At 37.0% G+C, this 288,358-nt stretch overlaps 1 protein-coding gene and 1 long non-coding RNA gene across 2 annotated transcripts in view; both read right to left on the bottom strand.

Moving 5' to 3' along the window:
- LOC125356706 overlaps positions 1-1,743 on the bottom strand; it is a 6,543-nt gene extending 4,800 nt beyond the window's left edge. The window contains exons 1-2 of the long non-coding RNA XR_007211951.1: positions 1,707-1,743; positions 198-202 (exon numbers count right to left, since the gene is read on the bottom strand). This is a non-coding gene — a long non-coding RNA (uncharacterized LOC125356706). The remainder of the gene's footprint in view (positions 1-197; positions 203-1,706) is intronic.
- Positions 1,744-84,637: 82,894 nt separating this feature from the next.
- LOC125352283 (aldehyde dehydrogenase 1A1-like) lies at positions 84,638-265,610 on the bottom strand. The gene is made up of 17 exons (XM_048347397.1): positions 265,496-265,610; positions 261,981-262,097; positions 260,267-260,388; positions 205,046-205,321; positions 204,363-204,443; positions 113,679-113,825; positions 107,850-107,990; positions 105,832-105,961; positions 103,995-104,056; positions 102,487-102,615; positions 101,010-101,123; positions 97,148-97,250; positions 95,371-95,555; positions 93,723-93,887; positions 91,637-91,794; positions 90,043-90,117; positions 84,638-84,876 (listed from the first exon to the last, which is right to left on the bottom strand). Exons 1-17 carry the CDS (start codon positions 265,608-265,610, stop codon positions 84,804-84,806), a joined length of 2,193 nt encoding a protein of 730 aa, XP_048203354.1. The 3' UTR covers positions 84,638-84,803.
- Positions 265,611-288,358: the final 22,748 nt, after the last annotated feature.

The following is a 288,358-nucleotide window of genomic DNA, read 5'->3' as shown; positions in this document are numbered from 1 at the left end:
TAAAAAACACACTAGGGCTAGTCTTTGACTACAATCTCTTGACTCTCTCTCTGCCTCTTGAGTAGCTACGATTGCAGGTGTACACTATAGTATTGAGTGTGAGACATTTGAATTTATTGGAGTTTCCATGGCTAAACAGAGGAAATGAGTGGTAGAAACAGTCCTCTTTCTCTGAAAATGCAAAGACCTTTCTAAACTATTTCTGAGAACCTTTCCAGTTACATACACATTACCTACCCAGTATTGTCTTTGGAAAAGCTGTTGATTACTCACAAAAATGGATAGTAAAATGGACAATTTGAGGTGCATGATCAAGACAAGTTGAATTTTACAAAAAAGCAAAAGTTGCAGTTACAGTTCATATGATGTTCACAAAAACAATGGGAATTAATATGGATAAAATGATTTTACATCTTGAGTCTCACTATAACAGGATGATTTATTCTTCACAAGAGGGCGAGTTTGAAAGTTAGAATTTGCTTACTTCTGTCTGGCTCATGCTAAGAGTTGAGTAAATGATGGAAATTACTATCCCTGAGAGAGATTTTAGAATGGGAACTTTGTCAATCACAGCTAATGTGCTGATTAGATACACAAGTATTTCCTTTCTACTTTCAATACCAATGTGGGCTCATTGTTTTTCCATAAAAGATGCTCAAGGTACTCCTTCAGTTTTGACTCCACAATGTGTTACCAATTGTTTGTTTAATTTGTGCTAGTAATGAAGCTTAGATTCAGGGTCTTGAATTCTTGCATAGCTTTTTTTGTGTGTGTGGGGAGGCACTTTAACACTGAGTCACAGCTCTACTTACGGCTTTTTGCTGGCTAATTGGAGGATAAGAGTCTCTCAGATCTATTTTATTGGATTGGTATTGAACAACAATACTCAGATCTCAATCACTTGGGTAGCAAGTATTACAGGTGTGAGGCACTAGCACCCAGCAATTAATTATAAAGTTTATTTTTTACAAAACACTATCACATGAAGATGTCTGCTATATTTCACACGTGAATTTAGAATCATGAAGCAATCAGATAACACAGGTAAAAGTGTTCTAAAAGTAGAAACTATGTACATTGAATGATAGAAAAATATTTGTTTTTCTTAGCTGGTTCTTAGTGCATTTTCTTTTCTTTTTTTAAGTTTTTAATATCAAACTGAATTACAGAGAGGTTACAGTTTCATACATTAGGCATTGGATACATTTCTTGTACTGTTTGTTACCTCGTCCCTCATTCCCCCTCCCCCTTCACCATGGTTGTTCAGTTCATTTACACCAAACAGTTTTGCAAGTATTGCTTTTGTAGTTGTTTGTCTTTTTGTACCCTGTGCCTCTCAATTTTCGTATTCCCTTTCAATGTCCTAGTTCTAATACCAGTATACACGATTTCCAATATACTCAGATAAGATACAGAGATAGTGTAGGTACAACCACAGGAAGGTGATACAAGAAGATCATCAATAATAGAAGCTACAGTTAAACATGGGATGTTGAAAGTAGTTACAACTGTGGTATAACAATCGTTTCCATAATATGGAGTTCATTTCACTTAGCATCATATTATGAGTTCATAAGGGTATAGCTAGCTATTGGGCTCCTGTGATCCTCTGCTGTGACTTGCCTAAACCTGGGCTAATTATTCCCTATAAGGGAGACTATAGAGTCCATGTTTCTTTGGGTCTGGCTCACTTCACTTCACATAACTTTTTCCAAGTCCTTCCATTTCCTTACAAATGGGGCAATGTCATTCTTTCTGAGAGAGGCATAAAATTCCATTTTGTATATGTACCACATTTTCCTGATCCATTCGTCTACGGAGGGGCATCTGGGTTGGTTCCAGATACTAGCTATGACAAATTACGCTGCGATGAACATTGTTGTGCTGGTGGCATTACTGTGATTTTGTTTGTGGTCTTTTGGATAGATACCCAAAAGTGGGGCTTCTGGGTCATAGGGAAGTTCTATGTTTAGCCTTCTGAGGAATCTCCATACTGCTTGCCAGAGTGACTGAACCAGTTTACATTCCCACCAACAACGAAGTAGGGTTCCCTTTTGGCCACATCTCCTCCAACAATTGTTATTGTTAGTTTTCTTGATATAGGACATTCTAACTGGGGTGAGATGGAATCTCAATGTTGTTTCGATTTGCCTTTCTTTATATGGCCAGTGATGTAGAGCACTTTTTCGTATGTCTCTTGGCCATTCTCCTTTCCTCATCAGCGAAGTCTCTTCGTAAGTCTTTAGCCCACTTGATGTGGGGGCTGTTGGTTCTTTGCGGTTTTGTTTTGGAGGAAGGTAATTATTTTGGTTCTGCATATATTTTAGATATGAGGCCTTTGTCCGTTGAATGGCCGGTAAATATCTTCTCCCAATCTGTTGGCTTTCTGTTTATCTTGTGAGCTATGTCCTTTGCCCTGCAGAAACTCTGCAGTTTGAGGCAGTCCCATTTGTCCAACCTTTCTTTGATTTGTAGCCTTTGTTTGTTAAGGAAGTTCTGTCCTGCGCCAAGTAGCCCAAGTGTTTCTCCTACACCTTCCTTTAGTGTTTTCAGGGTGTCTGTTTTGATTTTTGAGGTCTTTGATCCATTTGGAATTGATTTTGGTTCAGGGTGATATATAAGGATCTACTTTTAGTTTGTTGCCTGCGTTGAGCCAGTTTTGCCAGCACAATTTGTTAAAGAGGCTATCTTGCTTCCAGACTACTGTTTTAGCTCTTTTCTCAAAGATTAAGTAGGCGTAGTTCTGTGGGGTTATTTCTGGGTCTTCAATTCTGTTCCATTGGTCTTCAGGCCTGTTCCAGTGCCAATACCAAGCTGTTTTTATTACTATAGCTTTATAATACAGCTTGAAGTTGGGTATTGTAATTCCTCCAGCACTGTTCTTTCTGCTTAGGATTGTTTTTGCTATTCTAGGTCTTTTATTGTTCCATATGAATTTCTGGATTGCTTCGTCTATTTCATTAAAAAATGGTGTTGGGATATTAATGGGTATTGCATTGAATTTTTAGATAGCCTTTGGCAATATTGCTATTTTGATTATATTAATCAATCCAGGAGCATGGGAGTTTTTTCCATTTTCTTAGTTCTGCCTTAATTTCATTTTTCATGTTTTTAAACTTATCATAGAGTTCTTTCACTTCTTTGGTTAAGGTTATTCTTAGGTATTTTATGTTTTTTGAGGGTATTGCAAAGGGAGTTACTTTCCTGATTTCAGCCTTAGTCTTCGGGTCGTTAGCATAGAGAAAAGCCGTTGATTTTTTGAGGGTTTATTTTATATCCTGCAACTTTGCCAAAGTTTTGGATCATCTCTAGTAGCTTGGGTGTAGAGTCTATGGGAATCTTTAGGTATAGGATCATGTCATCTGCGAAGAGAGAAAGTTTAACTTCATCTTTTCCTATTTGGATCCCCTTTATGTTTTTTTTTACCTAGTTGCTCTGGCTAGGAATCCTAGTACTATGTTGAAGAAAAGGGGAGAGAGTAGACATCCCTGTCTTGTTCCTGATTATAAAGGGAATCACTTTAGTTTTTCACCATTTATAGTTATGCTTGCTGTTGGTTTGACATAAAATTCCTTGATTATATACAGGAATGTTCCCTGGCATCCCAGTTGTTCCAGGGCTTTAAGCATAAATGGGTGCTGGATTTTACCGAACGTTTTTTCCGCATCTAGTGATAAAACCATGTGGTTCTTTAACTTGCTCTGGTTGATGTGGTGGATTACATTAATTGACTTGCGTATATTGAACCAACTTTGTATCCCTGGGATGAATCCAGTTTGATCATGGTGTATGATTTTTTTGATGACCTGTTGAAGTTGGTTGGCCAGAATTTTGTTGAGAATTTTTGTGTCAATATTCATCAGGGAAATCGGTCTATAGCCCTCTTTCTGTGATGAGTCCCTGCCTGGTTTTGGGATGAGCGTTATACTGGCTTCATAGAATGTGTCTGGCAGTAAACATTCTCTTTCAATTTCATTGAAGAGTTTGAGAAATATTGGTGTGAGTTCTGTTTTGAAGTCCTTGTAGAATTCTGCTGTGAATTCTTCTGGATCTCGGCTTTTCTTGGATGGGAGATCACTTATTGCTGTTTCTATTTCAATACTGGATATGGGTCTGTTTAGAAGATTTAAGTGTTCCTGGTTGAGTTTGGGGATATGAATTTTTCCTAGGAAATTATCCATTTCTTCCAAGTTCTCAAATTTGTTGGCATAAAGGTTTGCAAAATAGTCCCTTATTGTGTTCTGAATTTTGGTTGTTTCTGTGGTGGTGTTACCTGTTTCATCTCTTATCTTGTTTATTTGAGTGTGCTGCCTTCGTTTTTTCATCAGGTTTGCCAGGGTTCTGTCTATCTTGTTGATTTTTTCAAAGAACCAACTCTTTGTTGATTCTTTCGATGGATTTTTTGTCCCTAATTGATTTAATTCTGATTTGATTTTAATTATTTGCTTCCGTCTATTGACTTGGGGTTTGGCTTGTTCTCTTTCAAGGAGATTAAGGTGCTTCCTTAAATGATTGAGGTGCTGTTTCTCCAGTTTGTTGGTGTATGCACTCAGAGATGTAAATTTTCCTCTGAGTACTGCCTTTGCTGTGTCCCGAAGGAGCTGGTACTTTGTGTCCTCATCTTGGTTGAATTCCATAAACATTTGAATTTCCATTTTAATTTCTTAAATGACCCACTAATGGTTCAGCAGTGTGTTGTTTAGTTTCCATGAATTGTAGGATTTTTCTGTGGTGGCTGTTTGAGTTGAGCTCTAATTTCATTCCATTGTGGTCTGAGAGAATGCAGGGAATGGTTTTGATACTTCTGAATTTGTACAGATTTTCTTTGTGCCTTATGATGTGATCTATTTTGGAGAATGTTCCATGTGCTGCTGAGAAGAATGTGTATTCTGTTGTTGCTGGGTGGAATATTCTGTAGATGTTGGTTAAGTCTAGTTGGTCTATGCAGTTGTTTAGTTCTGTGGTTTCTTTGTTCAGTTTTTGGCGTGTTTATCTGTCCAGAGGTGATAGTGAAATGTTAAAGTCCCCAGCTATTAATGCGTTTGGGTCTATGAGTGTTTTTAGAGTCAGTAGTGTTTGTTTGATGAAGTTGGGTGCTCCTGTATTTGGTGTGTAGATATTTAGGATGGTTATATCTTCCTGTAGGAGAGATCCCTTTACTAGTATGTAGTAACCTTCTTTGTCTCTTCTTACCTTTTTTAATTTGAAGTCAATTTTGTCTGATATTAGGATTGCAAGTCCAGCCTGCTTATGGGGGCCATTTGGTTGATAGATTTGATTCCAGCCTTTCACTTTTAGAAGATGTTTACTTTTGCTGGATAGATGTGTCTCTTGGATGCAGCAGAAAGATGAATCTTGATTTTTAATCCAACTTGTGAGCCTATGTAGTTTGATTGGAGAATTAAGTCTATTAATGTTGAGAGTTAGGATTGAGAGATGATCATTTGTTCCTTTCATTATCACTATCTTGTTAAAAGCTGTTTCTTCCCATTTCTTGATATGATATTCTGATTTACTATTTATGGTTCATTTCTCTGTCTGTATTTTGATCTTGATTATTTTCCTTGCATAGTGTATCTTTGCGGATTTTCTGTAAAGCTGGTTTGCTGGCAATATAATGTTTCAGTTTTTCCTTAGTGTGGAAGACTTTTATTTGACCTTCGGCTATGAATGAGGGTTTAGCTGGGTACAGTATTCTTTTTTTAATTTTTTTTAAATTTATTTATTTATTTATTAATTGAACATAATTTTTTGTACAAGGTGTTGTGCAAAGAGGGTGCAGTTACATAGTAGGGCAGTGTGTACATTTCTTGTGATATCATACGACCTGTTTTACCATCCCTTGTCTAGGTCAGTTAGACACATATGCAATATACAATGTATCAAGAACATATACAGTGTTCACAGACTTGGTCACTACTGTCTCTCTGTCTCCCTTTGTTAACAGTCATATATCAGGGAGATCATGCCCCTTTGTTTTCTGTGTTCTAGGCTTGTCTCACTCAACATTATTTGTTCGAGTTCTGACCATTTCCCTGCGAATAACAATATTTCACCATTCCTAATGGCTATGTAGTATTCCATTGTGTATAAGTACCATATTTTTTGGATCCATTCGTCTGTCGAGGGGCATCTGGGTTGTTTCCATATTTTGGCTATTGTGAATTGTGCCACAACAAACATGGAAGTACAAATGTCTTTTTGATATCTTAGGTTTTGCTGTTTAGGATAGATGCCTAGGAGTGGTATTCCTGGGTCTTAGGGTAGGTCTATATTGAGCTTTTTGAGAAACCTCCATACTGTTCTCCAAAGTGGTTGTACTAATTTGCACTCCCACCAACAATGGAGAAGGGTTCCTCTTTCCCCACAGCCCCTCCAGCATTTGTTGTTGCCTGATTTCAGAGTATAGGCCATTCTAACTGGGGTGAAGTGGTATCTCAGGGTTGTTTTTATTTGCATTTCCTTTACTAGCAGGGATGTTGAGCATTTCCTCATATGTGTTTCTTTGCCATTTTTATCTCTTCTCTTGTGAAGTCTCTCTTTAGCTCCTTTGCCCATTTCCTAATAGGTTTATTGGGCTTGGAGGGGCTTAGTTTTTTGAGTTCTCTGTAGATGACAGATATCAGGCCTTTGTCTGTTGCTGTGCTGGTAAATATCCTTTCCCATATCGTTGGCTGTCTTTCTATTTTGGTGGCTATGACCTTAGCTGTGCAGAAACTTTTTAATTTGTAGTAGTCCCATTTGTCAAGTCTTTCCCCTATTTGTTGTGCCCCTGGGACTCTATTCAGGAAGTTCCTTCCTGTGCCTATAAGTTCTAGCATCTTTCCTACTCTGTCCTTCAGTAGTTTCAAGGATTCAGGTCTGATGTTGAGATCCTTGATCCATTTTGAGTTGATCTTGGTGCATGGTGATAGGCTTGGGTCTACTTTGAGTTTTCTGCATATGGCTGCCCAGTTCTCCCAGCACCAGTAGTTGAAGAGGCTATGTTTATTCCATTGTATGTCTTTAGCTCCTTTGTCAAATATCAGTTGGCTGTAAGTGTGCGGTTTTATTTCTGGGTCTTCAATTCTAATCCACTGGTCTTCCAATCTGTTTTTATACCAATACCATACTGTTTTTGTTATGATGGCCTTGTAGTAGAGCTTGAAGTCTGATATTGTGATACCTCCTGCACTATTTTTTTTTTTTTTTTTTTTTTTTTGCCTAGAATTTCTTTGGCTATTCTAGGTTTTTTGCTGTTCCATATGAATTTATGGGTTGCTTTCTCAATTTCAGTGAATAATGTGGCTGGGATTATGATAGGTATTGCATTGAATTTGTATAATAATTTGGGCAATATGTCCATTTTCACTATATTGATTCTGCCTACCCATGAGCATGGGAGGTCTTTCCATCTCCTTGTGTCTTCTTTGATTTCCCTTATTAGATTTTTGTAGTTTTCATTGAATAGGTCTGTCACGTCCTTGGTTAAGTTGATCCCTATGTACTTTATTCTTTTTTTGGCTACTGTAAATGGAATTGTTTCCATAAATTCCTTTTCTGTTTGTCTTTTGGTGGTGTACAGAAAAGCTGCTGACTTTGTGGATTGATTTTGTATCCTGCTACTTTGCCAAATTGGTTTATTAGGTGTAGGAGTTTGGGTACTGAGTTTTTTGGGTCCTTCAGATATAAGATCATGTCGTCTGCGAATAGGGATAACTTGATTTCTTCCTTGCTGATGTGGATCCCTTTGATGTCCTCCTCTTGCCTTATTGCTATTGCTAGGGATTCCAGCACTATGTTGAAGAGAAGTGGGGAGAGTGTGCATCCTTGTCATGTTCCTGAGTTTAGGGGGAATGATTTAAGTTTCTCTCCATTTAATATGATATTAGCAGTTGGTCTGTTGTATATGGCTTTTATTGTTTTGAGGAATGTTCCATCTATTCCTGTTCTCTCCAAAGCTTTTAATAGGTATGGATGTTGTATTTTCTCAAAGGCTTTTTGGGCATCGACTGAGATAACAATGTAATTCTTAATTTTAGATCTGTTTATGTGGCGAATCACGTTGATTGATTTACGGATGTTGAACCATCCTTGTGACTGTGGGATGAAGCCTACTTGGTCATGATGTATGATTTTCTTGATCAGTTTCTGGATCCTGTTAGCTAATATTTTATTGAGGAGCTTTGCGTCTGTGTTCATTAGTGATATTGGTCTGTAGTTCTCTTTTTTTGTTGGGTCTTTGCCTGGTTTGGGAATGAGTATGCTATTAGCTTCGTAGAATGAGTTTGGGATTTCTCCCTCTGTTTCTATTTCGCGGAAGAATTTGAGGAGTATTGGTATTAGCTCTGCGCTGAAGGTTTTGTAGAATTCATTGGTGAATCCATCTGGGCCTGGGCTTTTCTTTGTTGGGAGGTTCTTGATTACCTCCTGTAAGTTATTGGTTTATTTAGTTGATTTATTTCTTCTTGGTTCAGTTTGGGCAGTTTGTACTTCTCTAAGAATTGATCCATTTCTGTAAAATTATTGTTTTTTGCTGAGTAGAGGTTTTGGAAATAGCTCCTTATGATTGTTTGAATATCGCGTGTACTTGTTGTAGTTTTTCCGGTGGAGTCCTTGATTTTACGTATATGAGTCTCTTCTTTTTATGTAAGTCTTGCGAGGGGTCTGTCAATTTTATTTATTTTCTCAAAGAACCAGCTTTTAGTCTTATTTATTTGTTGAATGGTCTTTCTATTTTCAATCAGAATTATCTCTTCTTTAATCTTTGTGATCTCTCCCTCCTAGTCGTTTTAGATTCTGTCATTTCTTGTTTCTCGAGTTGTTTTAGTTTCATCGTGAGGTTATTCACCTGCTCTGCTTCCATTCTTTTAATGTGAGTGCTGAGGGCAATGATCTTGCCCAGGATGTGGAGATTTTCTTTAAAGGAGGCTTGCATTGTATCCATTTTTGCTTCCATTTCTTTCTTGGCTTCCTGGGTGTCCTTACAGATTTCTGCGCTAAACTCCTGGAATTGTTTTCTGATTTCATTTCTGACGCTTTCCATCATTCCTGTTAACATGGCCTCATTTGCTTTTTTAGTCTCCATCTCCTCTTCAGTCGTGCTCCTTTTTGGTGCTGTTGAGTTGGCTTGCTCTTTGATGAACTGTGTTATGTTTCTTTGTGATTTGGGCATCTGGAGATCTGTGGATGGCTTCTGAGGTTTGGTTTATAGCTCTGCCCTCCCTCCTGTGTAGGCGCTTCTACCAGAGCAGGTGCTGCCGCTGTGACCCCGCCCACCTGTGCGGGGTACGCCTACCAGGGAGGGCGCTGTTGCCGGGGGCCCCACCCACCTGTGCGCTGTGTGCCTCCTACAACAGGCGCTCGCACTGTGGCCCCATCCACTTTAGCGGGGTACGCCACCCAGAGCGAGCCCCAGGTTGTTGGGTTGTGCTTGTGCCCTCCCGCGAGTCTGTTGGGGGAGGCGGTATGTGTGGGGCCCAGTGGGATCGACTGTCCAGGTGTGGCTTGGCACCATCAGACCTTGCCTCCACTACGAGGAGGGGGGGACGTGATCAGGCTCAGGTGACCCTGCTGGGCTGGTATTGCCCACCAGCACCTGTGATTTTAGTTATAAGAGTCTGCGAGGTCCAGGCACCTCGGGTGGGGCTTTCACAGTCGGCCGTCTTCTGGCCCCTGTTGGGAAGGGGACAGGGCCAGTTCTGCCAGTTCAGGAACTTGGGGCTGCTCCGCCCTTCCCGTGCTAAACTGACTTCCCAGCGCCGGATGGGAGCTTCCCGCCTGATTTGGGGGTTCTTTGTTCCCTCGGGGGTGGGGAGGGGGAGGGAGGGAGATCTAGCTTCTTTGTAGGGCTTGGGTCTCTGATAGCTGGTCTCTGTTGGGGGGGGATGATGGGGGACTCACTTTTGCTGCTTTGTGTGTGTGTCCCGCGCAGCCATTAGCCCTTCAGGGGTTGGCGAAGTGTCGTGGTGGCTTCCCCGGTTCCCTCTTTCTGCCGCGCTGGGTTCCCTTGTCCGAACCCGGTGTGGACCCGAACTTCTCGTCGCTGCCGGTGTGTGTCTTGGTCCGCACCCTGCCTTGTGTCCGTGGGGTCTCCTGCTATATGAATTCTGCGCTCCTGGCAGCCTGTGTGCTGATCGCCGGGTTCCCCTTTCCCAGCCTGACCCTGTTTGGGCCAGGGTCAGCTGGTGGGGGGAGGGTGCCCCGGAGAATCTCCGGCTCCGTGTAGGTTTTCAGTTTTTCTTTTTTTCTCCTTTTTGTTTTCCTGCCTTTCTCCACTGCTTCTGGATGCTGGTTTTGCTGGGTTCTTGATGGGGTGTTGGGTGTTGGAGTTCCCAGCTTGCTATTCAGTTGGTGCGAGTCGGGGTGCCTCCCTATTCTTTCGGCGCCATCTGGGTACAGTATTCTTGGTTGCTAGTTATTTTTATTTAGGGTTTGGCATACCTCATTCCAGACTCTCCTTGCTTTCATGGTCTCTGCTGAGAAGTCTGGGGTAATTCTGATTGCTTTTCCTTTATATGTGATTGTTTTCTTCTCCCTAACAGCTTTAAGGATTCTTTCCTTGGACTCTATTGATTCTGTTTTTGATGTCCTGTTCTGGTCTGGTTGGTTTGGGATTCTAAATGCTTCTTGTATCTGTATAGGCCTATCCTGCTGGACATTTGGGAAGTTCTCGGCTAATATTCTGTTAAATAGTTTGCCTATTCCATAAGTTCTTTCTCCAGGCTTTTCTCAATACCTATTATCTTTAAATTGGGCTTCCTGATTGTGTCTTGGATCTCTTGGAGTGATCTGGTTTGTCGATTGGATTGGTTTTGTATTGATTTTTTAATCTTTCTTCATATATTCTAGAGAATCTTCAGCTCCTGGGATTCGATCCTCTGCTTCAGTTACTTGGGACTGTAGGCTAGCTACTTGATTTTGAATCTCTTTTCCTTCTGACTGGTCTTTCCTGATGATTTCCATGTCATTTCTTAGGTCTTGTATGGACTTCTTTACTTCATTAACTTCATTACTTTGGTTTTGAGTGCTGTCTCTCAAATCTTTTATCTGGGTAGCTATCTCTCCATTTGACTCTTGAATTTCATTTATCTTTCTATTTGTCAAGGCCATGAAATCGTCTATTACTTTATGGAAGGATTGCTGTATTCAACCTTTTCATTTATCATGTTTATCAGTAGACTTTGTAGAGCATTTTGAAGGTTCTCTTCTATGTCTTTGGTTGACTGCTGTACTTCCTGCTTGTTTTGAGTGGGAGATAAGACTCCATTTTTTGCCACCTTTCTTGTGTTTCTTCTGCCCATTTGGATTGGGAAAGCCAATCTACAAGCACCTGTGAGCACCATTTAAGATTCAAAGCAGACCTTACCAAGCACTGTTGTGTAAATCTTAGAAGGTCACAATTATATACAGATACCTTGCATACCTGTCTATAAAATTAGATTTGGTGTTCCTAAAGAATACAATTTCAGTATAACAACCAATCCTGAGCCCTGTATTCAGTAGTTACTTATTTACTGTTACAGCCCTATGAGCAATTCTTGTTCTTATATTAAGTTCTTTTGTGGCTGGCTTTCTCTATGAACCCCTTTGATTCACTTGGATTAAGCAAGGATACCCTCTATCCAATAACCAGGAGTCCATGGAATCTGGAGGTCCTGGAAGTAATTCAGGAGGGTAAGTTAGAGGTAGTAAAGAGAATAGAGTAAAATGTATGTGAGTGGGGGGGGTGATGATTTTGGTTTAGTTTCAGTGACATGGAAATGTGGAAGAGAGTAGAATCAGTAGAAAGAACAAGGTTAAAATGATAGACAATGGAGAGTTAGCAGCAAAGAGTGGAGGTGTTATTCATAGGAAAGTAATTTTTAAAGAAAGAGAATGCAAAGAGAGATAAAAGAAAAAATATGGGAAGACAGATGCACAAAATGGAAAAAATTATTTAAAAAAAAGAAAAAAAAAGAAAAACGAACAAACAAAAAACAAACAAAAAAAACTTGATAGAACAAATAGGTATAAATGGAAAACAAAAAGAAACCAACGACATTTCAGAAATGAAAATATAAAAAACATAAAAATAAAAAAAAGAAAGCTTAAAAAATGTTTGAGAAAAAAAATGGAGTCTTCCTTGTTTGGGTGGTCTTTCTACAGTCTCTAGTTCCTTGCCATGGTCTGCAGTGTATTTGGCCGCTTGGCTGGTTTGACTTGCTTTCAGTTTGCAGGGGGTCGATTTGCTCTGACCCTCTTCCCCTGTTAGTGAAATCCTGGGTCTCTGTGGTTCCCACAGCTTGCAGGTAAGACTTGGGCATCCACTGTGGATGGAGACGTGAACAGTCTCGGGAACCGTGGCTTCTCCTGTCTGCTGTGGGGCCGCTGATTTTAATGCCTGGCTTTGAATAGGCTGTGGACTCAGCAGGGTGGGGCACTTCTGGCCTGGTTAACCCAGCTGAGAGTTGCTTGCTTGGGGGAGGTTCCTCCTTCCTGGGCGTGGCGGCCTTCTGGGCAGAGCTGGGTATGAAATTCAGCTCCGTTTTGGGCTGGGAATTGGGCTTCCTCTGAGATGGGACCGTTTATCTGTCTCGGGAACTGTTTGTTCTCCCATCTGGTTGTTCTGTGCGTCCGGTAGCTGCTCACCACTTTTGCCTTTAATTTAGGAATTCCGGCGCACATGGCAGGGCACCTCTAGCTGAGCCGAGGCCCAGGATGAGCCCCCGACCTGGGCAAGGGTCGTTCTCCTGGGCAGAGCTGGCTCTCACTGATTGTGCCCTCTTGCCCTTCTCAAAGATGGCCGCTTTGTCCTCGCTTTCCCCAGGCTGGCTTTAGTTCCAGTCTGGTCTGATCCTATGCCAGCGTCAAACATGGAGCTTTGCTCTGGTGGTGGGGTAAGGGCTACCTCCCAAAAACTGCTCTGTGAGAATGTCATTCGTGGGGTACTCACGATTTCTCTGCGATTTCAGCCCATCTGTGCTCAGCCTGCGATCAGTGTCTGTACACCGCCATCTGGAGGATTTCTCCCCAGTCTCGGTTGAGTGCTTTAGCTGTGGGGAGTAGAGGGCGCTGTGCCGGCGCCAGCACTGGTGTGTCTGCAGGATGCAGCCTGGAGCTCAAATCTGTGTTTTCAGACTAGCAAAGGCAATTTTTCCTTCCTGGTCAGAATCCCTGTACTGTTGTAACTTATTTGGGCTCTCTTTCGAGGAGTAGAAGTTTCTCTGGGATGGGAAAACTGCAATGTTGGAGGGAGCTCTCGATAGGGCTCTGCTGCTCCTCTTGTAGTGCATTTTCTAAGATAATAAGTGTAATGAGTTTGGCACCACATTATTCACTATCTAAACTAAAAGATAAAACTCACTGGTATCACAAAGCACAATTCTTTGTGTTTGCTTATTTTTTTGCTAGTTCCAGTGTTTGGACTCAGGGCCTGTGTGCTATTCCTGAGCTCTATTTGCTCTAGGCTAATATTCTAACACTTGGAGCCACAGTTCCACTTCTGGTTTTCTGGTAGTTAATTGGAGATGAGAGTTTCAGGGACTTCCCTGACCACGCTGGCTTTAAACAGCAGACCTTAGATCTCAGCTTCCTTAGTAGCTAAGATTATAGGTATGAGCCACGAGCACCCAGCTGATTCTTGGTTCAATAAGAAACGTTTTTAAGTTTAGAAGAAATAAACATTGGTCTTCTCAAAAATCAAAGATAAGTGAAAATCTACATGAGGCAACAAATGAAGCTACCCACCAAAGTCATTTGTCTCCATAAGTAATTAAACTGTGAAGAGTTCTGTTGTGCCTTCTTATAAGGGACAGTTTCGTATTTTTTTCCTGAGGCTACTATAAAAAAATCAATCGACCGCTATTAAAAGCATTATACATGTTTATATGTGTTAGTTTCCATCAGCATCACAAAACACCTGAGACAGCTTAAAATAATCAACTTATTTTGGTTTACCATTTCAGAAGTTTCACTAAGTAACTGGTAAACTACTATTTGCTTTTGGTCCTGTGGCAAGGTAGGGATTCTTCATGGTGTAGGGATTGGGAAGGAAAACTATTCATCTCAAGTCTGCAGGAAGCAAGGAAAGCAAGAGATGAATGGCCAAAAGTGTTCCTAGCCCTTCTTCATAGCACTGCTGAGCTAATATCTTTCACTGGTAGGAACAACATGGGCAAGGCATGAACCTAGGCAAAAGTGAAACCCTATCTGAAAAATAACTAAACACAAAAGTACCAGGGATATGGCTCCTATGATAGAACACTATGACATTCTTGGCTTCAAATAACAAAAATCAATTCTACCTACTGTAATGGAAAGCAGTCTAAGAACAGAAATATATCTAGGTTTTTTAAAGGTACTTGAAGCAACACAGGTAAGGTCATGAGACTGAACTGTTCTACTTCTCTTCCTGTGTAACTTGTTCCTCATACCTACTTCAATGATTTCTTAGGTTCATCTGGTGATGGACGGTGCCTAAACCATGTCTTCAGAATTTATGCTTTATTCATCTACTTTTCTGACAAGTGAATAATTTGGACAACCATATCCCTTCTTCCTAAGGAGGATTAATATCCTGGGCTAGTGGTACAATCTTGGATGAGAGACCCATGTCTAAATGGAGTGGGCAGGTTGTTGCAAGTGAGTCTAAAATTAATCTTAAAATATAGTCATTATTTTTCATTCTAAGTAACTTAGAGCTAAATATGAATCCAATCTCCCTAATTCTTACCATTGAAATATGAAGTAAATTGACTACCTGCTTTAATAATACTTCTTCCATGATACTTTGTCTGTATTGGATATGCTACCAAGAAATCCAAGACCAGATTCAAGAAGGTATTATTAGAATGCTTTCAGGTGAAGATTATGATTCTTGAAATAACCATTTGTCTTAAATTAAATAACCATTGTCCTAAATTTAAAATAGTTTTTTAAAGCTTGAAATATTGAGCTGACATTTCTCAAATTCAAAGACAGTCAAATGTTTGGTTGCATATAAATGTTCATAAATGATATGCTAAAGCATGCCCTCCTCTTTACTGTTATAGCATGTGATTCTCCTTTGAAGCATAAATAAATGGCAGGCTACTCAAGTGCTATTGAACCTATATTGTGTTAATTGTGCTTTTAATTTTACCATCTATTTTACTTGATTTTAAAACCCTGTAATGTTTGGCAGAGAAAAAGGCATATTTTGTAAACATGGTTCACAATAGAACTGTGATACAATGTACTTCCTGTTATAGACACTTCCCATGGAGAGAAGGATCTAGACCTTCCAAACAATAAGTAATCCAACCTTAATATACATTGGGCTTTACAATGTCATGCAAGCTTACCTGATTTCATCTGATGAACAGGCTTTTCTTTCTACTGGTATGGCTTCATTTTCAGGATCCTAGGTTTGCTGGACAATAAACTATGGAACCCAATATTACCACAAATAGGTTAAGGAGAATAGCCGTTTTCAGATTTTTGGAAATGTATTGAACTACTAGTCAGAATTTCCAGCACACAAATGGATTACCAGCATAGATTAAGTAGACAATGTTCATTAATTTTGCATGTGGAAAACCAAAATTAACATGTGTATAAATGGAATTCCCAGTACATTCCTTCTCCCATCCATCTCCAAATAGGAAACATCTGTCTTTCTCCAGAGGAAGTTGATATAATCATTTGGTTACCTGCTTCTGTGTACCAGGCAATGTAATAAACACTGCTAAGTTTGTCACCATGTCACAGATTGTGGAATAAGTAGTAAAGCAATGTGCCCAAGATAATATTGCTCATAAGTGTTTAAGACAACAATGAAATCTACAAACCAAATTCAATGCACAGCTTAAATAATTTTAAGAGTAAGTGGCTTACCTCAAAGGAAATTTGGTCAGTGTTCCAATATACAAACTTGTTTTCTAGTAAAAGTAGGATGAAGATCCTAGCATGCTGCTTTATCCCTCATCTCCACTAAGCAATAGTAGCCTAGAAGTTAATACAGATTGGAACCATGAATCTAGGAAAATTGGCAAAATATGCAAGCATAAATGAGTTATATTCCCAAATCATAACATCCAGAAAAATGATTCTTGGTAGATTATAAAAATTCTAAGTGAGAAAGCATAACTTTCAAATATTACAAACAACTTAAATGTAGAAAGGTAAAAAACTATTTCATAGGATAAAAAAAAAGGATCACATGATCCTTAAAAAATGATTAGTTCAATTGTTACATTGAAATTTTAAATCTTCTCCATAATAGATACCATCAAAAAACAATCAACAGAGTTGGGAATGACATTTGCATACATATATCAGAAAGAGAGGAGACATATCCAGAATTGAATATAATTTATTTAAATCAGTGATGAAAAATATTGTCATCACTACTTGCAATAAATGAAACTGTTTATGAATAGGCAAAATGTGAGTAGCTAACAAACGAAAATGTACCAGCCTCAGTAATCATTAGCAACTGCTAATTGTGGTTTGTCCTCTCTGAAACTCATATTGAAATTTAATCCAAATTACCCAGTAAGAGGTAGAATTAGGCATGACCTTTACAAGCTAATTAGAACCCAACCATGAACTGGATTAACCTATACTTTCAATTAATGGATTACTGGGTTACATGAGAAAGGATCAGTGAAGTTTGGCTGATATCTCATACACCCCATTTCCCCCATGCACTGTCCTGTGTCAATACATTTGAGAGCAGAACCCTAATTATCTTGTAAAGATCCTGTCTTGTTCTACTGCTTAACAGGTAATTTGGGACTCTGCCAGCAAGAAAGCCATCATCAAATCCAGCTGCATGACCATGGACCAAATCCTTCAAACAAATAAATTCCCTTTATTTATAACTTACCCAAGCTGTACTATCATATTATTATCATTACAAAACAGAGAAGATGGTTAAATACATATTAAATGGTCATAAAGTACCATTGTACATTTAATAGACTGGAAAAAGTTCACAATAGGGAACAAATAAATAATGATGAATATTTGGAGAAATGAGAATATGCATTCCCTCTTGGGTGTGTAATGGAGTTTAATATGAAGTCATTTAGAAATTTTCTGAAAAACAAAATAAACTTGAGATTCAGCTATTCCATTTGACAAACTTTCAACCATATATAAAGTCATTCATTCGGTCACCCTGAATCTTTTAAAATAGTAAACAGTTGGAAAACCTGTAATGCTCATAAATAAAATGCTTGATATAGTTATAGTCAAATAATAGTTTCTTCCACAGTAGTGTCACTTAAATCAACATTGATCCACCTCTAAGATAGTTAACAAAAGAATAAATTATAGATGCAAACATGAAATATACTATGTAAATATTTAAATACATAGAAATCAATGTACATATAATAGATGGATGCATGAAATTGCAGTAATTATATACAGTTGTATAGAAATATTAAACAAAAAATTAAGTATTCTGTGCAAAAAGAATTTAAAACAGAAAGATTGTCTTGGTGTTTCGATGGTATCATGTAATATCATATAGTTTGAAACTGCTTATCATGTTTTGATTCTAGTTTTCTGTATGTTAAAATATTCAAAGCTAAAATTTAAAACAAAAAAGTACATGATCCATAATTCTGATTATATAATTGTTACAAAAGTATATTTATTGAAATCAACATATATATTAGAAAATTTAAATATTGCATAATAGTATTTTTGATTAATATTAAAATATTCTTTTTATGTATTTTGTATTTTATTTATTTTTTTGCCTTGAAGCCTGAACTCTGACTCTGGGTTTGGGCTGTGCTCCTGAGCTATTTTTTCCTCTAGGGGAGTGTTCTACCACTTGAGCCATGGTGCCACTTCCGGCTTTTCTTGAGTAGTTTATTGGAGATAAAAGTCTCATGTAGTTTTCTGCTTGGGCTGGGTTTGATCACAATCCACAGTTCTCAGCCTCTTGAGTAACAAGGATTATAGGCATCTGCCAGGAGTACCCACGATTAAAACATTCTTAAAGGAAAGAGTAAGATACGACAGCATGTAGTCACAAATCTGCAATTCTTTCTATTTCAATTTAAACTCATACTTGAATGTAATACTGCAAAGTTGAGGGATGACAAATGTATATCTGGGGAGAAAGAGGCTTCAATAGGTAATCATCTTGTTATAAATAGATGGATTTGATCTAGAGAGAGGAAGCACCATCATACTCTCAGAGGAGACAAGAACTGTGAGTGAAGGCTGCAAGTTAAAATGTTTTGCATTAATTAAATTAAAACAAAAGATGTTGAGTGAGAATATAGAAAGACAAAAATCTGAAAGAAGTTCTAGGTACTTACCTAAAATTTTATTTAGTGGTATGGCATCTACTTTATGCTGCTTTGGATATTAAGCATACAGAAGGTAATGACCCCTACCTGTGCAAGTTCCTCAGAGTAGAGGTGAATGATAGTACAATTAAGTATCAAATATCTACCATATATATATACATGTATATATATTTATATGTATGTATATATGTATATGTGTATATAATAAAACTGCATATAAGATCATATGTAGCAATGGGGCTGTATTTATAATTATATCATTATACATGCATAGTTACACATACACGTATACACATATTTATGCTTTCTGAAATTATTATATGACAATGCAAGATTTGTTTCCCTTCCTCACAAACATAAGTGGGGTATCTATTTAAAGTTTTCTTTGTATTTTTCTTTTTGTAAAAATATCATGATAAGGTGAATGTTCTTCTTTGGTCAACAACCCTTGTATAGCTCTACCAATTTTTCTCTTTGTACAACTGGCCAGTCTTCTAGAAAGCCTTCATTCTTTTATCTCAGTGGCACTTTGGCCTCTTTTATATGATTCCCTAACTTTCCATAATTGTGATCCTTACTGAGGTTCATTGCACCTCTTGCTTTTCTGTGAGCCAGTTGACTACCATCTGTGTAGCAATGCTGTCGTGTAGGAGGCAGCTCAGAGTAGGGAAAAACAGAGGCTGGGAAGAGAGTTTAACACATTTAGATAGCCAAAACAAGTTATCCAGTGTCTTAGCTGTGTGGAACTAAGTCAATAAAATATACAGTCTTTCATATGCACTTAGATAATTCACCCCCATTCAAAGCATTTATGGGTCATCCACTTCTCTAAGTATTATCTGAAAAAAACTGTCCAATGTTAAAATTCTATAGGCAGCTAAATAATTACAGGATGTTATCTTTGAGTTAACTATATTTTTACTTTTCATATTTTTTCATCAGTCTTGGGGCTTGAACTTAGGGCCTAGGCACTGTTCTTGAGCTTGTTTGCCTCAAGGCTAGCACCCTACCACTTGAGTCACAGGGCTACTTCTGGCCATTTCTGTTAATGTAATGTTGAGGAATTGAACCCAGCCAGGGCCTCCTGCATACTAGGCAAGTACTCTACTACTAAGCCACATTCTCAGCCCTACTTTTAATATTTTTAAAAATTGAGAATGGAATGAAGTGGATGAAACTGTGGGAACAATAACAGCCTCTGGTTTTGTGATTAAAAAACAACAACAACAACAAAGCTGACATTTTCCATGGGCTATCAGAAATAAATGACCATGAAACCGACTTTTTCATAAAAGCAAAATTGTGTTTGACTTTTATTTATTGATTTGTTCTTATAGTTTACTGTATGGTAGAGGTGATGTACAGAGGGGTTGGCGTTACATGAGTCACGTAGTGAGTACAATCCTTTTTGAACCATGTCTCCCCTTTCCTTGCTCTCTCCAAGTTTTTCCAACCTTCCCCACCCACAAAACACACAGTTAGTTAAATAGTGATATAAATTATGTTAACACAGAATTTTCACTCTGCTCCTAGCTCTGAACTTCAAGCATACATTTTCTGGGAATCATTTTATTAAAATACAATGTACTTACAGATATTTATACAAAATTTGAAAAATGTAATGCTTGGTGTGCTTTTACAAACTGAGTACCACTGGCATGCCAAAGGCTCCATGATTTTTGACCTACAGTCTGTTCTTGAACTGTACATAAAGCGACTAAAATAGCATATGTTCTTTTGTACTACTCTGTATTTTTACAAGATCTATACATATCTGCAGAATTTCAAAATATTTTATGTAGATGAAATTCAATTTGTTACTATAGAATGTTCTTTAGCTAAACATGCCTCAATGATTTATGAATTTATTTTACTGATGAAAGTCCTTTTAACATTTTTCATTTGGGATCTATAATAAAAGTACTGCTGCTTATCTTTCTGTGCATAATTTTTGGTGAATGTGCATATGCATTTTTGGTGACATCAACCTAGAACTATAATTTCTTAAGACAACATTCATTGCTACCAATGTAGATGTTCAGCAGGTTTGCAAAAATTTATAATGCCACTAGTGCAAGATAAAAGTATTTGCTGGATGTCCCTTATCTTTAACACTTAGTATTTTCAGTCAATTTTCATTTCAACCAATTTGGTGGAAAATAGAAGCTTGTTAAAGAGAGAGATCTTCAGAAACATCTCTCAACTATTATTACCTTACATGAACTTGATTTTGGCAATGTTAATTTCTTCTCTCTTAATGAAATGCATCTGGGACAGATTGAGTACACCCACTACAGGCCTTCAATAGAGAATAATTCCCTACTCTTTGCCTACCTCCCCTGGAGAATAGATGATCTTAGTTTACAGTCACCATGGAGTCCCAACAGAAGACTTTGGCTAAGAATTATTTTCCCAATTTCTGTGTTAGAGATGCTATGCAATTTTCTCCATTAATTCAAACAAACCCTACTTTCAAAATGTATTTCAATTACTACATTGTATTTTGTTAGGGGTATTCTAAGAGTGGTAATTTATTTGTGCCATGATTCTTCCATATTTACAGATTTCTATTATGTATTGCAGTGTCAGGGACTCAAAAACAAGAGGTTTTCTCTATTCATTCACATTTCTGGAATTCCTTCTTTGTCAAAAGTGCAAGTTTGTTGACACAAGTTTTTGTATTTGTGTTTTTTGACTAGGAAATTATCATAAACATTTTCCATTTCTGAGTATTTCCTTTTCTCTTTGCATCTCTTATCTTTTCCAATTAATACCATTCTCTTTATTATTAAATTGTGCTTTATAAAACGTTAGATTAAGCTTTCATATTTTTTCTAGGAGAGTTATTTCATTAGAAAGGCATTTCTGGTCAATATGCAGTTAAATTTTAATGGTGAGGTTCTTATAGTAGTATCATTGAAAAGGTTTGAATATTTTCTAAGTTCTATAATGAGGTGATCCTATGAATTACACAGGTGAGTTTTATAAGGATGATCCTTCAATGACTACGTGAAATGGAACCTTTTCCAAACTTAATCTATAGACACAGAGCTGAATTTCTCTCTTTATTTTGTTTATGTTGTTATTGGTCATGCAAATGCACTTTCTAAAATAGCCAAATGTATCTAGCTTTTTCTTTCTAGTTTCTGAGATTCTTGTTATTCTTCCTCTTTCCAAATTCATACAAATATCCTCTAGGATTTTCTTTTAATATTTTCCTTAGAAAGAAGGAAGAATCCAAATCAGTTTGCTTCTTCATAAATAATCATATAGAAATCAGTATGAATTATTAAATTCACCAGCTTGTCTCGCTGAGTTATAAAAAAGGTCATGGATACATTGGGTTCATTGTATCTGCAGATATATTGGGTGCTCATACACATATGATGATATAGTGAGTCATCTGGCAGTCATCCAGCATTTATAATTTCATGACTATTCTTAAGATTTGTTTACCATATTGTACTAGTCAGGGTTTTCCAGGAGAACAGAACCAATAGAATGTATATACAGAGATGAGAAGGGACATATTAGTTTGTCTTTTACTGTCAAAGGCTGGCTAGTCCCAGAAGAGATGTCTGCAGGATGGGGAGTTGAGAAAAGAAAGCTGTTCTGTCGAAGAAGCTGGAAACCTGAAAACAAGAGGTGTCAGTGATGCACACAGCTCTAGCTGTCTTATGGGGAAGGCCTGGAAGCTTCCTAGAGAGCCATGCAAGTCCCCATTTAAAGGCTGAGAAGTCTGCTTGCTGTCTGATGTCCATGGGTGATGACAGCAGAAAAACAGTAAGTAAATACTAAACAAATCAAACCAAATATATTCATGCAACAAGAGACATGCTGAGGGTAGTAGAACATAGGTATTATCTTACGAGTTGGGGGAATGAGGCAGGAGGAATGTGTGGCAGATGGCAGTGTGGACTGCATAGGAAGTTCAGGCCCACTTGAGTTACATAGCAAAACCATGTCTCAAAAACAAACAAGCACGGACTGGGGATATGGCCTAGTGGCAAGACTGCCTGCCTCATATACATGAGGCCCTGGGTTCGATTCCCCAGCACGACATATACAGAAAATGGCCAGAAGGGGTGCTGTGGCTCAAGTGGTAGATTGCTAGCCTTGAGCAAAAAGAAGCCAGGGACAGTGCTCAGGCCCTGACTCCAAGGCCCAGGACTGGAAAAAAACAAAAACAAACAAACAAACAAACAAAAAACAACAAGCAACCATAAAACAACCTATACTCCCTAAAGAAAATGAAAAAAGAGACAACTATATATGCCCTCAAGCTTCCTCTTTCTTCTTTTTGGTTACTTCTATGCCCTACTCTATTACATGGTGCCACTCGCATTCAGGTAGATGCTTCCTCCAGAATTCATTGACCGACATAAATGTCAATCAACCTGGACACACTCAAACAGAAGTACTGTGCCAATTTTCTACATGTCTCTCAATGGAGAAAAATTAACAGGAGAGATTCATCATTACATATTGTAGGTTTTAGAATCATGGGTTATTTTACATCGTTTCATAGAAAAGATACTGAACTTATTACTTTGCAAAAATTTTCTTGGCATAACTTAATTGTAGAAAGGATTATATTGTGGTATGCACATGCATCCTGATAATGATATTCAGGCCTCCTCCCCTCTTTTACCACTGCCTAACCTTCCTTCTTTTAAATAGTTTTGAGTAAGCTCCTTATATAATATACTACCTAATATAGTAGTATATAATGATAGAATCCTACCTAATATAATAATTAATATAAGGTATTAATTATTGCTGTTAACACATTCATCTCACCATCATCTTCTTCCTCCCCTAAAAGTTCTTCCACAAAAAGTCTTCCTTTTATTATCATATCATATTATCATCATCTTTTTTATAGGTCTGGTGTCATGTATGAGTATAATCAAATGATATTTATTTTTATGAGCTTGGTTTATCTTGTTTGATGGGATGATCTCCAGTTCTATCTGTGTGTGTGTGTGTGTGTGTGTGTGTGTGTGTGTGTGTGTGTGATTGTATGCCAGTCCCAGGGCTTGAACTCAGAGACCGGTCATTGTCCCTGGGCATTTTTGCTCCACTACTTAGCCATATTTTTGTTGCTTTTGTTGTTTAATTGTATATAAGGGTCTAATGGTCTTTCTGCCTAGGCTAGCTTCAAATCACTATCTTCAAATTCCAGCCTCCTGATAGCTAGTATTATAGGTGTGAGTCACTAGTTCCTGGCTCATTTCTTTCTAACACTGAACAATATTCAATTTTGTATATGTACCACATTTTCTTTATCTAGTGATCAGTTTGCGGCAACTCATTTGAATAGCTTGGTTATATTAAATTATGCTACTGTAAACATTTCTGTATACTTATTGCTACTATATGTTGAGTCACCTAACATATTATTTGTGGAAGAAGTGATATCTATAAGTGTAGTTACTAAATTATTTATGTATTTTATAAATTAACACTTGCATACGTTTATATTACTTTTGCTATTTGAAACTTGAAAAAGTGTTGTGTTTTGTTGATCTTTTTTTTTCTTCTTTATTGTCAAAGTGAAGTACACAGGGGTTGCAGCTTCATATGCAAGGCAAGTACATTACTTATCCTACCTCATTTTCTCCCATCTCCCCCTTCCCCAGTTCCCTCCCTGCCATGAGTTTTATGGTTGGTTTACACTAATTGGTTTAGTAAGTATCGCTATTGTAATGGTTTGTCTTTTTATCCTTTGACTCTCATTTTTGGTATTCCCTTTCCTTTCCCTAGTTCCAGTACACATCTATACAGTATCTGGGGTACTAAGATCACTTACAGTAATAGCAGGAGTAAAAACACAGTAAGGGAATATGAGAGAACAAAAGGTACAGTTTCACATGGTATATTGAAATTACCTACAACGATGATATACCATTTACTTCCATAACGTAGAGTTCGTTTCACTTAGCATTATCTTATGTGTCCATATGGGCATAGCTATTGAGCTGTTGTACTCTTCTGCTGTGTCTATCCTAGAGATTTACTAATTATTCCCTATCAGGGAAACCACAGGGTTTATGTTTCTTTGGGTCTGGGTCACTTCAAATTGCAGAGCTTTTACACAGCAAAGGACCTTGCAAGATAAAGAGAAAGCCCACAGACTGGGAGAAGATCTTTACAGGCCGTATGGACAAAGACCTCATATCTAAAATACATGCAGAACTCAAAAAATTAAGTACCTCCAAAACAAGTTTTCAAAGAACCAACAGCCACCTCAACAAATGGGCTACAGACCTAAAAGGAGACTTCTCTGAAAAGGAAATGAGAATGGCGAGGAGACACATGAAGAAGTGCTCAACATCACTGGCCATAAAAGAAATGCAAATCAAAACAACACTGAGATTCCACCTCACCCAAGTAAGAATGGCCATAATCAGGAAAACCAATAATAACAATTGTTAGAGGGGTTGTGGCCAAAAGGGAATCCTACTACTTTGTTGGTGGGAATGCAAACTTTTTCAACCATTCTGGAAAGCAGTGTGGAGGTTCCTCAGAAGGCTAACTATACAGCTCCCCTACCACCCAGCAGTCTGCCTTTTGGGCATCTGCCCCAAAGATTACAAGCAAGACCACACAAAAACCAGCAGCACAACTATGTTCATGGCAGCACAATTTGTCATTGCTAAATTTGGAGCCAAACCAGTTGTCCCTCAATAGATGAGTGGATCAAGAAAATGTGGCACATATACACAATGGAATTCTATGCCTATATCAGAAAGAATGATACTGCCCCATTCGTAAGGAAATGGAAAGACTTGGAAAAAAATCATACTAAGTGTTTTGTCACTCCTATGAATAGTTTATTCTATTCTGTTTCCTCACAGCCTTGTTATGGGTTGATCAGAAAAAAGGCTACTGAATTTCCAACGGTGATGGCATTTTCAATGGCCATTGAGAAGTGACATTTTTTCTTCCTCGAACTGAGATTTTGGCACACTTGTGGCCATGAGGAGTCTGAAAAGCAAACTGAGCATGAGAGAAAAGTAGAATAGAGGGATATGAAGTCTGCAAGTATTATCTGGAAAGCTTGAATAAGCTGTATGTAAAGTTATCACCAATTGATTTTGCAACAACTTGAGAAAATAAACTTCTGTTTTTACTCAACTTAAGTAAAATAATGTAGATCTTATTGTTTCTTCATTTTTCAAGTGTTATGAATATGGACACCTGAGTCTGGCTTTCTCAGAAGATTCTCATGCTGTAGTCTTAGGAGACAAAAATGGTATTCTCTGTTACTATTATAAATATATAATGTAAAGTAATTTTCACATACCTATCAAGCAAACAAGGTCCCAAATTCAAACCCCATTACTACTACTACTGCTACTAGTACTACTAATAATTCAATGGGCTATAATTCAATATGAGAGAATTATTGATATGTTATCAAAGGTAAGTTAGATATTACTTCATTAAAGAATGGAATCTTAAGTGTGTCAATAAAAAGAACAGGGTTCCAAACACAACTCTAAACATGAAAGGATGTATGATGTCTGTATTCTCTTACTGTATTGCTTGACTATTGTAAGTTTGCTATAATAATATTTTAGCCTCAATGAAAACTTAGGAACTTATCACAGACTATTATTATCTTCAAAATAGTTCATTAATAACAATCCAATCCTATTATTGATTAGCAGATTGAATTTTTTACTTGAAGGAAGGCAGACTGAATGCACTGCAATATTGTGAAGTTGATGTCCAGCTTTTGTTTTTACAACTGACTGGATTTCTTAGAAATTACTGCTCTGCCTTTGTCTTGAAGCTTTAAAGTTACACTCAGAACAATCAACATCTTTCAAATAGTTCATTGTATTTGAGTTTACATTTAGAAAATTCCTTAACTACCTTTTAAGAAATATTTAGGGCTCAAACAGGATTAGTACTGATAATTTATCACTCATGGTGCTGAGCTTAACATTTTGAGCATTTAGTACTTAATTTTTGTTTTATTTTTTTCTATAAAAGTTTAATTGGCTGAAATTATGATATAAATAGTATATATATAGTAAATACATCACTGAAAAATGATAGACAAAATTCTTGCTTTCATTGAACTTAGATTTTATGAAGGAAAGGTAGAAAGTAAATCTACACACAAATGGGAAATGCACCCTGCAGATGCACAAATAATGTCAAATTGTTGTGTTATCAAGTAGTGTGCAATAGAGTGAGAAGGGACAGAGAGTGCTGGAAGAAAAGGGTGTCAGCTAATCTTCTCCTGATAGGGTGACATTGGGATCAAAATGATATCCAAGTAACAAATATTCCAGGCAAGTGAAAAGATACCCAGACAAGAATATGCTAAGCATATTCAAGCAAAAGCAAGGGATCTGAAGGAAGTCTGTGGATTTAGAAGACCAGTGATGAAGGGTCTGGTGATGGTGATAACTGTTGTAACATTTTGCTGTTAGCTTATGTCAACAGAATATTGATGTGTCAAAGAGCTACTAACACAAATGGAAGATAACTGGAATGCTGGATACTTGGCTTGAGATGCTTGAACTAAATGAAAACTAGTGAGTGTGTGTGTGTGTGTTTGTGTGAGTGTAAAAGAGGTTGATTGAACAGATTTGAAGTTCAGTTTCACACAGCACAAACTATCTGTTTGACAGTAGGTGCCAACTTAATAACAGAGGTACATTTAAAAAAGATAATTTCCAGATGAAGTTGGAATTGATTACATAATCTTAGGAATTTTAAATATGCAACAGGTATTCAAATCTTGGACCTGAATGAAGAAAGGCATTTATACAATGATTCTAGGTAGAGAAGTGCTTAGGAAAATAATTACCAAAGAGAACAGAAGTGATTTATTTCCTATATAAGGCCATCATTAGTTATGTCATATGCTATAGTAAGATAATTGAAAAATGACCTTGTTTTTTAATGTAGAAATAATCATATAAAAAGATAATTGTTTTGTAAAAACTCACTTTTTCTCAAGAAAAAATTAAATACTGTCTTAGCCCTTCTGATGATCAGATTGCAGACATGTTCACTAACTTTGAGCTATTTCATAACTCCTTGTAAATAGTGGGTAAATGATAGATGAATTCTGAACTGTCTAACAATGATTTAATTGATGTTCTCTGTCCAGTTTAGTAGTAATTTAATTGAGGGAGAAGAGGGAGAGAGATGGAGAGAGATCAGTCTTATCTCTGTTAGTTGCTTATATTGACATTGCTTTACAGCATATATATTTGTGCTCTTTGGCTCTTTGAGCCAGTTATAATGCATGTCTAATTCTCAGTAAAAATAAAACTCCTTAGTTAATGTTAATGTCCATGGGAGAGCCATACTTTTACTCTTCATAAATAGTAGTTTAACGTTAACCTTGGTTAAATGATGAGAATAAAAACTAGCTCAGGTATATTTTATAGAAGATGGGATCAACATCAAGAAAGCTAATATGATATTCTGATAAAAATTCTTTTTGTAATATACATTGAAAAAAATCTCAACACACTTTATCAAAGATTGTTCTTGTTGTTTTCCTGACACTTGGTAAGAAAATCCACAAGGTTGATTAAAGAAAACAAAAACAGTCCAACAGGGGTAAGTGAGTAGGATGAGTTAACACATCTTAAGCCTCTAGGATAAAAAGCAAATCACTTGAGGAGAACTAGGCTAAGAATCCTTCATATAATGTCGGGATTCATCAAAAGGAAAAATCTCCATGTGAAAACTGCCTTTCCTTTAAAATGGAGATATGTGTGAAATACCCCTCTATCCTGGATCTAGCTCTAGGTAAAGCAGAATAAAAGATGAAAAATAATTCACAGAGAATTCCCACCCACAAGCTGGCACACATCTTGCTTGTTTGAAGAACTGAACTAAAGCAGGTGGGGAAAGAATATGGTCAGCCAAGGATAGGTGTGATTCAAGATGGGGCTTGTCTACCACTTCCTTATTACCCTATAGTAAAATATTTCAAAGGATGACTTCTTTATCTCATTGGGCAACCCAGTTATGAGGGTGCCCTTACATTCCCCTTATGGAAAACCCCAAGATTTTTTCTTTTTTAAAAATTTAATTTTATTATCAAGCTGATGTACAGAGAGGTTACAGTTACATATGTAAGGTAGTGAATACATTTCTTGTCATACTTGTTCCCCCCTCCCTCATTTTTCTCCCACCTCCCTCTCCTCAATCTTTCTTGAGTTATACAGTTAATTTCAAACATACTGTCTTGTGAATATCACTGTTGCATTGGATCACTCTTTATCCTTTGTCTCACCATTTTGATGTTCCTTTTTCCTTCCTTAATTCAGAAAATCATATATACAAGACTTTTTCTTTCCAGGCCCAAGGTGGTTAAAAATATTCAGATTCCACTACTCACTGACATCTCACAAATGTATTTCCTTAAATTTTTGTTTTATGAGAAATTAATTTTGAGGATAAGATAAATCTTATCAAGAACCTCAGACAGTGGTGTGTGTCTCTCTCTTTCTCTCTCTCTCACATAAACACACAGACACACACAGAGAAAGAGAAAGAGAAAGAGAGAGAAAGAAAGAGATAACTGAGGTTTATTGCTATTTAACTGGTGATAAGAGTATTCAAAATTTGTCTGCCTAAGCTGGCATTGAACCTCTCTCCTGAAAGCTCAGGCTCCTGAGGTGCAAGAATCTCAAGCATGAACCACCAGTGCCTGGCCCTGCCTATTACATTTATGAAACACTTTACTTTTTTTCAGCTCAAATCCCTGAAGTCAATCTAAATCTATTTAGGTTCTCATTCACTTAGATTCTTCTAACCACAGCAGCAATAAAAATACAAGTTATTTAAAGGAAGCACATTTGGTCTTTTGCTCATGTGGTTACCTAATACTGAGATTCCTAGTCTACACAGCAAGATCTAAACACTATAGTCTGAGAGCCTTTGGTTCAAGCAAGTACCCTAGTAGCTCATTGCACAGGCAATGAACCAGGGCCTACACTCCTACAGATCAAACACATCTCTTCCCTAAGGAGAAACTCTTCTGACTTGGTAAAGGAGCCAGCAGCAAGTGGTCTCACTAGGCATCTGAAATCTTCTTCACCATTTTGTACCTGTCTACTTTCTTTGTATCACAAGGCATTTTGTCTGTTTTCCCTTCAAGGAGTCTGAGTTAGATAATGGCCTGCTAAACAATTAGTCTTGCTATCCTATAGAACACATTTCTCTAAAATCAAAAGCATTAGTTCCTCTCCTTGAAGTGGATATGAGTGGAAAACCATTAATTGAGGGCAAATAAAATTAATACCTTAATCAATTATGGCATTTCACATGATGTGCTCTCTTCTATCCTCTTCTCATCACCCCAAATACCTGACAAAGTCAAGCCCCATCATGAACATCCTTTTCAATTTGTGGGAGACTGGAGGTGAGCCGTAAATCTCTGCTAGTGGTTTGTCCATTGCAATCTTACAGTCATTGAGTTTTATTCCCCAAATCTGAAAACTGAAGGAGTAAGGGAAGTTAAATTACAAATGTCATCACCTAGTGACTTAAAAATCATCTTGTTTTATATGCTCCGATGTTTTCTATTCTCTTGCAGTCATCACTACATTGCCTGCATCTTTTAAGATGTTAAAGGAATAAAATCATTTCTTGACTTTCATGCACACATGAAATAGAAGCATATCGATATAGCCATGAGCCCTAGGACTAGTACAAAAACAAGAGTCAACACTAAGCAGATTATTTTTATATATGTTTTATCAGTGATTATAACTGAGTTCAAATATTTCTGAATTGGAAAATCATCCATCTGAATCAAAAGATACACACACACACACACACACACACACACACACACACACACACACACACCATGAATAATATAGCTCTGTTCTTTCAAGTCTTTAGTTTGGGGAGTGTATATGACTATGCATTATGAGTTTAGAGAAATTGAAATTCCTTTCCATAGTGAGTTCTAAATTAAAACATACTGTATCAAAATGTTATTGTTATTACTCTTTCCTTCAGTTTGATAAAATGGTTAGGAAAAATAAACATTTTCAAAATAACCTTTATTTACATATTTACTTTTCTTTCAGAAACAAGGTTTCTCTGTGTCATCAAGAGTGGCTTCAACTTCACTGTGTAGCCCAAGCTGGCCACTGTCCTGGACAGCTTCCTGAGTGCTTTGGAGGTATCGTTTTATACTGAATTTATTATGAAGAACTGAGAATCTCTAAAAGCCCTTTTATGTTTTACTTATTAAATAGCCATTGAAAACATCACTGTGGACTGAGAATAAAAATACTCAGAGGAAAATTTTTGAATAAAAGATTTCAGGACATAGTAACGTTCTGGTACTCCTGTACAACAATGTTACTTTGCAGTCTTGTATGAAAATATTATTATTTATTTTTAAGTCAGCATTACTACATATGAATCAGTTATCCCTCAGTTCCTACCAGTGATTGATTGGATTTTTTAATTTAATTTAATTCTTGCATGTGCACGATGGCAGATTTTCCAAGTGCTGGATTATGTAACTTTAGCACCACCTACTGAGAGAGAGTTTACAGTGCCTGGAGTGGCTAGTGAAAAGAAAAGCTTACAGTCTGATTCTGTAAATCCTTAGTTTTCCTAAATTTTCTTCTTGTGCCGTAATTTTTATTGTGTTGCTTCTTTATTGTTTTCCCTTTTGCTTTCTGTATTAGAAACATCCTGGCTCTTTCAATATAGTTTTCATACACAATTATTTAAAACTCCTTGATATTACAATCTGTGAACAGGAAAAAGTCCATGTTAGGTCTTCACTTAAAAATGGTAATTTAGGGATCAGATTATTGAACTCACAATCCTATTATTTTATGTTAGGCATCAATATTTAATATCCCTGCTCCTGTAACCCATTGAACTCTGACTCTTCCACTAACTGAGTAACTGTACATGCTCTTTAAATCTGCTTTTTCTTTTTTTGGCCCGTCCTGGGGCTTGGACTCAGGGCCTGAGCACTGTCCCTGGCTTCCTTTTGCTCAAGGCTAGCACTCTGCCACATGAGCCACAGCGCCACTTCTGGCCATTTTCTGTATATGTGGTGCTGGGGAAATCGAACCCAGGGCCTCATGTATATGAGGCAGGCACTCTTGCAACTAGGCCATATCCCCAGCCCCTAAATCTGCTTTCTTGATTGAAAGAAAGCAATAAATAGGAACACTAAAATTGAATGATATAAAATGTATCAAAGTCTTTGGAAAGTTAATTTCATGAAGTTCAATTAGTATTTTCTCCTATTATTCCCCTTCTGAAGATATACTCTTTGTTTAGCAATCATCTCAATTACCTTCTGACATATAGCAACAAGGTTATACACTAAAAAATGGATTGTATATTATATAATAGAAATAAAGACATAATTCCTAGAGACATCTACTTGCCAAATCACTTTGTAGTCACTATTTCATTTACTGAACAGAAGATCAAGAATCTTAATGTTTCTCCTCAAAGTTTCATTACTAACTTTCGGCACTGTTATTTAGTTATTAAGTGCTCCGTTTTTGTTTTTTTGCCTGTCCTGGGCCTTGAACTCAGGGCCTGAGCACTGTCCCTGGCTTCTTTTTGGGCAAGGTAGCACTCTGCCACTTGAGCCACACTGCCACTTCTGGCCATTTTCTGTATAAGTGGTGCTGGGGAACTGAACCCATGGCTTCATATACAGGAGGCCAGCACTCTTGCCACTAGGCCATATTCCCAGCCCTTAAGCGCTTAGTTTTAAGAGTAGTGTAGCCTGTACTTCTCAAATTTCTGTCAACTCTATAATCCTTAGTATAATGCTGCTGGCTCCTAGGTTAGGTTTGAAATGGTATCATTCAGCAATGCTGCTTCCTGACTCTGTTTCTTTCCATTTAAACTGAATAGAACAAATATAGGAGAATTAGAGATCATCAGAACTGTGTCAGAAGACCTCCAGCCCATCTGAACTCATAATAAAATAAAACAAGCAAACACAAAGAAAGTGGAATATTATGCCCCAAATTGTAATCATAAATGCTACAATATAATATTTAGAGCTTAATCCCAAACATGTAGAAGAAGTGGAAGTTCTGGCTTTTGTGAATGGTGACTTCTCCAGGCTAGAAAGAATAAAACAAGATCCTTTTGGGGCAGGAGGAAGAAGGGGCATGTGGGGGGATGAGAGAGAGCTTGAGAGAGACAGAGAGAGAGAGAGAGAGAGAGAGAGAGAGAGAGAGATTTGTTGATCATCCTTCTAGTTCCTTTATCTTCTATTTCTGCTGCAGTCTTGTGTCTCATCTAGAGTGGCTTTTCATAATTTTTTCCTGCTACAGAGGGAAATATTATGAATATAGGAGATGTCTTAATCTCATTCTAATAAACTTTATATGTGACCCCTCCAAAGATACAAATCAAAAAAAATCTGATAGCAGCTAGTGGTAAATTACTCATTTTTTAAAAGCTTTTATAACATGAACTTTCCTGTGACCCTTTTAGGGTAACTTTAGCTCAGGCCTTTGCCTATTTGGTTTGATTAAGTTAAAAAAAACACAAATTGAGGGGCTGGGGATATAGCCCAGTGGCAAGAGAGCGTGCCTCGTATACATGAGGCCCTGGGTTCGATTCCCCAGCACCACATATACAGAAAACGGCCAGAAGTGGCGCTGTGGCTCAAGTGGCAGAGTGCTAGCCTTGAGCAAAAGGAAGCCAGGGACAGTGCTCAGGCCCTGAGTCCAAGGCCCAGGACTGGCCAAAAAAAAAAAAAAAAAAAGGATTAGCCCTTAAAAAAAAATTGAGTGCACAAAACCAAAGAAAGTCATTGTGTTGTGTAGTACACAGGAATGAAGTGTGATCATATTCTTACCTTACCCTGACCCTTGCTGTGCATACCTGAGTAATCGTTTCTCCTTGAGAATGGGCAGGATGTGTCTAATTTCCTGAGTACATTACAACGTTGATTAGTGGAAAATTTCACATATAGTATATATCCCAATTAAGCTTATTAATAAACCAGTACCTAGTACACAGTAAGGCATTCAATAAATATTTACAAATGAGCAAAACTTAGTCTACCTCATTTTTTAAAATAATTTGTGAGTTTAATAAAATTTTGGTTTTCTCAGGAGCTGTTATGAGCCAGTATATAAACAGAAAGCCATAGAACATATATTATTGACTTTGCAAAAAGCATATCATGAATTATTTATCTCATCTCTCTGAGATGATGAGTTATCTGCCACAATTAACTTGCAGTGATTTTGCTTTCTAATGTAATCTAGTGCTATTTGCCCAAGATCTTGATAACTCAAACAAGTATTGGTCAACATAGGCTAACTAAAACCATCACAAGTTAAAATTTAGAAAGTTACTATGTTGTTAGGAATCATACTGGTTATATTTTGATAGTACAGTTAGTGGATTCTAAGTAGCAGGCAACATAATATAAGTCTTTCATGCCATTATTTCTTAGAAAATAACAGTTTTATTTCTTTAGATATATAGTGTTTTGAGAAGTTCCTTTAGTAGTCATTGGTTTATGTTGATAAATTTTTATGTAAAAATCACAATATTGAGAAAAATAAAGATGTACACTGAATAAAAATAAATATGCTAGAATATTTGATAGAAAATTTGGCAATGTTTATCAGTAGGTAGAGGAATTAAATTCAACTCTCAGAATATTTTCCCTCTCCTTAGTTTGCTTTCAGATATGTCATGAAATCTTCTCATCTTTATGTGAACTTCAAAGTAGGATCTATTCAATGCTATAATTGTATTGACTTGTGGGTGATAATACACTTAGAGTATCAATCTCTGACAATATAGAATTTACCACAGTACCTTAGCAGATTCTCTGGGACAGTTTTTACAAAATGCTTTATTACATGAAATGTTAGCCCTTATATACCTTATTGGATTTTCTTCAGCTCAGACATCTCAGCATCCTTTCTTATGAAAAGTTGATGGGTTCTTCGATGTGCAGCAGGAATTTCATGGCATATAGTACTGATCTGATAAAAATGAAATTCTTGTCATTTCACTGACAAGAACTTTGAACCTTCTACTAAACAGTGTACACTTTGCTGATTCATCAATGTTTATGAAAAGGCCAAATGATCAACATGTTGGGTTTTTATGAGAAGAATTGAAGCATCAGGATTTTTGGCTTAGGTGTCACTGAATGAAGTTCATTTGTGGCTTGACCTCCAGTTTCTGTGACTTGTCAGAATGCATGCTGCTATCTCCCAACTTAATATACTTAAAAAAAATTAACTGTGTTGATTGTTTAAAAGACACTCAAAAGTTGATTTCTAATTTTTCAAATGAATCCAAACACATGAAAGATACATTTACTTAGGACCCTCTCTGTGCCATTGAATCACAGTTACTCAACTCATGAAGCCAGAGAACCACTGTGCTCATTTCTGATCTAGTTATCCACTGTTATGGCATGATTTTTATTTCCAAGACAATTCTGTAGCAAAATAGTCCTAGTTTGTAAATAATCACTGTTCTTGAAAACTTTAATTTTCTATTTTGTAGGATGTAAAAATGTTTGCATTGTTTATTAAAATTTCCCTGTACTTTTTTATTTAATTTATTTATTAATTGAACACAAATTTTTTGACAAGGTGTTGTGCAAAAAGGGTACAGTTACATAGTAGGGCAGTGTGTACATTTCTTGTGATATCTTTTTTTTTTTCTTTTCTTTTCTTTTTTTTTTTTTTTTTTTTTGGCCAGTCCTGGGCCTTGGACTCAGGGCCTGAGCACTGTCCCTGGCTTCTTCCCGCTCAAGGCTAGCACTCTGCCACTTGACCCACAGCGCCGCTTCTGGCCGTTTTCTGTATATGTGGTGCTGGGGAATCGAACCTAGGGCCTCGTGTATCCGAGGCAGGCACTCTTGCCACTAGGCTATATCCCCAGCCCTCTTGTGATATCTTACCCCTGTTTTTCTATCCTTTCTCTAGGTCAGGTAGACATATATACAATATACAATGTATCAAGAACATATACAGTGGCCACACCCAAGAAAGTTCGCCTAGGGCTTTAAATGTAATGTCGATATTAGACCATATGTCGACAATAGTCTTATATGAACGTACATACCTAGCTTTTGAGCTATTGTATTCCCCTGAGAGGTCAATTTTTGACCTTTATATGTTGAGTAATTGTTTGGTTTTAGTTACATACTGTTGGGTCGCTGCCCCAATCCTGTGGGGAATACTATTTGACAAGCAGTTTTTGGTCTCTACTGTCTCTCCGTCTCCCTTTGTTAACAGTCATATATCAGGGAGATCATGCCCCTTTGTTTTCTGTGTTCTAGGCTTGTCGCGCTCAACATTATTTGTTCAAGTTCTGACCATTTCCCTGCGAAAAACAATATTTCACCATTCCTAATCGCTATGTAGTATTCCATTGTGTATAAGTACCATATTGTTTGGATCCATTCATCTGTCGAGGGGCATCTGGGTTGTTTCGATATTTTGGCTATTGTGAATTGTTCCGCGATAAACATGGAAGTACAAATGTCTTTTTGATATCTTGGGGTTTGCTGTTTAGGATAGATGCCTAGGAGTGGTATGGCTGGGTCATAGGGTAGGTCTATAGTGAGCTTTTTGAGAAACCTCCATACTGTTCTCCAAAGTGGTTGTACTAATTTGCACTCCCACCAACAATGGAGAAGGGTTCCTCTTTCCCCACAGCCCCTCCAGCATTTGTTGTTGCCTGAGTTCAGAGTATAGGCCATTCTGACTAGGGTGAGGTGGTATCTCAGTGTTGTTTTTATTTGCATTTCCTTTACTAGCAGGGATGTTGAGCATTTCCTCATGTGTTTCTTTGCCATTTTTATCTCTTCTCTTGTGAAGTCTCTCTTTAGCTCCTTTGCCCATTTCCTAATAGGTTTATTGGGCTTGGAGGGGCTTAGTTTTTTGAGTTCTCTGTAGATGACAGATATCAGGCCTTTGTCTGTTGCTGTGCTTGTAAATATCCTTTCCCATATTGTTGGCTGTCTTTCTATTTTGGTGGCTATGTCCTTAGCTGTGCAGAAAAATTTTAATTTGTAGTAGTCCCATTTGTCAAGTCTTTCCCCTATTTGTTGTGCCCCTGGGACTCTATTCAGGAAGTTCCTTCCTGTGCCTATAAGTTCTAGTATCTTTCCTACTCTGTCCTTCAGTAGTTTCAAGGATTCAGGTCTGATATTGAGGTCCTTGATCCATTTTGAGTTGATCTTGGTGCATGGTGATAGGCTTGGGTCTACTTTGAGTTTTCTGCATATGGCTGCCCAGTTCTCCCAGCACCAGTAGTTGAAGAGGCTATGTTTATTCCATTGTATGTCTTTAGCTCCTTTGTCGAATATCAGCTGGCTGTAAGAGTGCGGTTTTATTTCTGGATCTTCAATTCTAATCCATTGGTCTTACAATCTGTTTTTATACCAATACCATGCTGTTTTTGTTATGATGGCCTTGTAGTAGAGCTTGAATTCTGGTATTGTGATACCTCCTGCACTGCTTTTTTTGCCTAGAATTGCTTTGGCTATTCTAGGTTTTTTGCTGTTCCATATGAATTTATGGGTTGCTTTCTCAATTTCAGTGAATAATGTAGCTGGGATCTTGATGGGGATTGTATTGAATTTGTATAATAATTTGGGCAGTATAGCCATTTTCACTATATTGATTCTGTCTACCCATGAGCATGGGAGGTCTTTCCATCTCCTTGTGTCTTCTTTGATTTCCCTTATTAGATTTTTGTAGTTTTCATTGAATAGGTCTGTCACGTCCTTGGTTAAGTTGATCCCTAGGTACTTTATTCTTTTTTTGGCTACTGTAAATGGAATTGTTTCCATAATTTCCTTTTGTGTTTGTATATTGCTGGTGTACAGAAAAGCTGCTGACTTTTGTGGATTGATTTTGTATCCTGCTACTTTGCCAAATTGGTTTATTAGGTGTAGGAGTTTGGGTACTGAGTTTTTTGGGTCCTTCAGATATAAGATCATGTCGTTTGCGAGTAGGGATAACTTGATTTCTTCCTTGCTGATGTGGATCCCTTTTATGTCCTCCTCTTGCCTTATTGCTATGGCTAGGGATTCCAGCACTATGTTGAAAAGAAGTGGGGAGAGTGGGCATCCTTGTTTTGTTCCTGAGTTTAAGGGGAATGATTTAAATTTCTCTCCATTTAATATGATATTAGCAGTTGGTCTGTTGTATATGGCTTTTATTGTTTTGAGGAATGTTCCATCTATTCCTGTTCTCTCCAAAGCTTTTAATAGGTATGGATGTTGTATTTTCTCAAAGGCTTTTTGGGCATCGACTGAGATAACAATGTAATTCTTAATTTTAGATCTGTTTATGTGGCGAATTACGTTGATTGATTTACGGATGTTGAACCATCCTTGTGACAGTGGGATGAAGCCTACTTGGTCATGATGTATGATTTTCTTGATCAGTTTCTGGATCCTGTTAGCTAATATTTTATTGAGGAGCTTTGCGTCTGTGTTCATTAGTGATATTGGTCTGTAGTTCTCTTTTTTTGTTGGGTCTTTGCCTGGTTTGGGAATGAGTATGCTATTAGCTTCGTAGAATGAGTTTGGGATTTCTCCCTCTGTTTCTATTTCGCGGAAGAATTTGAGGAGTATTGGTATTAGCTCTGCGCTGAAGGTTTTGTAGAATTCATTGGTGAATCCATCTGGGCCTGGGCTTTTCTTTGTTGGGAGGTTCTTGATTACCTCCTGTAAGTTATTGGTTTATTTAGTTGATTTATTTCTTCTTGGTTCAGTTTGGGCAGTTTGTACTTCTCTAAGAATTGATCCATTTCTGTAAAATTATTGTTTTTTGCTGAGTAGAGGTTTTGGAAATAGCTCCTTATGATTGTTTGAATATCGCGTGTACTTGTTGTAGTTTTTCCGGTGGAGTCCTTGGTTTTACGTATATGAGTCTCTTCTCTTCTTTTTATGTAAGTCTTGCGAGGGGTCTGTCAATTTTATTTATTTTCTCAAAGAACCAGCTTTTAGTCTTATTTATTTGTTGAATGGTCTTTCTATTTTCAATCAGAATTATCTCTTCTTTAATCTTTGTGATCTCTCCCTCCTAGTCGTTTTAGATTCTGTCATTTCTTGTTTCTCGAGTTGTTTTAGTTTCATCGTGAGGTTATTCACCTGCTCTGCTTCCATTCTTTTAATGTGAGTGCTGAGGGCAATGATCTTGCCCCTCAGTACTGCCTTAGCTGTTTCCCATAGGTTTCTTTGTGATGTCATTGTGGATTATGAATTCGTTGATTTCATTTTTAATTTGGTCTGTGGCCCAAGTGTTGGATAGCAGTGTGGGATTTAGCCTCCAAGAGTGTGTATAGCCTCTGTGGTATCCTTTGTTGTTGACGGTTACCTTTAATCCACTGTGATCAGATATATTACATGGGATGACGTCAATTCTTTTGTATTTTCTGAGGTTCTTTGTGTGGGCTATGACGTGGTCTATTTTGGAATATGATCCATCGGCTGCTGTAAAGAAGGTGTATTGGGTCTCTGTAGGGTGGAAAATTCTGTATAGGTCTGTCAGATCCATTTGGGATATGGTGTTACTTAGGTCCTCAGCTCCCTTGCTAATCCTCTGGGTGTTGGATCTGTCTCTTGGAGAGAGTGGAGTACTAAGGTCACCCACTATGATTCTGTTTGCGTCTATCTTGTTCTGTAATTCTGTGAGAATTTGCTTGACATATGTAGGGCCTCTTTTGTTCGGTGAGTATACATTTATCACCATGATGTCTTGATTCTGTATTTTTCCTCGTATTAATATGTAGTGTCCTTCTTTGTCTTTTTGAGTTGACTTTAATGAGAAGTCCAGCTTGTCTGAGATCAGGATGGCTATACCTGCTGTTTTGGTAGGTGAATTTGCTTGGTAGATCTTGTTCCATCCTTTCATTTGGAGCCTGCTTTGTCTCTTGCTGTAAGGTGGGTCTCTTGTAGGCACCAGATGCCAACTTTTTGTTTGTGGATCCATCCTGCTAGTCTGTTCCTCTTTATCGGAGAGTTTAAACCATTTATTTTTAAAGAGATCAAGGATAAGGGTGTTTTTTCTCCTTCCATTTTCTTGTTGGGCTGTTTTTTCCTCTTTTTTTTTCTTCTTGTCTTTAGTGAGCTGTTCTTTCTGTTGGACTTTGACTATTGTAGTTTCTTTCTGTTTCTGTCTGTGTGTCTTGTACGATCTCTGTTGGGTGGGGCTCCCCTCTTAGAATTCGCTGTAGGGCTGGTTTTTTATTCACATACTCCTTTAGCTCCTCTTTGGTGTGGAAAGATCTGGTTTTCCCTTTGAATGTGAACTCCAATTTCACTGGATATTTGATCAGAGGTTGCATATTTTTAGCCTGAAGTACTTGGATGGTGTTCTTCCACTCACTTCGTGCTTGGTAAGTTTGTGTGGATAGGTCAGCTGTTATTCGAATCCTCTTCCCATTGTAGAAAATTTCTTTCTTCGCTTTGGCTGAATTCAGAATTTGCTCTTTAATCTTGAGGTCTGAAGTCTTGAATATTATGTGCCTTGGGGTGGCTTTTCTGGGGTCGGGCCTGCCAGGTGTCCTATAGGCTTCGGTTACCTGGATGGGGTCCCCTGTGAGATTGGGGAAGTTTTCTGCAATAACTTTATGGAGAACATGTTTAAGCCCTCTGCTCTGGTATTCGGCTCCTTCTTCTATTCCAATTATGCGCAAATTATATCTCTTGTCTTTGTCCATTAGTTCCTGGATTATTCTGCCCTGAAGCTTCACAATTTCTTGGAGTGTGGTCATTTTCTGGTTGTTGTCAGCTGCTTCATCATCCAGGCGAGAGTTTCTGGATTCCATATGGTCAACTCTTTGTGTTATGGTTTCAATTGCAGAGTTTATGGATGTCAGAGAGCTATTTATGGTTGTCAGATCAGCTCTGATCGTGGAAATTTCTTCCTTTAAAGAATTGTATTTATTTTTTCATGCATTTTAATTCTCAGGATGTTAAGATTTTCTTTAAAGGAGGCTTGCATTATATCCATTTTTGCTTCCATTTCTTTAAAGGAGGCTTGCGTTGTATCCATTTTTGCTTCCATTTCTTTCTTGGCTTCCTGGGTGTCCTTCCAGATTTCTGCTCTAAACTCCTGGAATTGTTTTCTGATTTCATTTCTGACGCTTTCCATCATTCCTGTTAACATGGCCTCATTTGCTTTTTTAGTCTCCATCTCCTCTTCAGTCGTGCTGCTTTTTGGAGCTGACGAGTTGGCTTGCTCTTTGATGAACTGTGTTATGTTTCTTTGTGATTTGGGCACCTGGAGATCTGTGGATGGCTTCTGAGGTTTGGTTTATAGCTCTGCCCTCCCTCCTGTGTAGGCGTGTCTACCAGAGCATGTGCTGCCACTGTGACCCCACCCACCTGTGCTGGGTATGCCTACCAGGGCGGGTGCTGTTGCCTGGGGCCCCACCCACCTGTGCGCTGTGTGCCTGCTAAAACAGGTGCTCGCACTGTGGCCCCATCCACTTTAGCGGAGTACGCCACCCAGAGCGAGCCCCGGGTTGTTGGGTTGTGTTTGTGCCCTCCCGAGAGTCCGTTGTGGGGGGCGGTATGTGTGGGGCCCAGTGGGATCGACTGTCCGGGTGTGGGATAGCGCCCTCAGACCTTGCCTCCGCTGCGAGGGGGGGGGGCGAGATCAGGCGCAGGTGTCCCTGCTGTGCTGGTATTGCCCACCAGCGCCTGTGATTTTAGTTGTAAGAGTCTGAGAGGTCCAGGAACCTCTGGGGGGGCTTGCACTGCCAGCCATCCCCCGGCCCCTGTTGGGAAGGGGGCAGGGCCGATTCGGCCAGTTCAGGATCCTGTGTGGCCTTGGGGCTGCTCTGCCCTTCCCCTGCTAAACTGACTTCCCAGCACCTGATGGGAGCTTCCTGCCTGATTTGGGGTTCTGTGTTTCCTCGGGGTGGGGAGGGGGAGGGAGGGAGATCTAGCTTCTTTGTAGGGCTTGGGTCTCTGATAGCTGGTCTCCCGTTGGGTGAGGGGGTAATGGGGTACTCACTGATACTGGATTGTGTGTGTGTCCCGCGCAGCCGTTGGTCCTTCGGGGGATGGCGAAGTGTCTTGGTGGCGTCCCCGGTTCCCCCCTTCTGCCGCCCTGGGTTCCCCAGCTGCCATCCGTCCAAACCCGGTGTGGACCCGAACTTCTCGTCACCGCCATCGTATGTCTTGGTACGCACCCTCCTTAGTGACCGTGGGGTCTCCCGCTGTCTGGATTCTGCGCTCCCAGCTGGGTTCCCCTTTCCCAGCCTGGCCCTGTTTGGGCCAGGGTCGGCTGATGGGAGAAGGGTGCCCCGGAGATTCTCCGGCTCCGTGTAGGTTTTTGGCTCTTATTTTTTACTCCTTTGTGTTTTCCTGCGTATCTCCACTGCTTCTGGCTGCTGGTTTTGCTGAGTTCTTGATGGGGTGTTGGGTGTTGGAGTTCCCAGCTCGCTATTCAGTTGTAGCTAGTCAGGGTGTCTCCATACTGTGTCAGCGCCATCTTTCTCCTCTCTCCCTGTACTTTTGGGTGCCAAAATGTGGGTGTTCTTTTTTAAATACACATTGACATATTATGCTTTAACAAATAATCCAGTGACTTTATTTTAAAATACACTTACTGTGATGTTCCAAATAAATGTCATTGTGACATGTCTGTCCTCTAAGCCCTAACCATTTCAAACAATCTGGCTCTAGACCTCATCAACTCTTGTACTTAGTTAATTAGCTTTATAAGTACTAACTCAGAGAACAAACTTGACCAGTAACCTGGAATTAACCATGAACAACTTTAAAAGAAAGAAAGAAAACTGAAAAGTAGAAAGATACAAAACAAATTGAAATGGAATCTTGACACTTAAGTGTTTTTTAAGACATTCATAGTAACTCTAACATACTTTACAAACACTTCAGGAGTCAACAGTGACCATCACGATTACAGTATTTGTTTTTAACATGCATTCAAGACTAAAGCTACCAACCCATCAACACTCTCTCTTCTTTAGTATTTGAATGATAATTACCTACTTCAAATAAAGGCTAATGAGGGATTTTTAACTCTGCATCCCACACAGAAAGCATACCGGTTATTTTCTCAATGTCTTAATCAACTGTGCTATGGACAATATTGATGACAGTGAAGAGCACAAGAAAAAAATTTATATTAAAATAGAATTCTATCTTGTCCCACGGTAACAATCATCCTTTCCAAATAGTACATTATTGAATTCAAAATTCAAATTGTGATTGTTCACTTCACAGTTGTTTGGTGATGTGAAAGCAATAGAGTACACAGTAAAAACCATACTTCTGGTTTTGAATTGTGATCTTTTCTTTCCAGCTATCTAGCAAAGAGGCCCATGTCCCAGTAAGCCCAGTGATTAGGAGGAGGGGGAAAAAAAACATATATTCCATAGAAACCGGGTTTCTATGTAATGGTGTATAAATTTGGTATATTATTCTGTAAGTACCATATTTTTAATCTGTAATGAGTTTATTGACATTCAAGTTGATGAGTCTGTATTAACAATGCTTATTACTTGGAAAAAGTAAAAAGGAAGGAAAACATATTATTGGTTTTTTTCTTAATATACATTGTTTTACATTTGTGAAAGAAAATATTTGCTATGTGTACATTTTTATCCTTGTGTTCTCAAGCGGTGAAATGAAACTTGAAAAGTGACAAAAGAGAGGTTTGGGACTGCTGATGCAATCACACTAGCCATAAGACTGTGATTAACTATTTTTCCTTGAATTAAACACAAGGACTGGACCACACAAGGATTTGGCAAAGTTCTAGGAAGCTTGGTATTTAAGGAACTTGAAGTTCCTTAAATGTACAGTATCAAGAGAACACCTTTGTTTTTCATTGTTACTTTGTTCCAATCTGTTATGTTTGGGGCCTTTGTGAGAAGATTGTATGTGCATGTGCTCTTGGTCTGAGCACTGTCTCTGAGTTTTTTTTTCACTCAAGGTTACATTCTACCACTTGAGACACAGCTCTACTTCCAGCTTTTTGGAGATAAGAGTCCCATGGGCTTTCCTGTCTGGGCTGGCTTTGAACAGTAATCCTCAGACTCAGCTCATGAGTGGCTAGGATTATAGGCATATGGCACCAACAGCCAGTACTGGACAGATTTTTATTTAAAGGAAGAATCCCTTAACTTATATTTTTAAAAGTTTGAAAACTAATGGTCAGAGTGGCATTCTTTCAGCTCAGAAATTCTCTGTTTTTCTTTATTCTGGTTTTGCCCCTATGAACAGGATGAAGGGGGTAAAATGGATAAAAAGTCTTGTCCATAAGTTCTTGAATACAAAACACTGATTTGGGAAATTTCCTTGATATTTACCATGTTTATTAAAATTTTAACAACTATGATTTGTTTCCTGAGAGCCATTTAATATCCTTGGCTCACTGTCATTTGCAAAATCTCTTTAATCACTCTGTATATTATGGTGTAACTAAGGCTCATTCTTTGTAGTGTAACTAAGGCTCATTCAAATCAAAGCTCTACTGGCATAGTCTTACATTTTGCTACCATGCTAATTAATAGTCAGAGCTGGGGGGAGGGTGAAATAGAAGCTAGAAGCATTATTTTAATTTCTGGTTAATAATATCTTGCTTTTTAATCTACAGTATAGAGCATAAAGAATTGTGATATGCTATAAAGTAACCATAAAAGGAACCTACAGGGGATTTCCGGGAAGATGACAGAGGAGCTGGAGAGCCCTAGCTGAGCTCCCTCCGACATCGCAGTTTTCTCACCCCATAGAAACCTTTACTCATAGAAAGACAGCCAGAGTAAGTTCTAACAGTACAGGGATTCTGGCCAGGAAGGAAAAATCGACTTTGCTCATCTGAAAACACAGATTTGAGCTCCGGGTGGCGTCCCGCCGCCGCGCCATTGCTGGTGCCGGCACAGCGCCCGGCACAGCAACTCGCACTCTGCGCAGCTAAAGCACATAGCTTAGACCAGTGAGAAATCCTCCAGACGGCGGCTGAGCATGGACGACCTGAAATCACAGAGAAAACGCGAGTACCCCACAAAATATATTCTCACTTGTCCCACAGAGCAGCTTCTGGAAGGCAGCCCTTCCCCCACCACCAGAGCAAAGCACCATCTTTGCCACTGGCATAGGGTCAGACCAGATTGGAACTAAATAGGGCCTGGGGAAAGCGAGGTCAAAGGTGCCATCTTTGAAAAGGGCAAGAGGGACCAACCAGTGAGAGCCAGCTCCGCCCAGGAGAACGCCCCCTGCCCAGGTGGGAGAATCATCCTGGGCCGGGGCTTAGCCAGAGGTGCCCTGGCCTGCCCACCAGAATTTCTAAATTTAAAGCGAAAGCAGCAAGCAGCTCCCGGCGGCACGGAAACACCAGACGAGGGAACAAACAGTTTCTGAGACAGTTAAATGGTCCCGTCACAGAGAAAGCCCAATTCCCAGCCCGAAACGGAGCTGTATTCCATAGCCACCTCCGCCAAGGAGGCCGCCCCGCCCAGGAGGGAGGAGCCACCCCCAGCAAGCAACTCTCAGCCTGGTAAAACAGGCCAGAGGTGCCCCACCCTGCAGAGTACACAGCCTATTCAAAGCCAGGCATTAAAGGCAGCAGCCCTACAGCTGACAGAGGAGCCACCGTTCCGGAGACTGCTCAAGTCCCCATCTACAGAGGACACCCAAGGCCTACTTGCAAGCTGTGTGAACCACAGAGACCCAGGATTGCACCAACAGGGGAGAAGGGTCAGAACACATCCACCCCCTGAAAACTGAAATCAAGTCAAACCAAGCCAATCAGGAAAATAGACTGCAGACCATCGCAAGGAAATCAGAGACTGGGGAAAGACCACCCAAACAAGGAGGACTCCATTTTTGTTTTCTTTTCAAACATTTTTTAACTTTAAAAATTTTTTTTTTTTCACTTCTGAAACGTTGGTTTTTTTTTTGTTGTTGTTGTTTTCCATTTTTACCTGGTTGATTTATCAAGTTTTTTTTCTTTTTTGTTTGTTTGGGTTGTTCCTTTTCTGTTTTTTTTCCTTTTTATTTTTTTTCTTTTTTAAATAATTTTTCTCTGTTTTGTGCATATGTCTTCCACTATTTTTACTTTATTTCTCTCTTAGCGTTCTCTTTCTTTAAAAATTACATTCCTATGAATAACACCTCCACTCTTTTCCGCTAACTCTCCATTGTCTATCATTTTAACCTTGATCTTTCTACTGATTCTAAACTTTTCCACATTTCCATGTCACTGAAACTAAACCAAAATCACCCCCCCCCAATACATTTTACTCTATTCTCTTTAATACCTCCAACTTACCCTCCTGACTTACTGCCTGGATCTCCTGTTTCCATTTACTCCTGGTTATTGGATAAAGGGTATCCCAGCTTAATCCGAGTGAATCAAAGGGGTTCATAGAGAAAGCCAGTTCTAAAAGAACTTAATATAAAAACAAAAATTGCTTATAGGGTTGTAACAGTAAATAAGTAACTACTGAATACAAGGCCCAGGATCAGTTGATATATTGAAATAGTATTCTTTAGGAACACCATATCTAATTTTATAGACAGGTATACAAGGTATCTGTATATAACTGTGAACTTCTAAGATTTACACAACAGTGCTTGGTAGGGGCTGCTTTGGGTCTTAAATGGTGCTCACAGGTGCTGGTAGACTGGCATTCTCAATCCGAATGGGCAGTAGAAACACAAGAAAGATGGCAAACAATGAAGTCTTATCCCTCACTCAAAACAAGCAGGAAACAGAGCAGTCAATCAAAGACATAGAAGAGAACCCCCAAAATTCTCTACAAAGTCTACTGATAAACATGATAAATGAAAAGTTTGAATCTCTTCAGTCAATTATTCTAGAGCACGAGGAGGCAAAGCAAAAATTAATGGAGAATTTCATGGCAACCACAAATAGAAAGGTAAATGAACTTCAAGAGTCAAATGAAAAGATAGCTACCCAGCTTAAAGGTTTGAGAGACAACACTCAAAACCAAAGTATTCAAGTTAATGAAGTAAAGAAGTCCATACAAGACCTAAGAAATGACATGGAAATCATCAGGAAAGACCAGTCAGAAGGAAAAGAGATTCAAAATCAAGTAGCTAGCCTACAGTCCCAACGAACCGAAGCAGAGGATCAAGTTTCAGAAGCTGAAGATTCCTTAGATTCTATGGAGAAAGATCAAAAATCAATATGAATCCAGTCCAATCAACAAAACAGATCGCTACAGGAGATTCAAGACACGATCAGGAAGCCCAATTTAAGGATAATAGGTATTGAGGAAAACTTGGAGAAAGAGGTTAATTGGATAGGCAACCTATTTAACAGAATATTAGCTGAGAACTTCCCAAATATCCAGAAGGAAAGGCCTATACAGATACAAGATGCATTTAGAACCCCAAATCGACCAGACCAGAATAGGACATCCCACGGACACATTGTGATCAAAACAGTATCAGCAGAGTACAAGGAAAGAATCCTTAAAGCTGTTAGGGAGAAGAAAACAATCACATATAAAGAAAAAGCAATCAGAATTACCCCAGACTTCTCAGCGGAGACCATGAAAGCAAGGAGAGCCTGGAATGAAGTATATCATACACTAAATAAAAATAACTACCAACCAAGAATTCTGTACCCAGCCAAACTCTCATTCATAGCCGAAGGTCAAATAAAAGTCTTCCACAGTAAGGAAAAACTGAAACAATATATCTCCGCCAAACCAGCTATACAGAAAATCTTCAAAGATTTACTATACAGAGAAAATAATCAAGATCCCAATACAGACAGAGAAATGAACCGTAAATAGTAAACATCAGATCAAGAAATGGGAAGACACAGCTTTAAACAAGATAGCGATAATGAAAGGAACAAATGATCATCTCTCAATCCTAACTCTCAACATTAATAGAATTAATTCTCCAATCAAACGACATAGGCTCATAAGTTGGATCAAAAATCAAGATCCATCTTTCTGCTGCCTCCAAGAGACACATCTATCCAGCAAAAGTAAACATCTTCTAAAAGTGAAAGGCTGGAATCAAATCTATCAAGCAAATGGCCGCCATAAGCAGACTGGAGTTGCAAGCCTAGTATCAGACAAAATTGACTTCAAACTAAAAATGGTAAGAAGAGACAAAGAAGGCTACTACATACTAGTAAAGGGATCTCTCCTACAGGAAGATATAACCATTCTAAATATCTACACACCAAATGCAGGAGCACCCAACTTCATCAAACAAACTCTACTGACTCTAGAAACACTCATAGACCAAACACATTGATAGTTGGGGACTTTAACACTCCACTATCACCTCTGGACAGATCAACATGCCAAAAACTGAACAAAGAAACCACAGATTTTAATAATTGCATTGACCAGCTAGACTTAACTGACATCTACAGAATATTCCACCCAGCAACAACAGAATACACATTCTTCTCAGCAGCACATGGAACATTCTCCAAAATAGATCACATCTTAGGGCACAAAGAAAATCTGTACAAATTCAGAAGTATCAAAACCATTCTTTGCATTCTCTCAGACCACAATGGAATAAAATTAGAGCTCAACTCAAACAGCCACCACAGAAAATCCTACAATTCATGGAGACTAAACAACACACTGATGAACCATCAGTGGGTCATTGAAGAAATTAAAATGGAAATTCAAATGTTTATGGACTTCAACAAAGTTGAGGACACAAAGAGCCAGCTCCTTTGGGACACAGCAAAGGCAGTACTCAGAGGAAAATTTATATCTCTGAGTGCATACACCAACAAACTGGAGAAACAGCAACTCAATAATTTAAGGAAGCACCTTAATTTTCTGGAGAGAGAACAGCAAGCCAAACCCCAAGTCAATAGTCAAAAGCAAATAATCAAAGTCAAATCAGAATTAAATCAATTAGAGACGAAAAAAACCATCGAAAGAATCAACAAAACAAAGAGTTGGTTCTTTGAAAAAATCAACAAGATAGACAGACCCCTGACAAACCTGACCAAAAAATGAAGGCAGCACACTCAAATAAACAAGATAAGAGATGAAACAGGTAACATCACCACAGAAATAACCGAAATTCAGAAAATAATAAGGGACTATTTTGCAAACCTTTATGCCAACAAATTCAAGAACTTGGAAGAAATGGATGATTTCCTAGAAAAAATTGATATCCCCAAACTCAACCATGAAGATTTAAACCTTCTAAACAGACCCATATCCAGTATTGAAATAGAAACGGCAATAAATTATCTCCCATCCAAGAAAAGCCCAGGTCCAGACGGACTCACTTAGGAACTCTACAAGGCCTTCAAAACAGAACTTACACCAATATTTCTCAAACTCTTCAATGAAATTGAAAGAGAACGTTCACTACCAGACTCATTCTATGAAGCCAGTAAAACTCTCATTCCAAAACCAGGCAGGGACTATCACAGAAAGAGGACTATAGACCGATCTCCCTGAAGAACATAGACGCAAAAATTCTCAACAAAATTCTGGCCAATCCACTTCAACAGGTCATCAAAAAAATCATACACCACGATCAAACTGGATTCATCCCAGGGATGCAAAGTTGGTTTAATATATGCAAGTCAAGTAATGTAATCCACCACATCAACCAGAGCAAGGTAAAGAACCACATGGTTTTATCGCTGGATGTGGAAAAAGCATTCGATAAAATCCAGCACCCATTTATGCTAAAAGCCTTGGAAAAACTGGGATTCTGGGGAACATTCCTGAATGTAATCAAGGCAGTTTATTACAAAAGAACAGCACACATAACTAAATGGAGAAAAACTAAAGCCATTCCCTTTAAAATCAGCAACAAGGTGGGGATGTCCACTCTCTCCCCTGCTCTTCAACATAGTACTAGAATTCCTAGCCAGAGCAATTAGGCAAGAAGAAAATATGAAGGGGATCCAAATAGGAAAAGATGAAGTTAAACTTTCTCTCTTCGCAGATGACATGATCCTATACCTAAAGAATCCCATAGACTCTACCCCCAAGCTACTAGAGCTGATCCAAAACTTTGGCAAAGTTGCAGGATATAAAATAAACCCTCAAAAATCAACGGCCTTTCTCAATGCTAATGATTCGAAGACCGAGGATGAAATCAGGAAAGCAACTCCTTTTGCAATAGTCCCCCAAAACATAAAATACCTAGGAATAACCTTAACCAAAGATGTGAAAGACCTCTTTGAGGAGAACTTTAAAAGCTTGAAAAATGAAATTACGTCAGAACTAAGGAAATGGAAAAACCTACCATGCTCCTGGATTGGGAGGATTAATATAATCAAAATGGCAATATTGCTAAAGGCTATCTACAAATTTTACCTTTTCATTTATAAATTTGATACCTGCTCTGTTTGTTCCTGGTTCTTGACTATTCATATCAATCAAAAAAACAAAATATATACCAAATCACTGAATAATTTGTTTGCCTCTTATAATAACATTTAGCCCTAAAAGAATGTAAATTAATTACTTTAATTAATGGTTCAAACGTTACAGGACTTTAACAGTATCACTTTAAACTTTAGCTGCATAGACTGATAATAAATTATATATTAATAAGGTTTCCATTTTTTTATATTTTCTGTAGTCCCGTGTTACAGACAACATTTTGTTTTGGTAAGATGCAGTGTTTTTAGCTATTCAGGCTCATGTTTAATTTGCTGTGCTACCATGAACTATTAGTGTTCTAGGAAATTAGTATAAGATGAAGTGAATAAGATTGGTTAAATTACAATTTGGGTATAAAATTATACAGTTGTTTATTTCTTTTCCATTTCTTTATTGTTAAAGTGATGCACAGAGTGGTTACATTTTCATACGTAAGGCAGTGAGTACATATCTTATCCAAATTGTATCCTCCTCCCTCATTTTCCCCCTGCCTCCTCCTTCCCCATTTCCCTCCCCCCACCATGCTTTGTACAGTTGGTTTACACCACATAGTTTTGAAAGTATTGCTGTTTCATTGGTTTATCTTTTTACACTTTGTATCTAGATTTTGTTATACCCTTTCCCTTCCCTAGTTCCAATACAAACCAGCACAACAATGTTCATCGCAGCACAATTTGTCATCACTAAAATATGAAACCAGTTTATATTCCCACCAACAATGAAGTAGGGCTCTATTTTGGCCACATCCCCTCCAACGTTTATTATTGTTAGTTTTCTTGATATAGGACATTCTTACTGGGGTGATGGAATCTCAATTTTTTTTATTTTTTATTTTTTAGTCAGTTCTGGGCCTTGGACTCAGGGCCAGAGCAACATCCCTGGCTTCTTCCTGCTCAAGGCTAGCACTCTGCCACCTGAACCAAAGCGCCCCATCTGGCCGTTTTCCATATATGTGGTGCTGGGGAATCGAACCGTGAGCCTCATGTGTAGAAGGCAAGCACTCTTGCCAGTAGGCCATATTCCCAGCCCTCAATGTTGTTTTGATTTGCATTTCTTTTACGGCCAGTGATGTAGAGCACTTTTTCATATGTCTCTTGGCCATTCTCATTTCCTCATCAGAGAAGTCTCTTTTTAAGTCTGTAGCCCACTGGTTCAGCCACGAAAACAGTATGGAGATTACTCAGAAGGCTAAATAGAGAGCTCCCCTATGACCCAACAGCCCCACTTTTGGGCATCTACTCAAAAGACCACAAACAAGAACACACTAAAGCCACCAGCACAACAATGTTCATCGCAGCACAATTTGTCATAGCTAAAATATGGAACCAACCCAGATGACCCTCAGTAGAAAAATGGATCAGGAAAATGTGGTACATATACACAGTGGAATTTTATGCCTCTCTCAGAAAGAATGACGTTGCCCCATTTGTAAAGAAATGGAAGGACTTGGAAAAAATTATACTAAGTGAAGTGAGCCAGACCCAAAGAAACATGGACTCTATGGTCTCCCTCATAGGGAATAATTAGCCCAGGTTTAGGCTAGTCACAGCAAAGGAACACAGAGCCTAATAGCTATGCCCCTATGAATGCATAAGATAATACCAAGTGAAATGAACTCCATGTTATGGAAATGAGTGATATATCACTGTTGTAATTACTTTCAACATGCCCTGTGAAACCGTAGCTTCTATTGTTGATGATCCTCTTGTATTCCCTTCCTGTGGTTGTATCTGCACTATCACTGTATCTTATCTGAGTACATTGGAAAGTGTATATACTGGCATTAGAACTAGGAAAGCGAGAGGGAATACGAAAATCGAGAGACACAGGATAAAAAGACAAACGACTACAAAAGCAATACTTGCAAAACTGGTGTAAACCAAATGAACAGCTCATGGGGGGAGAGGGGAAGGGGGAGGGGAGAGGGGGGAATGAGGGAGGAGGTAACAAACAGTACAAGAAATGTATCTAATGCCTAACATATGAAATGGTAACCTCTCTGTACATCACTTAGACAATAAATAAGAAAAAATAAAAATAAATAAAAATGAGATACACTAAAAAAAAAAATGTGGAACCAACCCAGATGCCCCTCAGTAGATGAGTGGATCAGAAAGGTGTGGTACATGTACACAATGGAATTCTGTGCCTCTATCAGAAAGAATGACATTGCGCCATTCATAAGAAAATGGAAGGACTTGTAAAAAATTATACTAAGTGAAGTGAACCAGACCCAAAGGAACATAGACTCTATGATTTCCCTCATTGGGAATAATTAGCACATGTCTAGGATAGTCCTAGTAGAAGATTCCAGCAGCTCAATAACTATGTCCCTATGAACACATAAGATGATGCTAAGCAAAATGAACTCCAAGTTATGGAAACAAGTGGTATATCATTGTTGTTATTTTCAACATATCATGTGAAACTACTCTCCTTTTCTTTTATCTTTCTTTCCATGGTTTTACCCTTGATACAACTGTAACTTATTTTAATTGTTTAACTTTTATAGCAAAATAAAATCTTTTCTGAGTTGAGAGATTCAAAAGTTAAGTGATTTGTAGAATATTTGCATCAGTTTATTGGTTTTAAACCTAGCTTACTAACTCATTAGTTTGCAAGTCATTTTGAAATATTTTCTATATAATCCAGTGTGATTTATCAGTTGTTGCAAAGCTTACAACATATAAATTACAAATTTATTTCTAAATTCATTTTAAGAATGAATACTGTCAGCTGCAATGTGATTACTTTAATAACTTTTTCACTCTAAAGTGCACGTGTGTGTGTGCGCGTGTGCACACATGCAAGAATGCACTCTCACTGGTATCGAGGCTTGAACTCAAGGCCTGTATGTTTCCCTTAGCTTTTTTTATTCAGGCTAGTGCTCAACCACTTGAGACACAGCTCTGTTTCCAGACATTTGGTGGTTAATTTGTGATGAGAGTCTCATGGAACCAATGCAACAGTGCCACTCACAAGACAATATATTGGAAATTAAGTGTGCAACTAGGGGCAGGGAGGACTGTGAGGGAGAGAAGGTGTGAGAAAATGAGGGAGGGGGTAACAAGTATGACAAGAAATGTACTCACTACCTATGTATGTAACTGTAACCACTCTGTATATCACCTTGTTTAAATAAAAATATAACTTAATAGCTGTGAACATATGAACACATAAGATGACCCTAATTGAAATGAACTCTAAGTTATGTAAATAGTGGTTTACCATTGTCAGTATTTTCAATGTGTCATCTGAAATTATACCATTGTCTTCTGTCTTTTTTCCCTAGGGTTTTACCCCTGACATTATTGTTACTGATTTTGGCACCCTGTGAGATATATATATATATGTTTAGTGGAACTAGGAAAGGGAAGGGAACATCAAAGTGGGGAGACAAAGTATAAAAGACAAACCAATGTAACAACAATTCTTACAAAACTATATGCTGTAAACCAACTGTACAACTCATGGGGAAGTGGGGAGGGAAATGGGGAATAGAGAGGAAAATGAGGGGCAGGAGGAGTGTAATGGGGGGGAGGTAAAAAGTTGGATAAGAAATGTAGTCACTGCCTTACGTATGAAACTGCAACTCCTCTGTACACCACTTTGACACTAAATAAATAAATACATTTAATAATTAAAATATACTAGTTAGAGCTGTTTTTTAAAGGGTCTCACGGACTTTCCTTCCCAGGCTGACTTTGAACTGCAATCCTCAGATCTCAGCCTCCTGAGCAGCTAGGATAATAAGTGTGAGCTGCTGGTTTCCATCGTAAAGTTCTTTATTGTGTTTTCTTTTGTATCTGGGGTGTTCCTTTTCTGCTTGCATTTGGTAGTGCAAACTGTCTTTATTCTTTCCTGTAGGTTCAGTCACTCATTCATTAACTTCTGTAGTTCAAGGGAACAGAACTGTGGAATTATAACTGCAACACTACTTGCAGAGACAATCTTGTGAGCCAGAAGGAAAATTTGAGAAGCTGGTGGTAGTAAGTAGAATAAGTATGTTGAAGAGACTTTAATTTCTTAGTTAAAACACAGAATTAATGTCACTCTCTAAGAGACAGTAGATCACATTTCAACACTGAAAACAATATACACAATTGGAGGAGAGTTATAATATCAGTTTGAGAGAAAATATTTCCAATGAAGAAGAAAATGCAGCTGGGCTGTCCATATATCAGTATACTTAAAGGAAAGTTTTATGTGGGAGATTGCTGCCTCCGGCTGGTCCAGCTTCATCAGATTGTGTCTTATTCAATGGGGAATAACAGTATTTGTGTTTCCTCTCATAACTGAAATTCAGTGTGAATTGGTAAAATTCAAAATGAAGCAAAGCTAAAATGTTATTTTATTAACTAAAATGTCTAAGGAATAGTCAACATGTGTCTCCTTAAGTTAAAGGGAGTTATTATTTTTTAATCCTGAGAAGACATGTTCCCTATAAATGTTTCTGTGCCAGATTCATGGTTTTTATACTTTTATTTACTTATTTTTCTTCAGGATTGGGGTTTGATCACAGGGACTTGTACTTGCTAGGCTGGTTTTCTACATCATCAGCAGCAAATAAGTCCTTGTAACCATGGAATGAATATCTTGCTATCCAGGGCAGTTTTGCCAGCTTAAACAAAATAATGAAAGGGAGTCATTTAACAAATCCAAATTGACAAAGTGACTTATACATTTCTGTACTAATATACATATAGAAACACATATGTATGTGTATATATATATATATATATATATATATATACACACACACACTGGAATATATGTACGTGTGTGTGTGTGTGTGTGTGTGTGTGTGTGTGTGTGTGTGTGTGCCAGTTCCTGGAGGCTGAACTCACTGCCTGGGTGATGTTCTCTGACTCAAGGCTAAAAGTCTATCACATGGGCCACAGCACCACTTCCAGACTTTTCTGAGTAGTTTATTGGAGGTAACAGTCTCATGGACTTTTGTGCCCAGGCTGGGTTTGAGCTGTAATCCTCAGCTCTCAGCCTGCTGAATAGCTAGATTACAGGTGTAAGCCACCATCACCCAGGTTAGGTTTTTTGCTTTTTTTTGGAATTTAAATATTTTTTCAAGATTACATCTCCAGTTATTCTTTCACTCTGCAGTTTTGCTTCTGAGTCCAGAGCCTAAGATGTCATCAAGCCAGGGAAGCCATTGTCTCAGGATGGCTTTGGGAGAGGCTAAGTTGTTCTTGAACATCTTCCAGATCCACTACTCTTTCTTGTAGATCTTGAGTGGCTGGAATAAGGAAAAGAATAGAAAAAAATTTAAATCAATGACACAAAAATTTGTAGCAGCCACGATGAAAAATTCTTGAATTTATTGTAAAACTATTATTGGTCAAATGAATGTTTTTTGTTTATTTCCTTAGTCAGTTGTTCTCAAAGTCGGGAAGTAGAGCATGACATACTCAATATTTATGGAATATTGACTTCATGATGAGCACTTAGTATAAGGTCAAAAATACAACAATGATCAAGACATTCAGAGTGTTTGATAAGGGTTTGTAATTTTCTGAAGGGAAAGAAGTAAAATACACAGCTAAACATATGCATGAAACCCACAAGATTTTAATAAATACCAGTAAAGAAAGAAACAGAGTGATAGTAATTAATTCCTAGGGAGACTTGATTAAGTAGAATTGGTTAGGGACGTTTTCTCAAATGGAGATTTTTGAAGTGAATATTAAGGCAATCAGTGTGTGTGTCTGTGTGTGTGTCCATGTGTGTATGTGTACAAGTAAATTTTCACAACTTTGTGAAAGGTGATGATTTTCAAATACAAGTAATTTCAATTTTTTCTACAAGTATTATGAAGAGGATATTGTTATGCTATAGAACACTAACTCTGTTGATCATATATGTACAAGGAGGATTATACAAGGACTTGGCTCAGTGGCTCATATCTGTAATGCCAGCTACTCATGAGCCAGAGATCATAAGGACTGAGGATCAAAGCCAGCCCAGGAAGAACATTAATTAATTCCTATCTCTACAAATAGATTATAATCCCATCTATGGACAAGGCATATATAAGAGGATTTCATTCCAAAGCCATCCTGGGTATTCTATTTAAAAAGTAACTCAAAGTAAAACAAAGCTGGATGCATAGCTCAAACAAATGTGACACATAGCAAGATCAAGGCCCTAAGTTCAAAACAGGGCCAGTGAAAGGAAAGATGGATAGAGATAGAAAGAAAGGAAGGAAAGAAGGAAGACAGAAAGAAAGACAGAAAGACAGAAAGACAGACGGAAGGAAGGAAGGGAGGAAGGAAGGGAAAGAAAGAAAGAAAGAAAGAGAGAGAGAAAGAAAGAAAGAAAGAAAGAAAGAAAGAAAGAAAGAAAGAAAGAAAGAAAGAAAGAAAGAAAGGAGTAAGGAGTGCGGGGGAGAGAGAGAAAGAAAGAAAGAGAGAGAGGAAAAAACAGGGAGTGGGTAAGGGTGGGAGGGATAGAAATACAGACTACTCAGAATAGCAATAATGATTAAAACTGTGAATGATAATAAAATTCTAGCATTGTGGCAAAGAATTACTTACTTAAAGCACAATGTTTCTGTAGATAGTTCATTTTCTGAGTAAACATTTCCAAAAGCCAAGTCTGCAATATACATATTTCAAAATAATGTTGTCATCTCAAGCCACTCATTCTTTTCAAACAAAATTATAGAATATTGAGTTAAATATGAGAGAATATAACTTAGTTATATTATTTTAATTTTATTTTAACAAACTATATGGCTAAGTGATTTGAAACATTGATGTGGCCTGCCAGCTGTTAGAATATTTTGTGTGGCCATATATCTACCTTTCTCTAAATGCATATATATATGAACATGCATATAATTTGTATTATGTGCACATATTCATTATATAGACATGTGTAGCATACATGTACATGTCTGAATACAGGTGTAAAACTATGTACACACAGGCATAGGTGTGCTGATGTATGTGTACACACAGAGGAAGAGCAGGAGAGAATGCATCTGATACAAAACACAGGGTGAAAAATTCTTTGAATCTTTGTGCCGGTGACATTTTAATGAAATTTTATGTGAACCCATGTAAATTACTTCTGATGATTTCCTGGTAATAACAAATATAAAGGAAACTTCCTACTGTACATACTGCACTTCTTTTCCATGTTTTTATCTCATCTATACTGGAAGAAAACACTCTTGCAAAATACCTATTTGAATAAATGTTCAGAATGGTCTCAATCTTATTTGGAATCAAAATGTACAGAGAACTGGGGAATCTTTTAAGTATATCACTCTGAAGAGTGTGAAAAAGGAGAAAGCAAAATACTTAAATCCATTCATTTATTTACAAATTTATTTATGTTTTTAGTGTGTGTCTGGAATTTGAACTCAAGAGACTTTTGGCTTTCATTGGATTTTCTTCTTAAGGCTGAAAGCTAGCAATTGAGCCACACCTTTGCTTACAGCTTTTTGGTGGTTCACTAAAGATAATTGTCTCCTGAACTTTTCCTGTCTGGGCTGCCTTTAAACCTGATCCTCATATATCAGACTCTTGAATAGCCAGGACTATATAGGCTTGCGACAACTAGCCAGTAACATTCTTAAATCTTAAAGACTTTACTCTGTATATACGTAAAGCATTTTGAAGTAAGTGTGACTATCTAAATTTGAACATTATATTCAAGAATCCTCATGAAATGAAAGTTAAATGAACTTCATAGTGACTGTATCAGTTTGAAATGCTACTAGCATATGTATTATAAATACAGATAATAAAATTAGATCACTCTGCTAACACAGAATAATAAACTTTGAGGTCACTAACTTTGTTAGTCTTCTACTATTTTTATAAAATATTTTCCTAACTTCCATGTTTCAATAAGCTTATTTTATAATTACACAAAATGAGGTTTGGTTCAAAGTAAAGAAAATTATCTTCATTATATTTATGTCTGTTCTTAGTTTACTTGTTTTAAAAAGTTTACTTTTATTTATTTAAAAGATAATATATTATTGTAAGTTTCATATGTATTATTATATACTATAAGATATACAACATTGTGGGGCTGGGAATAGGGCCAGTGGCAACAGTGCTTGCCTCATGTACATGAAGCCTTAGGGTTGATTCCTCAGAACCACATATATAGAAAAGGCCAGAGTTGAACAAGAAATGTACTCACTGCCTTACATATGAATCTGTAGCACCTCTGTATTACCACACTTTGACAATAAAGAAAAAAAATTAATTAAAAAAGAAAAGAAAGAAAATTCAGAAGTGGCGCTGTGGCTAAAGTTGTCAGAGTGCTAGCCTTGAGCATAAAGAAGCCAGGGACAGTGCTCAGGCCCTGAGTTCAAGCTCCAGGACTGGCAAAAAAAGAAAGAAAGATATAGAACATTGTATATTCTATACTATTATATATTATTGATAAGTATGTGTCATTGTATGATATATTGAGTATGATAGGATTCAACTTAAAGCTTGACTTAGAATTGTTCAATTTTACAATGGAGTGAAACCCATAAGCATTTGGGAGAAGCAGTACTTCTAATTTTGAATTTGGATTGTTTTCCTGGACCTGCACTGTGTCATGTGAGCTCTGTTGTTTCTGGGCTGTGGGGGTAAGTTGCCATAGTTAGCCACACAATCACTAGGGAAGAATTCATACCCTGCAGTGAGCATTGCTCAACTCCAATGATAAGGTAGGTGCACAAAATACAAAATTAACTGGTGATATTTTCAATTTCCAATATGTTTATCAAGATACAACACTAGCAAGATAGAGATGCTCTTATTTCTGGTGTGTGTGAATCACTTTTCAGTGAATCGCTCAAGATTTATTTTTCCTTACGTCCTGAAAATTATACACTCTTTATGCTTTCATCCTGTCTTATTCCTCTTAATACTCCCCGAACCTGGCACTTTGCTTCATGAATTGTAATTCAGAAAAGAGTAACAATTATTTACAAATACCAAGAATGAATCTTTAACCTATGACAAGAAAAACGGACACACAACCCTCTAACTAGATATTTGCCAGGCCCAAGCTATGACAAGGAGAGCACATGGTTTGGGGCCTACCCTTTCTCTTTCCCACTTCTCACTTGTTTGGGTTGCTTGGTGCAGGAGATATTTGTTTTCTTCCACTAGCTCATCATTTCTATTCCTTAGAGCCTGTAAGCAATAGAAGAAGGTAGATACAGGGACTGAAAATGCAACTTTCACTATCAAATTACTACTTCTATCATTATATGCACATGTTCTTAAGACAGAAAAAAGATTTTTAAATCAGTTGTGATCTCCAAATTTAAGGGTATATGCAGGGGAGAATTCATATGGTGTAACTCCTTAGAAAAACAACAAAACAAATACCAGAAAACTGGTAGTAAATGAGATATATTGTGGGGAGGTGAGAGGGAGGGGAATAGGCAAATAAAATAGAAAGGTAAGGAAGAATGCAGTCATAATATTCAATGAATATCCTATGAGACTAGGAAAACAGTTTGGAAGGGATTAAGAGAATGATGAAAGGGGTACTAAAGATCAAGACACATTGAACTCACAAATTGATTTTTCTAATAGTAATTCCTTTGTATATTGATTTAAAAATAAAAAAATATAATCCTAAAAGTGAAGTCCTATAGAATATTGAACATTATGCTAAGTGTATACACTGACTGAATATTCACATAAAGTAGCCAAATTAGATTGAAGCATTTGGTCAAAATAGTATATGTCCAAAAAAAGGCCACCAAAACATGTCATTATCTAAAGGCAATTTCACCATTTCAACTTACAAACAAACCCTATTTATTTTAACACTTCTCAACCATGGCCTCTGTGGAAGGCAGAACAGTAGTCCTAATGTTGTGCTTTATTATGTGTCTAATCTGCAGAAACTGATCAGGTTAGGGTACATACAAAGGGGAGCTAAATTACAGATTGAATTAATAACTGTTAATTAGCTGACTTTAAATTAGAGAGGCCAGTCTGCACTGTGTGGGTTTGTTAGTCTAAAGTGGTCATAAATGCCTTAAAGGAAGAGAATCATAGATGAAGAGCTGGCCAGGGAAGCAGGGAAAGAGATGCTATGTTAAAGATGAAGGAAGAGATCCACAACCACCTCCCCAACAAGGGCATCTTAGAAGCTGTGGAAAAATATGAATGCATTCATGTTGAGCGTCTCATAAAAGGACATCACTCTGCCCACACTTGAGATTTTGCTAAGGACTCTTGGAGGAATTCTAAAACAATTCATTTGTGGTGTAGATTGTGTGTGTGTGTGTGTGTGTGTGTGTGTGTGTGTGTGTAATTCATTTGTGCTGTGGTGTGTGTGCCATGTGTTTTGTTTTTTCTAGTTGTGATTCTTGAACTCTGGGCCTGAGTACTGTCCCTTAGGTCTTCAGCTCAAGGCTATCAATCAACCACAGCGCCATTTCTGGTTTTCTCGTATTTAATTAGAGAAAAGAGTGTCACATACTTTCCTGCCCTGACTGGCTTTTAGCGGAGTTCCTCAAATCTCAGACTGAGTAGCTAGGGTTACAGGCATGAGTCACCAGCTCCCAGCCATTCATGTTGCTTCAAGTGACTATGTGTGTGAGAAATTGTGACACAGCAGCAATTACTCCAACTAAAACTTGCACAGTTGCTCAAGACAAAAAAAACAAAACATCCTTGGCCATTTTTCCAATGCATTCTTAATTTTACAATCATACAAACAATGTTTGGAATTAAAAATGTAATTATGGAATATGGATTATTTATGTGTGTGGTAAAGGTGACTTCTCCCAGACTTTCTTTCTTTTCTTTTCCTTTCTTTTCTTTTCTAGTTCTTCCTTTTTGCTGTTCTTAGGCAGGTCCTGCATCTTACTACAGGAGACTGACTGAGTGACTTTGGCTATGAAATGTCTTTCCTTTTCTAGAAGCCCAATTATCCATGTTAAATTGAAAAAGACACCAAATTAGGTAAATTATCTACAACTCTCTGTTAACTCTCTTTTAAAATTTCAAAACATAAGACAGAGTTTTTCTCCCAACAAGATAAAAGTTGGACACTCAGATTAACCATTATTCATCAGCACTGGCTTGAGAATTTGAAAGCAGAGACAACTAGAAGCTTCCCATTACCAGGATTGCCTAACTTTGAAGGAATTTGCTGCAAATAGTTTTGAATTATAGGTCTTCCACCATAGTGAACGAGAACAGTAGAAAGAGCAGGAAAAAAAAATGCATGGCAAATACAACACTCATTTAATTAACTGTAATATTTTGGTGAAACTGGTTATATTTGAGTTCTGCTTGTATTCGTCTCTTATGGGCTGGAGTGTATTGTATAGAGAAGTATTACATTTCTAGGAGAGTTTCATTTCTACATTACCTCCACTGTGCATTGCCAGTGTTTGTTTTTCTGAACTATTTGGTCATGGTATGCTTCAAAAATTCTCTTGAGTGTCTTTATTTTTCTGTCATGTCCATTCTGTAGAAAAAGAATGATTTAGGTTATCCTTTGGAAAGTGCTGTTAAATAAATAAAGGTTAATGGGGATGGATACATTAAGACGCTGAATCCTATTAAAATACTATGTGAAATGCATGCCCGTGGCTGTGTAATTCTAGGTACTTAGGATGAGGAGGATTTCTGTTAGAAGTCAAACTGTGAGCACAGACATATACACACACTATGTGAAGCACTAAAGTGTTTGACCAATTATTTTTCCAATTATTGCATACAAAAAGAATACAATGACAGGTCTTTTTAGGGTGAGGGTCCTACTGGGAGCAGGGAGGATGAATGGAGAAGATGAAGGAGGTTAGATATGGTCAAAATACTTCATATACTTGTACAAAAATGGAACCATAAAGCTTGTTGATATAGGTTTGGGAAGTTGACTTATGAAGGTTGATCTGATAAAGGTACATGGTACACATATTTGTAGATGTTGAATAAAATCCTTGAACCACTAATTGATTTTATTAAATATGGAAAGAAAAATGTGTAGTATATAATCACAAATCTCTGTTCTTTACTACCTGGCCTAATCCATTAAAAATAATAGCAAAAGCTTTGTTGAAGAAAAAGGAGTGTCATTGTCAAGGCCACCCACTTCTCAGTATGCTGTCACAATGAACAAGAACCTTAGATGTTGGGGCTGGGGATATGGCCGAATGGCAAGAGTGCTTGCCTTGTGTACATGAGGCCCTGGGTTCAATTCCCCAGCACCACATATACAGAAAATGGCCAGAAGTGGCGCTGTGGCTCAAGTGGCAGAGTGCTAGCCTTGAGCAAAAAGAAGCCAGGGACAGTGTTCAGGCCCTGAGTCCAAGCCCCAGGTCTGGCCAAAAAAAAAAACCACAAAAAAAGAACCTTAGATATTGAATGTGAGATTCACACATGCACACACACACATGCATGTGCGCACACACGCCATGTATCTTTTTCCTTGCGTGTGTTAAATCATTGTTCAGCTCAAAGGTAATAAACAACTGCATTGAAAAATATCATGATAAGAAAACAGCACTCTGTGGACAGTTCTTGATTTGTAAATAAAAGCACACAAGTCAGTCCTGGAAAGGTTAGCACTGAGCTTCAAAATTCTAATCTGAGTAGCTTAACAACTGAGCTGTAACAGAAGGTAACCTTAAACACAAGCCCCCGCCAAAGTCTGTACAGAGGCATTTTGGTTTGGGTAATCTTTCCTGCTCTTTCCAAGCCTACCAGGATTTGAAAAATCATACTTTATTTAGTATTAGTCCATAATTCTTTGTAAATGAAGAGAATGATACATTTAGTGATACAGATGACTCGTGCAAGTCATTGGGAAAAGGACGAAAGTCCTAAGAAAAATTCAGTATTTCTACTTAGTAGCAATTTAGACCCATTTTAATTAGAAAAAGAACCACAAATTTAATGAGTAGGACAATGTAGTCTCTAAGCAATGTGTGAGTTCCAAATGTATAAATTCATATTTCTAAGCTTCACCAAGGACATTAAACTGCTCATTATCTGTTGGGGTTCTGGACACCCCCTTTCTCCCCCCACGGGGAGAATGGTAACCACAAACTCTATGAAAGAGCACCCAGCCTGGCCCTCCGCCAGCGGAAGGCCAAAGGCGTGCTCACATGGGCAAACGCTAAGTAGAGGACGGGTTGCTGAAGCTTCCCCTCCCCCCAGTACCCCCCACATGTTACCGAGGGCGGAGGCGAAAGGAAGGCATCAGGGACACGCTGCGGTGGTGGAATGCGTCTCAAAGACTTTAATATGGAAGGGCACTTATATAGAAGTAATGGCGGGAAGGAAAGGGGGCTGGCCAAAGGGTCAGTCATAGGCTAGGGGTCACGTTCATCAAGTGACATCACGAAACTTCCCTTTGTGGGCGGGACAACCCCATCATGGTGGCACGCACGTGTTCACCTCCCAAGGGGTGGAGGTCAAAAGGTGGGAGGGGCTTCTATTGTCCCAAGGCTGGTGGAAGGGCAGTCTTTCCCAGGCCCTAATAATCCCCAACAATTATCTGGCATTTTTTTCTATAGTTAAGATTTCAGAGAATAAGTATGAATGAATGCGAACATTCATCTCTCTCCAGTATAATATTATCTCTAATAAAGACAGGAATTTTGCTCAGTTGATTCATTGCTATGTAGCTCCATTTGGCATACTGCTTGGCCTACAGAAGACATTTAATAAATATCGGAGTGGGAGCTTCAGAAATGAGGAAGAATCTGACAGAAATGAATGTGAGACAGTGAAAACTCTGGCTTCACTCCAACTTAATGTAGACAAGATTTCTGCGTTGATGAAATTAAAATCTAAGAGCTTTAGATACAGATATCGGAGAGTATTTAGTATCTACCTGGATGGTGTATGCAAACAAAAGGACATTAAAAAATGCATACCTTAGGTTTTTCTCTCTTTAGTATATGTCAAGCTTGTGTATATGCTACTTGAGTGAAATGCAGATAATTAGGTATTGTATGTGTGTGTCTCTCCCTATGTGTCTACATAAGTCTAGATATGTCCCCAATGACAAATGCTCAACCTGAGCTTAAGATACATTTAGTGTTTGACACGATAAATTATATAGGATCCCAGTCATTAACATACAGAGGTCAAAGCAGGCTATTCATAGGAGTGGTGGACAAAGGCTCCATAGTTATGTACAGATGATCACATAAATCATATGATTCTATGAAATAAACTCCAAGAAAAGGAAGCAAGAGACATTCTTTAGTTGTCATTGTTACTGTGTTTTATTTTGATTTTTGTCTTGTTTGTTTTTATTTTGGTGGGCATGGGAAGGCACATAAAAGGTGGAACAAGGACAAACATATACAACAGTGATACTAGACACTATGTGAAAAATGAACCAGGTATCTTGAGGGTGGGCACAGGAGGGAAAAACTGGGAGAGAGGGACAGAAAGGGAGACATGGTTCAAAAAGAATTGTATTCATTACTCATTACCTGATTTATGTAACTGTAAACTCTCTGTATATTAACTCTACGAAATAAATTTTTTAAAAATACAGAGTTAAGGTTAGGTGAACTATGCGTAATTTACTCTATACTTGTTCCCAGTAGGGGGCACTGCCACCTGCCACTACAACTCTAATACTGTGAATCCCTAAGGACCCACACATATCTCAATGGCAATGTTTACTTACATGAAAACTATAGATTAAGATGATAAGATATGTTAATAGAACTATCAGAACATAGGGTCCTCATAAGTAACCTAAGATCCATTATAATGTATTCAAATTTCCCGGAATGCTAGATCATAAGCTGAGCCAACAGTGATTTATTAGCATTTACTTAACACATAACTAGTAGAAAATGTTCATCATGATTAACCTCTTCTTTTCTCATAAAATCCATTTTCTCAATAATTTGTTTGTATTTATGTTGCATTTGGTGCGTGTCCTTTGTCATTTGTGAAAATGGAAGAAAAGCAAAAACTAAAACAATGACTGTATCAACTAACATACTACAATAGTACTCAATACTTTTAAGAGTTATCTACAAAAAAAGTTTATATGAGTGTGTGTGTCCCTCAGTTTTGAATCCAGGGTCTTGTGCATGTCACGCAAGTGTTCTTTCAGGGAGCGACAACCTCAACCCATCTCAAACATTTTACTATTTGCTATACAAACAGCCTTCTTTAAACATTTATCATGTTTTTTCTATTAGTCTAATGTAGCAAATGAGAGAATTATTACTTAGAAAAGCATAGACATCTTCATTACCCAGCTATTAAAGAGGGTAATTTGACATCTAAAAATGATTTATTTGGCCTGATTTTCAATGTCATCTCTTTTCTAAGTTATTCCTTGATCACAGGTCCATCTCATCTTCAATATATGCCACCTATATGAGATAAGTGTTGTCAGCATTTGAGAACAGAATTTTGCTCAATTTCACAGCTATCAGTATATTCTAAAGGCTCTGATGTCTTTCAGAAAGGCTGTTGCAATTATTCTAGGATTCTAAGAAGACCTTTTTCTGTTCTGATTAGTTTGGTCTGTCCTGAAATATAGGGTTCTGGAAATCTTCTTCCTGGAACACCAGAAACACACCAACCCTAAAAGAGTCTAAAAAATAATCACAACTCTATGCAATGTACCCCCAGTGGCTTTGTTAATAATACTGTTGTGCACTTATAAAACTAATTTAGCATAGTTAAAGTTCCTCCTGTATTCCTTTTTCAGTTATGAGAAAAGACATCTAAAATCCAAGTATTTTATTGATTAGGATTGTCATATGTGTTATTCAAAAGCTAAAGTTGGTGTGTTTATATGTTGTCAAAATGTTATTATCAAAACACAACATGATGGTAAGACATGATGGTACATGCCTGTAATCCCTGATACTCTAAAAGCATAAGCACATAAGCAGGAAGATCTGGTCTAAGGCCAAACCAGTCCAAGGCCAGCCTAGAGCAAAAGCAAAAACCTGTCTGAAATATCAACTAAAAAAAAAAGATCTTGGAATGCGATTCATCTCTTAGAATCCCCAGTTCAAATATCAGTGCAGAATAAAGAAAAAGAAGAAAAACTTGAGGAGACAAGAAAGAGGAGGAATGGGGGGGAGGGGAGAGGAAAGAGGAGGAGGAGGAGGGAGTAAAGGAAGAATTAGGAGGAGGTAGAGGAGGAGGAGGAGGAGAAATCAATGCCTAATTCTTGGAAATGACAACCAATACATTTTACTTAAGAACTATATGAAAGAAAAATATGAGCCATCTAAATGTGGTCATTCTTCATAAATATTTGTGTGTTTTTTATGTATAATTGCCAAAGACACTATGAATAAATTATCTTTAAAGAAGCCGTTATCTATATTGGCAATGCTTTCTTGATTTTCTTCATTACAAATGGGTTTCAGTCTAATTATCATATGTGATCTTCAAATTAATAATGTGCTGATTTTGCTCAACAAATCTTGCTGAACCAGGCCCATGTTTTCACAGGTACATTAAAAGGATAATTTAAAAGTGTGTTTGCTTAAAAATACAAACTCTCTTGTTCTCCAAACCCTCCTAAGTGAATGCTTGGCCTCTCCTTTGGCTGGTGGCATAACACAGAACAGTGAAGCATGTAAAAGCAAGGGTGAAAAGAATGAGAATGTCAGCTTTTGTGCACAGTGTTTAGAGTTTCCAGTTGTGGTTTTCATGTGATAATTCTTCAAATGTCAAGAATCAGACAGATGTTACATAGCATGTTGCCTAAGAGCATTTATACAGAGACAGGTTTCTTGAGTTTCAAATTCCACTTCTAACATGTGCCATCTGTGAGGCCTTGAACAGTAGCTTAAAGCCTTTGTTTGCTTGACTATAAAATGGGAATAGCCGCAGTAGCATTTTAAATTTGTTAACATGGACAGGTCATCTATACCTTTAGTTAATGCCAAATAAGGGCCATGTTTGCATTCTCCCTTATTTAAATTGGCTCCAATACATATATAGGTTTTCATAGAACCCTAAACGATTCAGATGGTCATTTCATATTTCTGTCTTAAACCTATAGTATAGGCCAAGTACTATGATATATATGGACTGTATCCCTGAATAAAATACATAGAGACCCTTCTTGAGTTTTACTAGTCCTCAGAATGATAACCTAAAAATATTCTTTTTTCAAAGGTTTTGCTTTTTAATTGTAGTTATTAAGGTATCTAATTGAAAAAAAAAATGGTTAGGCGTAGTTATTCTGCAAACCAATTATCTTAATTTACTAAGTGTGTGTGTGTGTGTGTGTGTGTGTGTGTGTGTGTGTGTGTGTGTCAGGCATGGTTGCTATCCCCAAGCTTTTTGCTAAAGGCCTTTCTTGTCCTGGCTGGCTTCAAACCACTACCCTCAGATCTCAGGCTGCTGAATAGCTAGGATTATGGGTTTGAGCCACTGGCACTAATATCTCATACTTCTTACATTTCATACATTATCTACAAGCTACTAAAATCTTAAAACTACATTTTATGTATATTCGTTAAAGAAAATTCTGATATGTTCATGTGTGTGCACATGTGCAATATGTATCTTTCTTTTTTGGCAGTACAGGGATTTAAAATCAGGTCTTTGCTGTGGTCAGGTAAGCAATCTACCACTTGAGCTATGCCATTAGCCCTCTTTGCTTTAGTTTTGGTACACTTTCTCCTGTTTATACCTGTGCTGGAATAGAACATGATTCTTTCAGTTATGATTCTCCCATATGTGGAAAATGTACCACTGAACCCATATTTTAATGTCTAAGATAATACCGTGCTAACTTTTGCCCAGCAGCACTGTCTTAGACAATAAAAAGAGGATTCTACCAATCTCTATCTCTGAAGTAGCTAAGGATATAGGTGTGAGCCACAATGCTGATTTAAAATATCTTTCTTCATTGATTCTGAGATTTAAAAACTTGAGACAAGATAGAATTTACAACATACTGGAAGTCGTTGGAAGCCTGAACACCAACTTCACTCATAGAAGGTGGGCTTCTCATATGTGCACAGTGCACAGTGTTTAGAGTTTCCAATTGTTCTTTCATCTACAATCTAAAAATAGAGATGACCCTGCCTTCCAGAAATATTTAATGTGTTATAGTAGGAGAATGGATGGCTATGCCCCTCAAAGGAAATCTACCATGTATCTTTATCAACCTGTTTTTTTTTTTTAAATTTACAAGCCGTTTTACAAAGCAAACCTTGTTTCTTTTCTTTCCGTCAATTGGTGATATGAACTTTATAATATTGTTTAGGTAGATGTCGCTTAATACAATATGTAAATGTAAAATAACTGCTTATATTCTTCAATGATATGTATGTACTTCTATGCAGTCATTTCTACAAAAATCAGCAAAATCAAATTTCAAAACTATACATTTTCTTGCCTTATGTCTTTAATGGAGAGCACATTTACCTGGTTGATGTAAGAAACAGCTAAGGCATATGGAATATAGGGCTGCTTTGCTGGGAAGACTTTCAGTTCAATTGGCTTCTGGTGATTTTCATTCATTACTTCCAGGTTGTTTCCACTAATCACTGTCAACATAAAAGTCAGACTAAGACAGCAACAAAAAATAGTGTTCTATGTTATGTTTCCTAGGTTTGATAGTTTTCTGTCTGGCTTGGCCTCATACTTTGATCCTCCTAATCTCAGCCTCCCATGTAGCTTTGGATAACATGTATGTACTTGGCTTCTAGATACGGATTGAGAGGGGATTTTTTTGACTTTGCTCAGGTTAGCCACGAATTGTGATCTCCTCTTTTCAGTCTCCCAAATAGCTAAGATTACAAGTGTGTGAACTTCTAAACACTTAAAAAGTCGTGATACATTTTTCAGTGTTGTAATTGGAAAATACAAAATTCCCAACACACTGAAAAATGGCCAAATGTTGAAGGGTTGAAAAACTAATTATCCTCATTTAATTCATACTCAGTGTATGCATGTATAACATAAGCACAGTGCAACCCAAAGAGAAGCACAAATTAAAACAACTAAAACAGCTGTGATTTTAGTCTTTTCTTTTCATCTTGATTTAAACCAGGTTTTCATAAATAAGGAAACCAACATTTGACTAATGATATATTTAGTAAGTGATGGCTTTGAATCTTTTTCATGTAATCAGTTTTGTTAGCACTATCATTTTTAAACTGGTTTCATAAAACGAACTGGATTGTTTTTCTATTTTTTCTAATCTATGGAGAGGTTCTGGAATGTTATTGTCCACTATTTCTTTAAATATGCTTATTCTACTGTTGCTATTTATTGGTAATGTTTTTTTCTTATTAAATGGCAAATAGTTCTCTTCCTTTTGCCGTTCTTCCATAAACACTTTTACCTTATTGATGATTGATTTGCAAATGTTTGTGACTTCAATTTTCTCTTATAAATGATGTTTTAACGAGTATAAACACAGACTTATTTTTACCTATTTTTTAAAGATATGCACCCATTAAGTGAAAATGTGACAGTGCTGAGACAGACACAGAAATGTACAGTTTGTAATCCCAACCCTAGGGAGCATCAAGAGTTCAATACCACATGAGACCCAGTTTCCAAAGAAAAGAAAAAGGAAGCGTGGCTATAAAGGAGGCCTAAAAGTTTGGTGCTAGTAGTTCATGACTGTCATCCTACTTAGTAGACTCACAGATCTGAAGATCAAGGTTCAAGCCAGTCTGTACAGAAAAGTCTGTGAGACTTTATTTGTCCAATTAACCTGTAAAAAGTTATAAATAGAGCTGTGGCTCAAGTGGTAGAGTGCCAGCTTTGAGTGAAACAGTACAGTTGAGATCCTGAGTGTGCACGCACACACACACACACACACACACACACAGAGAGAGAGAGAGAGAGAGAGAGAAAGAGGAGCTTGGTTTATTTAATTATTCTGTAGCAAGTAATTACCATTAGTAATTACCATTATTATCATCATAAATAAAAATATATACTCTTTTTGATAAAAGCTTCTTTTGTTGGCTTAATATATGAGTTAGACATATGTTTCTTGTGGATTTACTTCAATATTTTACCAGGTATAGAGTATCCATTTCTTGACTCTCTAGATTGTTTCAGTTCATCACAGAGTATCTTGCCTTGTGAATGCTTTCTGCTGTAAGGAAATTGAAACATACTTTTTGTGTTGTGGTAGAATTAGAATAAAGAATAGGCTCATTGTATGTGAGTCAACTTGGTTTGGGGTGTGTTTTATCAAACTTGTCTTACTTGAAATAGCTTTTCCCAAAGCTTTATTTTGTCCTTTCTATCCAATGAACCAATTGAAGAAGCTCAGCTTTCTGGTCATGCCACATTTATCCATCAAGAACAATGTCAGATCTTCATCTTCAAAAGCGACATTCAGTGAGAAATGTAATAATAAAACCTGAAGAATAAGGAAGATAAAAATACTTTTATAAAATTAATAACAAATTCTTTTAATTAACATTATAATAAATCCTTTTCAAATTAATATTCCCTCACAATAGCTCGGGATGTACATGTCTCTGATAAAACATGGTTTTAACCATTGAACAGCAGGAATCATGCCAAGCAATGTCATACTGCAGAAAATAATAAGTGCTGGGAGTGATTCTCTGTGACACTATTTGCAACATGTCTTCAGGTTAGCTCTAGACATCATTCTTTATTTATCTGTTGATGTCTCTGTTCAAATGGAAACTATTCATGTTTACAAATCTCCAAACTCCAGATGGAAAAGCAAAAGATTTGAACCATGACAAAATCAAAACTCAACCTGTATTTACAGAACTTCTATTTTGTGATATTTTGAGACTGAAAAATATACTGGCTACTACATGTTTCCATTGATGACTTACTTACTTTCCTTTGTTCCTCTATAGGAGGTTGATTACCTTGAGGATCATATGACTTTTTTTTCAGTAGCACTAACATATGCCAAATCATTTTTATCAATAGAGGTTTGAGGGAAATGACTTTTTTACGTAAGAAAGAGTGGATGAAAGGGGTAAGTTATGCCTCAGAGCCTAAATATTTACTAAGTCCATTTTCAACTTGATATTAAGCAGATTAATTGGTGATATTTAAGAATACTAATAGGAAAATGATTTTTAAAAAAAGAAGTCCAAAATACATGTCTGTGTGGTTAAATATGAAAGATTCTCTCTTAGAGAACATACTTCTTCTTTACCATGAACTGTGAGGATTAAGCTAGTTTTACATATCAATGACCTGTCAGTATATAGCAGAAATGGACACTTTTGAGTAGTGAAAAGTAGAGTAACATAGACACTAGGATGAACGAAGTTCTGCTGAGCTGCGGAACAAAGACAAGTTATCTTTTCCCAGGTACCTTACTGCACAGCTAAAGCAAATCTTTTTTTTTTTTTTTTTTTTTTGCCAGTCCTGGTGCTTGGACTCAGGGCCTGATCACTGTCCTTGTCTTTTTTGCTCAAGGCTAGCACTCTGCCACTTGAGCCACAGCGCCACTTCTGGCCGTTTTCTATATATGTGGTGCTGAGGAATCGAACCTAGGGCTTCATGTATACAAGGCAAGCACTCTTGCCACTAAGCCATATTCCCAGCCCCAAAGCAAATCTTTATCTATTGCTCAACTCTGTCATGCATATTTTTGGTTAGTTATAAATGGCAGCACTTCTTCTCTTCAGCTTATTTTGAATTGTTTATTTGTTTAATTAACACCCACTAGTAAGTAGATTCATATCCACTGTTTTGTTCTACCATTATTTGGTATTTTCCTATTGTTTTAAAAATGTATATTAATGTCTGATTGGTTATAGTTTTCTAGAGAACATTAATACTTTATGCAAAATGATAAAAATTGGTAAAACTTGTCTCTCTTTCGATCATGTCAGTATTTTGATTACTTTTAGGAAAACTGTTTCTTATTAACAGAGAGATTCTTTTCTCTTCACCAAATTCTTTCAAAAGAAGACGTTTATTTATAACAAATAATACAACATTAAAAATTATCATTTTGCAGGTACTAGTTGCTAACATCTGTAATCCTAGCTACTCAGAAGTCTGAGAGAACAGAGGATTGTGGTGCATAACCAGTCCAAGTGGGAAAGTACATGAGACTTTTAACTCCAATTATGAACCTCAAAATCATTAAATGGGGCTGTGGTTCACATGGAAGAGTGCTATCCATGAGCAAAAAAGCTTAGGGACAGTGCCTAGGCTCTGAGTTCCAGCCTCAATACTAGCACATACAAAAATCAAAGCCTTTTCATTTATCCTTTAGTCTCCCCAAGAAACAGCCATCACAATATAGTAGCTTTATTCCAATTTTCTCCCTCATTTTCTTTTCTTTCTTTGTTCTTCTTTTCTTTTTCCTTCCTTCCTTCCTCCCTTCCTTCCTTCCTCCCTCCCTTCCTTCCTTCCTTCCTTCCTTCCTTCCTTCCTTCCTTCCTTCCTTCCTTCCTTCTTTCCTTCCTTCCTTCCTTCGTGCCTTCCTTCCTTCCTTTCTTTTTTTGTACTGCACCTTGAACAGAGAACATCACTCCCTTGCTTGGATTGTTTTATACTTAAGGCCAGTACTCTACTACTTGAGCTCCGTCTGCATTGCTGGCTTTTTGCAGGTTAGTTGCACAAACATTTCTGCCCAGGCTGGCTTTAAATCATGATCCTCAGTCCTCAGCTTCCTGAGGTGCTAAAATGACATGTGTGAGCTACCAGTGCCCTGTTGTCCCCCTATATCTCTAAAATTTTCCTTTATGTTGTCTTCAACACAATCCAGTCTTTTGTGTCTCTTGCTGCTGTCTTCTTATCCTTTCTTTTATATAAATACCTTCAGGCAAAGAGCAGTGAAAGCCAATTAAAGAAGTTTCTGTTTACTGATCTTAACCATTTCCTTCCTCACTGAATACTTCAGGGAACAAGGAAAATAATTATATGTGACAAATGCAAGAAATTAGGAATATTTGTTCAGTTATTTTTCTGTACATAGAAAAGGCTAATGCATTTTGAAAATTAATACATACAAAAGGAAATATTCAAAAATGTAAACAAGGGAGAAATGTCTAATTATTTGTCAATCACTTAGTAACTTGCCTCGTTATCCATATTCTTATGTACAGATACATCTTAAAGACTTGTATGCTGTAGTGGTCTTATAAATCTAATGTAGAAATGAAACATTTTGCTTTTAAAAGGCAAAAGCTATATATGATTTGAAGAGGTCATAATACTGACCATTTTGTTATTTATTTATTTATTTATTTAGCCAAACTTGGGGCTTGGGACTCAGATTGAAATAAATCTGTGAAGTTGATATGTTCATGTGTCAGCAATATAAGCATCTAGAAAACCCATATCCATAAAATGTCCTCTATAGGAGTGATTAGTGCTTAGTTCTCTATCTTTCCTTTTCACTCCAATGTAGTTAAGATTATGATTTGGAACATAGCTCGTTTCAGAACTTGGTGTACACTCATTTCTCTCTCTCTCTCTCTTTCTTTCTCTCTCTCTTTCTTCCTTTCTTTCTTTCTTCCCCTCTTTCCTCCCTCTCTCCCTCCCTTCCTTTCTTTCTTTCATTTTGCTAGTCCTGGGCTTGAACTCTGGGCCTAGGCACTGTGGGATTCTTTTGTTCAAGGTTAGCACTCTACCACTTGAGCCACAGCACCAGTTCCAGCTTTTTCTGTGATTGGTTAGAGATAACTTTACTGCCTGGGCTGGATTTGAACTGTGATCCTCAAATCTCAGCCTCCTGAGTAGCTAAGATTATAGGCATGAGCCACCACTGGTGCCTGGTTTTGGTGTATACAATTTTAACCTTCATTTCTGTACAAAAAATGATTTGTGTGTCTAGTAGGTCTCTAGACAGCTCCCGCCCAGCATCTATTTGGTGTTCTAGGTGCTTTTCTTTCTTCTTCTTTTAATTTTCAAATTGAATCTCCATTTCCATTGAGAACTGTAGGCACCATAGCAATTTGAGAGAAAAGTTGAAGAATCCATATTAGCTCTTTCATATGTCTCATTCCAGAGGAAACATGTGTTCCTCTGCCTCTGCTTGTCAAAGTCCATTGGTAAGTTTTATTATCTCAAACTGTGTGGAGACTGGAATATGAACGCACAAGTCTACTTGGCGAATTCTAAGGTCTGTGCCTCAGTCCACTTGTCAAAGAAAAATCCAGAGAGAACTTTTAGCTCCCTCTTCTCTCCACATGACTGTTGAACCTTGCAAGAACTGCCAATGAGGAGCCTGAAAGATAGAAACTGCCTGGATGCCTGTGTACCACTAGGAAGAGATATTCCTAATTACCAAATCACAGTCAATTCTGGGTTGGTAAGGTTTCACATTTTATTTCAATGCTACACTATAACCTGTTCTATTTGTAAAATTCATTGGATTGAAAGGGTTTTTTTGTCATAAGATGTTAATTTTGCTACATATTCTCCTGTTGGACTCATGGAATCATCTCTCAAATTTGTCATAAATTTTGACTATAATTTTGATCTACTAATTCTCAGTTTTGTCATGGTGCTTCTGGAATTAATGTCTTCTGAAGAAAAGCAAAAACATCAATTTATAGGCACCTCTGAATAATTATGAGTAAAATATAGCTCACTAAAATTGGTAGTAGATAAATATGACAATGTGGTAAAATTCATCCATGATTGAGTGAGGTTATTTTAATATTTTAAAATTACTGCTGTTAGTGGCTTGGGAGCACATGAATAGATGAAGTTCAGTTGATGAGTCAGAAGTACTAATGGTAGGCTAAAATGCCAACAGAGCACATAGTTATAATGAGCACTAAGTATTAATATTCCTATGTATTTTATGTTAGAGTTTCATCTTAATAAGTATTAATCATGGTTCACGCTGTCGATATTCTTCATCATATTTAATACCATTAGTCATCCTGGATGGATGAGTTTCTGTTTCATCAGGAGCAATCCCAGGCAAGGGAGCTTCAGGGGACACAACTTCCTGTGACATGTTACTGCCATAAGATTTTAAACAGAATCTTGTTGTCCATGACAGATTCCTCCTATTTCATGAAGTTACCAAATGTCTGTCAGCATTTTATGTTTTCATGATGTGAGGGGAAAAAAGGAAATAAATACCTAACTTTGGAACTGTTCACAGAAATAACCAATAGGACTTAAACTTTCTTTTGATACTTTACATTGAATTCAATATCAGGGATAAGGTAATGTGTTAAAGTTATTGAGTGAGGCCCTTTAAAATTTGGGAAAGTTATGTTCATGATTAAGTCTTTTCCCGTCGTGACCTCACATTTTTAAAACGATATGTAAACATCTAGAGGAACTTACATGATCACTTCAAAGCCAATAAGTAATATAATAGAAATTCTAATACAAGGAAGGAAAAAATTTAGATGCTTATTTTGGTAAAAATACATCATTTTTCCACATTGGACAATTACTGGGATATGATTAAATGATGTAATATTTCCTCCCTACATTTTCTTATGACTCAGTCTTGTAATATAACCTTTCCCCTGGTTGCAGGTCAGGGTGAGAGTATCCTTCCTTTTATGCTCTGGAAACAAGTTTATCTTTGGAGCAGTACCTTACTTTGATGGCTATATCAGATGGCCTGGGGAGGCATAGTTAGACTGAAATATAAGCTAACTAAATTCTAACTTGACTAACTCCATTGCTTGGTTTCTGTTAACAAGTAGATACACGTGTGTGTGTGTGTGTGTGTGTGTGTGTGTGTATGTGTGTGCATGCAGGTGTGCTTGCAGGAATGCACCAGTTGTGGGGTTTGAACTCAGGTACTAGGCACTGTCCCTGAGCTTTTGTGCTCAAGGCTTAAGCTTTACCAAGAAGATAGGAATCTCAGAGATTTTCTAGCCTGGGCTGGCTTTGAAATGTGAACCTTAGAATTCAGCATCTTGAGTAGCTACGATAGAGGTGTGAGCCTCCAGCACCTGGGCCTGGAAAGTTCTAAAACTAAAAAATATGAGCCTGAAATTATTGTTACCATCAGAGTGAATGTGGTAGCACATTTATATGTTAAACCAAAATTGCATCACCAGGTTTCCACTTTAATATAATAGGACTCAAGGACAGGCTTGGGGAGTGGAATCCATTGTTTACCCATGCAGTGTTAGTATTTTAATAAGACCCCTGGATTTCTTTGTTAGACCAATATGCATCAAACTTTTACCTGCATCAAATTACTAACTGCATTATAAGATTCACTGTTTTTAATGTCCCCCTACCTTTCTTGAATTTTTTCTTCATACAATTTCTGATATTACTAAGACTTATTTAGAAAAAATACTGAATTCCTAGAAGATCTCACAACATTCACAATGGGGAAAATGTATCATAATTAAAGTTTAACAACTGCATGAAGGAATAGTTATTAATATCTTTTCATAATTGAAACAACATAAGTACATGATTCAGAAATACACTAAATGGAAATAACTTTAATGAGTAGAAGATTTAGCTTCATGAGCTGTGATTTAGGTTAATTAAAGTATCAGCCAGAATTCTAACAGAATAAGACATGACATATTTAAACTGGATAATTGATGAGATTCATATAGAGATAATTTTTAAGGTATAGGGTGGAGTTTTAAGAAAACAATGAGGGATGTTGCTATATATTAGGGACAGCAATAGCAAAGATCATGCTAACCCTTAGATCACACAGACAGGAGACTATGATCAGAGAGAGAGAGAGAGAGAGAGAGAGAGAGAGAGAGTGCGAGATAGAGATAGAGAGAACAGCTGTATGAAGAAAGAATCAAACAAGAACCTCTACATTTCTTGCTCAGGCCTTCCTTTGGCCAAATTCAACAACAGGCTGGAAAGAAGAAACTTTGATGATGATCAAAGTGGTTGCTAAATATCTACTCTACAGAGCACAGAGAAGGGTGAAATGTGTGAAAAGCAAAACTGACAATGAAGCAAAAAAAAAACCCCAAAACCAAAAAACAGTAAAACAGAAAAACAAAAGCAGTATCATTATTAGGTAGTCAAAACTATGAATGTGAATTAATTGTAAAATATTGTCTGATTAAGCTAGACTCTGCAGGTCTCTCCTTGAATCATACATTTATTCTGCTCCAGTCTTCCCATAACGTCATACATCCTAAATCACTTGCATATACTAATACATATAAATATCTGGGAAAGGGAAAATACATGTTTGAAATTGGTAGGGGCTCCTTAATGAATAAAACAAGTCAAACTAAGTTTGCAATTATCTCTATTTCCTACTAGTTTGGTGAGTTGGTAAGTTAGACTGAGAAATCATGGGAAAACTGGGTGGTCTTAAAAACTGAAGTACAGAAATGAGAGTTGGAGTTTCGTGGACCATGTATTTCTGAATAGAGCCAGAGTGTCCTTGGCAACTCAAGACTGGATGATTTTAGGGCATCTGGAATCAATGCTATTGGCACAGCAATTGAATCCATGATAATTATTGACAATGCAGGGATTTCCCAAATGGCTTAATGGACAAGTGAAAGGAAGATGGGGGCAGGTCTCCCTAGGTGCTGGTAATATTTATCAATCAGTTCTCCATGCCATGGCTTGTAATGCTTTCCATCATTTACAACTGCAAGTTATCGATGATTGCTGAACAGAGACCTAGGGAAAATGTGTGTACAATGGACTCTGGTGGACTGGTAGGAATAATAAGAAGCCGTTATACGGATCAACAAAAATGTAGTATATATAAACAATGGAATTCTATACTTCCATCAGAAAGAATGACATCACCACATTTGTAAAGAAATGGAAAAATATCATATTAACTGAAGTAAGCCAGAAGCTCATTTTAATACTAAGTATTTGTCTAGGATAGTCCTAGAAGAGGATCACAATAGCTCAATAGCTATGTACATATGACTGCATAAAAAGATGATAAATCAAAATGAACCCCCAAGGTATAGAAATAAGACTATTTGGGTTTTTTTTTTGTTTTCTTTTTGTTTTGGCTTTCAATGTACAATATGAAGCTATTTCTTTTCCTTTATTTCCCCCCTTTAGGTTATTCTCTGTTGTCACTGGTTATGATTCTGGTACCCTGTGTCTTGTATATATGTTTATATGATCTCAGGAAGGGAAGAGGAATAACAAAACGGTGAGACAAAGGACAAAGAGTGAATCAATGCAACAGTGATACTCCCAAATGCTGTGCTGGAAATGGACTTTACTACTTGGGTAGGAGGACAAGGGGAGAAGGAACGGGGAGAAAAAGGAGGGGGTAACTATATTTGACAGGAAATGTTCTCATTACCTTACTTATTTAACTGTAATCCCTCTGTACATCACCCTTACAATAAAATGAAAAGAGTATAAGAAGCCATCCTAACACATTATTGGCCACAAACTTCATTCCCTTTTGGTATCTGAAAGCTGAACTGGGTCATATGAGAGACACTCCTTTTATGATCTCATACCTTCATGGACATTACTTTTTATCAGTCAGATAGAGGCTTTGTTGTTCTCACGATTAAAGGTCATGATCTGAGATAGTCAGACCTGACGTATCTGGGCAGCATGAACGAATTCATAATTGCCATAATTCCTGGAAGTATGATGATGCGCATTCTGTGTGTGACCTAACATAAAAAACCCACAAATGGGATATTATCAAAGAAAAGAGACATGAGGGAATTATTCCTTAATTGCTGCTGCTAATGTGTACCTACCAAGACTTCTGCTTTAAGATTTCCCTTTTGGGTCTGTTTTAATAACTTTCTTTGCCAAGTTTCCATATTTGTTTCTTTAACTTCTTTGGATTTCCCCAGGGTATTGGGTGATTTCTCACACCTGATTTGACTCATCACTAGATCTGAATTTTCATGGGATCTATGCCATAAATGAAGCAATTTGAATTGCTTGAGCTCTACCTTCTGTTTCTGAATTTGTCATCCCCAACTTCAGGCTCATGCCTGCCTTTATACGTCAATTTATTTTCCTTTTCAACCATACCCTCTGACTCTACTTCATGGAAGATTTTGGAAACTTGCTGGTGGTCTGACTCAGGAAAAATATGACACAATTCAAAGAAAATTAAATTGTTGTAAAATACTAAAACTGAACCATGAAATTATGACAATCAGTGTAGGTGAAGTATTACTTCTAAGTATCAACTTCAGTATCAACTTGCAGTATTGTTGTTTTACCATTTTGTTTTCCTTTTGTGTTCTATAGTATGTAAAGTAATTTCGTTTAGTTAGGTCTAATGTGACAAAATCATCATCAAGAGTATCACTAACCAACTTTTAGCTTTCTATTGACAGAACATTGTAGATTCTATTGGTAAAATATTGGGGACAAGTGAGTCTCTTTCTTTTTCAGAATCCTGTGTTGTATTTAGCCAGCATATCTTTGGTAAAAAGATCCGCCTTCTCATAAATCACTATTTGTACTCAATATTTAGCATTATCATTATTCTGTCCTGAAATAATTGGAAAGTTCATTCATTCATGGAGCAGTAAGTGCTCACTTGGTGTGTCTACTAAAAGAGATAAAGCAGGTATAGAACTCTTGATGCTAGAATGTAAACTTGGGGTGCAATATGGACTATAAGGCAAGTACTCACAATGACAACACAATCTTCTTAGTTGAGAGGATTGTGGGAAGGACACATTTTGAGGAAGAGAAGATGGAAATGACATCCATGATAAGGAGGAAACGAGAAGGGAATATCAAGCAGAAAGAAAACATCATGATAAATCAAATAACAACATAAAGGCTGTTTTAAGTGGAATAGAAGGCTTATGATGAAGCACAAAGGAAGGAATCAAATAAGAAATAGACAAGGATCTAGAAGGTGGTGGATCTTGAATAATTAAGCTGTGATCTCTTTAAAGGTATTTGATCAGAAGTTTGAGCTGTGTAGCTATTCTTCTGGGTAACTAATCTGGTAACAACACATGATATATGTGAAAGAGAAAGGCTGTGTTAGAGAAGGAAAAAATATTGGATGGCTTATAATAAATATTACAAGTAAAAGCAAGCTAATGAGGTGATGGGGAAGAACAAAACTTGAATGTGATTAAGTCAGGAATCAGAAAAAGGAAATAGCAAACAACACATGTCTTCTACAAAATTCTACTAATCTTCTTCCATTAATACCAAAGTGAGATGATGTTCCCAGGATAACTATCTTCTCTTCCATTGGAGGCTTCAGGTTAGTTAAATCAATGAAAGGAAAATAAGAAAGGAACATTCTGGCTATTTATAACTTAACTGATGAATAAGCAAATTTTATGACCTAACACAAATAGGCACTTGCAGTTGTTATACTTAAAAATAATTTCTAGTTTGCTGAGTTTACAAAAGATGATAGCTTCTTTAATAAAATGGTATGATATGGTAAAAAAAAATCCTTCTGATTATTACAGGGAATGTAATACAATATAGAAGAAAAAATCATAGGTAACTTATTATGAAGGAAAGAATATATTTTAATTTAATTTGTTCTGTCTGATGATAAAAAGATGAGGTTTATTAAAAATTATGGATTATTTATTAAAAAATGGATTAAGGACCTCAACATCAGACCTGAATCCTTGAAACTACTGAAGGACAGAGTAGGAGAGATACTAGAACTTATAGGCACAGGAAGGAACTTCCTAAATATAGTCTCAGGGGCACAACAGATAGGGGACATTCTCGACAAATGGGCTACTAGAAAGACAGCCAACCATATGGGAAAGCTTCTTCACCAGTACAGCAACAGACAAAGGCCTAATATCTGTCTACACAACTCAAAAAACTAACCCCCAGTAAACCCAGTAAACCAATTATTAAATGGACAAAGGAGATAAAGAGAAACTTCACAGGAGAAGAGATAAAAATGGCAAATAAACATATGAGGAAATGTTCAACATCCCTGGCATTAAAGGAAATGCAAACAAAAACAACCCTGAGATACCACCTCACTCTAGTTAGAATGGCCTATATTCTGAACTCAGGCGACAACAAATACTGGAGGGGATGCGGAGAAACAGGAACCCTTCTCCACTGTTGGTGGGAGTGCAAATTAGTGCAACCACTTTGGAGAACAGTATGGAGGTTCCTCAACAAGCTCAACATAGACATACCCTATGACCCAGCCATACCATTCCTAGGCATCTATCCTGAACAACAGATCTCAGGATATCAAAAAGACATCTGCATATCCATGTTTATTGCTGCACAATTCACAATAGCCAAAATATGGAAACAACCCAGATGCCCCTCTACAGATGAATGGATCCAAAAATGTGGTACCTGTACACAATGGAATACTACATAGCGATTAGAAATGATAAAATATTGGTATTCGTAGGGAAATGGTCTGAACTTGAATAAATTATGTCGAGCAAGACAAGCCTAGGACACAGAGAACAAAGGGGCATGGTCTCCTTGATATATGACTGTTATGGTGGGGGCGGGGACAATAGAGACAGGTCTACAAAACAAAAAACTTCTTGTCAAATGGTGTTTCCACAGGTTTGGGTCAGTGACCTTACATTATGTATCTAAAACCAAACTACTAAACATAAAAAGGTGTAGAATAGAACTATCAGTGGATCACAATAGCTCAACAGCTATGTACATATGATCATATAAGACAAGGATAAGCAAAAACAACTCCAAGAGGACACAAGAAGACTCTATTGTTGACATTACTTTTAAAGTTCTAGGTGAATTTCCTTTGGCGTAGGCCACGTGGCTACTGTATATGATTTTGGTGCACTGGGTATTGAATATATGCCTACCTGATCTAGGGAAGGGAAAGAAAAATGAGGGTGTAAGATATCACAAGATATGTACTCAATGCCTTATTATGTAACTGTACCCCTTTTGTACAACACCTTGTCAACAAAATTTAATTAATAAAAATTAATTTAAAAAATAAAAATAAATAAAAATTATGGCAAAATGATAGCTTCTTTCCTTTGAGTCTGAATTCTATCTATATATGTTTGGCTTGCCTAGCCATAATTTATAATTCAATTTTAATAAAAATATCACTTTTACTTTAATGATGAATATATATATATATTTATTTATATGAGATCTGGAACTGTGGCTTAGTGGTACAGTGCTTGCCTAGCATGTATGAAGCCCTGGGTTCAATTATTCAGTACCACATAAACAGGAAAAATAAATGCCAGAAGTGTTGCTGTGGCTCAAGTGGTAGAGTGGTATCCTTAAGCAAAAGAAGCTCAGGGATAATGCTCAGGCCTTGAGTTCAAGCAAAGAGTTCCATGCAAAGACAGAGAAAACTATGAAATGCAAATGATTACCAATGACTGATCAGAAGCCAAGAGAAAGTCCAAGAACAAATTCTCTTTCAAACTACTCAAGGGGAACCAAGGCTCTTGGTACCTTTAGACTTCTAGACTGAAGAAGCATGAGAAGCTGAATTTCGGTTGTTTTAGATCATCAAGTTGAAATGGAATGGGATAGAGTCTAAAGGACTGCCAGTGTGACACTTGTCAGATCCACAGGTGAGATTAATAACTATAACTGTGAGATGATTTGTTGTTACTGAATGGAACTGTTTCTGTGCTGAAGAAAACTGACAATCTCACATTTGTTAATAGCAAAGCTGGATATGGTAGATACGTTAGAAATTTTCCAGAGCAGCATTTAGAGAGATCTACAATTGCACAACAAAACACAGACTGAAGATTAAATAAGCATTTTATTATAAGAACATATAACTATCATGGAAGATGAATTCCCACATTTCATGTCTTGTTGTTGCTCAGCCATAACCCTGGTAGGGAAGTAGTAGATCCCTAGGACATGATGGGACTTTGAGGTGGATCTGCTCAAGGTTATAAAAAAACACCCAGCTTCTTATGATCCTGCAAGAAATATCAGCTTTGCTTGTCTAAAGGAGAGCAGCTGTCTCTTGCTGGATATTATGCTGAAGCCCCAGTGCAGATGCAGACCTTGGAGCAGGGGTGTATGGTCTTTGATAACTGATGCAACTTTTGTCTTTTAGTTTTGGAACTACAGTCAAATTTCAGCATAGATAAGTCAGTGAGGGAAGGAAAGATTGGGCAAAAGCACTTTGGAATCTTATTCATTAGTACCCAAAGGACTCAGGAGAACATGCCAGAAAGTAGATCTTGATAGTCTTGGACTGGGGTGAGGTTAAAGATAAATTTGAAAAAGGAAAAGTTTGTCAGTATATGGAACACTTACTCATGACTGAAAACTTCCTGGCAAGAGCACATGAAAATAGTTCCAATATATTGTTTGGATCACTACTGCAAGTTTGGGGTCCAGGAAAGGGAAGTTTCATATAATTAAGGTAGAAATGACAGAGATGCCTTGGCAGAGTTTTGGGAAAGGGATCAAAAGACTCAGAGATGTAAGCATGCGAGAATGACTCCTTTCTGTAACAATGGAGAGCTTACAGGTGACAACCTTCATTGGAAAAGGGAGAAGATGAAGTCATCCCTATTCTGGCAAGAATATACTAGGAAAAAGAAGCTTGGGCATTTTTGTGAAGCTCATGGCAACTGAACCAGGCAATATTGAAAATGAGCTGGGCAGTTGATGACAGAGGACCAGAACAGCAAGGGCAAATAGTAATACTCATCCGTTAAGGAATGATAGTGCTGACTGTTCAGTGGGGTGTTTCTTAAGGAAAAGTATAGGGAAAGTAGACAAGAGAATGGTTTCATGTACATGGTTATTAATGGTTAAAATGGTTAAAACCATTAATGGTTATTAATGGTTAAAATTAATGGTTAAAATGGATAGAATACAGCAGTATCTGTAACCATAGAATAGCATTTCTTCATACAGTCAAAACATCTGAGCTTGACCTCTGACCCATGGAAAGAAATCTGGAATGCTGTAGACAGGATTTTGGATATGTAACTTTGCACCTTAGAAGCAAAATGTACTTAGAATTTAAAATTACAATCACCAAGTTCACGATGTACATGTACTCCCTTTATCTTGGCTAATTATGCCTCTCATCTGTGGAATAGCTCTTGCACCTTCCACCTGTGGGGATGTTATTCTTTGATAAGGCCTAAGATAGTTACCTCTAATGAATTCCATCTCTCATCCAAACAGCTGCTTCATTTTTTTAATATTTATCAAACTCAGCCAAAATGTTAAAATTTGTACGGACAGAAAAGTAAGTTTTTTCAAGATGTTTCTTAGACCCTTGAAAACAGGCTTAATATCTTATACTTTATCTTATACTTTATTATTATTATTATCAGTAATGGAGAATGAACTTGGGGCCTCATCAACCTCATTAGTCATAACCCCACCTATTTTTGCTTTAGGTATTTTTTGGACCCGGTCTGCCCTTTTCCCCTGGGCCAGACTCAGATTGCAATGTGCCTACCTATGACTCCAACATAGCTTACAACATAAGCTCTCATCCCTGGCTTGTTAGTTGAGATAGGGGTCTCAACCATTTTTTTCTCAAGGTAGATGACATCAGCTGCAATTCTCTGATCTCTGTGTCCTGCATAGCTATGATTACAGGTGTTTTCCATTTCATCCATCCTAGCCTTGAATTTCTTAGAATCACAATGTTCTATGCTGAACACAATCAATCATTCAGTAAGCACTTTTAATTTCTTTGCTTTAAAACAAAGCTATTTATCATTGTTTATCAAAACATAAATATTATTCCACTCATACATTGATCTTAGGTTTTTAATTGGATTAATTAATGGAAGGACTTGAGATAAGCTTAAGTAGATAGGAGACAACATGGAACTTGGATGTATTTGTGTGTGTGTGTGTGTGTGTGTGTGTGTGTGTGTGTGCATACATCAGACACTTTCTCTCAAAGCTGAAACTGTAAAACTTCAAAGCTGAAACTGTAAAACTTCAATATCAGACAAATGAAAGGAAAATCAGTGGCCACTGGAGACAGAAACATAATGCCTTAATTTAGGCCCATTTTCTTGTAGTTTTTTCATTTGTTTTTGTAATAACTAGGAAGCATAGAGCTATCTTGCACTCCAATCTATCATTTTTATTTATAATAGGAATTGGAATCACATATGGAAAGGAATACACCACATGATTTCATGGTTTCAGAATTCACAACATGGTTTCCATTTGTAGTGTTAGCACGAATGATTAGCTATATTTTTAAAAAATCAAGAAAAAATGGAGGTTATATTTAAATTTCACTGTATTAGTAACTGTAGGAGATGCTTAGACATTGAAGAAGTGTCTTTACTTTTGAAGGTGTCTTTTAGGAGTTCTTCTCAGAGATTTTCATGGCAACTGTCTTGACCTCAGTGTATTCACGCAGACCATATTCTCCCCTGGAGAGAAGGGAAAACATCCGTAAACACTACAGTGAACAGAGAGCTAATCCTTGTTATGTTACAAGTTCGTTCTTGCTTATTCAGCTAGGGACTATGGGAAGTATTTTTTATGTGTAAAGAATTTCACAGGAGAGCTACCTGATCATAAGTTGTTGAGTGGAACATGAATCTATTTGTGTAGAAAACAACTTTAAAACCTTTTCCTCCTAAATTATATACTTTCTCTTGACACCCAGACTCTGTCCATTTTTAACATTACTTTTCTATTAAAGTTCTAACTACTCCAAAGGCAATTCAATTCAACAAGAATGTCATCAATCTTGGATTAGGTTAAAAAAATTAGCAAGGGGTAATACAAGAGAAGTTGTGTTATGTAATCACTCAGGAGTAACACTCAAAAAAACTCCAATCTAAAGTGGAGCTTATATTTACTGCTTCTATCAGCACAGATGGTAAAGGGAAAAATCAACCTTGCTTTCACGTTCAAAGATGTTTCTTATCTTTTGCAGACATAGTTTTAAGAAAATGATTTGATTCATAGCAAAAATATAAACAAAATAAAACGTTAGCTCTTATTGATTGACTTTTCTTCCTTTTTAGGTTCCTTGCATGTATTAAAAGGGAAAGTGGGAAGTAACAATTGGTCTAAATCTACCTTTTGTAGTTTTGGACGTTGTCTTCTTTTTCATCTTAAACGACCTCTTCCTTCCCAATCAATTTCTCATATAATTCTTAAGTCTACACCAAGTACTCAAAGTAACATGCCAAACTGTTTGTACCCTGTATCTTGTCATCACATTTATTCCTCTGACCGTTTTTAGAAAGTATAGTTTACCCTTTGTTGAAGAGATACCTAGAAGGATTGAGTTCAGTTGTCTTCTATGTTGTTTTGATAAGAAGATGAAATTACATGTATATCCAACCATTCTTAAAAATCATAACACCCGCACACATGTAGGTCTACAGAGGAATAAGATCTTGATCCTTTTCCCCCTTTCTTCTAGACAGGTATGTTGAAGACATTTTTTCCCCCGAGAAACTTAATCCCCTTACACTGATTATTTTCTTGGGCAATTAAGCTTTTGAAAATACCTTTTTAAAAGCTTCAATGAGCATGTTATTCAAAGTAATTAAAGGGTTTAGACTCAGCTGTCTGAAGTCCATTAAAAGGTAGTATTTTATCTCAAAAGGTAGATAAATTAACCCTTGGTTTTTCACCAATAGGCTTTCTATTGTAGCTTTAGTCATAAGAACATTTGATACTCTCAGGAGAGGTATAAGTGAGATTATTGTCACATTCATGCTGCCAGTAGGTCCTCTTCATTTGGAATCCTATGCACACATTTTGTCTGTGTTGGATCACAAGAACATTTGCTCCCAGTTTTCTTTATCTTACGGAATCTATGAGTTACTAGTTCTATGCTTTAAAAATCTTGTTTGTACAAATTAACTAAGACTTTATGCAAATGCTGATTTTGATTCAGGAGTTCTGGAGTGAGGTTTGAGACTGCATTTCTACTATTCACACTCTAAGTAAAATGGTAGCTAGTTATGTCTTTCTTTTCCCTTTGTGCCTAGAAATGAACTAACAACAACAACAACAACAACAACAACAAACCAGAGGGAAAACTTTCTGAATTGAACTGTGAAATTATTAATTTGATTTCTTGCTATAAACCCAGTCATTTACAACATTGCCTTGTACCTCCTTTTTTGAAAGAAGCAAGGAAAAGTAATATCTAGCCAGGTGATGAAGACTCAGACATGTATAATGCTAGGGACTCAGAAGTCTGAGATCTGAGGATCATGATTAGAAGCCAGGCAGGGAAGGAATGTCCATGTGACTCATTTCCTCAATTAAGCAATAAAAAGGTGGAAGTGGAGTGGTGGCTCAAGTGGTTGAGTACCATCCTTAATTGTAAAGGCTACAGGATAGTAACGAAGCCTTAATTTCAAGCACTAGTACCTGCAAATAAAGAAAGAGAAGGAAGGAAGGGAGAAAGGAAAGGAAGGAGGGAGGGAAAGAGGGAGAAGTATGGAAGGAAGAGGGGATGGAGGGAGGGAGGGAAACACTAAGAAGTACTGAGTGTCAATTATATTTGAAATGTCCTTCTGGCCAAGTCTCCAGTGACTAAAGTTAACTTCTGTGAAAATAAATAGTATTGTACACAAGGAGTGCTTTCTGCCAGTCATTCTAGAGGCAATATATGGTCAAACATTATAGAAATCTCAGAAGGCTAGGCATTTCATGTTACCATTGACCACTCTGGGTTTACATGTCATTAGTTTTGGCTTCTTCAGGACTCTGCTCTCAACTGATAAATTCTGTTTTTATACTTTTGAACACAAATTATAATTTAGCTCTAGAGTGTCATTTGAGGCTATCACTTCAGTAATTCTGTTTAAACATCATCCAGTAAATGACTGGTTGGTTTAATCTTTCCAATTTTATTAGGTAGATTTTAATAGAAGCAATCTCAGCTGGAATTTCTGAAGTAAAAATTATAATTTAATCTTTTCCTTTGTATCTTAAAGATGAAAATTATTCAGACCCAAATTATGAACTTTAAGGAAATTATGGATGGCAGACTCCCACTTTTAGTCTTGACTCTTTCACTTCCTTATGTTTCATGTGAAAGTCTGACAAAATTAAATGCATCAAAATTGACATACTATGTCTAATTTTTTATTCCTTTTATATTTTGCCATTCTCCCCAGAGTAATTTGTTAGATACCTGAGCCAGCAATGCATGAACTACCCTTTCAAGTAATTTAACCTTTGCAATAGCTTTTTGCATTAAGTAATTAGTTCTGTTCAGGAATCCTGCAGCAATAGAAAATGTAAAGAATAGCAATGAGGAAAGAAAAGAAAAATTGAGTCTTCCCTAGGATAGTTGTCTGGCTAGAAACTAAATGCTCTATGCCATTTCAATCTTTAAATAATTCAAAGTCATGCTATCTCCATTTTAAATATGAAGAAATAGAGGCTCAGGTGTCAGACAACAGAAACCGAGCCATGTAGTTTGCCAGTGTTGGACTCAAATACAGTTCTGTGTCCCCTATGGCTTCTCATGGTCTGTGAAGTTCTTACCAGTTGAACTTTCAATAGAAGATACCCATAGCTTTTCACTATTTCTATAGGAAGACCCAAGCCAATTTTCTTGGATTGTGGACTTTCTAATTTGTATATGTTTAACATTGAAATCAAACCCTTCCCCATAGAAATCCACATTAACCACATTGACTAGCCATTTAACATTCAACACATCCTGTGCACATCCTCCTCTCTACTTAATTGCTACTTACTTGAGCTCTATGTTTCACTTAGATGTAGCATTGCTTTTTCTGTGAGTTCTATTTCTCTAGCAAATATTATTATTGTTGTTGTGATTATTATTATTATTTTGTTGGTGGTGGTGCCGGTTGTGGGGCTTAAACTCAGGGCTCAGGTGTTGTCCCTGAGCCACCATGCCACATCTGGCTTTTTCTGAGAAGTTATTTTTATTTATTTATTTTTATTTATTGCCAGTCCTGGTGCATGAACTCAGCGCCTGAGCACTGTCCCTGGATTCCTTTTTTTTTTTTTTTGCTCAAGCACTCTACCACTTGAGCCACAGTACCATTTCTGCCTTTTGCTATGTATGTGGTGCTGAGAAATTGAATCCAGGGCTTCATGTATATGAAGCAAGCACGCTTGACACTAGGCCATATCCCCAGCCCTCTGAGCAGTTATTGGAGATAAGAATCTCAGGAACTTTTCTGCCTAGGCTTGGAATCATGATCCTCAGACCTCAGCCTCCTGAGTAGCTAGGAATTACAGGTGTGAGCCACCAGCATCCAGCTGCCATTAACTATCTTTAGCAGATGAACATCATGATTGTTAGAAAGATGTTGTATCAGTGCTTTATTTATTGGTAGCCAGATTTTCTGCTCTTCAACACTTGGGTCTTTAACTACTTCCCTTACTTCATGAGGTAAACTCCTAGTCTATTATGACTTACGTCATAGTGTGTGTTGTGTAGCTATTTTCTATTCTACAGTTTCTAACATATTCTTTCTGCCAACACAGTGATATAGAGGATAAAACATAGTCTCAGATCTCTGAGACTCCTAGAGTTTTTATTCATAGCAAACAGTGAATAAATATTGAGAGAGGTGGATAGAATATTTTGTCATCTCTCTGCTCAAAACTAAGATTTATTTTACTTGCTATTAACAAAATGGGAAGCTTTCCTTTTTTGATTTCATGTATCTTTTATTTAGTGAGTTATTTATTTTTATTTAATGAAAATTTTAACAGCAGAAAGTTTGTGCACATTAAATACAGTGCCACTAATTTGTATGTGTGCATATATGTGTGTGTATTTTAAGGAGTCTATGCATCTTAGTTTCAAAAGCAACTGAAGGCTCATAAACACATTTATAAACACATTTTTGTATAAATATTCTCAACCTAGTCACAACCATAAAACCTGTTTTCCTGAGTCAAATTTCCCTCTGGGTTTATACTGATTTTTTTTTTCTTGTTCAAGGCTAGCACTCTACAGTTGAGCACACAGAGCCAATTCTGGCCTTTTCTATGTATGTGGTATGGAGGAATTGAACCTAGGGCTTCAGGTGTGCAAGGCAAGCACTCTACCTTTAGGTTATATTCCTAGCCCTATATTGATTTTTAATATCACATTCAGGTAATTTAAAATTTAGGGTCTATATAAGTAATATTTCAATATATGAAAATCATTCATATGTACACTAGTTTTTTAGATAAGGCAACAAATTTAGTTACTTAAGAAGTATATTCAAGGAACTAGATCATTCATATATTTATATCCTTCTTTTAAATATTCACCTCAGTCTGGAAGTATTTCCCAGGTAGGTTGCATATATATTTTTTTCTACCACTAGTCAATATTTAAACGACCAACATAAAGTACTTAATATGGTCCTTACTAACAAAAAGAGCCATATATATATATATTCTCTCTCTCCTGCTGTTACTTACTTAGAGAGGACAACAACCTTTACTAAGATATTTAGTGGAATTAATTTCTAGAAAAGAATAGAGACACAGTTATATAAAGAGGCAAACATGGATTAATCCTCTGAGAGTCACAATAATTTTCATCAAAATTAGTATTTATCTTCCTAAAATGTTATTCTTACATTTCTCGTCCATTTCCAGACATCTTGAAACCACCAAAGGGGCAGTGGGGAGATAACAGAAGATAACAATTTACCCTAAAAAAAAGAAAAGGAGATAATGAGCTTTTCTATAATGTATAAGTAATACTGAACCTATGAAATAACTTCTAAACTGTGAATTGTACAAATGCGTAAAACTTTGTAGGAATTTCATTTACTTGAATTTCAGTATGACACAGTAATATGAAAAACACTATACAATAAGATACAGACAATAAGAATATCCATAAATTACCCAGAAATAAATACAATCATAAAACTATGCATGGGGATATAGAATGGCAATTACCAATAGAACTACTAATAACAGATGCTGATGGGTATGTGGACAAAAGGGAATTTGAACACACTGTTGGTGGGAATGTAAACTTGGGAAGCAGTAGGGAGGTTCCTCAAATATTAAACTTAGAGCTTCTCCAAAACCCAGCAATTCTACTCCTGAGGATTTATCCAGTAGAACAGAAAGAAGGCCACTAAAACTACCAGCACAACCATGCTCATTGTAGCATTGTTGACCATAGCAAAGATACGGAATCAACTGAGATGCCCCTCAGTGGACAAATGGATCAAGACAATGTGGTATATACACAATAGAATTCTATGCTAACATCAGAAAGAATGATATTGCACTTTTCATAAGGAAGTGGAAAGGCTTGTGAAAATGCATATTCAGTGAAGAAAGACAGACCCAAAGGAACATAGATTGCTTAGCTTCCCTCATTTGTTGTAACTAGACATTGCCTATAAACCTACAAGTAAATACACTGGAGGATAAAAGACAAAAAATTTCACTTGGACATGATAAATTAAATAGGACTCTAAACATGTACACAGCGAGACCAAAGGAGAATATTCTTAAAAGAGGATCACAACTGCTCAATAACGATGTGCATATGATCATATAAAATGATGTTTATTGAAATGAACGCCAAGAAATGGAAATGAGATTTCTTGTTATTTTACTTTGTGTTTTTGCTTTGCTTTTTTTCCCCTTTTTATTGCTCTTTTTGATTTCTGCACCTTCTTCTTATATGTAAGTTTACTTGTTTAGAGGATGGTAAGGGGAGCACAGAAATGGTTGGTCAAAGGATGAGCAAAAACATAAGTGATACTCACTAGATACTATGTTGAAAATGGACTATACAACTTGTGAGGGAAAAGAGTCAGGAGGGAAAAATTGGGAGAAGATGAGGGGAGAGGTGACAGTGTTCAAAAAGAAATGTACTCAATACCTGACTTATATAACTGTAACCCCTTTGTACATTACATTTACAACAAGAATAAAAATAAATTACAAATAAATAAATTATTGAAAGAAATAAAAATAATTGTTCGGTCTATGTCATTTTGAAAAGGATAGAGTTAAGGATAGTTCTTCCAATATAGTATTTAGCTAGTTTGGTTGTTGTGTTATTTGCATTACAGACAATAACTACTTTGTGGCAAGCCCTAAAATTGCAAATGAGAAATTAAAGTCAGGAGACACCAAGTGAAGTGAAGTGAACTGTAACCGTAGCTCACATGAAAACCTGTACATTTTTACACTTTGACTTACCACACTACGCCCGCTTGCAGAGCAGAGGAGATAGTCATAGCTTTATCGAGGTCTTTAGTAAAGATCCCGGCGGCTAAGCCATAACTAGTATTGTTTGCCCTCCTGATCACTTCATCTATAGTTTTGAACTTCATGATCTGTTGCACTGGTCCAAATATCTACATCAGGAAAAATGAAAAATATAAATAAAAGTAGGCTTAAATTAAGTATTTTAAATGATAGTATAGGTCCTCCTCCCCTTCCTTGTGTACAATTTAATCACGCATTTTCTGTGGAAATGATGATATAAATTTTCCCCCATACTTTCTACCTCCTAAGAAGCTAGGACTCCATACCTGAGCCACACCACCTGGTTTCTATTCATTTATTTCTTCTTTATGGAGACTTGATTATGGCTTATTCTTACTTTGACAACATGTAAGGCATAAAGAAAACAACTTAAGAGCTGGGTGTTGTGGTGCATCTCTGAATCTAAGCTATCAGGAAGACAGTTGAGATATGGCTCAATCAAGTTGGATACATCAATAAATACAGCTACATAGGCAAGCTAGGAGGAGCATGGTCCAAGACTGTCCTTAGGCAAAAATATAAGATCCTTTCCAAGAAATTATTTTTTATAAAAGGTTGGCAGTCTGGCTAAGGTGGTAGAGTTCCTTCCTAGTACATAAGATGTTCTGAGGAAAAACACCAGGACTGTAAAACAAATAAGCAAAATAAAACTAACAATAAAAACAAACCAATAAAACAGCTAGAAACACACACACACACACACACACACACACACACACACACACGAAAATAAACTTAGGTTCTCTTTCATATTATGTGCCTAAAGTACAAGGTACAAATTTACTTAATGGAAGGATTATTCACAACCTTTGAGCTGTCAATGTCTTTATCAAAGAGTACAACAAAGCGCTTTCACAACTCAAAGCCAGCTCATCAATCTCTGCATATTTCAAAGCACTCAGAGTCCACAAGATAAATGACTTACTTCTCCTAAATGTAAACTCATTATATATTATATCTCTAGAAAACATCTGCCATCAACTTTAGTTTAATCTCATCTAATATGTAACCAAAATATATAATCTACTAAACAATATAATGGTATATATTATATATACTGATATGTGTGTGTTATTCATATATTTCAAACTTTTATTTTCATAGGTACTTGGTTCCAGGTACTTTTTAATATTGTGTAATGTTAAATATTTGGTAAATAATTATATAGACATATTCACATTATATATATATATTATGTGTTTATAATTTATGCATACATAGGTATAAAGTATACTCAATTTGTATATTTGCATATACCAAATTAGTAATTTAACTAACCAAAAATATAGGTTGAAGAGCACATAGAAGGTGGGGCTGAATGGCTCATATGTAGAAAATGTGAAAAGGCAAACCATAGGCTCTCACCTCTCAGAAAATAGAATTTAAGCACTTGCTTATTAATTTAATTTGTAGTAAGAATACTTAAAAACTATCCTTAACAATGTTCAAGAATATGACATATTGTTGTTCATTATAGGCATTATATTTTGTAGTATGTATACTGAACATATTCCTCTTGTCTAATGCAACTATGTGTCATTTAATCAATATCTTTACCTCACTTCTCCCACAAACACCCTGATATCCACCATTCCATTCTCTGCTTCTGGGAGGCAGACTTGATTATATGCTACACATAATTAAGATCAGTTAGTATGTGTTTTTCCTGTGCCTAGTTTATTTCAGGTAAAATAGTGCCCTTTGTGTTTATTTGGGTTATCTCATATGTAAGAGGACTCCTATCCTATCAGTTCATTCAAGCTCTGATGGACAACCAGAGAGTTAAGCATCTTGCTCAGGATTTGGCTAGAAATTCTTGTCAGACCAAAAGGATTTCTTATTATATTTGGCATTAATCATAAATAAACCTTTATCAATACAATAAATTAGGATTAGTGTTTATTAAGAAAGACATTAACAACCTGAGAATTTTTCAGAGAGATGGAGAGGAAGAGAGAGAGAGAGAGAAAATATGGCAACAAAAGAGAGAAAACATAGTAACTATGAAACCATTTACCTCCTCCTTGGCAATGCGCATCTCGTCTGTAACATTAGAGAAAACAGTGGGCTGGACAAAATAGCCTTTATTCCCCCAGCGTCCTCCTCCACATTCCAGTTTGGCTCCTTCTTTCTTTCCACTCTCAATAAGGTCAAGAATTTTATTATGTTGTTCCTTATCCACCTTTTTAGGAAAATTATCATATGTAATAAAGTTCAACTTAAATGGCTGGGCCTTGAAAATGTAGTATATTTGTTAATCATTCTAATGTATCCCCACAGAATTCAGAAAAGTTCAGATGCATTATTGGGTGCATATACTTCTTATGAATTATTAGGAAAAGAAAAAACATGGAGGATATTTATATTTAGTATGTAAGGTCACAGAAGAGACACATATTGGCACTAGTAACATATAAATCATACAATGGAAATTAACTTACTTTGAAATAAAGATGTAATAAAGGTTTAGTAATTATCTTTCACACTTGACTGAAAAAGAGAGGTGGATTACAGTTTGTTTCAAACATAGCATTTTGGATGTAGGTGCTTTTGGACTTCAAGGCTTTGGAGCTTCAAGGTTCAGACACTTTCACTTGGATCTGGCTACTCCTGAAGCATCCCTTCCCCCTAGAAAATGCTCTTAGATGACACATCCTGATGTGCCATGGATCAGGCAAGCTTCTTCAGTGTAGGTCAGTAGGCTTGATGCCAATTTCTAGCCAGACCTGATTATTAGGCTTCATTAAATGGATCATATGAATTTCTGACAAGTGTTATAGAAATTAGTTGTTTTAATTTACATTTTTAGGGCTGGGGATATGGCCTAGTGGCAAGAGAGCTTGCATCATATACATGAGGCCCTGGGTTTGATTCCCCAGCACCACATATGTAGAAAATGGCCAGAAGTGGCGCTGTGGCTCAAGTGGCAGAGTGCTAGCCTTGAGCAAAATAAAAGAAGCCAAGGACAGTGCTCAGGCCCTGAGTCCAAGGCCCAGGACTGGCCAAAAATAAAAAAATAAAATAAAATAATTTACATTTTTAGCAGATGAGTAGATGTAGAGTAGATGGATACGCCCTGGAGACGTTTTGGTCTTTTGTTTCTTATAGTTCCAAAATACCTACTTCTCCTACTTAGTCAGAGCAATCTGTCATAAAACAGTATTCACTTCCAGAAATTAAAATCTTACATTAATCAGTTAGATCAATGAATTGCTTATTTTACAACTGTAGAAACCAGGATTTTAAAATATGATCCTAGTTCTTTCTCTTAGAAGTGATTTATTTCAGCTCAGTTTTAGAAACTGTGGTTTAATTGTATATTATCCCTTGGAAGAAAATATTGGCCAGTCAATATTTGGTGTGAAGGATCATAGATTTTTCTCTTCTTTTTGTATGTAAGTATTTATGTATTATAAATGTATGTGTTTTTATATGTCTGTAAGAGAAAGGACTTTATATTCATTTAAATATACAGGATTTTAGAGAGAGATAATTATTACAGAAAACAATCAAATTCTTTTTGAGAAAGTGACACTAATTTATAGTGGAATTAAGGTTCTTTGACATTCATTTGCAAAGCTACCAAACGTAATCAAAATTGGAAAGTAAAATCGATTTTTTTTTCCCTTGAAATGCTATTCCTCCTGTTAGTTTTCTGTACTCACCTGAGGGCCTTGACTTATTCCTGGAGTCAGAGGATTGCCAAGAACATATTTCTTAGCCCGCTCAACACTCCTTCGCACAAACTCATCATAAATGGATTCTTCCACAAAAAGCCTGGAAGCAGCTACACAGCACTGGCCCTGGTGGTAGAACACCCCCTGGTGGGCCATTTCAATGGCATTGTCCACTATAATAAAAACATTCACAGTCATGAGGAAATACTTTTTAAGGAATATGTTTCTCACAGGCAACACAGTACTATAGAAAAGTGACAAATGATATTGTCAAACATGGACTTTATACAGCCCATCTCTTATAAATAAGATAAAAATTAATTGTTGTGATCCTGTATTTACTATGAAGACAATAGGAAAGGAAATATTAGAACCAGAAAAAAGGCAGTTATTATTAGACTTCTAATATGGCCATAACCAAGAATGTGAATTTTTATCCTAAGATCAAATGCTATTACAAATGTATTTAATAAATGATTTTTATAACTATCTTTTGATAGATAATGAAGATGTTCATGCTCCATTACTATGAATATACTCCATATTCTTATAACATACAAGTAAACTAAGCATAGATGCAATATTTTTGTATAAATATTGTTTTTTGAGCCTTTGGTTTAGCTAGCTCAACTATCTATCATTTCAAATAATTTCATAATTTTCTTAAATACTTAGGTGAATAGCAAAAGTAATATTTCTGAAAAAGCAACAACAAAGCCCATTAATACTTACAATCAGTCTTTCCAACTGATTGTAGGGAAAACATTTTCAAAACCAGTGTAAAATAACATATATTATATTTTGTATACCTGTATATTCTTCTTACTTTGCCTTACATGGCAAACTGGGTCTAGGCATTTTAATTGGGAAGGGGTATGTGTGAGTGTGTGTGTGTGTGTGTGTGTGTGTGTGTGTTTGTGTGTTGGTCAATGTCATCTTGCTCAATTAGGAACTTCTTGATTCTAATTCTTCTAAATGCTGCAGAGTCAATTCAACATTAAAGCAACTAAGTGGCACTGGAAGTATTTTACTGACAGGTTTGGTGAATCAGAAATTTTGTTACATTTACAGACTGATTAACATGGTAGTATAGTATAGCACATCGTCTTTAATTAATACCTCAATAGTATCACAGGCAGATTCCACAAAACACTTCAAATCTTCTGTTTTAGCCTCATACAAATTATGCAGAGAGATACTTGATCATCCATTTTGACTACTAAGTTCCTATTTAGGAAGCAGTTAGGGAAATTCTATGTTGTAGTATAACAACAATGAAGCTACAATTATATATGTGGGATTGCATAATCATTGTAGACTTTACATGTGTAAACTCAATATGGAGATACAAAAAAAAGTTTGTGAATACTTTTCCTTTACCTTTGACCATCTCATTTAATGCCCACATGACCAGGATGAATGGATCAAGAATAAAGTGTAAAATAATTGTCTCCCAGTTGGTCTCAACCCAACATATCTGATGCTCCTTACCTACTTAAAAAATGCCAATGAGGACTTAGAATTATTAAAAATGCAACACTGATTTTATGTAATGTTCATATTATGATATCACAACTTATTCTAAACCAGGAAAGAATTATATCTGTATTTATTTATGTGTAAGAACTTCAAGATGACACAGACTATGGTTACTTTCTTACATTTCAAAGCAAGCCTCTTTGTAACACTCAAATTCACCCTATAGTTTGATCAGATTTCAGAGAAGGAAGAAAGATGGAAAGTGAACAAAGGGGCAGCTACTCACAGTCAGCATCAGCAAACACAATGCATGGGCTCTTTCCCCCCAGCTCCAGGGAGACCCTCTTCAGATTGCTTTTCCCAGCAGCTTCTTTGATTAGTTTTCCAACCTGAAATGGATCATTGCCAAGGAGAACCTTTAGTCTACCCTCATGCAAAGAGGTTCATATAATATTTTATTGTCTGTGCCATCCTTAAATGTATTAAGAAGAAGCATTGAGGAGCATTTTTGAAGATTTAGCACCTTCAGGTATAAAAGGTTCCCTGTTCCAAGTTTACAGACATGAGAAGACAAATCCAAAACATGCTCACAGGCAAGAGAGTGGATGTAGTACATCATAGTTGATCTATGTATATGGATGTACAGGAGTTAAAACTGAATCTGTAGATTGACTAGACATGTCATGACATGTTTACAACTCATCTGTTTTACATTTCTTTCTTCTACTAATGTTAAGAACACTCCTTAAAAAAAATCATATTCCCTTTCCAACATGACTGACTCTATGTCCTGCCCATGTCCTGGCTTTCCCTTGAATTCTTTGTTGGCAGGACTCTTCTCATGGTCTCTGAAAGAACCACATAAAGACTCCTTCAGAGTCTGCCTTGAATGGTAATATACATACATACATACATACATACATACACACATACATATATACACACACACATAGTTATATCACATGTATGTATATATAACACATATTTGTGTCATAGATAGATAGATACCCCTCTAACTGGCCATCCTTTCTTCAACACACATAGCTTTGTTCAGTGGAATAGAAGAAAATTTGGATTTATGCTCTGTCTTATTACTGAATGAACTGAACTCCTACAATTTTGATTTCCTCTTTTATGCTAGCTATTCCTTTACAAATAAAGATATTGCTTTTTTGTTTCTGCATTACTTTTCATTAATAATATTTTCTTCTCTTTCTGTTTTTCTGTCTCTAAAACATGACGTGTTTCAATATTACCTCTTCTTTCTAGTATTTATTGGCAATCCACTTTCATGATTTTTGCCTTTCCTTTCTTTTTTTTTTTTTTTAGGGACAAGCATTTTATTTTCCTTCTGTTATTCTGAGTGTTTACTCCTAAATATACACTTTGGATTTTTAGTAAAATGTTTTTATTCGAACTAAATAAAACAATGCCATTTATATTTTGTATAGCTATTCAACTAACCATTGCTGTACACTACAGAATGGATCATTAATCAGGTAGTACTTTAGTTTTATTTAAATATGTCATGGGATTAAGTTAAATATCTAAAAATAAGTTTTAAAAATAATTGAAAAGTAGATTTTCACTTGGAACAATCTGTTTGAAATTTCCATTTACTTTCACAATTTATATTTTCCCTTATTGTTGTTTTCCTTCCTCCCCACATTCTCTCCCTGTCTCCCTCCCTCCATATCTCCCTATGTTCCTCTCCCCATTTATTTATTCCCTCTCTTTCATTCTTCTTTATTTCTCTATTTGATGGTGTCTTTCTCTGTAGCCATGGTAGGCCTAAAATGTGATTCTTCTTCTTCTTCCTCCTGAGTATTGGCATTATAGGAGTGGACCAACATACTCGGCCTCCGCCATGTCTTTCTGATGACCATTTCTATTTGAAATGATGAAGAAGTTTCCATTCTGACACAAAATATTTTGCCTTTCCCCCTTTGGGAGTTTTCCAATTTCTTTCTGTCCCCTCTTTTCTCTACTTGTCCTAGTTAGAATTAGGTTTACCAGAAGAACTCTACTGAAGCAAATACCTTTTGCCTTAGTAAATGAAGATCAGACTATTTTTTTGTAAAAGCTACAGATGTCTAAAGAGCTAACACAAAAGCTGGTCAGAAATATGAGTCAAGAAGAAGGTTACATTTTACGAATGAAAGGTTGCCTTGAATTTTACCACAAGGCTAGCTAGGAGCAGCACAAGGAAACATTAAATTTTTTTTATTATGATATCATTCTTCTGCTTGGCAAAACGTTTTATCTTTTTATTTTTTCCCTCCGTGTCTGTGTTGAAGACAAATGTAAGAACTATGAGAGTGCAGATGAACAGTGTGTTCCAGGACACTGGCCTTGTCTTGGGGAGCAAAAGTACAAGCGCTATTGGAAATGTTTTAACCTGACTCTATTTTATGTTATGTGGTCATGGTTTTATTTTAAACCAACCCAGAGATACCTTGAAATGATTAACTTAGTAGAATGTGTCTCATTGATAAAACGATCATGAGTAATGTTGATTTACGAGTTTTCCCCTTGGAAAGCATTTGCCAAGTTCCCTATTGTAAGCTAAGCAACAGACTTGAAGCTGAAAAAGAACTAAAAACAGGTTTTTAGGAGCCTTCAAGTGGGTATGAGGGAAGATGCAGAATTTGATGCGTAGCGTCTAAAATCAGTGTTGTTGGCATTTAATTCAGTATGTAATCAGAAGTTGTTGTATTGCTTTCTGAAGAGAACAATGAGGAAGGCAACCTTTGAGAAGAATCAGGCAAGGGGTACAGGTAAGTAGGAATTGGCATGCATGTTCACAACTATTTATCATAGACAATGGGAACACAAAAGAAAAGACTTTAAATTTAGGAGGCTCTTAGATGAACAAATGTTCTCTAGTGAGGCTCAGAGTTGATTCCAGAGAAATAGGCAGTGATTATTGCTACTGTAGTAGGCAGAAAATATTCCCTGGTACAGACAAATGGAGAAGGGAGTGTGGGATTTAGACCCCAAGCGAGGATACAGAACCTACGAATTCCTTTCTTTACCTTCTCTGCTGGTTTTCAAATGGAACCTCTCCATTCCTACAGCTACTACTACATCATACACACTCTTTTTTTTAATTCATAGGAAATTCTGAATTCAGTGTTTGTTCCTTCTTATAACAAATAAGGATTTGCAGAACTTGATCTTTTTTCTATTCTATGTCTAAGAAAAACAAAGAAAAAGTACACATCTACTTACCTAGCTTTAATAGAAGATCATGAGTAATAAAATTTAATCTTATTATTTCAAACTTCTAAGCATTATTTTAATGCATTAGAACCAGTCATACATAATAATCAAATTGCTCAGCAATTAAACTGTTCTTTTTCACCCTCCTCTCTCTGTCTTTTCCTCCACTTTCTGTTCTTCTTCCAGGATCCATGATTGTTGTCTTATTTTTATTTATTTATTTATTTTTTGCCAGTACTGGGCCTTGGGCTCAGGGCCTGAGCACTGTCCCTGGCTTTTTTTTGCTCAAGGCTAGCACTCTGCCACTTGAGCCACAGCGCCACTTCTGGCCATTTTCTATATATGTGGTGCTGGGGAATCGAACCCAGGGCTTCATGTATACGAGGCGAGTGCTCTATCACTAGGCCATATTCCCAGCCCTGTTGTTTTCTTTTTAACTTTATATCTATCCATACAGGAAGCAGAGAGAAAGATAGGCAAGGCTATTGGTAACATCAAGAAAAGTTGGGTTTCTGGTTCCCTTCAGGATAAGCAGAGTAGAACCCCAAATAAGGAAACTATGTTGAGGTTCTGCTGTTTAATTTTCATAACCTACACAACAGGGTTGCATTCCTTCATGCAAATTTCTGTAGTCTAATTTGTATTTTCTGTCATAAACTTTATCAATCCCATGACACAGGCTCAGTGGCTGTATTTCCTGAAGAGAAAGTAAGAAACCCACTCAGTTTACTTTAGTGCTTCTGGCTTTGTAAGAAGTATTTCATTTCATTCAAACTAGTGCTGGTTAAGCACTGTAAACATATCTGAAAGCTAGAAACAAGAACAAATCATTAAAAAGTTTTGTTTGAAGGAAGTGTCTGCTTAAAAATAATTACATAGAACATCCTGGTGATGGTTGGAGATATTGGCTAATTAAAGTAATATACCTCTGTTGATCCAGTGAAAGCCACTTTGTCAATGTCCATGTGAGAAGAGATGGCTGCTCCTGCAGTCGGCCCATAACCAGGGACAATGTTTACCACACCAGGAGGAAAACCAGCCTATGAGATAAAAAGCAAAATAGTCACAACAAAACACAGATTTTATTTTTTAAAAGAGTAGAGGGTCGAGGTAACCCCCTTAATTCTAACTTTCTGACTTTCTCCACCAATAGAAATTCACAGATATGCCTTTATCTTCATTTCCTCTTCATATCTTATTTTTTTAGCTCACATAAAAATAACTTCAAAGGCTGCATTCTTGAAGCACACTTTCTCCCAAGGATAACTCTGTCGACGATTTTATCTTTATTTGAAAGATAGTGTCTGAATTTCATAATAGCAGCTTAAAAACATACTATAAGGAACGAGGTATAACTCAGAGTGTTTTAGTAGTAAGTACCAGGGTTTGGATTCAATTCCCATTGCTCCCTCAACTCAAGTAAAATAACAGATAAAAGTTATTATTAAAATACTTAATAGGAAAGAAAGACAGTGCACTTATCTTTTTCTGCAAAAATAAAAGAGCTAAAGGGTGCCCACATTTTTAGCTTGCAGCTGTCATTGCTCTGTGCTTAACAGCTGTGTGTGAGTGAGTCCTCATTCACATTATGTAATCAGTAAAATATTAGACAAGCACGCTTGTTCATTTAGGATGAATGTTCACTGACATCCAACTCAGGCTAACATTTCAGGTTATTTATGTCTATTTCCCTGATTTTGCCATCTATTTTGCTTATTTTTTGACATAAAAATAAAGAGTTCCTACACAGTTTCTAAATTTTATGTTCCTAGTGATGACACTATTTTGATTTTTGGTAAGATATGAAGAAAACAAAAGACAATGAATTGCTTTCAAGGCAAACTATGTCCATTCAATTAAGATAAGTGATGAAAATCAGTTTCATGAGTTCCTTGTCACTTTAAACAAGCAGGGAAATAGAAACAGTGATAGGAAAGGGGCTATAAATTATTCAATCATTGTGATACATGTGCTTACAATGTGGCTGAGAATTTCAATCCAACACACTAGGAGAGTGACCTTCAACCTTCATATTGGCCAAAAATTTCTTTAAGTGTAAACAAATTTATAGAGGTCATCAGGCCCTCCATGTCAGTTACAAACCAGCTTAACATTGTAATATTTGAAAGAATAGTGTATTCATTTCACTGTAAGTTTATGTTTATGATAGCTAAATAAAAGAACTGGTCACAAGGTAATAGACACTAGGCCTTTGAGTCTAGCCTCCTGTCATACATTTGGGCAGCTTTCATTGGGCTGGTTGCCAGAAATTCCAGCCAGAGGCCCTGCTACATGCATCTCTCCATGCACTACACAGGACCCATTTATAAAAAGGACAGTTTACCGTAGTACTCAGTGAGATCCTCCTATTATTGGTTGTGTGTGTCCATGAAGAAAACTTACCTCTTTTATTAAAGATGCCATGTAAAGAGCAGTGAGGGGTGTTTGCTCAGCTGGCTTGAGAACCACAGTGTTTCCACAGCTCAGGGCAGGCCCTATCTTCCATATGAACATAACCAGCGGGAAATTCCACTAGGAAGCAATATTTGACAATGGAGTGCATTATTCAAAGCCACATGTGCTGATGCAACTTCTAATATTAGATGTATTACATGTAAATGTTAAATAATAAGTTCCTTGTTTTGTGTAATAATTTATTTTATTCCAAAATATGGCTAAAATGAGTAGTAAATGATAATTAGTTCTTTTTAAATCAGATAGAAGTGGAGGAGAACCCCCAAATATACTCAAATATTGTCATCATATTTTCCTACAAGGAAAATTTACTGCATATGGTTTTACATATAATTATGTTGTAAACTATGTACACTCAAAATATGAACTTTTCCCTGTCATTTAGGTGACTTATGATTGATCCAGTAATAGCAGTGCTTATCTAGGACAGTGCATGTGCGTGTGTGTGTATGTGTGTGTGTGTGTGTGTGTGTGTGTGTGTGTGTTTTACTGGTAATTAAAACCAGGGCCTTTTCATTTTGAAATATGTGCTTTTCCTCTGAACAATACTCATGACATATAATTTTGGAGACAGTAATATCTAGGATCTAGAGACTGAGTGATGAGCTCAGCAAAATCATCACCAGATATGTGAACTAAGAGGAGTGACTTGATCTGTGTGCAAAATTTCATTATGGATGACTACCAATAATGTCTTGAGAATTATTGAAGAAAAAGGGATGGCTCAATCTTCAACACTTTGCTTAGCTTTTGAATTAATAAGCAATTTCATTAAAATGTCAATATAGTTATACTTCAATCTCATTGGAATTTTGAAACTGTAGGATGCTTCATTATGTCTCTATTTAAGTTTATTCAATATATAAATCATGTTTAGATAATCTCCTTATCCTCAGGCTTATAGGAAATCATGATTTCATGTAAATACTATTTTCTTATAGAGGAGACTGCAGTATCTCAAGCCTGTTTACTAAAGATATAGTCTATAGAGTACGCCATATCAGGGATTCTTTCTTCTATTTTAATTAAAAATCCATTTCAGGATTTTAAATTTCTTGTTGCTGATGCAGTCCATGGTAAGGAGTCTTAAAGCATAATAGAATAGTAGGCCAGAGGTCACCCCACTGACGTTGCGCCCTTCAATTGAGGAGCCTGTGTGAACACTGTGGGGGTGGCCTTGTAAAGCTGGGCCCTTAATAAGGACTACATATACCAGTTTTAAAAAGTGAACTATCATGTAAAAAGTAAGTCATGCTAGGACATTTTTCTAGCTTCCCTAAGGTTAGTTACAACAAGAGCAGATCCAACAAGTCCTGCTTGTTGAACGTATATGCATTCATTCAACTTTGAGAGAGATTTATCACCAAATCAAAAAGCACAAGAGATTTATCCCCACCCCCAACCCCCACTAAAAATCATCCGGGAAAATAACTTACTGGAATGATTTGGCCACAAACTCCAATAGGTTCAAGTCTTGTATAAGTGAAAAGGTTTCCATCTGGAAAAGAAATAAAGCATAACTCAATTCCATAGGTGAATACATTTGACATTCATGGAAAGGTTGTTTGAAAGTTGATGTCAAGGGAATATGTAAACAGTAACTTAAAAGGGAAGAAGGAAAAGAAATAAATAAGGGAAGAAAGAAAAAGAGAGAGGAAGAAAGAAAAAAGGAAGGAAGGTAGGAAGGAATGAAAGAACGAAGGAAGGAAGGAAAGAAGAAAGGAAGGAAAGAAAGAAACAGAAACTGAGAAAGAATTTTTACAAACTAAAAATCTGATACCTGTCCTCCCCAAAGAGTACTCTGGAATGGTAGAAACCACAATGCAGAAAAAGTGAAAATAAAGGTACAGGGCAATAACATAATATGAAGCATCATGTAATCATTTATCCTTATTTTCAAAGTTTATAGAAAAGGAGGATATAGGATGTGAGTTATCTCTAGCTAAGAGGAAGAACCGTATTCAAATGTATTTGCACGAGCTCAAAGTTTTGCTTTACTATATAATCTCTCCCCAAAAGGGTAACATGATTTTAAAATAATAAAATAACTCCCTATCAGTAACAAAATTACCTATAGACTTGTTCTAAAATGTTACCATTTTTGTCCCTACCAAAAAAAAAAGCAAACTCTTAAAAATGCCAAAAGTGCAAGAAAGACATTTGTGTCCCTTTTAATGTGACTAATTCATGGTTATCCTGAGAGCTTTGTTCTCTTTGTTCAGGTCTGCTTTAGTTCTCATGGGAGCTTCCTGACTATCCTAACAAAAACTTTTCTTCTCAAGACGCACAGCTTTCAGTGGCTTCCCCATGATTTTGGAAGATAAAATGATACAACTAATAAAATTAGCACACAAAAATAACTATAATTTTTGGTACTCCCATTGTCTTATTCTTTTAACTTCCAAGCTGGCACTTCTAACCAACTGAATGTTCCAGTTAGGTTAAAAATGCACACCACGGCCAATTCTAGAGATATAGAATTACATTTACACAACTTCATTTCTATCCCTAGTATTTCTTAGGTACTTCCTCTTGTGAAATATTTCATGTCCAATCTGTAATGTGCACATCGCACTAAATATTGCATGTGTACACCTTCAGATACAAAGATTCTTGGGCTATACGCATAGACTCATCCTACTTTAAACTACTTGAAATAACTTGGGAGTTTGTTTAATTGGTCTAGTTTACTTGTACTGAGTCTGAACCGGCATAGTTGAATATAACAAACTTATAATGGAACATGAAAAGAAGAATAATTATATTAGAGCAAGGATGTAAAAGTCAATATGGAAATAGAATTTAAATAATTAATTTCAGAGGCCAGTGTTGAAAAGTTTTGACCCTTTTAGGGCTAATTTACTTAAATTAAGAATATGCGCTATAAAGGATTTTCTTGCTAGGCATCAGTGGCTCTTGTCTGTAATTCTAGCTCCTGAGAAGGCTGAGGATTTTAATTAAAAGCCTGCCCAGGCAGGGAAGTAGGTGAGACTTTCCTCAACAAAATAAAAGAGAAAAAAGCTGACAATAATGAAAGAATGTTCTTAATTGAATGTTTTCTAAATTATCCATAGTACTGTCTTCTGCATGATTATGTCCAACTTTAAAAACATTTTGTTTCATCTTAATTTAACTTATACATTCAGAGGTGTGTTGGCTTAAAAAGTAAAATAATTTAGATTTGGTTAATATCTTTAAAGAAATTTAAATTACTCAGGTCTATAATAGTGTCTCCAGTATATAAATACCTGGTGGTTTCCCCAATTTCCTTACCACTTGGTATGGTGGAGCCATGGATTTTGTCAGCCCAGCCAGCAAAGTAGCGTAACGTATTGATGCACCTTTCTAGGTCCATCTGGTATGCATGAGAAAATACTTTTCCACCATTGATGGACTCTATTGTCTGAAAAACAAATCATTCCACAACTAAAATTTCACAGAAATAGGCAAGAATAAAAATATATGTTCAAGATGATGAATCATTATGTGCTAGAGAATTTTGGAAATAAAAGGAATCTTAAATAATCTTGTCTGACTCTTCTTTCTAAAAGGGAGATCTAAAAAGTTAAATATTAAGCTGCTTTTGGTCATATAGCAAGATATGAGTGGTGTGGGTGGGTAGTAAGTGGTGTAAGTGCTAAAGCCTAGTATTTTCTATCAGAATCTTGATTAGCCCTAGCTCACACCTGATCTAGGTGTTTTGTGATGAGTTAGTATTAGTCATTCTTCCTGATTGTTTATACTAATGTTTAACTTTCATATTATACCTGGATATAATAATCCACTCATACAAATTTAACACAGATTTTTTTATCTATGCATTTTCAACCAAGTTTTAAAACAATGTACGATTCCCCCAATTATCCTTTCAAAAGTCAAGCTATATAGTTCAATATTTTTTGGTCTAGCAGTCACTTTACAATTACTTTCTTCTTCTTTTTCCTTGAGCTTTTTGGGGTGCTGTGTTCTTTGGTGTGGTCACTGGCAGGAACTTACAAGTGATTAACTGCTAAAGCTATTCTGCTTCTGTACTAAACTGTAAACTATCCCCCAAATTTAAACAAACATGATTTTGTATATCTGTGCTATTTTTTCACAGGGAAGACTTATGCTAACAGAGGTAGTTAATACTGTACAGCTCATTAGTCAGATAAATAAGAGAAGCCAAAATTTATCAAAATCTTTTTTCCTTTTAGGACACGTTAGCCCAGGACAGTTTCATTGTAAATAGCTTCTAGTTTTATATTTGGCATAATTTGAATTATTCTGTATATCTGAGTAATAAATTATCCTTTAACTGTGATTACTAATTTCTTCGAGTAAAATGAAGTACTTCCTATTACTGCCACTTGAAAATTTTACAGGCAATTATTAATTTTTCTGAAATTGAATCTGTTAAACTGACTTTATTATAAGGCCTGGATGAAAAAGACAAGGAAGAAATGTCTTCTACAACCTGTGTTTTGTGCTGATTTGTAAATTGATAAAATTTGATGAACACAAGCAATAGTCATTGAAACATAATTGTTCCAAGAAATAGGATTTCCTGTCTTTATTCTTTACCAATTCATCTGTGAAAAAAACAAAAAGAACTTTTTGTGAACACTGTGTGCAGGCACACTTTAGGAAAGTAAAAAGTAGCCATTTGTTAAATATTTTGCCGAGTTAGGCTAACTGATATAAAACTCATGCTAGAGGGATGTTTGGGCTACTGTTAACAAAGCTTATGAGATTTTCCATAAAATACTTTTGAGTGTCAAGTATGTTGAAGAAACACAGTACATCAATTTAGGAGATCTACATAGCACCTGATCTTGTCAAAGCTTGTAGTGTTTATCAACTTGACAATTCAAATGCTGAATTTTTTTAAAAAACTGAATTGTATTGGATTGTAAAGGTGATGTACAGAGGGGTTAGTTACAATTTCATAAGTAAGGTAATGAATACATTTCTCCTTGAATATTGTTACTCCCTCCCTTTTTTTTCTACTACTTTCCCTTCTCCCTAACATTCCCCCCACTATTGTAAAGTTCATTTCCAACATAATGTCTTGTATCACTATTGCACTGGTTCAAGCTCTTAAAAAAATATACTGTTTGAAGTTATTTCTTTCATACCCCTCTTTGGTTTATCCCCTATTGTCACTGTTTTTGATTTTGGTACCCTATGTCTTGTATATATGTTGGTCTGATTTGGGGGAAGAAAGAGGAATCAAAAAATAATGGGACAAAATGTGAACCAACACTGAATGTTTTTGAGAGGTTCCAGTTTGTATATTATTCAGTACTCACTGCTAGCAGCAAACGATCTCTTTCAATCAAGTCAGCCAACTTGTAGAGTAGGCGTCCTCTCTCTGAAGCATCCAGAGTCCGCCATGGAGAACCAATCTGGAAAGCCTGTCTTGCGGCCTTTACTGCTTTGTCCACATCAGCCTGTATGTTACAAGGAATTCAATTCAATAGGCTCAGTAGACTGGATTTGTGCAGTGTAATGGCAGCAACTATGTAAAATAGACCAGGGCTTCTCATTCAATGCATCCCTCCCTTTAGAATGATTCCTGATGAATAAATAATTTTTAGAAAGATAAGCTCCACACCCTTTGACTTTCTGGAGTATAAGTGTTACTCTATCATACCCCAGTATGATACTTTGCTACTCTTAACTATACATATGTTCAGTCACATAATTCTCAGTAATCTCATAAGAAAAATATGTTCCCCATTTTATAATTTGTGTGTGTGACACAGAGAGACAGAGACAGAGACAGAGAAAGAGACAGAGAGAAGGAGGGAGAGAGACAGAGAGACAGAGAGAGGGGGTTAAGGTTAAAAAGAGGTAAATAACCTAAAAGTTGTTCAACAGAGTTTTAAATGTAGGCCATCTATAGACCATTGCTTTTCTTCAACACCCTATTCTTTTGGTTAGAAGTGTTATGGCTTGGGGCTGGGAGTATGGCCTAGTAGCAAGAGAGTTTGCCTTGCATACATGAAGCCCTGGGTTCAATTCCCCAGCACCACATATATACAAAATGGCCAGAGGTGGCCCTGTGGCTCAACTGGCAGAATACTAGCCTTGAGCCAAAGGAAGCCAGGGACAGTGCTCAGACCCTGAGTCTAAGGCCCAGGACTGGAAAAAAAAAAATATGGCTTAAGATCCCAAATAGCAAATATCTTCTGGAGACTCTATCAGCTACATATTTTTTGGATGAGCTTACAGAAGAGTGAATTATAATTTTACTATCTAAGAGGATTAGCCATGCACTAATTCATTATATGAATGTAAGGAATGTTAGTTTACTAGACATTTATTTCCTGTTGGCAAAGTTTTTGAACAGCACCCAATTTTAAAGACAAAGGATTTTTTTGTTTGTAAATCCCTTACAATATACAAGTATAAGAATTTTAAATGATAATCAAACTATTACTTACCATGAACAGTTTGTACCATCAACAACTTTTGATCAGTTGTCTATATGACTTGACCAATATTATGACTTGACTTGCAGCTTTGCTGGGTGTTAATAAGAGTTCTCAATCTCTTCCATGGGCAAGAATAATTACCAATCAGAGAAAAAATCACTAGCAGCCATTTCTAAGACTTCCAATGTGATAATTTATTTTCTTTTATTTTAGGAGGAAACTGTGCTAAGAAAAGTCTTCAGACTTGCCTGACAAAGGTTCAGCTGGAACCTAGGCATAATGATTTGTTCACACGATGAAACTCAACCCAGCAGCAAAGCAGCTGTTTAGGAATCTAGGAAAAAAATCTAATGGTTCAAGGCTTTGGAGCTAGAACATTAAGAATATTTTTTCTTTTAATTGTCAATAACAAATAAATCTGTAGTCTTCTATCTGTGTATCTATCTATCTATCTATCTATCTATGTCTATGTATCTGCACTTTATACCTATGTATAGAAAGAATAGGCAGCCCTCAAAAGCTCATTCTGTTGACTTCTAGTTCTTTCTTCTTTTATATTCATGCATCTACAACCTATTAATATTCAACAAAGATAACAGAAACTTACACTGAAGAAAGAATGGATTGACTCTTCAATCAATGGAGTGGGGAGAACTGATAATTGCAAATTTTATCATTCATGACATACAAATACCAACTCAAATAGAAACTTGAATGAAAGACTTAAAGCTATGAGATTACTACTAGAACTATAGAGAGATATATTATGATAGGGATATGGGCAATGAACTGTTTTTACAAGGCTCCCACTTTACAAAATAAGAAAACAAAATAAATGTGTGTTTTTTTGTCAAACTCAGAGCTTGCAGAGCAAGTAAGAGAAGAGAAAACTTGTAGAATAGAAGAAAATGCAGACTATTTATATAATAATGAATTACTATCCAGAATTTAAAGCAAATTTAACATCAACAAACAATCGAAACAAAAACAAGCAAGTGTGTGTGTGTGTGTGTGTGTGTGTGTGTGTGTGTGTGTGTGTAGGGAGGTATATTCCTGTGGCCCCAGCTACTTGGGAAATGGGTATAGGAAAATTATGGTCTATGGCTGGTCCTTACCAAAGCTAAAGATCCTGTCTGAAAAAAAAAAAATCCAACAAACTGAATTTGTTTTGCTAATATTTGAAAGTCCCTGAGTTCAATTATCAGAATGGAAGCAATGATCTGAATATAATGTTTCTCAAAAGAGGTCCTATCAATGGTCAATTTGTATTAATTCTATTAAAATTCTATTCAATATCACTAGTAATCAGAGATGAATAAAAAGTGTATTTTATTTAAAGTACCTTACCATAAGAAAACGGCTATTATGAGACAGAGCTGGTGAGGATGTTGACAAAAAAGAAACCCTAATATGCTTTTTGGAAGGAATGAAAATTAGTCATTGTGGAGAACAGTATGAGGCTTCTTCAAAATAAAACTACTATAGATGAGAGAAAGGCAAATACAATGCTTTAGGCTGATGAATGAAGATTGGAGAAGACTTGGAAAAGTTTGAAAAGAGATAATGACTAGGGCTTGAGGCTTCCTGTGCCCAGTGTTTTTGGAGATCTTCATGTATTGTGTTCAGTACTCTTAAGTGTGTTCTCTATTTCCTTATTTTATACAAAGAGGAGTACAAAGAGAGCGAGTACAAAACAAAAGTGGGACCTCTGAACTCTTACTGTAGATGGAGAGTTGGACCTGTTCCTGATGTCTACATTGGATCGGCACAGTGGCAGGGACAAGCAAGCAATATTTGGGGTGGGACGCTGGGCGGGATGAAGTTGGAATTGTTTGGTTGATGAGGTGGTCTGGGACTCAAGCCATTAAAGAAAGAGTTGAGTAGTAGTACAAAGGTCCTTTGTCAGAGAACTTTCCCCCTGTGTCAGTGAGAACTTAAAGGAACAATTTATGCATGGGTGAATTCTTCAGTGTACCCAGAAAGTAAAATTTGAAAGTGAGTGACACGTGACAATTAGATTCTGTTTCTAACCTCTTCCTTTGTTGACTCCCGTGTTAAAATTGTACTTCTGCCTTTTAAAGACCCAGGTCTCATGGGCTGATAGTGCTACAAACTGAAGAAGCCCTGAAAACCTCCTTGAGGTCTATGGCTATCAGGGAATAGGCCTGTTTGGCTCAGTCTGTGCTTTGAGGCTTGTGATCTGAGAGATTCAGAAAGTGGTGATGAAGGAGAAGTGGGCAGGAGCGTGGAATTGTTACAGCTGACTGAAGCAGTGTCAAAAATAATTTTTTTTGTGTGAGTCATCTCCCAGTAGTCTTTTCCATACAGCCAAATTCTTTTTAACACTCTATTTAGCATTTGCATTACAGAGATTTATTGTTAGTAACATCCCAGTAGCTAAAGAGCAGAAAAATCATATAAAATTATTTAGATATGAAATTATTACATATGAAATTATTATATTTAGATACATAGTTCATGTCAAAATTCAGGAGCCTTGCAATTTTCTTAAGAATACTTCAATCCATTTGGAATTGATTTTGGTGATATATAAGGATATATAAATGTATATATAAAAGGATATATAAATGGGACTGCATCAAACTGCAGAGCTTCTGCACGGCAAAGGACATATCTCGCAAGATAAACAGAAACCCCACAGACTGGGAGAAGATCTTTACCGGACATTCAACAGACAAAGGCCTCATCTCTAAAATATATGCAGAACCTTCTTCCAAAACAAAACCGCAAAGAACCAATAGCCCCCTCATCAAGTGGGCTAAAGACCTACAAAGAGACTTCTCTGATGACGAAATGAGAATGGCCAAGAGACATATGAAAAAATGCTCTACATCACTGGCCATAAAGGAAATGCAAATCAAAACAACATTGAGATTCCATCTCACCCCAGCAAGAATGTCATATATCAAGAAAACTAATAATAACAATTGTTGGAGGGGATGCGGTCAAAAGGGAACCCTACTTCATTGTTGGTGGGAATGTAAACTGGTTCAGCCACTCTGGCAAGCAGTATGGAGATTCCTCAGAAGGCTAAATATAGAACTCCCCTATGACCCAGCAGCCCCACTTTTGGGTATCTATCCAAAAGACCACAAACAAAATCACAGTAATGCCACCAGCACAACAATGTTCATCGCAGCACAATTTGTCATAGCTAGAATCTGGAACCAACCCAGATGCCCCTCAGTAGACGAATGGATCGGGAAAATGTGGTACATATACACAATGGAATATTATGCCTCTATCAAAAAGAATGACATTGCCCCATTTGTAAGGAAGTGGAAGGACTTGGAAAAAATTATACTAAGTGAAGTGAGCCAGACCCAAAGAAACATAGACTCTTTGGTCTCCCTTATTGGGAATAATTAGGACAGGTTTAGGCAATTCATAACAGAGCATCACAAGGCCCAATAGCTATACCCTTATGAACACATAAGATGATGCTAAGAGAAATGAACTCCATGTTGTGGAAACAATTGTTATATCACAGTTGTAACTACTTTCAACGTCCTATGTTTATCTGTAGCTTCTATTATTGATGATGTTCTTGTATCACCTTCCTGTGGTTGTACCTACACTATCGCTGTAATCTTATCTGGGTATATTGGAAACAGTGTTTATGGGTATTGGAAGTAGGAAATTCAAAGGCAATACCAAATTTGAGCGACACAGGGTAAAAAAAGAGAAACAACTACAAAAGCAATACTTGCAAAACTGTTTGGTGTAAGTGAACTGAACACCTCCGGGGGGGGGGGGAAGGGAAAGGGGGGAGGGAAGGGGGTATGAGGGACAAGGTAACAAACAGTACAAGAAATGTATCCAATGCCTAACGTATGAAACTGTAACCTCTATGTAAATCAGTTTTATAATAAAAACTTAAAAAAAAAGAATACTTCAGGTTATTTAATGTCATCCTATCTTACTTTTATAATAATCAAAAGGAAAACATCACAGAGTCTGTCTGAGGCTGGAAGGGCAGTGTTTTAATCCTAATTTCACAATTTATTTGCAATATAAATTTGAGTAAATCATCCAATTTTTCTATTTGAACATTTTAATATTACTTTAATATTCAGCTAAACTAGTGTCTTCTTTGTATGATTACCTTAAGTACTAAATCAAAACAGCACTGAGAATAAACTAAGATACACTATATGAATTTGGCTTTTGTTTTTGTTGTGATCATTAGCCCCAAACAGAACAATTTCATCATCAGATATTCAATTTCAGTCATTTCAAAGGCATTGATTAATGTTAACTCAATGACTTTTAAGTAAATATATTGGTACAACATTGTTTCTAATAGGTCTATATTAATTCTATATTTATCTAGCAACCTAGAAAGGATAATTTCATATAAATAATTTCTCAACTTTTTAAACCTATGATCAGTCAGTCTTATGTTGTCTATTGATAAATACAGACAATATTTCAATGGAAAAATAATCAGGAAAAATAATCTCAGAAAGATAACCAAAATCCCCAGAGCATGGGTCATGGTTATTATATGACTGCTGAGTATGCTTTATGTACTAAAGGTGATTGATAAATTTTTCCCATACTGCCTGATAATCTGTGTTTTCATGATGTCTTCTCCAACTTCTAGTGGGGTAGAGGAGCTTAGAATGGTGAGAAACAATGAAACCTGGCATGGAATAGAAATAGTGTTCTGAAACTCACCTTATCCCCTTCTGCTACCTGGCAGATCTCTTCTTCAGTTGCAGGATTGAAGACAGGAAATGTCTTGCCACTCACTGAGTCATGCCATTCATTGTTGATGAAGATCTGTTGATACAAATAAGAAAGGAGATAAAATTGCAAGCAAATATGTGTTCATAAAATTTTGGAAAATACTAAGAACTTAAACTTGGAGAATTACCACAACATGCCTCAATATTGCTCTCTCAAAATACGTGGTTTTTTTCTGACATTTTACATATAAACACATGCATCCGTCACACACACATACACATATACACACATGCACACAACATACATACATTATAACACACTCACTACAGTTTGTGACTATGTTTATTTGGGCCTATAGACGATTTGATGCAATGAATGATTGTTTAACTGGTTCCTTATTTAACTACTTTAAAGCTTTGATTTAGGCGTTCTGTTTTTTTTTTTTTTAAGCTTGCTTAGGAAAGTTGTGCTGATTTACTCTAAGAAACATTAGGCAATTTGGCACTTTGATCAGAATTTATCTTAGTTCAAGGTGAACTAAAGCACCTTCATTTTAAAGTTCTGGGGACACAACAAGATGAATTTTATGGTCTTTGTCTATATTCAATTACCCTACCAGAGAAATAAGGACTGTCTTGGAGTTATTTCTTCCATATCTGTGTATGTTATACACCTTTCCACATCAGTCTCTGCATCTAACTACATTGGACTCTTTCCTCCTTTCATGCTCTTCTGTTCTTCTGGTCAAGTCTCTGTTATAGTTTCTTGAATACTTCAACACGTAGAGAAGGATATTGTACTCTAAATTATTATATTGGCGCATATAGGCAAGCAAAGAATGTTGTTGTCCACCCTACTTTATAGCAAATCACAAATATCTCAGTGTACTCATTTGCTGAATTTGTAATCTTGATAGCTATCACTGTGGAATTTTAAATAACTAAGTGATTTGCATTTAGCATAGCAACCAACTTAAACCTTAGGGGAGTGGTGTCTTAATATATTTTCCCTCAGGAATGAACTATTAATAAGTTATCCTTAAATATCAATGAAGAGAGGATGTTTCTGAATAAAGATTCAAGCTACAAACCCAGTGCATAAGTCAATCCACCTTTAAAACTGTATGACCTGAAATTATTCAAAATTAGTTATTTTGTATTTTCAAAAGCTTAACAAAGTTGAAATATAACACCTTGTACTTACTTATGTTCCATATTTAAATTACCAGGAATATTAAAATAGTAAATGAATGAAGAGAAGCTGTTCTAGCATTTAACAGAGACAGAGCATGGATTTATTCCATCACAAAATGAATAGTGCTTAATTTAGTTTTGTCAAACATTTTTCTCCAGCACAAAGAGTGAATTTCAAACTGGTTTATTAATGAGATGCAAATTCAAGACTACAACATTTGAAACTCACACTTTAAAAATGATCTACTGATAATCTTTTTAAATGTTTCTGTTCCTTTGTAATGCATACAGAACAAATATCCTTATTTCTACTCTCCCCTTCCCCCAGTTTCTTGAACTACATGTCTCTTTCTCATAGGTTTCACTAAGAAATCTAGTAGCTAATCTCATCTGAAGGTAATTTAAGTAGGGGATACTCTTGTTCCGAGAGATTGAAATCCCTGTTTTACAAAAAAACAAAGAAATAAATGAAATGCATGCCACTGGCTACCAGAAGCAAACTATACAGAATTCCATCATCACTCCCTACTTCTTATCATGTAGTATTTTTCTTACCAAGGGATTTCCCAGCCATACAAACACTTTAAGCTCTATGTTCACTTTAAGCTTCCTCATCAAATGCTCTTTGCTTTGTCTCTGTCTCTGTCTTTCACGCACACACAAATACACACATACTTACACACATGCACATACACATACTTTCTTTATGTTAATAACATGTGTAATATGAATAATACATAGATACTTCTGTGGATCATTCTTTCTCCTTATCACTACCCCAAAAAGATCTCTGTGTTCTCCCTGCCCCTCCCTTTGGCTAAATGAAATTTAATTTTCTCTCTGATACTGGAATCTTCCTCAACCAAGAAAGTTTAGAATTTTACTTTCAATTTTCCTTAGACCAACTTACGACTCCCTTTTGTCTAATGGCTTAGCAATGCAGAGTATATGATTTATTACCTGGCCCTTGCTTAGTATTTCAATGTTTGGTCCTTAGTTTATCCACTTGTTTTGAACTTGTTCTATTGCTTCAAACATCAGGCCACTTTCTTCTTTGTACTTTTATTTGTACTATTCCTCATAATGGAATTGTCTTCTTATAGTTCAGACTCTAGCTTAATAAAACATTACTTCTTCAAATGACTTAGACAGTTATGCCAACAAGATATGATTTCTTTTCCCAACATAAGATGCTAGTATTCTGCTATGAAATTGTTTTGATATTCTGCATAAGTGTTAAATATGAAATTGCTTATGATATTTTACATTAATATTAAACATATGCATCCATATAACTACCCTGGAGATTGCCAACAAACAAGAACAACAAAAACATTATAAAAATTCCTAAAGGCATCTGGTACCTCCCCGTATTTTTAAGTCAGTCCTTTGAAATATGAATCAGATTCACTCACATTTATTAATCCTGTTTTTCCCTGCCCTCTGAATTCCAAATGTTTTATTACCTCCTCAGTCTTTCTATATCTTAAATTTGAGTACATAACTTTCACCATTTGAGAGATAAAGTGTTTTTTCAAATTCATTTAAAACAAAACCCTGCTGAACTGATTTTGTGTTACTAGGCCTGTATTTATGCATTTTACCTTCTGTGTGGTTCTTCTTATCCACAAACATGTAATAATTTGTGAATTCATGTTCACAATAACATGGCTTGAGCACATTAGTTTATTTTACATTATGTGGTAACTTTTGGTGAAATTATTTTTATACTGTGCATGGATTATTTTGTTTTATTATCATAATCATGCTTATAACTGTTCATGAATTTCTCCCTTTAGATTAGTGTTAGGGAATGATTCATAAATAAGGACTATTCTAAAGTGACAATATGATTTGTCTGATGTATTTCAGAAGTCTGTCACTAGCCACTGTCCCAAATCATTCAGTTTTCATCTTTAATACAGAATAATGTGAAATTGATTGTCAATTTTATTTTTACTTTTGTTTAACATAATCCTGAGTAGTTACTTTGGTCTAATCAGAAAGTTTTTTGTCAACCAATGAGCAAATATTGGTCTAGAGATTGTTCTAAGTAAAGGAGAAATCTGTTAGAAATGGCTCTACACTTGAGGGATTTAAAATCTAAAACAAGAGTGGGTTTCTATAAAGACTGGTCGGTTAGGACTAAAAGTTATAGAATACAATAGCAAAAGCTGTGTTTTACTCAATAAACTACATCGTGAGACTCGTGCAACAGAGCTATGTGGATTGGAAGAACAAAAGGATTTATGGAAAAAACAGAAATCATGAACAAAAGAATACACCAATGTGTATATCTTCAACATGGTGAAAAAACCACCTGTAAAATAAGGGTTCCAGTGGAAAAGGACCTGAAATGAAGTCATTTCGTGTTGAAACCCAGAGTGAGAATTTAAGCTACATCTGAGATCAAATGGATGTTTAAGAGACACTGATTAAAATGCCCCAAACTGACTTGAAGTAGAGCAATCAGTGTCCACCTCATAGAGCAGAGACTACTTTCATGACTTAAGAACAATGTCCCACAACTTCTGAGGATGTAGCAGTGCCTACTGCAAAATAGGACCCTGAAATCTGCAAGTTATGCATTAACTATGTCCCCCCACAATCAGACTTCAGCATTAAAGTGAACTCAGCATAGATAATGAGGGAGGTAGCCTTCAGGGCCATACATTGCACCATCCTTTCTTCTTGCGATGGAGAATTTATTAGGAGGAACTAACTTAATTATCTATTTTTTCTTTTTTATTGTTTTAATTTTCTTAGATTTACGTTTGGCATTTGCCTTCTAGCTACCTGTGTGACCAAATGTATTTGAACCATCACCCTTCCTGTAATTATAATAACTGGTTATATGGAAAAGTCTAGGCCAGTGAATGTTAATTATAGTAATTAGTACATCTATTTTAGGCCTACTGAAATGCTCAATCATAGTAACAGTTATTGTATTTTCCATTAATGCATTGGCAAGTTAAGGGGGTAAGTATGGTTTTGTTAAAATAAAATAGTCTTGAAACTCATTAACCATTACATTAATCTAGTCTATTTGAGAATCTTGGACTGAGTATGCTTTTGAATAATGATGATGTATGATAGACATCAACTTTAACATTATAATATTAATGGGAAATTATAGATGGCTATGCACATTGAAGTACTTTTATATGGGGACACAGTCAATGAGAATACGGAGGGAACTTAAACACTGTTTTCTACCATCTACATTTTAGATGATATATTTAAAGAGATGTATTACATCAATTCTGGTCCAGTCATTATTTCCTGTGTGTAGTATAGCATCAAAATCCTAATTTTGAGGGGGAAAATAACTGCTTTTCCAAACTAAAAGTTCTGTGGTTTAAATGTTTTTAGTGCAAAGTTAAAATTATAAACTAATAAATAATAAATTTTTTCAAAAATATGTCTGGCTTTAGATCAAGCTGGAGTTGACTACTGGGCAAAATGAAGGGGCTCATAGTCTCATCTGTTGACAAGGAATGTGGGGCCTTGTTGGGTAAACTGGAAAGCCTTTCACTCCTTCCACCTAGGTGATTTCAGCCCATACTTGCACTATCTCTTCAGGGCTGGTTAGCAACAGAATCAGCCGCTCTGGTATGTCATATAGGAGGAAAGCCAATACTTTCGTAGGGGCAGAGAGATTGTTACAGATCACATTTTCAATGCGCCAAAGTCTCTTTTATGATTTTCTAAGTGAGAGGGAGAGTGATAACAATCCCTTCTTTATGTCACCTGTGTATGGATTTCGAACCCCAAAAGACACGGTCACAGCCTGGAGAGTGGTGGGTGGTGACAGAAGCATGTAGGGAGAGATGTTTGTTACAAATGTGTAGATCTTTAAGCCTGAGAAAACCAGAGGTATGCCAGAGATCAGGGGGAATGAGAGAGGGCAAGAGAAAGAGATGAAAGAGACGGATGAAGAAGCAATAAGAGAGGATCTCATATTAGGCACATGATCTGTTAAACATTTAACAGAATCAAAGTTCAATCTTAGGCAGCTTCGCCCAACCCAAATACTGAGACAACAAAACAAAAATGTTGAGACTCAAAAGGAGAAACATATAAAAGGAAATGACAGGGGAAATAACAGATGGGAGGAAAATACTTAACTGCAATCAGAGAAATAAATGTAAAATGAGAAGGTGACTCAAACAAAAAAGAAAAAATTGGTTCTCCCCATTTTTGTTTTATAATAATAGTTTGACTTTAGTAATATGAATACATGAATGGTTTTTTGTTGTTGTTCAAAAGCTCCTTCAGTCTTGTCAGTTCAGACGGGGATAGAGAAAAGACAGTATTGCATGTACTAAGGTCACACTGTCATTGTGTTGTTCAGACATTTTGGACCACACATCCTCTGTGTCATAAAGAGTTTTGACTATGGAAACAATAGAAGATTCTATCCACACTTAATATTTAACAGTATTTCAGGGAATGCCTGGAGCCATGAGTAATGCTGCTCCTAAAGATGTTAAGGCTTTTTCCTTAGATAGGTAAGATATAATATATATGTATATATACATATAATATGTATACATATTATATGTATATATACATACACATAAGGTATACATAAATATGTATATATGTATATTCATATGATAAATTTTAATTTAGAAATTAAGCAAAGGAAGAAGTTTACAATATAGAATTAAAGCAATAAAAGCTACATGAATGTCATCTCTCTCTTGAAATATCTCAATTCATTTTCAGCTTTCTACTTACAGGAATCCTTTCCTGGTGTGTGTGTGTGTGTGTGTGTGTGTGTGTGTGTGTGTGCGTGTGTGTGTGTGTTTGTGTGTGTGTCTTGTGTGTGTCTTGAACTCACAGTCTGAACACTTTTCCCCTGAGCTTTTCTGCTCAAGGCTTCCACTCTACTACTTTGAGCCACTGCTCCACTTCTGGTTTCCTGGTGGTTAATTGGAGATGGAGTCTCTCAAACTCTGCTGCCTGGGCTGGCTTTGAACCACGGTCCTCACATTTCAGCCTCCCAAGTAGCTAGGATTATAGGCGTGAGACACCAGTGCCCAGCTCTGGCCATTTATTTGTACCAGGAAAACTGCTGGCATCATGACTCTTGCACTTTGCGACCACATTTGAGTAAAACAAGGGCTACTTGCACACTATGATAAGTGAGCTGGTATTATAGGTGGCCGGTAGGGGGTGGGTGGTGACCAAGTGCAGGCAGAATATACAACATGGACACCGACAAAGAGATGAGTCATTTCTCAGGTGGGATAGCATAAAATGATGCAGGATTTCATCATACTCCTCTGAAAGGTACGTAATTTAAACATATGAATCTTTTAATATTTTCTTACATTGGTTAAACCCAGATAAATGAAACTGCAGAAACCAAACTTAGGACTAAGGGAGTTCACTCTATTTTAAAGATTTTGTTTGTTAGATTTATTTATTTATTTTTTGCCAGTCTTGGGGCTTGAACTCAGGGCCTGAGCACTGTCCCTGGCTTCTTTTTGCTCAAGGCTAGTACTCTGCCACTTGAGCCACAGCGCCACTTCTGGCCTTTTCTATATATGTGGTGCTGAAGACTCGAACCCAGGGTTTTATGTATATGAGGCAAGCACTCTTGCCACTAGTCCCTATTCCCAGCCCTGTTTGTTAGATTTTTATTGAAAGTTTAACTATGATACAAACATTGCTTGAGTTCTTTGGATCATGGCTCTGGGTTGTTACTTAAGCCAGGAAAATGTCTCATGCATTTCCTCATCATAATCTCATCATGAAAATCCAAACTGTCCCCATGTGTCACCATCATAAACCAGATAACCACTGTGTAAGACAAGGGTATTTCTTACCTCATCAATGCCTGCATTCTTACAGCTTTCTTCCTTGCTGATTGGTGTTGTCATTTTAAGTATTACCTGGGCTATTATAGAGGTATAAACTCTCGTTTGAGTTCCTCTTCAAGTTTGCCACATTCTTATTTTCTAATTTCTTAAGTCGGTCATGGGGCTTGAACTTGGAGCTGTCCCTGAGCTCTTTTGCTCAAGGTTAGTGCTCTACTACTTTGAGGCACAGCTTTACTTCGGGCTTCCTGGTGGTTTATTCGAGATAAGTCTCATAGACTTTTCTGCCCAGGCTTGCTTTGAACCATGATCCTCAGATCTTAGCCTCCTAAGTAGCTAGGATTACAGTTGTGAGACACCAACGTTCAGCCTTGTCACACTGTTTGATAGTGTTTTTTACCTAGTCTTCTCATTGAGTTGAAAAGTGAGAAATTTAGTAAATGAACTTCAAGAGCCAGGAAAACACTTTTAATTTGGAAAATATTGATGGAATAGGAATAAGAAACTCTTAGAGAATACATTGGACTTATTTTGAGATTTCTGTTCATTAAATTTTTGTGAGTAAGATTATTATTGTTTTGAGGAGTTAAGAAAGAGCATCATCATGTAGAGAAGTGTAAGGTCTGGAATAGGAATGCTCAGAATCCAGTCCCCTGAGCTTTCATATCTACAATATTGAGCAATCTTTACTTTCAGGCATGCTCTCTACGCTCAGATTCATGAGCTTTAAAATAGGACTCCAACACTATCTTTTCTAGCTCTGTTCCATAAATTATTTCTGAAACTCAAATGAGACTAAAAGATGAGATCAATTTTGAACAGTGACAAGTGATACAAATACAAACTCCTCTAAGAACTGTATTATGTCAGAACTATAGGCACTGTCTTGTAAAAGAAAGTTTAAGAATGGATCACATAGTTATTGAGTACAAAGCATTTCTCCAAAACTACCACAAATGTCCCAGTGAGTTAATTTTCACAATTGCTTTTCAAGGCAGTTTCTAATAATTCTAGTTCACAGATAGGGGACCTCAAACTTATGGATATCAGAAGTTGTTGGCTAAGCTCATATTATTAAATAAGTAAAAGATGGAACCTGAATGCAGTATTATTTTGTTAAACTTTTACACCTTGCTCATAACCAATTATTTTTCCTCAACTACTTCTAAGCCACAAACCAAATCTTGCTTCATTCAGAAGTGAAAGAGTATTTCTAAAATGAAATCAGTATTACAGTACAATCGTCTCTACCTTCAACACACATCTTGTGTCAAGGACTCAAGGTTTCTTGAAAGTAGGCTCCGTCAGCCAGTGTGGTCCCAGAGTCCAGCTCTAGTCTCACCTCACATGTTCTATCTTTATTCAATTGATGTAAAGGAATATTGCATTTGTTTCAGTTCTTTGTACATAACAAGTTCTTATCACAGAGACTTTAAATGTGCTGTTATCTCTACATCTGTGTTCTTTCCTGGCTACACAGACACCTCATTCTCGGAATTCAACAGGTTTACACCAAATGTTCCTTGCTAATAGGACTGCTCTATAACACCCACATCCAAAGTAAGCTCTTCGCAAAGTCTTTGAACTTCGGATTTCATTCTTCTTTTGACATCATTTCAGACTATTCTATTGCTTGCTTGTGGTCTGCCTCCACACATCCTCTAGGAAAATAACCTTCACAGAGGATTTTTCTTTTTTCCTTTCCTTCCCTTCCTCCCTTCCTCCCTTCCTCCCTCTTCCTTCCTCCCTTCCTCCCTTCCTCCCTCTTCCTTCCTTCCTTCCTTCCTTCCTTCCTTCCTTCCTTCCTTCCTTCCTTCCTTCCTCCCTCCCTCCCTCCCTCCCTCCCTCCCTCCCTCCCTCCCTCCTTTCCTCCCTCTCTCCCTGTTTCTTGCTTAATAAAGGTTGAACTTTGAACTTTCTGGGTAGGTGTACTACCATTGGTTCCAAACCCCCAGTCCATTCCACTTTTATTCATTCATTCCCTCCTCCTTTTTTTCTGAATTGGTGGTAAACATACTCTGTTGGCCTGTCACCAGGCCAACAAGTCCCAATACAGTGGTATTAATCTAAATCTATTAGGGTTCTGCCTGCTTGCATTGGAAGTATAGCTATATGTGCCACTAGGCAAGCTATTTAGTCATTCTTTCCCTGAGAATGTCTTTATCTTTTGAAAGAAAATCGTAACCTCCTCAGCAGTTCACATAAGAGGATCACTTGAGAACATTGTGAAGAACCAAACAATCCCTGGCAATTAAACCTGGTAAATGTTAGCTATCATTTCCTACATTCATGTAGTGTATAAAATATCAGTGGCTGATCAAATATTTTTCAGCATGAACAAACTACTCCTTCATAATCTTAGTGAAACATTTTGTTTTCATAAATTCCCTTTTTGTGTTTCTTAATAAGTTGTAAAAAGAGAATGGAAAACCAAGTTACCAAATCCTTTAAGAGAAAATTCTTGATTCTTGGAATGTTGGCTAACCCTCTGGGAATCTGGTTCTAGTGTAGTCTTTGTCAGATGGGACATGACCGTGCAAGAGAAACCAAACAAACTTGACAAAGGATATGAGATGTGAGGAACACTTATTGGAAATAGATTTAGAATGGTCAGTAGAAAATACTTCTGGAAAGACTAGGAAGGATTCAGAAAACCAAATAAATTGAGGACAGTTAATGTCAGCCAACCATTCCCCATGTGATAAGCATGAATTCAAGTGCTTTACAGATATAAAATTAATTAAATACTTTCATTCACCTTAGAAAATGGCTGCCTTGAAAATCCTCATTTTATCTAAAAGGAAGCAAGTGTCACATAACTTTTAAACAAGTGCTTCATGTAAAGGCTCAATACCAAGGATGAGTTGGCAAATATGGGAATTAAAGAGGAATGAGAATGTGAATTTAGGATTTTATTGGGGTTTTAAATCCCACAGTTGTGTGTGTGTGTGTGTGTGTGTGTGTGTGTGTGTGTGTGTGTGTGTGAGAGAGAGTTCTAGGGCCTGAACTCACAGGGCCTAGCCTGAGCACTCTTCCTGATATTCTTTTGCTCAAAGGTAGCATTCTACCATGTGAGCAAGTAACAACTCGAGTTCTAGGTTTTTGTTAGCTAATTGGAGATAAGTGTCTCACAGACTTTCCTACTCAAACTGGCTTTCAACCAGAATCCTCAGAACTCGGCCTCTTGATCACAGCTAGGATCACAGGTGTGAGCCATTGGCACCCAGCTTTATATCACTTTAGAAAACATTTTTGAAACTCCTATTTTATTTCATTTGCCTCAAGAAAAGAATAATCTTTATTTAGTAGAAAATAAGGCATACCAAAGCTAAGCATCAATGAGTTCTTTTGTTTCTTTCAAGGTGAAGAATATGTATCTCTACTGCTATTTCAGCTGTATTTTTATTGTTTTTCAATTCTGCTTGTCCTCTCTTCCTTGACCCAATGACCAATACATTTTAAAAATCTAAAAGAAGCATATTAAAATGACTAAAGAAAACTAATACATATGTTTAGAGGCTGGTAAGAAGAACAAATTCCTTAGATATTATGAAACTTTTCTTTTCTTGGCTTGCAAACAGAAAGCTCAGACACTAGCCACCATTTTTCCAACTCCTTTTGTAAGTGCAAACTATATTTTGGTGGTACACAGTAAAAAGGACATGCAAAGGCATTTGTAAAAACTAACCCATTTAGATTTGAATACCATAGATGAACTGGTAAATTCCCAAGTATGAGAGTATGGTAACCTATAGGTCAAACAATAAAATCCCACTGGAACAGATGCCATTTTTATTGAAGATGCATGTATAAGTCACAATCCACTGAACTGGGCTGCTGATTTCTACCTAGAAAGGTACTAATACAGAGAGAAAATACCTTGTACTTCAAATCTTCCCCCTTTTTAAACACTTAGGTTAGTCACTTTCTGCTAAAGGATGATCTTGTGCAATGACTGAAGTAAACAGATTTCAACTTCAAAAACACAACTTTCTCTCTTAAGGAATCCATAGTTCTTTGGCTGTACATTAGATTTTATGTAACATCTCCTTTCTTAAGTGCTATTACTTATAGGTTTAATTATGGCTGTGAAAGGGTAATTCACTGGTAGAACTCTCGTAATAAAGCTTCCTTAAAAATGCATTACAGAGATGACTTTGCAACATTCTACAAAACCAAATTTACAAAAGGGTGCGGCCACCTAAATGACTAAAATGTTTTCCTAGGTAAAATCACTGGAAATATACTTCCTGTAATATTCATCAACAATTTTGATCCTCACGAGATACGATTTTAAATGTTCCTACTTTGAAATCAAATTTCTGCAAATGACAAACTTGGGATAAGAAAGTGAGGAGACTGGAATCCTGGGATATTTTGAACATATTTTTGTAAAAACAAAATGTTTGAGAATAGATCTCACTTTTCATGTTCCCATTTACAGTACAATTAATTGGTAAGGAATTTTTTCGCTAGTTAAACTTGGAGAAGTAATACCAAGACACACTTCATTAGCTGCATGTCAACCATGATAAAGTTACAACTTTATGTCTGCTGGCATTGTCCTAAGTTAAAGAGCCAAAAAGCTGAGCCACTACCACATTCATTGTGCTTCAAAATGTGACAGGCATTAGGATTCAAAATGAATCAGTTACCTGTAATGACATAAATATCACATACTGGGGACTTATACTTTATCATGAGGTTTAATGGTCTTAGTCTTTCACTGGTTTATTCAGAAAGCAAAATAACTCTCCCTGGAGTTGAACTACTTCATTTTATGACTTTACTTTCTGTATGCACACCATAATGCTAATATTAAATAGTTTGAGCTGGATTGCTTTTGGTTCTATTTCTTTGTTTTGGAGTGCTGCGATGTGTGAGGAAAGCAGGCACATAATTGAAATAAGAGTTACTCTTAACTCCAGCAGAATCTTTTTGCTGTTTCTTCCTAGCTGCAGAGTCTGAAGTCTGAATCTGGCTCTTGGACTTGTTGCTCTAAATATTTATCACTTAACAATTACACATACATTCCAATAGCAATAAATTGACTGGAAAATTAAGCATTTTTTTCTCTAAACATACAAAATAATACAAGTTCACTTGAAGTTTTCTTTTTGAAAGTCTTCATCCCTTTTTCCCTTAAGTCTTCTGATTCTAACAGTCATTTTATTAAACATATTGAAAAATATGTTCTGTCTGTTTATTAAAGCCAATATATCCCACTTGTTTGTCTGTTTTAAGAAGTTTTTCTAATGCTTATTTGCTGACTTATCATAAGTGCAGGCTGCACTGAAGTTAGTAGAACTGCTTTCCAAAGTCTGCTGACTTCCGGTATAAGAACCTTTCACACACAACAGAATTACTATCACTTGGAGAAATTTTAAGAAATGAACTTATGACAAGTTGACAGGATTTAAAATTCCCAATTTGAATAGGTCACTAAACCAGACCTATAGTTTGTAAGCCTTTAAAAAATTACAAAGGGATCTTTACAGAGTTTGGCAAATCTGACCTTTTATGCTATTAAAGACATGGACTTTTTACAAACTCAAAGTAAAGCAGCACATACAAGTTATACTAACCTTAGTATACTGAAACTTCACGTTGTTGAGTGGAGCAGGTATGTCTGGTTTTGCTGCAGACATTACAGATTCAGTTCCTTGAATACAGGTGACAGGCTGAGCAATTTGTTTCTGATAGAGCACTTGGCTTTAGTTGTTCCTTTTTATCTGCTCAGGCTAAGGTTTATTTGCATATTGGGATATGATTGGATGAACAGACTCAGTCAGAACAGAAAGGACACTAATTTGTAACACCTAGGGCAGAAAGCCTTTGTCTTTAAATTTAAATCCTTAAGAAACCAAAAGCATTGAAGGTGCATGTGGAGACTATTGCACTATATCACTGGATCACTACTTGATTTTTTTTGTTTTGTTTATTCCTAGTCAATTTATTTCCCTCTGTAAAATCTTCTACTCTGTCATTAAAGATGGTGACTATGTTTGAAGGAGTTCAATCAGTTTTCACTCTAGTGAATGGTAATGTGGACCCCTTTGTTTATCATCTTTGTCAAAATCTCCTATGGTATACTTCTGAGTTTCTGCAGCTGAGTGGTTAAGAAATAGGACCAATGCACTGCCAAGCTTGTAGGGCCATTTCATAGCAGACAACTATGGGTGGTGACCCCTGAGTTAAGCAATATTCAAGCCAGGCAGCTGGACATTAGCCACTATGTTCTGAAACTACAATCAATTTGGCTTTAATATAAAAAATGTGCTTGAGTATTTATTAGTTTGAGACTTCTTCCATTTGTTGAATGATTATTTTAATTCTATAAAATACATGTTTATGATTTTTCCCATTTTTACTTCTTTGTTTAACTTTATTGTAAAGGTATTGTATAGTGAGGTTAAAATTACTTGATTTGGTGTAATGAGTACATTTCCTTTTGAATAATCTCACCCCTCCCTCATTCTCTCCCAGTGCTTCTTTTCCCAACTTCCCTCCCCTCAAAATTGTATAGTTCATTTCTAACATAGTGTCTAGTGTGTTTCACTGCTGAATTGGTTTACCCTTTGTCCCACCACTTACTTCTTTATGTAGTATACTAATATTCTGTGAAATGTTTTGTTTTAAACATTTTTTTCCAGTTTGTACCTGTAAATTTTACTCTTAGGGTATCTTTTGGTAAACAAAAATTCCTTATATTTATAAGAACGATTACATTAATTTTTATTGTAAATTCATTTTATGTATTTTTAAGTGTGCCATTGCTTATCCAAAGGCCATAAAAGTCATTTCTAAGATATCTCAAAAAATGACTTATATACTATTCACATTTAAGTTTTTAATTTATCTAGAACTGATTTTGTAATTTTTCTGTCCAAACAATATTTATTAAATAAATTTTCCTTTCTTATTTCTGTCATTCTCAATCATAAATGAGAATTTAATATACAAATTACTTCCAGGCTTCATATTTGATTTAACTTTGGTACACAATGTATATGTTTAAACTGCATAACATACACTTTTTTTTTGCAGTGTTTGCTTATTTCTGAAGCTATGGCTCCTTTCCTTTTGGGGGGGGTTAGTACTAGGGTTAGAACTATGTATTTCACTCTTCCTAGATAGGCACTCTTCTACTTGAGCTATGCCCCCAGACATTACTCTCTTTATTTATGTTTGGATATAATCTGCATTTTTCTTGGAGCTCTTCTCAGACCAAGATCTTCCAACCTATGCCTCCCACACAGTTGGCATATATACCAACATACCTCCTCCTTTACTGTGATGTGTTGGTGTTTGCATGACTATTAAAAAAAACTCTTCATGGGTTTCAGACCTATAAGAATAATGAATAGGTTTTCCCCCAGAACAGGTATTTATTGTAAGCCTGTATCAGTCATTTCTTTCATTCTATCACAAGATACAAACCACCCTTAATAAACTCTGTGCATTTGAGCAGAGGCCATGGAGCCCTTTTTCCAGCTGCATTCTGGCATAGAAATGGCATCATCTCTCTGAAGCCACTATCACTTATACCTCTGGGAACAGCAGATAGAATTACTGCCCAGCTTGGAGTTACCCACAAAGGCTACTTCAAAGATGAGGGTTTAAGTTTCTATTCTACTCAAAGAAGTGCTGGCACAGAAGGTTAGCACAACAAATCACCCTCATCCTGCTGGGGCACTGAAATTGGCTGCTACCTCCCATCTGACAATGCTTGGCTTTTACACAGAGGAGCAACAAATGCAATACAGGCTGCTGACACGAAGCTTGGAGCCTGGCTCTGGGAGCCCATGGGCAGGGTACATACACAGCCTCTGCTTCTTCCCATCGGGAAGGTTTACTTACTCACACAGCTGATAAGGAATCTATGCAATATAGTACAGCCTCTTCTCTTTGGTCTTGTTTTCATTGCTCCTCTAGGTGATTTGTTTCCCTTAGAACAGCTGTCTGTTTCCATTATTTCCTGCCTTTCACTCTTTGATTTTACTTTCACGCTTTCTCTTTAACTACAAAGAGAAACACAGCCCAAATTATGTTAAGAAAACTGGTAGGAGACAAGGGAAGAGGTGACACTGTTGAAAAAGAAATGTACTCATTATTATTAGAACTAAGAAAGTGAAAGGAAATACCAAAATCGAGAGACACAGGATAAAAAGACAACTACAAAAGCACTACTTACAAAACTGTTTGGTGTAAACCAACTAAACAACTCCTGGGGGGAGAGGGGAAGAGGGAGGGGGAAGGGGGAATGAGGGAGGAGGTAACAAACAGTATAAGAAATGTATCCAATGCCCAAAATATGAAACTGTAACCTCTCTGTACATCAGTTTGACAATTAAAAAAAATAAAAGAAAAAATGCAATGACTGGCTATCAGATTAGAAGAAAAAAAAAAGAAATATAATCATTACCTGACTTATGTAACCGTAACCCCTCTGTACATCTCATTTACAGTAATAATTCCAAAAAACAGAACCAAAGAGTCTTAAGGAATCAGTTGGCTTCAGACATAGCTGATTTCAGGAGTTTGAACTGTACCATCAGGATTTGTTCTCTCTCTGTAACCTTGCCTGTGCGTTTCTTCTGCATTGGCTTGAAAATCTTGTCTGTCATCTGAATCATGTTCATTTATACTTATGATTGTATATTTCCTAGAATTTAAGACTCTAGATGGTAGGTAGAAATCACTTCTTATTGAGCTTTACTTTTATTTCCACACACTGCACTGTTCCTTGCTGAAGCCTGAACATTTTTATTTTTTACAAATTGAGTGACCCAAATGCACCCATGAAGTAAGATGTTCAATAGTTGGGTTAAAAGAAGATTGAAAGTGTAATTTCTTTCAACCAGCGGAATCTAGTTCTTCAAAGAATAATCTATGATGAAAGAATTTATCTAATAATGTCGCTCAACAGGGTGTCAGAGACATGTTGGCACAGTAATTTATTTGCAATGCTGAATATGTTCTGTGGTTTGGGAGCATTTTCAAATAGGGGAATGAAACCTTATATAACAATTTAAGAGATTAGAGACTTGAATAATGAGGTATATTAAAAAGCATTGCCTTCTGCCATTTAGAACTCCTGGCTCCCATCCAGAAGTCTGCAGTTGCAGAATAGTTGCTTTAAGACTCTCATATTTTACATAAATTAAACTATTATAAGTACGTGTAACAATGTGACAGTCTAATCTCTTTCCTGATGTTTCCTGCTCATGAATATTCACAAACTGTTTATAATAGAATACAGATTACTTTTGTGGGAGCTAGATTTTTCTACTTCTTTTCAGACATTTAGAATCATTTTACTGTGTGACGTTCTTTCTCTGAAAAACATACCCTCAGACACCCTACCTCCTACCCCAGGCCTTACCATAGTATCAATTATCATGAAGTTCTGGGAGCAAGGGTCATGGAATTCTAAAAGGCCCAATTCACACACAAGACATTGAAGTCCCATGTCTTTCATTGTGTGTCCTAGGTTTTGGTGTCTAAATCAAGCTTGACATAAAGTTTGGAAGCAAATAATGACTCCTATCACAAAAACGCTCTTGTGAATACCAACACAGCAACTGACCACAAACAAGACTTCAGGTTTATACACAGGTCAGATACCTAGTTACCAATGGTCTTACACAGGAGTTTTTTGAGTTGTAAAGAAATGCAAGTTTATTACAGTGTTATGGAAGCTGATAAAGCTGTTGATTTTTTTAAGTTATGTAAGAGTAAGTGTAGAAATGACATTCTTTACCAGTACCAAATAATGCTGAATCACTGTGCAAGGAATTAAAAGTGAAGGATGGATGTGGTAACTTATATCTGTGACCTTAGGTATCTGGATGGCAAGTCAAGGATAGATTAGAAAATTGCTTTAATGAGACTTCATTTCAGCTGGTATCTGGGTGAGATTGCATGTGCTTATCATCCTAGTTTCATGGAAATACAAGTAAGTAGAAGATTGTGGCCCTGACTAACCAAAGCAAAAACACAAGATCCTATTTGAAATGGTAACTAAAGCCAAAGTGAGGGGTGGCTCAAGTGTAAGAGGGACTGCATAGTGAGTCTGTGGCCTTGAATTTAAACCACAGAAACAACGAACAAAAGGAAATAAGGAAATAAGAAAGGAAGGAAGGAAGGAAGGAAGGAAGGAAGGAAGGAAGGAAGGAAGGAAGGAAGGGAGGGAGGGAGGGAGGGAGGAAGGAAGAAAACTGAATTTTCTCAAATTAAAGACAAGCTCTCTTTCAAGAGACCTTGTATAAAATCACATACCATTGAATTAGTCATCCAGATAGTATTTTTTTAATGTTATAGTTAAGATATATTTTACTCTATCAAGAAGTGTGTGTGTGTGTGTGTGTGTGTGTGTGTGTGTGTGTATGTGAGTTTATCCTTCCTAAAGGTTTTACCACATAGGAAATTAAGGGTGGGAAATGCATTTCAGATCATTATCCAGTTGTCCTGTTCCATTCTGCAAGTGAAAGGAGGAGTAGAGAAATTTTATTTTGTATTACAATCTATCAATAAACTACCATATATTAATTACTTGGGCCAAGAAGAAGCATATTTATTAATGCTTTGTTATTGGATGCTTATTTCTTAATGCTTGGTTATTGGATGCCTGTAGTAATAAGGATACCAGAATTTTGGAAAGATTTCAGAAATTCCTTCTTATTGAATAGTTTAAATGTTCTATAGCAATCTTATCACTTTCATGTCTATAGGACAATAAGCAAGTTGGTAGTGCTGGTGACTGTGGTAAGAGAGGTAAAATACTCACAAGTAATCATAGAGACAGAGAACTTTGAAGCCTTGTTCCAGGGGTTTACATTAAACTAAGGATGCCGGCTTCTCTTCTTTTCGCTTCACTAGCAGAGTACATTGCCCATTGGCCTCTGCTCCATATCCTGAGTTAATTTGAAAGAAGATTCCGATCTACAGTTTTTGCCTCTTTAATGACTAGATGGTTTGATATAGTCTCAAGTGTTAGTTCTTTGATCTTCCACCCAAGCCTGCTACTCACAGAGGGAGTTTTTATGTATGCTGGGGTTTAGGAGAAAGTGTGCTTTGAATAACCCTACTCCTGTTCTGTTAACTGCTCAGATCTTTATCTTACATCCCTTCCTATTTTGTAAACCTGTTTTAGCTGTTGCCAGCAGGACTGACTGATAGCATAATATATGAAGGGCTATGTGTTTAGGAATAATAGTGTTCTTCATTTCTTGGCTTCTTCAAAATGAACAGCAAGCCTTAACAGTTGGCCTAACATGTTTTGAACAGACATGTAAAAAATATTAAAATGAAAGGTCGAAGAAAATGCCAACTCTCTCAAACAAAATCCAAAACCTTGAAAGATTTTTCTCTAATCAGAGTCTTTAAAGAGAATTCCATGTTTGATCCAGGGATGGATTTAGTCTCTCAAGAGAACAGTACCAAGTGCTGGTGGTAGGGAGAGGTTCTCTTTGTGTTTTCCTGGAACAGGAATCATCTCCCAGTACTACTAAATCAGGCTAGATTTTCTCAGAATCTTACCCAGGAAGAGGAAAAATGAAAACATATGTCATAAGGATATATACATATATATATATACCCCCTCTCCCCACAAGGGACCAATGTGTAGCTCAATTTTAGGAACAAACATTACTAACATTTTTTTTTCAAATTCCTGACACACTTAGCATTACCTTGAACCATTGATTGTTTTATACAACTTGAATTAAAAAATAAGCCAGTGACTAAAATTCCAGAACCATCTGGATAATAAGAACTTATGAATAACATTTAAGGAGATCCTTTATTTTGAAGTTTCTAAACTTCAGCCCCTCCAAACAGGATGAATTGCAGATCAACTTTGCTTTTTGTACTCCATTGCTTTGTTGGCTAGTCAGATTCCTACTGTTTTAAAAAGCTTACTATCTAGTTGTCTATTAACCACATTTCCAACTCATACTAAGGAGAAGCAGGTGAGGCCCTCAAGTTGTGTCTCTTTTCTCTAGACTTTTCTGTAACAGGAGAAGATCTATGTTTTTCTCTGTATTTTGAGATATCAAAACATAAGCTATAGTTTGTGAGCCTAGTGGAGACAACTTAATCTTTTCTTTCTTTTTTCTTTTGAGAGGAGAAAAGTAGTCGTCCTAGTTTAGACAGGTTTTGTGGGATAGAAAAGGGTTTAATATAAATTATTTTGATACCTGTAGTATATCTACAGGTTTTTATGAACAAATCAAACAAGGGATTGGTAATTTCATCAAGCTAATCAATGATTATTGTTTTTCTAGTTATATTTTTGTCCAGAACTGGCCTTAGACTATGATGGGCTGGAGCTTATTGCATAGTTGCATAGTTTGAATCATCAGAACTTGTCACCAAGCCGAGTTCACTGATTGAAAAGAGTTTTGCGGGCACTTTTCTCCTGGTAGATCTTGCCACCCTGATATTTTTGGTCTCCATCGTCTAGAGAAGTAGGACTAGAGGTGTGAGCCATTGTACTCAACCACATGCCCTTCGTTTATTTCTCTTGCCTTATTGTTCTGCCTGAGACATTCTGCATTATGTTGAGTAAGTGGTAGAAGTCCATATCCTTTCCTGTTTCTGATTTCAGTTCTTTTCATATTCAGCATCATGCTGACTGTGCGTTTGTCACATACAACTACTTTTATTGCATTGTGGTCTTTTTTCAATACCCATTTTATTGAGAGTGTTTGTTTTATCATTGAGTTTTTAATGAGATAATATTCTATACTCCTGTATTTCCCCTCCATTTCTTGAGAGTTCACATTGTTAAGATAATTGTTAATAATAGCCTGCAAATATATGTTTGTGCAAGCAATACAATTGCAAAAGATTCAGGAACTCTGGATGAGCTGTTTAAAGCCAATATATTCCCCATACACTGTTGGTAAATCTAAAATGAGAATTTTTTAAAAAAATATTGTAAAGGTGATGTACAGAAGGGTTGCAGTTACATAAGTCAGGTAAAGATGCTGAGTGTGTCATCTAATCTTTCTACATCTAATGTGATGTCCATGTTTTCTGTCCTCATTTCTGTTGATGTGATAAATTGTGTTAACTGACTTGTTGATGCTAAAACACCATGGCAAATACTGTTTCTCACAATTTATTAATAGCTTTCATTTTGAAGATGCTAAAATAAAGTGAAGATGCTGAAATGGAAAGAGTGGTGACCTGAGTGTAAGTCAGAAGTAAAAGTCAGAGTCCCACTCCCAGTCCTTCAACACTCAGCAATTCTGGGCTACCCCGAGTGAGAAACATTCAGCCCACAGAACATGGAATGACCCTCAAACCATCTGGAGTACGTGGTGGCATAGATACATACAATTCTCTTATTCTCATTGGTTGCTCTCAGCCCTTTCTCCCAGGAATACATTAGCATGGCTAACAAATTTATAAATACGTGTTGGCCTTTGACTAAAGTCAGGTTTCTCATTTCTTGAGGTACATGGGCTCAAACCTTCTGTGATTCAGTTTCTGCAACAATACTTGAATCAGGAAGATCCTGCTTTTCAATGCATGATTGCATGCATACTTTATATCTCAGAGTGCTTATTAGACGTTTACTGGTTATAAACATTATAACCTGATGGAAATTATATAACTAGAAAGAGAAATTAACATTTTCATTAATGTTCCATTTAAAAACGTTATTTTCCATGTACATATTTAAATAGTCGACTATAGTTTTCTCTATTTATTCCAATATGTATAAACAAATTAATCCTCATCTTTATATCAGTTTGAAAACAAAATTGTTAAATCATAGGCTTGCTTTGTTTTCTTCTTCTTAAAGGCAACAGGGCTAAGTAGATTTCAGCTTTTCCCACAGCAAACTTTGCTTCCACTTCAAGAGTCAGGTATTTATACATATTGGTAATGTGAACAATCAATAAATAGTAGATAAATAGTTTTATGTGAATACATGTCATGTGATACATTTTCAAAGGGAAATTGGAAGGCTGAGTTACATGAATGTCACAATACATGATAACAAGGAATAATTCTGCAGCAGTAAAAACCTTTCTCTTACATACACTGAGAAGAGTCATGTTCAAAATACTGTGTCATTGTTTAATCACTTAAGTTAGTTTGATGTTAAAGTTCACAGTTTTAAAAGTTATTCTTTAAAAGACTCAGTTCTCTAACGTACTTGAATAAGAGGTGATGAGAGGTTATTGATATGACTAATAAACTTGCTTAACCTTAGGAGAAAGTTAAAGTGGTATTCAACAATTTGCTGGGAAGATATTTTGCCTTTTCTGTACTAACTCTAGACTATATGATGCAGAAAATTATTTAAAAGAATACTTTATCAAGTATTTATTGACCATTAACATTGCTGTAAGTACTATGCTTTAGAATTGTTTATAAGGAAAAGAAAGCTCTGAGATAGATAACCAACTATCTTACCCTACCAGTCTTAGTCTTTCAAACTCTAATCTCTGTTCTCTAACATACTTGAATGTTTTGTGATAGGAGGTTATTGAAATGACTGACAAATAAACTTTCTTAACCTGGAGAGAATGCTACAGAGATATAGAACAATTTGCTAGATACTTTGCTTTTTCTGTACTAACATTAGATTATGTGATGCAGAAAATTATTTAAAATAATACTTTATTAGATATTTATTGAGCACTTAAAATAATCTAAGGACTGTGCTTTAGAATTATTTATAAAGACAAGAAAGTTCCAGTGTTAGCTTTTCTAATCTTCTCTCCAAAAATCAGACAAATGTATTAACGCAAATTAAGTCATGGCCACCCTGCTAAATACTACAGCCTGCTCTGTGGCTCCTTTTTGTCCCTGAAAGACACAGTTCAAACTGCTTAGTAGGCTGTGTTACATTTGCTGCATGCTTTAAGCCTGACTTAGCTTCTAGCTGCATATCTCTATTTCTTTGCCTGTAAAGGTGGAGCTTTCTTATGCTACTTTATTTCCCTGAACAGAACACATGACTTATATGAATTAGAACATGGAATTCTATTTAAGCTCCTCACTTCTTCCACTTTCTACCTTCTTTCTTTCTTTTTTTAAACTAATCTTCACTTTCTTCCTTTAATTACTACTTCTAATGTCAGCCTAGGTATGACTTTATTCTAGGAAATCTTCCCAAATGAATGTGTAGTTAATGTGATTTTTGGGGCGAGGCTCTTGTAACACCTAACGGTTTCCAGCTTTAAACTTGGGTATCTACAAACCAGTCTCATCACTTAGTGATCACAGAGTTGTTCCTTGCCAGTATCATCTTCCCAGAAACTAATAAGGAATCTGTATTTAATAAATATTAAATAAATATATGAATAATATGGCTCTAGGGACAGTTGTAAACAATCATTGTCTTTGTGTTATTAATTTCAGCATAGATTTTTAAAAGATATATAATATTATTGCTATTATTAATATGCCATGTAGAAGAGTTACAATTCCATGTCTGGTAATGAGTACAATTCTTCTAGGACAATGTCATCCCCTCACTTGCTTTCCCCCAGTTTTTCCCTCCTGTCCCCATCCATAAGTTTCATAGTTCACTCTTACATAGTATATATTTAATACCATGATTGTACTTGTACACCCTTCCTCTCTTTATATCTGTGCTCCCCTTTTCATCACAGATTTTTAAAAAAAAACCACTTCTAATGAAGGCAGAACATATAGGTGGTCAATCACCGTTCTAGATGGGTATTATGTCTTCCTAGACAAGCAGAATATACTAGGTTTTTAAGTAGAATGGCTAATCCCCATTCTAAACTCAAAGATTTTCAATCTTAACATATATTCAAAGAAGCAAAATATGTAATGCTTTAGAAAGTCTCTGGCAGAAGCATTAGAAGTGTGAAGAGATTGTTTAACATCACTGTGAAGAGTAAATCCTCCTAAAGAATAGGACTATAAAAAGTATCCATGCTTCTGATTTTAGGCACCTCCCTCCACTCTTCAGCCTGGTTGCCAGGTATATGTTGTCTCTTGCTTTGCAGCCCCAGAAGAGTTACACCCTGTGCCTTGCATTTCATTCCCTTGACTATTTACATAATCCTTCTGACTGTACCTATCAATTTACAGGCCCAAAGGATTTCCATTACTAAGGCATATATGTGGCTCCTCACACAAATGGGTCTTACCTGGATTATGACTTGAAGAGCAAGCCTCCAAGTGATGTTAATTTTGATTTAAGTAATACATAATCTCCATAGAGACATGGGTGGGTGGGTGGGTAATCCTCCATATCCAGGGAAATCATGACCATTATGCAAAGTGAACTAATGTTATAAATACGTACTGGCCTTTGGCTAAAGGCAGGTTTCTCATTTCCTGAGGTACTTGGGCTCAAATCTTCTGTCATTCAGTCTCTGCAACAATACTTGAATCTGGAAGATCCTGCTTTTCAGTGCATGATTGCATGCATACTTTATATCTCAGAGTGCTTATTAGATGTTTACTGGTTATAAACATTATAACCTGATGGAAATTATATAACTAGAAAGAAAAAATTAACGTCACTAATGTTCCAATTTTAAAATCTTATTTTCCATGCACATATTTAAATAATTTGTCGGGAGCCAAACTTGCAGCTAAATTCTTCCTGTCCTCTGGCTGTGTTTTCAAGGACATGCAAGGACATGGCTTAATGGAAAATCGGAAATGCTTTTCTATGTCTACCATGAGTCCATTCTTATGTTAACCAACCTCATCCAGTCTTAGCTATGTTGGGTATTGCTAACTTCAAGCCTTTTTGTGCTCTGGAATCTTAAGCCTATGCTATTTCTTGGTTTTCAAACTGCATATAACCTGGAAGTTAAGAGTAAACCTGGCTGCAGTCTTGAGTTACAATCTTAAGTTGCAGACCTCCCAAACCGCATACTTCACCTCTTGTCTTTTTTCTCTTGTCTTGTCTTTTCCCTTTTCTTTAATTCTCGGCCCCCTCATTCAGGATTTCCTTTTGGCTGCGGGCTGGCTTGCTCTGGCAGAGTGGCGCATGAACCGAGACCTGAGAACCTGGGACAAGGGAAGAGGACTCCACTCAGGTAAGGACATACGAACACTTGGGAAAGAGAGTGGGAGAGAGAGATCGTCGGGGGTAAGAAATTATTGGACTAAGTTTAATGCCCACATTTCAAGGCCCCCAAAGACAACCATCAGAGTCCAGAGTCAAAGCCAAACCTCAAGGGTCATTTATTACGAGTTAGAACCCGGTCCCCAGCGCACTCATTGCCAGTGAAGCTGAGAGTCCCCGAGCACAATTCCAGTACAGCTTTTATAGACAAGTACAGGGAAGTTGGGGAAGACCCCTGGTTACAAGTACATGATTGGTTGACATTTGCCCTAGTTAACCAGTCGCCTCAGGATTGGCCTGGTTTTTCCTGCCGAACGTATGGGCCAGACAGCCTTAACCTTGGGGTACAGATTTGGGTGGGCCTCCAGGAGTGGTCACGTAGCCACATTCCTGGAGCCAGATGGTTCTTGTCTCTTGTGCCCAGATCCGGGCCGGGGTCTGAGACCGGGAACTTAGTCATGTCCAACCTTGAGTGGGCTCCAGGCGTGGACAATCAATCACATCCCATCGCCAGATAGTTGTTATCTCCAGTGCTCAGATTCGGGTATGTACAGAGTTCACAAAAGGACGGGGGTGGGGGTGGCGTGTGGTTATAGAGTAGCTATAGGAAAACTGCTGGTATTTTTCTACTTCCCCATGGGTTAGCAAGCAAAGGTACAGAAGCAAAATAGTCGTTAGGGCATAATGGTTATAATTTTCTACTCTCTTCATAAGTATAGGCTGCATACTATACGTGCAGGCCCCCAAAGGCAAGCTTCATGGCCGGGTAGTGAAAGTTGGCCAAAGTCAGAACGTTTCTTTCACTGTATTGAGGAAGCATGCCACTAGTTCCCAGAGGAAGGAACCAATAACTTAGAAACTTGGCAGAAAATTGGAAAAAAGATTCAGGGACATTATGACGCAAATGGTCCTGAGAAAACCTCAGTGGATGCTATTATTCTTTGGTACCTGGTCCAAGATTGCTTAGATCCTAGACATAAACAGATTAAATTCAATCAGTCAATTGGAGAAACTGAACAGGGACCTGATGAGTGTTGCCCAGTCCCGGGAGCATATGCTGCTGCCTGGGAAGAGCTGAGAAAATTAATAAGATCTGAACCCAGTGGGCTAGATATTAAGGAAGACTCAGATGGCTCAGACACTGAGGAGAAATTATGCAATGATCCTACTAAAAATAGATTGACCCATGTTGAGAATATGTTTAAATCAGTCCTAACCCTATTGTCACAGCTTCATCCAGAACAACAAACTCCTTTAAAGGTAGATATTGGTGAGCCCCTGATGACAGTCCTGGCAGACTTACAGCTCTCTTAGGTGCAGGCTGCTTGCAGAGGGGAGGGACCTGAGGCTAGGGAAATGCTAACATCACCAAGGTAACTTCTCCTGCCCGAGCGCTCTACTTCCATCCACCACGACAACGACAGATTTGAAACCCCAACCAGGGTGAGTGACCATTAGCCTGGAGCTGGGATTTCCATAAAGACACTGGGCTAGGTCAAGGGCATCAGCAATTGTGGGTGTTTGGAGTCAACTGATCTCTAGTTCAGCTCTGTCGGTCACTCATCAAGTGGGGGATAGTCTAAATTGCTTCAGGAAAGCTGCTCAAGCTTGAACCCAATCTTACATATTTGGAATATTTTGCAGGACTTACCTAACTTCTATGAGCACTCAGGCAGATGAAGTTCTCTCTGTCTCTTTTTCTGCCTCTCTCTAAACTCTGCCTGCCTGCCTGCCTGTGACATAGGATGGGCTGGTGCTAGCATCCAAAGGTACCAATATTTGTTTAACATCTGCTTTAAAAGATTCAAAGAAAGGTTTTCTATTCTTGTTCTCCCACCTCCTGGACCTTCTCTGGTCATAGCATCCCGCTTCAGCTCCCATGGGAGCTGAACTGGTTTCTCAAAATGTGGCTTCTCGGATAATCTGTGAAAATTTTGGTTAGCTGGAAAAGTTTTTTTTGTTGTTGTTGTTCACTATCTAACCACGTGGTTCTAGAATATAGGCAAAATAATCATTTGCCACTGGAATTCCAGAAAACATACATGGCCAATTAAAGAACAATTCTAAGCAGGCCCCAAAGCTTGTGCACACTGTCTGTATGTATATGTCTGTGTGTCTATGTCTATCTGTTGGTAAAACTTAAAAACAAAACAAAAAACGGGTTTTAAACCCAAACTGATCATGTTTGGGTGCAAGCAAATATGTCTAAGAAAAACTCCAAAAGGTTCTAGTCAAGTGTACATCTAATCTTGACAATTCTTTGATATAGACTAAGATTTTGCTTCTCCATTTTTTTTTCTTTTTTTTCCCTATGCTCTCATAAACTCTTTAAGATCAAGGGACCAGAGTAATTTTGGAACAACTGCACAAATGTGACTATTAACCTAAATTTTCCTGACCCCAAATTAACATTTTGCTTCATAGGTTATAAGGTTGACATGTGTGCTAGCTGCGTGGACCATGGCAGTCTGTGGCTACAGGAAGCTGCCCCCACAGTTGGCTCCCAAACTGCCTGATTTGCTCAGGCAATCTAGGAGTCCTGTGAGGATTTTGACAGTCTCAGGCTGTCAAAGGCTACTACCCTGGCTCTGCCTGCCCCAGAATTAGAGTTGGGTTTATAGGAGTTGGGTTTATATCATGACAGAGTTGCAACCGAGACTGATTCCAAGGTTAAAAGCATCAGAGTTGTGTTTGGCGACCACAGGGTTGCGCTGGGGTAGCATTGGTGTCTTCTCCCTCCATGTCTCACAAACTGTCCTGGCTGCTACAGAGAGCAGACTTGGTTGGCCTTCAATATGTGATTTTTGTGACTAGGAAGATGGTTAAAGGCCCAAGCCTTCTAAAATCTGTTTAAAATTGCCTTTAACCAGTCTGTGTAGAAATTTACAGGCAACCAGCAGGAGCTGTGACAGCCTGTCCAGAGGACTCTCTGAGATGCTACTACAACCTTACCCAGATGCAAGCCATCTCTCCTGCTGGCCTGCTAATTTGGGATGGAAGACATAGCCACTTCAGATCCACTGAAGCTGAGATTTTATTGTTATTCATTTGTTTTCTCTTTCACGTGGTAGTAAGGTAAGGTTAAATAATATGATTTGATTTAATGGCACATGGATCTCATTCACTCTGCTGCTCTCTAAGAGTTACAGCAATACTCTGACAACTATTTGTTGGTCAATTCTTAACAACTTACAGGCAAACTCTACTGCTTTTGTTCTCCTGTTGCTTTAATTGGAAATAAAAAGGGCTTTTATGGCTAAGACTCCTTGGACAGTTCAAAGCCAGCCCAGGCAGAGAAAAATAAAAATCCCTCTTGGTTATATTTGAGGTCCTTATTAATTTACTAGTCAGAAATTACAGATTAAGACTTTTCATTTGCGTACTTTACATGGTTTTCAAAAAATTTCTGGGAGATATTAATTGGCTTCACCCTTATCTTAGATTATCCACAGCTGAATTAAAACCCTTATTTGATCTATTAAGGGGGACACTGACCCTACATCTCCCAGGCAAATGACAACTGAAGCAGCCAAAGCCTGCCATTTCTTCCCAACATGTAAATTATATTGATTACTCAGCCCCTTGTGAAGCATATATTTTAACTATACCGCATTCTCCAACAGAGGTCCTCTGGCAGAAGGGACCTCTTCTATGGCTTTTCTTGCCTGCTACTCCCTCAAAAGTGTTAACTCTCTATTATAAATTGGTGGCCACCTTAGTTCCATATGTGCCGTGTGGAATCTTGTAAGTATCTTGGACGAGATCCACAGGTTATTTATATACCCTATACTTTACAGCAGCAAGAATGGCTTTATATTCATTGTGATTCCTGGGCCATTACTTGGGACAATTTTATGGGCATAATTTCACATCATTGTCCCTCCAACAAATTACTTCACTTTGCCTCTTCTTACCCTTAAGTGAGGGCAATGCTATAACAGGAAAGGCTACTCAAATTTTTCACACTCAAATTGACTTTGCAAAGCAATCACATGCTGCCCACCATCAAAACAGTTGTGCCTTATGTCAGCATTTTCTTATCACAAGTGAGGTGGCTCGTCAAATTGTAAAAACTTGTCCCAATTGTACTACCTTCCTACCTGTGCCCTCCAATGGCATTAACCCTCGAGGCTTAGTGGCCAATCATGTTTGGCAAATGGATGTTACTCACATTCCCTCTTTTGGACGGCTCCGCTTTGTCCATGATACCATAGACACTTACTCTAATTTTATTATGGCTACTCCTCTTATCGGGGAAGCTAGCAAACATTGTATCTCCCATGCCTTAAGCTGCTTTACTACTATGGGACTTCCTAAGCATATTAAAACTGATAATGGTCCAAGATATGTCTGACGAGCTTTTCAAACTTTTTGCAAATCTTACCAAATTGTTCACTGTACAGGAATTCCCTATAATCCTCAAGGTCAAGGAATTGTTGAACGGGCCAACGGTTTGTTAAAACACCAAATTTCTAAATTAAAAGGGGGGGAATTATACCCCCTCTCTCCTGTTAATATTCTTTTTCATGCTTTATTCATACTAAATTTTTTAAATTTGGACTGTAATGGCCTTTCCGAAGCACAGCGGTTCTGGGAAAAGAGAGAGCAAAGAGCTTTTCCCCAAGTTAAGTGGAAAGATCCTTTAACAGGTGCTTGGCATGGGCCCTATCCAATATTGACATGGGATCGAGGACATGTCTGTGTTTTTTCACAGGATGAAAATGACGCCCACTGGCTACCTGAGTGTTGCATTCGGATTGTGGAAGCTCATCAGAATGGTACAAGTGCTAACCTACTGGGCTTACATGCCAGATCCGCTGATTGTGTACCCTGCGACTTGGGAAGGAACTGATGTGTTCGTCCATGTCAACAGATCAGCATACGGTACAGCTCCAGAGCCTTTTGTCCAACATGTTAAAATGGGAGACTTTGCAGCTTCTGGCATTGGAACCCCTTTATGTTTTACAACTGACTCCAACAGTTATATTCTAGGCTGCACTGTAATGCAATCCATAAATCATCAAATTTGTATTCCTGATAACAGTCAAGTATATAATATACGAACGACTTCATTGCCTACTGGGTTCCCTGTACATGCTAATCCTACATCGTCCTTCATAATACCTCACTGCATCAACTCTTCTCAAATTGTAGAATCCATGGGAGAACTGCACCCCATAAATTGTAGACATGATCATCCTTTTATAACCAATATTTTAGGAACTAATTCTCAGCTGATGGACTTGTCCGGAGCCAATCTCACCAAGTACAACCCAGGTCTGTGGTGGATGAATGGACAACCTCAACGTCATGTCTGGATGTTAGTGTCTGCCCTAAATAATATCTCCTGGCTCACTTCTTCTTCTTTAAAAAATATTATGAGTTGTATAACACCTCCTTATGCCATTATGTATGGACCTATTAATATTTCTATAGGAGCCATGTATTTCAATGTTACTTGTACTAATTGTTCTTTTACAAATTGCTTGTATAGTGGTCTTACTGATTCTGTAATTGTTATTAAGCAGCCTCCATTTGTCATGCTTCCTGTGAACATATCTGAAGCTTGGTATGAAGAAACAGGTATTCAAGAGTTAAAACATTTAAAAGAGCTCATGTGCCCTAGATGATTTATAGGGCTATTGATAGCAGGCATTGTAGCCTTTATTTCCTTAGCTGCCTCTGCTGCAGCAGCTACTGTGGCTTTAACACAAAGTGTGCATACAGCTCACTATGTTAATCAGCTTGCTCATAATACTACGCAAGCCCTGCACTTTCAAGGCAGGATTGATGAAAAGGTAGAACAAAAATTAGAAGCATTGTATGAATCTGTGTTGTCTCTGGGAGAACAAATTCGTGCTTTATAAACTTTGCAATGGGTGTGCTGTCATGCTGGGTTTGACTTTATCTGTGTGACCCTCCATAAATATAATGGGTCGAGCTATCCTTGGGAACAAGTTGTAGCACATCTAAATGATATTTGGCACCATAATAATTTGTCCTTAGATCTCTTTTAACTCCATAGGAAAATAGCTGGATTAGAACAAGTTCTGCCTCTGAACTCTGAAGTGGCAGAAACAGCAAAAGAACTGTTTGAACAACTTCAACAGTATATCCCTTCCTTGAATAATGTTAAGGGGCTGCTAATGACATTGCTCCGCCCAGGGGTACTTTTGCTGATGGTTTTCCTATGCCTTTTTACATTGTACACATATTGCAAAACTCTTTAATGAGTTTAACCAGTCAGTTGCATAAGGTCAAGCTCCAAGTGAATGAATTTCCCCTGAGAGGAACTGCAGCCAGAGATGATTTTGAGGGCAGGGCCAGTTTGACCTACCTAAGACAGGGCCTTCAGCTTTACTCTGAAGAAGTTCCTGATGACGGGTAAGGGAGGCTGGGTGATCCACCCAACCTAAGACAGGCGTGTTCACTTCTTTAATCAAAGAAGGGAGAGTTGTCGGGAGGCAAACTTGCAGCTAATTTCTTCCTGACCTCTGGCTGTGCTTTCAAGGACATGCAAGGACATGGCTTAATGGAAAATCGGAAATGCTTTACCATGTCTGACATGAGTCCATTCTTATGTTAACCAACCTCATCATGTCTTACCTACCATCAGGTATTGCTCTGGGGTCCATTCTTATGTTAACCAATCTCATCCTGTCTTAGCTAGGTCGGGTATTGCTAACTCCCAGCATTTTTGTGTTCTGGAATTTTAAACCTATGCTATTTCTTGGTTTTCAAACTGCATATAACCTGGAAGTTAAGAATAAACCTGGCTGCAGTCTTGAGTTACAATCTTAAGTTGCAGACCTCCCGAACACCATACTTGTCTTTTTTCTCTTGTCGTGTATTTTTCCTTTCCTTTAATCCTCGCCCCTCTCATTCAGGATTTCCTTTTTGCTGCCAGATGGCTCCAGCGTAATTGACAAAAGTTTTCTCTATTTATTCCAGTATGTATAGACAAATTAATCCTCATCCTTATATCAGTTTGAAAACAAAATTGTTAAATCATAGGCTTGCTTTGTTTTCTTCTTCTTAAAGGCAATAGGGCTAAGTAGATTTCAGCTTTTCCTACAGCAAACTTTGCTTCCACTTCAAGAGTCAGGTATTTTTACATATTGGTAATGTGAACAATCAATAAATAGTAGATAAATAGTTTTATGTGAATACATGTCACGTGATACTACATTTTCAAAGAGAAAGTGGAAGGCTGAGTTATATAAATGTCACAATACATGACAACAAGGAATAATTCCTCAGCAGTAAAAAACTTTCTCCTACATAACACTGAGAAAAGTCATGTTCAAAATACTGTGTCATTGTTTAATCACTTAAGTTAGTTTGATGCTAAAGTTCATAGTTTTAAAAGTTATTCTTTAAAAGACTTAGTTTTCTAATGTACTTGAATAAGAGGTGATGAGAGGTTATTGATATGACTAATAAACTTGCTTAACCTTAGGAGAAAGTTAAAGTGGTATTCAACAATTTGCTGGGAAGATATTTTGCCTATTCTGTACTAACTCTAGACTATGTGATGCAGAAAATTATTTAAAAGAATACTTTATCAAATATTTATTGACCATTAACATTGCTGTAAGTACTATGCTTTAGAATTGTTTATAAGGACAAGAAAGTTCTGAGATAGATAACCAACTATCCTACCCTACCAGTCTTAGTCTTTCAAACTCTAACCTCTGTTCTCTAACATACTTGAATGCTTTGTGATAGGAGGTTATTGATATGACTGACAAATAAACTTTCTTAACCTGGAGAGAATGCTAAAGAGATATAGAACAATTTGCTAGATACTTTGCTTTTCTGTACTAACATTAGACTATATGATGCAGAAAATTATTTAAAAGAATACTTTATTAGATATTTATTGAGCACTTAAAATGATCTAAGGACTGTGCTTTAGAATTATTTATAAAGACAAGAAAGTTCCAGTGTTAGCTTTTCTAATCTTCTCTCCTAAAATCAGACAAAAGTATTAAGACAAATTTAGTCATGTCTTCCCTGCTAAATACTACAGCCTGCTCTGTGGCTCCTTTTTGTCTCTGAAAGACACAGTTCAAACTGCTTAGTAGGCTGTGTTAAATTTGTTGCATGCTTTAAGCCTGACTTGGCTTCTAGTTTTATATATCTACTTCTTTGCCTATAAAGGTAGAGCTTTCTTATGCTACTTTATTTCCCTGAACAGAACACATGACTTATATAAATTAGAACATGGAATTCTATTTAAGCTCCTCACTTCTTACACTTTCTACCTTCTTTCTTTTCTTTGTTTCTTTTTTTAAACTAATCTTCACTTTCTTCCTTTAATTACTACTTCAAATGTCAGCCTAGGTATGACTTTATTCTAGGAAATCTTCCCAAATGAATGTGGTTTTAATGTGATTTTTGGGGAGAGGCTCTTGTAACATCTAATGGTGTCCAGCTTTAAACTTGGGTATCTACAAACCAGTCTCATCATTTAGTGATCACAGAGTTGTTCCTTGCCAGTATCATCTTCCCAGAAACTAATAAGGAATCTGTATTTAATAAATATTAAATGAATATATGAATAATATGGATCTAGGGATAGTTGCAAACAATAATTGTCTTTGTGTTATTAATTTCAGCATAAATTTTTAAAATAAATACAATATTATTGCTATTATTAATATGCCATATAGAAGAGTTACAACTCCATGTCTGGTAATGAGTAAAATTTTTCTAGGACAATGTCATCCCCTCACTTGCTTTCCCCCAGTTTTTCCCTCCTGTCCTCATCCATATGTTTCATAGTTCATTCTTATATAGTATATATTTAATACCATGATTGTACTTGTACACCCTTCCTCTCTTCATATCTGTGCTCCCCTTTTCATCACAGATTTTTTTAAAAAACACTTCTAATGAAGGCAGAACATACAGGTGGTCAATCACCATTCTAGATGGGTATTGTGCCTCCTAGAAAGGCAGAATATACTAGGTTGTTAAGTAGAATGTCTAATCCCTATTCTAAACTCAAAGATTTTGAATCTTAACATATATTCAAAAAAGCAAAATATGTAATGCTTTAGAAAGTCTCTGGCAGAAGCATTAGAAGTGTGAAGAGATTGTTTAACATCACTGTGAAGAGTAAATCCTCCTAAGGAATAGGACTATAAAAAGTATCCATGCTTCTGATTTTAGGCACCTCCCTCCACTCTTCAGCCTGGTTGCCAGGTATATGCTGTCTCTTGCTTTGCAGCCCCAGATAGAGTTACACCCTGTGCCTTGCATTTCATTCCCTTGACTATTTACATAATCCTTCTAACTGTACCTATCAATTTACAGGTCCAAAGGATTTCTATTACTAAGACATATATGTGGCTCTTCATACAAATGGGTCTTACCTGGATTATGACTTGAAGTGCAAGCCTCCAAGTGATATTAATTTTATTTTAAGTAATACATAATTTCCCTAGAGACATGGGTGGGTGGGTGGGTAATCCTCCACATTTAGGGAAATCAAGACCATTAAGCAAAATCACCCTTGACAACTTGTCTTCTTTCCAGGTTTAGAAGTGCATTCTCATACAGGATACTTAAAACTTATCTATGACAATAAAATGGTCCTGGAGGAATACTCTTAGAAATATCATATTCATGATCATATCATATTCATGCTGAACTATTTTTGTATGATGTGAAATGTTGGCTTTCAGAGGAAAAGAAAGGGCCTTCTCCCCTATGATAGAAATGAGTATATCCTTAGAAATTTAAACATAAGAGAAGCTACTATGTTAATTCTTTTAAAATATATCAAATGAAAAGTCATAGAAATTTTCCAGAGACAAACTGAGAAACTCTTCTGTGAGCAAAGGGAGTGGCAACTTTTGATTCCACACAATAAAACAATTATGATTTACACTGGGTTTATTTAGAAATTGTTCTAAGTGCATACTGTTTCATGGGTGCTGATGAGATGAAGTTTTGAACACTAAAATGAATAAAATAATTGTATTTGAGTGCTTTGGTGTAGTTCAGTACATCAACATTCTTCAAGAAATTTTCTACCTCCTGTTGAGGGTCAGTGGCTTCTCCCTATTATTCTAGCTACTTAAAATTTCAGATCATAAGGATTCCAATTTTGAGCTAGCCTAAGCATATACACAAGATCCCTTTCCAACCAATAACTGGACACAATGAAAACACTTGAATGGCTGAGATTGGGAGGAGTCTATTACCAAGACTGCCCAGGCAGAAAAATATTGAAGATGCCATTTCAACAGAAGCTGGAAATGATGGTGAATGCTTAACATCTTAGCCATAATGCAACTAAAAAATAGGATAATACTTCAGGTACAGAAAAAAATCTGACCCAAATCTAAAACCCAGACAAGTATAATAAAGGGAGGGAGGAGTGGGTAATTACAAAAGTGACTAATTAGCAAATGATAGGCCTTGAATTCAAACTCTAATACCACTGAAAAATATAAAATAAATCATTTTACCTCTCAAATGGACATTTCAAAGGTGACCACAAAGACTTTATTGGGTGCTTCTAGGTATTTAAAGATGGGCACATGTAGGAGATTGTCTCTAGAAAGGAAAACTACTAAGTGTACAGTGATTAATTTAAAAATTATCTACAAAGCCAAGAAACAGGTCATTGAAATTAATCATTATTTTGTATATTCTTACAGCATTATTAAAATTTGCATTTTCATTATGTCCTTAGTTTCTTCCATGAGTCAAGCTTTGAAGAAATTATGCTTCAAGTATTACCTATAAATCTTAAGTATAAGTGCAAGAAAATCTGTTGTTCATACAGATGAACTGGTTCTGAAGTGAGGGAGGGAGAATTTTCTTTCTATTCTGTACTAATGACTGTGATTATCGTCAGTTCGACATTGCCTTTCACCAGGCTAACAGATTACAAACTTGAATTACCTGAAATTTTTGTTTAAATTGCTGCTTCCCCACCCTTACAGTTTCTAACTTATTTGGTTAGTTTGGGGCCAATGATTTTTGATTCCCTAGAAATTTCCAAGATATGGGAATGCTTATGCTATGGGAAATATTTTAACAGGAGGCTATAATGTGCATCTCACAGCCTGCTCCTTTTTGCTTTGGAGGAAAGCTGAGGGATAACAATTAAACCAGGCAAGGAAGATGTTATAGGGCTTGGATGGCAATGTAGGTGAAGCGTGTTTTGATGGGAAGTAGTGATCTTTTCTGGGCAGTCAGAAAAAGAGACAGGAAGGAGCATCCATTTGCACTCAGCTCCTAACATTCCCAGTTAATTTCACCAAAAAAAAAGGGGCGAGGGGAATCAAACAAACAGTGGCACAAAGGGTGGTGAATCAATGCAACAGAGATATTGACTAGACACTACATTGGACATGAACTTTACAACTCAGGGGAGAGGGGAAGGGGAGCGGAAAATGGGAGAAAATGAAGGAGAGGATAATACTGCTCAAAAGGAAATGTACTCATTACCTGACTTATGTTAACTGTAACTCTTCTAGACATCACTTTTATAATAAAATTTAAATTAAAAAATGTAAATTCATGAATGTAAGAGAGCAAAGCTCACCATCAGTTATGCTGTTTGAGGCAGTAAGGCATTTACATACAAAGGGACAATACTCATCAGCTTTGTGTGCAGAGAAGGACAACATTAGATGTGATTTAGTGCACAGAGAATCCTTATATGTGTTAGAACTCCAACATGAATGGATTTTTGCCTTGAGATCTACATAATGAAGTGTTCATATTTGTATTTCTGATAGGATATTATAAACTTAGGAAAAATATACTTCTCAGTAGGTACACTGAAATATGTCAATGACCTTAGGTAGGACATAAATTACAGGCAATATCAAGATTGAAGTCTCTTTTTGTATTCTATGGCATGAATCCCACTGAAACTACAGTGATTAAGTAAAAATATATGAAAAAACATTTTCCATGCCTCGACTAATATATTATTTATTATGATCAGATTTCAATACAGTAAAACACCATCATAAAATTGTAAGGTGTACTAACAGAATTCTCACACTGGGATTTATCTTGTAAAATCTCCTTTATTGTAAAGAGATATGGATCTTATAAGAGCTCCCTATTGTAAAGAGATATGGATACATGGTCCGTAAAACTAGCTCATTATTTTCTTCATGGAACAGTTCTTTGTCACAGAAGGTGATTGCCTCATCAAAGAGTTATCAGAAAATCCAACACACTGAACATATCAAAAGTTCTATTAATGGAATAAATATTACAATGATTCCTTATGCAAAGTTTTTGTAAATAGAAACCTGAAGAAGCATCTGACTTTTTTTTTGAAGGAAATAGCACAGACCATCTTTGTGGTTTTCAGTGGGAGGGACTTTATGGAACTGTTCAAAAAGTGGAACTAAACTCATTTTAGCATGGGAACCAGTTTATGTTGTTTACCCACAAAGTCATGTGAGTTCACCTTAAGTACAGACACAAAGGAGTCCAGAGAGTAGAGCAGATTTTGCCAAACAGAATGGTTCAGTAAAGGTATTCAAGTATTTTTCTCATATCTAAATGTGACTCATACATATCAAAGTTTTCTTTGGAAAAAATGTGACAGAGTAACTTAATAAGAAAATATAAGAAAATGATATGCAATGAAGTACTATTTAGTGTAAACATTTTTTATAGAAACTTACATTTGTTCAAGTATATTACCTCGTATTTGGTGAATAACATGTCTATCTGAATATCATTTTTTATAGACTGATATGTTTCACATGAAATATCTTCTAAAACTCTAGTATCACACCTGACAATTAATATATGAATATTTAGTGGGTTCGATCTTATCATTGTAAATATAACCATTTGATTCCAAAAAAAGTGGTCAGAGGATACATGAGGCTACTGAGCACGTGAAATACTGCAGGTATTATTGAAGAACTGATATTTGAATTTCTCTTTTTAAAACATCATACATACTTGGTACAACTTTCACAAATGTAAAATTTATGAATCTAGCTACCAATGAACTTTTTCTGATAGGTATTTAACTCTTGGATTCATACACTCATTTTAATATAAAATGTGCACTTGATCTTAAAGACTTCGTTATACCAAACAAAAAGGGAGAAAGATTATGTTGTTTGAATATTATGCTAATAATACCTTGCATATATTAGGTTAAATACAATGACACTATTTTTTTTAAATATTTGCCAGTTTGGGGTTTTTAAGAAATGGCTACAAGAAAATTTTAAATTCTATGCATTATGTACATATTTTCTATTGGAAAACTGATCTTCATTTTGAATATCAATTAAAACTCACTAATACTTGCATTATCAACTCTGTGGCTAAACATCACTGTGTGTGTATGTGTGAGTGTGTGTGTATTCATTAGAACCAGGTAAAATTAGCATTTTGCATAGTTATAGCAAAATCACAGCTAATCTAATCACATAAGCCATACATTTCTCTTTCCTAACAGTATTTCAATTACTAAAATGTTCAGATGCCATATCAGATTACAATTTTTAGCGAAAATTGGAATTTGTAGTATTCAAGCATCTTTTCAGGGCCACAGTGCACAGCTGCCAATAGCCTTTGCACTGTAGTTGACTACAAGACTCAGCTTGTTCTATTCACCTGTACTTGTCTAGATCAAGGGCTTTTTCTAACAGCATGTAAGCTAGATAATGACATATTTCCAATAATGCAAAATATTACAACATACAATGGTATAAGAAACATTCACACTGGGCTGGGAATGTGGCTTAGTGGTAGAGTACTTGCCTAACATGTTTCATGTCCTGGGTTCAATTCCTCAGTACCACATAAATAGAAAAAAGCCTCAAGTGGTGCTGTGGTTCATGGGCTAGAATGCTAGCCTTGAGCAAAAGAAGCTCAGGGGCACTGCCCAAGCTCTGAGTTCAAGCCTTAGAATTGGCAAAAGCAAGCAAGCAAACAAACAAACACTAATGTGCCACAAGTAGAGTGTATTACTCTTCCCAGGTGATGTTCAGAGAGAATTCTGGTGGCACCTTACCTTTGACAAAGGTTTTATTATTTTCTCAACTTTCCCATACATTTTTATCAAAGCTCTTTAGTAAGGCTAGAAGATAAGTAAAACAAGTATTGCTTCAGTTTATAGACATAAAAAATGGAACTGAATTTGCTTTTTGGGTTGGGATAAAGTACAGAATGATACTTGGTTTTAAAAGCAAAGCCAGGGGGCTAGGAATATGGCCTAGTGGTAGAGTGCTTGCCTGGTATACATGAAGCCCTGGGTTTGATTCCTCAGCACCACATATATGGAAAAAGCCAGAAGTGGCACTGTGGCTCAAGTGGTAGAGTGCTTGCCCTGAGCAAAACAAAGCCAGGGACAGTGCTCAGGCTCAGAGCTTCAGGACTGGCAAATAAATAAATTAATAAATAAATAAAATAAAATAAAAGCAAAGACAGACTGAATAACAAGTAAGTCTTAGATCTATGCTTTGCTTCTAAAAATAAGTTTAACACTTAGAGGCTAAGATCTGACCCAAGAAAATGCCCCATGAATCTTTTTTAAAAACTTTTTATTGTTATTTAAAGGTAGTGCATAGAGGGCGTACAGTTACCTAAGTCAGATAAAGAATACATTTCTGTAGAGATCTGAACGATCCCTTTCTCCCCAATCTCCCGGGGAGAATGCCTGAACCCCAAAATCTATGAAAGAGCACTCGGCCTTGCCTTCCGCTGGCAGAAGGCCAAAGGTATACTCTCATGGACTTGCGCTAAGTTGAGGAAAGGTTGCTGAAGCCTCCCCTCCCCCCAGTCCCCTCACATGTTACCAGGAGCGGAGATGGAAAAGAAGGCATCAGGGACACTCTACTATGGTGGGATGCGTCTCAAAATTTTTAATAGGGAAAGGCACTTATAGAGAGGTAATGGCGGGAAAGAAAGGGGGCTGGCCAAAGGGCCAGTCATAGGCTAAGGACCATGTCCATCAAGTGATATCACAAAACTTCCTTTGTGGGCGGGACAACCCCATCATTGTGGCACGCACGTGTTTGCCCCCCAGGGGTGAGGGGCTTCTCTTCCTGTTGAGGCCAGAAGGTGGGAGGGACTTCCTCCCATTGTCCCAAGGCTGGTGGAAGGGCAGCCTTCCACCCAGGCCATAACAATCCCCAACACATTTCTTCTTTTATTCTTTCTTTATTGTCAAAGTGTGGTACAGAGTTGTGCAGTTGATTTACACCAAATGGTTTTGTAATTGTTGCTTTTTGAATGGTTTATCTTTTTGTTCTTTGTCTCTCAATTTTTGTAGTCCCTTTCCCTTCCCAAATTCTAATACCTGTATAAACAGTATCCAGGGTACTCAGATGTGATACAGTACATTTCTTCTTGAACATTGTCACACCCTTACCTCCTTCTTTCTCACCCCTACCCACAAATTGTACAGTTGATTTTCAACATAGTATCTAGTGACTACCACTGCTGCATTTCTTCATCCTTTGTCCTTTCATTTCTGCTCCTCTCCTCACTCTCCCAGAGACAGATAAATGACCAACAAGACAATTTTGTTTTATATGATCAAATGCACATAGCTATTTAGCCTTTTGGGTCTTCTCATAAGAATGTCCTCCTTTTGTCTCACTCTGTGAGTGTGTGTGTGTGTGTGTGTGTGTGTGTGTGTGTGTGTGTGTGTGAATGTCTAGGGACCTGTACAATTTTTTTATGTCCCAGTGATATTTTTTTTAACCATCCTGTTTTTTCTATACAACCTATTTTTCTATGGGTCTGGCTTACTTCACTGAATATAATTTTTTTCCTAGTCTTTTGATTTCCTTATAAATGGTAAAATAAGAACATATACTAATGGCAATGCAGTATCCTGCAGATCTAATATACTTATATAGAAATTATTACTTCTCTGTAATGTTTTTAGATAAGGCTAAGAAAAAAATCCCCTGAAATTTTTCAAAGGAAACTATCAATCTATATAGTCAATTTGAACCACTTTTTTAGTAATGAACAATGTTTTCATGAATATATTTTATTTAAGCATGAGGAAAATAACTTGGCTCCTGTTTGGATGAACCTAGAAAGATTTGAGGAGAATATCTTTAGATAAGTCTTTAATATCCCTTTTGGAAGAATATTCGTAGTTTCTCATTCAATGTAGATTTCTTAAGTAGCTGACATTTATTTTGTTTCCTACCACCTGATCTTGATGCCTTGAAATCTGTTTTTCATTTATTTTACATTTATTCATGTCCTAATGGCTTCCAGTGATTTAGTGATTTTTGTTAAGTTAGAAATTTCTTAAGGAGTGGGTTTTAAAGATCTTTATATGTATACAATTTTTTTCAGTTAGAATTTTCTTAAGGAATGAGTTTTAAAGATCTTTACTCCAATACGTCAACTATAGGTGGTAATAATATTGACTATATGCTTAAAAGCTATTACTTTTTATTTATGATTTTATTTATTTAATTTTTCAGTACTGGGAATGGAATCCAGGGCCCTAGGCATGCTAGGCCAAGTGTTTTTATCTGCAGCTGAAAGCTACTAACTTTTAACCATTAAATTAGAGGCTTATATTTCACTTCAATAGATTGTAAAACATATTTAATTGTAATCCTCTATTACATCTGTTTTGAAGTCATTATAAAATAATATAGGAAAAATTCAGAGCAACCCTCAGCCACATCAATTCTAAAGAATGGAATGTCTTACCTTTATCACAAAAAATAGCTTTGCAAAACTAAGTTCGAAAGAAAGATTTTCTCTTGGAGTAGTAAAACCTGTTATAACAGCCAGCTTCTTATGGTTTTCAATGTAGCTGATACACAAAGTTCTCCTGTTTAATTTGCATATTTACCAAATCATTACTGTGGTTATTCAGTCAAATTACTCAGGCCTGCATTTCACCCACATAGATTTGAAAGGAGATTTATAACCAAACATGATGTAAAGGGGACTGAGTTTAAAAGTAAAAGGTATGAACCTGCCCAGAACTATCATCCATGCTCCTCATGCTGCAAAACACATAATGGACTCTGTCATTTTGACATATAGAACATTTCTTTCTCCCATCACCTTTGAATTAATCGGATTGTGGGAGAGATGTAAGGGATAGAGGAATGGAAGTTGAAATTCCCAGTGGCCCCACAGCTGTTTCTATTACTGGCACATTTTGAAGTCAGGTAGATGTTAACCCAATAAGAGGAGCCCCACTGGCTTTCTGTCTCTTACAGACAATAAATGGCATAATTGTGTCTGTGTCTCTCTTTTCTTTCTTTTTTTTTTTTTTTTTTTTTTTTTTGGCCAGTCCTGGGCCTTGGACTTAGGGCCTGAGCACTGTCCCTGGCTTCTTCCCGCTCAAGGCTAGCACTCTGCCACTTGAGCCACAGCGCCGCTTCTGGCCGTTTTCTGTATATGTGGTGCTGGGGAATCGAACCTAGGGCCTCGTGTATCCGAGGCAGGCACTCTTGCCACTAGGCTATATCCCCAGCCCTGTGTCTCTCTTTTCAATTGTTCTTTTATAACACAGCCTGGTAACCAACTACAGATTCTAATTAATTCACATTAGACTAATGAGAAAGATAAGTCCTGCAACATGAAGATTAAGAAATTAATCCTAATTTTAAGGCACAGGGATGTTAAGTACAAAGCAAATAAATGCTAAGAGAACAAATTGGGCCTCTGCTTCCTATGTATTGAAGATAGGATTTATCAGTCCATGATTTTAGCCTTAAGGAAGGATCATTCCTAACTTTGTCTACCAGGAAGAGTTTGGGCACCTAAAACTGAGCATCTCAGGATTCAAAATGGCACTCAACCTTCCCTTGCCCTTGGTTCTGCATTTATCATGTTTTTAGAGATGGAAAGGGTGAAGGTAAAGGAAATAGGGAAAATATTTATTTTATTTACTTAAAACTGCTCTCAAGAAAAAGTACTTCAAAAATTGTTTGCTCTAGTGGAAGGACAGGAAAATTAGAGTGAGTATTTATGGCATATTATTTAAGATATGATGTAATTGCTGCATTATAAGAACTTTTGTTCTATTTTTATCACGTAAGGAAAATTTGTTAATAAAAATATTCATTAGTGAAATGTCTCAAGAAAATCAGTTTTCTCACAGTTCATTCATATAAAGTTGTTAGAATGAGTTCTTGACTTCTATACTACTTCTGACATTCATTATTTTCTTAAGTTCCCAACAATCTACTACAAAATTAAACTATAGAGAAAAGGTAATCTTTATTGTGATTAAATGCTCTTTCAACAGTCTCATCATCAAAATCCTTATTGCATGGAAATTGAGGTGTAAACACATTTATATATATAATCCTTGTGCTTACGTTAAGGAATTAAGGTAGCAAATGAGTGAGAAATTCATTATAGTAATAATAAAGTATAGGAAAATTCCACTACAATGTAAAGACCCACAAAAAGAACACTAAAGTGAAAGCTGCTTAGATCAAGTTACAGGATATATAACTGAATACCAAACTTAGGATTTTCTGCAAGCTATTGTAGAAAGGGAGACTCTTAGACTCTAATTATTAAATAAGATTCATTTCTTTAAAAAAGGAATACTTGCAAGAAGTAAATTCTTTAAAGTACATAGAAGAGGAACTCGTTGTGGTACATGAAGTATTTTTAATATAAGATTCTTAAGGCATTCACAGGAGATATTTAAATTATTCATCTGATATGTTTGTGTGTGTGTGTGTGTGTGTGTGTGTGTGTGTGTGTGTGTTTGTACATGTATTTGGTAAAACGATGGCTTAAGGAATTTTTTTCCACTCAAAATACCTAGTCGTTTTATTTAAATATGTCCATAGTCCTCTCCTCTCCCCACATTGGAGACTGCTGTGAGATATAAAGACCCTCTCCAGTATATCTTGAGGAATGTTACCTGATATGATCCAGCATTGCAGATTCCTTACCAAACAGGAACAATAATACTCAAACAACCTCTGAAACTTCAGCTGTCCATCTTTCAGAGACTGATTATTATCTTCCATAAAGTTTTCTCTGAAAGCTGAGTGACTACAGCCTTGACAAGACATTTAGTGGCCATAAAGGAAGTTTATGTCGTGCCTATGCCAAGGGGAAAGATCAGGAGTCCCTAGAACTAGGACACAGTTTACTCAGGTCCTTTCCTCATCTATTTCATCTTTACAAAGAAGAATAGTATTTGACACTTCTCTCTGTTCCATTTCCCATGGAGATAGTAAAGTTAGGAATCATTGTTATTTGAAGTCATTGCAGTCAAAATGATGAGTTCTAAGTTATGAACATTAACTATGTTTTTTTGTTCAAATCCCTTGTGGATTGTATTTCAAATTAGGAATACAATTGAAGAGTCCATTCCTTGATGGACATACTGCTAATTTATTGAGAAAGATAACCCACAAGCACATGTAAACACAGTTAATTTTCTCACCCACAAATACTGTACTGTCTATGCTGAAATGTTTTTTTTAATTGTAGGAAGAATTGTTCTAATCTGTTCATGACAAGATGTGAGAAAATTCCAAGGTGTCTACACACACTTTCTCCCTCAAATATCTGCTATTACAAATTCTTTTATTAACATATATAAGCTACTTGCTTTAGTTTAACATATAGCTATTAGATCTACACCTCACTATGCACTATATTTTGTGTCAATTTATTTTTACTTTATTTATCTAATGAAATTTTGTTAATGAGAATACAATAGGGGCTGATTTCTTCTTTATAAAGGCTAGGGGCTGATTTCTTCTTTATAAAGGCAGGAGGAAGAGGAGGAGGAGGAGGAGCAGGAGGAGCAGGAGCAGGGGGAGGAGGAGAACATTAACAAATAGGCTCGGGTTTGAAATCAGGGTCTCACACTTACCCCTCTTGCATGGCTGACTCTTTACAACTTCAGCTCAGCTTTTTGCTAGTGTATTTTTTGTTGTTTTTTTAAAAATATAGTCTCTCAGATTTTTTTCTGCATTAGCTGGATTTAAAATATAAGAAATTAGGTAGTAAAATTTTTAATCATGAATTTTTGAATTGAATAAATTTTCTAAGTGATTTTTTATTATGATTGCTAATGCATTTTGTTATGTTTCCCGGAAAATCATTTGCATTTTTACTTATTACACTTCTAATTATGTAATAGAATGATCTAAAAATATTATCTATTGTTGTATATGACTATGCTTTTAAATTCTTTAAGGACTCCGTACTAAAAATTATCTCTGTGATACAAAATGTTAAGTTTTGTAAATGGAATGCTATTTTTATTTAGTAAAACTTGAATGGTAGCCTGTGCTTCAAAAAATGCAAAACATTCACCACATAATAGGCCTATTTTGAAATGGAAAAGGAAAATCTTGTTTATTTATTTTATACTTGAGATGTAGAAAATTGAATTCTTTCAGATGAAATTCATACTTATTTTTGGCAGTTGATTAGGTAAAGGTTATCTCAATTATAAGGTATTCTCCACCCACAATGCCATCTTCAAAATAAAACATTAGTTCCTCTCACAGATATAGCCTTGCATCATGAAAATAGCACTAAATTTGAGTAAGAGAGAATGGGTTTTTGTCCCTTGTCTGCTAGTTACTTGCTGACTTCCTAGTTCTTGTAAGGGCATTAAGCCTGGATTAAAATATTTCCAGGTGCTGGGAATATGGCCTAGTGGCAAGAGTGCTTGCCTCCTACACATGAGGCTCTCCGTTCGATTCCCCAGCACCACATATATGGAAAACGGCCAGAAGGGGCGCTGTGGCTCAGGTGGCAGAGTGCTAGCCTTGAGCAGGAAGAAGCCAGGGATGGTGCTCAGGCCCTGAGTCCAAGGCCCAGGACTGGCCAAAAAAAAAAAAAAAAAAAAAACATTTCCAAAGAGGTAACTGTAAAAGAGACTCAGTACTTATGGAAGTATAAAATAGGGGAGACATAGATTAGGATCTTTTGTGTTTTACTACCCTGAACAACATAGCCTTCATCAGGTGTCAAACCAGACATTACCTCCTCTGAGCATCCTATCCTGACAAAGGTCGTCATTACCACCTAATTGAACACTCTTCTTTGTCATTGCATTTAATTTATGTACTAGTTGCTGAATACTATACTTTTCCCATAAGACCGTAGTCTGCAGAGAAAATATATTTTATTCATCTTTGCAATAAAATCATTTTATAAGCATACAGTGCTAGATACAGCTAGATAAACAGTAGATGTTCGAAAAGTTGGCTAAATACATAAATAGATAATGACATGATGTGGTTCAATTGAAGGCACATCTATCTACCTATACCAATCTATTATCTATCTACACATCATAGACAGTTAATAGTTCTATTATATATATATGTATAGAGAGAGACAGTTAAAGACAGAGAGAGAGAGAGAGAAAGAGAGAGAGGGAGAGAGAGAGAGATCCATCTCTCCTGCAAGGTTACTGTAAGACTAAAACCAGTGATGTTGATGCATTAAAGCAACCTCTCAAACTTCAGTATCACATAAAGTTTCTCTGAGGATGTACAGCTTTAACAAATGCCTGGGGATTTGCTTTAAATTAAAACTGAAGTATCACGGATCTGGACAGTCATGTGCAAATTCTAAATGTCCACCTTGTGAAGACAAAATCTAAAGACCCTTGCATCAATTCACCCATCTTAGCAATTCACCCTCCTTGGCCTGGCCCTTGCTAAGGTTAATAAGGCCTGCGGCTGTCTCAGATTGCCAAAACATAAGGAGACCTGACAAGAAACTAAAAGGAGACTGCTGGCTACCTTGTGGTTCCTGAGATTTGAGTCTAACAAGACAATCTTGTCACTGGGCTCTTTGGAGGTGAAATGAAGCGATGGACTAATGCTGGGTTCAGGAGGCGCCAGGTCCTGACAGGCAAAGGTGTGACCTGCTGAATCCTAACCATCCCAGACATCTTTAGAACAAGGGAGCTGGATGATGGTGGAGGGCTGGAAAGGCTGCGGGGGGGAAGGAGATATGTGTAAAACCCACAGAGAGAAGAAAAAGAAAGGGCAAGTGAGATTACTGGTCATCTGGTGCTTTAGATCCCATGCAAAGCAAACAGCAAGCACAACAGCAAACACAACCTTTGAGCATTATTTCTCACAGAGTATTTACCAAGCGCTGTCAGGCTTGATCTCTCCCAGATTTAGCCCAATATGCATTTGTTGGTGTTGTGTTTCTGACTTTCTTTTCTTTCCTCTTTGATTATTGTTGTCATTTTTCTACCTAAAACAAATTCCTTTAATGCCTCACACTTGCTTTGAAACTAAAACTGGCTCTAAGAAAGAGAGAGAAGTGAGATGAAGGAGAGAAGAGATAATTCCAACGTACGTTCATAACAGAAGTTTTTGCAATAAAAATATGTAAGTAGGCATTCATACGATTAGATATATTATTATGTATGAGAAGCTATTAAATACAACATATAATTACTTAAATATATTTTTATATACCATATATACATGTAATTATAGCTGCTATTTTCCACCACTCTTTAGAAAGGAATAAGCAATTCACTTAGCATATGCCATTTTTACAAGTCGCAGGAACCTTTTCTTAAAATGAAAAATGATGAGTCACAACATTAAAATGCAGGCATGCAAACATATCACAATATTTGAATTCATCCTTGTACTTAGATATAGTAAGGGTATCTACAACCAAGGGCACTTGTACTAGGTGAAAGTTTGTATCTGCTGTATTGTGGTCCTTTTTTTATACTTTATCCCAGTGTTTTGTTTATATGACTTTTGTTCCAATTGTAATAGGGACTGAACTTTGTTCTTCCTTAAATCATCATGGCATAGATAATGTTTGGGACATATGAGTTTCTGAACTAAAAATGAGGGAAACTAAAAGGGAATTATATTAAGGTTTTCTGCATATCACACTGTGTGCACTGCAGAATTTTAAAATTGTTAAGTGTGTGTATGTGTGTGTACGGAGAGAGAGAGAGAGAAGAGAGAGAGAGAATGAGAGAGGAAAGAGTATTGGAGCGTTAACTCAGGGCCTCATACTCTTGCTTAGTTTTCTCACTCAAGATCTGTGTTTCACTTTTCAAGCTAACTAGCTTTCTGCTAGTTTATTGGAGATGAGAGTCTGACAAATTTGTCTGCGTGGGCTGGCTTTGAACTCTGATTTTCAGATCATGGCTTCCTGAGTAGCTAATGTTATAGGCATGAGACACCAGTACCCAGATGTTAGTAATTATAGTTTTCTAAGTGTAACACACCTTCTTTTTCTTGTGTTGAAACTAGTCATAAGAATATATAAATTCCCTGAAAGAGAGATATTTTAAAACTATTGAGCTTTATTTTGGAGAACAGCATCGGATGATGTCAGAGATGAACTTAATGTAGAGAAAGTTTCTTGTGTTCTATTTGTCTGCACACTCACAACTGAGCTATATACACATCAGAGTATATTTTTAAATACTGATTACCCACATAGTTTCATTAGTATCACACAAGGTCCATAGTCTACTTAAGAGCTCACATTAGGTGTTGCATGTTTTATGGCTCTGAACAAAGAATGAATGACTTGTACCCACCACTGTAGTATAATACATAACCTTTTTTCTGCTATAAAATCTTTTCTACTTTGGCTCTTCTGAGATGATTGTCTCCATCATTTGTACTTTTCTGGAATTTCATATCACTGGAGTCATACTGTGAATGAGTAGCTTCTTTCACGGAGCAATATGCATTTAAGCTATTCATAGTTTTTTTCATGACTTAATAGCATTTCCTTTTAGAACTGAATTATATGCTATTATCTGAATTTCTATTCATCTACCAAATTCATCTAATAAAGAACATCTTGGTTGCTTTCAAGTCTGGACAATTAGGAATGAGTCAGCTATAAATGTCCAAGTATGGGTTTTTGTGGGGGCATGTTTTCATCTTGGGTTAGAGAGCTTGGAGTGTGTCTTTGGATCAAATGGTAAGAGTATGTTTAGTATTGTAAGAAAATGAAAAATTGGCTTCTAAAATATTTACTATTTTTCAGTAGTATTGGGTTCTCATTGTTTTCTAACTCATTGTTATTATAATTTTTCAATTACCTAAGAACATTCAAATGTGAACTATTTTTTCCCCTTTGCTATTGCTAGCCATACATTTTCTTTGGTAAGATGTCTGTTCTTTACATTAAAAAAAATGTTCTGGTCACTTTTTTCCATTTTTAATCAATTGTAGATTGCATTCTTGTTAAATTTTAAGAAGTCTTCATATGTTTGGGAAATAGATTTTAAAAATAGTTCTGCTTTTCAGCATATATCTGTCTGATTGTTCCATCACTATTTGTCTAACATATTATTTTGCCTTTTGCAACTGTAATCTCAACTACTCAGAAGGCCAAGATATGAGGATCATGGTTTGAAGCTAGCTCAGATAGAAAACGAATACAAACTAAAAACCCTAAGAGACTCTTTATTTCCAAGTATCTAGCAAACAGTCAGAATTTAAATTAAAATATTAGAGACATTTTCTTTTAGAAATAGATATTACTAAATACCTATTTATTTTCTAAGAAATGTCTATTTCTTTTCTAAATTGCTTTTCAAGCAACTGCAGTCAAGTGCAGTGCCTCACACCTGAAATCTTAGCAACTCTGGAGGCAGAAATTGGTAGCCTGAATGACAAATTCCCAAGATCTCATGTAATCAATAAATCTTGAATGCCACGACACATGCCTGTCATCTCAGCTATACAGAAGAGGGCATTGGAAAACTTCAGTCCAAGATAACAAAAGCATCAAAGGACTGAATGTGTGGCTCAAGTGGCAGAGCAATTTCCTAGTAAATGCAAGGCCCTGAGTTCAAACTCAAGTACAAACAAAAAAAAATAGTTTTACTTAAAAAAGAAAAGTCTATATAAGTAAAATCCCTCCATCCTTTCTATCACTCTCTCTCCTTACCTCCCACTCTCTTTTCTTCTATCTTTATCTCCCTCCTTCTTTTCACTCTTATCTTCCATCGTTCCAACTCTCCTTCCCTTGTCATGTTACAGCATTAAAATGAAGGCATTATTTGTATTTTGTTTCACACATTTCTCTCTGGGTCAGAAATTATGGCTGAAATGTATATGGAAAGAAATTTTGTTGTTGTTTAATGTGTGTAGTGATGAGAACATCTGGGTTTCAGACCAAACGAAATGTCTTTGACATTTAAGATATCTATAAATGGAACTTCTTTGCAAAAAAAAATCTTAGAATTTCTTATGCAAGGAGAATAAATTTGAATTGAACATATTTTTCCTTACAGATATAAAGTGCTACATCTTAAAACCATCTGTTTTCCTTTTGAAACTTTGAAATTTGTATTTAGGTAAATCAACATGAAAATGTCTAGGATGCTGTTGTGTTGCTAAGCAACACTGCTAAACTAAGATCTGAAGAATCAAGTGACATAAAAATTTTGGCCACCAGACATGTGTCCCCAAAGCAAGTGAGTCAACACCAACTATTTCAAGGAGGGTTGAAGGGAACTCAGAAAAAAGTTCCTGTATGGATGAAATTGTTTTTATACTATTTCTTTCTTTTGCAATGCAGGATCTTATACCTCCACTCACTGGTCCCCAAGTCAGATACAGTGTAGGAGATAAGATGTATCCTGCTTCATTCTGTGAGGACATTCATAATGAAATGAGAAAATCAGCTCAACATGCAAAGACTAGGGGCCAGTCCCCTTATTCACAGTGTGGAGGCCCATGGCTGGAGTCAACGAACTGGGAAGACGAAGCCGATGTCACTTGTGTATCTTCCTATCAGACTGAGCAGCCAGAAGATGAAGAGAAAATGTGCCTGTGCTCTTGTTCCTGGAAATGTTCTTTTTAAATAGGAATCTTTTCTCTCTCTTTCTTCAAATGTTAGTTTCGACTGAAGTGAAAAATCTGTTATCGTTATTTCGGGTTTGCCTGCAAAGAACTACTTTGAAATAGACTTGGTTGAAGATATGAATTTCTTATTTAATGAGGTGGCTAGAGTGAACTGCTGAGATTTATAAGGAAATAATATGAACTTGTTAATAAAGATGCATTTATTTTTAAACCACAACTTTTTTTTTCAAAGTGATATATAGAGGGGTTACAGGTTCACACGTAAGGCAGTGAGTACATTTCTTATCAAATTTGTTACTTCCTCCCTAACTTTTCTCCCACCTTCCCTCCTCCCAATAACCCCCCTCCAGTTTTACAGTTGGTTTACAGTATATTGTCTTGTATGTATTGCTGTTGCATTGTAAACCACAACTTTTAGGACTTGATTCTCTCTAGAGTTAAGAAGGAAGATTTAAGAAGACAAATGACCCAGGGAGAGTACTTTCTGATGAATGCTGTCTTGGCAAGAATGAGAAGTTGACAATGGACCATCGTATTTCTATCTGCACATTGGTTCATGCACACATATACTGTATATGAATGGATATATATATACATATATATATATTGGGGGATGCATATGTCTATTTTAAATAAAAATTTTGTCTTGGCAAGTGTGATAGTAGTTAAATGAAGTAAGAAATGTCTGGTGTCTACTACAAGAATGAAGTTAAATGACATCTTAGAGCCTTTTAGAAGGTAAGATGCTCTTATTGTTAAAGTACTTTATTATTCTTGTTTGAAAGTCTCCAATTATTTTCTATGTGTGTAAACTATATTATTTGGGGTAGTTATAAGTACAGGTATGTAGTATGTTAGAGAAATTTGGTTAACCTAGTAAAGCTAGTTATTGTCTTGTAAAATTGTAGAAATGGAAAAAATATTCTCATGATTTCTTAGTAGGGCCATTAGGGAATATTTGATATAACTTTTTGAATCTTGCATACAAAAGCATTTCCACAGAGACACTGTGAACTTATTACTTATGTTACCAAGACACCTGAAACTTATTTAGTGCTGAAGTGATTACTAAACTTGGAAAAGGGCTAAGGATTTCAGTTTATTTAGGAGACATATTTGCTTATACAAATTGTTACTCATCTCAAATAATTTTCTCTTTTTTTGTAGCGGAATTCTGTAATACTCTGTAATGTTCTAAAAGTACTATCTACTAGTTCTAGGAAATATAGAGCCAGTAGAAATACCCGAGAAAATGAAAAGTTATTTCATATCATTCATTGGCTGCTTACTTTTCTGATTTAACTTCAAAAAATTTTAAATAAAAATCACCTTTCACTTTCATAATCATTTTTATGTTTCTTCTATAATTATTACATATTATTCTAGAGTAACAATATATATTATATATTAATAAGACACTGTTTTTCCTACTTAAGTAAAGGAAGTGGTGATATATTTCCTTCTGTACTTTCAATACTTAAGTTAGATATGGGGTAATTCAGTAAGGCACAAGCAATGAAGTGTGAACTTGGTGTCTATTATGCATTTTGTTCCTTTATGCATAAGTTTAAATTGAAAGAGAACCTGAGGATAGTTCTTAGTCATGTAGCAGTTGGTGAAATAGTAGCATTTAATTATAGTTGTTAAGTTTAGGCAATTCATTTTTTCCATGGAAAACATAATTTTGTTTATGCAATTGTAGTTAAGACTATGGGTAAATTCCAAGTCTTGTCTTAATGAAATTTGATTTTAAACATCCCTATTTTTCTCTAAAATATGGATTTACTGCTCTTTATAGATCTCAGGAATTTCATAGTGGTTTTTAAAAGTTATGTTTCAAAATATTATAATCTTTGGAAATAAAATAGCCACTCCTGGTTGGGAAGTTTGTGACAGTAACACAATGCTAAATTCATGTATTTTTAAAAATCAATACTAGCTATGCTTTTTTTTAAGAATCCTTTAAAATTTGACCTTACTTAAATAGCAAATGTTATCTAAGGACAAATGTTACTCTTGGAATAGTGTGTTCCGAGCAATGTATTTGATACTATTCTCTGTTGCCTTCTTTTATTTGGATTTCTTGAGAATGTACATCTGGGACTTGGATAGATATGTATATAAAGAAAATTATGCCTATTTACTGTATGGTGAAATATACATGCCATTGGAGTCTTTAATTATTAACAAGTGCTCAAGGAGTCCATGTGCTTAGTACAATAGTAATAACTATTGGTACAAACACAGATCTTGGAACAAATCGAGAGAGCTCAGATTCTACTTTTGTCATTTATAAGGTGTAAAAGCATAGGAAAATTACTAAAACTACCTGTGATTTAATTTATTGTGTATAACATGGAATAATAGACGTATACTCTTGCAAGAGTTAAATGAGGTAATAGAAGTTGAGGCTAATGTGACTTCTAGTGCAGCATACTTAATGGCTATCTGTACAGTAAGGAGACTTTACAAAATAGTTTTGAACCAGATTTTTTTTTTTTTTTTGGCCAGTCCTGGGGCTTGGACTCAGGGCCTGAGCACTGTCCCTGGCTTCTTTTTGCTCAAGGCTAGTACTCTGCCACTTGAGCCACAGAGCCACTTCTGGCCATTTTCTGCATATGTGATGCTGGGGAATTGAACCCAGGACCTCATGTATATCAGACAAGCACTCTTGCCACTAGGCCATATCCCCAGCCCTTGAACCAGATTTTAATAAAAGCTTGAAATATGGAGTAGATAGCAATGCCACATAAGACAATAGTGAGATACAAAAATATTAACATTCATTTTCCAAGATATATGTATATGTTATATATATGTTACCCTGAAAGCTAACCCCCCTCTTTTGTTAGCTAAGCCCTACTCATCCCCTCTTATGAACAAGAACTTTCTCCCCTCCCATACGAAATCACTGGATCAAAACATTACACTCACTCCTTATCCATCCACCAAAGTATGCCAAAAATGTAGACACATTGTATTCAATAGATGAAAATTGAAGGTTTCCTAAGATGAAAAGTTAAAGAAGAATAATGTGCTCTGCTCCAATCATCCATGCAAGGGATGTAGACAGACTGTCCTTCAGGGTCTGCAACTGAAATGCCTGCAGCTCTGTTGTTATGAAGCTTTTTGAACACAGGTTCTTTGGTCTCTTCTTTTCTTCTTTGGATTATAACTTATCACTTGAGTACGTTGTTTATTTATTAATGTACACATTTTTATTTATAGTTATGTTATTGACAACCCACTTCTAATATTCAAGAACACTAAGGAAAAGAACCCTAATAACTGATAATAGAGAGGGAAAGTCACTTAAACACTCACTCATCAGCTAAATACTAACGGCTTATGACCACAGTCCTAATTACTCAGGTGAGTAAACTACAGAATCAAGCTTAGAAGCTGACTGGTAAAAGGATATTTAGTTTGATTTCACCTCTGAAAAACTAGCATCAAGCCATAAGTGGTAAAGCAACAGATGGAAAACATGGCTTTGCAAGAACCCAAGCTAGAACACCACCATAAAAGCTCCTGAAAAAAGAATTATAACTGCATGAACTAGAGAAAACTGAAACAGGTGATCCAGGAAATTGGGAGCTCCCTGAACAGCATTTAACTTACCCATATGTATTGCTAACTACTCAGCTCAGGTAGTTTATATCTTTGGGTCATTATTTCTTATATTTTTACCACAATGTCTGCCACAGGAAGTATATTGAACTCATATGTTAGGCACAGCAACATTTTAGTGTGTTCCCATGGCTAGATAGCAAGCCTCAATTCCAATAATGACACCAGCTTGGTGAGAGGATTATGGGTTTCACCATCAGCACCCAAAATTAATGGAATTAACTGGTGGGTACTACCTGAATCACAATAATATTTTTTATTCTTTTCTCTACTCATCTTTCTCTGCTTCAACCAATAATAGCTGTCCTTAAACATATCACAAAGCACTTACATGATCATCTTTCTTATGATAATATCCCTGCTAATCTTACTTTCATTCAGATTGCAGGATTAAATGCCTCTACTTAGACAATAGGCCATGCTACCTTATCCTCAATTGTGTAGCCCTGCCACACGAAATGTAAGTAGAACTCAGATAATGAAACTGTTGTTTGGTCCTCTTGTCAATCCTTCTTTCCCCTGATAGCTTTTGAAAGCCCAGTCAGACTTTAGTATTACTAAAGTTCTGGGAGGGAAAGGAGAAGCACAGAAACAGTGGGACAAAGGGAGAACAAATTTAGCAGTGATATTCATTAGACTCTCCTTTGGAAATGAACTATACAGCTTGGGGGAGCAGGGTTTTGGGATGAGAAAACTGGGAGAAAATGAGGAAAAGAGGCATGCTGTTCAAACAGAAATGTGCTCATTACCTGACTTATGTAACTGTAACCCTTCAGTATATTACTTTTATAATGAAATTTTTAAAAAGCAGACAATTTCTCATTGCTAATTGGGGTCCCATGGATATCTTTGTCCAGAGAGTATTCAGTACCCTTATACCACTCTATAAATAATTCCGTTTCTTGGGTATATGGAGGTTTCTCAGACCCAGTTCAAAATGTTATCTTTAATAATTCATGTGGGCCATTTTCAAACAAAATTTGGGAGACATATAACTGTATTTTTACTCAGAACTTCCTTGAATGGCCATTACACTAACAATTATACCTCTTTCATGATGACACAAGAACACAATGCAATTGATCATGTCATGGTTTGTTGGGGCAAGGCTTCCTGGTGGGAATGGGATAGATTGATCAAGATTTAGGATTAGGAATAGAATTAAGCTACCTTTATTATCATTAATGTTATAATGTCACGTTGTATAATTCATTACTCATATGAACAGAAGGCATTTTCAATCTGAATTTTCTAAAAGAATTTGCCTCCTGTGTTTCCCACATTAACATATTCAGTTTGAACATGATCCAGTTTTTTTGTTTTTATTTGTGTGTGTGTGTGTGTGTGTGTGTGTGTGTGTGTGTTTGCTCAAATGTTGAACTGCAACATGTGTCATAGGCAGTATGACCAGGCTGGGAAGAAATGTCTGGATTTTTCCATTAAATTCAACCCTATATTCTCTCCTTTATTTCCAACATTTTAATGGACACTTGTTTCTATAAGGGCTATTGCAGCTACTGCATCTGCTGGCATGGCTGCTACTACAACTTCCCTATAAGCAGCTACACAAGTGGATTCTGACTCCAGCAACTTTATGCATAAGTTATTAACACTCTCATATAGACAAATTCTGTTGACTTGAGATGCATCAGAACAAGCTGTGGAATGGCTAGGAATTCGTGAAAAACATCTTCATGGTGCTTTCTCTGATTGCTACCACCAGGATGAAGAAAATTTACATTCACAATTGTTAGCCCACCTAAATGATCAACGAAGGCATACTTAATTCATTCTCAAGGAGATGCAAATAATCACAATTGACTTAATCCTAAAACATGGTTCTCTAGACTCAACTTCTACATAGTAATGATCGTTAGCTATGAAAATAATTATTCTTCATTCTTCAGAACAAGGCACAGAAATATTTCCCTAACAAAACGGATCAGAATGTGTTTTATTTTTTTTTCTAATCCACCACAGATGGTTGTCTTAAAAAATAAAAATTCAGGAGGAGGGACACTAGGGTACTGTAGGGGTTATGACTGGACGCTAGCACTATGATTTGGTGGTACGCACAGAAGAAGCCTGTTGTCAGTGGAAAACTACTGACTTCTGCTTGCTATCTTACATCTGCTTCTCTGGGTTTAACTGAAAGCTGACAAAACACAGGGATTTGTGTACTTGAAATTACTTGGTGATCCTGTCCAAAGACCGAATGTGAGTTTTGCTGTGTTTCTAATTCCTCCTATATTCAGTTATGCTGATATCTACCTTGTTGGAATGAGCCTTTGTTCTGTAAACCAAAACAACCCCAACATAACACATACTCTCTTACCAATTAAAAACAGAGACGAGAGGAGTCTTTGTTGCTCACTGGGGTTTGTATGAGCACCTCTCACTTGCATCTTTTGACCATTCTTATATATTGAGAGTAAGTCTACTTGTAGTCAAGGCAATTTTCTGGATGGAACCAGCATAACCTAGGCCCAACATTAACTCGAATGCCTAATTTTATCACTAGCCCCAAACCACCAATCAATCCTTACCCTCTTCCTAATGTTAAACCTAACCCTAAATCTAAATCAAATAAATACTGAAAACTAAACCAAATCCATATCCAAAAACTTAACTTCAAACCTTACCTAATATTAACATTAGTTCTCAAGCCTAATTTTAACATTAATCCCATAACCCTGACCAAAAATGTCATAATGATATATCAGAGGTAACATAAAGACATAGCTAACCCTAACCCTAATTTTAAGACTAACCCAGACCCTAGCATTGCTAATGTTGAAACAACATAAACAATAATTTGAACCATAAACCTTATTTCTAACCCTAATCTATTGCCTAAACCTAAACCCAACCTAACCCTAACTCTAACCCCACACTTAATTCTAACCTTAGCCCTAATCTCTTAACCCTATTCCTAATGCTAACCTTAACCCTAATACTAAACCTAACCTTAGTTCAGGTTTGGGGTTAGGTTTGGGGAGTAGATTAAGGTAAAAATTAATTTTGATTGATTGATTTTAATTGATTAAACAATTTAACTGATTCTTTAGAGGTTAGGACTAGGTGGCAGTCTAATTTTCAGGCTATTTGGAAAAAAGAGTCTCATGGACTATCCTGCGGTGACTGACACCTTCACTCCTCTGCTTTTCCACTTGCAGCATTTAGGTGGTTAACAGGAGATAAGAATTTCATGGACTTTCCTGTTAAGGCTGGCTCCTGGCCTCTGCTCCTCCACTTCCAGCTTTTTGTTGGTTTGGAGATAAGATTTAAGGGCAGAAAAGAATAGATCTGGAAAGGAGAAGGGGAGACAGTATAAGCAGAGGAAGAAACAAATGCAACTGCCCAGAAAGACAATAAACTTAAAAAAATAAAGAAAAAAATCTGAAAAAGAAAAGAAAAAAAGTCTTGTGGACTTTACTTGCAGGGGCTACCCCTCCTCTCTCTTGCTCCTGTGCTCTCTATTGATAACAATAACCTTAAGACCAACCCTAACTTTACTCTACCTGCCACCCTAGGTTAGATTTGCTATTTTATCTAGGGTTGGGTTTAAGATTAGATTCAACGTTAAAGTTAGTTTCAGGGTTAAGGGTAGCATTAAGAATAGGGTTGATCAGTGATGTTGGGTTAGTATTAGAATCAAGCATTGAAGCTAGGATTGTATTCAGAAAAATGTTGTGGTTAAATTTAGAGTGTGGATTCAGATTAAGTATAAATATATAGTCAGAGATAGGGTGAGGTTTAGCATTATTATGGGGAATTGGGATCATTACGAGCAGTAGAGCAGAAGACTTGAGATGTGGAAAAGCTAGCCCATTAGAAAAGTCCCTGAAATGACACTACATATCCAAGTAGTTATCAATGCTATGTTTTATACAACACTACATATGATTTGTATATATTATTATAATATATGATATATTATATATACATATATATATGCATGTGTATATATTCATATATATATGAATTAGATAAGATGCCTGTGACTGCTGATGTGAAAGGTATAGAAGAAATGATGCTATAGGTCATATAAGGCTTAGTCATGTAAAGTCCCTCTCTATCTCTCTTTCTGTTGATTCTTGCCTTTGTACTCCAGTCACCATGTTTTGAGAAGCCCAGACATCTTGGAGAGCCCACAAGTAAGTGTACCACTTAAGATCTTCAGCTCCCATCCAATACCAACCCATAGGTATGAGAAAAAACAAGACTTGATATGGTTCCCCCCAACCTTGGAATTTTCCAGCTGGAATGCCAAACACTGTAGAATGACACCTAGCTCATTGTATTCTCATCAACTTTCTGACAAACAAAAAGTAAGGAAGATAACTAATTACTGTTTTTATTCTAATCAACTGAGTACAATGGAGCAACTTATTATGCAATTTATAACCTATACTTCTAATGGGATCTCATCTAGCAAGTAGGACAGAGATCTAAGGAATAGGCTTTCCTGGATATAATTGGAAGACAGCAACAGTTCCAATGGGCTGACAAGTAAAAGAGAATTCAGACTGGAGCAGCAGTGGGTTTAGGTAATTTATTTGTTGGGGATAGGAAGATGGTTTAGTTCTCTTTTCCTAATTAGAGAGTTAGTAATAAAGTGCATTATTCTTTTCTAATGAGAGATGATTTGTGCTATGTGTTTAAATAGAAGAGGAAATATTGAAGCTGTTATGTGCATGCATGTGTTTTATGGGGTGTACTGTGTATTAAAAAGGTCCCTGGGAAGAGGGAGAACTAGAAAGTATAATAACTGCTGACAGAAGTGACTTCTCACTAGTGTGGTCAAGTATTACTGGATTTATTTGTTGATAGACAAGCTGAATAATTATTTCATGATAATTCCATTTCCTCTGAAATTTTTTAAGTTTATTTGCTTGCAAGAAAATTACAGAACCCAATAAAAGTGGTAAATGTTTGGAGAAATGGGACAGGGAACTTGTAAATGGCAGGTTAAAAAGATTAAAAGAAATGCTGAACTTCATGAAATTTTTATTTTTCTGAAGTCTCACTTTACTCTTTTTATTTCTAAGTGTTCTTCTCATAGGACTCATAGGATTGATGTTACCTCATTCAGGTAATCACATGAGGCTAATATTCTCATACTTCTGTCATATTTTATTTTATTAACCTATATAATTTCATTTTCTTAAAAACTTGTAAGATGGTAGTTGAAATTTAAACTTGTTTCAAACTCAACATATCCTCTTCCAGCTAAGAAGTATATTTAAGAGCTAAGTGTTTTTCTGTTCATCCTTGATCTGGTGATTTATTACTGCCCAAGGAGATCCTCAAATAAGATTAAAACAGTTCTTCCAGAAAAAGGCACAAACTGAACCATTTTTTGTAAACCTTTCTAACTTATGCTTTACTGATTGTAGAAGAATTTTGGCAAATCACCTCACTTTCTGCCCTGTTTGCCAAGGTAAGCAACTCTTCTTATCACTGAAACATCTCATGTTAATATAAAACCTCAATCTGTGCAGAGGATAACAATCTCTTCTTAGCATGGTCCCTGGGCTGCAACTTACACTTGGCTTCTAATCATAAATCCTTTTATATGTCATACCCAGCATCAACAGGAACATCCTGTAACTGATACTGATGAATTGTTTCTTTCTCTAAAATCTATTTTTTTTTTCTTAGTTGCTAATATACTGGGAATCTTAGAAAAAAATCCCCTCAAAGAAATGTTTTAAGATATTTGGTAGATATTTTTAGGGCTGTTTTGTGAATTTTCAAATTCTTCTCTGTGATGAGAGTGAAAGCAGGCCAGTGAATGCCAAGCATTTTTTTAATAAGTAAGGAATTTTATTTATGTAATTTCATAGCTTAATAACTTGGTGTGACTTTGCAACCAGGACAGAATGAAAAATGAATAAACAATGTTCTTTCTTGAAATCCTTTTACATACTGGGCCAACCCAACCAGCTAAAAAGCAGAATACCAGCCACAGAATATATAGACAGCCTTCATAAGGATAATTTCAACAGGCACCCAACTCTCACTACTCACTTTAAGAGGAAGTCATGCTACTTCTGAATACTACGGGATACTTGAGACTACAACAAGGCATTGCCAAACTCTGGCATGGTTCTACAACTAGGCCATGGAGTTCCCTAATTTAATGTAGTGTTAGAGAAAGACTAAACTAGGAGCGAGCACTCTGACTTTCATAGAGAACAGCAAAACTAAGAATCTACTCTTCTCAAGTCTTAATATCCAAAAACAAATATACCACTCCCCCACTCAAAAAAAGAAAGCGCAAATAACATGAGAAATCATGATCTTTTCACTCCTGAGAGCTTTGTCTCTGCTCCACTGTTTTCTACTACCCATGTTACAATTAGTAAGTTGTCGAATCATAGAATTATCTATACTTCCTGAGAACATTCAGAACAGCCCATCTAGAAAAAAAAATAGCACAGGGGCAGTTGTAGTGCTGGTGGCTCATAATGATAATCCTAGCTACTCAGGAGACTGAGACCTGAGGATCCTGGTTGGAAGCCAGTCCAGGAAGGAAAGTCTGTGCCACTCTTATCTCTAATACACCACTCAGAAAGAGCCGGAAGTGGTGCTGTGTCAAGTGGTAGAATACTACCATTGAACAAAAGCAGCTCAGGGATTGAGCCCAGGCCCAGATTTCAAGTCCTGGGATTGGAAGAAAAAAACAAAAAAAGCACAGATTTCCTAAAATGTACTCAAATTTTCTGCACATACTTTGAAATGTTTAGTCGTTCATTATCATTTTACTGACATGTTCTCATGATTTCCCCAGTACAAGGTCTCCATCATTGCAGTAAGTCAATAAACACAATAATGGTAGATTCCACCAGAACTTCCATATGGGTGTTCCTTTCAGATCTTTGACTAGAAGGAATAGAGAAATCTATGGCCTAAGAATTTAGGCCCAGGAAAGGAAGAGCATTCACCAGAAAAGCCAGTGTTTGTAGGGGGCTGAAGGGTAAATTACAGCAACAGAAATTCTTCCAAGGTATGAAAACATGGAGAGAAACCAACACCAAAATAAATTATGAGGAGAGGAATTGAGGGCTGGAACTATAGGTTATAATAGAGAGCATACCTATCTTATGAAAGCTTCAGATTTGATTCTCAGAAAAACACACACATACACACACCTCAGAATTTGTGATCACACAAGTATTGAAGGCTGATATTGCTAGGAATTGGAATAATCATCCATGAATTCATTCAGTTATCCAATCATTTTTGAAATTGAGTATTTGAGTATCAACTACATATTGAGCAATGGGTTTGGGGGTAAGTAGAGAAAGATATTGCCACACTTGTTATGTATCTCAGTTTAGTAGTAATAGGTGGCAGGGCTTAACTTTACCAAAACAATGACAGTGCTAGGAATTGTTACTGGGTCAATTGATCTGGGTGAAGGGTACTTGAGGATATGGGGGACTATGGAAAATAGGGGGGCCAAAGGCTAAGATCTGAAGAATGAATGAAAGTGAATCCAGAAAAGTAACAGATAAAGAGCATCACGGATAGTGAGAAGGACATTTGTGAAGACCTTTGAATGTGTTCGAATGAAATAAATATCATTTTAAAGACAATGGCACTAGGGTTATTTTGTGGAAGAGAGAAGGAGGTAAGGAGGGGTATAATATACAAAATACTAAGTCAGCCATCGGTGGCTCATGTCTGTAATCCTAGCTACACTGGAGACTGAGATCTGAGGATCAGAGTTCAAAGCCAGCCCAGGGAAGGGAAATGGGTGAGACTCTTACCTCCAATTAGCCATCAGAAAGCCAGAAGTAGTTCTGTGGCTCAAGTAGTAGAGTGCTACCCATGAGCTGAAGAACTCAGGGACAGAGCAGGGATCAGCAAGCTACAATCTATGAGTGAAAACTAGCCCATCACTGTGTATAGAGTTTTATTGGCATAGAGACACATATTTGCTTGCATATTACCTATGGTTTCATTCTCTTTGCAACAGCAATATTGAAGAATTGCTGCAGACTGTAATGTTCATGAAACCTACTACAGCTGCCATCTTTAGAGAAGACATTTGTTCATACCTTCTGTATTATGCTAGGAGTTTTGTCCTTGTTGGAAGGAAACTGAATCTGGCCAGTGGAAAAGATGCCTGTGGCTATAACATGGTGACCTAATTGGATAGGCTCAAAGGGGAACATATGAATGGAAAAACGGTGAGTCAGTGAGGCAGGACATCAGTTGAGAGACTGCTTTGGATAGTACCATACTGTGGTTTTTCCTCCACATTTCCTTAATGATTGGTGATAGCATTGTTTCATGTGTTTATGGAACATTTACATATATATCATATGTGTCTAGGATGTGTCTGGGTTGTGCTTATTTTTTAGCTGGTTTGAGTATTCACTATTTAGTTGTAGGATTTTTTGGTTGTGGATTCTTGATTTAATATTAATATTTACTATCTCAAATTGTGTAGGTTATATGCTTACTCTGTCCAAGAGTCTCTTATTTTTCCTGTGGTTTTTTAAGTTTCATGTTGGACAGTTTTTGTTTTTGTTTTTTGCTTGGTACTCTATGTTTTCAGGATCATAGCAAAGAAACCCCTGCCATATCCAATCTCACTTTCTCTGTTTATTTTCTTCACTTTCACTTTGTTTCACTTAATAGTTTCATCTGTTTTGCATTTATGTTCTTAGACTACATTGAATTGGTTATTATATATGTTACAAAGTATGGGGCCAAGTTCATTCACTTGCGTGTAGATATTGAGTTTTCTCAGCGCTATTTGCCAAAAATATGGACCTTTCCCAGTGCTAGTCTTGTCACCTGTGTTTAAAATCATCTGAATAAATACGTTGGAACATATTTTGACTTTTTGAGTCTACTTTATGAATTGATATTTTTGTTTTATGCCAGTATTGCATTGATTTTATTATCTCTTTGTAATACATTTTGAAAGGAGGAAATATTAAATCTACAGATTTGTTCTTCTTTTTCATGACTGTTGTGTGTACTTATGTTCTTTGAAATAAAATTTCACTGTAATTTCTTCTATTTCTGCTAGTGAGAACAATAGACTATTTCATATAGGTTGTTTTTAATTATTAGATCATTTTAGATAATAGTGACTTGTTAGCAACATTCAATCTTCTGATTTATGAGTATGGACTGGTTTTGTGTCACAACTATGAGCTCAATTTCTGTTATTTTAAAATTAAATTCAGAAACATTATATAATTTTAAGCACACAATCTATCATTTTAGTGGTGAGATTTACTCCTAAGTACTTCATTCTTTTAATGCTATTGCAAATAAAATTATATTTATAATATCCTTTTCTGATTGTTCTTTCTTACATATATTAACAAAAGTGATTTTCCATGTTGATTTTGTATCTTGTGGACAATTGAATTTATTTATGAATTCTAACAGTATGTTAGAAACTGCAGTGGTAGTTTTCATGCAAGAAAATATTTTTCATGAAGATAATTGTATTTATGTCCAATTGTGATGCTTTTATTTCTTTCACTTGCCAAATTACTGTGGTTCTATCATATATTAAGTAACTGATGAAAGAAAGTATCATTTTGTTTGGAAGTGGAGGAAATGATGTCTGGCTTGAGAGCTATTCACTTTTTTCATGACCTTTGCTGTATTGAAGTCATTTTCTCTTCTTCCCTGTTTGTTAATTTCTTTTCAGTAACAATTGGTATGACCATGCCATTTTGCTCTAATGATAGTAACATTTTTTTATATAGTATTGAACCATTCTTGCATTCTGGTAATAAATCCTACTTGTTCTTACCGTATAATCCTTTTAATGTGCCTTTGAATCTATTTTAAAAAAACATAGTGTGGAGGGTTTTACTTCATTATTCACTAGTAATATTGACCGTGTGTGTGTGTATGTGTGTGTGTGTGTGTGTGTGTGTGTATGTTGCTTGAACTCAGGGTCTAGATGCTGTCACTTAGCTTTATTACTCAGTGCTGCCATTCTAACAATTGATCCACAGCTCCACTTCCAGCATCATTCCTCAGATTTCAGCCTCCTGAGTAGTTATGATTGCAGGCATGAGTCACCAGTGCCAGATGGTTCTATCATTTTCTTGTATTGTGTTTCTGGCCTCAGTACCAAGACTATCCTAGCTTAATTGATTAAATTGGAAGCACATGGGAAATAAGGCTCTTAATTCTTTAAATTTACTGGTAAATGGTAAATTAAATGGTAACTTAAAATTAAACTGGTAAATTTAAAATGAATTAATTTACAGTGAAGCCACCTTGTCCTGGAATTTCTTTTGGGGGGGGGGGACATTTTTGATCATTGATTCAATCTTTATTGATTGAAAATATATTCACCTATTTTTCATGTTGATCAATCTTGGATGGTTGTATTTTCATAGTATTTTACAAAGCATTGATTTTTGTCAGTCTTGAACTCAGGATCTTGGCACTGTCTCTGAGCTTTCAAGGCTATCACTCTACCACTCTGAGCAACATTGTCACTACCATTTTTCTAGTGGTTAATTGGAGATAGGAGTATTTTGGACTTTCCTGTTCAGGCTGGCTTTGAAACTGCAATCCTCAGATTTTAGCTTCCTGGGTAACTAGGATTACAGGCCTAGACCACCAGCGCCCCGCACAATCATAATGTTTTTAATGTTATTAACTCTAAGATATTTCCTGTGAAGAATAACAGATTTTCTGTAATTATTATCCTGAGAACTGTCTTGTAATACTGCTTGTTATATTTAAATCCACTCCTAGTAGTCATTATGCAGTATAGAGTTCTGCTTAAAACTAAATTTTGAGCTATTATTATTAATCTTGTAATCATTGTTTGTATTTTCAGTGAAAAAAAAACAATAGCATACTTCTTTTATGCTGTAATGTCCACAAGCTTCCATCTTCTTAGAATAGTACTATATGGCATCTCATTTTACAATTTTCATTTTATGTTTTAGACTAAAGTTGTTTTCAGTGCTAAACCTAAAATGTAACACAAATAGACATGATATAAAAAAAGAAAAGCTCCTCTGGGTGTATTTCACCTGTTCCTTTCTACCAAGAATATCTTGGGTAAGAAGCCTCCTCTGAGTACTTTTGTGGAACGTTATATATTTAGGCACATGAGGTTTCAAAAAGTGTAAGTAGAAATTTTACTATAAAATGTGATTTTTTGCAAGTTTTCCTATTGTTATTAGCATGTTCTCTTTATTCAACCTGGAGACTCCAAGTTAGCACAGAGAAATGTAATTGATTAACTTTGACAACTGTAAGAATGGATAGGCAGTACTATAGATAAACTTAAATAGAGGTTTTACGGTAACCCTTAGCATAAAATGGGCACATTGTGGATAAATTATTTGACCTGTATGTTCACTAATTAAAAGATAAAATGGAGATTCAAAGAAAGGACAATGGATCAGAATGAACCAACAAATTTGTAAACAAGATTACAGTCCAGATTATTTCTAGTATTTATATTTTTACATAATAATAAACATATGGAGTACCGGAAATCCTAGTTTTACTTGAAAATACCCTATATTGCAAGTATTAAGCCCATCTGTACTCAAAACTGGGAAATGTGAGGGACAAAAATGTACATTTTTTTTCCTGTATAGTTCAGAATTTCCTTCTAAGTTCATTTCTGATTTCTTTGAAGCAAAGTTTTCAACAATAAAATTTTCCAAAAAGTACTGATAGCACTTTAGACATTCACTTCTGTAAAAGTAAGAAATTTGGAATATTGGTAGAAAAAATTAGTTGTGGGAAATGTAGAAGAAACATGATGGAAAAACCATAAGTAGAAGAATAGAACAGAACAAAATGTTTGGTTGGTGAGTCTAAGAGAATACAACTATGGAGTCTTTCTGGTTCCTGACAAAGAACTGTTGCTCTCCCTTGTGGCAAGTGTGGTAAGCTGACATCCTGTCAAAGAAAGGCATTTCATCCTAGATACATTATAATGCAAGATTTGTTTGGGTTACAATAACACATTGCTTTCAAGTAAATGGTATCTGTGGAACAGTCAATTGAGGTATAGGCAGAGAAAAGGGGTAAAGGTGGTAGTTTGTGCTACACAATCACAGTCTAGGTGGGATCAAATTTGCCTAATATGTCAGAAACATTTAAGAAAAAAAAGTTTGTATGGCAACCATTTTGTATGAGAGAATATTGCAAAATAACGTACTAGTATTCTTGCTCAATCTGGAAGTTTAAAGAACAGAACAAGAAGGCAATCAATTATGAGGTTGCATGTTGTATGTCATCCTAAATACCTACAGTGGGGAGCATATTGTAATGAAGACAGAAAGGGAATTTTTCACTGGGAACTAAAAATATAAGATGGCTCAGGTAAGTATGGAATTAGCCAAGAAAATTCAAAGGGTAGGAAGTTAACCAATATGCTACTTTGTGCTTGTAGACTAAAGGCAAGAAAGAATACTTCAATCCAAATTATGCAGCCTTCACTCAATATGGTATTTATCATCATATTTATTTAATAAATAAACGATTATTGAATACATTAAAATACAAAACTGGCATATACTAAGATATTTCAAAAATTTTAATCTGAAATTGTATAGGCAATAAATTTCACTTATATTTCAATGTTAAAGGATAAAAAAACTGTCTAAAAATTTTATAGTTCTCAGTCAATCATCTCCTGTTCTTTCTATATTCCTTATCTCATACGCATGGGCCCACAAATGAACACACACACACACACACACACACACACACACACACACACACACACACACACACAGTGGCTACAAGATTCATCCAGGTAGAAATTCTATTGCTTCTCTTCAGTGCTATGTGCATAATATGTAAAACAAGATATTTGATGAATAATTTGGGGAAAATTGGCAAATGTTTGTTAGTATTATAAAGTGATTTATACTGAAAGACAAGAATCTTGAAGCAAGAAGAAATTCACATTTTCAGCATGATGGAACCTGACCTTAGATTGTGGAAAAAGAAGAAAAAGAGGAACATTTGATATCTTGAAGAATGATCCAACTACACATCTTACCACTTTGACCATAGGGTGGGCCTTAAAAGAGATTTCAAATTCTTGTGTACAGGAGGGTGATGCTAGCTTCTAAACACAATGAGCTTTCAGTTGGAAAGTATGTTTTGGCTACATGACAGGTTAAGCTATTTGACATAAAGAGTCTGAATTAAAGGACACAAGTATGTGATTAAAATTCAGGAGAAAATCTAGAGTTAAAGATTTTGTTTTATGATAGAGATGATAGCAGAGTTCCTGAGCTCACCTAATATCTCTGTGGGGAAAACTAAATTCAAGTAGGAAGAAGGCAGAGAAATGAGCCTTCAAGTAATTTAAGCCATCTTCAAACTTGGCTTTAAAAAACGCCTATTCAGGGCTGAGAATATGGCCTAGTGGTAGAGTGCTTGCCTTGCATACATGAAGCCCTGGGTTCAATTCCTCAGCATCACATATGTAGAAAAAAACGGAAGTGGTGCTGTGGCTCAAGTGGTAGAGTGCTAGCCTTCAGCAAAAAGAAGTCAGGGACAGTGTTCAGGCTCAGTGTTTTTCTTCTATTTCAAAATAAAAAATTTTTTCCTTCATGCTGCTTTTGCTCCTTAAAAATTCTAGATAGAGAAATAGAGAGACAGATAGACAGATAGAGATCCTCTGTTTCATTTATATTTTGCAAATTTTTCACTTACTGCTATTTCCTTTATCGAGTGGTTTTAATTTAATGTCATTTCATTCATCTATTTTTGCTTTTGTTGCCTATACTTCTGATAACTTACTTGCAAAGTTATTGTTTATACTATATAACATAACCTTATGTCTTCTTCCAGTAGTTTTATAGTTTTAAACTTTACATGTTATTCTTTAACCTACTTTGAGTTGATCAAGTTTTGTTTACCTGCATTAAGACACCCAGTTATTTTTAGGGTAATTTACTAAATAGTCTTTTTTCTCTATTGCATTCTTAGTAACTTTTTCAAAAATCAATTCAGTATAAATGTATTGGTCTATTTCTAGACTTTCCATTCTACTCCATTGTCTTTCACGTCTGTTTGTATGCTTATATCATGCTAGTTTGGATTATTGTACTTGTGCATGTTATGAATATTTTAAAGTCACGTGGTTTGATGCCGGGCTAGATTTACCTCCCCTGGTGCGGGGATGCAAAGCTTACTCCCTTATCAGCGCTCCCCTTTTCACCCTCTCCCCTGGGCACCTGACCAGGAGGCGGCCAAGGTGGAGCGAGGGACACGGGCTAGCCTAGGGTGCACGTGACCGAACAAGATCCCCTTTTCCTCTCTCCTTACCCACCAAGGAAGCCAGGCGCAGACAGATCTCGGAGACACTTCAGAGAGCAATCCAATTTAATCGGGAGGAACTCACAGTAATATAGTAGTGATGACGAGGGTTGAGCATGAGCTGGCGATAGGCTGGCGAGCTTGTTCATCCAAGAGCAGCTCCCAGGCTGGGGATATGGCCTAGTGACTAGAGTGCCTGCCTTATATTCAAGAGGCCCTGGGCTCAATTCCCCAGCACCACATATACAGAAAATGGCCAGAAGTGGCGCTGTGGTTCAAGTGGCAGAGTGCTAGCCTTGAGCAAATAGAAGCCAGGGACAGTGCTCAGGCCCTGAGTCCAAGCCCCAGGACTGGCAAAAAAAAGAAAAGAAAAGAAAAGAGCAGCTCCCAAGGACCTCCCTCATGGGCTAACGTCACTTCCCATAGTACCGCCCTCTGGGCAAAGCCCGTGTGAAAAGGAAGCACACATGCTCCCTGGCACAAGGCGGGGGATGGTCTCAAAGCTACCCCTTCTGGTTCCGGACCAAGAAGGAGATAGGTGCGGCTCACTTCCACACTGCCCCAGGGCTGGGGGAAGGGCGGCATCTTGGGAGCTCTCTCCTCGCCCTTCCCCCCCTTAAGGCCAAAATGAATCCCCAACAGTTTGATGGCTTCATACTCAAGATAATACTGGGTATTTGGAGTCTTGCAGGGTTCCATATGCTTTTTAGGATTGCTTTTTTTTCCTCTCTATTTCTTAAGAATGACATATCTTGCTGATGAAAAATAAGTTTGTACGAAGATATTTATAGATAGATATCTATATCTATCTATCTATATATCTATACATGATATAATATAATGTATTTATATATTATATTCCTATTGTATTCATATAAATTATATATTACCTATCCCATATGTTATAACATAATCTTATAGCTCATATATAATGTATCACATAATATATAATGTACAATATTATATATTATATCTTACATATATTTCTATATCGCTATATATTTCTACCTACTTATAATAAATAGAGAGAGACAGTTACACAGAGACACAGAGCTCTGAGTAATATAATCATGCAGATTAAAGAAACTCTCAAGTGAATAAAGACATAATGAAATATAAAGAAAATATTTAACCCCTGGACTGAAGTTGCCAGATCTTATGCTTTAAAAAAGTAATACAATCTTAGTTTTTATGTGGCAATTTCTAATCCCTAAATACGGGATATTAGTTAAAATATATACACCTTATAAAATAGGCTTGCTTGTCATATTCATTCACAAACATCCCTATTGCAATCATGATCGAGACAAGATTTTTTTTCCCCTTCTATTAGTCCCATGAAAATAAGATCAAATAATTTGTTGTTATTTGCAGGAAATAAATTGCATGTTCTTGAGAACTTTCCCATCAAGAATTTAATAGAAGCAGGTATACTTCTATCATTTTGATGTTTTTGTTAATGTTTCCAAACAATGTACTTTGAAATCTGAATCCCTTTCTATCGTTTTCATATACTTCTGATGCTCTTCATCATATTAGTGATCAGAAATGAGGTGTAATTCCCCCATCCCTGCCCACAAGAGCTAGGTAGGATATTACTGTAAGTTGAGAGAGTTCTGCCCTAACTCATGGATTGTGAGGAATGAACTGCTGTTGTGGTCTGATTGATGGTTGAGGGATTGTGGTGTGGTGTATCTGTAGGCTATTGAATGCAACTTACAGTGCTTAATAAAAATATTTATTCTTTAGTATAAAAATAATTTGTTGAAAGAGAACATATTTTAGGAAAGTTATATACTGGTGGATGACTATTTTAGTAGGTTCTTTATTCATTTATTTAACAAATAATTACATGCATCTTGATCAATATCACCCATTTTTCTTCTCTCCTATCTCCCAGACTTACTGATGGCCTCATTTTTCATAGTTTCATAGGCTATTCATTGAATAGTATGACCGTCAAATTTTCTTAATTTTTTTCCTGGTTCACTATTTCCCTTTGCATGATGTAGACATGTATGCATGTAAACACATACTGTTCAAAGATAAAAGTATAACCAGTCTGCTTTGATGAATCTCAATTTTGTGATTGTAGAATAAGAAAGGACTCTAGAGCACAAGTAGTTCAGAATGACCAACCCCACTGCTTAAAGCAAGTTATGTTTATAGCCATGGAGAAGGAAGGAAACTTTGAAAATGGAGGTGAGGTTTCAGAATTTTCCTGATTAGATGTGAAATATAGTTCCTGTCCTTACTTGAATCTGATTTGGCAAAGGATAAAGGGTAAACCAGTGCAACAGCAACATTCACAAGACACTATGTTTGGATGAACTTTACAACTTGGGGGTGGAGAAAAGTGGGGGGGTGGAGAAAATGGTAATGGTGGGGGGGTTAGCAGTGTTCAAAAAGAAATGTACTCATTACCTTACTTGTGCAGCTGTAACCCCTCTGTACATCACCCTTGCAATTAAATTAAATTTTAAAAAAAAGAAAAGTGAATCATCATGGTTGAGATGCAACTACTTGGCACAAGAATACACAAGATTCTGCTTACACTTTGAGTTAGGTTAGAGTTCACTGTGGCTGAGAAGCCTTTTGGTCAAACTTATACTATGTACAAGCAACTATTAGATGAAATTTAACCACCACTTGCTAAAACTAAAGTATCATATTAATAATGGCATAAACTACATATAATATATTAAGAATACTTTACCATTTGTTTCATTTCATTTTTGTGAGCATTGATCATGATCTACTAATGAGCTAAACCCACACCTTTGAAAATAATGGACTAAATTAAATGATCACATAGGGCTGTCTCTAGGTCCTCACTTCACAATAGGCTAAAAGGTATCTCTGGACTGTGTATTGCAATGTACAATAATAGTGCAGAAATTGCACATGTGTTATATTATTTGGGTAGTACTTGGAATTCATAGAATGATAGCTTACTGACTATTATTTTAAATTTTAATGTACTTGGTAATATACTTGAAAGAAATAGTGCAGTAGCTGGACATGATGGCATACACCTGTAGTACCAGCACCAAACAGGCTGAGGCTGGTAGATTGTGAGTTTGAACTTAGCCTGTGCTGCATACATGTCAAGACTTGGTATCAACAGGAAAGAAACATTAGCCTAAAGGGTATAAGATTTTGAAAATTTACTTGTTTCATTTAGAGCTTTTGTTGCCAATATTAACTCTCATGATATTTTTATAATTTACTTTGCCAGTCTGCTAGACTTTAAAGTAATTAGGGCAGTTGAGTATTACATAGAAGTTGTCATCTATGTGTGAAGCACTCAGGAGCTGAAATTCGAAGGTATGGGGAGTTTTCTTGTATTTGAATAATGTTCTTTAGAACGTGGTTAGTGTAAGCTGAAATACTGGTAAGTAAAAATGACACTTTCATCCTAGGATAGAATTCAAAAATTCATACTTGCTTAGCTTACTTGCTCATATGGTGCTCTACCATTTGAGCCATGGCTCCAGTCTGGTATTTGGAAATAGAGCCTCTTGGTCTTTTCTGCCTGGGCTGGCTTCACACAGTGATACCCCAGATTCCAACTTCCCAAGTAGCTAGTAGGTTTTCAAGCATGAGCCTAGTGCCTGATTACAAGTGACACTTTATATATGTAAAAATATGTTAAGATATTGCACTTGTATGTATGTAAAACCGTAGTGAAACCCCTTTGAACAAATAGCCCACCAAAAACAAAATATTCACAAGGACAGGAATGTGAAACAAGCACTATCTGGGAGGACAGAGTGTGAATGGAAACAATGAAAGAAAGTGAATAGGATCAAAGTGCTCTATGTCCTGATGTGAAAAATAGAACAATGATGGTTGTTAAGACTGTTTTGGAGAAGAGGAATGGGGGATGAAGGAGAATAATAGAAGAGTGAGTTTGATTAGAGTTCATCGGATGCATGTATGGACAAGTCAAAATGAAATCCCTGGTACAACTATTTGATGCTAACAAAAATATCAAAGAAATCTAACAGAAAACTACAAGAGGGAATCACTCTTTCAGTTAAAGTTTAAAAAACAAACCTCTAGGGTGCTAACATAAGACATACAAAATACACTTTTACACTTTGATAAAGTTTTTCATTAAACCAAATGATGGATTTGCAACACCACCTAATAGTTAATGGACATGAATTTTCTGTATGAAATTCTATAGGATTATACCATCTGATTACCTTATTATCATATTTTGTCCCAAAGATGAGGCTAGAGTAAACCTTCAGTGATATTTGAGGAAATTATTAATCTTTGTGAATGATACTTCATTAGAATTTACAGTTGGTTGTTATATTATGAATGGAAGTTAAGAATGTGGTCTTGGGATTCTTGTTTTAATATAAGTCCTGACCTCATGTAAAGTAGCTGTGTAACTTTCTGATATCTATCCTGGCATTGAACCTTTCTGATAAAAACACATAACCTGGGACTGGGAATGTGGCTTAGAAGTAGAGTGCTTGCCTTACATGCATGAAGCCCTGGGTTTGATTCCTCAGCACCACATCAACAGAAAAAGCCAGAAGTGGCACTGTGATTCAAGAGATAGAGTGCTAGCCTTGGGCAAAAAGAAGCCAGGCACAGTGCTCAGGCCTTGAGTCTAAGCCCCAGGACTGGCAAAAAGTAAAACAAAACAAAACAAAAAACATATAACCTAAGTTTAGTTATTAGGAACTATTAGGCAACTCACATTCAATGATAATGTGCTCTTCTGAAGAACTGAAGAACTGTTCTAGTCTGAACGAGGTTACAGAAATAAAACAGCTAAACATTATGCAGTTTTCTTCTGTTATGAATAACATCATCAAACAATTTGAAGAAGGTATCCTGGCTCTAATAATGATGTTGTCCTTATGTAAGTAAATGCCTTTGTCTTTGAAAATATGCTCCAAAATACTTAAAAGAAAATGGTACAGCTGTCTGCAACTCATTTAGCAAAGCCTGGAGAAATTGAAAGATAAAAGAATATCGTGTTGATATGCTACACTATGTGTGGTCCTATACATCTAGCAACTGGGCTATTGAGATCTCTTGTTAAGAATATCATTGACATATCCTAGCTATTACAAATGAGGGAAACCATGCAACTGACTTTTCTTTGGGCCTAGTTTACTTCGCTTAATATATACTTTTTCCTCTGGGAACAAGGCGTTATTTTGTTCCAGTTATTTACTTTCTGTTTTAGTTTTCTGTACCCTTTGTCTTGTATGTAAGTTTCTCAGTCTGGGAAAGGAAATCACAGAAACAGCAGGACAACAGATGAACTAATGCAACAATGATACTCACTTGACACTATCCTGGAAAGGAACTATACAACTTGGGGGAGAGGGAAGTAGGGTGGGGTAAGTGGGAGAAAATGAGAGGAGATAACAGAGTTTAAAAAGAAATGCAGTCATTACCATTCTAATGTAACCATACTCCCCATTTATCACCATTACAATAAAGATATTACATTTTCTAAAGCCATCATAATAAACATTACCATTTGGAAAGTTGCTCTAGAAGTATATGAAAAGTATTTTGCACCAGTTGTCCAACAATATCATTGGATAACAGTTCATTTCTCTAGAATTGGTTGTAATTATAATGAACTTGGAAAACGCTTATGAAGGATTGAATGAGATAATTGATGGAATGATGAGAATCCTCCTCTAAAATGGGAGACAGGAGATATTTTCGGAGAAGCTCCTTAACTTCTGAAAGGGGAAACAGATGCTCTAAAATGGTTTACTGAGAAAAAGAAGTTAGAACCAAACCGCTCCAAACATATTATTGTTTCTAATTGCAGTACGAAAATAAGTAGGATCTGAATAAATATTTTAAGACAGATAAACCTCCCAATCTCCAATGTCAGTTTCCATCTTTACAGGATTAATTTGTGTTCATTTCTCCTCTGACATGTGGAGCATAGGAAACCTTTTTTAAATTTTTATTTATTTTCATTTTTTTTTAGGTGCCAGTATTACAGCTTGAACTCAGGGCATTGAACTCTTGTTTAGATTTTTTTTTTTTATTCAAAACTGGTGCTTTCCCATTTGAGCTACATCTCTACTTCTGGCTAGTTGTATACAAGATTCTCCCAGTCATTTTTGGACCGAGTTGGCTTCATACTGCAATATTCAGATCTCAGCCTTCTTAGTAGCTAGGATTGCAGGTGTAAACTCCCAGCCCCTAGCTATGCCCTATCTTTTTAATAGAGTTCAGTTTAATCAACATAAAAAGTTTGAGGCAGGATTTAGGATTCTTAATCAAACACATTGAAAATTTTAAAACAATAGAGTAAATGTTATTAATGATCCTTCATCCACATTCTTACTTTTTTTTTTCTTTCTAATTAAGTGTAAGTATAACTTGTAGCCCAAGGAAAGCATCCAAGGAAAGAAGTCCCATAATTTTAGCTTTGGATTCTTTTTAATTTATGCTGTTTCTCTTTTATTGAATGTTTACCCTATTTACTTCAAAACCATCACATAAATTGTGGAAAATCACAGATGGAATGAATTTGACATTTTAAAAGGCACAATTTTCCTACCAAATATGAGCAAATTTCTTGCATGCTAACGCGTGACCCCCCCCCACACACACCCTGCATTATAAAAATGGATTTTTTTTCCTAAGAAAGAAAAATAAAATAGTATGATTTTTACAAAGTGTACTTGATTAAGTATGGGCATAGAAACAACAGCTGAATTAGTTACCCTGAATCACTCAGCTAGGATATTTCTGTATATCATTTTCTAATCCTATTGTCCATTGACATCAGTAAGCTCAAATTTCCACTTGAAATCAGCATAGGTATGCTGATCTCATAGGTATGGTTAAACATGCTTTTCAGTCTTGTTTGCAGTTTCCTCACTGGTCATAGGTTCATGGATAGGGACTATCGTTTTATGCCTTTCATTGGGACTTGTCATGTCAGAGGCCAACTTCTCTGCATGAGATCCATTTCTTGGGAAGGTCTCCATCTCACTAATTTTGTATCCATTGGCCAATATATATTGACTAATGTTAATGTTAAGGGCTGTATCATTGACTACCAAGGTACAAGAAGAATTATAATAAGTATATTAAGTAAATGGGTATAGTAAATATAGTAATGAGTATATTGATAAGATTTTTCTATGGGTATATTTAATAATCTAATTCCAAGTAGTATTGTTATTAATGGAGTTATAAGTTCTCAGGCAAAAAAGTAATAAATAAAATGTGAAAAAGAAAATGTTTCATGAATAGATGAGGGCAGCTTCCTAAACATTATGTCTTTATGAAATATGTATGTGTAATTATATATGTATGTGTGTGTGTGCACATGCTCATTTGGGCACATGTACAATTTTATCTAGATTGTTTTTCCTGTACATGTAGTATGCTGTCAACATTTTTAGCCATATGACAGGAATAATTTCCATGCTGATAAACATTACACTGCCACTACCAGTTTTAATAGATGAAAAATTGATCATATAAAGTGCTAGACTGAAAACTAGGTAAATGGTTTGAAACTTATCACTGCCATAAACAATGATATAATTATTATCCTTGTGCAGATGTTTAATTGTCTTGACTGATTATCTAAAATAAATTTCCAAACATCAATTGTGTGTGTCCAAGATAAACAAAATATTACAACTTATATTATTGTGCCAACATTTCAAAAAGAATGCATGTAATAAGTAATGTATGAATGCCCTTCTATTTTTCCTGTTATATATGATTGAATACATATTGAATGTTTGTAAGACAGACAAGGTTATCTCAAGGCTTCGTGGTCTTTTCCTATTAGCTGATGCTGGTCTACCATCATGCTGCAAATCCTATACTGACTCAAATCAGCTAGCAATTCAGGCATCTCAGACATTAACAGAATGGTAAGCCAAAAAGAGTGATTCATGGACTCCTTAGCTGTTGATACCAGATTAGATAGTTGGATGGGTATACCTTCCAGAGAATGGGATAACAAATGTCTTAGGCAGATCTCTGTGAGTAAATATAATTTCAAAATGTGTGACTTAAGCATTAGGAATACCTTAATGCTCCTTTTCATTTTCTTTCTACAACTAGTTGTATTTGTTATGAAATTACTTGCCTATCATGTATGAATTCTTAACATAATTTTGACAGGCACAAAGGTAGTTGGTTAGCTAACATCTATTGTATATTATTCATATATGTTCTTCAGCTCTTGTACTAAACTCAATTTCATTTATCAAAATGGGTAATAAGCCAGATGCTAGTGGCTCACTGTAAACCTAGCTTCTTAGAAAGCTGAGACTGTTAGGATCACATTTCAATGTTAGCCAGGGCAGAAAACAAGACAAAACAAAACATCAACAAAAAACATGAGATACTTTCTCAATGAAGAGCTGGGCATGATGATATGTGGGGCCTATTTTCCTAAACAACACATAGGTAGATCTGGCCCGGATATGTCTATGCAGGAAGATGGACTCTATCTGAAAAATGACTAGCAAAACTTAGGGCAAGAGGCATGGCTTATGGGCAAGAGTATACACTTAGAAAATCTGAGGTCCTGAATTCAAGACAAAACAAAACAAAAAATTCAAGACAAAACAAAACAAAAAAAAATGATGGGTAGCAATTTGCTATCCTGCTTTACTCAAAAATAGTTCCCCGCCCCCTCCTCCTCATTTTGGCTCACAGTTAGAATCCATACCTACAGCTCCCATGGAATTTTTCAGCTTCCTGTGAGGATTACAGAAGCCTGTTTGCTTCCCCTCTTCAAAATACCCAATCTGGCTCCAGACTCCACGCCTTTTCCAGGGTGGATGGTTACCTCTGGCTCTTCCTCTGTACGCAGGATTGATGAGCTCTCCTTTCTCAGGACTTACTCAGGTTGACAAAATCATTTTCTTCTGTCTTTAGATTTCACGTCTGGATTCTTCACAGTGGCAGGTAAGATTTCTGAGTGCAGGCCAGCCTTCCTCCTTGTTTTCCTGTAATTCAAGTTGAGAGGATTTGTTGAGACTCATGATCAGAGGTGCAAGGATTTTTGTGGTTTTTTTTTTTTTTTAATAAAGATGTTTCTTAACCTGGAATACTCCTTAGTCACTTTTTTAAACAGTGCATCATCCTTTTCTACAGAGATTTATTTGGTTCACGCAGACAGTTATGTTTAGTAGCTCTGGAGGAGGTCGTGTGTATGTGACTAGGTTTGAGAACTGGAACAAAAAGTTTCAACCAATCAATGCTTTCCCCTTCTGATTTTGTTTTTCTCTTTTCTTTCTTTTTCTCTCTTCTTTCTTTCTTACCCTTTCTCCTCTCTTTCTCTCTATCTCTCTCTGTCTCTCTCTCTCTCTCTTTCTTGTATTGTTTTTCCTGGATAGGTTATGATTCTCTTTTGACAGTACTGTAGCCTTACTGCCTCTGTCCTCAGAGTTCATCCTACAGCAACCGAAATTGAACAGCAACTGAATGTACCTCCAGAGCTTTCGAAGAAAGTGGCCGTGAAAGTTGGCTCTACAACTGAGCTTGATACACTGCCAAAAGGAAATTGAGCAAAGCAATTAGAAGTACTGAAACTCTGTCTATGGTAGCTACAAAATTCCTTTGGTTCACTGAGGAAGTATTAACTATTCAGAAGACTGGCAAAATAAATGGTGGCTATTAACCATGTGCTACCCTTTGCTCTCTGCCCTGTTTTCTTCTTAGTTTTGATCATCAGTAAGGAGTCGTCTTTAGAAAGCAGAGTTTAATGTGATCATTTTTCATAGAAGGAAACTAAGACCAGGAGACACTTCCATTTTTATTCATTTTCAGTACTTTGTATTTGAACTCAGGGCCACACACTTTAGTCAATCCCTCAGTCATTTTTATAATTTAATTTTTAGAGAGTGTCACACTTAAAAAAAAAAACACACTAGGGCTAGTCTTTGACTACAATCTCTTGACTCTCTCTCTGCCTCTTGAGTAGCTAAGATTGCAGGTGTACACTATAGTATTGAGTGTGAGACATTTGAATTTATTGGAGTTTCAATGGCTAAACAGAGGAAATGAGTGGTAGAAACAGTCATCTTTCTCTGAAAATGCAGAGCCCTTCCTAAACTCTTTCTGAGAACCTTTCCAGTTACATACACATTACCTACCCAGTATTGTCTTTGGAAAAGCTGTTGATTACTCACAAAAATGGATAGTAAAATGGACAATTTGAGGTGCATGATCAAGTTGAATTTTACAAAAAAACGAAAGTTGCAGTTACAGTTCATATGACGTTTGCCAAAACAATGGGAATTAATATGGATAAAATGATTTTACATCTTGAGTCTCACTATAACAGGATGATTTATTCTTCACAAGAGGGTGAGTGTGAAAGACAGAATTTGCTTAGTTCTTTCTAGCACATGCTAAGAGTTAGTAAATGAGGGGAACTACTATCCCTGAGAGAGATTTTAGAATGGGAACTTTGTCAATCACAGCTATTGTGGTGATTAGATACTCAAATATTTTCTTTCTACTTTCAATACCAATGATGGCTCATTGTTTTTCCATAAAAGATGCTCAAGGTACTCCTTCAGTTTTGATTCCACAGTGTGTGAACAATTGTTTGCTTAATTTGTGCTAGTACTGAAGCTTAGATTCAGGGTCTTGAATTCTTGCATAGCTTTTTTGTGTGTGGGGGGAGGCACTTTAACACTGAGTCACAGCTCTACTTATGGCTTTTTGCTGGCTAATTGGAGGATAAGAGCCTCTCAGATCTATTTTATTGGATTGGTATTGAACAACGACACTCAGATCTCAATCACTTGGGTAGCAAGTATTACAGGTGTGAGGCACTAGCACCCAGCAATTAATTATAAAGTTTATTTTTTACAAAACACTATCCCATGAAGATGTCTGCTATATTTCACATGTGAACTTAGAATCATGAAGCAATCAGATAACACAGGTGAAAGTGTTCTAAAAGTAGAAACTATGTACACTGTATGAGAGATAAATATTTCTTTTTCTTAGCTGGTTCGTAGTACATTTTCTTTTTTTGTTTTAAGTTTTTATTATCAAACTGAATTACAGAGAAGTTACAGTTTCATACATTAGGCATTAGATACATTTCTTGTACTGTTGGTTACCTCGTCCCTCATTCCCCCTTCCCCTTCCCCATGAGTTTTTCAGTTCGTTTACACCAAACAGATTTGCAAGTATTGCTTTTGTACTTGTTTGAATTTTTTTACCCTGTGTCTCTCAATTTTGGTATTCCCTTTCAATGTCCTAGTTCTAATACCAGTATACACAATTTCCAATATACTCAGATAAGATACAGAGATAAAGCAGGTACAACCACAGGAAGGTGATACAAGAAGATCATCAATAATAGAAGCTACAGTTAAACATGGGATGTTGAAAGTAGTTACAACTGTGGTATAACAATTGTTTCCATAACATAGAGTTCATTTCACTTATCATCATCTTATGTGTTCATAAGGGTATAGCTATTGGGAGCCTGTGATCCTCTGCTGTGACTTGCCTAAACCTGGGCTAATTATTCCCTATAAGGGATACCATAGAGTCCATGTTTTTTGGGTCTGGCTCACTTCACTTCACATAACTTTTTCCAAGTCCTTCCATTTCCTTAAAAATGGGGCAATGTGGGCTGGGGATATAGCCTAGTGGCAAGAGTGCCTGCCTCGGATACATGAGGCCCTAGGTTCAATTCCCCAGCACCACATATACAGAAAACGGCCAGAAGCGGCGCTGTGGCTCAAGTGGCAGAGTGCTAGCCTTGAGCGGGAAGAAGCCAGGGACAGTGCTCAGGCCCTGAGTCCAAGGCCCAGGACTGGCCAAAAAAAAAAAAAAAAAAAAATGGGGCAATGTCATTCTTTCTGAGAGAGGCATAAAATTCCAATGTGTATATGTACCACATTTTCCTGATCCATTCGTCTACTGAGGGGCATCTGGGTTGGTTCTAGATTCTAGCTATGACAAATTGTGTGGCAGTGAACATTGTTGTGCTGGTGGCTATAGTGTGATTTTGTTTGTGGTCTTTTGGATAGATACCCAAAAGTGGGGCTGCTAGGTCATAGGGAAGTTCTATGTTTAGACTTCTGAGGATTCTCCACACTGCTTGCCAAAGTGGCTGAACCAGTTTACATTCCCACCAACAATGAACTAGAGTTCCCTTTTGGCCACATCCCCTCCAACAAATGTAATTGTTAGTTTTCTTGATATAGGACATTCTTACTGGGGTGAGATGGAATCTCAATGTTGTTTCGACTTACATTTCTTTCATGGCCAGTGATGTAGAGCACTTTTCATATGTCTCTTGGACATTCTCCTTTCCTCATCAGAGAAATCTCTTTTTAAGTCTTTAGCCCACTTGATGAGGGGGCTGTTGGTTCTTTGTGGTTTTGTTTTGGAGGAAGGTAATTTTTTTAGTTCTGCATATATTTTATTTATGAGGCCTTTGTCCATTGAATAGCTGGTAAAGATCTTCTACCAATCTGTTGGCTTTCTGTTTATCTTGTGAGCTATGTCCTTTGACCTGCAGAAGCTCTGCAGTTTGAGGCAGTCCCATTTGTCCAACCTTTCTTTGATTTGTAGCATTTCTGGGTCTTTGTTTAGGAAGTTTCGTCCTGCGCCAAGGAGCCCAAGTGTTTCTCCTACTCCTTCCTTTAGTGTTTTCAGGGTGGCTGTTTTGATTTCGAGGTCGTTAATCCATTTGGAATTGATTTTGGTGCAGGGTGATATATAAGGTTCTAGTTTTAGTTTGTTGCATATGTTGAACCGGTTTTGCCAGCACAATTTGTTAAAGAGGCTATCTTTCTTTGAGACTATTGTTTTGGCTCTTTTATCAAAGATTAAGTAGGCGTAGTTCTGTGGGGTCATTTCTGGGTCTTCAATTCTGTTCCATTGGTCTTCAGGCCTGTTCCAGTGCCAATAACAAGCTGTTTTTATTGCTATAGCTTTATAATACAACTTGAAGTTGGGTATTGTAATTCCTCCAGCACTGTTCTTTCTGCTTAGGATTGTTTTTGCTATTCTAGGTGTTTTATTGTTCCATATGAACTTGTGGATTGCTTCGTCTAGTTCATTAAAAAATGGTGTTGGTATATTAATGAGTATTGCATTGAATTTGTAGATAGCCTCTGGCAATATTGCCATTTTGATTATACTAATCCTCCCAATCCAGAAGCATGGGAGGTTTTTCCATTTCCTTAGTTCTGCCTTAATTTCATTTTTCATGTTTTTAAAGTTCTCATCATAGAGGTCTTCACTTCTTTGGTTAAGGTTATTCTTAGCTGTAATATGTTTTTTGATGCTATTGCAAAAGGAGTTGCTTTCCTGATTTCAGCCTCGGTCTTCGGGTCGTTAGCGTAGAGAAAAGCCCTTGACTTTTGAGGGTTTATTTTATATCCTGCAACTTCGCCAAAGTTTTGGATTGGCTCTAGTAACTTGGGCATAGAGTCTATGGGGTTCTTTAGGTATAGGATCATTTCATCTGCGAAGACAGAAAGGTTAACTTCATCTTTTCCTATTTGGATCCCCTTTATGTTTTGTTCTTGCCTAATTGCTCTGTCTAGGAATTCTAGTACTATGTTCAATAGAAGGGGAAAGAGTGGAGATCCCTGTCTTGTTCCCGATTATAAAGGGAATGACTTTAGTTTTTCACCATTTAGAGTTATGCTTGTTGTTGGTTTGTCATAAACTGCCTTGATTATATTCAGGAAGGTTCCCTGGCATCCCAGTTTTTCCAGGGCTTTTAGCATAAATGGGTGCTGGATTTTATCGAACGCTTTTTCCACATCCAGTGATAAAATCATGTGGTTCTTTACCTTGCTCCAGTTTATGTGGTGGATTACATTAATTGACTTGCGTATATTGAACCAACTTTGCATACCTGGGATGAATCCAGTTTGATCGTGATGTATGATGTTTTTGATGACCTGTTGAAGTCGATTGGCCAGAATTTTGTTGAGAATTTTCGTCTATGTTCATCATGGATATCGGTCTATAGTCCTCTTTCTGTGATGAGTCCCTGCCTGGTTTTGGGATGAGGGTTACACTGGCTTCATAGAATGTGTCTGGTAGTGAACATTCTCTTTCAATTTCATTGAAGAGTTTGAGAAATATTGGTGTGAGTTGTGTTTTGAAGTCCTTGTTGAATTCTGCAGTGAATCCGTCTGGACCTGGGCTTCTCTTGGATGGGAGATCACTTATTGCTGTTTCTATTTCAATACTGGATATGGGTCTGTTTAGAAGATTTAAATCTTTCGAGTTGAGTTTTGTGATATGAATTTTTCCTAGGAAATTATCCATTTCTTCTAAATTCTCAAATTTGTTGGCATAAAGGTTTGCAAAATAGTCCCTTATTGTGTTCTGAATTTTGTTTGTTTCTGTGGTAGTGTTCCCTGTTTCATCTCTTATCTTGTTTATTTGAGTGTGCTGCCTTCATTTGTTTCATCAGGTTTGCTAGGGGTCTGTCTATCTTGTTGATTTTTTCAAAGAACCAAGACTTTGTTGATTCTTTCAATTTTTTTTTCGTCTCTAATTGATTTAATTCTGATTTGATTTTAATTATTTTCTTTTGTCTATTGACTTGGGGTTTGGCTTGTTGTTCTCTTTTGAAGAGATTAAGGTGCTTCCTTAAATTATTGAGTTGCTGTTTCTCCAGTTTTTTGGTGTATGCATTCAGAGATGTAAATTTTCCTCTGAGTACTGCCTTTGCTGTGTCCCAAAGGAGCTGATACTTTGTGTCCTCATCTTGGTTGAATTCCATAAACATTTGAATCTCCACTTTAATTTCTTCAATGACCCACTTATGGTTCAGCAGTGTGTTGTTTAGTCCTCATGAATTGTAGGATTTTTCTATGGTGGCTGTTTGAGTTGAGCTCTAATTTCATTCCATTGTGGTCTGAGAGAATGCAGGGAATAGTTTTGATACTTCTGAATTTGTACAGATTTTCTTTGTGCCCTAAGATGTGATCTATTTTGGAGAATGTTCCATGTGCTGCGGGGAAGAATGTGTATTCTGATGTTGCTGGGTGGAATATTCTGTAGATGTTGATTAAGTCTATTTGGTCTATGCAATTGTTTAGTTCTGTGGTTTCTTTGTTCAGTTTTTGGCGTGTTGATCTGTCCAGAGGTGATAGTGGGGTGTTAAATTCCCTAACTATCAATATGTTTGGGTCTATGAGTGTTTTTAGAGTCAGTAGTGTTTCTTTGATGAAGTTGGGTGCTCCTGCATTTGGTGTGTAGATATTTAGGATGGTTATATCTTCCTATAGGAGAGTTCCCTTTACTAGTATGTAGTAACCTTCTTTGTCTCTTCTTACCTTTTTTAATTTGAAGTCAATTTTGTCTGATAGTAGGATTGCAACACCAGGCTGCTTATGGGGGCCATGTGCTTGATAGATTTGATTCACTTTTAGAAGATGTTCACTTTTAGAAGATGTTTACTTTTGCTGGATAGATGTGTCTCTTGGATGCAGCAGAAAGATGGATCTTGATTTTTAATCCCACTTGTGAGCCTATGTAGTTTGATTGGAGAATTAAGTCCATTAATGTTGAGAGTAGGATTGAGAGATGATCATTTGTTCCTTTCTTTATCACTATCTTGTTAAAAGCTGTTTCTTTCCATTTCTTGATCTGATATTCTGATTTACTATTCATACGTGTTATTCATAGGAAAGTAATTTTTAAAGAAAGAGAATGCAAGAGAGAAATAAAGAAAAATACAGGAAGACAGATGCACAAAACAGAGAAAAATTATTTTAAAAAGAAAAAGAAAAAAAACAAAACAGAAAAATGGGGTTGGTAATATGGCCTAGTGGCAAGATTGCTTGCCTCGTATGCATAAGGCTCTGGGTTCGATTCCTCAGTACCACATATACAAAAAATGGCCAGAAGTGGCACTGTGGCCAAATGGCAGAGTGCTAGCCTTGAGCAAAAACGAAGCCAGAGTCAGTGCTCAGGCCCTGAGTTCACGGCCTAGGACTGGCCAAAAAATAATAATAATAATAAAGAAGAAAACAGAAAAACGAACAACCAAACAAACAAGCCAAAAAACAAACAAACAAAAAAAAAGAAACACTTGATAGAACAAATAGGTAAAAATGGAAAAGAAAAAAAACCAATGACGTTTCAGAAATGAAAATATAAAAAATATAAAAATAAAAAAAGAAAGCTTAAAATATGTTTGAGGAAAAAAAATGGAGTCTTCTTTATTTGGGTGGTCTTTCTACAGTCTCTAGTTCCCTTGCGATGGTCTGCAGTCTATTTTGCTGCTTGGCTGGTTTGACTTGCTTTCAGTTCGCAGGGGGTGGATTTGCTCTGACCCTCTTCCCCGGTTAGTGAAATCCTGGGTCTCTGTGGTTCCAACAGCTTGCAGGTAAGACTTGGGCATCCACTGTGGATGGGGACGTGAACAGTCTGGAGAACTGTGGCTACTCCCATCTGCTGTGGGGCCACTGATTTTAACGCCTGGCTTTGAATAGGTTGTGGACTCAGCAGGTTGGGGCACTTCTGGCCTGGTTAACCCAGCTGAGAGTTGCTTGCCTGGGGGAGGTTCCTCCTTCCTGGGCGTGGCGGCCTTCTGGGCAGAGCTGGGTATGAAATTCAGCTCCGTTTTGGGCTGGGAATTGGGCTTCCTCTGTGACGGGACCATTTATCTGTCTCAGGAACTGTTTGTTCTCCCATCTGGTTGTTCTGTGCCGCTGGTAGCTGCTCGCCACTTTTGCTTTTAATTTAAGAATTCCAGCGCACATGGCAGGGCACCTCTAGCTGAGCCGAGGCCCAGGATGAGCCCCCGACATGGGCAAGGGTCATTCTCCTGGGCAGAGCTGGCTCTCACTGGTTGTGCCCTCTTGCCCTTCTCAAAGATGGACGCTTTGTCCTCCCTTTCCCCAGGCCGGCTTTTGTTCCAGTCTGGTCTGACCCTATGCCAGTGTCAAAGATGGAGCTTTGCTCTGGCAGTGGAGTAAGGGCTACCTCCCAAAAGCTGCTCTGTGGGCATGAGTGAGAATGTCATTCGTGGGGTACTCATGCTTTCTCTGCGATTTCAGCCCATCTGTGCTCAGCCTGCGATCAGTGTCTGTACACCGCCATCTGGAGGATCTCTCCCTGGTCTCAGTTGAGTGCTTTAGCTGTGCCAGCACCAGCACTGGAGTGGCTGCGGGACGCAGCCTGGAGCTCAAATCTGTGTTTCCAGACCACCAAAGGCAATTTTTCCTTCCTGGTCAGAAACCCTGTACTGTTATAACTTACTTGGGCTGTCTTTCTAGGAGTAGAAGTTTCTCTGGGATGGGAAAACTGCGATGTTGGAGGGAGCTCTCACTAGGGCTCTGCTGCTCCTCTCATAGTGCATTTTTTAAGTTAATAAGTGTAATGAGTTTGACACCACATCATTCATTATCTAAACTAAAAGATAAACTCACTGGTATCACAAAGCACAATTCTTTGTATGTTTGCTTATTTTTTTGCTAGTTCCAGTGTTTGGACTCAGGGCCTGGGTGCTATTCCTGAGCTCTATTTGCTCTAGGCTAATATTCTAACACTTGGACCCACAGTTCCACTTCTGGTTTTCTGGTAGTTAATTGGAGATGAGAGTTTGAGGGACTTCCCTGACCAGGCTGGCTTTAAACAGCAGACCTTAGATCTCAGCTTCCTGAGTACCTAAGATTATAGGTATGAGCCACCAGCACCCAGCTTGGTTCATTAAGAAACATTTTTAAGTTTAGAAGAAAGAAACATTAGTCTTCTCAAAAATCAAAGATAAGTGAAAATCTACATGAGGCAACAAATGAAGCTACCCACCAATGTCATTTGTCTCCATAAGTAATTAAAGTGTGAAGAGTTATGTTGTGCCTTCTTATAAGGGAAAGCTTCAGATTTTTTTCTGAGGCTACTATAAAAAATCTATCAACCGCTGCAGGGCTAGATTTACCTCCCCTGGTGTGGGGATGCTAAGCTTACTCCCTTTTCAGTGCTCCCCTTGTCACCCTCTCCCTTGGGCACCCGACCAGAGGGCAGCCAAGGTGGAGCAAAGCCTAAGGTGAAGGTGGCTGAACGAGATCCCCTTTTCCTCCCTCCTTACTCACCAAGGAAGCCAAGCGCCGATGGATCTTGGAGACGCTTCAGAGAGCAATCCAATTTAATTGGGAGGGACTCACAATAATATAGTAGTGATGACGAGGATTGAGCATGAGCTGGCGATAGGCTGGGGAGTTGTCCATCCAAGAGCAGCTCCCAAGGACCTCCCTCATGGGCTAACGTCACTTCCCATATTACCGCCCTCTGGGCAAAGTGCACGAAAAGGGGAGCACTCAAGCTAGCTGGCACAAGGTGGGGGATGTTCTCAAAGCTACCCCTTCTGGTTATGGACCCAGAGGGAGATAGGTGTAGCTCACTTCGACACTACCCCAGGGCTGGGGGAAGGGCAGCGTCTCGGGAGCACTCTCCTTGCCCTTCCCCCCTTAAGGGTAAGGTCAATCCCCAACATCTGCCCCTTTATTTTTTTTTCTTTTTGAACAGCAGGAGATGCCTTACTTGAGGGCACACCATGTCTTAGGTTCCCCCCCCCCCCATGGGGAATCTTACCTGTCTTTGGCTAACGCACTAGCACTTCAGGCCAACCTGCCTGCCGGGCCGGCCAGCCCAATGAGGGGACTTGGGGAGAGTTGGAATGGCACTTGAAAGAAAGCCCTGATAATTTTTTCTCATGCCAGCAGACCTCAGTGAGCAGCGGGTCCTAATGGGCGTGTGACCAACCTCATGGGGTTCCTAAAATGCTAAAGGCCAAAGGCCACTTGTTGTCTGGATAGCTCTGGCTTTTCGGTCACAATATAAGAGACCAATTTGTCTAGTACAGAGCAATGCAAACATAATGCAAATGGAAGCATCAAGCAGACATGAGCATAAGCAATCCTAACACAAGGCAAATGCAACATGAGCAACTGTAACACATGAGCAATTATAACACAGGCACAATGCAATGGAGGGTCTCTTATCTGGCTCAGTCCATAGGAGATAGAGGATTCCTGGTCCATTTTAGTGTCACTCAAGGTAGTGCATATGGCTCTCCCTTCCCTCATTGGTGAGGGAGAGGCAGGTTCAGGTCCTGGCGATTTGGCAGCCAGTGTGCTGGTAACAATTGAGGTTAGTAGACACTTTATAGAAAACATTGCAGCAAGGTACCAATCCCTTGCTTATTGTAAACATTTATCATAAAACATTAAGGTGTCCAAATCCTTTAGCTCCTATTTCCCTCCAATGGGGGCCCCTAAGATAAGCAGCAAAGGGAAGGCAAAGGAAGGAACAACAGTGTGCAAAATTTCCCTTTAGTTCTTGGGCAATGCTGGGGGCCACACTGCCACAGCAAACTTTACGCCAAAAGGTGCCAGGCAAGGTCTGGGAGGAAACAGGTCCAACAGTGGGTCTATCGCTGGTACAGGCAGACTTTCCCATTTCTCCATGGAAAAATCCACCACCGTCTTTGTTTTCCTGAAGAGAAAGCAAGGAGAGACATCCCCCAAGGGCAGGTGCCCTTGGGTGGTCATTCAGATGAACAATATTTTAAGTCTCTAGCTGGTATCCAGATTGGATTCGGTTCCCCAGTTGGGAAAACGCATGTGAAGCCTCTTCCCACACTGATAAGTGGGTCCAGGCCTCGCCATGCTACTGTAAGGGGGTCATTACAATGGACTTCCACCTTTAAGTAGGGTGTTTGGCTTGACCAATGTCTCTGGAAAGCCGACAGAGGTTGGTCCTTAGAGAAGTTTAAAATATTCAGTGTAAACATCGCTGTCCTCAGCTGGTCATGGGGGCTTCCTCCCCTTTGTGTTTTAATAATTGATCCTTCAGGGTCTTATTATGCTTCTCAATTATGGCCTGACCCTTTGGGTTGTATGGTATTCCAGTGGTATGTTTAATATTCCACTTTTGGAAAAAGGCCTGTAAATGCTTGCTGATGAAACAAGGTACATTATCTGTCTTTACCTGTAATGGGAGCCCTAAGATAGCAAAACATTGTAGAAAGTGGCTCTCAGCATGCCGTGCTCTTTCCCCTGAATGGGCCGTGGCTCAGCCGGCATGAGAATGGGTATCTATGGACATAAATATATATTTCAACCTTCCAAAAGGAGCGTAGTGGGTTACATCAGTTTGCCAGATAGCATTAGGCTTTAGGCCTCTGGGGTTGACCCCAGGAGATTGCAGAGGAGGGACTTGCATAAAGGGCATACATGACTTGCAAGTCCTAATAATCTTTTTAAGTCTTTTATAGGAATTGAAGGAAATTTCTGATGTAACCCTCTCCAGTTTAAGTGTGTATGCTCATGGAGTCCTTGGGCCATTTGAAGGTTTTGAGGTTGTACAATAACCATAGCTACAATAGTCCCATTAGTGGCTAGCTGGTGAGCCATATGATTACCTTGTGTCAGGTCCCCAGGCAGTCCTTGGTGTCCACGAAGGTACTGTAAGAATATAGGCTCAGCCCACTCTTTTAACAGAGACCTGACTTGGATCATCAGAGGGGTGATTGGGTTTTCATCTAATTTAATATATGAGGACACCAGGTTTTGTAGCAAATTAACCACACACAAACTGTCAGAAAACAGGTGCATCGGCTGTTTGACATGTGTCAGTGCAAGGGGGACTGCATACAGTTCCTTAAACTGTGCAGATCCAGTAACTGCCTCAAAGTAACGGGTGTTTCCTTTCCCATAGGCAGGAGGGGAGGCAGAGCGTACCACCACGGCAGACCCTGTTGTTCCCCATCTGTAAACCTATTGGCAGCCTTGACAAGAGGCCTGGTAGAGAAAAGTACAGGAGGGGTCCATCATAGCCTGGAAAATGAGGTCCACCTCGAGGTGCCATAATGGCAATCTACCTTTCCCATAAAACCCTCCAGGGCACTGGACACCCATGCATTATTCCTTCTGACCCATTCAAAATCTGACAGCCGGTAGGAAATGGTTAGCACATCGGGATCTCGCCCATAATGTCTCAGGGAAGTATCCCTGCCCTTGATTATCAAGTCAGCTAGCTGGTCTAGCTGGGAATAAACCCTGAGAGCTCCTCCCACTGATGCGTGCACCCATTGAAGAGGCTCACCTGACTGGGTAATAGCGGCTGAGGAAAGCTCAGACCTGGGGAGGATACAAAGGCAAAGTGGGCACTCAGGCTTGTAGCGGGCCAACCGTGCCATATTTAGGGCCATTTGGATTTTCTGGAATGTTGCTTGAAGTGATGGAGTTATTGTAATAACATCAGTAGGCACTTTGCCCTTTAAGGAGTCATGGAGCGGAAGCAGCTCCTCTGTAGGCAGGTGAAGCCAGGGTCTTAACCAGTTAATCTCTCCCAACAGTCTTTGCATCTCCACCAGAGTATATGATGACTGGAAGGATAACTGGAGCTTAAGGGGGCACACAGAGTCTAGTTTAAGTTCTTCCCCCAAGATCTTAAAGGGGTATGCTTTCTGAACCTTGTCACTGGCTATAAGCAGTCCTCCTCTTTGTAGGAGTGTTTGTAGCTTGCTATAGGCAGCGTCTAGCACTTGGACATCTGCTGCTCCAATAATGATGTCATCCATATAGACATATAAAATAATATCTGACTGGCTCCTAAGAGGTTGAAGAACTGTGACACATAATGTTGTCAGAAGGCAGGACTGCCATGCCCTGTGGTAAGACTACCCACTCATACCTCTGGTCTGGCCCCTGTAGTTAACTGAGGGCACAGAGAAATCAAACTTTTCAGTCCTGGGGGTCAAGGGGAATGGAAAAGAAACAGTCCTTGATGTTAATTATAATGAAATTCCGAACCCGAGGAATGGAGGGGATCCGTGGCAGCCCCCGTAAAGGGGTGCCAGCAGGGATTATCCGCTCATTAATTCTTCTTAGGTCCTGTACCATCCTCCATTTACCTGAGGCCTTTTGTACAACAAATACAGGGCTGTTCCAAGGGCTCAGCGAGGGTCTAATATGCCCTAGGGCCAGTTGTTTTGATATTATTTCCTTTAATCTTTCTAGCTTGTTTGAGGGAAGTGTCCACTGTTCCACCACACAGGCAGACCCGGGAGCCATCAAATGGCAGGGATGGTAGGAACAGTGGCCCTTAGAATTGGGGGTGAGGCCCTGTAGAAGAAACAGGAGCCTTCTTCCCCGAGACCTTGGAGGGAGGCACTCTCTGGCAGCCACTAGGGCCTCCTGACAGGCCCTGGCCTGTGATGATCGAGGCCTCAACTTTTCCCAAGGTATCCCATCCTAGCAGGTTATCTGGTAAATCTGTCATTATCAGGGGATGCAATATTCCCTTACCACGGTTCATGTCATCCCTGGAAAGCCAGTCCCTGGTTGTCTCACTGTTTGCTATGCCTCCCACCCCCGAGGTCTGGGGTCCGGGGATTAAGTCCCACCACGGAGGCACCCCCTCCTTCTTTAATATAGTCCGATCTGCTCCTGTATCGATTAAGACTCGGAACCTCTTTCCAGATATAATAATTTCTGTCTTTGGCCCCATTTCCGGGACTATTGGGACTGCCCAGAGGGCCTCAGGCTGATCATTAGGCCCATCAATGGGCTGATCACTGGACTGATTGCCTCCTTTTGGTGACAGGGCTGGAGGGTGCCCCACTACTAGTTTAAAGGCCTCCCCTTAGCATCAAGTCTGGACTTACAATCCTTTCACCAATGAAATCCCTTTTTGCAGCGGGGGCAAGGTTTTGTGGGTAGCTCCTTGGCCCAGCCAGAGGGCTGTCCTCTCGAGGCACCAGATCCTACAAGACCAGAAGGACACTCCCTCTTGAAGTGGCCCCAGCCACTACATTGGTAACAGCGTTCCCTGCTTACCTCACCAGTGGGGGCAGGGGCAGGCTCCTTAGTAAGCAGAGTGGTCAGCGGCTGCGCCTGGCGGGCTCGCTCGCTGATGCCCTGACAAGCATAAATCCAGCTGTCCACAAATCTCTCCTTTACTCCTGCACAAGCCAATCTGCATTCTTATGTCATCCCTTCCCACACCAGGGTCCTTAGAAATTGATTTACCTGGGACCCGGGAAACTGTTGGTGGAGATTGTCCCTCACTCGGCCAACGAAGGCAGCAAGACTCTCATTGGTCGCTTGGGTAGCTTTTACTGCCAGGGTCTCTAGGGACCCCTCTCCCAAGCCACGCCTTGCGGCCAGTCCCACAGCCTGTATCTGCTCCCAGTAGGGGGCAGGGAAGGCAGCCCGTTGAGGGTGGGTGGATCCAAGCAGCATGCCAAAGGTTATGGGGATTGGTGGATCAGCAGCCTGATTTCTCTCTGCCTGAACATAGCACTCATATCTGAAAAGGGAACACCACTCCTCATACATTGTTCTATCAAGCAGTGACCTGGCCAAGCTTCTCCACTCCTGAGCGGTAAAAACACATGGGTCACGCCCTCGAGTAGGCTCTCCCCCCAGCGGGTGTTCGGGCCCCCTCCCTAGAGGACTATTCTCCTGAATTCTCTGAAATCTTGTATCTCCTGGGGCCAGCACGAGGCTGAGATGGCTACCAGGTTGAGATTTGATAAGTCGTCTGAGCTCAGTGAATGCACACTGCTACAGCCAATGGGCTGCTGCTGCCACTCAGCCAGGCTCCTTAAATCTGCATATGTATGGAGCCGAGCCAGGCCTCTGCTAGGGGAGGGGTAGGGAGACAGCAGGGGCTGCTGCACACATTGTTCTCCCAACACATGCCTTAGGGCCACGGCCTCCCGAGGCCCCCACGGCTGCCCTGGGCCCCAAGCCGGAACCCAGCACGCAGAGCCACCGCTGCTCCCAAGTCGGGACTTTAAAAGTCCCCAGCAGGGTTCTAAATGCTTCTTGTATCTCTATAGGCCTTTCCTTCTGGATATTTGGGAAGTTCTCAGCTAATATTCTGTTAAATAGGTTGCCTATCCCATTAACCTCTTTCTCCAAGTTTTCCTCAATACCTATTATCCTTAAATTGGGCTTCCTGATCGTGTCTTGAATCTCCTGTAGCGATCTGTTTTGTTGATTGGACTGGATTTGTATTGATTTTTTATCTTTCTCCATAGAGTCTAAGGAATCTTCAGCTCCCAAAATTCGATCCTCTGCTTCAGTTAGTCGGGACTGTAGGCTAGTTACTTGATTTCGAATCTCTTTTGCTTCTGACTGGTCTTTCCTGATAATTTCCATGTCCTTTCTTAGGTCTTGTATGGACTTCTTTACTTCATTAACTTCATTACTTTGGTTTTGAGAGTTGTCTCTCAAATCTTTAAGCTGGTTAGCTATCTTTTCATTTGACTCTTGAAGTTCATTTATCTTTCTATTTGTGGATGCCATGAAATTCTCCATTAATTTTTGCTTTGAATCCTCACGCTCAAGAATAATTGACTGAAGAGATACGAACTTTTCATTTATCATGTTTATCAGTAGACTTTGTAGAGCATTTTGAGGGTTCTCTTCTATGTCTTTGACTGCTCTGCTTCCTGCTTGTTTTGAGTGGGAGATAAGACTTCATTGTTTGCCATCTTTCTTGTGTTGCTTCTGCCCATTTGAATTGGGGATGCCAGTCTACCAGCACCTGGAGCACCGTTTAAGACCCAACACAACCCTTACCAGGCACTGTTGTGTAAATCTTACAAGTTCACAATTATGTACAGATACCCTGTATACCTGTCTATAAAATTAGATTTGGTGTTCCTAAAGAATACAATCTCAATATAACAACTGATCCTGGGCCCTGTATTCAGTAGTTACTTATTTACTGTTACAACCCTATATGCAATTCTTGTTTTTATATTAAGATCTTTTAGGACTGGCTTTCTCTATGAACCCCTTTGATTCACTCAGATTAAGCTGGGATACCCTCTATCCAATACCCAGGAGTCAATGGAACCTGGAGGTCCAGGCAGTAAGTCAGGAGGGTAAGTTGGAGGTAGTAAAGAGAATAGAGTAAAATGTATTGGGGGGGATGGGTGGTGATTTTGGTTTAGTTTCAGTGACGTGGAAGTGTCAAGAAGAGTAGAATCAGTAGAGAGAATAAGGTTGCAATGATAGATAATGGAGAGTTAGCATAAAAGAGTGGAGGTGTTCTTCATAGGAAAGTAAGTTTTAAAGAAAGAGAACGCAGAAAGAGAAATAAAGTAAAAGTAGTGGGAGACAGACACACACAAAAGAGAAAAATTATTTTAAAAAGAAGATAAAATAAAAAGGAAAAAATTTTTAAAAAATCAGCAAAGGAACAACCCAAACAAAGAGAGAAGAAAAAAAAAACTTGATAAAACAAACTGGTAAAAATAGAAAACATGGGGAAAAAAAAAGACAACGTTTCCGAATTGAAAATTTTTTTTTTTTTAAAGTTTAAGAAATGTTGAAAAGATAAAGAAAAAACAATGGAGTCTTCCTTGTTTGGGTCGTCTTTCCCCAGTCTCTGGTTTCCTTATGATGATCTGCAGTCTATATTCCTGATTTTCTGGGTTTGGCAGAATTCAGCTTGCTCCTCTGTTTCCTGCAGGCCACTGCCTTCACAGCCTGCCTTTGAATAGGCTGTGAACTCAGCAGGGAGGGGCGCCTCTGGCCTGTTTTACCCAGCTGAGAGGTGCTTGCCTGTGCAAGGCTTCTGCCTCCTGCACCGTGTGGCCTCCTTCGCGGAGGTGGCTGTGGAAAGCAGCTCCTTTTCAGGCTAGGAAATGGGCTTCCTCTGTGACGGGACCATTTAACTGTCTCAGGTTCCTCCATCTGGTGTTTCCCTGCTGCTGGGAGCTGGTGGCTGTTTTCGCTTTAAATTTAGAAGTTCCGGCGGGCAGGGCGGGGCACCTCTGGCTAAGCCAAGGCCCAGGGCACGCCTCCCACCTGGGCAGGGGGCGTTCTCCTGGGTGGAGTTGGCTCTCGCTGATTGGTCCCTATTGCCCTTTTCAAAGATGGCTAATTTGACCTTGCTTTTCCCAGGCCCGCTTTAGTTCCAATCTGGTCTGACCCTATGCCAGTGGCAAAGATGGCTCTCTGCTCTGGCGGTGGGGGCAGGGCTGCCTTGCTGGAGTTGCTCTGTGGTCGCGAGTGAGAATATCTTTCGTGGGTACTCACGCTTTCTCGGCGATTTCAGGCAGTCCCTGCTCAGGCGCCAGCTGGTCTCCGCTGTGTGATTACCTCCGTGGAATGTGGGTTGCTGTGATGGGCACTGTGCCGGTGTCACCTATATAGATTCAAGAAGCATTTAGAACCCCAAATCGACCAGACCAGAATAGGACATCCCACGGACACATTGTGATCAAACAGCTTCAGCAGAGTGCAAGGAAAAAATACTCAAAGCTGTTAGGGCAAAGAAAACAATCACATATAAAGGAAAAGCAATCAGAATTACCTCAGACTTCTCAGCAGAGACCATGAAAGCAAGGAGAGCCTGGAATGAAGTATACCAAACTCTAAATAAAAATAACTACCAACCAAAAATTCTGTACCCAGCCAAACTCTCCTTCATACCCAAGGTCAAATAAAAGTCTTCCACGATAAGGAAAAACTGAAACAATATATCTCCACCAAACCAGCTTTACACAAAATCCTTAAAGATGTACTATACAGGGAAAATAATCAAGATCCCAATACAGACAAGGAAATGAACCCTAATTAGTAAACATAAGATCAAGAAATGGGAAGACACAGCTTTAAGCAAGATAGTAATAATGAAAGGAACAAACAATCATCTCTCAATCCTAACTCTCAACAATAATGGACTTAATTCTCCAATCAAACGACATAGGCTCATAAGTTGGATCAAAAATCAAGATCCGGGCTGGGAATATAGCCTAGTGGCAAGAGTGCCTGCCTCGGATACACGAGGCCCTAGGTTCGATTCCCCAGCACCACATATACAGAAAACGGCCAGAAGCGGCGCTGTGGCTCAAGTGGCAGACTGCTAGCCTTGAGCGGGAAGAAGCCAGGGACAGTGCTCAGGCCCTGAGTCCAAGGCCCAGGACTGGCCAAAAAAAAAAAAAAAAAAAATCCAGATCCATCTTTCGGGCTGCCTCCAAGAGACACATCTATCCAGCAAAAGTAAACATCTTGTAAAAGTGAAAGGCTGGAATCAAATCTATCAAGCAAATGGCCCCCATAAGCAGGCTGGACTTGCAATCCTACTATCAGACAAAATTGACTTCAAATTTAAAAAGGTAAGAAGAGACAAAGAAGGTTACTACATACTACTAGTAAAAGGATCTCTCCTACAGGAAGAAATAACCATACTAAATATCTACACACCAAATGCAGGAGCACCCAACTTCATCAAACAAACACTACTGGCTCTAAAATCACTCATAGACCCAAACACATTGATAGCTGGGGAATTTAACACTCCACTATCACCTCTGGACAGATCAACACGCCAAAAACTGAACAAAGAAACCACAGAACTAAACAATTGCATAGACCAACTAGACTTAATCGACATCTACAGAATATTCCACCCAGCAATGACAGAATACACATTCTTTTCGGCAGCACATGGAACATTCTCCAAAATAGATCGCATCTTAGGGCACAAAGAAAATCTGTACGAATTCAGAAGTATCAAAACCATTCCCTGTATTCTCTCAGACCACAACGGAATAAAATTAGAGCTCAACTCAACCAGCCACCACAGAAATTGCTACAATTCATGGAGACTAAACAACACACTGCTGAACCATCAGAGGGTCATTGAAGAAATTAAAATGGAAATTCAAATGTTTATGGAATTCAACCAAGTTGAGGACACAAAGTACCAGCTCCTTTGGGACACACAAAGGCAGTACTCAGAGGAAAATTTATATCTCTGAGTGCATACATCAACAAACTGGAGAAACAGCAACTCAATAATTTAAGGAACCACCTTAATTTCCTTGAGAGAGAACAACAAGCCACCCCCAAGTCAATAGACAGAAGCAAATAATTAAAATCAAATCAGAAATAAATCAATTAGAGATGAAAAAAACCATCGAAAGAATCAACAAAACAAAGAGTTGGTTCTTTGAAAAAATCAACAAGATAGACAGACCCCTGGCAAACCTGACCAAAAAACAAAGGCAGCACGCTCAAATAAACAAGATTAGAGATAAAACAGGTAACATCACCACAGAAATAACCGAAATTCAGAAATTAATAAGGGACTATTTTGCAAACCTTTATGCCTACAAATTTGAGAATTTGTAAGAAATGGATGATTTCCTAGAAAAAATTCATATCCCCAAACTGAACCATGAAGATTTAAACCTCCTAAACAGACCCATATCCAGTATTGAAATAGAAACGGCAATAAAGGATCTCCCATCCAAGAAAAGCCCAGGTCCAGACGGATTCACTGCAGAATTCTACAAGACCTTCAAAACAGAACTCACACCAATATTTCTCAAACTCTTCAATGAAAATGAAAGAGAACATTCATTTCCAGACTCATTCTATGAAGCCAGTATAACCCTCATCCCAAAACCAGGCAGGGACTCATCACGGAAAGAGGACTATACACCGATCTCCCTTATTAACATAGACGCAAAAATTCTCAACAAAATTCTGGCCAATCGACTTCAACAGGTCATCAAAAAAATCATACACCACGACCAAACTGGATTCATCCCAGGGATGCAAAGTTGGTTTAATATACACAAGTCAATTAATGTAATCCACCACATCAACGGGAGCAAGCTAAAGAACCACATGGTTTTATCTCTGGATGCAGAAAAAGCGTTTGATAAAATCCAGCACCCATTTATGCTAAAAGCCCTGGAAAAACTGGGATTCCAGGGAACATTCCTGAATATAATCAAGGCAGTTTATGACAAACCAACAACAAGCACAACTCTAAATGGTGAAAAACTAAAGCCATTCCCTTTAAAATCAGCAACAAGGCAGGGATGTCCACTCTCTCCCCTGATCTTCAACATAGTACTAGAATTCCTAGCCAGAGCAATCAGGCAAGAAGAAAATATAAAGGGGATCCAAGTAGGTAAAGATGAAGTTAAATTCTCTCTCTTCGCAGATGACATGATCCTATACCTAAAGAATCCCATAGACTCTACCCCCAAACTACTAGAGCTGATCCAAAACTTTGGCAAAGTTGCAGGATATAAAATAAACCCTCAAAAATCTCACCCCAGTAAGAATGTCTTGTATCAAGAAAACTAACAATAACAGTTGTTGGAGGGGATGTGGCCAAAAGTGAACCCTACTTCCTTGTTGGTGGGAATGTAAACTGGTTCAGCCACTCTGGCAAGCAGTATGGAGAGTCCTCAGAAGGCTAAATGTAGAACTCCCCTATTACCCAGCAACCCCACTTTTGGGTATTTATCCAAAAAACCACAAACATAATCACAGTAAAGCCACCAGCACAACAATGTTCATTGCAGCACAATTTGTCATAGCGAGAATCTGGAACCAACCCAGATGCCCCTCCGTAGACGAATGGATCAGGAAAATGTGCTGCATATATACAATGGAATTTTATGCCTCTATCAGAAAGAATGGCATTGCCCCATTTTTAAGGAAATAGAAGGACTTGGAAAAAATTATACTAAGTGAGTGAGCCAGACCCAAAGAAACATGGACTCTATGGTCTCCCTTATTGGGAATAATTAGCACAGGATTAGGCAAGCCACAGCAGAGGATCACAAGAGCCCAATAGCTATACCCTTATGATCACATAAGATGATGCTAAGTGAAATGAACTCCATTTTATGGAAAGGATTGTTATATCACAGCTTTAACTACTTTCAGCATCCCATGTGTATCTGTAGTTTCTACAATTGATGATGTTCGTGTATCACCTTCTTGTGATTGTATCTACACTATCTCTCTAATCTTATCTGAGTATATGGGAAACAGTGTGTACTGGAATTAGAATTAGGAAATTCAAAGGGAATACCAAAATTGAGATACAAAAGGTAAAATAAGAGAAACAACAACAAAAGCAATACTTGCAAAACTGTTTGGTGTAAGTGAACTGAACACCTCAGGGGGGAAAGGGGGAGGGGGGAGGTGGGTATGAGGGACATGGTAACAAACAGTACAAGAAATGTATCCAATGCCTAACGTATGCAACTGTAACCCCTCTGTACATCACTTTTACAATAAAAACTTAAAAAAAAAAGTCCCCAGCGGGGGGCCCTGGACTAGACTGCTGCCACTGCCCTGCCTGGCACCAGGAGACGCACAAAGCTGCATGCTGCCCAGCGCTTGCGTTCGCGCCCATCCCCGCATTTTGGAGGATGAACCTCAGTATTTTAAGAGGCAAATTATTCCACCTACTCTGGTTCTGTCTCATCTTCTTTGCTGACCTGATGAGAGTACCACGTGTCCCAGAGACTCTGCTCCAATTCCCTTATGGCTTGCTGGTAGCTGCCAGACTCTCCACCGCCCCCCCCCCCACGGGTTCAAGCCCCACATTTGGGCCGCCAATTGCCGGGCTAGATTTACCTCCCCTGGTGCGGGAATGCTAAGCTTACTCCCTTATCAGTGCTCCACTTTTCACCCTCTCCCCTGGGCACCCACCCAGCAGACGGCCAAGGTGGAGCGAAGAGACACGGGCAAGCCTAAAGTGCATGCGGCTAAACCAGATCTCCTTTTCCTCCCTCCTTACCCATCAAGGAAGCCAGGCGCAGAAGGATCTTGGAGACGCTTCAGAGAAAAATCCAATTTAATTGGGAGGGGCTCACAATAATATAGTAGTGATGACGAGGATTGAGCATGAGCTGGCGATAGGCTGGGGAGCTTGTCCATCCAAGAGCAGCTCCCAAGGACCTCCCTCACCGGCTAACATCACTTCCCACAGTACCGCCCTCTGGGCAAAGCGCACGAAAGGGGGAGCACTCAAGCTAGCTGGCGCAAGGTGGGGGATGGTCTCAAAGCTACCCCTTCTGTTTCCGGACCCAGAAGGAAATAGGTGTGTCTCACTTCCACACTGCCCCAGGGCTGGGGGAAGGGCGGCGTCTCGGGAGCACTCTCCTCGCCCTTCCCCGCTTAAGGCCAAGATGAATCCCCAACAAACCGCTATTAAAAGCATTGTACATGTTTATATGTGTTAGCTTCCATCAGCAAGACAAAACACCTGAGACAGCATAAAACAATCAACTTATTTTGGTTTACCATTTCAGAAGTTTCACTAAGTAACTGGTAAACTACTATTTGCTTTTGGTCCTGTGGCAAGGTAGGGATTCTTCATGGTGTAGGGATTGGGAAGCAAAGCTATTCACCTCATGTCTGCAGGAAGCAAGGAAATCAAGAGATGAATGGCCAAAAGTGTTCCTAGCCCTTCTTCATAGCACTGCTGAGCTAATATCTTTCACTGGTAGGAACAACATGGGCAAGGCATGGACCTAGGCAAAAGTGAAACCCTATCTGAAAAATAACTAAACACAAAAGTACTGGGGATATGGCTCCTATGATAGAACACTATGACATTCTTGGCTTCAAATAACAAAAATCAATTCTACCTACTGTAATGGAAAACAGTCTAAGAACAGAAATATATCTAGGTTTCTTAAAGGTACTTGAAGCAACACAGGTAAGGTCATGAGACTGAACTGTTCTACTTCTCTTCCTGTGTAACTTGTTCCTCATACCTACTTCAATGATTTCTCAGGTTCATCTGGTGATGGACGGTGCCTAAACCATGTCTTCAGAATTTATGCTTTATTCATCTACTTTTCTGACAAGTGAATAATTTGGACAACCATATCCCTTCTTCCTAAGGAGGATTAATATCATGGGCTAGTGGTGCAACCTTGGTTGAGAGACTCATGTCTAAATGGAGTGAGCAGGTTGTTGCAAGTGAATCTTAAGTTAATCTTAAAATATAGTCATTATTTTTAATTCTAAGTAACTTAGAGCTAAATATGAATCCATTCTCCCTAATTCTTACCATTGAAATATGAAGTAAATTAACTACCTGCTTTAATAATACTTTTTCCATGATACTTTGTCTGTATTGGATATGCTACCCAGAAATCCAAGACTAGATTGAAGAAGGTATTATTAGAATGCTTTCAGGTGAAGATTATGATTCTTGAAATAACCATTTGTCTTAAATTAAATAACCATTGTCCTAAATTTAAAATAGTTTTTTAAAGCTTGAAATATTGAGCTGACATTTCTCAAATTCAAAGACAGTGAAATGTTAGGTTGCATATAAACATTCATAAATGATATGCTAAAGCATGCCCTCCTCCTTTCAGTTATAGCATGTGATTCTCCTTTGAAGCATAAATAAATGGCAGGCTACTCAAATGCTATTGAACCTATATTGTGTTAATTGTGCTTTTAATTTTACCATCTATTTTACTTGATTTTAAAACCCTCTAATGTTTGGCAGAGAAAAAGGCATATTTTGTAAACATGGTTCACAATGGAACTGTGATACAATGTACTTCCTGTTATAGACACTTCCCACGGAGAGAAGGATCTAGACCTTCCAAACAATAGGTAATCCAACCCTAATATACATTGGGCTTTACATGTCATGCAAGCTTACCTGATTTCATCTGATGAATAGGCTTTACTTTCTACTGGTATGGCTTCATTTTCAGTATCCTAGGTTTGCTGGACAATAAACTATGGAACCCAATATTACCACAAATAGGTTCAGGAGAATAGCCATTTTCAGATTTTTGGAAATGTTTGAACTACTAGTCAGAATTTCCAGCACACAAATGGATTACCAGCATAGATTAAGTAGGCAATTTTCATTAATTTTGCATGTGGAAAACCAAAATTGACATGTGTGTAAATGGAATTCCCAGTACATTCCTTCTCCCATCCATCTCCAAATAGGAAACAGCTGTCTTTCTCCAGAGGAAGTTGATATAATCATTTAGTTACCTGCTTCTGTGTACCAGGCAATGTAATAAACACTGCTAAGTTTGTCACCATGTCACAGATTGTGGAATAAGTAGTAAAGCAATGTGCCCAAGATAATATTGCTCATAAGGGTTTAAGACAGCAATGAAATCTACAAACCAAATTCAAAGCACAGCTTAAATAATTTTAAGAGTAAGTGGCTTACCTCAAAGGAAATTTGGTCAGTGTTCCAATATACAAACTTGTTTTCTAGTAAAAGTAGGATGAAGATCCTAGCATGCTGCTTTATCCCTCATCTCCACTCAGCAATAGTAGCCTAGAAGTTAATACAGATTGGAACCATGAATCTAGGAAAATTGGCAAAATATGCAAGCATAAATGAGTTATATTCCCAAATCATAACATCCAGAAAAATGATTCTCGGTAGATTATAAAAATTCTAAGTGAGAAAGCATAACTTTCAAATATTTCAAAAAACTTAAATGTAGAAAGGTAAAAAACTATTTTATAGGATACAAAAAAAGGATCACATGATCCTTAAAAAATGATTAGTTCAATTGCTACATTGAAATTTTAAATCTTCTCCATAATAGATACCATCAAAAACAATCAACAGAGTTGGGAATGACATTTGCATACATATATCAGAAAGAGAGGAGACATATCCAGAATTGAATATAATTTATTTAAATCAGTGATGAAAAATATTGTCATCACCACTTGCAGTAAATGAAACTGTTTATGAATAGGCAAAATGTGAGTAGCTAACAAACGAAAATGTACCAGCCTCAGTAATCATTAGCAACTGCTAATTGTAGTTTGTCCTCTCTGAAACTCATATTGAAATTTAATCCAAATTACCCAGTAAGAGGTAGAATTAGGCATGACCTTTACAAGCTAATTAGAACCCAACCATGAACTGGATTAACCTATACTTTCAATTAATGGATTACTGGGTTACATGAGAAAGGATCAGCGAAGTTTGGCTGATATCTCATACACCCCATTTCCCCCATGCACTGTCCTGTGTCAATACATTTGAGAGCAGAACCCTAATTATCTTGTAAAGATCCTGTCTTGTTCTACCGCTTAACAGGTAATTTGAGACTCTGCCAGCAAGAAAGCCATCATCAGATCCAGCTGCATGACCATGGACCAAATCCTTCAACCAAATGAATTTCTTTTATTTATAACTTACCCAAGCTGTACTATCTTCTTATTAACATTACAAAACATATTAAGATGGTTAAATACATATTAAATGATCATAAAGTATCATTGTACATTTAATAGACTGGAAAACGTTCACAATAGGGAACAAATAAATAATGATGAATATTTGGAGAAATGAGAATATGCATTCCCTCTTGGGTGTGTAATGGAGTTTAATATGAAGTCATTTAGGAATTTTCTGAAAAACAAAATAAACTTGAGATTCAGCTACTCCATTTGACAAACTTTCAACCATATATAAAGTCATTCATTCGGTCACCCTGAATCTTTTAAAATAGTAAACAGTTGGAAAAACTGTAATGCTCATAAATAAAATGCTTGCTATATGTTATAGTCAAATAATAGTATCTTCCACAGTAGTGTCACTTAAATCAACATTGATCCACCTCTAAGATAGATAACAAAAGAATAAATTATAGATGCAAACATGAAGTATACTATGTAAATATTTAAATACATAGAAATCAATGTACATACAATAGATGGATGCATGAAATTGCAGTAATTATATAAAGTTGTATAGTAATATTAAACACAAAATTAAGTATTCTGTGCAGAAGAATTTAAAACAGAAAGATTGTCTTGGTGTTTCAATGGTATCATGTAATATCATATAGTTTGAAACTGCTTATCATGTTTTGATTCTAGTTTTCTGTATGTTAAAATATTCAAAGCTAAAATTTAAAACAAAAAAGTACATGATCCATAATTCTGATTATATAATTGTTACAAAAGTATATTTATTGAAATCAACATATATATTAGAAAATTCAAATATTGCATAATAGTATTTTTGATTAAAATATTCTTTTTATGTTTTTTGTATTTTATTTATTTTTTTGCCTTGAGGCCTGAACTCTGACTCTGGGTTTGGGCTGTGCTCCTGAGCTATTTTTTCCTCTAGGGGAGTGTTCTACCACTTGAGCCACGGTGCCACCTCCAGCTTTTCTTGAGTAGTTTATTGGAGATAAAAGCCTCATGTAATTTCCTGCCTGGGCTAGCTTTGATCACAATCCTCAGATCTCAGCCTCTTGAGTAACAAGGATTATAGGCATCTGCCAGGAGTACCCACGATTAAAACATTCTTTTTTTTTTTTTTTTTTTTTTTTTGGCCAGTCCTGGGCCTTGGACTCAGGGCCTGAGCACTGTCCCTGGCTTCTTCCCGCTCAAGGCTAGCACTCCGCCACTTGAGCCACAGCGCCGCTTCTGGCCGTTTTCTGTATATGTGGTGCTGGGGAATCGAACCTAGGGCCTCGTGTATCCGAGGCAGGCACTCTTGCCACTAGGCTATATCCCCAGCCCTAAAACATTCTTAAAGGAAAGAGTGAGATACGACAGCATGTAGTCACAAATCTGCAATTCTTTCTATTTCAATTTAAACTCATACTTGAATGTAATACTGCAAAGTTGAGGGATAACAAATGTATATCTGGGGAGAAAGAGGCTTCAATAGGTAATCATCTTGTTATAAATGGATGGATTGATCTAGAGAGAGGAAGCACCCTCATACTCTCAGAGGAGACAAGAACTGTGAGTGAAGGCTGCAAGTTAAAATGTTTTGCATTAATTAAATTAAAACAAAAGATGGTGAGTGAGAGTATAGAAAGACAAAAATCTGAAAGAAGTTCTAGGTACTTACCTATAATTTATTTAGAGGTATGGCATCTACTCTATGCTGCTTTGGATATTAAGCATACCTGTGCAAGTTCCTCAGAATAGAGGTGAATGATAATACAATTAAGTATCAAATATCTACCATATATCTATACATGTATATATATGTAAATGTATGTATATATGTGTATGTATATATATATATAACTGCATATAAAATCATATGTAGCATAGGGGCTGTATTTATAATTATATCATTATACATGCATAGTTACACATACACGTATACACATAATTGTACTTTTTGAAATTATTATATGATAGTGCAATATTTGTTTCTCTTCCTCACAAAAATAAGTGGGATATCTATTTAAAGTTTTCTTTGTACTTTTCTTTTTGTAAAAATATCATGAGAAGGTGAATGTTCTTCTTTGGCCAACAATCCTTGTATCCCCCTACCAATTTTCCTCTTTGTACAACTGGCCAGTCTTCTAGGAAGCCTTCATTCTTTTATCTCAGTGGCACTTTGGCCTCTTTTATATGATTCCCTAACTTTCCATAACTGTGATTCTTACTGAGGTTCAGTGTACCTCTTGCTTTTCTGTGAGCCAGTTGACTACCATCTGTGTAGCAATGCTGTCGTGTAGGAGGCAGCTCAGAGTAGGGAAAAACAGAGGCTGGGAAGAGAGTTTAACACATTTAGATAGCCAAAACAAGTTATCCAGTGTCTTAGCTGTGTGGAACTAAGTCAATAAAATATACAGTCTTTCATATGCACTTAGATAATTCACTCCCATGCAAAGCATTTATGGGTCATCCACTTCTCTGAGATAAGTATTATCTGAAAAAAAATCTGTCCAATGTTAAAATTCTATAGGCAGCTAAATAATTACAGGATGTTATCTTTGAGTTAACTATATTTTTACTTTTCAGATTTTTTCATCAGTCTTGGGGCTTGAACTCAGGGCCTGGGCACTCTTCTTGAGCTTGTTTTTCTCAAGTCTAGCACCCTACCACTTGAGTCACAGGGCTACTTCTGGCCACTTCTGTTAATGTAATTTTGAGGAATTGAACCCAGCCAGGGCCTCCTGCATGCTAGGCAAGTACTCTACTACTAAGAAACATTCCCAGCCCTACTTTTCATATTTTTAAAAATTGAGAATGGAATGAAGTGGATGAAACTGTAGGAACAATAACAGCCTCTGGTTTTGTGATTAAAAAAACAAAAAACAAAGCTGACATTTTCCATGGGCTATCAGAAAAAATTACCATGAAAGCCACTTTTTCATAAAAGCAAAATTGTGTTTGACTTTTATTTATCGATTTGTTCTTATAGTTTACTGTATGGTAGAGGTGATGTACAGAGGGGTTGCCGTTACATGAGTCACATAGTGAGTACAATCCTTTTTGAACCATGTCTCCCCTTTCCTTGCTCTCTCCAAGTTTTTCCAACCTTCCCCACCCACAAAACACACAGTTAGTTAAATAGTGATATAAATTATGTTAACACAGAATTTTCACTCTTCTCCTAGCTCTGAACTTCAAGCATACATTTTCTGGGAATCATTTTATTAAAATACAATGTACTTACAGATATTTATACAAAATTTGAAAAATGTAATGCTTGGTGAGCTCTTACAAACTGAGTACCATTGGCATGCCAAAGGCTCCATGATTTTTGACCTACACTCTGTTCTTGAACTGTACATAAAGGGACTAAAATAGCATATGTTCTTTTGTACTACTCTGTATTTTTACAAGATCTATACATATCTTTGAAGAATTTCAAAATATTTTATGTAGATGAAATTCAATTTGTTGCTATAGAATGTTCTTTAGCTAAACATGCCTCAATGATTTATGAATTTATTTTACTGATGAAAGTCCTTTTAACATTTTTCATTTGGGGTCTATTATAAAAGTACTGTTACTTATCTTTCTGTGCATAATTTTTGGTGAATGTGCATACACATTTTTGGTGACATCAACCTAGAACTAGAATTGCTTGAGACAACATTCATTGCTACCAATGTGGATGTTCAGCAGGTTTGCAAAAATTTATTATGCCACTAGTGCAAGATAAAAGTATTTGCTGGAGGCCTCTTATCTTTAACACTTAGTATTTTCAGTCAATTTTCATTTCAACCAATTTGGTGGAAAATAGAAGCTTGTTAAAGAGAGAGATCGTCAGAAACATCTCTCAACTATTATTACCTTACATGAATTTGATTTTGGCAATGTTAATTTCTTCTCTCTTAATGAAATGCATCTGGGACAGATTGAGTACACCCACTACAGGCCTTCAATAGAGAATAATTCCCTACTCTTTGCCTACCTCCCCTGGAGAATAGATGATCTTAGTTTACAGTCACCATGGAGTCCCAACAGAAGACTTTGGCTAAGAATTATTTTCCCAATTTCTGTGTTAGAGATGCTATGCAATTTTCTCCATTAATTCAAACAAACCCTACTTTCAAAATGTGTTTCAAATACTGCATTGTATTTTGTTAGGGGTATTCTAACAGTGGCATTTTATTTGTGCCATGATTCTTCCATATTTACAGATTTCTATTATGTATTGCAGTGTCAAGGACTCAAAAACAAGAGGTTTTCTCTATTCATCCACATTTCTAGAATTCCTTCTTCGTCAAAGGTGCAAGTTTGTTGACACAAGTTTTTGTATTTCTGTTTTTTGACCAGGAAATTACCATAATCATTTTCCATTTCTGAGCATTTCCTATTCTCTTTGCATCTTTTATCTTTTCCAATTAATACCATTCTCTTTATTATTAAATTGTGCTTTATAAAATGTTAGATTAAGCTTTCATATTTTTTCTAGGAGAGTTATTTCATTAGAAAGGCATTTCTGGTTAATATGGAATTAAATTTTAATGGTGAGGTTCTTATAGTAGTATTGATGAAAAGGCTTGAATATTTTCTTAGTTCTATAATAAGGTGATCCTATGAATTACACAGGTGAGTTTTATAAGGATAATCCTTCAATGACTACGTGAAATTGAACCTTTTCCAAACTTAATCTATAGATACAGAGCTGAATTTCTCTCTTTATTTTGTTTATGTTGTTATTGGTCATGCAAATGCACTTTCTAAAATAGCCAAATCTACCTAGCTTTTTCTTTCTAGTTTCTGAGATTCTTGTTATTTTTCCTCTTTCCAAATTCATACAAATATCCACTAGGATTTTTTCCCAATATTTTCCTTAGAAAGAAGGAAGAATCCAAATCAGTTTGCTTCTTCATGCATAATCATATAGAAATCAGTATGAATTATTAAATTCACCAGCTCGTCTCACTGAGTTATAAAAAAGGTCATGGATACACTGGGTTCAATGTATCTGCAGATATATTGGGTGCTCATACACATATGATGATATAGTGAGTCATCTGGCAGTCATCCAGCATTTATAATTTCATGACTATTCTTAAGATTTGTTTACCATATTATACTAGTCAGGGTTTTCCAGGAGAACAGAACCAATAGAATGTATATGCAGAGATGAGAAGGGACATATTAGTTTGTCTTTTACTGTCAGAGGCTGGCTAGTCCCAGAAGAGATGTCTGCAGGATGGGGAGGTGAGAAAAGAAAGCTGTTCTGTCGAAGAAGCTGGAAACCTGAAAACAAGAGGTGTCAGTGATGCACACAGCTCTAGCTGTCTTATGGGGAAGGCCTGGAAGCTTTCTAGAGAGCCATGCAAGTCCCCATTGAAAGGCTGAGAAGTCTGCTTGCTGTCTGATGTCCATGGGTGATGACAACACAAAAACAGTAAGTAAATGCTAAACAAATCAAACCAAATATATTCATGCAACAAGAGACATGCTGAGTGTAATAGAACATAGGTATTATCTTACGAGTTGGGGGGAATGAGGCAGGAGGAATGTGTGGAGGATGGCAGTGTGGACTGCATAGGAAGTCCAGGCCCACTTGAGTTACATAGCAAAACCATGTCTCAAAAACAAACAAGCAACCATAAAACAACCTACACTCCCTAAAGAAAATGAAAAAAGAGACAACTATATGTGCCCTCAAGCTTCCTCTTTCTTCTTTTTGGTTACTTCTATGCCCTACTCTATTACATGGTGCCACTCACATTCAGGTAGATGCTTCCTCCAGAATTCATTGACCGACATAAATGTCAATCAACCTGGACACACTCAAACAGAAGTACTGTGCCAATTTTCTACATGTCTCTCAATGGAGAAAAATTAACAGGAGAGATTCATCATTACATATTGTAGGTTTTGGAATCATGGGTTATTTTACATTGTTTCATAGAAAAGATACTGAACTTATTATTTTGCAAAAATTTTCTTGGCATAACTTAATTGTAGAAAGGATTATATTGTGGTATGCACATGCATCCTGATAATGATATTCAGGCCTCCTCCCCTCTTTTACCACTGCCTAACATTCCTTCTTTTAAATAGTTTTGAGTAAACTCCTTATATAATATACTACCTAATATAGTAGTATATAATGATAGAATCCTACCTAATATAATAATTAATATAAGGTATTAATTATTGCTGTTAACACATTCATCTCACTATCATCTTCTTCCTCCCCTAAAAGTTCTTCCACAAAAAGTCCTCCTTTTATAATCATATCATATTATCATCATCAATTTTTTAGGTCTGATGTCATGTATGAGTATAATCAAATGATATTTATTTTTATGAGCTTGGTTTATCTTGCTTGATGGAATGATGTCCAGTTCTCTCTCTCTCTCTCTCTCTCTCTCTCTCTCTCTCTCTCTCTCTCTCTCTCTCTCTCTGTGTGTGTGTGTGTGTGTGTGTCTGTGTGTGAGTGTATGCCAGTCCCTGGGCTTGAACTCAGAGACCGGGCATTGTCCCTGGGCATTTTTGCTCCACTACTTAGCCATATTTTTGTTGCTTTTGTTGTTTAATTGGATATATGGGTCTAATGGACTGTCTGCCTAGGTTAGCTTCAAATCACTATCTTCAAATTTCAGCCTCCTGATAGCCAGTATTATACGTGTAAGTCACTAGTTCCTGGTTCATTTCTTTCTAACACTGAACAATATTCAATTTTGTATATGTACCACATTTTCTTTATCTAGTGATCAGTTTGGGGCAACTCATTTGAATAGCTTGGTTATAATAAATTATGCTACTGTAAACATTTCTGTATACTTATTGCTACTATATGTTGACTCACCTAACATATTATTTGTGGAAGAAGTGATATCTATAAGAGTAGTTACTAAATTATTTATGTATTTTATAAATTAACACTTACATACATTTATATTACTTTTGCTATTTGAAACTTGAAAAAGTGTTGTGTTTTGTTGATCTTTTTTTCCTTCTTTATTGTCAAAGTGAAGTACAGAGGGGTGCAGTTTCATATGTAAGGCAAGTACATTACTTATCCTCCCTCATTTTCTCCCATCTCCCCCTTCCCCAGTTCCCTCCCTCCCATGAGTTTTATGGTTGGTTTACACTAATTGGTTTAGTAAGTATCGCTATTGTAATGGTTTGTCTTTTTATCCTTTGTCTCTCATTTTTGGTATTCCCTTTCCCTTCCCTAGTTCTAGTACACATCTTTACAGTATCTGGGGTACTAAGATCACTTACAGTAATAGCAGGAGTAAAAACACAGTAAGGGAATATGAGAGAACAAAAGGTACAGTTTCACATGGTATATTGAAATAACCTACAACGATGATATACCATTTACTTCCATAACGTAGAGTTCGTTTCACTTAGCATTATCTTATGTGTCCATATGGGCATAGCTATTGAGCTGTTGTACTCTTCTGCTGTGTCTATCCTAGAGATTTACTATTATTCCCTATCAGGGAAACCACAGGGTTTATGTTTCTCTGGGTCTGGGTCACTTCAAATTGCAGAGCTTCTACACAACAAAGGACCTTGCAAGATAAAGAGAAAGCCCACAGAAGGGGAGAAGATCTTTACAGGCCATATGGAGAAAGACCTCATATCTAAAATATATGCAGAACTCAAAAAATTAAGTACCTCCAAAACAAGTTTTCAAAGAACCAACAGCCACCTCAACAAATGGGCTACAGACCTAAAAGGAGACTTCTCTGAAAAGGAAATGAGAATGGCGAGGAGACACATGAAGAAGTGCTCTACATCGCTGGCCATAAAAGAAATGCAAATCAAAACAACACTGATATTCCACCTCACCCAAGTAAGAATGGCCATAATCAGGAAAACCAATAATAACAATTGTTGGAGGGGATGTGGCCAAAAGGGAACCCTACTACGTTGTTGGTGGGAATGCAAACTTGTTCAACCATTCTGGAAAGCAGTATGGAGGTTCCTCAGAAGGCTAAATATAGAGCTCAGCTACCACCCAGCAGTCCGCCTTTTGGGCATCTGCCCCAAAGATTACAAGCAAGACCACACAAAAACCAGCAGCACAACTATGTTCATGGCAGCACAATTTGTCATTGCTAAAATATGGAGCCAACCCAGATTTCCCTCAGTAGATGAGTGGATCAAGAAAATGTGGCACATATACACAATGGAATTCTATGCCTATATCAGAAAGAATGATACTGCCCCATTTGTAAGGAAATGGAAAGACTTGGAAAAAATCATACTAAGTGTTTTGTCACTCCTATGAATAGTTTATTCTATTCTGTTTCCTCACAGCCTGAATTTCCAACGATGATGGCATTTTCAATGGCCATTGAGAAGTGACATTTTTTCTTCCTCGAACTGAGATTTTGGCACACTTGTGGTCATGAGGAGTCTGAAAAGCAAACTGAGCATGAGAGAAAAGTAGAATAGAGGGATATGAAGTCTGAGAGTATCATCTGGAAAGCTGTAATAAGCTGTATGTAAAGTTATCACCACTTGATTTTGCAACAACTTGAGAAAATAAACTTCTGTTTTTACTCAACTTAAGTAAAATAATGTGGATCTTATTGTTTCTTCATTTTTCAAGTGTTATGAATATGGACACCTGAGTCTGGCTTTCTCAGAAGATTCTCATGCTGTAGTCTTAGAAGACAAAAATGGTATTCTCTGTTACTATTATAAATATATAATATTAAGTAATTTTCACATACCTATCAAGCAAACAAGGTCCCAAATTCAAACCCCATTACTACTACTGCCGCTACTAATACTACTAATAATTCAATGGGCTATAATTCAATATGAGAGAATTATTGATATGTTATCAAAGGTAAGTTAGATATTACTTCATTAAAGAATGGAATCTTAAGTGTGTCAATAAAAAGAACAGGGTTCCAAACACAACTCTAAACATGAAAGGATGTATGATGTCTGTATTCTCTTACTGTATTGCTTGACTATTGTAAGTTTGCTATAATAATATTTTCCCCTCAATGAAAACTTAGGAACTTATCACAGACTATTATTATCACATTCAAAATAGTTCATTAATAACAATCCAATACTATTATTGATTAGCAGATTGAATTTTTTACTTGAAGAAAGGCAGACTGAATGCACTGCAATATGTAAAGTTGATGTCCAGCTTTTGTTTTTACAACTGACTGGATTTCTTAGAAATTACTGCTCTGCCTTTGTCTTGAAGCTTTAAAGTTACACTCAGAACAATCAACATCTTTCAAATAGTTCATTGTATTTGAGTTTACATTTAGAAAATTCCTTAACTACCTTTTAAGAAATATTTAGGACTCAAACAGGATTAGTACTGATCATTTATCATTCATAGTGCTGAGCTTAACATTTTGATCATTTAGTACTTATTTTTTTATTTATTTTTTCTATAAAAGTTTAATTGGCTGAAATTATGATATAAGTATTATATAGATATAGTAAATACATCACTGAAAAATGATAGACAAAATTCTTGCTTTCATTGAACTTAGATTTTATGAAGGAAAGGTAGAAAGTAAATCTACACACAAATGGGAAATGCACCCTGCAGATGCACAAATAATGTCAAATTGTTGTGTTATCAAGTAGTGTGCAATAGAGTGAGAAGGGACAGAGAGTGCTGGAAGAAAAGGGTGTCAGCTAATCTTCTCCTGATAGGGTGACATTGGGATCAAAATGATATCCAAGTAACAAATATTCCAGGCAAGTGAAAAGATACCCATACAAGAATATGCTAAGCATATTCAAGCAAAAGCAAGGGATATGAAGGAAGTCTGGGGATTCAGAAGACCAGTGATGAAGGGTCTGGTGATGGTGATAACTGTTGTAACATTTTGCTGTTAGCTTATGTCAACAGAATATTGATGTGTCAAAGAGCTACTAACACAAATGGAAGATAACTGGAATTCTGGATACTTGGCTTGAGATGCTTGAACTAAATGAAAACTAGTGTGTGTGTGTGTGTGTGTGTGTTTGTGTGAGTGTAAAAGAGGTTGGTTGAACAGATTCAAAGTTCAGTTTCACACAGCACAAATTATCTGTTTGACAGTAGATGCCAACTTAATAACAGAGGTACATTTAAAAAAGATAATTTCAAGATGAAGTTGGAATTGATTACATAGTCTTGGGAATTTAATTTTATGGTCAAGATGATGTACAGAGAGGTTACAGTTACATACGTAAGGTAGTGAATACATTTCTTGTCATATTTGTTATCCCCTCCCTCGTTTTTCTCCCACCTTCCCTCTCCTCAATCTTTCTTGAGTTATACAGTTAATTTCAAACATACTGTCCTGTGAATATCACTGTTGCATTGATTCACTCTTTATCCTTTGTCTCACCATTTTGATGTTCCCTTTCCCTTCCTTAATTCAGAAAATCATATATACAAGACTTTTTCTTTCCAGGCCCAAGGTGGTTAAAAATATTCAGATTCCACTACTCACTGACATCTCACAAATGTATTTCCTTAAATTTTTGTTTTATGAAAAATTAATTTTGAGTATAAGATAAATCTTATCAAGAACCTCAGACAGTGGTGTGTGTGTGTATGTCTCTCTCTCTCACATACACACCCAGACACATACATACACAGAAAGAGAGAGAGAGAGATAAATGAGGTTTATTGCTGTTTAACTGGTGATAAGAGTATTCAAAATTTGTCTGCCTAAGCTGGCATTGAACCTCTCTCCTGAAAGCTCAGGCTCCTGAATTGCAAGAATCTCAAGCATGAACCACCAGTGCCTGGCCCTGCCTATTATATTTATGAAACACTTTACTTTTTTCAGCTCAAATCCCTGAAGTCAATATAAATCTATTTAGGTTCTCATTCACTTAGATTCTTCTAACCATAGCAGCAATAAAAATACAAGTTATTTAAAGGAAGCACATTTGTTCTTTTGCTCATGTGGTTACCTAATACTGAGATTCCTAGTCTACACAGCAAGATCTAAACACTGTAGTCTGAGAGCCTTTGGTTCAAGCAAGTACCCTAGTAGCTTATTGCACAGGCAATGAACCAGGGCCTACACTCCTACAGATCAAACACATCTCTCCCCTAAGGAGAAACTCTTCTGACTTGGTAAAGGAGCCAGCAGCAAGTGGTCTCAACTATGCATCTGAAATCTTCTTCACCATTTTGTACCTGTCTACTTTCTTTGTATCACAAGGCATTTTGTCTGTTATCCCTTCAAGGAGTCTGAGATAGATAATGGCCTGCTAAACAATTAGTCTTTCTATCCTATAGAACACATTTCCTCTAAAATCAAAAGCATGAGTTCCTCTCCTTGAAGTGGATATGAGTGGAAAACCATTAATTGAGAGCAAATAAAATTAATACGTTAATCAATTATGGCATTTCACATGATGTGCTCTCTTCTATCCTCTTCACATCACCCCAAATACCTGACAAAGTCAAGCCCCATCATGAACATCCTTTTCAATTTGTGGGAGACTGAAGGTGAGCTGTAAATCTCTGCTAGTGGTTTATCCATTGCAATCTTACAGTCATTGAGTTTTATTCCCCAAATCTGAAAACTGAAGGAGTAAGGGAAGTTAAATTACAAATGTCATCACCTAGTGACTTAAAAATCATCTTGTTTTATATGCTCCGATGTTTTCTATTCTCTTGCAGTCATCACTACATTGCCTGCATCTTTTAAGATGTTAAAGGAATAAAATCATTTCTTGACTTTCATGCACACATGAAATAGTAGGATATTGATGTAGCCATGAGCCCTAGGACTAGTACAAAAACAAGAGTCAATACTAGGCAGATTATTTTTATATATGTTTTATCAATGATTATAACTAAGTTCAAATATTGCTGAATTGAAAAATCATCCATCTGAATCAAAAGATACACACACACACACACACACACACACACACACACACACACACCATGAATAATATAGCTGTGTTCTTTCAAGTCTTTAGTTTGGGGAGTGTATATGACTATGCATTATGTGGTTAGAGAAATTAAAGTTCCTTTCAATAGTGAGTTCTGAATTAAAACATACTGTATCAAAATGTTATTGTTATTACTCTTTCCTTCAGTTTGATAAAATGGTTAGGAAAAATAAACATTTTCAAAATAACCTTTATTTACATATTTACTTTTCTTTCAGAAACAAGGTTTCTCTGTGTCATCAAGACTGGCTTCAACCTCACTGTGTAGCCCAGGCTGGCAACTACCCTGGACAGCTTCCTGAGTGCTTTGTAGATATCTTTTTATACTGCATTTTTTATGAAGAACTGAGAATCTCTAAAAGCCCTTTTATGTTTTAAGTATTTTTTTTTTAGTTTTTATTATAAAACTGATGTACAGAGAGGTTACAGTTTCATATGTTAGGCATTGGATACATCTCTTGCACTGTTTGTTACCTTGTCCCTCATACCCCCCTCCCCCCTCCCCCTTTCCCCCCCTGAGGTGTTCAGTTCACTTACACCAAACAGTTTTGCAAGTATTGCTTTTGTTGTTGTTTCTCTTATTTTACCCTTTGTCTCTCAATTTTGGTATTCCCTTTGAATTTCCTAATTCTAATTCCAGTACACACTGTTTCCCATACACTCAGATAAGATTACAGAGATAGTGTAGATACAATCACAAGAAGGTGATACACGAACATCATCAATAGTAGAAACTACAGATACACATGGGATGTTGAAAGTAGTTACAACCGTAATATAACAATCACTTCCATAAAACGGAGTTCATTTCACTTAGCATCATCTTATGTGATCATACGGGTATAGCTATTGGGCTCTTTTGATCCTCTGCTGTAACTTGCCTAAACCTGTGCTAATTATTCCTAATAAGGGAGACCATAGAGTCCATGTTTCTTTGGGTCTGGCTCACTTCACTTAGTATAATTTTTTCCAAGTCCTTCCATTTCCTTACAAATGGGGCAATGTCATTCTTTCTGATAGAGGCATAAAATTCCATTGTGGATATGTAGCACATTTTCCTGATCCATTCGTCTACGGAGGGGCATCTGGGTTGGTTCCAGATTCTCGCTATGACAAATTGTGCTGCAATGAACATTGTTGTGCTAGTGGCTTTACTGTGATTTTGTTTGTGGTTTTTTGGATAAACACCCAAAAGTGGGGTTGCTGGGACATAGGGGAGTTGTACATTTAGCCTTCTGAGGAATCTCCATACTGCTCGCCAGAGTGGCTGAACCAGTTTACATTCCCACCAACAACGAAGTAGGGTTCCCTTTTGGCCACATCCCCTCCAACAACTGTTATTGTTAGTTTTATTGATATATGACATTCTTACTGGGGTGAGATGAAATCTCAATGTTGTTTTGATTTGCATTTCCTTTATGGCCAGAGATGTAGAGCACTTTTTCATATGTCTCTTGGCCATTCCCATTTCCTCATCAGAGAAGTCTCTTTGTAGGTCTTTAGCCCACTTGATGAGTGGGCTATTAGTTCCATTTTAATTTCTTCAATGACCCTCTGATGGTTCAGCAGTGTGTTGTTTAGTCTCCATGAATTGTAGCAATTTCTGTGGTGGCTGGTTGAGTTGAGCTCTAATTTTATTCCGTTGTGGTCTGAGAGAATACAGGGAATGGTTTTGATACTTCTGAATTTGTACAGATTTTCTTTGTGCCCTAAGATGCGATCTATTTTGGAGAATGTTCCATGTGCTGCCGAAAAGAATGTGTATTCTGTCATTGCTGGGTGGAATATTCTGTAGATGTCGATTAAGTCTAGTTGGTCTATGCAATTGTTTAGTTCTGCGGTTTCTTTGTTCAGTTTTTGGCGTGTTGATCTGTCCAGAGGTGATAGTGGAGTGTTAAAGTCCCCAACTATCAATGTGTTTGGGTCTATGAGTGATTTTAGAGCCAGTAGTGTTTGTTTGATGCAGTTGGGTGCTCCTGCATTTGGTGTGTAGATATTTAGAATGGTTATTTCTTCCTGTAGGAGAGATCCTTTTACTAGTATGTAGTAACCTTCTTTGTCTCTTCTTACCTTTTTTAATTTGAAGTCAATTTTGTCTGATACTAGGATTGCAAGTCCAGCCTGATTATGGGGGCCATTTACTTGACAGATTTGTTTCCAGCCTTTCACTTTTAGAAGATGTTTACTTTTGCTGGATAGATGTGTCTCTTGGAGGCAGCAGAAAGATGGATCTTGATTTTTGATCCAACTTATGAGCCTGTGTCGTTTGATTGGAGAATTAAGTCCATTAATGTTGAGAGTTAGGATTGAGAGATGATTGTTTGTTCCTTTCATTATCACTATCTTGTTTAAAGCTGTGTCTTCCCATTTCTTGATCTGATGTTTACTATTTAGGGTTCATTTCTCTGTCTGTATTGGGATCTTGATTATTTTCCCTGTATAGTGCATCTTTAAGGATTTTGTGTAAAGCTGGTTTGGTGGAGATATATTGTTTCATTTTTTCCTTATCGTGGAAGACTTTTATTTGACCTTCGGCTATGAAGGAGAGTTTGGCTGGGTACAGAATTCTTGGTTGGTAGTTATTTTTATTTAGTGTTTGGTATACTTCATTCCAGGCTCTCCTTGCTTTCATGGTCTCTGCTGAGAAGTCTGGGGTAATTCTGATTGCTTTTCCTTTATATGTGATTGTTTTCTTTGCCCTAACAGCTTTGAGTATTTTTTCCTTGCACTCTGCTGAAGCTGTTTTGATCACAATGTGTCCGTGGGATGTCCTATTCTGGCCTGGTCGATTTGGGGTTCTAAATGCTTCTTGTATCTCTATAGGCCTTTCCTTCTGGATATTTGGGACGTTCTCAGCTAATATTCTGTTAAATAGGTTGCCTATCCCATTAACCTCTTTCTCCAAGTTTTCCTCAATACCTATTATCCTTAAATTGGGCTTCCTGATCGTGTCTTGAATCTCCTGTAGCGATCTGTTTTGTTGATTGGACTGGATTTGTATTGATTTTTGATCTTTCTCCATAGAGTCTAAGGACTCTTCAGCTCCCGAAATTCGATCCTCTGCTTCAGTTAGTCGGGACTGTAGGCTAGTTACTTGATTTCGAATCTCTTTTGCTTCTGACTGGTCTTTCCTGATAATTTCCATGTCCTTTCTTAGGTCTTGTATGGACTTCTTTACTTCATTAACTTCATTACTTTGGTTTTGAGAGTTGTCTCTCAAATCTTTAAGCTGGTTAGCTATCTTTTCATTTGACTCTTGAAGTTCATTTATCTTTCTATTTGTGGATGCCATGAAATTCTCCATTAATTTTTGCTTTGCCTCCTCACGCTCAAGAATAATTGACTAAAGAGATTCGAACTTTTCATTTATCATGTTTATCACTAGATTTTGTATAGCATTTTGAGGGTTCTCTTCTATGTCTTTGATTGACTGCTCTGCTTCCTGCTTGTTTTGAGTGGGAGATAAGACTTCATTGTTTGCCATCTTTCTTGTGTTTCTTTTGCTCATTTGAATTGGGGATGCCAGTCTACCAGCACCTGTGAGCACCGTTTAAGATCCAACGCAGCCCTTACCAAGCACTGTTGTGTAAATCTTACAAGTTCACAATTATGTACAGATACCCTGTATACCTGTCTATAAAATTAGATTTGGTGTTCCTAAAGAATACAATCTCAATATAACAACTGATCCTGGGCCCTGTATTCAGTAGTTACTTATTTACTGTTACAACCCTATACGCAATTCTTGTTTTTATATTAAGTTCTTTTAGGACTGGCTTTCTCTATGAACCCCTTTGATTCACTCAGATTAAGCTGGGATACCCTCTATCCAATAACCAGGAGTCATTGGAGACTGGAGGTCCAGGCAGTAAGTCAGGAGGGTAAGTTGGAGGTAGTAAAGAGAATAGAGTAAGATGTATTGGGGAGGGGAGGTGGTGATTTTGGTTTAGTTTCAATGACGTGGAAGTGTCGAGAAGAGTAGAATCAGTAGAGAGAATAAGGTTGCAATGATAGATAATGGAGAGTTAGCAGAAAAGAGTGGAGGTGTTCTTCATAGGAAAGTAGTTTTAAAGAAAGAGAACGCAGAGAGAGAAATAAAGTAAAAGTAGTGGGAGACAGACGCACAGAACAGAGAAAAATTATTTTAAAAAGAAGATAAAATAAAAAGGAAAAAAATTTTAAAAAAAATCAGCAAAGGAACAACCCAAACAAACAGAAAAGAAAAAAAAAACTTGATAAAACAAACTGGTAAAAATAGAAAACATGGGAAAAAAAAAAGACAACGTTTCCGAAGTGAATTTTTTTTTTTTTAAAGTTTTAGAAATGTTGAAAAGATAAAGAAAAAAAAATGGAGTCTTCCTTGTTTGGGTCATCTTTCCACAGTCTCTGGTTTCCTTATGATGGTCTGCAGTCTATATTCCTGATTTTCTGGGTTTGGCAGAATTCAGCTTGCTCCTCTGTTTGCTGCGGGGCCGTGGCCTTTACAGCCTGCCTTTGAATAGGCTGTGAACTCAGCAGGGAGGGGCGCCTCTGGCCTGTTTTACCCAGCTGAGAGGTGCTTGCCTGTGCAAGGCTTCTGCCTCTTGCAATGGGCAGCCTCTTTCGTGGAGGTGGCTTTGGAAAGCAGCTCCTTTTCGGGCTGGGAATTGGGCTTCCTCTGTGATGGGACCGTTTAACTGTCTCAGGTTCCTCCATCTGGTGTTTCCCTGCCGCTGGGAGCTGGTGGCTGTTTTCGCTTTAAATTTAGAAGTTCAGGTGGGCAGGGCGGGGCACCTCTGGCTAAGCCAAGGCCCAGGGCACGCCTCCCGCCTGGGCAGGGGGCGTTCTTCTGGGCGGAGTTGGCTCTCGCTGATTGGTCCCTCTTACCCTTTTCAAAGATGGCTAATTTGACCTCGCTTTTCCAGGCCTGTTTTCGTTCCAATCTGGTCTGACCCTATGCCAGTGGCAAAGATGGCGCTTTGCTCTGGCGGTGGGGGCAGGGCTGCCTTGCTGGAGTTGCTCTGTGGTCGCGAGTGAGAATATCTTTCATGGGTACTCACGCTTTCTCAGCGATTTCAGGTCGTCCGGGCTCAGGCGCTGCCTGGTCTCCGCTGTGTGCTTTACCTCCGTGGAGTGCGGGTTGCTGTGATGGGCACTGTGCCGGTGCCGCCGACACTGGCTTGGTGGTGGGGTACTGCGCAGAGCTCGAATCTGTGTTTTCAGACGTGCAAAGTCGATTTTTCCTTCCTGGTCAGAATCCCTGTACTGTTACAACTTACGATGGTTGTATTTCTAGTGGTAAAAGTTTCTATGGGGTGAGAAAACTGCGGTGCTGGAGGGAGCTGAGCTAGTGTCCTGCAGCTGCTCTGCTGTCTTCCTGGAAGTCCTAAGTTTTACTTATTAAATATCCATTGAAAACATCACTGTGGACCCTAAGAAGAAAAATACCCAGAGGAAAATTTTTGAATAAATGATTTCAGGACATACTAATGTTCTGGTACTCCTGTACAACAATGTTACTTTGCAGTCTTGTATGAATATATAATTATTTATTTTTAAGTCAGCATTACTACATATCAATCAGTTATCCCTCAGTTCCTACCAGTAATTGATTGGATTTTTTAATTTAATTTAATTCTTGCATGTGCACGATGACAGATTTTCCAAGTGCTGGATTATGTAACTTTAGCACCACCTACTGAGAGAGAGTTTACAGTGCCTCCAGTGGCTAGTGAAAAGAAAAGCTTACAATCTGGTTCTGGAAATCCTTAGTTTTCCTAATTTTTCTTCTTGTGCCACAATTTTTTATTGTGTTGCTTCTTTATTGTTTTCCCTTTTGCTTTCTGTATTAGAAACATCCTGGCTCTTTCAATATAATTTTCATACACAATTATTTAAAACTCCTTGATATTACAATGTGTGAACAGGAAAAAGTCCATGTTAGGTCTTTACTTAAAAATGGTAATTTAGGGATCAGATTATTGAACTCACAATCCTATTATTTTATGTTAGGCATCAATATTTAATATCCCTGCTCCTGTAACCCATTGAACTCTGACTCTTCCACTAACTAACTGAGTAACTGTACATGCTCTTTAAATCTGCTTTCTTGATTGAAAGAAAGCAATGAATAGGAACACTAAAATTGAATGATATAAAATGTATCAAAGTCTTTGGAAAGTTAATTTCATGAAGTTCAATTAGTATTTTCTCCTATTATTCCCCTTCTGAAGATATAGTCTTTGTTTAGCACTCATCTCAATTACCTTCTGGCATATAGCAGCAAGGTTATACACTAAAAAGTGGATTGTATATTATATAATAGAAATAAAGACATAATTGCTAGAGACATCTACTTGCCAAATCACTTTGTAGTCAGTATTTCATTTACTGAACAGAAGATCAAGAATCTTAATGTTTCTCCTCAAAGTTTCATTACTAACTTTCGGCACTGTTATTAAGCGCTAAGTTGTGTGTTTTTTGTTTTGTTTTGTTTTGTTTTGTTTTTGCCAGTCCTGGGCCTTGGACTCAGGGCCTGAGCACTGTCCCTGGCTTCTTTTTGCACAAGGTAGCACTCTGCCACTTGAGCCACACTGCCACTTTTGGCCATTTTTTGTATAAGTGGTGCTGGGGAACTGAACCCAGGGCTTCATATATAGGTCAGCACTCTTGCCACTAGGCCATATTCCCAGCCCTTAAGCGCTTAGTTTTAAGAGTAGTGTAGCGTGTACTTCTCAAATTTCTGTCAACTCTATAATCCTTAGTATAATACTTCTGGGCTCCTAGGTTAGGTTTGAAATGGTATCATTCAACACTGCTGCTTCCTGACTCTGTTTCTTTCCATTTAAACTGTGTGGAACAAATATAGGAGAATTAGAGATCATTAGAACTGTGTCAGGAGAAGACCTCCAGCCCATCTGAACTCATAATAAATTAAAACAAGCAAACACAAAGAAAGTAGAATATTATGCCCCAAATTGTAATCATAAATGCTATAATATAATATTTAGAGCTTAATCCCAAACGTGTAAAAGAAGTGGAAGTTCTGGCTTTTGTGAATGGTGACTTCTCCAGGATAGAAAGAAAAAGACAAGATCCTGTTGGGGCAGGAGGAGGAAGGGCCATGTGGGGGGAAGAGAGAGAGCTAGAGAGAGCTAGAGAGAGAGAGAGAGATTTGTTGATCATCCTTCAAGTTCCTTTATCTTCTATTTCTTCTGCAGTCTTGTTTCTCATCCAGAGTGAATAGTGGCTTTTCGTAATTTTTTCCTGCTAAGTGGGGAAATATTATGAATATAGGAGATGTCTTCATCTCATTCTAATAAACTTTATATGTGACCCCTCCAAAGACACAAATCAAAAAAATCTGATAGCAGCTAGTGGTAAATTACTCAGTTTTAAAAAATTTTATAACATGAACTTTCCTGTGACCCTTTTAGGGTAACTTTAGCTCAGGCCTTTGCCTATTTGGTTTGATTAAGTTAAAAAAAATTGAGTTCACAAAAACAAAGAAAGTCATCGTGTTGTGTAGTACACAGGAATGAAGTGTGATCATATTCTTACCTTACCCTGACCCTTGCTGTGCATACCTGAGTAATTGTTTCTCCTTGAGAATGGACAGGATGTGTCTAATTTCCTGAGTACGTTACAATGTTCATTAGTGAAAAATTTCACATATAGTATATATCCCAATTAAGCTTATTAATAAACCAGTGCCTAGTACACAGTAAGGCATTCAATAAATATTTTCAAATGAACAAAACTTAGTCTACTTCATTTTTTTAAAAAAATTGTGAGTTTAATAAAATTGTGGTTTTCTCAGGAGCCGTTATGAGCCAGTATATAAACAGAAAGCCATAGAACATATATTATTGACTTTGCAAAAAGCATATCATGAATTATTTATCTCATCTCTCTGAGATGATGAGTTATCTGCCACAATTAACTTGCAGTGATTTTGCTTTCTAATGTAATCTAGTGCTATTTGCCCAAGATCTTGATAACTCAAACAAGTATTGGTCAACATAGGCTAACTAAAACCATCACAAGTTAAAATTTAGAAAGTTACTATGTTGTTAGGAATCATACTGGTTATATTTTGATAGTACAGTTAGTGGATTCTAAGTAGCAGGCAACATAATATAAGTCTTTTATGCCATTATTTCTTAGAAAATAACAGTTTTATTTCTTTAGATATATAGTGTTATGAGAAGTTCCTTTAGTAGTCATTGGTTTATGTTGATAAATTTTTATGTAAAAATCACAATATTGAGAAAAATAAAGATGTACACTGAATAAAAATAAATATGCTAGAATATTTGATAGAAAATTTGGCAATGTTTATCAGTAGGTAGAGGAATTAAATTCAACTCTCAGAATATTTTCCCTCTCCTTAGTTTGCTTTCAGATATGTCATGAAATCTTCTCATCTTTATGTGAACTTCAAAGTAGGATCTATTCAATGCTATAATTGTATTGACTTATGGGTGATAAAATACACTTAGAGTATCAATCTCTGACAATATAGAACTTACCACAGTACCTTAGCAGATTCTCTGGGACAGTTTTTGCAAAATGCTTTTTACATGAAATGTTAGCCCTTATAAACCTTATTGGATTTTCTTCAGCTCAGACATCTCAGCATCATTTCTTATGAAAAGTTGATGGGTTCTTCGATGTGCAGCAGGAATTTCATGGCATATAGTACCGATCTGATAAAAATGAAATTCTTGTCATTTTACTGACAAGAACTTTGAACCTTCTACTAAACAGTGTTCACTTTTCTGATTCATCAATGTTTATGAAAAGGCCAAATGATCAACATGTTGGGATTTTATGAGAAGAATCGAAGCATCAAGAGTTTTTGGCTTAGGTGTCACTGAATGAAGTTCATTTGTGGCTTGACCTCCAGTTTCTGTGACTTGTCAGAATGCATGCTGCTATCTCCCAACTTAATATACATTAAAAAATTAACTGTGTTGAGTGTTTAAAAGACACTCAAAAGTTGATTTCTAATTTTTCAAATGAATCCAAACACATGAAAGATACATTTATTTAGGCCCTTCTCTGTGCCATAGAATCACAGTTACTCAACTCATGAAGCCAGAGAACTACTGTGCTCATTTATGATCTAGTTATGCACTGTTATGGCATGATTTTTATTTCCAAGACAATTCTGTAGCAAAATAATTCCAGTTTGTAAATAATCACTGTTCTTGAAAACTTTAATTTTCTATTTTGTAGGATGTAAAAATGTTTGCATTATTAAAATTTCCCTGTAGTTTTGGGTGCCAAAATGTGGGTGTTCTTTTTTTTTTTTTTTTTGGCCAGTCCTGGGGCTTGGACTCAGGGCATGAGCACTGTCCCTGGCTTCTTCTTGCTCAAGGCTAGCACTCTGCCACTTGAGCCACAGCGCCTCTTCTGGCCATTTTCTGTATCTGTGGTGCTGGGGAATCGAACCTAGGGCCTCATGTATATGAGGCAAGCACTCTTGCCACTAGGCCATATCCCCAGCCCCTATGGGTGTTCTTTTTTAAATACACATTGACATATTATGCTTTAACAAATAATCCAGTGACTTTATTTTAAAATATACTTATTGTGATGTTCCAAATAAATGTCATTGTAACATGTCTGTCCTCTAAGCCCTAACCATTTCAAACATTCTGGCTCTAGACCTCATCAACTCTTGTACTTAGGTAATTAGCTTTATAAGTACTAACTCAGAGAACAAACTTGACCAGTAACCTGGAATTAACCACGTACAACTTTAAAAGTGTTAGGTTTTTTAAAGTAGGTAGCCGGTAAAGGAGAACACCACACGGTATTCAGGCAGGAGAGAATGTTTATTACCGAACTGCTGGCCTGTGGCTGAGGTGATCCATGGCTGGAGAGAAGGTAGAGAAGAGAGCGACCCCCACCCAGCCCTGCCTTATATCTAGGGCAGGGGCAAGGGGTGTGGCCAGGTGGATTAGGATGTGACCTCAGGGAAAGGGGAGGTAACTGCCTCCAGGTCTGCAGGTTACCCATGTAACTGGGTGGAGACTTAATGAGGTGGGGGCATCTACATGGAGCCCTCAGGGAGAGGACCTAACATTCCAGCCTTTTAATAGTTATGAAAATGGGCGAAGACTGTCTCTGGCTGCTTCCTCCTGGCAAGGGGAATTGGCATTAGGGGTAAAAGGCAGAAATGTGGCCTCTCCTGGAGAAGGAGACAGGAGGGTCCCTTGGTGGTAGATGCCAGTCCTTGAATGAAGCCTGGAAGAAGTCTCATGAGGCAGGGGCTGGACAAAAAAAATATTAAGGCAAAAGGAAGGGCTTATGGCACAAAATTAAAAATTGGGTGACTTGGCTAGTTCTTATACTCAGGTATGGACATTAGATGGACAAGCTACTATCTCTTGATCCCCCCGCTCTGCTTAGTTTTGAAAGGGTGAGACAAAGTGACTCCATTTTGGATGTGATCATTTTCTTCTTACTCCACTCCATGATACTTGTTCCCAGAACTGGCTGAGTCCCAGTGGTCTAGGTGCTTGTTGCTAGGATGGCTTGCCCCCATTGGCAATGTGAATACAGGGTTTGAACTCAGGGCCTGGGCACTGTCCCTGAGCACTTCTGCTTGAGGGTAGTACTCTACCACTTGAGCTCCACTTCCAGCATTTGGCTGGTAAGAGATAATTCTCTTCAGCCATGCTTCCAGCCTGGCTCTTCGCTAGTTAGTTGGGAGATGGAGTTTGAGAGAGATTTTCTGCCCTGGCTGGCTTCGAACTGCAATCCAAGGAGTCTTTGCCACAAAAGCCCTTTTTGATTTCCAGTTAAAACAACAAGGAGACCAAGGGGACTAGAGATTACCTGTACCTTGTCAAGAACTGACCAAATACTTGCCAGAATTCTGCAATGACAAAACTCAGTAGATGTGATGAGTTTTAGTACAGATATATAGCTAGATGGACATACTAACAAATGACATTTACACAGACATACACACATGGAACACACATACACACTGTGCACATAGGTTTTACAGCATGCAAAAATGAATTTCAGCAGTAAACTCTTTTGGAATTCCAATAGTAAATGACATTTTTTGTCCAATATTTTAGAACCATGTGGTTGGTTAGAAAAACAATTTTGCTAGCAAACAACAATTTTCAGATTATAAAATGGAGAAACCATATTTTGATAAACTCCAGTGGGATGCCATGTTGAGGGGGGTGGCAGGAGGACACAAACACACTAATAGAGAACACGTGGCATGGCATAATGGCGCCTGAGCTGGTGCCTGTTAAACCCAATATCCACCACATGGTCAATGCTAGAGAAAAGAACTTTTAGATATCTTTGCTGACAAAGCACATTGGTGGTCAAGCCTCAGTTTCCGAGGTCTGTGAAAAGAGGCAGCTTTGTGAGCAAGGCACACAACGATGGTACGACTTGGGAATTTTATAAAGTAAGCAAGTAAGCAGGAAGATGAGAGAGAGGGAGGGAGAAAAAGGAAGAGAAAGAGAGGAAAAGAGAAAGAGAGAGAGCCTGAATATAAGTGACTTCTAACCATTTACCATTGCAGTGGCAAAAACTGTATCTGAGCGAGTATTTCGAGCAGGCCTCATTGCACTGTCAAGTGGCGTGCTAGCAGTGAACCGGCTTGGTTGTGACTGTGATGCAAAACTCAAAAAGCACGGGAGGGAGGTGCCTGGTGAGTGAATGACAGCTTACTGGGCAGAAGTGGCAGAAGAGGCAGAAGCGGCAGACGGAGTGGCAGAGAACTGGAGCAGCAGCAGTTTCACTCACCAGGGTAGACAAGTGGTGTGGAGGTAGATGTGGATGTGAAGGCCAGCAATGGTATTAGTGAAAAGTGCCGCGTGGCGACTCGCAGCAGTTCGGTTCGTGGAAAAAGGGCCATCAGGACTGGGAATACTCCCAGAAAAAGGAGAAAAATTGATGGGAATTCTGCCTGTCCTGACTCTTAAGCCCCATGCAAGTCACGGCACCATATATGTTAGGTTTTTAAAGTAGGTAGCCGGTATTCAGGCAGGAGAGAAAGTTTATTACCAAACTGCTGGCCTGTGGCCAAGATGATCCATGGCTGGAGAGAAGGGAGAGAGAGAGAGCAACCCCCACCCAGCCCTGCCTTATATCTAGGGCAGGGGCAAGGGGTGTGGCCAGGTGGATTAGGATGTGACCTCAGGGAAAGGGGAGGTAACTGCCTCCAGGTCTGCAGGTTACCCAGGTAACTGGGTGGAGAATTAATGAGGTGGGGGCATCTACATGGAGCCCTCAGGGAGAGGACCTAACAAAAAGAAAGAAAGAAAACTAAAAAGTAGAAAGATACAAAACAAATTGAAATGGAATCCTGACACGTAAGTGTTTTTCAAGACATTCATAGTAACTCTAACATACTTTACAAACACTTCAGGAGTCAATAGTGACCATCATGATTACAGTATTTGTTTTTAACAGGCATTCAAGACTAAAGCTACCAACCCATCATAGCTCTCTCTTCTTTAGTATTTGAATGATAATTACCTACTTCAAATAAAGGCTAATGAGGGATTTTAACTCTCCATCCCACACAGAAAGCATACCGGTTATTTTCTCAATGTCTTAATCAACTGTGCTATGGACAATCTTGATGACAGTGAAGAACACAAGAAAAAAATTTATATTAAAATAGAATTTTATCTTGTCCCACAGTAACAATCATCCTTTCCAAATAGTACATTATTGAATTCAAAATCTTCAAATTGTGATTGTTCACAGTTGTTTGGTGATGTGAAAGCAATAGAGTACACAGTAAAAACCATACTTCTGGTTTTGAATTGTGATCTTTTCTTTCTAGCTATCTAGCAAAGAGGCCCATGTCCCAGTAAGCCCAGTGATTAGGAGGAGGGAAAGTAAACGGATATTCCATAGAAACCGGGTCTATGTAATGATGTATAAATTTGGCATATTATTCCATAAGTATCATATTTTCAATCTGTAATGAGTTTATTGACATTCAAGTTGATGAGTCTGTATTAACAATGCTTATCACTTGGAAAAAGTAAAGAAGAAAGGAAAACATATTGTTGTTTTTTTTCTTAATATACATTGTTTTACATTTGTGAAAGAAAATATTTGCTATGTGTACATTTTTATCCTTGTGTTCTGAAGCAGTGAAATGAAACTTGAAAAGTAACAAAAGAGAGGTTCGGGAATGCTGATGCAATCACACTAGCCATAAGACTGTGATTAACTATTTTTCCTTGAATTAAACACAAGGACTGGACCACACAAGGATTTGGCAAAGTTCTAGGAAGCTTGGTATTTAAGGAACTTGGAGTTCCTTAAATGTACAGTATCAAGAGAACACCTTTGTTTTTCATTGTTACTTTGTTCCAATCTGTTATGTTTGGGGCCTTTGTGAGAAGATTGTATGTGCATGTGCTCTTGGTCTGAGCACTGTCTCTGAGTTTTTTTTCACTCAGGGCTTACATTCTGCCACTTGAGACGTAGTTCTACTTCCAGCTTTTTGGAGATAAGAGTCCCATGGGCTTTCCTGTCTGGGCTGGCTTTGAACAGCAATCCTCAGACTCAGCTCATGAGTGGCTAGGATTATAGGCATATGGCACCAACAGCCAGTACTGGACAGATTTTTATTTAAAGGAAGAATCCCTTAACTTATATTTTTAAAAGTTTGAAAACTAATGGTCAGAGTGGCATTCTTTCAGCTCAGAAATTCTCTGTTTTTCTTTATTCTGGTTTTGCCCCTATGAACAGGATGAAGGGGGTAAAATGGATAAAAAGTCTTGTCCATAAGTTCTTGAATACAAAACACTGATTTGGGAAATTTCCTTGATATTTACCATGTTTATTAAAATTTTAACAACTATGATTTGTTTCCTGAGAGCCATTTAATATCCTTGGCTCACTGTCATTTGCAAAATCTCTTTAATCACTCTGTATATTATGGCGTAACTAAGGCTCATTCTTTGTAGTGTAACTAAGGCTCATTCAAATTAAAGCTCTACTGGCATAGTCTTACATTTTGCTACCATGCTAATTAATAGTCAGAGCTGGGGGGAGGGTGAAATAGAAGCTAGAAGCATTATTTTAATTTCTGGTTAATAATATCTTGCTTTTTAATCTACAGTATAGAGCATAAAGAATTGTGATATGCTATAAAGTAACCATAAAAGGAACCTACAAAAAAAGAGTAACGATATCATGCACAAAGTGCTAGATAAATCAGTCATCACAAATGATTCATAAATATTCTTTTACAAAATGTTTCAAAAACATTGCAAAAATAGATCATCATAAGAAATTCAAGGATATGCTGCTATTATGTTTTAATCTTTTTCAAATAACTGACTTCTGGGAGTCAGTTGAGCGGAGAAAAACACCAAGAACTCCTTTATAAGGCACCATATGCAGACTTTTAAAGGCCTTATAGAAGTATGTTTTAGATTCAAAAACCTGTCTTCTGAATTGGCAAAATTCAAAATGAAACAACCTAAAAGATTATTCTATTAACAATGATGTCTCTACAGAATAGACAACATGCACTAAGTAAATGTGAAGAACTTGGTATGGAACTAAATCTCTTTATCCATTTTGTGAAGCTATCACATAACACTTGGCACTAAGTGGTTTATATTGAACAGGAATAATCGTCAATATTGAGTGCTTTAAGTCATTAAAGTAGCTGAAGATTTTGCCTTTTCATTCATAAATTTGATACCTGCTCTGTTTGTTCCTGGTTCTTGACTATTCATATCAATCAAAAAAACAAAATATATACCAAATCATTGAATAATTTGTTTGCCTCCTATAATAGCATTTAGCCCTAAAAGAATGTAAATTAATTACTTTAATTAATGGGTCAAACGTTACAGGACTTTAACAGTATCACTTTAAACTTTAGCTGCATAGACTGATAATAAATTATATATTAATAAGGTTTCCATTTTTTTATATTTTCTGTAGTCCCATGTTACAGACAACATTTTGTTTTGGTAAGATGCAGTGTTTCTAGCTATTCAGGCTCATGTTCAATTTGCTGTGCTACCATGAACTATTAGTGTTCTAGGAAATTCACACAGCACACAATTTCGAAGCACAATTTGTCATCACTAAAATATGAAACCAGTTTACATTCCCACAAACAATGAAGTAGGGTTCCCTTTTGGCCACATACCCTCCAATGTTTATTATTGTTAGTTTTTTTTTGGGGGGGGGGCAGTTTTGGGCCTTGGACTCAGGGCCTGAGCACCATCCCTGGCTTCTTCCAGCTCAAGGCTAGCACTCTGCCACCTGAGCCACAGCGCCCCTTCTGGCCGTTTTCCATATATGTGGTGCTGGGGAATCGAACCCAGAGCCTCATGTGTAGGAGCCAAGCACTCTTGCCACTAGGCTATATTCCCAGCCCTCAATGTCGTTTTGATTTGCATTTCTTTTATGGCCAGTGATGTAGAGCACTTTTTCATATGTCTCTTGGCCATTCTCATTTCCTCATCAGAGAAGTCTCTTTTTAAGTCTTTAGCCCACTGGTTCAGCCACTCTGGAAAACAGTATGGGGATTCCTCAGAAGGCTAAACAGAGAGCTCCCCTATGACCCAACAGCCCCACTTTTGGGCATCTACTCAAAAGACCACAAACAAGAACACACTAAAGCCACCAGCACAACAATGTTCATCGCAGCACAATTTGTCATAGCTAAAATATGGAACCAACCCAGATGCCCCTCAGTAGACAAATGGATCAGGAAAATGTGGTACATATACACAGTGGAATTTTATGCCTCTCTCAGAAAGAATGACATTGCCCCATTTGTAAGGAAATGGAAGGACTTGGAAAAAATTATACTAAGTGAAGTGAGCCAGACCCAAAGAAACATGGACTCCATGGTCTCCCTCATGGGGAATAGGCTACTCACAGCAGAGGAACACAAGAGCCTAATAACTATGCCCCTATGAATGCATAAGATAATGCCAAGTGAAATGAACTCCATGTTATGGAAATGAGTGATATATCACTGTTGTAATTACTTTCAACATGCCCTGTGAAACCGTAGCTTCTATTGTTGATGATGCTCTTGTATTCCCTTCCTATGGTTGTATCTGCACTATCACTGTATCTTATCTGAGTATATTGGTAACTGTATATACTGGTATTAGAACTAGGAAAGTGGAAGGGAATACGAAAATCGAGAGACACAGGATAAAAAGACAAACCACTACAAAAGCAATACTTGTAAAACTGGTGTAAACCAAATGAACAACTCACAGGGGGGGGAGAGGGAAGGGGGCAGGGGAGAGGGGGGAATGAGGGAGGAGGTAACAAACAGTACAAGAAATGTATCCAATGCCTAACATATGAAATGGTAACCTCTCTGTGCATCACTTAGACAATAAACAAGAAAAAAATAAAAATAAAAATAAATAAAAATGAGACACAGGAAAAAAAATATGGAACCAACCCAGATGCCCCTCAGTAGATGAGTGGATCAGAAAGATGTGGTACATGTACACAATGGAATTCTTTGCCTCTATCAGAAAGAATGACATTGCCCCATTCATAAGAAAATGGAAGGACTTGTAAAAAATTATACTAAGTGAAGTGAACCAGACCCAAAGGAACATAGACTTTATGATTTCCCTCATTGGGAATAATTAGCACATGTCTAGGTTAGTCCTAGTAGAAGATTACAGTAGCTCAATAGCTATGTCCATATGAACACATAAGATGATGCTAAGCAAAAAGAACCCCAAGTTATGGAAACAAGTGGTGTATCATTGTTGTTATTTTCAACGTATCATGTGAAACTATTCTCTTTTTTTTTTATCTTTCTTTCCATGGTTTTACCCCTGATACAACTGTAACTTGTTTTAATTGTTTAACATTTATAGCAAAATAAAATCTTTTCTGAGTTGAGAGATTCAAAAGTTAAGTGATTTGTAGAATATTTGCATCAGTTTATTGAGTTTTAAACCTAGCTTACTAACTCATTAGTTTTCAAGTCATTTTGAAATATTTTCTATATAATCCAGTGTGATTTATCAGTTGTTGCAAAGCTTACAACATATAAATCACAAATTTATTTCTAAATTCATTTTAAGAATGAATACCGTCAGCTGCAATGTGATTACTTTAATAACTTTTTCACTCTAAAGTGCACGTGTGTGTGTGTGCACATGTGCACACATGCAGGCATGCACTCTCACTGGTATCGAGGCTTGAACTCAAGGCCTGTATGTTTCCCTTAGCTTTTTTTATTCAGGCTAGTGCTCAACCACTTGAGACACAGCTCTGCTTCCAGACTTTTGGTGGTTAATTTGTGATAAGAGTCTCATGGAACCAATGCAACAGTGCCACTAACAAGACAATATATTGGAAATTAAGTGTGCAACTAGGGGCAGGGAGGAGGGCGAGGGAGAGAAGGTGGGAGAAAATGAGGGAGGGGATAACAAGTATGACAAGAAATGTAAACACTACCTTATGTATGTAACTGTAACCACTCTGTACATCACCTTGATTAAATAACAATACAGCTTAATAGCTGTGTACATATGAACACATAAGATGATGCTAAGTGAAATGAACTCTAAGATATGTAAATAAGTGATTTACCATTGTCAGTATTTTCAATGTGTCATCTGAAATTATGCCACTGTCTTCTGTTTTTCTTCCCTAGGGTTTTACCCCTGACATTACTGTTACTGATTTTGGCACCCTGTGATAAATATATATATATATATATATGTTTATATATATATATGTTTAGTGGAACTAGGAAAGGGAAGGGAACATCAAAGTGGAGAGACAAAGTATAAAAGACAAACCAATGTAACGATAATACTTACAAAACTATATGCTGTAAACCAACTGTACAACTCATGGGGAAGTGGGGAGGGAAATGGGGAATGGAGAGGAAAATGAGGGGCAGGAGGAGTGTAATGGGGGGGAGGTAAAAAGTTGGATAAGAAATGTAGTCACTGCTTTACGTATGAAACTGCAACTCCTCTGTACATCACTTTGACACTAAATAAATACATTTAATAATTAAAATATACTAGTTAGAGCTGTTTTTTAAAGGGTCTCACGGACTTTCCTTCCCAGGCTGACTTTGAACTGCAATTCTCAGATCTCAGCCTCCTGAGTAGCTAGGATAATAAATGTGAGCTGCTGGTTTCCATCGTAAAGTTCTTTGTTGTGTTTTCTTTTGTATCTGGGGTGTTTCTATTCTGCTTGCATTTGGTATTGCAAACTGTCTCTATTCTTTCCTGTAGGTTCAGTCACTCATTCATTAACTTCTGTAGGTCAAGGGAACAGAAGTGTGGAATTATTACTGCAACACTACTTGCAGAGACAATCTTGTGAGCCAGAAGGAAAATTTGAGAAGCTGGTGGTAGTAAGTAGAATAAGTATGTTGAAGAGACTTTAATTTCTTAGTTAAAACACAGAATTAATGTCACTCTCTAAGAGACAGTAGATCACATTTCAACACTGAAAACAATATACACAATTGGAGGAGAGTTATAATATCAGTTTGAGAGAAAATATTTCCAATGAAGAAGAAAATGCAGCTGGGCTGCCCATATATCAGTATACTTAAAGGAAAGTTTTATATGGGAGATTGCTGCCTCCGGCTGGTCCAGCTTCAACAGATTGTGTCTTATTCAATGGGGAATAACAGTATTTGTGTTTCCTCTCATAACTCAAATTCAGTGTAAATTGGTAAAATTCAAAATGAAGCAAAGCTAAAATGTTATTTTATTAACTAAAATGTCTAAGGAATAGTCAACATGTGTCTCCTTAAGTTAAAGGGAGTTATTATTTTTTAATCCTGAGAAGACATGTTCCCTATAAATATTTCTGTGGCAGATTCATAGTTTTTTATACTTTTATTTACTTATTTTTCTTCAGGATTGGGGTTTGATCACAGGGACTTGTACTTGCTAGGCTGGTTTTCTACATCATCAGCAGCAAATAAGTCCTTGTAACCATGGAATGAATATCTTGCTATCCAGGGCAGTTTTGCCAGCTTAAACAAAATAATGAAAGGGAGTCATTTAACAAATCCAAATTGACAAAGTGACTTATACATTTCTGTACTAATATACATATAGAAACACATATGTATGTGTGTGTATATATATATACATATATATATACAGGAATATATGTACGTGTGTGTGTGTGTGTGTGTGTGTGTGTGTGTGTGTGTGTGTGTGCCAGTTCCTGGAGGTTGAACTCACTGCCTGGGTGATGTTCTCTGACTCAAGGCTAAAAGTCTATTACATGAGCCACAGCACCACTTCCAAACTTTTCTGAGTAGTTTATTGGAGGTAACAGTCTCATGGACTTTTGTGCCCAGGCTGGGTTTGAGCTGTAATCCTCAGCTCTCAGCCTGCTGAATAGCTAGATTACAGGTGTAAGCCACCATCACCCAGGTTAGGTTTTTTGCTTTTTTTTGGAATTTAAATATTTTTTCAAGATTACATCTCCAGCTATTCTTTCACTCTGCAGTTTTGCTTCTGAGTCCAGAGCCAAAGATGTCATCAAGCCAGGGAAGCCATTGTCTCAGGATGGCTTTGGGAGAGGCTAAGTTGTTCTTGAACATCTTCCAGATCCACTACTCTTTCTTGTAGATCTTGAGTGGCTGGAATAAGGAAAAGAATAGAAAAAAAATTTAAATCAATGACACAAAAATTTGTAGCAGCCACGATGAAAAATTCTTGAATTTATTGTAAAACTATTATTGGTCAAATGAATGTTTTTCGTGTATTTCCTTAGTCAGTTGTTCTCAAAGTCAGGAAGTAGAGCATGACATACTCAATATTTATGGAATATTGACTTCATGATGAGCACTTAGTATAAGGTCAAAAATACAACAATGATCAAGACATTCAGAGTGTTTGATAAGGGTTTGTAATTTTCTGAAGGGAAAGAAGTAAAATACACAGCTAAACATATGCATGAAACCCACAAGATTTTAATAAATACCAGTAAAGAAAGAAACAGAGTGATAGTAATTAATTCCTAGGGAGACTTGATTAAGTAGAATTGGTTAGGGATGTTTTCTCAAATGGAGATTTTTGAAGTGAATATTAAGGCAATCAGTGTGTGTGTCTGTGTGTGTGTCCATGGGTGTATGTGTACAAGTAAATTTTCACAACTTTGTAAAAGGTGATGATTTTCAAATACAAGTAATTTCAATTTTTTCTACAAGTATTGTGAAGAGGATATTGTTATGCTATAGAACACTAACTCTGTTGATCATATATGTACAAGGAGGATTATACAAGGACTTGGCTCAGTGGCTCATATCTGTAATACCAGCTACTCATGAGCCAGAGATCATAAGGACTGAGGCTCAAAGCCAGCCCAGGAAGAACATTAATTAATTCCTATCTCAACCAATAGATTATAATCCCATCTATGAACAAGGCATATATAAGATGATTTCATTCCAAAGCCATCCTGGGTAAGAACACAGTATTCTAATTAAAAAGTAACTCAAAGTAAATCAAAGCTGGATGCATAGCTCAAATAAAGGTGACACATAGCAAGATCAAGGCCCCGAGTTCAAAACAGGGCCAGTGAAAGCAAAGATGGATAGAGATAGAAAGAAAGGAAGGAAAGAAGGAAGACAGAAAAACAGATGGAAGGAAAGAAGGAAGGAAGGAAGGAAGGAAAGAAGGAAGGAAGGAAGGAAGGAAGGAAGGAAGGAAGGAAGGAAGGAAGGAAGGAAGTGTGCGGGAGAGAGAGAAAGAAAGAGAAATAGAGAGAGGAAAAAACAGAGGGAGTGGGTAAGGGTGGGAGGGATAGAAATACAGACTACTGAAGATAACAATAATGATTAAAACTGTGAGTGATAATAAAATTCTAGCATTAGGTCAAAGAATTACTTAAAGCACAATGTTTCTGTGGATAGTTCATTTTCTGAGTAAACATTGCCAAAAGCCAAGTCTGCAATACACATATTTCAAAATAATGATGTCATCGCACGCCACTCATTCTTTTCAAACAAAATTATAGAATATTGAGTTAAATATGAAAGAATATAACTTAGTTATATTATTTTAATTTTATTTTAACAAACTAGATGGCTAAGTGGATTTAAAACATTGATGTGGCCTGGCAGCTGTTAGAATATTTTGTGTGACCATATATCTATCTCTCTCTATATGCATATATATATGTACATGCATATAATTTGTATTATGTGCACATATTCACATGTGTAGCACACATGTACATGTGTGAATACAGGTGTAAAACTATGTACACACAGGCATAGGTGTGCTCATGTATGTGTACACACAGAGGAAGAGCGGGAGAGAATGCATCTGATATAAAACACATGGTGAAAAATTCTTTGAATCTTTGTGGTGGTGACATTTTAATGAAATTTTATGTGAACCCATGTAAATTACTTCTGATGATTTCCTGGTAATAACAAATATAAATGAATGTTCCTACTGTACATACTGCACTTCTTTTCCATGTTTTTATCTCATCTATACTGGAAGAAAACTCTCTTGCAAAATACCTATTTGAATAAATGTTCAGAATGGTCTCAATCTTATTTGGAATCAAATTGTACAGAGAACTGGGGAATCTTTTAAGTATATCACTCTGAAGATTGTGAAAAAGGAGAAAGCAAAATACTTAAATCCGTTCATTTATTTACAAATTTATTTATGTTTTTAGTGTGTGTCTGGAATTTGTACTCAAGAGACTTTTGGCTTTCATTGGATTTTCTTCTTAAGGCTGAAAGCTAGCAATTGAGCCACACCTTTGCTTGCAGGTTTTTGATGGTTCACTAAAGATAATTGTCTCCTGGACTTTTCATGTCTGGGCTGCCTTTAAACCTGATCCTCATATATCAGACTCTTGAATAGCCAGGACTATATTGGCTTGCGACAACTAGCCAGTAACATTCTTAAATCTTAAAGACTTTACTCAGTATATACATAAAGCATTTTAAAGTAAGTGTGACTATCTAAATTTGAACATTATATTCAAGAATCCTCATGAAATGAAAGTTAAATGAACTTCATAGTGATTGTATCAGTTTGACATGCTACTAGCATATGTATTATAAATACAGATAATAAAATTAGATCACTCTGCGAACACAGAATAATAAACTTTGAGGTCACTAACTTTGTTAGTCTTCTACTATTTTTATAAAATATTTTCCTAACTTCCATGTTTCAATAAGCTTATTTTATAATTACACAAAATGAGGTTTAGTTCAAAGTGAAGAGAATTATCTTCATTATATTTATGTCTGTTCTTAGTTTACTTGTTTTAAAAAGTTTACTTTTATTTATTTAAAAGATAATATATTATTGTAAGTTTCATATGTATTATTATATACTATAAGATATACAACATTGTGGGGCTGGGAATATGGCCAGTGGCAACAGTGCTTGCCTCATGTACATGAAGCCTTAGGGTTGATTCCTCAGAACCACATATATAGAAAAGGCCAGAGTTGAACAAGAAATGTACTCACTGCCTTACATATGAATCTGTGGCACCTCTGTATTACCACACTTTGACAATAAAGAAAAAAAATTAATTAAAAAAGAAAAGAAAAAAAATTCAGAAGTGGCGCTGTGGCTCAAGTTGTTAGAGTGCTAGCCTTGAGCATAAAGAAGCCAGGGACAGTACTCAAGCCCTGAGTTCAAGCTCCAGGACTGGCAAAAAAAGAAAAAAGAAAGAAAGATATAGAACATTGTATATTCTATACTATTATATATTATTAATAAGTATGTGTCATTGTATGATATATTGAGCATGATAGGATTCAACTTAAAGCTTTACTTAGAATTGTTCAATTTTACAATGGAGGGCTGGGGATATGGCCTAGTGGCAAGAGTGCTTGCCTCATATACATGAGGCCCTGGGTTCAATTCCCCAGCACCACATATACAGAAAACGGCCAGGGGTGGCGCTGTGGCTCAAGTGGCAGAGTGCTAGCCTTGAGCAAAAGAAGCCAGGGACAGTGCCCAGGCCCTGAGTCCAAGCCCCAGGACTGGCCAAAAAAAAAAAAAAAAATTTTTTTTTACAATGGAGTGAAACCCATAAGCATTTGGGAGAAGCAGTACTTCTAATTTTGAATTTGGATTGTTTTCCTGGACCTGCACTGTGTCGTGTGAGCTCTGTTGTTTCTGGGCTGTGGGGGTAAGTTGCCATAGTTAGCCACACAATCACTAGGGAAGAATTCATACCCTGCAGTGAGCTTTGCTCAACTCTAATGATAAGGTAGGTGCACAAAATACAAAATTAACTGGTGATATTTTCAGTTTCCAATTTGTTTATCAAGATACAACACTAGAAAGATAGAGATGCTCTTATTTCTGGTGTGTGTGAATCACTTGTCAGTGAATCGCTCAAGATTTATTTTTCCTTACTTTCTGAAAATTATACACTCTTTAAGCTTTCATCTTGTCTTATTCCTTTTAATACTCCCCAAACCTGGCACTTTGCTTCATGAATTGTAATTCAGAAAAGAGTAACAATTATTTACAAATACCAAGAATGAATCTTTAACCTATGACAAGAAAAACGGACATACAACCCTCTAACTAGATATTTGCCAGGCCCAAGCTATGACAAGGAGAGCACATGGTTTGGGGCCTACCCTTTCTCTTTCCCACTTCTCACTTGTTTGGGTTGCTTGGTGCAGGAGGTATTTGTTTTCTTCCACTAGCTCATCATTTCTCTTCCTTAGAGCCTGTAACCAATAGAAGAAGGTAGATACAGGGACTGAAAATGCAACTTTCACTATCAAATTACTACTTCTATCATTATATGCACTTGTTCTTAAGACAGAAAAAAGATTTTTAAATCAGTTGTGATCTCCAAATTTAAGGGTATATGCAGGGGAGAATTCAAATGGTGGAATTCCTTAGAAAAACAACAAAACAAATACCATAAAACTGGTAGTAAATGAGATATATTGTGGGGAGGTGAAAGGGAAGGAAGTAGACAAATAAAATAGAAAGGTAAGGAAGAATGCAGTCATAATATTCAATGCATATCCTATGAGACTAGGAAAATAGTTTGGAAGGGATTAAGAGAAAGACGAAAGGGGTACTAATGATCAAGACACATTGAACTTACAAACTGATTTTTCTAATGGTAATTCCTTTGTATATTGATTTAAAAATAACAAAAATATAATCCTAAAAGTGAAGTCCTATAGAATATTGAACATTATGCTAAATGTATACACTGACTGAATATTCACATAAAGTAGCCTGAAGACCCTTAGGTCTTCAGCTCAAGGCTATCAATCCACCACAGCGCCATTTCTGGGTTTCTCGTATTTAACTGGAGATAAGAGTGTCACATACTTTCCTGCCCTGACTGGCTTTTAGCGGAGTTCCTCAGATCTCAGACTGAGTAGCTAGGGTTACAGGCATGAGTCACCAGCTCCCAGCCATTCATGTTGCTTCAAGTGACTATGTGTGAGAAATTGTGACAGCAGCAATTACTCCAACTAAAACTTGCACAGTTGCTCAAGAAAAAAAAAAAAAAACCATCCTTGGTCATTTTTCCAATGCATCTTAATTTTACTATCATACAAACAATGTTTGTAATTAAAAATGTAATTATGGAGTATGGATCATTTATGTGTGTGATAAAGGTGACTTCTCCCAGACTTTTTTTCTTTTCTTTTCTAGTTCTTCCTTTTTGCTGTTCTTAGGCAGGTCCTGCATCTTACTACAGGAGACTGACTGAGTGACTTTGGCTATGAAATGTCTTTCCTTTTCTAGAAGCCCAATTATCCATGTTAAATTGAAAAAGACACCAAATTAGGTAAATTATCTACAACTCTCTGTTAACTCTCTTTTAAAATTTCAAAACATAAGACAGAGTTTTTCTCCCAACAAGATAAAAGTTGGACACTCAGATTAACCATTATTCATCAGCACTGGCTTGAGAATTTGAACGCGGAGACAACTAGAAGCTTCCCATTACCAGGATTGCCTAACTTTGAAGGAATTTGCTGCAAATAGTTTTGAATTATAGGTCTTCCACCATAGTGAACGAGAACAGTAGAAAGAGCAGGAAAAAGAATGCATGGCAAATACAACACTCATTTAATTAACTAATATTTTGGTGAAACTGGTTATATTTGAGTTCTGCTTGTATTTGTCTCCTATGGGCCGGTGTGTATTGTATAGAGAATTGTTACATTTCTAGGAGAGTTTCATTTCTACATTACCTCCACTGTGCATTGCCAGTGTTTCTTTTTCTGAACTATTTGGTCATGGTACGCTTCAAAAATTCTTTTGAGTGTCTTTATTTTTCTGTCATGTCTATTCTGTAGAAAAAGAATGATTTAGGTTATCCTTTGGAAAGTGCTGTTAAATAAATAAAGGTTAATGGGGATGGATACATTAAGACGCTGAATCCTATTAAAATACTATGTCAAATGCATGCCCGTGGCTGTGTAATTCTAGGGACTTAGGATGAGGAGGATTGCTGTTAGAAGTCAAATTGTGAGCACAGACATATACACACACTATGTGAAGCACTAAAGTGCTTGACCAATTATTTTTCCAATTATTGCATACAAAAAGAATACAATGACAGGTCTTTTTAGGGTGAGGGTCCTACTGGGAGCAGGGAGGATGAATGGAGAGGATGAAGGAGGTTAGATATGGTCAAAATACTTCATGTACTTGTACAAAAATGGAACCATAAAGCTTGTTGATATAGGTTTGGGAAGTTGACTTATGAAGGTTGATCTGATCAAGGTACATGGTACACATATTTGTAGATGTTGAATAAAATCCTTGAACCACTAATTGATTTTATTAAATATGGAAAGAAAAATGTGTAGTATATAATCACAAATCTCTGTTCTTTACTACCTGGCCTAATCCATAAAAAGAAAAATACAGAAGCTTTGTTGAAGAAAAAGGAGCACCATTGTCAAGGCCACCCACTTCTCAGTATGCTATCACAATGAACAAGAACCTTAGATGTTGGGGGGCTGGGGATATGGCCTAGTGGCAAGAGTGCTTGCCTCCTGTACATGAGGCCCTGGGTTCAATTCCCCAGCACCACATATACAGAAAATGGCCAGGCGTGGCGCTGTGGCTCAAGTGGCAGAGTGCTAGCCTTGAGCAAAAAGAAGCCAGGGACAGTGTTCAGGCCCTGAGTCCAAGCCCCAGGAGTGGCCAAAAAAAAAAAAAGAACCTTAGATGTTGAATGTGAGATTCACACATGCGCACACACACACACACACACACACACACACACATGCATGTGCGCACACACATGCCATGTATCTTTTTGCTTGCATGTGTTAAATCATTGTTCAGCTCACAGGTAATAAACAACTGCATTAAAAAATATCATGATAAGAAAACAGCACTCTGTGGACAGTTCTTGATTTGTAAATAAAAGCACACAAGTCAGTCCTGGAAAGGTTAGCACTGAGCTTCAAAATTCTAATCTGAGTAGCTTAACAACTGAGCTGTAACAGAAGGTAACCTTAAACACAAGCCCCGCCAAAGTCTGTACAGAGGCATTTTGGTTTGGGTAATCTTTCCTGCTCTTTCCAAGCCTACCAGGATTTGAAAAATCATGCTTTATTTAGTATTAGTCCATAATTCTTTGAAAATGAAGAGAACGATACATTTAGTGATACAGATGACTCGTGCAAGTCATTGGGAAAAGGACGAAAGTCCTAAGAAAATTCAGGAAGGTTATTGACATAGCCCCAACACACTCCCACATCAGAAACTCTTTTGAGGTTTCTATTTCATATCAAACTATTTGTTTTTTCACAGTATTTCTACTTAGTAGCAATTTAGACCCATTTTAATTAGAAAAAGAACCACAAATTTAATGAGTAGGACAATGTAGTCTCTAAGCAATGTGTGAGTTCCAAATGTATAAATTCATATTTCTATGCTTCACCAAGGACATTAAACTGCTCATTATCTGGCATTTTTTCTATAGTTAAGATTTCAGAGAATAAGTATGAATGAATGCGAACATTCATCTCTCTCCACTATAATATTATCTCTAATAAAGACAGGAATTTTGCTCAGTTGATTCATTGCTATGTAGCTGCATTTGGCATACTGCTTGGCCCACAGAAGACATTTAATAAATATCGGAGTGGGAGCTTCAGAAATGAGGAAGAATCTGACAGAAATGAATGTGAGACAGTGAAAACTCTGGCTTCACTCCAACTTAATGTAGACAAGATTTCTGCGTTGATGAAATTAAAATCTAAGAGCTTTAGATACAGATATCTGAGGGTATTTAGTATCTACCTGGATAGTGTATGCAAACAAAAGGACATTTAAAAATATATGCCTTAGGTTTTTATCTTTTTAGTATATGTCAAGCTTGTGTATATGCTACTTGAGTGAAATGCAGATAATTAGGTATTGTATGTCTGCGTCTCTCCCTATATGTCTACATAAGTTTAGATGTGTCCCCAATGACAAATGCTCATCCTGAGCTTAAGATACATTTAGTGTTTGACACGATAAATTATATAGGATCCCAGTCATTAACATACAGAGGTCAAAGCAGGCTATTCATAGGAGTGGTGGACAAAGGCTAGATAGTTATGTACAGATGATCACATAAATCATATGATTCTATGAAATAAACTCCAAGAAAAGGAAACAAGAGACATTCTTTAGTTGTCATTGTTACTGTGTTTTATTTTGATTTTTGTCATGATTGTTTGTTTTTATTTTGGCGGGCATGGGAGGGCACACAAAAGGTGGAACAAGGATGAACATATACAACAGTGATACTAGACACTATGTGAAAAATGAACCAGATATCTTGAGGGTGGTCACAGGAGGGAAAAACTGGAAGAGAGGGACAGAAAGGGAGACATGGTTCAAAAAGAATTGTATTCATTACTCATTACCTGATTTATGTAACTGTAAACTCTCTGTATATTAACTCTATGAAAACAATTTTTTAAAAATACAGAGTTAAGGTTAGGTGAACTATGCGTAATTTACTCTACACTTGTTCCCAGTAGGGGGCACTGCCACCTGCCACTACAACTCTAATATTGTGAATCCCTGAGGACCCACACATATCTCAATGGCAATGTTTACTTACATGAAAACTATAGATTAAGATGATAAGATATGTTAATAGGTCTATCAGAACATAGGGTCCTCATAAGTAACCTAAGATCCATTATAATGTATTCAAATTTCCCGGAATGCTAGATCATAAGCTGAGCCAACAGTGATTTATTAGCATTTACTTAACACATAACTAGTAGAAAATGTTCATCATGATTCACCTTCTCTTCTTTTCTCATAAAATCCATTTGCTCAATAATTTGTTTGTATTTATGTTGCATTTGGTGCATGTCCTTTGTCATCTGTGAAAATGGAAGAAAAGCAAAAACTAAAACAATGACTGTATCAACTAACATACTACAATAGTACTCAATACTTTTAAGAGTCATCTGCAAACAAAGTTTATATGTGTGTGTGTGTCCCTCAGTTTTGAATCCAGGATCTTGTGCATGTCACGCAAGTGTTCTTTCAGGGAGCGACAACCTCAACCCACCTCAAACATTTTACTATTTGCTATACAAACAGCCTGCTTTAAACATTTACCATGTTTTTTTTCTATTAGTCTAGCAAATGAGAGAATTATTACTTAGAAAAGCATAGACATCTTCATTACCCAGCTATTATAGAGGGTAATTTGACATCTAAAAATGATTTATTTGGCCTGATTTTCTATGTCATCTCTTTTCTAAGTTATTCCTTGATCACAGGTCCATCTCATCTTCAATATATGCCACCTATATGAGATAAGTGTTGTCAGCATTTGAGAACAGAATTTTGCTCAATTTCACAGCTATCAGTATATTCTAAAGGCTCTGATGTCTTTCAGAAAGGCTGTTGCGATCATTCTAGAATTCTAAGAAGACCTTTTTCTGTTCTGATTAGTTTGGTCTGTCCTGAAATATAGGGTTCTGGAAATCTTCTTCCTGGAACACCAGAAACACACCAACCCTGAAAGAGTCTAAATAATAATCACAACTCTATGCAATGCACCCCCCAATGGCTTTGTTAATAATACTGTTGTGCACTTATAAAACTAATTTAGCATAGTTAAAGTTCCTCCTGTATTCCTTTTTCAGTTATGAGAAAAGACATCTAAAATCCAAGTATGTTATTGATTAGGATTGTCATATGTGTTATTCAAAAGTTAAATTTGGTGTGTTTATATGTTGTCAAAATGTTATTATCAAAACACAACATGATGGGGCTGGGGATATAGCCTAGTGGCAAGAGTGCCTGCCTCGGATACACGAGGCCCTAGGTTCGATTCCCCAGCACCACATATACAGAAAACGGCCAGAAGCGGCGCTGTGGCTCAAGTGGCAGAGTGCTAGCCTTGAGCGGGAAGAAGCCAGGGACAGTGCTCAGGCCCTGAGTCCAAGGCCCACGACTGGCCAAAAAAAAAAAAAAAACACAACATGATGGTAAGACATGATGGTACATGCCTGTAATCCCTGATACTCTAAAAGCATAAGCAGATAAGCAGGAAGATCTAGTCTAAGGCCAAACCAGTCCAAGGCCAGCCTAGAGCAAAAGCAAAAACCTGTCTGAAATATCAACTAAAACAAAAAGATCTTGGAATGCGATTCATCTCTTAGAATCCCCAGTTCAAATATCAGTGCAGACAATTTGTCATAGCGAGAATCTGGAACCAACCCAGATGCCTCTCAGTTGACGAATGGATCAGAAAAATGTGGTACATATACACAATGGTATTTTATGCCTCTATCAGAAAGAATGACATTGTCCCATTTGTAAGGAAATGGAAGGACTTGGAAAAAATTATACTAAGTGAAGTGAGCCAGACCCAAAGAAACATGGACTCTATGGTCTCCCTTATTGGGAATAATTAGTACAGGTTTAGGCAAGTCATAGCAGAGCATCACAAGGCCCAATAGCTATACCCTTATGAACACATAAGATGATGCTAAGTGAAATGAACTCCATGTTATGGAAACAATTGTTATATCACAGTTGTAACTACTTTCAACGTCCCATGTGTATCTGTAGCTTCTATTATTGATGATGTTCTTGTATCACCTTCCTGTGGTTGTACCTACACTATCTCTGTAATCTTTTCTGAGTGTATTGGAAACCGTGTATACTGGTATTGGAAAGTAGGAAATTGAAAGGGAATACCAAATTTGAGAGACACAGGGTAAAAAAAAGACAAACAACTACAAAAGCAATACTTGCAAAACTGTTTGGTATAAATGAACTGAACACCTGGGGGGGGGAGGGAAAGGGGGAGGAGGGAGGGAGGTATGAGGGACAAGGTAACAAACAGTACAAGAAATGTATCCAATGCCTAATGTATGAAACTGTAACCTCTCTGAAAAAAAACAAAAACAAATATCAGTGCAGAATAAAGAAAAAGAAGAAAAACATGAGGAGACAAGAAAGAGGAGGAATGGGGGTGGGGAGGGGAGAGAGGAAAGAGGAGGAGGAGGAGCAGGAGGGAGTAAAAGAAGAATTAGGAGGAGGTAGAGGAGGAGGAGGAGGAGAAATCAATGCCTAATTCTTGGAAATGACAACCAATACATTTTACTTAAGAACTATATGAAAGAAAAATATGAGCCATCTAAAAGTGGTCATTCTTCATAAATATTTGTGTGTGTTTTATGTATAATTGCCAAAGACACTGTGAATAAATTATCTTTAAAGAAGCCGTTATCTATATTGGCAATGCTTACTTGATTTTCTTCATTACAAATGGGTTTCAGTCTAATTATCATATATGATCTCCAAATTAATAATGTGCTGATTTTGCTCAACAAATCTTGCTGAACCAGGCCCATGTTATCACAGATACATTAAAAGGATAATTTAAAAGTGTGTTTGCTTAAAAATACAAACTCTCTTGTTCTCCAAACCCTCCTAAGTGAATGCTTGGCCTCTCCTTTGGCTGGTAGCATAACACAGAAGAGTGAAGAATGTAAAAGCAAGGATGAAAAGAATGAGAATGTCAGCTTTTGTGCACAGTGTTTAGAGTTTCCAGTTGTGGTTTTCATGTGATAATTCTTCAAATGTCAAGAATCAGACAGATGTTACATAGCATGTTGCCTAGTTGCCTAAGAGCATTTTTTCAGAGACAGGTTTCTTGAGTTTCAAATTCCACTTCTAACATGTACCATCTGTGAGGCCTTGAACAGTAGCTTAAAGCCTTTGTTTGCTTGACTATAAAATGGGAATAGCCGCAGTAACATTTTAAATTTGTTAACATAGACAGGTCATCTATACCTTTAGTTGATGCCAAATAAGGGCCATGTTTGCATTCTCCGTTATTTAAATTGGCTCCAATACATATATAGGTTTTCGTAGAACCCTAAGCAATTCAGATGGTCATTTAATATTTCTGTCTTAAACCTATATTATAGGCCAAGTACTATGATATATATGGACTGTATCCCTGAATAAAACACATAGAGACCCTTCTTGAGTTTTACTAGTCCTCAGAATGATAACCTAAAAATATTCTTTTTTCAAAGTTTTTGCTTTTTAATTGTAGTTACTAAGGTATCTAATTGAAAAAAAGGGTTAGGTTTAGTGATTCTGTAAACCAATTGTCTTAATTTACTAAGTGTGTGTGTGTGTGTGTGTGTGTGTGTGTGTGTGTCAGGCATGGTTGCTATCCCCAAGCTTTTTGCTAAAGGCCTTTCCTGTCCTGGCTGGCTTCAAACCACTATCCTCAGATCTCAGGCTGCTGAATAGCTAGGATTATGGGTTTGAGCCACTGGCACTAATATCTCATACTTCTTACATTTCATACATTATCTACAAGCTACTAAAACCTTAAAACTACATTTTATGTATATTCATTAAAGAAAATTCTGATATGTTCATGTGTGTGCACATGTGCAATATGTATCTTTCTTTTTTGGCAGTACAGGGATTTAAAATCAGGTTTTTGCTGTGGTCAGGTAAACAATCTACCACTTGAGCTATGCCATTATCCCTCTTTGCTTTAGTTTTGGTACACTTTCTCCTGTTTATACCTGTGCTGGAATAGAACATGATTCTTTCAGTTATGATTCTCCCATAACTGGAAAATGTACCACTGAACTCATATTTTAATGTCTAAGATAATACTGTGCTAACTTTTGCCCAGCAGCACAGTCTTAGACAATAAAAAGAGGATACTACCAATCTCTATCTCTGAAGTAGCTAAGGATATAGGTGTGAGCCACAATACTGATTTAAAATATCTTTCTTCATTGATTCTGAGATTTAAAAACTTGAGACAAGATAGAATTTACAACATACTGGAAGTCGTTGGAAGCCTGAAGATAGAATTTAAAACATACTGGAAGTCGTTGGAAGCCTGAACACCAACTTCACTCATAGAAAGTGGGCTTCTCATATTAATGAAATTGTTTTTTCATCTACAATCTAAAAATAGAGATGACCCTGCCTTTCAGAAATATTTAATGTGTTGTAGTAGGAGAATGGATGGCTATGCCCCTCAAAGGAAATCTACCGTGTATCTTTGTTTACCAACCTGTTTTTTTTTTTTCAAATTTACAAGCCGTTTTACAAAGCAAACCTTGTTTCTTTTCTTTCCATCAATTGCTGATATGAATTTTATAATATTGTTTAGGTAGATGTCACTTAATACAATATGTAAATGTAAAATAACTGTTTATATTCTTCAGTGATATGTATGTACTTCTATGCAGTCATTTCTATAAAAATCAGCAAAATTAAATTTCAAAACTATACATTTTCTTGACTTATATCTTTAATGGAGAGCACATTTACCTGGTTGATGTAAGAAACAGCTAAGGCATATGGAATATAGGGCTGCTTTGCTGGGAAGACTTTCAGTTCAATTGGCTTCTGGTGATTTTCATTCATTACTTCCAGGTTGTTTCCACTAATCACTGTTAACATAAAAGTCAGACTAAGACAGCAACAAAAAATAGTGTTCTATGTTATGTTTCCTAGGTTTGATAGTTTTCTGTCTGGCTTGGCCTCATACTTTGATCCTCCTAATCTCAGCCTCCCATGTAGCTTTGGATAACATGTATGTCCTTGGCTTCTAGATGCGGATTGAGAGGGGATTTATTTTTTACTTTGCTCAGATTGGCCACGAATTGTGATCTCCTCTTTTCAGTCTCCCAAATAGCTAAGATTACAAGTGTGTGAACTTCTAAGCACTTTAAACACTTATCCTCATTTAATTCATACTCAGTGTATGCATGTATAACATAACCACAGTGCAACCCAAAGAGAAGCACAAATTAAACCAACTAAAACAGCTGTGATTTTAGTCTTTTCTTTTCATCTTGATTTATACCAGGTTTTCATAAATAAGGAAACCAACATTTGACTAATGATATATTTAGTAAGTGATGGCTTTGAATCTTTTTCATGTAATCAGTTTTGTTAGCATTATCATTTTTAAACTGGTTTCATAAAATGAACTGGAGTGTTTTTCTATTTTTTCTAATCTATGGAGAGGTTCTGGAATGTTATTGTCCACTATTTCTTTAAATATGCTTATTCTACTGTTGCTATTTATTGGTAATGTTTTTTTCTTATTAAATGGCAAATGGCTCTCTTCCTTTTGCCATTCTTCCATAAACACCTTTACCTTATTGATGATTGATTTGCAAATGTTTGTGACTTCAATTTTCTCTTATAAATGATGTTTTAACGAGTATAAACACAGACTTATTTTTACCTATTTTTTAAAGATATGCACACATTAAGTGAAAAATGTAACAGTGCTGAGCCAGACACAGAAATGTACAGTTTGTAATCCCAACCCTAGGGAGCATCAAGAGTTCAATACCACATGAGACCCAGTTTCCAAAGAAAGAAAAGAAAATGGAAGCGTGGCTATGAAGAAGGCCTAAAAGTTTGGTGCTAGTAGTTCATGACTGTCATCCTACTTAGTAGACTCACAGATCTGAAGAACAAGGTTCAAGCCAGTCTGTACAGAAAAGTTTGTGAGACTTTATTTGTCCAATTAACCTGTAAAAAGTTATAAATAGAGCTGTGGCTCAAGTGGTAGAGTGCCAGCTTTGAGTGACAGTAAAGTTGAGATCCTGAGTGTGCATGCACACACACACACACACACATACAGAGTGAGAGAGAGAGAGAGAGAGAGGAGCCTGGTTCATTTAAATTATTCTGTAGCAAGTAATTACCATTAGTATATCTTCACCATTATTATCACCATAAATAAAATATATACTCTTTTTGATAAAAGCTTCTTTTGTTGGCTTAATATATGAGTTAGACATCTGTTTCGTGTGGATTTACTTCAATATTTTACCAGGTATAGAGTATCCATTTCTTGACTCTCTAGATAGTTTCAGTTCATCACAGAATATTTTGCCTTGTGAATGCTTTCTGCTATAAGGAAATTGAAACATACTTTTGTGTTGTGATAGAATTAGAATAAAGAATACGCTCATTGTATGTTAGTCATTTTGGTTTGGGGTGTGTTTTATCAAACTTGTCTTACTTGAAATAGCTTTTCCCAAAGGTTTATTTTGTCCTTTCCATCCAGTGAACCAATTGAAGAAGCTCAGCTTTCTGGCCATGCCACATTCATCCATCAAGAACAATGTCAGCTCTTCACCTTCAAAAGAGACATTCAGTGAGAAATGTAATAATAAAGCCTGAAGAATAAGGAAGATAAAAAATACTTTTATAAAATTAATAACAAATTCTTTTAATTAACATTATAATAAATCCTCTTCAAATTAATATTCCCTCACAATAGCTCGGGATGTACATGTCTCTGATAAAACATGGTTTTGACCATTGAACAGGGAGAATCATGCCAAGCAATGTCATACTGCAGAAATTCATAATAAATGCTGGGAGTGATTCTCTGTGACACTATTTGCAACATATCTTCAGGTTAGCTCTAGGCAGCATTCTTTATATATCTGTTGATGTCTCTGTTCAAATGGAAACTATTCATGTTTACAAATCTCTAAACTCCAGATGGAAAAGCAAAATATTTGAACCATGACAAAATCAAAACTCAACCTGTGTTTACAGAACTTCTATTTTGTGATATTTTGAGACTGGAAAATATACTGGATACTACATGTTTCCATTGATGACTTACATGATACAACTTTCCCTTGTTCCTCTATAGGAGGTTGATTACTGTGAGGATCATATGACTTTTTTTTCAGTAGCACTAACATATGCCAAATCATTATATCAATAGAGGTTTGAGAAAAATGACTTTTTTACATAAGAAAGAGTGGATGAAAGGGGTAAGTTATGCCTCAGAGCCTAAATATTTACTAAGTCCATTTTCAACTTGATATTAAGCAGATTAATTAGTGATATTTAAATATTAAGAATACTAATAGGAAAATGATTTAAAAAAAAGAAGTCCAAAATGCATGTCTGTGTAGTTAAATATGAAAGATTCTCTCTTAGAGAACATACTTCTCCTTTACCATGAACTGTGAGGATTAAGCTAGTTTTACATATCAATGACCTGTCAGTATATAGTAGTAATGGACATTTTTGAGTAGTGAAAAGTAGAGTAACGTAGACACTAGGATGAACAAACTTCTGCTGAGCTGCAGAACAAAGACAAGTTATCTTTTCCCAGGTACCTTATTGCATAGCTAAAGCAAATTTTTTTTTTTTTTTTTTGCCAGTCCTGGGGCTTGGACTCAGGGCCTGATCACTGTCCCTGGCTTCTTTTTTGCTAAAGGCTAGCACTCTGCCACTTGAGCCACAGCACCACTTCTGGCCATTTTCTAAATATGTGGTGCTGAGGAATCGAACCTAGGGCTTCATGTATACAAGGCAAGCACTCTTGCCACTAAGCCATATTCCCAGCCCCAAAGCAAATCTTTATCTATTGCTCAACTCTGTCATGCATAGTTTTGGTTAGTTATAAATGGCAGCATTTCTTGTCTTCAGCTTATTTTGAATTGTTTATTTGTTTAATTAACACCCACTAGTAAGTAGATTCATATCTACTGTGTTGTTCTACCATTACTTGGTATTTTCCTATTGTCTTAAAAATGTATATTAATGTCTGATTGGCTATAGTTTTCTAGAGAACATTAATATTTTATGCAAAGTGATAAAAATTGGTAAAACTTGTCTCTCTTTCGATCATGTCAGTATTTTGATTACTTTTAGGAAAACTGTTTCTTATCAACAGAGAGGTTCTTTTCTTTTCACCAAATCTTTCAAAAGAAGTCTTTATTTATAACAAATAATCCAACATTAAAAATGATCATTTTGCAGGTATTAGTTGCTAACACCTGTAATCCTAGCTACTCAGAAGGCTGAGAGAGCAGAGGATTGCGGTGCATAACCAGTCCAAGTGGGAAAGTACATGAGACTTTTATCTCCAATTAGGAACCTCAAAATCATTAAATGGGGCTGTGGTTCACATGGAAGAGTGCTACCATGAGCAAAAAAGCTCAGGGACAGTGCCTAGGCTCTGAGTTCAAGCCTCAATACTAGTACATACAAAAATCAAAGCCTTTTCATTTATCCTTTAGTCTCCCCAAGAAACAGCCATCACAATATAGTAGCTTTATTCCAATTTTCTCCCTCATTTTCTTTTCTTTCTTTGTTCTTTTCTTTTTCCTTCCTTCCTTCCTTCCTTCCTTCCTTCCTTCCTTCCTTCCTTCCTTCCTTCTTTCCTTCCTTCCTTCCTTTTTTTGAGGGATTTCTTTCTTTCTTTTTTTTTTTTTTGCCAGTCCTGGGGCTTGGACTCAGGGCCTGAGCACGGTCCCTGGCTTCTTTTCTCGCTCAAGGCTAGCACTCTGCCACTTGAGCCACAACGCCACTTCTGGCCATTTTCTGTATATGTGGTGCTGGGGAATTGAACCTAGGGTGTCATGTGTACAAGGCAATCACTCTTGCCACTAGGCCATATCCCCAGCCCCCCTTCCTTTTTTTGTACTGCAACTTGAACAGAGAGCATCACTCCCTTCCTTGGATTGTTTTATACTTAAGGCCAGTACTCTACCACTTGAGCTCCGTCTGCATTGCTGGCTTTTTGCTGGTTAGTTGCACAAACATTTCTGCCCCAGGCTGGCTTTAAATCATGATCCTCAGTCCTCAGCTTCCTGAGGTGCTAAAATGACAGGTGTGAGCTACCAGTGCCCAGCTGTCCCCCTCTATCTCTAAAACTTTCCTTTATGTTGTCTTCAAGCCAATCTAGTATTTTGTGTCTCTTGCTGCTGTCTTCTTATCCTTTCTTTTATATAAATACCTCCAGGCAAAGAGCCGTGAAAGCCAATTAAAGAAGTTTCTGTATACTGATCTTAACCATTTCCTTCCTCACTGAATACTTCAGGGAACAAGGAAAATAATTATATGTGACAAATGCAAGAAATTAGGAATATTTGTTCAGTTATTTTTCTGTACATAGAAAAGGCTAATGCATTTTAAATATTAATACATACAAAAGGAAATATTCAAAAATGTAAACAAGGGAGAAATGTCTAATTATTTGTCAATCACTTGGTAACTTGCCTCGTTATCCATATTCTTTTGTACAGATACAGCTTAAAGACTTGTATGCTGTAGTGGTCTTATAAATCTAATGTAGAAATGAAACATTTTGCTTTTAAAAGGCAAAAGCTATATATGATTTGAAGAGGTCATAATACTGACCATTTTGTTATTTATTTATTTAGCCAAACCTGGGGCTTGGGACTCAGGGCCTGAGCACTGTCCCTGGCTTCTTTATGCTCAAGGCTAGCACTCTACCTCTTGAGCCACAGCTCCATTTCCGGCTTTTTTGTGTATGTAGTGATGAGGAATCGAACCCAGGGCTTTATACATGCCAGGCAAGCACTCTACCACTAAGCCACATTCCCAGCCCCAGCCATTTTGTTTTTAAAGGGGAGTATTTGATTGCTCCATCATTTCTCTCTGTCTTTGTTTAAATCTAGCTAATTGCCCAATCCTCCTGACTCATTACCTGAGAATGGGGGAAAAAGTAACTTTCTTAGTCATAAATGACTTCATCCATCTTACCTGAAACCAAAGGATACAGAATACAAAGCAAAATTGCAAATGATGGTTCACTGGTTCTCTGACAGAACTTCTTGTAAGTACGAAGCCCCACCCTCTCAGAAGCAAGGGTATCCATTTTCCCTTTAGTTACCTAAAATGATGTACATTTATATTTAAACAAACACTCCAAGGCTTCTAAAAATAGTTTTACAGGAATACATCTACTAGGAATATCTAATATAAATTGTTCTCACTTTCAGGAAGAGTTATAATCTTTCCATTTACAAATATCTGAAAACGTATCAGAAAATGACATTAAACCATTAGCAGTGTCTGGTTAGATGTTGATGACTCATGTCTATCTTTCTATTTACTCAAGAAAGCTGTAATCTGAGGATCACAGTTCAAGGTCAGCCTGGGCAACAAAGTCTTTGAGACCCTTACCTTCAATTAACTAGCAAAAAGCTAGAAATGGAGCTGTGGCTCAAATGTAGAGTGCTAGCTTAGAGCAAAAAAAGCCCAGTGGCACAGCCTAGGCTCTAAGTTCAAGTCTCAAGGACAACATACAAATATTAATAGTGTCTCTCATATGCAGAGTGAAATTCTGAGTCAATTATTCGTATGATTTATGTTTCATGCTGAATTCAAAACTACTTGCAATTCTTTTCTGTATGGCAAACTATCACAATTGGCAAGATTTATTTTAATAAAAGAACCAGATGGTCAAAAGTACATTGATGATTATGAAAAAATAGCCACTCATATTTATTATGAAAATATTCAGCATGGAGTAACAGAAATGTTAGCAGAGTTTTTATAGATAATGAAGGAAAAGAAAGGGAAATGAGGGAACTAATCTATTTTCCTAAGATTGAAATAAATCAATGCTTCTAAAGAGGATACATTTTCAGCCACAAAGTCTTATTCTTGTTCATCCCATGATGTTGCTGAAGTTGATATGTTGTTGACATGAAGTTGATGTGTCAGCAATAGAAGAATCTAGAAAACCCAGATCCATAAAAGGTCCTCTATAGGAGAGATTAGTGCTTAGTTCACAGTCTTTCCTTTTCACTCCAATGTAGTTAAGATTATGATTTGGAACATATCTCGTTTCAGCACTTGGTGTACACTCATTTCTCTCTCTCTCTCTCTCTCTCTTTCTTTCTCTCTCTCTTTCTTCCTTTCTTCCCCTCTTTCCTCCCTCTCTCCCTCCCTTCCTTTCTTTCTTTCATTTTGCTAGTCCTGGGGCTTGAACTCTGGGCCTAGGCACTGTGGGATTCTTTTGCTCAAGGTTAGCACTCTACCACTTGAGCCACAGCACCAGTTCCAGCTTATTCTGTGTTTGGTCAGAGATAACTGTATCATAGACTTTACTACCTGGGCTGGATTTGAACTGTGATCCTCAAATCTCAGCCTCCTGAGTAGCTAAGATTATAGGCATGAACCACCATTGGTGCCTGGTTTTGGTGTATACAATTTTAACCTTCATTTCTGTACAAAAAATGATTTGTGGGTCAAGTAGGTCTCTAGACAGCTCCCGCCCAGCATCTATTTGGTGTTCTAGGTGCTTTTCTTTCTTCTTCCTTTAATTTTCAAATGGAATCTCCATTTCCGTTGAGAACTGTAGGTACCATAGCAATTTGAGAGAAAAGTTGAAGAATCCCGATTAGCTCTTTCATATGTCTCATTCCAGAGGAAACATGTGTTCCTCTGCCTCTGCTTGTCAAAGTCCATTGGTAAGTTTTATTATCTCAAACTGTGTGGAGACTGGAATATGAAAGCACAAGTTTACTTGGCGAATTCTGAGGTATGTGCCTCAGTCCACTTGTCAAAGAAAAATCCAAAGAGAATTTTTAGCTCCCTCTTCTCTCCACATGACAACTGTTGAACCTTGCAAGAACTGCCAATGAGGAGCCTGAAAGACAGAAACTGCCTGGATGCCTGTGTACCACTAGGAAAAGATATTCTTAATTACCAAATCACAGTCAATTCTGGGTTGGTAAGGTTTCACATTTTATTTCAATGCTACACTATAACCTGTTCTATTTGTACAATACATTGGATTGAAAGGGTTTTTTTGTCATAAGATGTTAATTTTGCTACACATTCTCCTGTTGGACTCATGGAATCATCTCTCAAATTTGTCACAAATTTTGACTATAATTCTGATCTACTAATTCTCAGTTTTGTCATGGTGCTTCTGGAATTAATGTCTTCTGAAGAAAAGCAAAAACATCAATTTATAGGCACCTCTGAATAATTATGAGTAAAATATAGCTGGTATATAGTGGTATAGTGGTAGTAGATAAAGTAGATATAGTGGTAGTAGATAAATATGACAATGTGGTAAAATTCATCCATGATTGAGTGAGGTTATTTTAATAATTTAAAATTACTGCTGTTAGTTGCTTGGGAGCACATGAATAGATGAAGTTCAGTTGATGAGTCAGAAGTACTAATGGTAGGCTAAAATGCCAACAGAGCACATAGTTATAATGAGCACTAAGTATTAATATTCCTTTATATTTCATGTTAGAGTTTCATCTTAATAGGTATTAATCATGGTTCACGCTGTCGATATTCTTCATCATATTTAATACCATTAGTCATCCTGGATGGATGAGTTTCTGTTTCATCAGGAACAATCCCAGGCAAGGGAGCTTCAGGGGACACAACTTCATGTGACATGTTACTGCCATAAGATTTTAAACAGAATCTTGTTGTCCATGACAGATTCCTCCTATTTCATGAAGTTACCAAAAGTCTGTCAGCATTTTATGTTTTCATGATGTGAGGGGAAAAAAGGTAATAAATACCTAACTTTGGAACTGTTCACGGAAATAACCAATAGGACTTAAACTTTCTTTTGATACTTTACATTGAATTCAATATCAGGGATAAGGTAATGTGTTAAAGTTATTGAGTGAGGCCCTTTAAAATTTGGGAAAGTTATGTTCATGATTAAGTCTTTTCCCGTCGTGACCTCACATTTTTCAAACGATATGGAAACATCTAGAGGAACTTACATGATCACTTCAAAGCCAATAAGTAATATAATAGAAATTCTATTACAAGGAAGGAAAGAAAATTTAGATGCTTATTTTGGTAAAATACATCATTTTTCCACATTGGACCATTACTGGGGTATGATTAAATGATGTAATATTTCCTCCCTACATTTTCTCATGACTCAGTCTTGTAATATAACCTTTCCCCTGGTTGCAGGTCAGAGTGAGAGTGTCCTTCCTTTCATGCTCTGGAAACAAGTTTATCTTTCAAGAAGTACCTTACTTTGATAGCTATATCAGATGGCCTGGGGAGGCATAGTTAGACTGAAATATAAGCTAACTAAATCCTAACTTGACTAACTCCATTGCTTGGTTTCTGATAACAAGTAGTTAGACATCTGTGTGTGTGTGTGTGTGTGTGTGTGTGTGTGTGTGTGTGTGTGTGCATGCAGGTGTGCACCAGTTGTGGGGGTTTTAACTCAGGTACTAGGCACTGTCCCTGAGCTTTTGTGCTCAAGGCTCATGCTTTAGCATGAAGATAAGAATCTCAGAGATTTTCTAGCCTGGGCTGGCTTTGAAATGTGAACCTTAGAATTCAGCATCTTGAGTAGCTAGGATACAGATGTGAGCCACCAGCGCTTGGGCCTGGAATGTTCTAAAACTAAATAATATGAGCCTGAAATTATTGTTACCATCAGAGTGAATGTGGTAGCATATTTATATGTTAAACCAAAATTGCATCACCAGGTTTCCACTTTAATATAATAGGACTCAAGGACAGGTTGGGGAGTGGAATCCATTGTTTACCCATGCAGTGTTAGTATTTTAATAAGACCCCTGGGTTTCTTTGTTTAGACCAATATGCATCAAACTTTTACCTGCATCAAATTACTAACTGCATTATAAGATTCACTGTTTTTAATGTCCCCCTACCTTTCTTGATTTTTTTCTTCATATAGTTTCTGATGATACTAAGACTTATTTAGAAAAAATACTGAATTCCTAGAAGATCTCACAACATTCACAATGGGGAAAATGTATCATAATTATAGTTTAACAACTGCATGAAGAAATAGTTTTTAGCATCTTTTCATAATTGAAACAACATAAGTACATGACTCAGAAATACACTAAATGGAAATAACTTTAATGAGTAGAAGATTGAGCTTCATGAGCTGTGATTTAGGTTAATTAAAGTATCAGCCAGAATTCTAACAGAATAAGACATGACATATTTAAACTGGATAATTGATGAGATTCATATAGAGATATTTTTAAGGTATAGGGTGGAGTTTTAAGAAAACAATGAGGGATGTTGCTATATATTAGGAACAGCAATAGCAAAGATCATGCTAACCCTTAGGTCACACAGACAGGAGACTATGATCAGAGCTGAAAGAGAGAGAGAGAGAGAGAGAGAGAGAGAGAGAGAGAGAGAGAGAGAGAGAGAGAGAGAGAGAGAGAACAGCTGTATGAAGAAAGAATCAAACAAGAACCTCTACATTTCTTGCTCAGGCCTTCCTTTGGCCAAACTCAACAACAGGCTAGGAGGAAGAAACTTTGATGATGATCAAAGTGGTCGCTAAATATCTACTCTACAGAGCACAGAGCAGGGTGAAATGTGTGAAAAGCAAAACTAACAAAGAAGCAAAAATAAAACAAACAAAAACAGTAAAACAGAAAAACAAAAGCAGTATCATTAGTAGGTAGTCAAAACTAGGAATGTGAATTAATTGTAGAATATTGTCTGATTAAGCTAGACTCTGCAGGTCTCTCCTTGAATCATACATTTATTCTGCTCTAGTCTCCCCATAACTTCATACATCCTAAATCACTTGCATATAATAATACATATAAATCTCTGGGAAAGGGAAAATATATGTTTGAAATTGGTAGGGGCTCCTTAATGAATAAAACAAGTCAAACTAAGTTTGAATTTATCTCTATTTCTACTAGTTTGGTGAGTTGGTAAGTTAGACTGAGAAATCATGGGAAAACTGGGTGTTCTTAAAAACTGAAGTACAGAAATGAGAGTTGGAGTTTCTTGGACCATGTATTTCTGAATAGAGCCAGGAGTGTCCTTGGCAACTCCAAGATTGGATGATTTTAGGGCATCTGGAATCAATGCTATTGGCACAGCAATTGAATCCATGATAATTATTGACAATGCAGGGATTTCCCAAATGGCTTAATGGACAAGTGAAAGGAAGATGGGGGCAGGTCTTCCTAGGTGATAATATTTATCAATCAGTTCTCCACGCCATGGTTTATAATGCTTTCCATCATTTACAACTTCAAGTTATCGATGATTGCTGAACAGAGACCTAGGGAAAAATGTGTGTACAATGGGCTCTGGTGAATTGGTAGGAATAATAAGAAGCCATTATATGGATCAACAAAAATGTAGTATATATACACAATGGAATTCTATGCTTCCATCAGAAAGAATGACATCGCCCCATTTGTAAATACATGAAAAAATATCATATTAACTGAAGTAAGCCAGAAGCTCATTTTACTAGAAAGTATTTGTCTAGAATAGTCCTAGAAGAGAATCACAATAGATCAATAGCTATCTATTTATGACTGCATAAAAAGATGCTAAGTCAAAATGAACTCCCAAGGTATAGAAATAAGAGTATTTGGGTTTCTTTTTCTTTTTGATTTGGCTTTCAATGTACTATGTGAAGCTATTTCTTTTCCTTTATTTTCCCCCTTTAGGTTATTCTCTGTTGTCACTGATTATGATTCTGCTACCCTGTGTCTTGTATATATGTTTATATGATCTCAGGAAGGGAAGAGGAATAACAAAATGGTGAGACAAAGAACAAAGAGTGAACAAATGCAACAGTGATACTCACAAAATGCTGTGCTGGAAATGGAGTTTACAACTTGGGTAGGAGGGCAAGGGGAGACAGAATGGGGAGAAAAAGGAGGGGGTAACTATATTTGACTGGAAATGTTCTCATTACCTTACTTATTTAACTGTAATCCCTCTCTTCATCACCCTTACAATAAAATGAAAAGAGTATAAGAAGCCATCCTAATACATTATTGGTCACAAACTTCATTCCCTGAATGAAAGCTGAAAGCTGACCTGAGTCATATGAGAGGCACTCCTTTTATGATCTCACACCTTCATGGACATTACTTTTTATCGGTCAGATAGAGGCTTTGTTGTTCTCACGATTAAAGGTCATGATCTGAGGTAGTCAGACCTGACGTATCTGGGCAGCATGAACACGTACATAATTGCCATAATTCCTGGAAGTATGATGATGCCCATTCTGTGTGTGACCTAACCAAAAAAAAAAAAAACCCAAAACCACAAATGAGATATTATCAAAGAAAAGATACATGAGGGAATTATTCCTTAATTGCTGCTGCTAATTTGTACCTACCAAGACTTCTGCTTTAAGATGAATTATTTCCCTTTTGGGTCTGTTTTAATAAGTTTCTTTGCCAAGTTTCCATATTTGTTTCTTTAACTTCTTTGGATTTCCCCAGGGTATTGGGTAATTTGTCACACCTGATTTGACTCATCACTAGATCCTGAATTTTCATGGGATCTATGCCATAAATAAAGCAACTTGAATTGCTTGAGCTCTATCTTCTGTTTCTGAATTTGTCATCCCCAACTTCAGGCTCATGCCTGCCTTCATACCTCTTCAATTTATTTTCCTTTTCAACCATCCCCTCTGACTCTACTTCGTGGAAGATTCTGGAAACCTGCTAGTGGTCTGACTCAGGAAAAATATGACACAATTCAAAGAAAATTAAATTGTTGTAAAACACTAAAACAGAACCATGAAATTATGACAATCAGTGTAGGTGAAGTATTACTTCTATGCAATTCAGCATCAACTTGCAGTATTGTTGTTTTACCATTTTGTTTTCCTTTTGTGATCTATAGTATGTAAAGTAATTTCATTTAGTTAGGTCCAATGTGACAAAATCATCATCAAGAGTATCACTAACCAACTTTTAGCTTTCTATTGACAGAACATTGTAGATTCTATTGGTAAAATATTGGGGACATGTGAGTCTCTTTCTTTTTCAGAATCCTGTGTTGTATTTAGCCAGCATATCTTTGGTAAAAAGATCCGCCTTCTAATAAATCACTATTTATACTCAATATTTAGCATTATCATTATTCTGTCCTGAAATAATTGGAAAGTTCATTCATTCATGGAGCAGTAAGTGCTCACTTGGTGTGTCTACTAAAAGAGATAAAGCAGGTATAGAACTCTTGATGCTAGAATGTAAACTTAGGGTGCAATATGGACTATAAGTAAAGTACTCACAATGACAACACAATTCTTCTTAGTTGAGAGGATTGTGGGAAGGACACATTTTGAGGAAGAGAAGATGGAAATGACATCCATGATAAGGAGGAAATGAGGGGAATATCAAGCAGAAAGAAAACATAATAAATCAAATAACAACATAAAGGTTGTTTTAAGTGGAATAGAAGGCTTATGATGAAGCGCAAAAGAAGGAATCAAATAGAAAGAGACAAGGATCTAGAAGGTGGTAGATCTTGAATAATTAAGCTGTGATCTCCTTAAAGGTATTTGATCAGAAGTTTGAGCTGTGTAGCTATTCTTCTGGGTAACTAAGCTGGTAACAACACATGATATATGTGAAAGAGAAAGGCTGTGTTAGAGAAGGAAAAATATTGGATGGGTTATAATAAATATTACAAGTAAAAGAAAGCTAATGAGGTGATGGGGAAGAACAAAACTTGAATGTGATTAAGTCAGAAATCAGAAAAAGGAAATAGCAAACAACACGTGTCTTCTACAAAATTCTACTAATCTTCTTCCATTAATACCAAAGTGAGATGATGTTCCCAGGATAACTATCTTCTCTTCCATTGGAGGCTTCAGGTTAGTTAAATCAATGAAAGGAAAATAATAAAGGAACAATCTGGCTATTTATAACTTAACTGATGAATAAAGAGCAAATTTTATGACCTAACACAAATAGGCACTTGCAGTTGTTATACTTAAAAATGATTTCTAGTTTCCTGAGTTTACAAAAGATGATAGCTTCTTTAATAAAATGGTATGATATGGTTAAAAAAATCCTTCTGATTATTACAGGGAATGTAAGGCAACATAGAGCAAAAGATCATAGGTAACTTATTATGAAGGAAAGAACATATTTTAATTTAATTTGTTCTGTCTGATGATAAAAAAGATGAGGTTTATTAAAAATTATGGATCATTTATTAAAAAATGGATTTAGGACCTCAACATCAGACCTGAATCCTTGAAACTACTGAAGGACAGAGTAGGAGAGATACTAGAACTTATAGGCACAGGAAGGAACTTCCTAAATATAGTCTCAGGGGTACAATAGATAGGGGAGAGTCTCGACAGATGGGCTACTACGAAATAAAAAGTTTCTGCACAGCTAAAGACATAGCCACCAAACTAGAAATACAGCCAACCATATGGGAAAGGATCTTCACCAGCACAGCAACAGACAAAGACCTAATATCTGTCATCTACAGAGAACTCAAAAAGCTAACCCCTTCCAAACCCAGTAAACCAATTATTAAATGGGCAAAGGAGATAAAGAGAGACTTCACAGGAGAAGAGATAAAAAATGGCAAATAAACATATGAGGAAATGTTCAACATCCCTGGCAGTAAAGGAAATGCAAATAAAAACAACCCTGAGATACCACCTCACTCCAGTTAGAATGGCATATATTCTGAACTCAGGCAACAACAAATGCTGGAGGGGATGCAGGGAAAGAGGAACCCTTCTCCACTGTTGGTGGAAGTGCAAATTAGTACAACCACTTTGGAGAACAGTATGGAGGTTCCTCAACAATCTCAGCATAGACATACCCTACGACCCAGCCATACCACTCCTAGGCATCTATCCTGAACAATAGGTCTCAGGATATCAAAAAGACACCTACATATCCATGTTTATTGCTGCACAATTCACAATAGCCAAAATATGGAAACAACCCAGATGCCCCTCTACAGATGAATGGATCCAAAAAGTGTGGTACTACATAGTGATTAGAAACGATAAAATATTGGTATTCGTAGGGAAATGGTCAGAACTTGAACAATTAATGTCGAGCAAGACAAGCCTAGGACACAGAGAACAAAGGGGCATGGTCTCCTTGATATATGACTGTTAGGGTGGGGGGGCGGGACAGTAGAGAGAGGTCTGCAAAACAAAAAACTTCTTGTCAAATGGTATTTCCACAGGTTTGGTTCAGTGACCTTACATTATGTATCTAAAACCAAACTACTAAACATAAAAAGGTCTAGAATAGACCTATCAGTAAATCACAATAGCTCAACAGCTATGTACATATGATCATATAAGACAAGGATAAGCAAAAACAACTCCAACAAAAGGTCACAGGAGGACTCTATTGTTGACGTTACATTTAAAGTTCTAGGTGAATTTCCTTTGGCGTAGGCCACGTGGCTACTGTATATGATTTTGGTGCACTGGGTATTGTATATATGCCTACCTGATCTAGGGAAGGGAAAGAAAAGCGAGGGTGTAAGATATCACAAGATATGTACTCACTGCCTTATTATGTAACTGTACCCCTTTTGCACAACACCTTGTCAACAAAATTCAATTAATAAAAATTAATTTAAAAAATAAAAATAAAAAAAATTATGGTGAAAGGATAGCTTCTTTCCTTTGAGTCTGAATTTTGTTTATATATGTTTGACTTGCCTAGCCATAATTTATAATTCAATTTTAATAAAGATATCATTTTTACTTTAATGATGAATATATATGTATATATATTTATTTATATGAGGACTGGGACTGTGGCTTAGTGGTACAGTGCTTGCCTAGCATGTACGAGGCCCTGGGTTCAATTATTCAGTACCAAATAAACAGAAAAAATAAATGCCAGATGTGTTGCTGTGGTTCAAGTGGTAGAGTGGTATCCTTAAGCAAAAGAAGCTCAGGGATAACGCTCAGGCCTTGAGTTCAAGCAAAGAGTTCCATGCAAAGACAGAGAAAACTATGAAATGCAAATGATTACCAATGACTGATCAGAAGCCAAGAGAAAGTCCAAGAACAAATTCTCTTTCAAACTACTCAAGGGGAACCAAGGCTCTTGGTACCTTTAGACTTCTGGACTGAAGAAGCATGAGAAGCTGAATTTCTCTTGTTTTAGATCATCAAGTTGAAATGGAATAGGATAGAGTCTAAAAGACTGCCAGTGTGACATTTGTCAGTTCCACAGGTGAGATTAATAACTATAACTGTGAGATGATTTGTTGTTACTGAATGGAACTGTTTCTGTGCTGAAGAAAACTGACAATCTCACATTTGTTAATAACAAAGCTGGATATGGTAGAAACGTTAGAAGTTTTCCAGAGCAGCATTTAGAGAGATCTACAGTTGTACAACAAAACACAGACTGAAGATTAAATAAGCACTTTATTATAAGAACATACAACTATCATGGAAGATGAATTCTCACATTTCATGTCTTGTTGCTCAGCCATAACCCTGGTAGGGAAGGAGAAGATCCCTAGGACATGATGGGACTTTGAGGTGGATCTGCTCAAGCTTATAAAAAACACCCAGCTTCTTATGACCCTGCAAGAAATATCAGCTTTGCTTGTCTAAAGGAGAGCAGCGGTCTCTTGCTGGATATTATGCTGAAGCCCCAGTGCAGATGCAGACCTTGGAGCAGGGGTGTACGGTCTTTGATAACTGATGCTACTTTTGTCTTTTAGTTTTGGAACTACAGTCAAATTTCAGCATAGATAAGTCAGTGAGGGAAGGAAAGATTGAGCAAAAGCACTTTGTAATCTTATTCATTAGTACCCAAAGGACTCAGGAGAACATGCCAGAAAGTAGATCTTGATAGTCTTGGACTGGGATGAGGTTAAAGATAAATTTGATAAAGGAAAAGTTTGTCAGTATAGGGAACACTTACCCATGACTGAAAACTCCCTGGCCAGAGTACATGAAAATAGTTCCAATATATTGTTTGGATCACTACTGCAAGTTTGGGGTCAAGGAAAGGGAAGTTTCATATAATTAAGGTAGCAATGACAGAGATGCCTTGGCAGAGTTTTGGGAAAGGGATCAAAAGACTCAGAGATGTAAGCATGTGAGAATGACTCCTTTCTGTAACACTGGAGAGCTTACAGGTGACAACCTTCATTGGAAAATGAAGAAGATGCATTCATCCCTATTCTGGCAAGAATATACTAGGAAAAATAAGCTTGGGCATTTTTGTGAAGCTCATGGTGACTGGACCAGGCAATATTGAAAACGAGCCTGGGCTGTTGATGACAGAGGACCGGAACAGCAAGGGCAAATAGTAATATTCATTCGTTAAGGAATGATAGTGCTGACTGTTCAGTAGGGTGTTTCTTAAGGAAAAGTATAGGGAAAGTAGACAAGAGAATGGTTTCATGTACATGGTTAATAATGGTTAAAATGGATAGAATACAGCAGTATCTGTAACCATAGAATAGCATTTCTTCATACAGTCAAAACATCTGAGCTTGACCTCTGACCCACGGAAAGAAATCTGGAATGCTGTAGACAGGATTTTGGATATGTAACTTTGCACCTTAGAAACAAAATGTACTTAGAATTTAAAATTACAATCACCAAGTTCACGATGTACATGCTACTCCCTTTATCTTGGCTGATTATGCCTCTCATCTGTGGAATAGCTCTTGCACCTTCCACCTGTGGGGATGTTATTCTTTGATAAGGCCTAAGATAGTTTCCTCTAATGAATTCCATCTCTCATCCAAACAACTGCTTCATTTATTTAATATTTATCAAATTCAGCCAGAATATTAAAATTTGTACAAACAGAAAAGTAAGGTTTTTCAAGATGTTTCTTAGACCCTTGAAAACAGGCTTAATATCTTATACTTTATCTTATACTTTATTATTATTATTATCAGTAATGGAGAATGAACTTGGGGCCTCATCAACCTCTTTAGTCATACCCCGCCTATTTTTGCTTTAGGTATTTTTTGGACCTGGTCTGCCCTTTTCCCCTGGGCCAGACTCAGATTGCAATGTGCCTACCTATGACTCCAACATAGCTTACAACATAAGCTCTCATCCCTGGCTTGTTAGTTGAGATAGGGGTCTCAACCATTTTTTTCTCAAGGTAGATGACAACCACTGCAATTCTCTAATCTCTGTGTCCTGCATAGCTATGATTACAGGTGTTTTCCATTTCATCCATCCTAGCCTTGAATTTCTTAGAATCACAATGTCCTATGCTTAACACAATCTATCATTCAGTAAGCACTTTGAATTCATGGCTTTAAAACAAAGCTATTTATCATTGTTTATCAAAACATAAATATTATTCCACTCATACATTGATCTTAGGTTTTTAATTGGATTAATTACTGTAAGGACTTGAGATAAGCTTAAGTAGATGGGAGACAATATAGAACTTGAATGTATTTGTGTGTGTGTGTGTGTGTGTGTGTGTGTGTGTGTGTGTACATCAGACACTTTCTCTCAAAGCTGAAACTGTAAAACTTCAAAGCTGAAACTGTAAAACTTCAATATCAGACAAATGAAAGGAAAATCAGTGGCCACTAGAGACAGAAACACATTGCCTTAATTTAGGCCCATTTTCTTGTAGTTTTTTCATTTGTTTTTGTAATCACTAGGAAGCCACAGTTTCCGTCCGGAGAAATTTTACCAGTCATCACAACTATATGGGAAATGTGATGAGCTGTTCTCATGAACATTATCAAAATACATTCTGAGCACATGATAGTCAAAACAGTATTGGAATTTATTGAATAGCACTAAGTTAACAAGGTAAGTCAATTTTATATACTTCCATTTACCAAGTACTACTGATTCCACTTGGATTTTATGCCCTAAATAATTGTGGATTCTTTCATTATCTGTCTGTCTGTCTTTCTGTCTGTCTGTGAGTGTGTCTGATTTGAACTCAGGGCCTTCTGCTGGCTAAGCCAGTGTTTTATAACCAGAGCCACACTCTAGTCCCATTTTTTCCACATTAACTACTAACAATAGTCAGACCATACATTTCTCTCTCTCTCTCTCTCTCTCTCTCGCTCTCGCTCTGTGTGTGTGTGTGTGTGTGTGTGTGTGTGTGTGTGTGTGTGTGTGTGTGTGTGCGTTGCAGAATACCTATGAAGGGTTCAAGATATTAAACAGGCTTCCAAGTTCACCAGGCTGATGTGTAGCCAGAGGTAGAAAGTTGATACACATACAATGAAATAATTTTGCAGAGGACTAGACAGTTTTACAAACTGTTGACACAGATCTGTTCAAAGTTCAGAACTGTTAAATACAGGCCTGCATAGCAGGCAGTTTTAAGTGTCAGCATGAATCAGGCTGTGTGTCATGAGCTGGGAAGACTGCACTAGGGCCCATGCTTGGTTATAGAAGCCGAGTTCCTTCAGTTTTCCTGGGTGACAGTTGTGAAAACTACATGACAGATAAGTATTCTTACATTGGTATAATCCAAGTCCCAGATAATAGGGAGGGGTTAACATTCATTATAATTTGAAGTCCATGTGCTTTTTGTTTTTTTCTTGTCAGTCATGGGGCTTGAACTCAGGGCCTGGGTACTGTCCCTGAGCTTTTTTACTCAAAGTTAGTGGTCTATCCACTTTGAGCCACAGCTCCATTTTAGGTTTTCTGTTGGTTAATTGGAGGTAAGAGTCTCAAGGACTTTTCCTGTTGATGCTGGCTTTGAACCATGATCCTTGTATCTCAGCCTCCTGAGTAGATAGGACTACAAGCATGAGCCACCAGCACCTGGTTCTGATATGATTTTGATACTAGCACATATCTATGTAGTCCTGATTGAATTTGATAACTTCATAGGTAGTAATATTTGTTCATATCAGTGAGTTATTTATCTGTCTGTGACTCTGCTTTAAACAGATGGTGGTTTTTTACTCACACAAACATGATACAGAATCAATTCTGCCTTAGAATTTGTGCTCAAAATGGACCAAACTACTGTACTTGGGAAAAAATCACAACCTAAAAGCCACTGATATATTCAACATAGGGTATCTTAGGACAGAATAAAACCCTGTCTCCACATTATGGCCCAGCAGGCCTTGTACAGAGAACAGTTAAGAGTGCCAACCAGAAAAAAAAAGAAAGATATTATTACAAAGATTAAAAATAAAAATATTGTAGTACTAGTAATCATGAAGAAAAGAAACATGGACAAGACTAAACAGATGTCTATGTCTACACAGATATTTAGAGTTATATATTAATCTATAAACTTACCTCTATTTCATAGCCTCCTTTGTAAAAAGTTCTGAGTTTTTGAAAATTTTGATAGTCCTCCTATCCCTCTAATACACATTGTAGTAAAGATGTATTTGCAGCATGATATCACCTCTTCAAAGATATATTTAACTTCAGTTTATTGATTAAAATCAGACATCCTTTCATTTGCCCAGGGCACATACTTCCTGTTTTCTTTAATATCTACTAATTATTTGGTGGCCTATAGTAAAAAGCTATTTTTCTGCTGAAGTACAGTACATGATTCAGTGATAAAAAGTTACTATTAAATTTTCAACTTCAGCAACTATTCATCTTGTTTTTATTTTTATCTTAATTATAAGGTGATTAGAGCAAAAACACACAGATAACTGAGTTTCTGCTTTAGCTTCAATCACGTGCTGATTCTCAGAGTTGTAGAGTGTAATTATTTCTATAGCAACCAGCAGAGGAAGTATCATGACAGCACAGTATCAAAAGACAAACACATAAGCTTGCTTAGAGCTTAGCCACTGCAGTTTCAACTTTTCATGTTTAGAACATCCACACTTAAATTGGATAGATATATATATCCGATATATATATAATAATATATATATATATATTCCTTAGTGTTAGAAAGTAATACCATGTGTCATTAAAAAGACAGAATGAATTTCAGAGAACATTAATGAAGCACAAAAAAATTATTGGCCTCCAAATGGCTTCATTTTTATCAGGCAAAATATAAAATGGTAAAATAAACATTTCAAAAATAAAACCTAAATAGTGCATGTTCCAAAACATTTCTTTATCTTAGAAAAAACACTTTGGTCTAACTAGAGGCCAGTGTATTGTTTTCATTTTTTTATTTGTCAAGAATTTATTTTAGTATAAGAGGATAAAGTAGGCAAAAAGAAAACAAAAGCAAATTTTCCTGTTTCTCACATAGGAAGGGGAAGAAAAGTCTTCATTAATAATTTCATAAATTCAAACTATTTAATTTATTGGCGATAGAGACATACACAAATTTCTAGTGAGAGCTATCTTAGTGCTATAGAGAGTCAGATAGATTTATATGTATTATCACCAACACTTTTTATATATTCCATGGATCCAAAGAAAGAGAACCAATATAAGCCACCTAATTCCAATAACTTATTCAATAATAGATTGCTCATGCTGGTAATCCTAGATACCAAAGAGACTGATATGTGAATCTTGCAGTTCAAAGCCAGCCTAGGCAGAAAGGTCTTTGGAATTTTTGTTTGCAATTAAACACCAATAAACCCTCCAGCAGTTGCCTGTGGCTCAAGTGGTAGAGCTCTAGCCTTGAGCATAATGTTCAGAGATAGTGAACAGGCCCTAAATCCAAGCCACAGGACCTGGGAAAAACCCATCTGAAATAAAATACGGTTTTGTTAGAAAGACGAAAAGAAATGTGTACTATTTTCTCTATGCATGGCTTAGAGAGAATATGTCTTAGTTTTCTTACGTTACCCTCAAAAGTTGCTCAATCAACTTCAGGATTCATGTAAAGTCAGGTACAGAAAGGTATCTTGTTTACAAAACTTTTAGAAGGATTATATTCTAACATGAATATTAATGAATATTTGCATAATGTTCTACAATCTGGATGTAAGCAAAGTGCTAATTTTCCCTTATTGTTGGAGATAAGGTAAGGCAAATATACAATACAGATGATTTTAGATGGAGAAATAATATCTCGGAAATTTTTCTCAAATTCTATTTATAAAATGTGTGGGAAGGCACAAATAGAAGGATACAATTGGATATGGTTCAATTGTAGCTTTAAGTCTTCTCTCAGTTCCATTACGTTCTTCTGTAAACTGTAGATTCACTTTAAAATGCCTGATTTTGTGAAATTGGACTCTGATTTTTTTTGCTAAATATTTTCTTTTAGTTTCACTACTTCTAGTTTTAATCTAACATTTTAAAGTATAGTTTGTTACTGTTGTTGTTGCCTGTCCTGGGGCTTGGACTCAGGGTCTGAGCACTGTCCCTGGCTTCTTTTTGCTCAAGGCAAGCACTCTGCCTCTTGAGCCACAGTAACACTTCTGGCTTTTGCTGTTTATGTGGTGCTGAGGAATCAAACCCAGGGCTTCATGCATGCTACACAATCACTCTACTGCTAAGCCACATTACCAGTCCTTACAGTATAGTTTAATGTAATTATAGTGATTTAATTTGATTAAAAAGATGTCAGGGTCAAGAGTTTATTACACTGGAGTTCAGTGAAGTTTCTGGGTGAGTGATTTCTCATCATTGATTCACTTGAATCATACTCGTAAATTGATATGTTAAAATGAAGTGCCTTTGTACAACTACTTAAAGATAATAAAAATAAATAAAATGAAATACTTAAAAAAACAAACTATTGGCCATACAGAAAAGTGACATAATGCCAACAAAAATGCACCACCCTAATGCCTCATGAGTGTTGTTGATTCATATTGTATATTCTACATTTAGCCAAGGTATTTTCTTTGTGGCAGAAAACAAAATTCTGGCCAACAAGTGGCATGATGATTACATTACATGTGTGACATCAAGGTACCTTGGCTGGTAATCGTGGCCCCACCCTAATGAGCCAGTTGCAGCAAGCCACACCTTCCTTCCGAGAATATGTCTCACTCTTTCTCACCCAGTCATGACACCTGAGGTAGTTGTTGCAGTCCAGTTTCCATCATAAAGTACTTTCAGATGGATACTGCCTGCTTCCACATCTGCCCTGCCTATACACATGCACAGAGGAATCACAGCAGGCCAGTGTCACATGTATTCGTGTTGCATAATAGGATCTCCTGAAATATCTCTGAACTATATGTTTTTCTTGAAAGCATGCTGAAATATAAGCCAATGACCATTTGGGCCATCAGAGATTTTTTTATGGCTCCTGCCTTTGAAGATTTTTTTATTTTCTTTCTCAAATTTATTTCCTTAAAGAGAAACATAGGCTTTACTAAATTGTTCTTGTTTTTCTTTTTGAAATCATTCCTGTACAGTGTGTGTGTGCTCGTGTGTGTGTATATGTGTGTTTGCATGTCTATGTGTGCTGTTCCTGGGGAATGGTGCTGTGGCTCAAGTGGCAGAGTGCTAGCCTTGAGCAAAAAAAAAAAAACAAAAAAAGAAGAAGAAGCCAGGGACAGTGCTCAGGCCCTGGCCTCACTGTCCTCCAATCCTGGGCACGGCAGATCGTGGCCTTCAAGAAGGGGAAGTCGAGAAAGAGAGCCCACACTGGGGCTTGAACTCAAGGCCTGAATACTCTTCTCGGAGCTCTTTGGTACAAGGATAGAACTTTCTACCATGTGAGTCACAGCTCCACTTCTGGCTTTATTGTGGTTGTTAAGATTCTCACAGACTTTCCTGCCTGGGATGGCTTTGAACTACAATTCTCAGACCTCCGCCTCTGGGTAGCTAGGTTTACAAAGGAAGCTTCCAGTACCCAGCTCATTCTTACATTTTTTGAGAGCCAGAAAATACAGAAACCATATAATTTTCCTTTTGGAGATATCATATCATTGTTGTTTTTCATCTGAGTTAGGTAACTTGAGAAAAGGAAAAGATATTTTGTTCTGCTACAATTAGCAAAATCCTTGAGTTTTTATTGTTGTTAATGTTTGTTTTATGTTAGTACTGGGCTTGAACTCTCAGAGTTTAGGTAATGTCCAAGAGTGTTTTTGCTCAAAGTTAGTGCTCTACCACTTAAACTACAGCTTCAGTTAAGTAATAGTAATAGTAGTTGTCATCGTCGTCGTCATCGTAGTAGTAGTAGTAATAGTAGTTAATTTTAGATAAGAGTCACACTTTTTGCCATAGTCTGGCTTTGATCCTCATTCCTCACACCTGAGCCTCCTGGGTGTCTACTATGAGACACTGGCACCCAGATAAGATGCAATTTTTAGTACTTTTTCAAAATTATATCATTCTTGTCATTTTGTCATTATTGTAAACCAAATATTTACACTATAGAACTTCTAAATTTCTAAAAAATGAATAATATATTAATTTCAATGAATAGTGCCATCAATTATTTAAATTTATTCTAAAGAGTGGTAGTGTTATGAAGTTTACAAAAATTGATTGCTTTCTAACGCAAAAGAAATCAGAATAAATGGTATCATCTTTCTAGCACATGAGATTAAAATAAACTATAATACATATGTCCAGTTAGCCTAGACTATTCTTTATTATTTTTCTGATATTTTTGGAGATATAATCATAGTATTATATATTTTGTTTGAAACAATAGAAATTACTTGGGCAATTTTCTGAAATTTTTATAATCTTTTCAATAATTAAAAAGACAACAGAATTTGTCCATAGACTCAATTAATTTATTTTTCTGGAGAATTCTATGAAAACTAGGAGCTAAGCATTTATTTATAGACAGTGACTTCAGTAAATACAAGCAAAGAAGAAATTTCAAAAGTCCATTCAAAGAGAAATCATAAGAAAAAATAATACGGTAGAGTTGAAGAACAATTTACCCAGAGAAAAGATCTTGATGGACAAAAGCTGGCCTTGCTTAGTGCCTTTGCCTTGCCATTATGTTCCTTTCACTATGAAAGTAATGAAAAATCAGACCAACTCATCACTTCATCACCTAACTTTGTTTCAACTGGCAGGTATGAAGAATTATGGAAAGTGTGACAGTTTTCCAAAGGAAAGAACTTTTTTTTTTTTTTTTTTTTGGCCAGTCCTGGGCCTTGGACTCAGGGCCTGAGCACTGTCCCTGGCTTCTTCCCGCTCAAGGCTAGCACTCTGCCACTTGAGCCACAGCGCCGCTTCTGGCCGTTTTCTGTATATGTGGTGCTGGGGAATCGAACCCAGGGCCTCGTGTATCCGAGGCAGGCACTCTTGCCACTAGGCCATATCCCCAGCCCTAAAGGAAAGAACTTTTGAAAAGTATGAACAAATTATGAATGTTAACCCCTGAAAAGCTGTTTTTTTCAAGAACTGTACAGGAAATGAAGTGATGACATAATAGTTAGCAGGAAAACTGTGCTTTTGGTTTTTCTCACACCTTCCAAAAGAAGGAATTAAAGTGGATGCTTGTGGTTCTGGTACTATGAGAATAGTACAAGAGTACAGGAGTTCATGGGCAGATTTTCACATCAAAATACATAGGTGTATAGGCTCATAGTCCCCAAATTCCTCACATCTTGGACTCATTTGATTTTTTTTCTTTCCTTTTCCACGACTGCGTATTGTCCTAGAGTTTCTTTTCCTCAAGGCTAGCACTCAATTGCCTGAGCCAGAGTTCCGCTTCTGGCTTTTTCTGTTTATGTGGTACTGAAGAATCAAACCCAGGGTTTCAACATGGTAGGCAAGCACTCTACCACGAAGCTATATTCCCAGTTCTCATTATTTGATTTCATGGTTAGCCTATAACTTTGTTTACTGGTCAGAACTTTACATAATTTGTTGGCAAATGTCTAAGGTAAGGTGGGCACCATCATCTCATTGTAAATAATTTTGTACTCATAGTATAAAACTTGATTCAAGTCATGATTCTCACCCAATTACTAACTTCAGCTAATTCCAACTTTACTACACTTCAGTTTTGAAATGTGCACAATGGTCAGATGATCTGTCTTACTTGCTTGTTTGTACAATTGTGTGGATGTAATCAATATATGGGGAAGAATTTATAAACTGTAAAGTAGAAAACCAAACTTTTCACTTTTGTTTGGTGTTGCAGGCAGAGTTTTGCTTCTTCACCTTTAACTTAAAAGATATTATAGTTATATGCTTGAAAAGCAAATGCTAGACCTTTAAGCTTAGCTGAATGTGTCCTCAATACAATGTTAGTAGCTTAGGGAATCAGATATTCAAAGGATAAAATTCTAGATGATTCATAATAGACTTCATTGACACAATGTCTTAATTTGTAATACAAAGAGATTATCTATATTCAAATGAAGCACACATTCATAAATTCATTATTTCATTAAAAATTAAATTATTTCAAGCACTGTTCGAGATCTCTTAACTAATGAATCATTAGAAAATAATCACTTCTAGTATTGGTCAGCATAATTTTAATGTTGTATTGTCCAAACAAAATCATTACCTACCTTCCTGAATAAATCTTTGCCTTATTTTTTGTTTTTAATTAAGTTTATTTTCCAAGTGATGTACAAGGGGTTACAGTTACATATGTAAGGTAGTGAGTACATTTCCTGTCATACTTGTTACCCCCTCCCTCATTTTCTCCCATTTCCGTCCCCTTAGTCCTTCCCCCAACAGCAATACCCATAAGAAAGTAACTGCCTTATACTTCCTTAGGGCATCTCTGAAATAGTCAGAAATGTACTAAAAAGAATCAGTATAGAATACATCTAACAAAGGCTAGGTTCTGGTGGCTCAGGCCTGTAATCCTAACTACTCAGGAGGTTGAGACCTGAGGATAGCAATTTGAAGTCAGCCCAGGAAGGAAAGTCTGTGAGACTCTTATCTCCATCTAACCACCAGAAAACCAGAAGTGCCACTGTGGCTCAAGTGGTAGAGCACTAGCCTTAAGCAAAAAGGAGCTCAGGGACAGCATTCAAGCCTAGTGTCCAGGTCCCAGGACTTGCACACAAAGGAAAAGCATGTATACTGGCTTGTGTGGTCCTTGGGATCCAGACCAATACACTAATTCAGCATGTTTAAATGTTTTGCAACTCAAATGATGACTTTTTTTTTTTTTGCCAGTCCTGAGCCTTGGACTCAGGGCCTGAGCACTGTCCCTGGCTTCTTTTTGCTCAAGGCCAGCACTCTGCCACTTGAGCCACAATACCACTTCTGGTTGTTTTCTGTATATGTTGTGCTGGGGAATTGAACCCAGGCCTTCATGTATACAAGCAAGCACTCTTGCCACTAGGCCATATCCCAGCCACACAAATGATGACTTGTTTTTAGCAGATGTATTGAGAAAATTAAGATATTGCTGTCTTGGTGTGGATTAAGTGTTGTGAATATTGTGTAGTTTTGATGAATGTTAGATGTACATACATATGCACACATTCAGATGCATTTTTCTGCTCTACAGCATATATGTTTCATACATACATGTGCTATACTTGGTCATATATGGGGCATATGGCATGTTCCCTGTATGTTCAAACCTTATCATGGGGGTGAAATGTATCTACTAGAGCCGAGTGGATCACTGATTCCAAAAACAAACCTTGAAGAATGATAGCTCCTCTTCAAGTTACCAGGTAGAGGATTGGCATTCCTGAGTTCCTGCCCTTCTTTGTTTCCCTTTTTCTGTTCCAGAGAAGTTCAAGCTGGCCTGAAGGTCTCAAAATGTGTGAGCGTGCAAACAAAAGGGTGGAATCTGTTGAGTTTCAGTCTTAAACCACAAGGAACTCAGCTAGTCAAACATAAATAAACACTACCATCTCATTCTCTTGTCCCCTGCCCACCTGAGAACCATGCCCTGTGAACGCTTTGTTTCAGATTTTCTGAGTCATGGGTATAGAAAGCCTGTTGATTAGCTGGAGATATATTTTATATTAACCAGAGCTTAGTGAAACAAAGGGAGTTAATTCAGGTTTACCAGGAAGATTGAATTTCCTTCTGGCTCATTTAATTTCAGATAGCTCTGTACTGGCCTCATGAAAAGTCCTTATTTAATAACCTGTCCAAGCCAGACAGGTCCTAACAGTACATCTTTTATCTTTGATCCTCTAACTTAGTTCACTTCACCCTGCTACAGTCTCTTCAGTATTTAAAATTATATATCCAAGATATGTTTACTTTCTCTTACAATGAGTTCATTCTCAATACCATTGTAAGTCACTGAAAGGTTGTTTGTTGATAGCACATCTATAGCAGTTTATCACACAAGAAAGCCATTCTTCATCATTTTCACAAGATAGTTATTAGTAAAGTATCTTATTTTCAGATGAAGAAAGTGGAGAAAGAAGAATGGTAGCGTGTAGAAACTGAAACCAGAATTGATTCCATAGTTATGAATTTTCCATGCCTGTTGTTCAACCGTGGGACTTGTGTTGAATTATGGAACAGGTCAGTTCGGCTCATCTTTGTCCTGTCCAAACAATCCTATCAGATATCATTCCCACAATAGAATGCAAACCAGATGGTCCTGTCTGATTTTTTTTTTATCGGTAAAGAAGTCCTTGTCCAAATGAACCCATTCTGAAATACATTCCATCATTCATTATTTATTTGATATACCTTTATTTAATTGTTTTCATTTGAATGTCTCAGTATGTTGTCAAGGCTAGCCTTGGAGTCTGAGATCCTTCTATCTCAGCTTTATATTTACCTGGAATTATAAACAGGTGCAATTTACCTGGTATTAGAAAATATTGTTAAGTGTGTATCCTGTATCATATATGCTGTGCTATAAGATGGAACAAACAAGAAATAAAGTAATTTCTAGTTGTTTGGGGCTATAAAAATCAAATCAAATTATACGGATAACATCAGAAATAATTATATGTTATATATACTTATATATAACTTATATATAACTTATATATATATACTTATATATAACATATGGGTATATATTAAAATATATGTGATATATATGGAGAGAGAGAACGAGAGAAAGAGAGCCACCAGTTCACTCAAGG

This window comes from Perognathus longimembris, chromosome 1, assembly GCF_023159225.1.
Source record: "Perognathus longimembris pacificus isolate PPM17 chromosome 1, ASM2315922v1, whole genome shotgun sequence".
In the NCBI taxonomy this organism is placed as follows: domain Eukaryota; kingdom Metazoa; phylum Chordata; class Mammalia; order Rodentia; family Heteromyidae; genus Perognathus; species Perognathus longimembris.
The sequence above is the reverse complement of the archived record's forward strand: the minus strand, read 5'-3'. Positions and strand labels throughout refer to the sequence as shown.

Coding starts and splice junctions, on each gene's coding strand:
- LOC125352283 (XM_048347397.1), bottom strand. CDS start 265,610: ATGGATACCCTTGCTTCTGAGAGGGTGGGGCTTCGTACTTACAAGAAG. Junction 113,826..204,362: donor CCCCTGCCCCCACTGGTGAG/GTAAGCAGGGAA, acceptor TTATGAACACAT/ATTTGCTTGCAATTTTATCT. Junction 91,795..93,722: donor TGCGCATTGCCAAGGAGGAG/GTAAATGGTTTC, acceptor TTCCTGATGTAG/ATATTTGGACCAGTGCAACA.